This window comes from Prionailurus viverrinus, chromosome C1 (assembly GCF_022837055.1).
Source record: "Prionailurus viverrinus isolate Anna chromosome C1, UM_Priviv_1.0, whole genome shotgun sequence".
NCBI lineage: Eukaryota > Metazoa > Chordata > Mammalia > Carnivora > Felidae > Prionailurus > Prionailurus viverrinus.
In genome coordinates, this window is record NC_062568.1 from 182,432,666 (window position 1) to 182,721,023 (window position 288,358).

Below are 288,358 nucleotides of genomic sequence, written 5' to 3' on the forward strand. Positions count from 1 at the left end.
AACCCTCCCTCTTGCTTCAAGACTCCCTCCATCCAGTGCAAGGTCAGCCGTCCACCGCTTGAGTTCCTCCAGTGACAGCAGCCCACGCCTTGTTGGACAGCTCCTGTCGTCAGAAAGCTCTCCCCGCCAGCCAGGTGTGATGTCTCTGACCCAGCCAATCGACCCCAAACACCGCCTGTCATCCCGCCATTTGAATTCCATTCCTGTACATTTTAAAGATGAAAACATCTTTATGAGTCCCTTGTTGAAATTCAAATATGGCCATGAACACCTGAAGCCCCACGTCAGTGAAGACCTTTGAGGTGGAGTGTTGGCAGGAAGCCCTGTGATGGAGTGACTTGGGAGAGTCAGGGAGCAATGAACCAGGGGGCCGGGAGGCCAGGAGGCCCAAAGATGCTTTATTCGGGGCGGTGGGGGGGGGGGGCTCTTTGGATCCTCCAGGGCCTGCATCTCCTTGGAGAAGGAAACAGAAGCATCCAGAAGGGCAGATTCCTTCCTTTCCCATATCTGCATGCCTGGTTGCTGGAAACAGTCTTACAACAGGCAGGGTGTCTCCACCCTGGGGAGATCCGAAGCATCCAGAGACTTCTGGTCAAGATGGTACTGTAAGTTTGTGTTCTGAATCCCACCTCCACACACTAAACTCATAGCAAGGATTTAAAACACACGCGGGCGCGTGCGCGCACACACACGCGCACACACCAGATAAATTCGAGACAGGAAAAGCCCTGCTCAAATCCAGGATAGACATTTTCATGGACCAGAAATGGAATAGTCATGCAAAGGGCTCGATAAAACGGAAGCTAGGGATGTGTGTACAGAAGCAGGGAGGACAGCCAGGAATTTGACTCCCTCGGGGTGTAGGGGGCTCAAGGAGCCCCATTGAGGCCTGAGTCCACTCAGGTTCAGCGACCGGATGTGTGAAACCCCCACCAGCATCACAGGATGAGAGCCTTGAGGCATCAGCATAAAATCTGGTTCTGGATGAGGTCCCAGGAAGCCGGGGTGTCTTTGCAGTAGCTTTTATGTTTTCTCTTTATCCTCGATATGCTGTCGTTTCACTACAGTGCATCTGGGCGTGAATTTACTTTTATTTGCTCTGTTCAGCATCGAGTATGCACTTTGAATTTGAGCTCTCATGTCTGTCTTTAATTCTGGAAAATTCTCAGCCCTTATTTCTTTAATCTTGCTTCTTCTACACTCCCTATGTGCTCTCCTGGAACCCCTATGTGGCATCCTGTCAACCTATACTCCACGTTTCTTAACTGCTTGGGGCATAAAATGCTAGTTGTTTCCCAGTATCTATTTTCCCCTTTTCCTTAGAAACAGAATCTCTGACTTTTAATTAGGCACGTGGCTGCTGGGAATAAAGACTATACTTCTCTGTCTTCCCTTTACCTACATACAGATAAATAACTGAGTTCTGCACAGTGGACACAAGCATGAGTCATATGGAACTTCCTTGGAATGTCTTTAAAGCAGAGGAATGTGCTATTTGACTTGTCTTTCTTCCTGCTATCTGGAAAATGCACGGGATGGCTGGAGTGGTGGAGCCATCTCAGACCATAAAGTAGAATTGAGATGCCTGGGCGGCTCAACCAGTTAAGCATCCGATTTCAGATCCAGTCATGCTCTCACGGTTCATGAATTCGAGCCCTGCGTTGGGCTCCGAGCTATCAGCTCAAAGCCTGGAGCCTGCTTCAGATTCTATGTCTCCCTCTCTCTCTCTCCCCCTCCCCAGCTCGCACTCTGTCTCACTCAAAAATAAACATTTAAAATATGCTGAATTCTAAAAAAAAAAAAAGAAAGAAAGAAAGAGGAAGGAAGGAAGGAAGAAAGAGAAAGAAAGAAAGAAAGAAAGAAAGAAAGAAAGAAAGAAAGAAAGAAAGAATTGAGATAGAAGGAGCTTGGGTCTCAATGACTTTATAAGGTTGTTCTAAACTTCCTAATGATGAACCACTATGAGAGAGAAATGGACTTGTATCTTGTGTAAGCCATGGTTATTTTCCTGTCTTAGTTTGGGTTTCCCAAAAACAGATCCTGAGACAAGGATCTGGATGCAAGTACAGTAAAACCTTGGATGGTGAGTAACTTGTTCTATGAGTGTTCCTCAAGAAGAGCAAACATTTCTCATAAACTTTAACTTGATAAATGAGTGATGCCTTACAATACGAGTAGTATGTGATGCTAAACGTCACATGATCACAACTGAGTCGATGGTTTTTTTTCTCTCTCACTGCACGATTGCAGGTGATCGTCAATGCAATGTGGCATTTCCACAAAATCCTCAAAAGGAGGCAAAAGCAAGTGTCATTGGATAGGTTCCTTGTTAAAGTTGCATGAAAAGAAAAAGATTCCGTTGAGCCAATAGATAGCCGTGATTCCGTGAGTGATGGTGAAAGTCGTCCGACACAGTAACCCTCCTCTCTCGTGTCTCCTTCACACCAGCCACGAAGGTTTTCAAGGTAAGTGCAGGTTAATTTGTTTATTTTTCGCTCTGCTTTTGTATTTTCTCTATTATTTTGTATTATATTACAGTGCTGTAATCATTTTTATATGAGTATTTTTGGGTGTGGAACGAATCATCTGAGTTTCTGTTATTTCTTGTGGGGAAATTTGCTTTGATATATAAGTGCTTTGGATTACAAGTATGCTTCTGGAATGAATTGTGCTCACAAAGCAAGGTTTTACTGTGGTTTATTTGGGAAATGATGCCAGGGAGCACAGTGAAGAAGTAGGGAAACGAGACAGGGAAGAGACAAAAGATTTGATCAGGAGCAGTTCCTGTTGGGGGTGATTGAGGCTCTATCCCACTGTGGGAAACGGAATGTGTAATTGTCCCACCAAGGCGCAAGGAAGGTGGAGCATTTAGCCATGAACTATTGCTTGAGGGTCTTTCCTGGGGCTAACTCCCCCAGTACTCTGCCTGCACCTTGTACAAACTGAGCATGCTCCGGCAGCCAGAGCATGCCCTCGCGTCGACATGCAGGAAGCTGTTGTCCTGTACAGAGCTGTCTTCAGGTGAGTGCTGGGATCAGCCAAGGGAATGTGAGCAGCCATCAACCCTATCTGCAACCTCTCTATGCCTTACAGCTTCTCGACTTCTCCACTGCTCTTTATCTCTTGTCGCATCCTGAGTGAGATCCCTAATTCTCTCTTCCAAATAATTAATTCTATCTTCTACCGTGTCCAATCCAGATATATTCTGTCTCCTCAGTTTATTTCGATGACTTTATTTCTCATCTCCAGAGTTTATAAATGGTTTTCATTTCTGCCTGCATTAAATTTATAATTTTTTTTTCTCTTTTTATGGGTGGATGTTATTTGGAGAGCTTCAACATTGATTTTGAAGTCATTTTTAGATAATGATATTATTTTGCTTTTGTCTGTAGGGGAGTCATTCTGCCAGTTACTGATTTTGTTGGCATTACCAGCTTCAGCTTTCCTCATGTATTTTGGGATTTGTCTGTAGGCTTTTCTTAAGTGGGATTAATTTTTCTGTACTTAACCACCTTGCCTCATGGTTTCTCCCTAGACCTCAGGGGCCTTATCCAGCACCAGGTTTCACACTGATGACTCAAGATTCTCGTCCCGTGATGTTGGTGGGGTTTCACACGCCCAGTCACTGAACCTGAGTGGGGCGTAGCCCTGGCCTCATGTGGGGCTCCTTCCAGGTAGATGAAAGACAGTTATTCATTTATTAATTCAGTAACTATATATTGAGTGCATTCTTTGAGCCCTGTCTTTTCTAGGGGGTGGGAATACAATAAGCACCTAGACAGATAAGTATAAAAAAGTCTATCATTTATTATCAGTTAGTGACGAGTGCCGATAGAGAAACATAAAGCAGAGTGAGGGAGTAAAAGTGATGGAGGGAGGGGGTTCATATATATTAGGTTAAGTTGCTCGGGGAAGGCCTCTCAGTAACATTTGAGCAGAGAACTGGTCCAGCAAGTTATTCACAGACATGGGGGAAGAGCATCCCAAACCGAGAGAAGCACAAGTGCAAAGGCCCTGAGGTAGAAGTGTGCTTGCTACATTCAAGAAACAGCGAGAAGTTCAGGGATCCGGCAGAGTGGGCAGGGGGAGAGGGATAAGCAGTTCTTCTTGAGAAGTGGTCTGGGGCCAGTTCCTACATATGGGGCCTTGGCACAGCAGTGTCTGGAGCCAACTCAGACTGGCTCTGGAGCACTTATTGTTTAGCGATGTCATGTTGGAAGCTTGGAATTGGCCTTGGAGGGAGAATGCACACTACCATTAGCAAATGCTACAAATCAGGGCTCCCCACCCCTGAGAACCTATCGTTAAGTATTTACCAGCACACTGCTGCTTGTAGGCTCGGTGATAAATTTGTTCTAATTGGCATAAGAAGCCATTGGAGGGTTTTGAACGGGGGAATAATGTGATGTGGCTTTGTTTTAATAAAAATCACTTGGAGAACAGGCTATAAGGGTGTAAGAACAGAAGCAAGGAAATAGATTAGGAAGCTACTGCAGAAGACCAGGTGAAAAAGGATGGGGAATTTGTGCAGAAAGGTCACAGGGGAGGAAGCAGTTTTAATTCTGTTTTCTATTTTCTGGTGTTACCTCCCCCAACATCCTGTTTAGCCTGTCGATAAAGTGGGATGCCACTGGCTGGTAGCAACATATTTTCCTAGAAAGAGGACGGGCTTTGCAATCAGTGGGGCTGGATTCACATCTGGGATCCACTTCTTAACAGTATCCCTTGGGGAAATTATTTAATTTCTCTGAGTCACAGTGCCTTATGCGTAAAACCGAGAGAATACGTGGCAGAGTGGCTGTTAATGAGTGAGAAGTTCCTGTTTACCCTTCTTTCCTGGGGCACAGCACCCTGCCCCTCAGCACAGCACGCATTGTCCCTCTCTCTGTTGGCCAATGTCCTAGCAGCCACCAGAAGGAAACCGGGTCACCGGGTTCTCTGCTACCTGCTGGGTTCTCCCAGTTCCCAAGTGGGCCGCCAGTGCCACCTAGTGTCGAGTCTGGTTCCTGCAGGCCAGCCTTTTCCGTAGCATCTCTTCATTGTGCCTTAGCTCAACGTTAAAGACTCCTTTGCCAGACAGAGTCAACAGCCGGTTAATTGTCCTAAAATACATTGTCTGGCCTGGCAAACAAGCCTACTCTCTGCTGTCCCCCAACCCTCCTTGCATGTCTTGCTTCCATATCCAGATTGTGAAGGGCAGGACCTGTGTCTTCAGAATCCATTCCTGTTTCTTGAGCAATTACTTTGTGCTAAGCATTCTACTTTAATCCTTAAGGTGCTTATATCTTTGTTCCTTATCTGGAGAAATTGAGGCTGAGATGTAAATTGACTTGCTCAAGGTCCCTGGGTAAGCAGCCGAGGTAAGACTTGATTCCCGGGCGTCTCTCTGTTAGGTCAAGGTTTTTTTCCACCAAAGTATCCAGCACAAGTTGGGCAACCAGAAGATGCTCAGGGGTCATTTTAATTATTCACTCCTTTATTTTTTTTTATGTTTATTTTTGAGAGCGAGAAAGAGAGAGTGAGCAAAAGCGGGGGAGTTAGACACTTGACTGACTGAGGCACCCAGGCACCCCCATTGTCTCTTTTAAAGTAGTAAAGCAAAGAGAACATCGAACAGGAATCAGGAGACCCACAGGTTCAAAGTCTGTCACAAAAAGCTTTCTAAGTAGCCGTGGGCAGATCAATGCCCCTCTGTGGTCTTCGGCATCCCCATGATCATTGTACATAAGCGATGAATCACAGGAATCTACCCCCAAAACCAAGAGCACACTGTATACACTGTATGTTAGCCAAATGACAATATATTATATTTAAAAAATAAAATAAAATAAAGAAATGGATTGGACTGGATGGTCCAGTAGCCTCCCTCAAGTCCTGATATTCAACACTGGCAGGTTGAGAGGGCTGGTTAACATTCTGGACACTGAGGCCACTGCCTGTATGAGACCCAGCTCCACCGCTCAATGGTTGCGGGGTCTTGGGCAAGTCCGTATTCCTGTCTCCAACCCCTTGTGTGCAGAGTGACGATAACGAGCCTGCTCACCCCCTGCCTCACAGGCTGTTATCTATTAGACCCTCTCAAACACTGCTTGGTACAGAGTAGGCAGGAAATTCCTATTCTTTAAAAAAAAAAAAAAAAATTGATCCTACCTGCTACTGAATTCTTTCTATTAAACCGTGGAACCAGATCACATGAAAGTCTTGCGCGTTGCAAACAGGGTTTTCCATTATTCAGTTCCTGCTAGCCCCAGCCCACATTCACACATGCGGCCCCAGATAAGGCAACACTAGAGGTCACACATCTGACAGTTTCCTCCTAAGATCACTTGGATTACAACTTAAACAAAACCTAGGTGCTTAGGACAAAATGAGGCCCTTGGACCATCGATGTGCCCTAAATCCCATCGTTCAAGATAGCTTGAAATCTGGAGATCTGAGTCCTAAACAAGGCCGCTCTGGGCTTCAGCTTCCCCAGGAGGAAACTGGGGGGTGGTCTAGTTGAACATTTATGAAGTCCCCTTTTATGGGCCAGGTACTGTGATAGGTTTTCCCACAGGTAAACCAGAAAATAGTGTACATTGACTGAGGGGCAAAGAACCCTTGTCCTCTCAGCCAGGTCATCGTGTGACAGGAGCCAGGCTGGCAGTGGAATGGCATGTCCTCTCTATCCCATTCTTTGGGATCGCCTCCTGAACAGGCAGGTGAGGAGGCTGGAGAGTTTGCTCTGTGACAGGAAAAATTCCCTTCCCTTCTCCGAACCCAGAGGCCTCTGGAGCAGCACTGCCCAATAGAACTTTCTGGGATGATGGAAGTATTCAATATCTGTGCTGTCCAATACAGTGACCACTAGCCACAGGTGCCTTTGAAGGGCTTGAAATGTGGCTAGTGCAATGGAGGAACTGAATTTTAAATTTTATTTAATTTTAATGAATTTAAATTGAAATAGTGCCTTGTGGCTAGTGGTTACCATATTGGACAGAGTGGCTTTACGACTACACAGCCTTTGGGCCTCTTCCTGGAGAGACGAGGAGGTAATTGAGACACAGGGAGACTAAGCAATTTGCTTTAAAGGCATCCGGCAACTCCATGGCAGGACTGAAATCAGAACCTAAGTTTTTTCTTATTCTAGGACCATTTTTTTCTGCATCACCACTGCGTACTTGGGGACTCCTGCCATGCTTTTCAATGGCTCCATGACTTCCTACGGGTTAAGTAGCCACCCCTGACTGCAATGCTCTTCTGCCCCACGTCGGCTCTCTGCCTGGGAAACTCCTACCCATTCTTCAAGATCCAGTGCAAATGTCATGACCTTCTCTCCATCCCTAGCAGTCCCTTGCTCCCTCCCCATCTTCCTGCAGCATTCTGTCTACCTAGTTTCCAGAGCACTCATAGCGTGATTAGCTATTTATTTGTCTCCTCACTTGACTAGAATTCCCTAGAGGCACAGACAGTGTTTTATTCTTCTCCTTGTCTCCAGAATCCAGCACAGGAGACTGGTCAACAAACATGTGTGGAATCAACATACTGAATGGACTACAACCGGCAGCCTTCAAATGAAAACAGACCTTTCCCAGGAGATAAGGATGTAGGACTAGGAATCAGGATGCTTGGGTTCTTTTTTTCTTTTTAATTTTTTTTTGTTGTGAATTTATTTTTGAGAGAGAGAGAAAGACAGAGTACGAGTTGGGGGAGGGGCAGAGAGAGAGGGAGACACAGAATCCGAAGCAGGCTCCAGGCTCTGAGCTGTCAGCACAGAGCCCGACGTGGGGCTCGAACTCGCGGACCGTGAGATCATGACCTGAGCTAAAGTCGGACGCTTAGCCGACGGAGCCTCCCAGGAGTCCCAGGATGCCTGTGTTCTGTTTGTGATGGGCTCAGTTGCTATGTGACCATGTGTAAACACTGCCCCCTCTCTGGGCCTGAGGGGGGTGGATCTGGTCATTTCTAAGGCAGGACACAGCCCCTTCTCAGGGTCTGAGGGTGAGCAGACCTGGAGGGGGTTTGCAGGAAGCAGTGTTAGGGGGTGGCTGCAAACTAGCAGGAGCAGCTGGAAATGAGGGCTGAGGTCACTGAGACTGAGGGGCTGCCAGGAGATGCTACCACGTCAGCAGCCACTGCTGGGCCACTGGGCTGGCAGAGTACGTGGGAGCCCCAGACACGGAGGAGGGAGGCCTGCGACGGGAGCAGAGGTTGGAAACATACAAACCAGAAAGAGGAGAAAGACGGAACAAAACAAAATACTGACTGTAGAAAATCAATTTCTGGTCAGCCTCCCATTCATTCATTCATTCATTCATTTCACACATTCACTCACTGTTTATTCACAGATTTCCTGAGTTCAGGGGCTCTTAGATCATTAGAGAGGTTGAGGCCCAAAGTCAGGAGATGACTGATTCCAGGTCACATGGGGAGTTACTGGCAGGTCTAGAACAAACAGCCCAAGCGCCTGCCTTCTCAGTTATGCCAAACCGCTGTGCAACTGACAGCCAGTTGTGCGCCTCACTGGCCAGCCCAGCACCCCCTCTGCGCTGTCACCTCCTCGGCGGGGGACCTGGAGAGCCCAGCAGTCCTGCCAGGAACAGCGATCTCTTTCAGGTAGCAAAAGAGCACTAGGGTGATCCTCAGCCGTGTCAGAACCTGGCTCCTTGTGGAGCGGGTTGATTGGATGAGCCTTGGACTCGGAGAAGATGGTTCTGAATTCAAGTCCCTGGAGACTATCTTTTTTTTTTTTTTCTGGATGAATTTAGAAAGTCATTCATCTTTCAGCGTCTGTTTCCTCATCCATAAAATGGAGATAGATAATTATCCCTCACAGGATGATGTGGTGAGGTTTAGATGAGATGATATGTGTGATCACGCATAAAAGGCATCAGTAACTGTCTTGTGAATAAATAAGATGGGACGTAAAATAGCAGCCCTGTCAGTGGCCGGCTGGCCTGGCACTCACAGCTAGGCCATGGCATTCTCTGAGCGAACATGAACGTCAACACTAGACAAGGTCGCAGTAACCGTGACACGGCAAGACAAAGATATACCACTCCACAATCACGCCTGAATACAGACAAAATCGTAAAAATGACCAACATCCTCCTCTCTCGGGAACACGAGTGATGAGGCGGCTTCTTTACCAATTATAGACTTAGTTCTCCATTCTTCCCTGTCTTAGATAAAAAGATACCTAATCACTGGATTGCCTCTGCCTTCCGACAGCACTTGGGGAGAGCCAGACTCCTGCTTGCAACCAGCCCCTGTCAGCACCCTCTGACCCACCCCAAGCTGCCACAAGGGGCTCCATGTCCTTCAAACAGCAAGTAATACAAGTCCAACTTTGCTTGACTACAGGTGTGCTCCTAGTGGTCTTTTGCTATGGGGCATTAACAAAGATTTAAATAATGGGAGTTCAGCCCCCATGATAGAACAGCGGAGGAACACTCACACACACACACACACACACACACACACACACACACACACACACCATGTATGTATCTGTATATGCATATGCATATACATTAAATATATATTAGCTTTTTGTCTCAAGGATCTTTCCCTCAAATCATACAGTATGGGTGACTTACTATTCTGTTTATAAGTGAAATTGGCCATTTGGTCTCACAAGGCTCTGGTAAAATTTGGAAAATAACCATCATAGGCAAGGAATGGAGACATGAGAGTCAATATTTATGGAAATTTTACCATGTGCCAGACTTCATCTCATTTAGTCCTTACAGCCATTCTGTGTGTGTGCGTGTTGGGGGGGGGGGGGGAAGGTACAATATTGTTCCCTGCAGTTTACAGATCGGGAAACTGAGGCTTGCAGAAGCTCGGTAAATGTCTGGCCAGGATTTGAAGCCCATGCTCCTTACACCCAGCCAGTGAACTCCTCTACCCTCCCAAGGAAAAAGGGATGAGCAGAGCTGGGCCCACTCTGTCCCCCTGTCTCTGCATGCCCTGGCAACCAGGCCCCCTAAATCTGACTTTTCTCAACCCAGAGACCCCACAGTCAGGCCTAATAATTAGTCTAAGTAAAGCATAATCCATTAGAGACCAGAAGCCTTAGTGCATTCTCATTTTATTAGTGGGGAAACTGAGGCCCAGGGAAGTAAGTCCCCTCCCCTACCTGGGCTTCCTCTGGCGGTTGCCATAGGGACAATGCCACATGTCCCCTCCCAACTCAGTTTTCAGTGATATCCCTTTGGTAGCTTGATATCATCGATAGTATGAGTATTTACACCATGGATATTGGAAAATGCTATAAATCAGGGTTTTTGTTTGTTTGTTTGTTTTTATTCCTTCTGAAGAGAGCCAGTTAAGACATTTACTAGCACACCACCGGCTTCCTCCTTTCTATAAGGAAAAGGAATCGTAAACATGAGTGGGGATCTGTTTGGGAACAGCTCCCATCAGACTGCAGGCGAACTGAACCTCAGCCTGGCATGGCTGTGATCTTATCGCTAACATCCATATGCTTTGTGATTTATTTGTGTCAGAATGATCTGAGGGTCTTGATGAAAATGCTTCCTGAGCACCACTGAATCAGGCGCTCCGGAGGTAGGGCTCCAGAATCTGCATTTCAACAGGTCTCCTCAGGTGACTTACTGGCTCCTGAGTTTGAGTACCACAGCTCCACATCCCCACTGCCATATCACATGATGCCTCAGACACAGAGGGCAGAGTTTGGCCCACAAAAATATGCAGTTCAGCCTCTGTACTTGAATGCTCACCATGTGCTAGCTGAGGGCGCGTGAAGACAGTCCCAGGTCTTCTTCCGGCTTCCCTGTCTCTGAGGCGATGTAGACAGCGCATTGACACTGGAATCGGGCAGAATTCCAGCCATGTCACCTCCCAGAGACTTCCACGTAAGTTTGCTGGGAAGTTCCAATAGAATCTATTAATGCATAGAAAATGTACAGCTAATTGTTAATCATCCCAACAATTTGAAGCAGAAGAACTGAGTTACAGTCCTGAATATGGTCTCCACTAGATGTGTGATCTAAGGCTAGTCCCTTCACCTCTCTGATGTACAGCATCTTTCCTAGAGGTTTGTAAGACTCAAAGGAAAATAGACTCATTTAAATAATGCTAGATACACATTTATTTCCTTAGCTCCCTCACCTTTGCAGGTGCGCTTGGGACTGTCTCCCTCACCAGCCTGTGAGCACCTCGGAGCGAGCCTTGGGCTCACCCATCTGTCTGTGTCCCACACATAATAAGTATTTCCCACAGGTCTGTGACTGAATATGAAGGTATGACCTACAGATTGATATAGACAGATAAAGCCTCTCGCACACAGATGCACATCGATACTGGTATGCAATTATTCATAAAGAGGTGACATGGAATTATAAACAGAGCACAGGGCTTGAGGTCAGGAGTTTTGAGTCCTAGGGTGGGAAACTGTATCTACCACTGCATAATAAATTATCACAAATTTAGGGGCTTAAAACAATACATATTTACGATCTCACAGATCCTGTAGAGCAGGAATCCAACTGTAGCTTAGTTGAGCCCTCTACCTAGGGGCTCACAAATCTGCAGTCAAGGAGTTATCCAGGGCTGCCATTTCTTTTTTTTTTTTTTTAATTTTTTTTTAACGTTTATTTATTTTTGAGACAGAGAGAGACAGAGCATGAACGGGGGAGGGTCAGAGAGAGGGAGACACAGAATCTGAAACAGGCTCCAGGCTCTGAGCTGTCAACACAGAGCCCGATGCGGGGCTGGAACTCACGGACCGCAAGATTGTGACCTGAGCCGAAGTCGGCTGCTCAACCGACGGAGCCACCCAGGCGCCCCCAGGGCTGCCATTTCATCTGAGGCTCAACTGGGGAAGGATCTGTTTCCTCACTCACTCATTCATTAACAGAATTCAGTTCCCTGCAGCTGTAACACCGAGAGCTTCACCTTCTTGCTATCAGTCAAAGGCTGCCCTCAGCAACTGGACTTGCCTGCAGTTCCTTGCCATGTGGGCCTCCCAACATAGGCATCCCACAAGACGGCGGCTTGTTTCTTCAAAGCCAGCAGGGGACTTAGAAGAGACAGACTCCAGTGAGATGGGTGCTACAGTTTTTAAGTCATGTAACCGTGTAGCCACTCGTGATAATGTATATTCCATCCTTTCCATCACCTTTGCTATATTCTATCAGTTAGAAGCAAGTCCCAGACCCTGCCCACACTCAGGCGGGGGGAATTACACAAAGCCGTGAATGCCAGCAGGTCCCTCCGCCACAGGAATTCAGATGAACCTTATGAAGGATCTTCCTTGTAAAGCTGGCAGACAGTAGAAGTCTGAGAAACCTTCTAACCATTTCACTTTCCAAAGGAGAGAATGGAAGCCCAGAGAGACTGAGTCACCAATAAGTACACAGCAGAATCAGACTGGAATCTAGACCCCCTGACTGCCAATGTTCACTATACTGCTTCTCTCCCTGCTTATTGTCAGGACTTTGGGGCCAACGGACAAAAATTTATGATGCTTTGAAGATGTAGCTCAGTGGACATTGGAATGTCATGGAACACCTACAGAATAAATCCAAATTCTTAGCATGACATTCAAGATCTTTGGACTACCTGGCCCCACAAAGCTTTCTCATCTCACCTTTTACTACCCCCCAGTATGTTCCATCACAGAACTATTTGCAGCTTTTCTACCCAGAATGCCTTTCTCTTTCTATGCCTAGAAAACAAACAAACAAACAAACAAACAATAAGTAAACCTAGAGTTCCAGCTCAAATGCCACCTTCTCTGTGAAACCCTCCTCAATTCTTGTAGGCAGAATTAACCACTCCCTCCAATCCACTCTCTTAGGATTTTGTTCAGGCTCCTGTGCACCCCCTTGCATAGGTATGAGAGTTGTTTTGAGTTCTATTTTCTCCTGTGAAACTAGGATCGTAGAGAAGGGTGATTAGAAAGATGTGAAACAAATGTGGTTAAACGAATCTATCCTGCCAGCTGGCCTTGTCAAGAGACCACCACAGCCTGTCCTGCTGAAACACCACCAAGGCTAATGAGAGTATTTATTTCAAAGTAGATGTCTCCAGAAGCTCACTGCAAGTCAAGAAAAGGCTAGCTAGATCCCCACCCAATTACATTTTCCTCGGTAGTTCTCTTAGCCCTGTGCTCTGATGGGTAAAGGTTTACTGATTGATTGAACAGAATTGGGCAGAATTCAACAGTCGTACTTGATGTATACCAAAGGCTAGCCTATTGTAAGAGTTCAGGTTACAGAGACAAATAAGACAAGAAGAGGGTATGGAAAATCTAAAGCACATGGGCTTTAGAATCAAAAAAGTTTGATTCATCTCAGTTCTATGACCTGGAGCAAGTAATTTAACTTCTCTGACCTTAGTTTCCACAGCTAAACAGGGGATAACAATGTATACTTCCTAAACAGTGCTGTGTGGATTACATGAAAGGATATATATGCCTGGCACATGGCCGGTGCAGTGCCCTTGACCCATCCACAGGGAATCACTAGCTACACGGCAATGCTTCTCACGGCAATGCTTCTCATCGGCTATGATGAATGCTGATAGGAAGTGCTGGGAGAGCAGAGTGAATTGAGCGACTCATTCTACTGTGCAGAAAAGGAGGGACGGGCACCTGGGTGGCTCACTGGCTTAAGCTTCCAGCTCTTGATTCCGGCTCAGGTCATGGTCTCACAGTTGGTGAGATTGAGCCTGTGTGGGGCTCTGTGCTGTCAGCACACAGCTCGCATGGGATTCTCCCTCTCCCTCTCTCTCTCTCTGCCCCTCCCAACTCATGCATGCTTTCTCTCTCTCTCTCTCAGAATAAGTAAACTTAAAAAAAAAAAAAAAAAAAAAAAAAGGAGGAAGAGGCTTCAAACAGGATGAGCAGGAATGGCCAGGAGGACATTCCTGGCAAAAGGCACAGCAAGCACAGAAGCAGGCTGTCCTAATACCCAGTCTTGGTTTTGTCTGCTTCCAGATTAGGCAGCCTCTAGACCCTGAAGTTAACAGAGAGGTAAGACAGCATCTTCCTTCTGTGACAGATGACTGACATTTTTATTTCTTTGCCATACCGGGGAAAGTGCCTTCTCTCTCAACCAGAAATATGAGATAATCCAATTTGCAGCTAACTTAATGCTGAGAATTGAAATGCACTGAATTCTAAAGTTCTGATTCTAAGAAGAATGTCAAATGAGGCTCACTCCCAGTGCCTGCGATACAATTTTAAAATAATATTTTACGGACTGTGATGCCATTAAATTGAGACATATTAGAACCTGTGTGTGATCGAGTTGCTGTGGGAATGCTTAGAACCTTCTAACATTTTACATCCATAATTGCATGACCTTAATCTCTTACACTCCCAGAATTGTAGAATGTTAGCTATGGAAGACCCCACTGAAGTTCGACCTCCACATCTTCCTGATGGAGAAACCCAAGACATGGGGAATGAAACTGCCTCAGACCATACAGCAAAATCCTTAATTTCTGACACTGGAATGTAGGCCTCTCATCATTAAGCCCAGAGCTCTTTCTCCTGCACGATGGTTATCTACTCCAGAGGGGCTGTTAAAAGTTTAGGGTGGGTCTTTTCAAGTTGTGTATTTCAGTATGTTTTGAAAAGGTTTCATTTCCTTTGGGTCCAATTGGCTGTTTTTAGCAAGGTCGATACTAAAAAGGTTTTATCATACCTCAGGCTCTTGACCATATCCTTAGTACTTAGGTCCTGAAGGTGATAGAATCTTAAAGTAGAAAGGGATTTTAGAGGTTTATCTTGTTGTCTCCCCTTCCACCAGAGAAATAGCCTTCTTGAGCACTTCCTGTAGTATGTTCAGTTCTCCCAAGGAAATTTATCCGTTGTGTGGCCAGGACTCCATGTTTCAGCGAGAACTCTGTTTCTCTGTCTACTCTGCCCAGAAGAGAAAAAGAAGGAAGGAGAGGGTGCTTACTTACTGAGCACTGTTTGGGTACCAGGCACATGTACGGGGGCTTAAATATATCACCTCATTTAGTTCTTAAAATGTCTCTGTAAAGTAGATGTGATCATCCCAATATATGAATGGGAAAAAAAAAAAAAAAAACACCTCATTGAGTTTAAATAATGTGCTCAAGTTCATCCACAGTAAGTGGAAGAGCCAAGCCCATATGTAACTCTTTGGAATGTCCCGTCTCCCCTGCCTTCTGTCTCTCTTCCATAAAGCCTTTCAGCACGCTACACTACAACATCCTTTCATAAAAAAACAAAAACAAAAACAAAAAAAACCCCTGCTTAAATGCCTTTGATGGCTCTTCAATACCCACTTGAGGTAAATCGTTGGAGCTCTTTAGCTTAACATCCAAGGCCCTTGACGATCTGGCTCCAGCTGGACTTTGCAGGCTCGCTTCCCTCCACTCTGCCAGCACATCCGAGGTTTTCCTTGAGGATGCCTTTCTGCCTGCACATGTCTCGCTCGCTGCCTGCCTGCCCTTCCCTTCTTCCTCTGCCTAAAGCTCCACTCAGCTGTCCCCTCCCTGGTGAGGCCTTCCAGGCTCTCTGCAGCATTATTCTTCTCTGCTTTCCCCCAGCACGGCATACACACCCCTTTCACACCGTTCTGGTCCTGCAGGGGCAGGGATTGTATTTTACTTTGCTTTGCATTCTCTGCTCTTGACATGTGATGGTAAATACTACAGATATTCATGGAACCGAACTGAGGCTTAATCCTTTCCTGGATGTGAGTCCTTCAGTTACTTGATGACCTCTCTAAGGCCTGCCCATGCCATTTTTTTCCTAGTTATTTCTTCTCCAGGCCAAATATTTCCAGCTCCTCCAGCTGTTTCTTGTAAAGTCTGATTTCCAGATTCTTATCATAGTGGTCATTTGCTTCTGGGTGACAATGTCAACATCCCTGTTTTAAAATGTGATGCCTATGGTGCACCTGTGTAGTTCAGTCGATTAAGCATCTGACTTCAGCTCAGGTCATGATCTCACAGTATGTGGTTCGAGCCCTGCATGGGGCTCTGTGCTGACAGCTCAGAGCCTGGAGCCAGCTTCGGGTTCTGTCTCTCTGTCTCTCAAGAATGAATGAACATTTAAAAAAAATTTTTTTTTAAATGTGATGCCTAGGACAAAACTTAGAAGCCTGGATGAAGTCTGGTTACAGCAGAACAAGGTAAGAGGATTCCACCCTCTGATTTAGATGTAACATTTCTTTAACCATTACTGTGTGCCAGGAACCTCTCCCTAGTTTATTTTCTTGCACTCCTGCAATGATGTGACAAGGCGAGTGCTATTTTTCCTGTCTTATAGATGAGGATACTAGCCGTCTGGTAAGGTACTTTGAAAGCACATTAACTTAAAGTCACAAGCCCAGAGCACAAAGTGAGCTTGTGGCCAACTGATACCTTTAGCTCATTTTTATGTCTACTGTGGGCAAGTTTTTTGTTTTTGTTTTTTCTAGTTGTAACCAGCTAGTAACAGGCTTAAGAGCAACTGAGGACAGAAAGAACCAGTACCTCTAGAAGGCTGTGGAATCACAGCACAGAGAAAAGACAGGTTGGATTAATGACCAACTTCCTAACAATAACAGCCTTTATCTAGGAGCTCAGACAGAGCCTGGAATTTCTCAGCCACGTAACTTCCTGGAACCATTTTTATTTGGTATTTAACGGAAGGAAAAAGAGAAGAAGTGACTTACTAAACAGTGAGATTTGGGTTCAGCACTCCTCTGCAAAGCCCTGAGACCACCAGAATCTGAGCGGCCAGTCTGGTTGGGGCCCTGTGAGTTACAGAGGAGGCAGTAAGGAGGCTGGTCTACGGCCTGGGCCTGTGAGGACCCCACTGCACACATCATTCCATAAATGTCTACTGAGAATTCCTGTGTTCCAGGTATGGTGAGGGGCTGGGCATGAAATGAAGAATGCAGAGTCAATTCCAACCTTCTGGAGCTTATCATCAGGGAAGACAGGCACAGAAGCAGATGTGCACACGAGGTGGTAAGTATAATGAAGAAAGGATGTGCCCAGGCCACAAGGGGAGCACAAGGAGGGACATTTAACCTGTCCTGGGCGAGGGTGGAAGACAAGGGATCAGGGAAACTGTGGCTTAACTGCTGAGCAGGAGTTAACCTGGTGAGGCAGGAGGAGGAGTCAGAAGAAGTTCCAGGCGTGAGCAGAGGCAGATGCATAAAGTTCCCATAAAGTGGAAAAAATTACAAGTAGTTTCGTGTTTAATTACACTTCAAGAGGCTGGGGAGTATCCGGGATTATTAGGTGTATGTTGTGTGTTAGACACTGCAATAAAACACTCACATACCAAACACATTATTTCAGATCATTAACTCACTGTGTGACCTTGAGTGAGTGAATGCCCTTCTCTGGGCCTCACTAATAAAATGAAGACTAGATGAATTCCAAGGTGCCATCTCATCTCGGGTCTGGCATGACCTGAGGGGCAGGCATTCTAATCTATGGTCTGTCTGCCATGTTCACAGAAACGCTAGTCGGGTTAATGGAGCACAATGGCCCGGCTTTCCCAAGCTACAGGCAGCGTATTCAGCAGGAAGTAAATTCTGTTCGTCTTGAAAATGTTTACCAAGCATCTAATGTGTGCTGGATTCAGAAAAGACAAAGATTAAACTTGCTGTCTGGCAGGGTGGGCTACGATAAATGCCACTGGCAAGGGTCAGATGGTGAGCTGTAGGGAGCTCAGGCTTGGGAGAGATCAGAGCCAGCTTGGCTTCCTGGAGGAGAAGGCATTTGTGATGGGCCCAGGTTGCACAGATTGTCAGGGAAGAGGCTGAGCAGAGGCATTCCAGGCAAGGGAAGCAGCAAGAGCCTGACAAGCCAATCAACAACAGTACTTCCGCATCCCCCACCAACTGCCCCACTCCCCCCTGCACGTCCTCTGCTCACCCCACCCTACCCACTCTCAGGATTCTTAACTGACAGTTGAGACTCTCCAGAACAAAGCCTCCTTCTCTCTGTCCAGCTCACTGACCCATGTTGCTCCTACGTAAACCTCTGCTCCAGCCACACAAAGCCACCTGCCATTTCTTAAATGCTCCCTCAGTTTTCTGTCCCTATCTCACTCTGCATTTCCAGACAAAGCCCCCTTCCCCAATACTCTCTCCTCTGCCTCTCACTTTCCTACCCATCATTCAAGGTCCACCTAGAATACCACCTCCTCTATAAATCTGCAAGTCTATAAATCTACAAAGCCTCCCTGAATCTCTTCCAAACACTGCAACATTTTGACTGCATTTCCCTCCTGGCACTGAGCCCTTCCTGCCTTGTACTGTAATACCTTTCCTTGTGAACCGTAAGCTCTGTGAGGGGAATGCCATGCCATGTGGGTGTCTCTCCCAAGGGTCTTGGACAGGGGCACTCAGTGACAGACCGGATGGGCAGCGCCCCGGCACACGCACAGGCCGTGAGCAAAGTGGTCAGAGGGAGAGGTTAAACAAACCTGCGCTTTGACCGGCATTTAAGGGGACCCGGAGTTCTGTCACCATTGGCTATCCAGCCGGCATCATTGCCCTAGACTTAGGTGAGGCATGGAGCTCGCCAACAGCCCCCGCAGCTCGCTCTATTATCCGGTCCTCGTAATTGCTTCCAGGACGTTCAGGGCTCCTGGTGAGTCTGATCAGAAAATTTCCAACCATTCTTCTGATGCCAAACTTAGTATGCAGATGAAATCTGTGTAAAGTGCCCATTTAATGATCTTAGGCGGCCTCGAAGCCGAAAAGGAGTCACAAAGGGCCAACAACCAAAAGAAGGTTTGAAAGGGAAAACATCCACATCAAGAAGGAGACGAAGAGTCTGACGCGTCTCAGTGCCCCCCACCCCAGCCCACCCCCACTTTCTTTAAGCACCAGAAGCCATCTCTTCCCTTTCCTTCACCAACTCTCCCTTGGGGCTGCTGTCCTCCCAACAGTGAAAATAAAATGTCAGACTGTGAAAGTAGACAACTGTTCCCTTGATTGTCAGTCCTGAAACAAGCATTCTTTCCTGCGGTCCCTTATGGAGGGCTCTGCCAGGTTCATTCCTTAATGTAATATATAAAACAGCAGGCTTGGGGTTTGCTAGCATTCCTTCTTAAAAAAAAATTTTTTTTTTTTTTTGCCGATTTTCTTCCCTCCGTTACCGCTGCACCTTTGGCCTTCTGCCCCTGTGAGACCCTTTCCAAGGGTGTCCTCACAGCCCAAACCCACTGTCCATCTGCCCCTTGGTTTGAAAACTCCTTACATCTCCTTTTTAGAAATTCCAACTTGAAACAATGAAACCTGTGATGCGCTGTGCCCTGGGGCACTGAGTGGAATAAACGGGAAGTGTTCCCCTAAGGTGCCACAACGTGATATACTTCATACAGAGATATTCAGCAAGTGCCAGCACAGAGGAGGCAGCAATGAACTCTTCCTGGAAAGTGTCAGAGAAGTTTTGACCTGGAGATAAATAGAAGCAGGAATCCAAGAGATGATAGATGCCCTTTTTTTTTTATTTTCTTGGCAAACATGCAGGGAGAGCTCCCTCCGAAGAAGTCTTGTCTGGGACATTGGAGCTACAGGTGTGAATAAGGTTCCTAATCCCAAGAAACTTTCAGCCTAGAAAAGGAATTTCGAAATGTACCCTAATAACGGCAAGACCACCACGTATCATGCCATGGAGTTACGGAACAAACCATCAGCGGAGTTCACAGAGACTGTTTAAGAGAACGTTTCTCCCTGGATGGAGCACGCAGAATTCTAAGAGGGCCCCCAAGACTCCCAGCCCCTGGTCCATGCATCCTGCATAATCAGAGACAGTGCATCTGATAAATTTTACTCCTGAGGTTAGGTTTATGTAATGTGGCACGGTTGCCCTCGGGTAGGGAGGCTACCTGGGCTGGCCTGACCTAATGACAAGTTTTGTAAAAGCTCAGGGTTTTCTCTGACTGTTGAAGAATCAGAGAGATTGAAAGAGTGAGCAGGATTCAATGTGAAAGAGATTCTCTGTTGATGAGATGGAAGGGGGGCCATGTGGCAAGGACCTGAAAATAGTCCCCAGTTGACAGCCAGCAAGGCAATGGGGACCTCAGTCCTACAACCATAGAGAAAGGAATTCTGTCAAGGAGCTGAAGGAGCTTGCGGAACACACTTCCTTAGTCAAGCCTCCACATAACAAGGTAACTGGCCAACGCTTTGACTTTAGCCATCCGGTACTCTGAGCAGAGAACCCGGCCACACCACTCCACTCCAGGCTTCAGACCCACAGAACTGTGAGCTAATCAATGGTGGTGTTTTAAACTAAGTTTTAACTTAGTTTAGTTAGTGGTAACTTAGTTTTAACTTAGTGGTAATTTGCTATGAAGCAATAGGCACTTTCAGCACTGTCCTCTTGTTGGCTGTTTACATCCCAGCTTCCCAAACTGTGGGCTCCTTGGATTCAGGCCGTTATCTAATTATCCTTGTAAACTTAGGCTACTGATAAGATGGGTACTCCCTAAAATTCCACCAAATGAATGTTTAAAGGAGACTCCGGGATGCAGATCAGGATCCGAATACACTCTGTGCATTCCCTCCTCCCAGAGATGGGGAGACTGATCCCAAGCCCAATGCTCAGACAAGCGGGACCCGAAAGTTACCATGTTTTAAGTAATACCCACACCCTTCTCCGCAGGGCTCTTGGGATTTATATTTCACCAAAGATCTTAGGTATAGGTGAAAGCCAAATATATTTCAAGTCCTTGAACCTCATCTATTCATTTCCTGTGAAACCTTGTTTTTAATATGAGATTAAAAAATAACACAATGAACACTTGTATACCCTCCACCTAGCTAGCAAATAGTCAAAACTCCCTGCTTACTCTCCCTGATGGCTTTCCCAACCCCAGGCCCCTAGAGATCACCACTCCCTGGAATTTGTTACTGTTTCCACGGTTGTCTTTATATTCTCCTACATGTGTATGTGTGTCCCTCAACAAAATTGATCACGTTTTGCTTATTTTTAAACTTTATATAAATGGCAACATACTGCTTATCCTTTTTTTGTTATGCTATTCCTAAGCTGTTTTCATGTTATTACATGTAGCTCTAGATCAGGGGGTTGGCAAATATTTCTATGAATGGCCAGAGAGTCAGTATTTTAGGCTTTGCAGGCCATAAGCCCACTGTAGCACAAAAGTAGCCCATAGATAACCTGACTGGGTTCCAATAGACTTTTATTTTCATATAAGTTGCATGTGTCATGAAAATATTAGTCTTCTTTTGATTTTTTTTTTAACCATTTGAAAAGGTAAAAATCATTCTTACTTTCTGGGTCATACACAAAGAGAATATCAGGCCAGATTTGGCCTAAGGACCAAAGATTGTTTGTCAATCTTGCTTTAGATCATTCATTCTTTTTTTTTTTTTTTTTTAAGTTTACTCATTTATTTTTTGAGAGAGAGTGAAAGAGAGTGCTTGTGAATGCACATAATGGAGGGGCAGACAGAGAATCCCAAGCAGGCTCCACACTGTCAGCACAGAGCCTGATGTGGGCCTCAATCTCACAAACTGCGAGATCATGACCTGAGCCGAAATCAACAGTCAGATGTTCAATCGACTGAACCACCCAGGTGCCCCTAGATCATTCATTCTTATTGCTATAGAATATTCTGTTGATTTTACACCCATTAAAAAAATTACCAAATATTTACCAGGCTCAAGAAATACAGTAGGCACTGTTTTAGATCAGACATTGGTCCTGCTCCTAAGAAATTTACCGTGTAAGTAGGCAAGATAAGACTTGTTAACTGATAATGAGGTAGAAAGTGAGAAAGACCCTAACAGAGGTTTGAATGGCCTGCCACGAGGGCCAACAGGAATGGAAGCAGGAGAGCTCATTTCATATACGACCAGTGGCTGAGAAAATGGGCTCTAGAGACAGGCGACCTGGGTTCCCATCCTGACTCCACAATTTCCTAGCTGTGTGACCTTGGACAAGTTTCCTTACCTTTCTGTGCCTCAGTTTTCTCACTTGGGAGACGCAAATTATAGTCATGTTTACTGCGTAGGTTAGGAAAGTTAAATTGTCACAAGAATTAAGACAGTACATGTAAAGCATGTGGAAAAGTGCCTGATTCACAGTAAGTATTACATAAATGTTATTTTTTTTATTATTCAAGCTGGAAGATCATGGGAGGTTTTGTGGAGGCTGTATTAAATCAGAGTCTTAAAAGATGGGTAGAATAAGGACACAGAGAAATGGAGAGGGAGGCGTTTTAGAAGACAGGGCAGTACATGGAAAAGCCCAGAATAGCAAAGGACAAGTGTTGAAAACTACCAGTGAACCATATAAAGGAGAATGGAGACAAATGGATTTAGAAAGGAAAGTTGTGGCCAGATGATGGAGAGTCTTGAGTTCAAGGTTAAGGCGTTGGACTTGTCCTGTAAGTACTGAGGACTTACTAAGTTTTAGGATCTGGGGACTGACATGATGCTTCCCGTTCCTGGCAGCCGCAGGAGACAGGTTTGAGAGAAGAGTCAGAATTACATTACAATTCAGGTTGCCTGGGTGGCTCAGTCTGGTGGGCATCCGACTTTGGCTCAGGTCATGATCTCATGGTTCATGAGTTCGAGCCCTGCGTTGGTCTCTGTGCTGACAGCTCAGAGCCTGGAGCCTGTTTCAGATTCTGTGTGTCCCTCTCTCTCTCTGCCTCTCCCCCACTCATGCTCTGTTTCTCTCAAAAATAAACAAACATTAAAAAAAAAAAATTAAAAAAATAAGAATTACATTACCACTCCAACAGTCCAGAGAATGAGGCCTTGACTAGGGAAGGTAAGGGTACTTTGGAAATGGATTGGATATGGAGGACAGGGAGGCATTTTAAAAAGTATTACCATGATGGGGCACCTGGGTGGCTCAGTCGGTTGAGCGCCTGTCTCTTTATTTTGGCTCAGGTCGTGATCCCAGGGTCTTGGGATCAAGCCCCAGGTCGGGCTCTGTGCTGAGAGTGTGGAGCCTGTGTGGGATTCTCTCTCTCTCTCTCTCTCTCTCTTGGGATTCTCTCTCTCACCCTCTGCCCCTCCCCTTCTCACATGTATGCTCTCCCTCTCAAAAAAATTTTTTTTGAACTAAAAAAGAAAAAGCACTACCATGGCTTTAAGACTGGGTAACTGGGAGGATGGCCATGCCATTGCCTGAAACAGGGAACACAGATAGAAAAGGTTTAGGATGGAGAGTCATGATTTTGGTTTGTAACCCATGAAGTTTAAGGACTCCATATGGAATTGACTAAAGGAACTGGGGCTGAGAACAAAAAGTGTTGGGGGAGAGGGCTGATGATCTAGACTAAAAGCTTTGGGTTAATCCTTCCAACAACTTGACGTGATTGGTACGTGATTATCCCCCCTTCTATTCTAGAGAGGAAGAGACTGAAACCAGAGAAGTTAAGGCTAACCCCACAGTTCATAATCAACCACCCCACTCTACTGCCACTGCAGCTGGCTTCTCAGCGCTTCACCCTGGGACAGTCCCCCAGGGCCTTACTCAGAGACTATATGATGCAATTCCAGGAAGCCTGGACTATCTACCTTCCTGACTTTAGCAAATTAGAAGCAGGTATGAAGGGGATGGACATAATGACAGCAAGATAAGTGGCAGCTAAAAACCAGAAACTTTAAGAAACCATCTTGAGAACCCGGAAAGCATAGCATTCTGGGGCCATTTGTTAAGGTCCTTCACTCTTCAGTATAGTCCTTCACTCTTCAATAGTCCAAGAGGATTTCTAAATAATAAAGCCTGATACTGCTACCAATTCATGTTCATAATGAATCAAGAAAATAGTTTTTTTTCTGTATACTTAGGATGGCTAAGAGGTTTCTAATACACCTTTAAAAGATTTTCATCTGGTATGGATACTTTTTCTTTTTGCTTTTTCTTTTCTTTTCCTTTTCTTTTTCTTTTTCTTTTCTTTTTTTTTTTTTTTTTTTGAGAGGGAGAGAGAGAGAACACGACTGGGGAAGAGGGGCAGAGGGAAAGAGAGAGAGAGAGAGAGAGAGAGAGAGAATTCTGAGCAGGATTTACACTCAGCGTGGAGCCTGATGCCAGGCTCGTGACCCAGGATCATGACCCCAGCCAAAATCAAGAGTCTGACACTCAACTGACTGAGCCACCCAGGTGCCCCACTTTCCTTTTCTAATGTTAAAGGAACAGACTCTCAGCACTCTGGGGGAACTTCTCTTCAAAAGCAGCTTTGCCGACAGCAGAGGTTTTGAGGTTTTGATTGGATTGTTTCTCCTCTCACTGTCTAAAGAACTCCACAAGTATGTGAAGGATACCCTTTAGAGGACCCTCTGCCAGGATTCCCAGGCCTACTCAGTCTGTCATAGGAACTCCTTCCCTTCCTCTCATCTTCCTCCCTGACTTGCTTCTCAGAAAATAGGCAATAAGAGGTAACAACAGCGTGCTGGGGTCAGAAGGAGCAGTAGCATCCACAGCAAACATGAGCAAAATCCTCGGGACACAGGGCCCAGTGGAAATAAAGGAATAAAACACTTGCCGTCAGGTGGTGAGGCGATACCAAATTAGGAATAAAAAGACCAGAGTCATCTGTGTCCCAGCGCTGCTGCTTAGCTGCCCTGCACTCTCCTGTTATTATCCCTCTGCCTGGAATGCCAGTGCCTTGTGAACATACCCCTCAAGGCCTGGCTTGGGTCTTGAGAGCTCCTTCTGAACCGCAAATCTGATTAAGTTACTCCCCTCTTTAACACTTTAATAACTTCTCAGTGCCTGTAGCAGGGGTATTTGCGAACCTTTTGGTCTCAAGACCCCTTTCCACTCTGAAAAAATTATTGAGGACCTCTAAGGGGCTTTTTAATGTGCAGTTTGTTTGCTTCTGTCAATATTTACCATCTTAGAAATTAAAACTGAGAAATTTCTAAATCTGTATTAATTCATTTAAAAATTACAATAATTAACCCATTACGTTAACATAAACACATTTTTTAAAAGTGTTTATTTCTTTTTGAGAGAGAGAGAGACAGAGCGTGAGCAGGGGAGGGGCAGAGAGAGAGAGAGACACAGAATCCAAAGCAGGCTCCAGGTTCTGAGCTGTCAGCACAGAGCCCCATGTGGGGCTTAAACTCACAAACCATTAGATCATGACCTGAGCGGAAGTCAGAGGGTTAACTGACTGAGCCACCCAGGCACCCCATCATAAACACATTTTTAATGAAAATTATCTATTATTTCCCACAAAAAAAAATATGAATGAGAAGAGTAGCATCTTACATTCGTGCAAATCTCTTTAACGCCTGGCTTAAAAGAAGACATCTGGATCCTAAAGTCTGTTTCTGCATTTAAGTTGTTGCAATATCATATGTCCTATATTTTATGGAATACTTCGCTGTACATTTGTGAGAGAATGGGTGGAAAAAGCAAACTACATTTAGCATTATTCTGGAAGTAATTGGGAGCTCACGGACCCGGGAAAGGATCTGAGGGACACCCAGGGGTGCCAGGACCAGACGATGAAAACCACTGGCCTACAAGGTAAATTCTAAGGTCGACATAAAGGACATCCAATGTCATTCTAGATCGACAAGACCTCGTCCCAGGTTCTGGCTTCCTCTACCTGTCTAGCTTCAGCTGCATCATCACCATTCCCGCGTGTCTCCCACACTCCTGTCACACCACTCACACCAGCCAGTCATACGGTGTCATGTCTTTATGCCTTTGCATACAACCTTCTCTCCGCCCGAAATTAGCTTTCCCCTTGCAGGCTCTTTCAAAAGCCAACTTGGATGTGTCGCGCCTCCTGTGACCCACCAGGAACAGAGCTGACCGCTCCCTGCAGGCAGAACACAGGCTTCGATCAATGTCCACGACTGAGTCATTCACTGGCTGGGTGACCTTGGACAAGTGGTTTCACCTCACTCTAGGTATTATCCGGGCTGGATGCGGCTGTTAACCCAGAGGGGTGTAGCAGAGGGCTAGTGGGCACTGAAAGAATGACCTGGCTCAATGCGGGCTTGTTGAATGGGTGAGCCATGAGGGGACCGTGGGAGCTTATACTTAACTGAGCATCTACTTACCAGGTCCCTGCACTGTCCCGTGGGCTTTACAAGCATGAACCTCACGCCAGCCCCTTGGATGAGAGATGAGAACCCTGGGGGAGAGGAGCGAGGTCACTCGCTCAAGGTCATCCATCACACAGCTGGTCAGCAGCAGGGCCGGGACTCGAGCCCCGGGCGCCTCCTCTGCGCCAGAGGCGGCGCCCTGCGTCAGCAGGGCTTCGGGGACGAGACCTGGCGGCTCTTGGGCCCACCGTGCCGCCCACGGGCGCCTGCGCCGCCTCGGAGCGGGTGACCGGCGGCGGAAGGACTCGAACCCGAGCACGCAGCCTTCGCCGGGCCTCAGTTTACCCGTCCGGGAGATGCGGCGCGGAGAGACGGGCCCGGCGCGGGCCGGGCCCCCGGGCGGAGGGCGGGAGGCGGCCGGGACTAGCGGGGCCGGGCCGCTCGGTGGCGCCCTCCCCGCGCAGCGCCGCCCCGCCCCCCGCGCGCGGGCCCAACGGCCGCGGCGCGCGCCACCCCGCGACGGGAGGGGAGGGGCGGAAGCGGGGGGCGGGGCCGGGGAGCCGCCGCCGCCGCCGCCGCCGCCGTCGTCGCCGCAGCCGCCGCTGCGGTCGAGCCCCCCGCCGCCAGCCCGCCGGCCCGCCCGCCCGCCGCCCTCCGGAGCCGCCCCCGCCCGCCCCCTTCGCGCGTCGGCTCGGGCTCCCTGCGCAGCGGAAACATGGCGGCGGGAAGGGAGTGAGCCGCCCCGCGCCGCCGCTGCGCCCGCAGGTAAGCGCCTCGGCCGCCGCCTCCGCTCCCCGGGCCAGTCCGCGCGCCCTCGGGGGCCTGGGCCGGCGGGGGCCGGCGGGGGCTGCCCCCGGCGAGCAGGCGGCGGCGGGACCTGCCCGGCCGCCGCCCCCGCCCCTCGGGGCCCGCCGGCCGGCCGGCCGGCTGCTGGCTGTCGGGCCGGGGGCCTGTCTGCGGTCCGAGCGCGGCCGCGGCCCTTCGCGGCCGTGTCAGCCCGGCCCCCCGCGGCCCCGGCGGCCCGCTGCGCCTGGGCGGCCGGCCGGGCGGGGCCCGGTGACCGGCCGCGGGCCTGACGCCGTAGGACGGGGACACGTCTGGAGGATCCGAGCGGCGGCCGCTCTTGTCCGGGCCGGCGGGGTCGCGGGGGGCGGGGGGAGGGCCGGGGGTGCTGTCAGTGCGCGGCGGCGGGTCAGAGGCTCCGCTCGGCCGCGAGAGCGGGGGGATGCCAGGGGGTCGGGGCCGGCTCGGACCCTGGGCGGCGGGCGTGCGCGGGCCCGAGCTGTCAGCCGCGGCGCTCGGGCTGGCTCCGGCGGGGCGGCCGGAGCTGCGCCGGGACCGCTCACGTGGGCCGCCGGAAGCGGGCGGGGAAAGCCGGCTTCGAACCTCGGAGCCGCGGGGCACCGGCCGGGCGGGCTGGGACGCCGGCCCCGGGACGGGCGCGAGGGGTTTCCGGGGGACGGGTGGACCCCGGAACACCTCCAGGCTGGAAGGGAATTTGAAAGTCTTCTAGGGCTCCTTTCTCCCGTCGGATGCCGAAGTCCCTTTGAAAATCCCTAAATCCACCCTGATGGTTTGGCCATCTCCTCCAGTGATGGCAAACCCCGTTTCTCCCCATTCCGTTCCTGGACGGCTTTGCTTTTTAGATTTTTTTTTTTTTTTTTTTTTGGTTGAAAGAAATCGCTGCCTCCCATTCTTCCTCGTTCTTCTCCCTTATGGGCAGCTGTTGAGTGATCAGAAGATAGTCCTTCCTCGGAGGCTCGTCTTCTCGTCGCTTGTTTTAGTTCCTTCAGTTGTTTCTCGTACACTGAGGTTCTCTGATCCCTTCTCTGAAAGAGCTGGCCCATATCCTTTTTAAAGGAGAGAGCTTCTTAGTATGAGGACACAAAACCTGTTAAGTTTCTCCAAGAAGATGCCTTGGCTTCAAGGATTGACCTGCTTAAATAAAAAGTATTACCTTCCTCATTTCTGTGCTGCGTTTTGAACTTAAAAAACAAAACAAAACAAAACAAAAAAACAGTCCAGTACTGTGTTCAAACGACCTAAAAGAGATCCTATTTTGTGAAAACGTTTAGATTTCCTCTCATTAAAAAAAAAAGTCTATAAACACTTTATCAGCTGAGTTGATATATATCAAAGTGTGGCAATGCACTATGCAAAGAGGAAAGCTTATTATTTCTACTCTGAAAAAGGACTGAGACCTAATTTGGGGCTAGACTGCAATTTAATATTTAGTTGGAGAGGGAAATGCTTATTACATTGAACTCTTTGCTCTGTGTCTAACTGCCAGAAGGCCCAAAATTACTATGAAAAAGAACATTTTTTGTTGTTCACTTACCAGCATTATTTTTTTGCCAGCTTTTTCATCACTTAGCCTTGGTATGTGGGGGTTAAGTTTTTCAAAAGTGCCTGTTACCAATGTCCTAAATAACCCAAAGCAACCCTGCAGGTTAGAAGCTTTTCAAGTCCAGCAGAGATACTATGGCCTTGTGGATAAAATGCCAAGCTCTTGTATCTGGGACCCTGTTCCAATTCTAACCAAAGTTTCACTGTTTTTAGAACATAGACAAGCACGTACCAGCAGTCAGAATTGGTTATCTTTGTTCTTATGTCTTTATTTTTTAAATTGGTCAGTGGTTTTGAAGTTTGTAGCACACTTGTCAAGTTTTGACTTCTGGTTTGTTTGTGCACATGCTATTTCCCTTTTATGTAAGTTGGGTAAAAATTTGTATAGGGCCATTCTTTGTAGAACAGTACAGGCTCAGGAACGGCTCTGGTCCCTTCCCTTCAAAGAACTTGAAGTTAATGGTAGGGAATACTGAAAACTCTGTGAGAAGGAACTGGTGTGACTATCCCGCAGGCAAATTTAAACTCAAGTTCCAAACTTTAAGCCTGTGTATCTACTATGTATCAGGCACTTTGGTATGCACTGTTACAAAGACGAATAAGATACATTTTGAGTTCCTGTGGGGCTGGTAAATTAGATGCCCAAATAGGTCAGAATAAAAGGTGAGAGGGTTGGATGATGCTGTGGCTGCCCCAAGGTGGGTGTGTGACTTGGGGAATGGTGGTGCCATTAACCGAGACAGGAAACAATGGATGATAAGTTTGGTTTCGGACTTGAAGATTTTTCAGTAGCTTGAGTTAAATCAATGAACAAACGTGGTAGAAGTAAACTAGAAAAAAGGGAGGTTGTGGTCCGAAAGTGGAATATTGGTGTTAACTTGTCTGATGTGGAGCTCCTCTAGGTGACAGCTAGGTCTCTCTGTGGGTATCTGAGGTACACTAGAGCTGAAGGTCAGCGAAGCGGAGTGTGACAGGAGCTGCGAGGCTGTTGTATTGGATGGGTCATCTGTGTCGAGAATGAAGTGATTTAGGATGCTGGGGTGTGGGCAGGAGAGGATGTGACCCAGGTGCAGTGAATAGAGGGGATTAATCGGGAGGGTGGCAGATGACAGATGAGGAGGAGGGGTAGAAAGTGATGTAGCCAGATGGTGGACACCTCAAAGGAGGAGGAGGTTTTAAACAGAGAGTGGAAAAGTAGTGGTTTTTTACTTTTCCTTCTTGGGAGCAGGGTTCTGAACTCTCCAGCTTTATTCAGGACTCATATTCTTTTTGTTCTGAAGAGTTTGTTCTTAGTCTTGGAAAGCAGGAGGGCAAGTACCCTATATCAAATCTTTTCTGCTGATGCTTAATGACAAAGAGCAATAGAGGAGGGTTCCCTGCTGGTGATTAGTAGGCGGAGAGGAGACAGATAAAGCAGCGAGGCTGCACCCATGGTTTCTGGGAAGAGCCTACATTCTGAGTTAGAAAGACCAGGGTTCAAATCTAGGCTCCGTCACTTGCTAACCTTAGGACTGTAAGCAAATTGTCTGGCCTCTGTGACTTTCAGTGTCCTTACCTGTAAACAAATACATTCCTACGTCATAGGGTGTCACAAAGATTGCATGGAATTATGTGTATAAAATCACTAGAAAAGCAATTGGTGCTTCCTAGATGCAAAGGAATCGTTAGTTCTCTTTCAGCTACCTTTAAGGGACTTAAGCCCTGCATGCTGACCTTTTTTCAGGTTTACCTAAATTATGAGGCAATACGTACTCTAAGAGAAAGCCAAGGGATACAGGAGTTCAGAGGAGAGAACCATCATTTCTCAAAATTTGGAAACAAGGTTAGGCTTCACATTCAAAATAAATTTCATTTGGGCCTTGGTGAACAGATTTCAGTAGATTAAATAATTTAGGTGGAGATACAAAGAGGGGAAAGTGTAAGGTATGTTTGTTAAAAATTGATAGTTGCTGGGCTGAAGCCTTTTTTTTTTTTTTTTTTTTTGGTGCAAGACTATAGTTCTCTTCCTGCCTCAGCCATGGAAGCCCATACAGAAACAGGGGCCAGAAACTCAAAGTTGTCTGGAATACTGAGCCCCCCACATGGAGTGCAGCTGTTCTGGATGGACTTCATAGGAATGACAAATAAACTTTTGTTAAACCACCAAAAAAAAAAAAAAAATTAGTTGCCACGGTTTGAGTATTGTGTAAGTCAGAAGTGAGCCATATGGCTGGAGAGATGGCCTGGGGCCATAGTATTAAAGACCTGGAACTATGGGGCGGGGGGGGGGGGGGGGGGGGGGGGCACCTGGGTGTCTCAGTCAGTTAAGCATCGGACTCTTGGTTTTGGCTCAGGTCATGATCTCACTGTTGGTGGATTCGAGCTGTGTCCAGCTCTGCTGACAGAGCAGAGTCTGCTTGGGATTCTCTCTCTCCCTCTCTCTCTGCCCCTCCCCTGCTCACTCTCTGTCTCTCTCTCAAAATAGATAAATAAACTTAAAAATTTTGAGGGGCGCCTGGGTGGCGCAGTCGGTTAAGCGTCCGACTTCAGCCAGGTCACGATCTCGCGGTCTGTGAGTTCGAGCCCCGTGTCGGGCTCTGGGCTGATGGCTCGGAGCCTGGAGCCTGTTTCCGATTCTGTGTCTCCCTCTCTCTCTGCCCCTCCCCCGTTCATGCTCTGTCTCTCTCTGTCCCAAAAATAAATAAACGTTGAAAAAAATTTTTTTTAATAAACTTAAAAATTTTTAATGGAAAAAAAAAAAAAAGACCTGGAACTATGGAGTTTGGACTTGATTCTAGGTAGACTAGGGAGCCATAGCTTGTACATGCTCTCTCCCCACCTCAGTTTCCTGTCTATAAAATTTGTAGTTTCAGAAACTTTGGATTTTTGTTTGAAGTAAACCAAGTAAGAAATTCCACATTTGGAAACAAGTTCCTACATAGGCCAGTTTTAGTTATAGATTTATAGTTGTAGTTTGATCTCTGCAATAGCCTTGTTTGGCAGATAGGCTTAGTGGAGTTAAGAAACATAGGTGATCTTATAGAAAGTGACTAGGGATGCTCCGATTTTAAGTTTTGTCTTTTCTATACTAAATGTCACCAGTTATTAATTATACAATCCTGGGCTCGTCACTTTACCTCTCTGGTCCTCAGTTCCCTCATTTTTGTTAGGTGTAGGTTTAACTAAGATAGTAAGTGTAAAGCACTTTGCATAATGTCAGTTGTATAACTGTCCCTCCGATGTTGTCCCTCCCCTTACACCGTTGCCAAGGCCTTAGTGCTAACTCCCTAGCCAGCAGGAACTGCTAGAGCTAATTATTTTGATAACCTTATGGCCACATAAAGCAGCTACTCTTATCATCTGTTATCTTTGTCCTGCCTTCTCCAGTCACTGTCTTCCAAACTGCTTTTCCTGTGCTGACTCAGCTTCCTCCTCCTGTCTCCCAACCCTGCTTGTTTGTTCCCTCATACCTTTCCATAGGCTCTCTGAAACCCCTGTTTCCTACCCTGCTAACCATTTTACTAGATTTGTGTGTGTGTCATGGAAAGCACCTATAGTTGTCTGCTCTGTAGTTCTTTTGAATGGGTGCAGCGCATTCTCCCACGCCCTGTGCACAACGAGGAAGATAAGGATGTTTGTAGTTTTCTGTGCACCACTGTTTTGTCCATCTTCTTGAAATCGCTGTGCTCTGTGGTACAAGGGCTACTCTTGTCTTCTTGTGTATAGATCTTCTCCATCATTTAGGACCTGACATGTACGGTCTTCCTTTCCACCTCAATTTCCGTCCTCACCCTGAGTAACTGCAGTTTTCACACAGATGATTGTTTCCCCGAACAATTGCGCCTTCAACTCAAGCGATCATCCTTTTAGCTTATCAACTCCCATAGTCACACCATGGACCTTGTTATCACCCCGAGATGGCCTGCCTCTGCAATTATAAACGAAGACTTGCAGCTTTATTCAAAATGTCTCCGACTTGACCTTCGACAGCTCTGTTGTTTGATCTCTTTGAAGCCTGCCTTCACGTCCTTCCCAATCCAGGAAGGATGATTAATTTTCTTAGTCTGCCATTTATTCGGTTTGCTTTCTTGCCGTCCTCCTCCATTCCCTTGCTCTGCTGTTCTTCTGCCCTTGTCTGGGCAAAATCTCGAACCTCGTTGGATCAGACCTCTCTTTTGGCAGTCGTAGCCCAGAGCCCTGCTGGAGATCACACGCTTCTCTGCAGATTGCTGCCGTTGTGCCCTGAGTACCTAGTCATTTCTTTGCCTTAGTCTTCATGAGGTCTTATGTCACATGTTTCTCAAAATCCTATCTGTATTTTCTTGCTTTCTCCTCTTTCTCAAGACTAAATCTCTGACTCTTGTCAACCTCTTTCTCTCTTCTGACTCCTTTTCTTTTATTTAAATCTGCTTAGAAATCTCCCATCTTGAAGTAAATCTTGTAAATAAAATCTTAAATGCATGTCTCCCTCCAGGCACCACCTAGTCTCCTACCTATCTCCTTTACTCGAACTTGTTAAGTTGTATACATTTAATATGTAAACTTTCTCACTCTTACCTCTTCGTTGCATTCTGGTTGTAGTCTCCATCACTGAATAAGCTTCAGTTTCCTTATCTGAAGATGAGGCTAATGGTAGCTATTAAGTACTATAATACCTTAAGATTTTTGTGATTTTAGGTGAGGTAATCTATATGAAAGAGCCCTGCACAGTGACTAGCACATTGTAGCAATGCTATATATGTTACATTCATGTGTTCCTTTTGTTATTATTGCTACTTATTTAATCTTCAAAAGACTCATGAGGGGATAAGCCTCCTTATTTTGCAATAAAGGAAACAGACTTAAAGTTTTAGAAATTTGCCCAGATCTTACAGAGTCTCTGAACTGCTCTGAGCGGGGTCACCAGCCTTGTCCTTATTGGTAACAACAGGGGGAGGCAGGCAATTTTAAGGCCTCAGCAGCAGCATTTCACATTTATGATTATCCCCTCTTCTCAAAACTTTCTTTTCCCCCTTTGGCTGTGGTGCCTGTCAGTGTGTTAGTTCCTCCTTGGCCACTTTACCCCAAGTGTTTTTTGGATGAGAACCTCCCTTCTCTTGCCTGTCTTTGGTCCTAAGCCTTCTTCTGTACATTCCCTTAGCAATCTCAGCCACTCACTTGGCTTACGGTAATGACTGTCAGCTCATGACTCAAATTTCTATCTGTAGTCAAGATAATCTCCACTGAGTGTTAGAGCTGTGTACTTATCTCCCTGTAGTCAGCTTCACAAACAGTTATGTATCATATCTGCTTTAAAGTCAATATGGCCCATCACCATAGGTCCTAGCGTGCCGTGTGAAAACCTTCTGAAATTGAAACGGACCTAATAAAAAGTTGTCTTGAGTTTTGTTTTGTTTTGTTTTGTTTTGTTTTGTTTTGTTTGAGAGAGAGAGAGAGAGAGAGAGAGAGAGAGAGAGAGCATGCATGCACAAGAGTGATCCTGGGAGGGCAGAGGAAGAGGGAGAGAGAGAATCTTAGGCAGGGCTCAATCTCACCACTGTGAGATCATGACCTGAGCCGAAATCAGGAGTCGGATGCTTAACTGACTGAGCCACCCAGGCTCCCCAAGAGATATTTCTTAAAATAAAGTCAGCGTGTCCCAAATTGAACCTAACATCCTTGCCACTTTTCCTGCCCCTCCTTCTTCATTTAAGAAAACTTGTTTTCCTCACGAGTGATTCTGGTTTAGAGAAATTTCTGTTTATTCAGTAGTTATTGTTGATCACTTGGAGATATTTAAGACATAGTTGTTTCTCTCAGGGAGCTCACTGTTTATGAGGGGAAGGTAAGACACGTACTTAACTAATTCGTATACATAACTCTAAAAACTCCAGAAATTCAGAGGTGGAAGGAGAGGTCACTGACTTCTGGGGTGGTCTTGTAAAAATCTCCAGGTTCATTGCTTAAGGAAAGCTCGACATAGGTGATTTGGGAGTAGAGGCTGAGGGTGCCCGGGGGGTTCAGTGAAGAGAGTAGAGGCTGAGATGGAAAGGATGAGAATCTGGGAACAGAATTGCTTTTGGAAAGCTAAAAGTGAAAATTTTGTCCTTTCTCTTAAACCCTTGGAATATTACACACTTCATTAAAACCAAAATTCTTGTAGGATGGTTTTCATTGTTCTTTGACAAAAAGTGTCATAGGCTCAGGTAGCAGTTTGTTGGAGCATTGTATTGAACATATACTCTGTTAGACACTTGGAAGATACAGATTAATAGGAAATATTCAGTGCTGTGTAGGCATTTGTAGCCTGCTAGTGAAGACACTAGTGATAATTATATTACAGTGTCGTAAGTGCTATAGCAGTGGTAGGTGCAGTATGGTAGGATTGCTATATATTGCTAAGGGCTGAATTATGTCTCTTGCCTGCCCTCAAAATTGGTATGTTGAAGTCCTAACCTCCAGTATTTCAGAATATTTCAGTATCTCCCATTTGGAGATAGGGCCTTTAAAGAGGTAATTAAGCTAGAATGAGGTCGTATGGATGGGCCCTCATCCAATATGACTTGTGTCATAGTATAAGAAGAGGTTAGGACACCTACGAAGGAAAGACCATGTGAAGAGAGGGAGAAAACAGCCATCTATATAAGCCTAGGCGAGAGGCCTCGGAAGAAATCAACCCTGTTGACACCTTGATCTTGAACTTCTAGCCTGTGTAACTGAGAGGAAACACATTTCTGTTGTTTCAGCCACCCAGTCTGTGGTTGGTCTTTGTTATGGCAGCCCAGCAAACAAATACAATAACCATTCCAGAGGACTTTGTATCTAGTTCTGCCTCAGAGTTTCAGGGATGATGTAAATGACACTGGGGCGATGGGAAGGTGAGAAGGAATATATAATTATAGTTGGGTATTATTGAAGGATGCCACATACATTTTCTTATTTAATTTGAAACATCCTACCCATGAGGTAGGATGCCAGGTCATTATACACTCCATGACTGATAAGGAACTGAGGTGCAGGTGGAATAAATGATGTACCCGATATCAAACGGCTAATAAATGTCAGAACAACAACTCGGAACCAGGTCTTCTTACTCCACATTTTGTGCTTTGTCCAGAATGATTCATTCCCTCCTGTGACCTCCTTTTTAAGACCCTGTGCTGTCTGAACTTCCTGCTGTTTCTGTTGCAAGTAATCATGTATTAATTTCTGTATACTTTGAAACATATAAAGGCTTCTGTCTTATTTTTTTCCTCTGATTTGTTGTAAATGTTACAGTTGTTAGCTTTTAAAATGAAAGCATATGCATATTGTATATTCATTTTAATTGCTATGTCTATTGCTCATTGGCATATTATAGCATATTTCCAAGTGTTTTGTTATTTATTATAATTGCTTTACACTCATGCTTATGTAGACTTTCCTCAGGGGCATTCAGACATGATGGAAATAAAGGCTATTTTTGTTATTATGTCTTGTAAAGTATAATAGAAAACATGAGAGCCAGTATACTTGTTCTTGGAGATATTTAACAAGAGAGCAGACAACCATTTGTCTTAGATGATTTAGAATATTAGACTCCCAACCTTGATTTTTTTGGTGTTCTGTCTTATCTCCACAGTTACTTCGAGAGACTGCCAGAAACTCTTCAAACCAGATTAAATTTTTTAAAAAATAAATGAATTTTTTGGGCACCTGGGTGACTCAGTCACTTAAGCGTTTGACTTGGGCTCAGGTCATGATCTCACAGTTCGGGAGTTCAAGCCCTACGCTGGGCTCTGTGCTGACAGCTCAGAGCCTGGAGCCTGCTTCAGATTCTGTGTCTCCCTCTCTCTCTGCCTCTCCCCTGCTCAAGCTCGCTCTCTCTCTCTCTCTCTCTCTCTCTCAAAAATAAATAAATATTAAAAAATAAAAATAAATGAATTTTAAAGGTGAATTTGGTAGTATAAAAGTTTATAAAGACTAATAGGCATAGAGGGTCATAATTCCAAATGAAGGGAATGCAGGAGTTTAAAAATGTCTAATTTCTTTATGTGTATTTGTTCAGTTTTTCATTCATTCATTCAACAAATATTTAATTATGTCTACTAACTGCCAGACAGTGTGCTATGTGCAGTGACAAAAAAGAATGCCATAATTTTTAAAATGCAAAGACAGGCCACAGAGTTAAAGAATATATATGTGGTACATGTATCAGCCAAATATCACAATCTGTAATAATAAAGGATTCCTACAAATAGATTAGAAAAAGACAAATTCATAGAAAAATGACAAGGCATAAATGAGGCAACCTAAATATTTATTACCCATTGACCAATAATTAAAGGCAAATTAAAGCTCTAATGAGATGTCTTTTCATACCTATTAGATTGGCAAAAATTAAGAAGTCTGGTAATACCAAATATTGTCAGGATGTGGAGTTAAGGGAACTCTTGGACACTCTTGATGGGAATAGAAATTGTACAATCATGGTAAAGAATAATTTGTCAGTGTCTAGTAAAACTAAAGTACATATAACCTGTAGTCCAACAGTTCTGCTCCTAGGTCAGTACCCTTTAGAAACTCTCCAATGCATGCATGAAGAGATACACAAAAGTATTCATGCAAGGGGCACCTGGGTGGCTCAGTCAGCTAGGCCTCCGACTTTGGCCCAGGTCATGATCTCACGTTTTGTGGGTTTGAGCCCCATGTACGGCTTTGTGCTGACAGCATGGAGCCGCTTTGAATTCTGTCTCCTTCTCTCTGTGTCCCTCCCCCACTCATGTGCACATGTGCACACCTGTGCTCACTCTTTGAAAAGTAAACATTTAGAAAAATCTTTTAAAAAATTAATGCGTTATTATAGCAAAAATTTCAGACTACTCCAAATGTCTATCAATAAAAGAATGAAAATATTACAGTACATTTATCTAATGGAATTCTATACAATAATGAACGTGGACTAGAACTATCTAGTAACTTGAGTGAATCTGAAAAAGAAAAGGTTGAGTGAATAAAGCAAGTGACAGAACACGTTTACATAAAATTTAACATGTATGTATTATTTAGGGAAGTATACTTAAGCAATAATTGTTTAAGCAATTGCATGGTTATAATAAACATCAAATTAAGGATAGTGGGTTTCTCTGAATGTCAGGGCAGGGAGAAAAGACCGGAAGGATGCTGGGAAGAGCACACGGGGGAGCTTACATCGTACAGTAGTCCTCCCTTAACTCCTGTTTTGGTTACCCATGGTCAACCACAGTCAGAAAGCTGACTGAGGACCCTCCTTCTGATGGATGTATGGTCAGATCAGTAGTAGCCTAAAGCTCTATCACAATGCCTCCATCATGCTCCTCACTTCATCTCGTCACACAGGGATTTTAGCATCTCACACTGCAAAGAAGGGTGAATGCAGTACAATAAGATATTTTGAGAGAGGAAGGGACCACATTCACATAACTTTTCTATAGTTTACTTATTTATTTTGAGAGAGAGAGGGAGAAAGACAGTGTGAGTGGGGGAGGGGCAGAGAGAGAAAGAGAAAGAATCCAGCACTTAGAGTGCAGAGCCTGATGCAGGGCTCCAACTCACGAACCATGAGATCATGCCCTGAGCTGAAATCAAGAGTCAGATGCTTAACTGACTGAGCCACCTGGGTGCCCCTCACATAACTGTCATTACAGTATAATTTTTCTGTTTTATTAGTTACTATTGTTAATCTCTTGTGCCTAATTTTTAAATTAAACTTTATCATAGGTATGTATGTACAGGAAAAGACAGTATATATAGGGTTTGGTACTATCCACAGTTTTAGGCATCCACTGGGGGTGTTAGAACACTTCCCTACAGCTAAGGGAGACTACTGTATTAGTAGATCTCTTTTTCAACTAGGTTGTGGTTATATGGTTATGTGGTTATGTGGTATATTCTTATTATACCTTTGTATCTATCTGAAATACTATATGGGTATTTTTAAAGAATAATAGATGTAGCCCTCATTATGAGTGTAATGCAGGGAGGGAGGGAGTAGCAGAAATATAAAGAGATGTTATTATGATGAATCATGTAAAATTGCTGTTTTTATAGGTCTTAAATGGTCTAATACGAGCAATTTCAAGTGGCTCCACCTCATTCAGTCTAATGTAAATTGTGCTCTCACTTGGATACAGTCAGAGGACTGTGGGAACACAAGGGTAAGGACAGCTGAGTGCTGAGGCAGGAGGAGCAGGATGATCTGTGGAAAGTCTTCAGATATTGAGAATGGCATTGAAACTGCATCTTAGAAGCTGAGAAGGAATTCACTAGGTAGAGAGGAGAAAAAAGAGGGCCTTCCAGATAGAAGTCAAGCCCCTTGGAGTGAATTAAATCCCTCAGGAGGAATATGTGGAGGTCAAAGAAATGCAAGGAGGGGGAGACTAAGAAGAGGGACAACATGTGCAACTACGTGGATGGAACTGGAGGGTATTATGCTAAGGGAAATTAGTCAGAGAAAGATAAATATCGTATGACTTCACTCATATGAGGACTTCAAGAGACAAAACAGGTGAACACAAAGGAAGGGAAGCAAAAAGAAAAACAGGAAGGGGGACAAAACAGAAGAGACTCTTAAACATGGAGAACAAAGAGGGTGACTGGAGGGGTTGTGGGAGGGGGAATGGGCTAAATGGGTAAGGGGCACTAAGGAATCTACTCCTGAAATCATTGTTGCACTGTATGCTAACTAATTTGGGTGTAAATTTTAAGAAAATAAAATTAAAAAAAAAAAGAAGAGGGACAACATAATAGCAAATATCTGTATAGTGTTTACTATGCATTTTAATATGCATATAAACTCATGTGATCCTCCCAGATGGGGAAACAGGCACATAAAATTAGTAACCTGATCGAGGTCATGGGGCTAACGACTGGTGCAACTAGGATTTGAACTCTGGCAGTCCAAGTCCAGAGTCTGTGCTCTTGGCCAGTACGCTATACTGACTCACTACACTATAAGCACTTCCCCCCCCCCCCACAGATATATATATTATATATATATAATATATATTTTATATATATATACAGCGTATATATAATATAGTACATGTACATATGCGTATATATGCATATATATAATATATATATGTGTGTATATATATATATACAGCATATATATATGAAATATATATATACAGCATTGTCCTCTAAGGTAGAGTAAGGGATAGCAAGATAACAGAGATGTGACTAACTCAGAAGAGTAGTGATTCTACTAGTTCTGTGTGTCAGTAATTATAATTCCATTTAATAATGAAAAAGATGGAGTCAGGGAGACTATTGAAAATCGATCCTAAGTATTTGATGTATCAACACAATTGAAAATTTTAATCCTCTGCTGTCTGTATCATAGTTTCTCTAACATGCTGACTGGGATTAATATGGACAGTTTTGTTTATTCTTCTTTATTTTCTGGTTTTAATAAAGGTAGAACGAAGGATATTGTTGATTTAGTGGATTTCCAGAAATGGATGATATTCTAAAGATCAGTACTTCAGTCTTCAATATTTCATAGACAGGAAAGTAAAAGAGACCATATGGTTTGTGGAAAGAATTATGGCTTGGTGGTCGAGATTCCCAGTCAAGTCCCAGTCTGCACCCCACTCTGTGATTTAGGCAAGGGGGTGCAGTCGGTGATCTCTAAGATTTCTTCCAGTGCATAGGTTCCAGGACTATTAGGTTAAATATTCAATGAAGAAATTGAGGCTTAAGGAAGGGATGTGGTTTATCCAGCTCATAAAACTGGAATTTCATTCTCTTGACTTTTGGTCCAAAAAACCTAGTGGAAGAATCACCATTTGAGTGGCTTCTTTATGTCAGGCACATATTAACTACCTAAAAAAACAAAGGCATGTGAAATTGTTTCAGAATTTATTTATCCAATATAAAAGTAACAGCATAGCATCTCCTATGTTTATTTATACATATCTTGCTTTTTTCCAGAATGTATTTAAAGCATACTTACTTTGTGTAACATACCATACTAAGAAAGGGAATAACTTGAGTATTTTTCAGATACATTGCAACATGCAGATATATATTATTTGCACCTACCTGCATACAGGTATCATTAACTACACTTTATACATAAACAAACGGAGACTTAAAGATACCTGGCCAAAATCGTATAATGTATAAGTGATAGAACTCAATTTCAAACTAAGACCAGCCTGACTTCAACCATAGTGCCCTTTGCGTTTCGCCTGTACATTCCCCCAAGCAGTGTTACAGACACTGTACAGGAGGCAAGACAAAAGCATTGACTCTCTTTTTTCTCTAAGTTTATTTATTGATTTTGAGAGAGAGAAGGGGAGGGGCAGAGAGAGAGAGGGAGAGAGAATCACAAGCAGACTCCATCTGCATTGCCAGCGCAGAGCCGGACATGGGGCTTGAACTCACAAACTGTGAGATTATGACCTGAGCTGAAATCAACAGTCAGACACTTAATTGCCTGAGCCACCCATTCACCCCTCCTTTTCGTTTTCTTCTTTTTAACTGAAACCACGACTAAGGGAGGTCTGCTGTGCAGTGTAAGCCCTCTGTGTGCTCTTCCTGGCAGTATTTCCAGTCTTCTCCCCACGTTGCTGGTCAGAGATACCCACTATCCATGTAAACTCTTTTCACCTCAGTGCCTTCCACCTGTCGACAAAAATACACCAAATTCTACTCTCGACAGAGAGGACTCAGACAAATGTGAAAGGTTCTTCCCACATGATATTGCCTGTTAATTGAAAGCACCATACCATTATTTGGTAGGATTTTTGTAGCTGAGTTCCCATATTTGCTTCTGAACAAAAGTGATTCTGTTCGTATAGGAATGGTATTTTATTTGAGCTGTTTGTGCGACACTAAAATAGTACTAATGCCTGTTGCCATTATATATGAGTTGCGTAGTTATTTTTTCTACAAACGCTTTGAAAGGTTGATATGACTCTTGGAGTGATATTAATTTAGAAATCCGGGATTTAAGTGCTCGCTTCAGCAGCACATACACTAGAAGTCTTGGATTTCGTTTCTCAAGAATAAACTTTGCGAGAAGTCTCTTAATCACAGAGTTTATAGGTCTTCTACTAAGTATATTTTCATCATCAGTTGTAGTTGTGCCTGCATTTAAAGGAAACCATTTAGGGGTGCCTGGGTGGCTCAGTCGGTCAAGCATCTGACTCGGTTTCGGCTCAGGTCATGAGCTCACAGTTTGTGAGTTTGAGCCCCGCATTGGGCTCATGCTGACAGTGCAGAGCCTGCTTGGAATTCTCTCTCTCCCTTTCTTTGCCCCTCCCCTGCTTGCTTTCTCTGTCTCTGTCTCAAAATAAATAAATACACTTAAAAAAAAAGTAGAAATAAAGGAAACCATTTATAGAAATTGATCTTCAAGGAAGTATTCTGTAAATAGTTATTATTGACCCTAGATATCCTCTTTCTATAGAAAGCTTAGAAAATATTACTAAACAAATACCAGTAGAGCCAGAAATTCTCTTGCTTCTTTCTTGCTCCAGAATTTACTCTCCAAATGATCCAACTATGATCCCTCAGATTTCCACAGCTCCAACTTAATTACTTAATGCAATTTAGTGAATAAACAAGGATTGGTTGTTTGGCCTGAATTCTATTAGCTGCCTTAACAGTGAATAGATTTTGTTTTTTTTTTTTTAAATTTTTTTTTCAACATTTTTAATTTATTTTTGGGACAGAGAGAGACAGAGCATGAACGGGGGAGGGGCAGAGAGAGAGGGAGACACAGAATCGGAAACAGGCTCCAGGCTCTGAGCCATCAGCCCAGAGCCCGACGCGGGGCTCGAACTCCCGGACCGCGAGATCGTGACCTGGCTGAAGTCGGACGCTCAACCGACTGCGCCACCCAGGCGCCCCTAGATTTTGTTTTTTATGCTAACCTGGACACTTAAGTGTCAAAGTTGTCTTTTTAAGAACTGCTGTTTGAATTTGGTAAAATGTTTTTGTTAACTTCCTTATTTTCAACACTAACAATTTTCTTTTGATATGTTAAAATCCTTAATGATGGTATTTAAATAAACCATTAGGCTGAAAAGAGAAATGTCAGTTCAGACAATTTACTAATTTGCTGGTGTTTCTGATTATTAGTTATCAATGAAAACCTGTATTTAGGTGCCTAATATAGTAAATGTTTACATAGTAAGTGCTCAAATACATGTTGATTAAATCCAAATTTGAATTAATGGACTATTTTCATTGCACATATTTTTTTTTCTTTTTTGTGCTCCTTTGTGTTATATTAAGAGGGAAATGTATTTTACACTGACCATATTTTGGAAATAGATTTGTTGTTTGATGGGTAGGGGTTTAAATCCCACGTCTTTTACCCCTAAGCTACCAAAAAGATACTTTATTCTATTTATCAGACAGGTTTAGCAATCCCTGGTGTATTTGTAGGTCTTGCCTTTTTTAGGAATTGAAGGTCACAAGACCTGGTAGGCAAGGCAGCTTCTCACACTTTTCATGCCCCTTTGTATGCATACTATGGTAGATTCTGGTACGGTGGTGGGCTCGTAAATGTCATTATAATGTTCTTTCTCTGTATTACTGGGAAATAACAATTACCATTTCATCAGTATGGAAGGAGACAGCCAGACTTTTGTTTCCCCAATTTGCTAGTTCATCTGGAACACACATTAAGAATACAGATACCTTGGGGCGCCTTGGTGGCTCTGTCGGTTGGGCATCTGACTTCGGCTCAGATCATGATCTTTAAGTTTGTGAGTTCGAGCCCTGCGTTGGGCTCTGTGCTGAAAGCTTAGAGCCTGGAGCCTGCTTCGGATTCTGTGTCTCCCTCTCTCTCTGCCCCTCCCCTGCTCATGCTCTCTCTCTCTCTCTCTCTCTCTCAAAAATAAACATTTAAAAAAATAATAAAAAAAGAATACAGATACCTTGACTTAGAGATTCTGTTTCAGTAGATTTGGGGTAGTGCCTCTGGTGATCCTTTTGGGAAAAAAAAAATGAGTGCTCTAATTTTTTAAAATGTTGGTACTACATTTATACTTCTTGGTTATAAAGAACAGAAACTCAATATAAATGGATTGAAGCAAAAAAGGAATTTATTGGCTTATTTAATTTGAAATAAAACCTGGTGAAGGGAGTTATTAATAAACTTCTTCTTGCTTCTAGATTGTTTCCCAACTTTATCAGGCAAGGAATGCATAACAGAGGTGCTTGAAAGGACCATAGGGGAATCAAGACTCTGGTATGTCTCAGTCTCATCCATAGTTGTAGGTCCTGCCTTTCTGCCTTTACTTGTACCATGTTTAGCCCTGTGTAATTTTCCAACTCAGCAAGGCTCCTGTGCTGGCCCTGGGCAGAGTGAAACTTTTTTAGAAAAGCCCTGTTTTATACCCAGTGTTTTCAGATTGACCAGCTTAACTCAGGATTCATGTTCTCCATTATGCACTGGTATGGCCTTACAGGCTATTCAGGATTTTGAGTATCTCCCCTGTTTCATATTAAGCAATTTTTTTTAATGTTTGTTTATTTTTGAGAGAGAGAGAGAGACAGAACATGAGTTGGGGAGGGGCAGAGAGAAAGGAAGACAGAATCTGAAGCAGGCTCCAGGCTCTGAGCTGTCAACACAGAGCCCGACGCAAGGCTCAAACCCACAAACCGTGAGATCATGACCTGAGCCGAAGTCAAATGTTTAACTGAGTCACCCGGGTGCCCCAGCAATTTCTTTTTTGTAGGAACTGATTAAAGGCTACCTATGTGGCCAATACACATCACATCCTGCGTTTTCCCTACTACATCTCTTTGCAATGTACCTCAGTAGTAGTGAGTCCTGATACAAAACAGACCACAGTGTGATCACCTTTCTCATACCACATAGGGATGGCCAACCTCTTGGCATGAAATAGAGGTCTGTACTGTTCTGTTCCTAACCATAATCCAGTCAGTTCTACATTTTAGGGACCCCTCTACCACATACTGGTTTCCGTATCGTAAGGGTACATGGGATTGCAAGCAATAGAAACCAACTCTGGTTAACTGTGTCTACAGCGGTGATTCCCAAACCTTGCTGACTACCTGGAAAGGTTTTTCAGTTAAAAATCCCCATGTACACCACCCCACCTCAAAAAAAAAAAAAAAAAAAAAAAAAAAAAAAAAAAAAGATTGAATTAGGATTTCCAAGGAAATGGAACATAGGAATTCGTATTTTTAAAAAGCTCTCTAGATGATTGTGATGCTTGCCCATTGTTGCCTATTTCAGTGAATATCCTCCAAACTCATCTGTTTGCCTTGGCCTAAACACTGGCACTCATTTCTGAAATGACTTTTTCTCCATTTACAGTTCATTGCTAATACCCATTAGGTCTGTATCCTAAATATCTTATGAGTCTTTCCAGCTGTATCTTTTGTTCTAGTGTAGGGCACCATAATTCTTTTGGACCATCATATTAACCCTGTAAGTAGTTTTCATGCTTCTACTTTTACATGTCCCCCCACCTCCATCAACATAGTCACCACAGATCATGCCATCTCTTCCCCTAAGATCTTTCGGTGGCTTCCCATTGAGCTGAAAATACAAACAATATTTTCCCTGCAATCTACATGATACAGAGGCTACTTTCTTAGCCAGACTCACCTGGTGCTACCATCCCCTAGCTAAATTCCAGTCACACTGGCACCTTTTTTGTTCCTTAAATATATGAAGCTCTTTCCTATCTCTGAGACTTTTTGCACATGCTGTTTTCTCTGTCTGGGAAGTCTTCCCCTGATGCTTGGTTAGTTCTTTCTCAGCATGAAACCACATCCCCAGAGATAGCTATCTCCCTGACTTCCCTTCCACAGTCACTGTTTATTTCTGTTTTAGCACTTAATCACAAAAGGTAATTATTTGTTTGTTTATAAGTTCCACGGGTGTGGGATCTTGCCAGTCCTATATTTAACATCTATCACAGTGCATGGCATATAATGGCATTCATTAAATATTTGTTGAATGAATGAGTGACTCTTCATTGCCACCATCTTGGTCCAAGCTTCTGCCCTCTTTCCCCTGAATTACTACAATTGTAACCTAACTACTGTGCCTAAACTGTTCTGGCTCCCGTTAATCCTTTAAACATTAAACAATCCCGTTAAACATTTTCCATGTTGTTTCCAGGGTTAATGTTTTAAAGACTTGAAATCATAAAAATAAAAACTTGAAGTCTGATAATGATACCGTATTTAAATTATTTTTTTTAATGTTTATTCATTTGAGAGAGAGTGTGCGAGCAAGCAGGGGAGGGTCAGAAAGAGACAGTGTCAGAGGATCCAAAGCAGGCTCTGCTCTGACAGCACAGAGCCCAATGTGGGGCTCAAACCCACGAACCGTGAGATCATGACCTGAGTCGAAGTCAGCCACTCAACTGACTGAGCCACCCAGGTGCCCCAACAATATTTAAATTCTTCACATGCTTCCCGTTGATCTTAATGTAGCTTATAGAACTTTTAAAAAATAACTTTTTAAAATTATGGTAAAATATATGTAACAATTTATCATTTTTACCATTTTTAATTGTACAGTTCATTGGCATTATGTATATTCACGTTGTGCAACCTTCAGCACCATCCATATCCAGAACTTTTTTGATCTTGCAAAACTGAAACCCTGTACTCACTAAACAGTAACTGCCCATTTCTCTCTCCCTCCATCCCTTCCAACCACCATCCTACTTTCTGTCCCTATGACAGAGTACGTATTTTGCCTGTTCCAGGTACCTCATATGAGCGGAATCATACAGTATTTGTCCTTTATGACTGACTTATTTCATTTAGCATGATGTCTTCAAGATTCCTCTGTGTTGTCGTTTATAGAACTTGTAATGATTTAGCCCATCTACCTTTGTGACCTCTTTTCACCTTGCTTTGCTTTCTGTATGTTAGTTCTACTTTCTTTGTTTCTATTCTGTGGACTGTCGATGCCCCATCTCACCTCGCATGTTTTTCTCATGCCTATTCCCTCTGCCTGGAATGCTCTTTCCCCTTCTTTTCCAGTTAATTTCCATGTGTTCTTCAGATTTCAACTAAGACATCACTTCTTTAGGGTATACTACTTTCATTTCCCAGAATCTGCTTAGTCTCCATGGTACCATGTGACTTTCTTTTGTAGTACTTGTTTTAGTTCCAAATGACACCTCTATCTGTATTTTTTTTGGTGGACTAGTATTTGTCATGATGGCAGGGGTCACACCTTATGTTCAGTATTGCATTCCCAGTACCTAATATGGAGTAGGTGTTTCAGCAAATAACACTTCATGTGTAATAAATAATACTAAAATCTGTTGACTTAATGAATTTAGGTCTGGAAATTGATGGCTTAAGGTCTTTCTCTGAAAATCTCCTACCATGTCTGAGACTTCTTGACTACTTTAGCTTGTAGAGATCTTCCTTTTCTGTGAATTTAAATGTCCTTATTTATTTGCCAGATGTTTAACATTCACGCAGGTAATTCTTAGGTCATCTGAAATGTTCTATTTTGTAATATTATTTATGCTTTATACTTGCCAATTGGTCTTCCTCCTCTAAACAGTCACTAGAATTATTGTTCTAACTTTCTAAATTACAAATCTTATCATTTTGGAACCTCTAGGGCAGTGCTTCTTATTAAAGTACATGTGTTGAAGGAGCTGTATTTTTTTTTTATATTTTTATTTATTTTTGAGAGACACACACAGCATGAGCAGGGGAGGGGCAGAGAGAGAGGGAGACACAGAATCCGAAGCAGGCTCCAGGCTCCGAGCTGTCAGCACAGAGCCCGGACATGGGCGGGTCTCAAACCCATGAACCACGAGATCACAACCTGAGCCAAAGTCAGACGCTTAACTGACTGAAGCCACCCAGGTGCCCCTCAACTCCTTTAAGCAAAATTGGTCTCCACTTTTCACGTACCTATAATAGCTACATATTACATTCTGTTGTAATGTGTTTGCTTATCTGTCTCCACATCTAAATTAACATGGTTTACGTCCTGTTCACCCTTATATCTCTAGCCCAGGGACTGACACATAGAGTATTCAATAAGTATTGATTGGATAAATTGGGAAAGTCATCAATATTTGGCACATATGTCAGACAGAGAAGCTTTTAATTTGGTCTTGGACAAGCTGGATGATTTTTGCCTCACTAGCGAACCAATTCCTGGATGTCGAATATGATGTATAGAATAAGGGTTGATATGTGTCTTAGAAAATACAAATAATGAGCCTCCTGGCCAGATACCTTATGTGGACGCGCTTTGAAGCTCTGAGGCAGAGGGTGGGAGGTATACAGAGAAGGAGGTTAAAATTGAATTAGCCTTGAAACTGGTTTAATTGAAAAGTTTGGAATCTGACTTTTTAAATAGCACTTTTTTTTGTTTTCTCTTCATTGAATTTGTTCTTTCAGTTTTATGAGTGACCTTTAAGTGATCTCTTATTGGTAAGAAAGACTATTTGGCCTATGGAAAAAGTACAAGATTTGAAGCCACATAATCTAGATATTCTAATCCTGGATCTAGCACTTACTAGCTGTATAACCATCACCAGTTATTTAAACTCTCCGAGTCTCATTGTCTTCATTTGTAATGCATGGATACTAGTGTTTGCCATTTGTACCTCCCAAGCTCATGAGAACCAAATGAAGTAGAAAATGTAGTAGGAAAGTGCAGGTGAACCCCAGAAAAATTTTTATCAGCTATTTGTCGTCAGCTTCTTGACTTCAGAGGAGTTAAAAATCTTTGTACCTCAGCTTAGTCCCCTCTGAAATGGGAAGAATGATAATACTGGTATCATTAGGTTTATTGTGCAAATTAAAATAATTCATAAAAAAGTACCTAATATACAGTTGTGTGGCATTAAGTACGTTCATTTGTTGGGCAACTATCACCACCATCCATCTGCGGAACTTTTTTGACTTCCCCAACTGAAACTCTGTACCCAGAAAAAATAACTCCCCACACCTCTTCCTTCCCTGTCCCCAGCAACTACCATTCTACTTTCTGCCTCTATGAATTTAAACTCTGGGAACCTCATATAAGAGGAATCAAGCAATATATGTCCTTTTGTAGCTGCATGGCCTGTTGAATTTTGAAATAACGGTATTGATGATGATAATTCTAATGATTACCATTTATTTAGTACTGTGAGGAAGGGCAGGCACATTGTTTATTTAATCTGCAGTGTTGGCCAACAAATGACCTTATCCATCCTCGTGTGACAGTTGAAGAAGGTGAGGGTAAGGAGATTAATTTACCTAAGGCCACAGGTCTGTGAAGCATCAGATGCAGAATTTACTCCATGTTTGTCTTGACAAGGCTGCAGGTATGCCTACTACACCAAAAGTTGATGAAGTAGGCCTGACTCCAGCCCATGTTGAGATGGCATCAGAAAGGGAATGACTATGTTTTATGGCCTCCTTTTCTTCTTACATACCAGTTTACTTTGTTCAGATTTCCAAAAAAATAGCGCAAAGAAAGTTCCAGTAAGAAGACATGAACTTTTATTTTGGACTCCTTTAAATTATGAGCTCTTATCAAAAATGACCATCTTTTCTTCTTGTATTCCTAGCCTCTAATACGAGCTTGGCATTTAGAAGTCACATGAACATTTGTTAACAAATTGTATGCCCTCAACCTGCCCCTTTTTTCATATCCAAGTAAGCTGGGCTTTGAGATGGAGACAGCCATATAGTTCCTGCTTTCACAGAGCTTAGAGTCTAGTTTGAAAGGACACATATAAAAAATTACCACCGCCAAAATAGATTCTTACTTGAATCAGTTATGGCACATGTTGACTTTAAATTGGCTCATTTAAAGTCACGTTGTATTTTAATTACTTATAAGGCTCAATTAGTTCATATAAAAACATTTGGGGGGGGAAATTAACTATTGTTATTTCATGAGTTGAGGAGTTGGAAGCAGTCCCTCCAAACACATGTACACACCCCCTTGCCACATCCCCCAACTGCTGCCTGTCCACGACCCGGTGGTGCCTGCCACTCTGTGAGGTCAGTGAGGAGTGACTGAGTCGGGCAAGGAGTCCTCCAGCTGAGAACTGTGTCGTTGCCTTGCATAAGCAAATGAGCCTCAATCCCAGATACCTAGCAAATGCCCCAACGCTTCCCTCGTGGACATGCCTTTCTTTACACATTAGCTCAAAATCAGTATTTCTCAAGTGAAATAATGAAAAGCCTGATTTTGCATATGTGAAAAAGCTTAAGAGTGTTGATTGATATATAATGTATGAAGGAATAATATATGAAAGTCAAATAGCTAAAAGATCAAATGACTTTTTTCTTATATAGCATATTTTCTGTTTTCTGTCACTGGTCCCTGTCGGGTATACCAGGCCACCATAGGATTCAGTTATGGTGTTCTGTTTTAACCCAACTGTTCTGACACCACGTGGTATAATCCAATTCAGTTCTGACGCTAACCACCCGGAGTTAGTGTTAGATTGCGTAGACTTAAGGGAACACGGTTCCCGACAAGACTGCCCCCACTTCAGATCCAACCTCAGGTGAGGGTCCTCAGGCCACCAACACTTCTAACCAACAGGCTGCAAATCTGATGGTTCCTGTGACCTCCCTCTCAGGTTCAGTAGTTCACTAGAGCAACTCAGAACTCAGGAAAGGGCCATACTTATGATTATAGGCCTATTATAAAAGATACAAATCAGGTATAGCCAAACGAAGAGACCTGTAGGGTGAGGTCTGGAAGAATCCCAAACAGAGCTTCCATGCCCTCTCTCCAGGGAATCAGGGCATCCTCCTGGCACATTGATGTGTTTACCAGTTAGCAAGTTCTGCTGAGCATCAGTGTTCACAGTGTTGATTGGGGCTTTTTTATATAGACCCCGAAGGTGGGCTGGCCCACAGCCCCAGTCCTCTAATCCGGTGATTGATCTTTCTGGCACCCAGCCCCCATCCTGAGTCATCTCATTAGCACACACTCATGTGTGATCCAAGGGGCTTATGAATAACAAAGATATCCCTGTCACTTGGAAAATTCCAGGGGTTTTAGAAGTTCTATGCCAATATTCTGGTTTCTCTTCAGATCGCATAAATCTTTCGCCTTTTACTAGAAGTTCTATGCCAAGAACTTAGGACAAAGATCAAATTATTATACAGCATATGGTACCTGAGAGAAAGTTTAGTATAATGGTTAAGAGTAGTGTATAGAAAGTTATTTTATTTCTTTTCCTCATGAGGTACAAGACACTTAACACAGTACCTTGTATATAGTAAGTCTTGAATATAAGTTAGTACTAAGTATCTTCAGTTTCTTAGGACTGCTGTAACAAAATACCACAAAAGGGTGATTTATAACAATGGAAGTTTATTGTCTCACAGTCTGGAGGGTAGAACTCTAAAATCAAGGTGTCAGCCGGGCCATGCTCCCTCTGAGACTGAATACAGTCTCTTCCTAGCTTGCGGTGGCTGTCGATCCTTGACATTCCTTGACTTGCAGCTCCATCACCCCAATCTCTGCCTGTCATCATGTGGTGTTCTCCCTGCGTGTGTCTGTCTCCACATGTTGTTTTCCTCTTCTTAGAGGGACACCAGTCCTATTGGATGAGGGCTTACCCTGTGACCTCATTTAGCTTAACTATATCTACAATTTCCAAATATTGTCATATTCAGAGGTACCAAGAGTACATAATTTTGGTGAATCCAACCCATCACATGAACGGTGAATTTAACACATAACAGTCTACCCTCTGGCCCCTCAAAGTTCATGACCTTCCATTGTGCAGGATGCATTTGCTCCATCCCAATATCCTTCCAAAGTTTTAACCCATTTCAGCAATAACTCTTAAGTCCAGAATCTCATATAAATACAGTCAACTCAAAGTCCCAAATCACATTTTCTAAATCAGGTACATGCGAGACCATGGTATGGTCCATCCTGATACGAAATTCTCCATCTGTGTACCTGTGAAACATAGAAAACAAGTTACCTGCTTCCAAGATACAAGGTAGGACAACTGTAGGAAAGATACTTCCATTACAAAGGGGAGCAAATAGAGGGAATAAAAGGGTCACTAGTCTAATTCACAATCAGGGCAGATTCCATTAGATTTCGAGGCCTGACAATAATCCTCCGTGACCAGGTGCTCTGTCCTCTGGCCTAATAGGGCAGCCCCACCCTTTCACACCTCGAGGGTTCCATTGGCCCAGGCCTCTGCATCTGTGGCTTTGCCCTTGGTGTCATTCATTTTGTTCAGTCTTTGTTCCCTTCCATCCAGACTGGTATATTCTGCTGGTATAAATTCTCAAAAACCTTGTCAGGCTTTCATGCAGTTCATGAGGATTCACACCATCTGATAAGAGAGTCCAAATCTTTCCTGGATAACCATATCTCTGTTCCTAGCTATGGAATAGCTAGATGGTTGATTGTATCTATGAGTCACAGGCAAAGGATTGTCCAGCCACACCACACCCTTGGCCCTATTTCCAGAGCATGTAGTCTGGTTAGGCAGAGAATTTTCCAAATCATCAAGTGCTGGTTCCTTCTTGCTTAACAGTTCATTCCTCAATTTATCTTTGCTCATATTTTACTATAAGCACCAAGGAGAAACTAGGCCACACTTCAACACTTCGCAAATTTTCTCAGCTAAATATCCAGGTTTATCACTTACAAGAGTTTACCCAATGACTAAACGCAATTCAGACAAGTTTTCTGCCACTTTGTAACAAGAATTGCTTTTCCTCCAATGTCCAATCACATGTTCATCATTTCTAGCACCTCACCAGAAGTATCTTTAATGTTCATATTTCTACTAAACATCTCCAAGGCAAACTAGGTTGTTGTTTTTTTTTTTTTTCTATTAAGCCTCTATCCATTACCCAATTCCAAAGCCACTTTCTCATTTCTAACTATTTGTTAGAGCAGGACCCCCCTCCTGTCAGGACCCAAATCTGTTAGTTTTCTGAGGCTACCAGAAGCTGAAAGAGTCAAGGAGGTATCTTTACCTGCAGGCTTCAGAGAGAGCATTGACTCTGCCAACACCCAACACCCTGATTTCAGACATCTAGCCTCTAGAACTGTGAGAGAATAAATTTCTTTTGCTTATTACATCCAGTTGGTGTACTTTGTTATGGTAGCCCGAAGATGTCCAGTCGGGGTTCCGTGGAAAGACTAGACTCACCAGTGAAAGATGGTGTGTGTGTAGTATCTGCCCGTATCTGCGGGGTTTCTTGCTACTTCCGTTGATCTTTTCTTTTTTCAATTGTTTTTAACGTTTATTTATTTTTGAGAGAGGGAGAGAGACAGAGACAGCGTGAGTTGGGGAGCGGCAGAGAGAGAGGGAGAGAGAGAGAGAGTCCCAAGCAGGCTCTGCACCGTCGGGCAGAGCCCCACACGGGGCCTGAACTCACGCACAGTTGAGATCATGACCTGAGCTGAAAGAAGAGGCAGACGCTTAACTGACTGAGCCACCCAGGCTCTTTATCTTTTTGAAAGCATATTTATGTCTAGTTGCACTTAAAGTTTACTCTTCTATGTTAACAGCTTATGATTTGCCTTTGTTTTATCTCAGGAGAGCAACTTGAAACCATTGGTAGGAATGCTGTGGTACCAAAAAGCCTTCAAACTTTTGGAGGGGTGGTGGCTTTAGTTTTCAGAACCTTCCTTCTGCCAGAATGCCTAATACTGGTTTTGGTTTCTTTCTCATGCACGCTGCCTCCGTCAGGATGAAGCACTAGCAACCCCAGTGGTACTTCAATTAGCCCTTAGAGAGGTAATTGACCCATAAATGATGAATTACATGAGTCCTTTACCATCACTTCTAATGGATATCTATGTTTTTCAGTTTTGAGTTATTTTTCAAAAACACATTCTTTTCTCATCCTAATGAGGACCTACACTTTTTTGGATTCCCCTTAGTGCCAACCACAGTGTTTGTAGGTCTCTTAGAAGTTACTCTGTAAATATTGTTTTGCATTGAAGAAGGCTTATCCATGGCCCTGCTAGTGAGAGACTAGCTCTAGTGATAAATAAGAGATGTTAGCTGCCAGGACTGTCATTTCAATTTGTCTTGCTTGTGTTGAGCTCATTAATAAATTGCCACAGTGATAATATGAAAGTAATGAACCTTCTGGAGGCCCAGCTGGGGCACAGAGTACTAGCAGGGACCTTCAGGGCAGTTGCCATTGTTATGCACAATTCTGTTACAGAGTTTAAGGCTTATTTTTTCCCCTTTATTTATATTTTGCAAAATCCAAATCCTGTGTTAACATTTGTGTCCTTCCTAAGTGAGTTTATTTGAATTCAGCTCAACAAACATGTATGTATCTGATGCCTGCTACTGTCAGGCACTGTATTAGAACCTAGGGATGTAAAGGTGACTAAGACATCCCTTAGGGATTCTCCATCAAATAGGCAGGAAAGGTATGTACAATAATTGTACAAATAACTGTAATACAGCATTTAAACGCTGCAAATACAAGCCAGATATAAACATAGAAGAGAAAGGAAAATGATCATCTAGGGAAAAGAGCTAAGAGGACTGAGGAAGAAGAGAGTCATTGATTGCTGAGTTAAATTTTGAAGGATGGGTTGTTAAGTTGACAAGTTGTGTGTATAATGGGAAAAGGGACTTGCAGATGAGTTGAGGGACCGCAGGTCATTTAGAATAACTTAAGGGAAGAAGGTAAAGGGAAGGAGAAGATGGTTAGATGAAGCTAGAGAAGTAGTCAGAGGCCAAATCTTAAAGAATTTAGGATTTGAAAGGCTATGTATGCAATGCCAAGGACTTTGGTGCTTTTCATTCTACAGGCTACATGGCTCCATTGAAGGATTTCAAGCAGAGAAGCAACATGATGAAATTCTTATAAAAAACTTTTTTTTAAGGTTTATTCATTTCTCAGAGACAGAGAGACAGAGTGTGAGTGGGGGAGGGGCAGAGAGAGAGAGAGGGAGACACAGAATCTGAAACAGGCTTCAGGCTCTGAGCTGTCAGCACAGATCCTGATGTGGGGCTTGAACTCATGGACTGCGAGATCATGACCTGAGCCGAAGTCGGACGCTTAACCGACTGAGCCACCTAGGTGCCCCGATGGAATTCTTATTTTAAAGGGATTACGCCAGTTGCCACGCACATGACAGAGTGGAGGTAGAGAGAGACCAGTTAGAAAGCTATTGACTGGTTTTGTGCAAGCAAGCAACAACATAGTATACTGCAAAGAGCATGACCTAGGTTGTTTCAAATCCCTGTTCAGTCACCTGCTAACTCTCTAACTCTGAAATTTCCTCATCCGTGAAGTGGGAGTAATAATAATCTCTCACTGTGTATTATGGAAAGTCATATGAAATAACACGTATACATAGAATTGCCCCAAAGAGCTGAGTATAAATGTTAGCTGTTATATATCAACTTCTGGTTTTGTTGAGTTTTAGGTAACTTATAACCAAGTTTAGAATTTTCAAGAAGCACTTTCGTTTTGTTTCTATCATGGTCCTAATAAAGAAATCAAGAGGTTTACAAACCTTTTTTACTTACATTAGGATCCTTCTTTCAGCATTTCTCAGCACCTAAAAAATAACATAACTAAAGCTTTTTCCTTTGGACATCCTGCCAGACTCCGAGTTGGAGAATCAGGTTTAATGTCTTTTTTGAGTCATTGGTGCAGTAGGAAAAGACTGGAACCCTAGTTCAAAAAAGGAGCTTTTTAGCTAAAACATAGGATCAGAGTTTGCCTCTGTTTCTTCAAGTGTTTAATAAGAATAATGTGAACAGGTGTCCTAGTCACCTTGCATATCTTTTGTGAAGATCACATTGTTTCCTTAAGTAAACATTCACTAAACTACCAAAGTATTATTATAAAAAATGTAGAAATGAATCAGATATGGATCCTAATTTCAAGGGAATTACAGCATTAAAAGAACTGTAAAAGATGTACACAAATAATGTAATACAAATAAGATAGTGTGTTGGTCAGTTAGCATTGAAAGTTATAAAGAACTTTGGGGGTGCCTGGGTGGCTCATTTGATTAAGTGTTTGACTCTTGATTTTGGCTCAAGTCATGATCTCAGGGTTGTGAGATCAAGCCCCACATTGGGCTTCTCACTGGGTGTGGAGCCTGCTTAAGATTCTGTCTCCCTTTCCCTCTACCCTTCCCTGCGCTCCTGTGCACACACTCTCTCTCTCTTTAAAAAAAAAAAAAAAAATTATAAAGGACTTTGAAACTGGAAGTCCATTATATTTTGTATAATGTCTTGTAAAAACATTGTTTTAAAAAGTATATTTCACATGTTCTCATTATTTTTAAAGTGCTTCACTTTCTTGGATATCTGTGGAAAATAAATAATAAAGATGGATTAAGATTTTAGGTAGATTTTTTTTTTTAACCAACTGAGCCACCCAGGCGCCCCTTGGTAGATTTTTTTTTTAATGTTTACTTTTGAGAGAGAGAGAGAGAGACAGCGTGAGTGGGGGAGGGACAGAGAAAGAAGATGCAGAATCTGAAGCAGGTTCCAGGCTCTGAGCTGTCAGCACAGAGCCCAATGTGGGGCTCGAACCCACCAACCACGAGATCATGACCTGAGCTGAATACAGACATTTGACTGACTGAGCCACCCAGGCGCCCCAAGATTTTAGGTAGATTTTTAAGTGTATATGAATATTTTGATCCCAGGCTTAATATTCACTGATATGCAAGTTGACTTTGTTAAAGTACTCTTTGAGCCTCGTGTGTGTGTGTACGTGTGTGTGTACGTGCGCGTGCGCACGCACGTGGTATAGTGTAGGGTATGTAATGAAGATAATGCCACATATCCCTCAGGTTTGTTGTGATGAATGGTCATTATATGTAGAAGTACTAAAAAACAATGTTCATTCTTTCTATAACACCACCTACCTTTTCACTATTGCCTCATGTTAAGCTTTGAGACAGCAGCTTCTTTGAGATATTTTCAAGTTTATTTTTACTTACAAAAAATGTTAAGCATACAACAAAGTTGAAAAGGCTTTGCGGTAAAAACCCTTATGTCTGCCATCTAAATTTTACCATTACTTGTAAGTGTGACTTTCCTATTTATCTGTCCCTCTACCCACCCAGCTATATTGAAATTTTTCGGATAATTCTTTAGGAGTTTACTGAATCAGGTTTTTAAAAACGAATTTGGAAACCAGGAGTGCAAATACATTTCAAATATTTGTAATTAAATTACAGTTTTCTTACTTACAGTTCTTTGTACCCATGAAAAATTTTTTACTGAGTTATTCATTATTTGAATCTGTTTTTGCTCCTTCTGTTTGCACTATTTGTGCTCCTACATTATTGTTCCCAACCTTAAATCATCCCATTGCATTTTCCTGAGAATGCCTTCAGTTAGTCTTTTTTCAGTGTCACATTTAGAGTAGGCATTTATAGTCATCCTTATTGTCTCTTTCTCTTTTGAAAGTATCTTTAAAATTAAATCAGAAACGATAGTGTACATTCTGTGCTTGTTAGCGAACACTGCAGCCAGAAGCTTTGTTTGCCCGGAGCAGGGGTGCCCGCGGCGATCCTCAGAGCCCAGGTGTGTCAGCACTTCCATCAACACCCATGTTTTGTTTCTGAGTGCCGGTTTTTCCCCAGGACAGTGAGTGGCCTACTTAGTATGCCCTGCCGGTAAATTTAGTATGCCCTCCCCGTTACCTTTGTTTGGCTACAGCGTCTCAGCGTTGATTGATTTTCTCCGTTACATAGCCACGCTTAGATTATATGTTACAGAAATTCTGCAACGATTCTGCAGCCCTTCCCTATTTTCCAGGGCTGTGCCAAGTGTCAGGTGGATTTCCTTAATGAGCTGTGCGGACTGTATTCAGAAAAGTCTTTGAGAAGCTAAGTTATAGTCATAATTATGTGTCTCAACCCCCTTCACCCTCTCATTACCTGTTGGTAATGATCCTGTCAGATTTGAGACTGACTTATATATACTAAAGGACCCAGCTTGTTTTGTTTCATTTTGAGAGATTGGCCTTAAACTGTTTCCCTCATAAATCACCTATAAGTTCTACTTACAAACCATCCAAATGTTTTTTTAAATTCAGAAAGCAGTCACTGTGTTCCGGTTATGTAATTTTAAAATTTTATGTTTTTTTTTCTTGATGATTAGCACTCATTCATTTCATTCAAAAATACTTAACTGAGTGCCTCCTCTATACCAGGCGCTATTCCAAGTGCTGGGATGTAGTGCTGAATGGATAACACAGATAAAGCCCCAGTGGAGCAGACAAATAAATAGACAAATATTAAATGGTGCTGACTGCTGCGGAGAACTAAGAGTGGTATGATAGAGGGAGTCTGGGTGACTACTTTATTTGTTTTTTTTCAACGTTTATTTATTTTTGGGATAGAGAGAGACAGAGCATGAACGGGGGAGGGGCAGAGAGAGAGGGAGACACAGAATCAGAAACAGGCTCCAGGCTCTGAGCCATCAGCCCAGAGCCCGACGCGGGGCTCGAACTCACGGACTGCGAGATCGTGACCTGGCTGAAGTCGGACGCTTAACCGACTGCGCCACCCAGGCGCCCCTACTTTGTTTTTTAAATGTTTATTTATTTTTGAGAGCCAGAGAGAGAGAGTGTGAACAGGGAGAGGCAGAGAGAGGGAGAATTGAAGCAGGCTCCAAGCTTTCAACACAGACCCCGACTCAGGGCTAGAACCCATGAACAGCAAGATCCTGACCTGAGCCGAAGTTGGATGATTAACCGACTGAGCCACCCAGATGCCCGTACTACCTCTCTCTCTCTCTCTCTCTCTCTCTGTCTGTCAGAGAGAGAGAGAGAGAGAGAGAGAGAGAGAGAATGTGTGTGTGTACAGAGGATCTGAAGCGGGCTCCATGCTAACAGTAGAGATCCCGATGCAGGGCTTGAACTCATGAACTGCGAGATCATGGCCTGAGCCAAAGTCGTCGGACACTTAACTGACTGAGCCACCCAGACGTCCCTGGGTGACTATTTTAGATAAAGTGGTCAGGGAAGAGATGACATTTAAGCGGAGACTTAAGTGGTAAGAAGCCAGCCATGTGAATTACGGGGTAGAGCATTCCAGGTAGTGCAGAGGCCCTCAGATAGTGAGGAGTTTGGCCTGAATCTGGAGCAGAGGAGGATGGTGTGGCTGGAACAGTGGTAAGGATGAGCACTATAAGAGAGGAGGGCTAGAAGGGGAGGGGTCAGGTCATGTAGGATGATGATGTGGGTCAGGGTAAAGGACTTGGATTTAAGTGCTAGGAGGAGCATTTGGGAGGTTTTAAGCAGAGGCGTGACATGATCTAACCTACATTTGCAAATAACCAGGATAGGGCCATATGATGGAGAAAATCAGCCAGTGCTGAGAGCCTCTAACCCGAGACAGAAGATTGCACTTATGCCTGGGGCATACTAAATAGTCTAGTTTTCCTGGAAAACCCCGAGCCTTAGAGACAAGAAATCAGCTGAGTTACCTTGCTTTGAATCCCAGCTCCACCATTTACTAACTGTGTAATTTTGGGCAAATTGTGAGACATCTGTCTGGATTTTCTCATCAATAAAATGAAGATAATAATACCCACCTTATTGGGTTGTGAGAATTGAACAACTTATTGCAAGTAAAGTGCTTAGAACATATTAAGTACTTAATATTTAAGTTAATGTACGCCTTCTAAACATGGGTGGTCTAATACGATAGCCACATGGTTAGTGGGACTGAAGTACTGAATTGTAAATTTTATTTAACTTCAATTATATGTAAATTTAAAAACTGATTCTCAATACAATTATTGGGAAATTTTAAAGTATGTTTTGAATATCTTGGGTATGTGAATCTTCTATTTCAACTTTAAATTTTATGAAATTTAAATTCAAATCAAATAATTCTGATGAAAATTTAGCATCTGAATTGAGATAACCTATAATTGTAAATACACACTAGATTTTGAAGACTTAATAGAAGAATATAAAGCATTTTAATTGATTTTTATAATGATTACTGGCTGAAAAAAAATTATAATTACTGGCTGAAATGATAATATTTCAGTATACTGGGTTAAATAAAATACATTATTAAAATTATTTCCATCTCTTTTTTTTTCTGTTTTTACTTTTTAAAATGTGACTACTAGAAGCTTAAAATGACATAAATATCTTGAATTATATTTCTTTTGGGTGGCCCTGCTTAAGACCCTGGGTCAGGGGCAGGGCAGTGGAAGAAGCCCTTAGACTGAGGGAGGTGTTTTTCCCAATTACACAAATATCCTTGGAGATTCCAAACACCTTCAGTGTGAAGCCTCTCTTCCCATCAAATAAGTGCTGCCTTCTACCCTCTTGCCCAAAATCAGTGCCTTTACTGAGCCTGCCGTCACTGATAAGAGGGTTTTGTACTCTTCAGGTATGTCAGGGTGGGAAAAAAAAGTTACAAGTCACCGCTCTGTGTTAGAGTATTGCCCGGGTTTTACACCCATCAGTGATCTTGATGAAATAAATCTCTGGGGCTCTCTGAACTAGTACCACCATATAAGACTGTTCTCTGAAATAAAATCTGCCACTAGTCCTGGCCCAGTGATCCCCAGGGACTCAAAATAAAGAAAAATTAGATTTTAATTAAGGAATGAATTGCTGGGTCAAAAGCTGAGGAAGTTGAGAAAGGCATCTTGTGTCCTAAAAGCTAAATTTCTAAGATTAAAAAAAAAAAAACCACTCAAAAAGCTAAGCTATCACTAACTTTTATCTCTGAAGTGAAACTGGACATGCATATTTTTCTTCTCATGCCTCTTGGTTCCTGCTGGCTCTCTGGTTCTATGGAAAGGTTTTCTGACTTGTTAGAGTGAAGAAAGTTCCTAGTAAAAAGAGAATGACTGTTAGTTAGCAAATGGCACCACTCTTCTGCCTTTGCTGTGTGGAATGTTTGTATATATATTCTTTATCATCCCCAAATGTTTTTTTAATGTTTACTTACTTATTTTGAGAGAGAGAGAGTGAGACAGTATGTGCACATGTGAGCACAGGCAGGGGAGGAGCAGAGAGAGGGGGAGAGAGAGTCCCAAGCAGGCTCCTTGCTGTCTCCTTGCTGTCAGCACAGAGCACAACACAGGGCTCCATCCCACGAACCATGAGATCTTGACTTGAGCTGAAATCAAGAGTCTAACGCTTAACAGACTGAGTCACCCAGGTGCCCCATCCCCAAATATTTTTTTTTTTAACTTACCATACGCCTTAGCTTAATACTACATCTCAAAGATTATTGCATGCCCTTTCAGTAAAGTTTGCTTTCTAGGGGAAGAGAGCCCTTTCCTGAGATTGCTGTACTGTTTGACTCATATAAGACACATTCCATTGGAAGCCCCTTTGTAGTCTCTGGCCTTACTGATGCAGGGAAGAAAGAGGTAGTCTCAAAGATTCCCAGCCAGAAATGGGTGTTGGGACAGTTGCCTGAGGAGCTCACAGGAAGACAACTGATATCACTTGATAAATTTCCCATATTTCAGTAACATTAGGATTTTCTATGAAGCCATAAAATCAGACGCTTGTAGAGGTGGTTGATGGGGAAACAAGCATGTAGCTTGTTTATGGTAAATATGGGACCTGCCTGGGAATGCAGTGTAGAGTTGTAACCCCCTGGTTTTCTGGTGAAGAATTTGAAGCCCAGTGGAAGTGACTCCTTGGTGACATGGAATGAACCAGGCCAAGTTTGAGTCTAAGTTGCAGCTTTCTTCTTACAGAGAAGCCATAATTGCCTCAGGCTTGTAATTCTGTAACATTCATACAAGACTCTGGACAATGCCAGGGAGTCATAACTCATTTCTTTTAGGCTAAGAACCTGAGACTTTGGGGGTGGTTATAGAATGGTTTATAGATACCACTCTGTCAGTGAGCCGAAATTATGTGAACTAAGCAGGTGAAGATTTAATTGACTCTCAGGGCTCTATGTCTGAGGAAGGTAGTTTTCTATACAGGACTCTAAAGTATTAGACTCTAATTTTATTAACTTAATTCTAAGTTGATCTTGAGATCTCTGGTACCTGGTAACAGACATTTTTCAAAGATCAGCTTGGGTCGTGTGAACAGTTAAAAAGTGGTAAATGGGTTAATAGTCTCTTACCGGTCCCCAAAGCCATACGAATCTGACCTCAGATTTTAATTTTCCCACCATGAAAAGCTTTTATTAAGTGTTTCCTGTCTGCAGATGGTGACGTGCATTCAAATCTTCACTCCAGGAAACCTTGGGGAAATAAGTCATTCTTAGAAGCTTAATGTTCTGCATAGCTACAGGTTTGTTCAATTACACATTAAATCTTTATTTTTAAAAATCATTTTAGTTGGAAATTATCCTAAAATGAATTGTACCCTTTCTTTTTAATTTAGTTTATTGAGCTGAATTTAAACTTTTCTTAATGACTCAGATCTGCGTGTGTGTGTGTGTGTGTGTGTGTGTGTGTGTGTGTGTGTGAAGAATACAGAGTTCCATGGGCTTTTTAGTATATTCATAACATTGTTTTTCCCACAAGGCCATTTTTAGTGCATAATTTTTACAAAGTGCAAGGTTTTAGGAATGCATATTGTATAAAAATGCCTAGAGTTAAGTCTGTGGATCACAGTCATAAAACCTTTAAAAGCCACTGCACTTAGGTAGCTCCGTCCTGTGCTACCAGTACTTCCTTACGCTTGCGTAGTACTTGACTGTTTGCCAAGCCTCAATACGTATATACGGCCTATGATAAGTAAACCAGGGAAGGGACTGACTTTTTGTTAGTTTTAAATACAACAAGCAAGCATAATGGAACCAAAAAGAGCATGGACTTTCATATTAGACAGTCTTTAATTTTAGCCTTTCCATTTAGTAGCTGTGTGACCTTGGATGTCTTACTTAATCTCGGTTAACTTCAGAACCTCAGTTTTGTTTGTTTGTTTGGTTTTTGTTTTCGTGTTGTTTTTTTGTTTTGTTTTGTTTTTGAGCTAAATGGGAAATAACAGAATTGTTGGGTTATTTAAATCAAGTAATGAAGGTAAAAGTGCTTGGGGCAGCATGGATGAACTTCTCAAAACAAAGTGTTGAGTGGAAGGAAGTGGACATGAAAGGGGGCATGGGATATAGTAGTATTCGTATGAAGTTCAAAGCAGGCCAAACTAATCTACAATGACAGAAGTCAAGACAATTTCCTCTTGGGTGGAGTGGTGACTTGGGAGAGGACACGAAGGACTGCCTCTTTGGGTGCCAGTAACAAGGTCTTTCTTGATTGGGAGACACACTGTAGAAGCTCACTGAGCTTCATACTTAGGATTTATGTACTTTTCAGTATCCATATTATACTTCAATAAAAAGTCATTTTTGAAGTGCTTAGCACAGAGCCCAGCACATAGTTGATTCCCTTCTCTTATTATAGTTCCCTAAGTTAACAATGTGAATGTCTATTTAACAAAACAAAATGTCGTTTTGTTAAATAGTGGAAAAAAGGTTACTCTTTTCCTTGTAACCTTTCAGTTTCTTTGTTCTGCCTTGGTTCTCTGTCTCCTGATTCCAGTCTTATCCCTAGACGTGATTAATAAATAAATACGATGGTAATCCCAATGGGTGCAGCTGAAGGAGTTTAGGTCAGTCAGATAAGATGAAATTGAACATCTGACTGTGGTGATTTAGGAGGAAATCAGGAATATGAATTTTTTTTAATGTTTATTTATTTATTTTGAGGGAAAGAGAGACAGAGCAAGCAGGGGAGCGACAGAGAGAAAGGAAGAGAGAGAATCCCAAGCAGGCTCCCCCAAAGCGGGGCTCGATCTCATGAACTGTGAGATCATGACCTGAGCGGTAATTAAGAGTTGGATGCTTAACTAACTGAGCCACCCAGGCACCTCAGGAATATGAATTTTGATATGATGTTATTCTCTGATCATTACTTGATGTTTTGCTTTTTAAGTGGAGATTAAACAGGCTTTTTTTCTGATTTGTATAATATAATTTTGCCTGACATCAGATCAACTTCATTATTGGGTTTTTTTCATAGCGGAACATTGTACAATTATTCTTTTACTTCTGGCACTTCTAATACAAGCCAATTATAGTATAGCAGGCTTTGAAATAGTCATTATCGCACCCTGTACACCTTGCATATTTTGCTTGGGTACTTATCACTGAAAGAGAAGCATACTTACTGTTTTTACCTTACTGTTTTGTACTACAAGTGTAGAAATAGGACTTATATATTTGGAAATTTATGCAAGATCCTGTTACAGAAAACTTAGAATTGTTGAAAATTCAATTTAAAAAACGCCAAGTTATTTTTTCTAATATAGGCAATGTGTGGGATATAAAATATCTCTGCCCTTAGGGAGGGTAGTAGATTCCTGTAGGAGAGTTTTGTGAGATGGACAGAAAATGAATTTGTCTACATTTGCTTTTGGTCTTTTGGATGTCATTGGTTTTGGAGAAAAGGCTTCTGACGGAGATACTAGCAAGACCCTCTAATCCAGAGAGCTGTGGCGATGTTTGTACGGATGCCGATGGAGCTAGAGGCAGGAACCTGATGGACAAAAAGTGAGGGAGGTGGAGAAGGATCCCCTAGTTATCAGATACTTACTTATATCCGTTCATTAAAATAGATAATGCCATTCAACCCTCAGAAACCCCTTGGCATAGACACTATAATTTCCACATTAGAGGTGCAGAAATTGTGGCTCAGAGACATGTAGCAACTTGTCCCAAGTTTGCAAAGCTGGTGACAAAGTTGTTATTCAAACCCAAAGCTCATCTGTACCACGTGCTGTATATAGATAGTAAGGTTATCCAAAGAGAGGATGTGTTTATCAGAAGATAGCTTGGAAACCTGCAAAATGGGAGGTCATAAAGAAAGTTGATGGCTGGTTGCATCTAAGATTACCCAGGAAAAGGAATGCTATGACTTAATTTCTTAATTTCTTTTAAGTCTCTGTGAAGCTTTTTGTGTTCCTCTTGTGAGATGGTTGAATGGGACTGTCAAACCTTGATGCAGATCCACCTGTTACCTGTTTCTTTTTTCTTCTTTCTTCCTCCCCCCCCCATCTTTGTGGTAAAATATATGTAACATAAAATTTACCATTGTAACCATTTTAAGGCATTAAGTATATTTACAATGTTGTGTAGCCTTCACTACTGTCTCCAGAACTTCTTGATCATCCCAGGCAGAAACTCTGTACCCATTAAATTGTAACTCACCATTCCCTCCTCTGCCCTGCCCCTGTTCTTCTGTTCTATGTTGCATCTCTGTGAATTTGCCTAGTTAACAAGTATAAGTGGAATCATACAATATTTGTGCTTTTGCAGTTTGGCTTATTTCACTTAGAATAATGTTTTCAGGATGTGTCTATGTTGTAGCAAGTGTCAGATTTTATTCCTTTTTATGGCTGAGTAATACTCCATTGTGTATTTATTTGTATATTGTGTATTTAAATGTATACATTTATTTATCCATTTATTTACTGATGGATACTTGGATTGTTCCTATCCTTTGGCTATCGTGAATGATATTTCTCTAAACATTAGTGTGCAAGTATTTGTTTTAGTCCCTGCTTTCGGTTCTTTTGGACAGTACCCAGGAGTGGGGTTGCTGGATCATATGGTAATTTTATGTTTATCCTTTTGAGATTTTTCACAGCATCTACATCACTTTTCATTCCTAGGAGCAGTTCACAAGGGTTCTAATTTCCCCATATCTTGGCAACACTTGTTATTTTTCTTTTCTTTTTTTCCTTTATGATAACCACCTGAATGGGTGTGAAGTGGTATCTCATTGTGTTGTTGATTCGCATTATTATTGATTAATGATGCCGAGTATCTTTTCAAGTGCTTATTGGCAGTCTGTAGAGCTAAATGGAGAAATGTCTATTCAAGTCCCTTGCCTGTTTTTGTTTTTTTTTTTTAATTTTTTTTTCTTCTTTTCAACGTTTTTATTTATTTTTGGGACAGAGAGAAACAGAGCATGAACGGGGGAGGGGCAGAGAGAGAGGGAGACACAGAATCGGAAACAGGCTCCAGGCTCCGAGCCATCAGCCCAGAGCCTGACGCGGGGCTCGAACTCACGGACCGCGAGATCGTGACCTGACTGAAGTTGGACGCTTAACCGACTGCGCCACCCAGGCGCCCCTCTTGCCTGTTTTTTAATTGGGTTGTTTGAGGGCTTTTTGTTGTGGAATTATAGGAGTTCTTTATATACTCTAGATGTTAATCCCTTATTGGATATATAATTTGCCAGTATTTTCTCCCATTCTGTAGGTTGTCTCTCACTCTCACAACAGTATCTTCTGATGCGCAAATGTTTTTCATTTTGATGAAATCTAATTTGTCTGTTTTTCTTTCATTGCCTGTGGTTTATGTATTATATCCAAGAATCATTGTCAAACCCAGTGTCATGATGATTTTCCCTTCTGTTCTAAGAGTTTTTTAATCTTAGCTCTTGTATTTAGGTCTTTGATGCATTTTGAGTTTATTTTTTTTATACACTATAAGGTATCCAGTTTTCCCAGCATCATTTGTTGAAAAGAATATCCTTTCCCCATTAAATGGTTTTGGCACTTTTCTCAAAAAATCATTTGACCATATATATCAGAGTTTGTTTCTCGGCCCTTTATTCTATTCCATTGATCTGTATGTCTGTCCTTACGCCAATACCACACTGATTACTCTAGCTTTGTAGTAAGTTTTGAAATAAAGAAATGTGAATCTTCCAACTTTATTCTTCATTTTCAAAACCGTTTCAGCTATTTGTGGTCCTTTGAAATTCCATGTGATTTTGAGAGGGATTGCATTTAGTCTGTAAATCACTTTCGGTAGTATTGTCATCTTAACAATGTTAGTCTTTCAATTCATGAAAGAATTCCATTTATTTATTTATTTTTTAATTTCTGTCAGCAGTGTTTTATAGTTTCCAGCCTACAATATTTTACTCCTCGTGACCGTTATATTTCTCACAGTAAATTAATAAGTTAGCATTCTAATTTACCTACTCATCGTTTAATGACCTATAGAACTGCCCTCAAGAATCTATTCTGTTTTTAACAGAATCTGTGTTCTGAACCCACAAAACTTAGGGAAGGGTCTTGATAATTGAAAACCTATCCAAATTGCTGTCCTTGGAAGCCCTGTCTGGTTGTCCAGCCTGTTGGTTTCCTCTGATAAAAATCTAATTTCACTGCATGTCTTCTACAGTAGTTTACATTTCTAATTTTTTCTATCTTTTGCTTCTAGATTTCTCCATCTCACTAAGGAGGAACAGTTTCCTATTTGATATAGCTGATGGTACCATGCAAAAATCAGATCTTCGGAAAGGTCAGAACCTGTATTTATACATAACGGAAATAGTTTCACTCTGTTAGGCTGTATATGAATGTATGTGTCACAAAAAGCAATTAGAGGGAATAAAAGAATCCCACCGTTTCTTGCCAACTTATCCTACGATTTTAATAAGTCTTGTGTGTCATTTATACAACTCTTTATAGTTTGCAAAGTACTCTTCACAGAATTGTCTTAACACAGTCTTTACAGTAATCTTGTGAAGTAGGTACTGTCGCTATTCCTGTTTTATGGAAACAGTGAGGCATTTAAACAAAGGGACCTATTCAAAATCTTGTTACTATGTGCTGGAAGAGTCAGTCTTAGATCTTTTGCCTTTAAATCTCATTCTTCTCACTACATTACAAGTTCATGATCAGTGTCAGAATTTAGAAGCCATGTAAGTGTGGAAAGTGTATGAACATTGGAAATTATGTAAAAGTCTGTGAAAAAAGTTAGAACCCTTTTATGGAGGTAAAATACCATTAATAAGTCAGATCTTGATATTGAATGTCTAACATAATCTTTGAGATGATACCATTGCCTTAGAATGGCAGATGAGGCTCTTTGTTTGCTGTTTGCCTGCTTTTCTGTTCTTATCCCACTTCATCCCTGTAGCCTACCCTACCCTTTTCCGTCTGTAACAAGCTGCTGGCTCTTGTCCAAACACACTGTCCATTTCCATGCCTTAGTACCTTTGTACTATATTCCCTTTGCCTAAAATGCCTATTCATCTTCCTTCGGCCAATCCTAGCTCAACTTCATCTCTGTGAAGCTTTCCTCAATTCCCCAAGCAAAGTTAATCATTCCTTTCTGTTTTCCCAGAGCATTTTGTATATCAAATCTCTATTAGAGCGAAAGTCATGTTGTGTTATGATTATGTAATTGAATCGCTATCTATCCTACTAATCTGTGAGTTCTTTGTGAGCATAGGCTAGGACTTCTTTGTCTTTGTGTCCTTAACACCCCACATCACTCCTAGGCTTAGATACATTTTCTTTAAAGAATAGCTCTTCTTAAAGGATCTGTGCATTAGTCTAAGTGGGAGACTGACCACATACAAATACTTACAAGCTTATAAATAAGTATAGTACATGCTTGAAGTAGAACAGAGAGATGATCACAGGCAGAATTATTTAGGGAAGGATTCCTCTATATCAGAGATTGACAAACTGTGGCTCATAGGTCCAGTCCTGTCTGCTGCCTATTTTTGTAAATAAAGGTTTTTTGGAACATAAGCCTTTCCATTGTTCATTGTTAATGTGTTATCTATGGCTGCTTTCATGCTACAGTGGCAGAGTTGAGAAGCTGCAACAGAAACTATATGTCCCATAAAACTGAAATTATTTACTCTCTGGCCCTTTACAGAAGAAATTTTCCAAACCCTGCTCTTAGAGATGGGTTTTGAATAGAGGTTTGAAAAGAAAAGGAACATAAATTGGTGAAGCATGAGTGTGTATCATAATTTAATGAAAACAGGCTGTAGTTGGGGCACCTGGGTGGCTCAGTCATTTAAGCAACCGACTCTTGATTTCAGCTCAGGGCATGATCTCACAGTTTCTGAGGTTGAGCCCCACCCCACCACATCAGGGCTGTGTGCTGAGAGCATGGAGCCTGCTTGGAATTCTTTCTCTCCCTCTCTTTTTGCTTCTCCCCTGCTCGTGCATGCATGCGTGTATGCATGCTCTCTCCTAATCTCTCTCAAAATAAAGAAATAAACATTAAAAAAAAAACAAAACCAACAGGCTATAGTAGTAGGTATGCTAAGTGAGAAATTCCTCTTTAATCCAGTTCATCAGGGAGAGCTATGTTGAAGAGATGAAATGTCAAGAATGCTTTGGATTGATTAAGAGGGAACCTAGAAAACCAGTAGAAAGAAATTGCCAAGTAAATGTTCTGTGTCTGTAGTAAGAGGGTTTCATAATTAGTGGCAGGGCAGGAGTTTGCTGATGACACAGAAGGAGGAGGCAGCAATGCAAATTTACATTGATAAGTGTCTTCGATGACCAAGTACTGGTCTAAATGCCTTTATGTGTGTCCTGTTTAATTCTTCCAGCACCTATATCAGCTTATTGCTGTAATTGTCTTTATTTTGCAGATGAGGAAACAAAAGTACAGGGGGTTTAGTTACTTGGCCAATGTTATACAGCTAGTAAGTGATAGAACCAAATCTGAATCCAGACAAGATTGCTGCAGAATCTTCAAAACAGAAGAGAGACATCTAGGGATATTTGGTAAAAAATACCCTTGAGCTTGCAGTAAGGTAATTAATCTGAATAATTAGGAGGTATGCTAACCCTTCATGGTAAAGAGAAAATAAACCATAGAGGAGTGATGTCAGAAGGCAGAGTGTCCAATCAGAACAATATACTGTGGATTAGGTCGAATGGGAGAGAACAGGAGCAGATAGATACATTATACAGTGAGACATGTCATATAGCTAGTCATTGAATTTCATCTTGATGAGACCATAAAGCAGTTAACTTTCCCTGCATGCTTGAAAGCTGCCCCCAAGTGCCTAAAGGGCAGGCATACTCAATTGAAGTAGAGATTAGCAGTGATTTTCAAGGAGGTAGGTGACATTTCAACAATCCCCCCCCCCCCCCCCACACACACACCCAGTACATTTTTAGAGTCCATGGAGGTGTCACATCAAACACATGTCATTCTCTCTCTTTCTGTCTTGTTCCCCTAAGGGACTTGTTCCTGTCTAACTCCCTACCACTGCTGTGATAAACATTTACCCCCCATGGACCACTTCTTTTTAATGTATGTATGTATTAAAGTTATATATATACACTGTGAAAAATTTGGCAACAGAAGTATACCGAATGAAAAGGGAAAGTTTTCCTCCCATTACTCTCTTGCTCTTTTGAGAGACCTCTTTTAAAAGTTCAGCTGTAGATAAAACTCCCATTACTAATGAAAGTATGCTGGGATTCCCTCGTGGTTATTGAGATAGAAAAAATACCGAGAATCACTTTCCTAAGGCCAAGATCCACAGCCAAGAATGGAAGGAACTTCCTGGGAAGATATGGCATCTTCATCAATGGAGGCATAAGCAGAGTTTTGGTAGGGATGTTAAGAAGAAGATTCAGGCACTGGATAGGGTTGGTGGAATTGGAGGCAGGACAGGAGGAGGCATTGAACTAAATGGGTTTTACTATTCCTTCCAAACCTGTAATTCTATAGTATACCATCTGACTGATTACCAAGCACAAAGGAAAAGACTCCATTGTGACTGGCCTGGATGACATGGATGGAATACAAAGTAATATACGAGAAAATCCAATGTATAAAGTCCCGAATTTATAGAACAAGTTACTTTGCAGTAAAACACTGAGCTTATTTTAATAAAGATTTCTTTTAACTAGCCATCTTGGTGTGCTTAAAGTAGACTTCATTTTTTACAGAAAATTCCATTTACACTAAATTTTCAAGACTGTATTTACTATGTAAAGGAAAAGCGGCACACGGTGTTCATTATTTCAAAGAAAAGAGATATTTCAGGTTATCTGCCTGGTTTTAAGTTGTGGTGGATGTGGAGGAACTAATTGGGCTGTTCCCTTGCTGCTGTTACTGCCCGTAGACTTACAATGGCATAAAACTTAAAAGCGACCTTACAGATCCTGAGTCAAGTTCAGCCTCTTTATTTGTCAATTGAGGAAAGTAAAAACCAGAGATGATGTGTTACTGACTCAGTCTCATGATAGCCTAGCTGAACTTGACTCTCAAAGATTAGAGATAAGTTATGTAAACTGCCTGCCATGGTGCCAGTATGTGGTAGATGAAGAAGCAGAAAGGAAGGAAGATGATGGTGATATTTCTTGGGCCCCATGTCACACTTCTGTAAGGCTTCCGAGAGAAAGTTGGTATTGTGGAGATACAGCCATAGCTATAGATACAGGTACAGATATACAGACACATATACCATCTATGCTACGAACTTAAAGTTGTACAGTGTTGAGATGATGAAATCAGGAGGTCCATAACCCCTTAAATTGTAGGACCTTAGATTTCGAAAGGCCTTTTAAGGTTACCTAGTCTAATCTCCTTCTTTCTTTTCATGATGTAATATCTCCACTAAGAGGTTATCTTACCTTTGCTTCCATTCCCTCAATGATGGCAGATTCATACCTTACCTTCCCCAGAATTCACCCGGTGGTTGGATACCTCTGACTGCCAGAAAGTTCTTTCTGGTAATGAGCTGAAGCCTGTCTCCCTGTAGCTTCCACCCACCAGTCCTAGTTCTGTCCCTTGGGGTAATGTTGAACAGGTAGAGCAAATTTCATCTCTCCTCTACATGAGGACATGGCAGGTATTTGCAAACAGCTCTCCTGTTTCCTTTGAGTCTTCTCTTCTCCTAGTTAAACCTCGACAGTTTCTTAAACTTTTAGTATCCTTGTTGCTTTCCTTTGAATAAAGTTGTGTGCCTGTGTCGCATTCAGAGTATAGGATCTAGATGTGAACATAAAACTCTACCTCCAAAGTGTTCTGACTGGCAGAGTAGATCATCCAGGATTGTTACCACCTTCTTTCCGGATATGATGGGAATGACCATGGTGGTGGTGGTGCGTTACTTATTTCATGACCTCAGATCCATTTATGTCTGCCAGGAAGTATGATGTAGCACCACTGGTACCACTAAACTTCTTCCCTGATCGAGAAACATGAGCCAGAAGCTTTGTAGAAAGAATTAACCTCTCTTATGCTCTGGATCACACCTCTGGAAAGGGTACACATTGTACACAGTTGTAGTCTACTGGGAGTGCCTGCAAGACAGGGGGAGTTACGGCTTCTCTGCATTTTCATTAGCCATTCATTGCCAACTGCTTTGCTTGTTAAAGGAAATACTGATGTTCTCTGGGGTTCTTCTCTCTGTGTGCACGTGCAGAAACATATAATTGCTACGGAGGGAGTGGGGGCAGGGATGATTGCCAAGGAGAGATCTGTTACATCTTCTTTGTTCACATCTGCTGCATGCACAAGACAGGATTTATTGCTGTCTTTGAAAAAGGGATTGCCTAGTTTGCTTCCCCTTCCCCCTCCTCTGGCAGATCATCCCAGAGGGATATTACCATCTCTTCACACTTATCTCGGAACAGAGTAAAAGTAAATGAAGGAGAGCTGGAGGCAGAGAATCAGCTAAAAGGCCCTAGGAATAGTTGCTAATAAGAGAGAGTGGCTAATCAATGGTACCTCCCAGCCTAGTCCCTTGTCTGTCTCCTGCCTCCTGTGGGTTGTCCTCCATGACCACAGTGGGGCAGGTGTTCCGCTCCCAGCTTTTCCTTTTTGATCTCTATGCAATCAGCATAGGATTGCAGTTTATTAAAATCACAACTGCCATCTAACATTGAAAGAGTTCTGTCTTGTCTTAATGGGTTTTCAGAAGTACATCTGATGCTTCTTTTTTCTATTTTCCAGTTTCTATTTCTGAGAGAAGCATCCCTCCTTTACTGCTCTCCTCTTCCCTTCCTCCCCACTCTCTCTGTCTCTGTCTCTCTGTCTCTCTCTCTCTCATTGATATGTACATGTACTTGCATTACTTCTTTTGTGTTTTCCAAGCTCTATGAATATTTAAAACATGGTACCTATGGACATCCTCCATTTAATCTAGTTTTGCCTCATTGAATCCCAGACTATGTTTAATATTAATTCAGTGTTCAGATCAAGCTAATAAGCATCAGTGCTTCAATTTTTACTGTAGTAAAGTGGGTAGAATATCTAAGTTGGGTTATTTTATGTTAGAAGCATTGTAAGGTTTCTTTCTTATGAATATTTTTCTCTTTTTATTTGTTTTTTTTTTTTTGCAGAGGGTCAGTGTAGTTAAGAGCATAGTTTGAGTTCAGATCCTGGCTTTTCTACTGATTATAACCTTTTAGAAAGTTACTCAACCTCTCTGGGTATTATTTCCTCATTAGTGAAAAAGGGGTGTCATACTGGGGAGGAGGAGGATTTAAGAAGATGGTTTTATTGAAGTGATTAGCACAACATCTGGAATATAGTAAACACTTAAAAATAGCTATATAATGTTAATCATTATTATTGCTATTGTTAGTATATAAGTGATAATTTATAACTAAATTTTTTTTCTTAATATAACATATGAAGAATTTCTTCTACTTTTTCTTGCTTCAGGGGATGGCCTATTATGATTACTTTGTGAAAGGAAGTTTCCACAGCCTTGTAGATTTTTCTACCACATATTATTTTTCTCTCAAGAATTTCTAGAAACACCAGAATCTTTACAGCCTCTGGATATTGCATTATCCAGTATAGTCACTGCTGGCCACATGTGTCTATTTAAATTTAATAAAAACTACAAACAAAAATGCAACTCTTCAGTCACGCTGGCCACATTTCAAGTGCTGAAGAGCCACATGTGGCTAACGGCTACCCGTTAGATGGCACAGAACATACCTGGCATCACAGAAAGTCCTATAGGACAGCACTGCTTCATGTCACTGGTCGATGCTCTTGTGCTCTTTCTCGGAAATCAGAGAGGATATGTTTTCTAGGATATTGTACAAACTACTCTCTTAATGTTTCAGGACTCCAGACATGCATTTCTGAGGATTCAGTTTATTCTTCTTATCCCAGCCTCTTAGTGTCATTAGTCTTTTGGAATAAATATAAGCACTTTCACTTCCCCCAAGAAGATTGCATTACAATAATGTTTAAAGGTTGCATTCGATAGTAAGAGGAACCAAAGGGAGAAGAGGCAAAGTAGAAGCGATTCTAGCGAATATTCACTAGAGTCGTTACTCAAAAATGGAGTATTCGAATCCTTAGAGGGCTAACTAGTAATGGGAGGCTCTAATGTCCTGTGTCCTTTGTAATAAGCACATTGTATTAATCAGGATCTCAGTTTTCCCTCTGAGAAAGGTAGCAAACAGCACATTTTTCCTTAATAATCCTTGTTATCTGTATTACGTGCTTTTGAAACCATTTTTTCACTAGTTCTTCACAACAACCTTGTAAAGCAAGTAGCATTGGGATTGTCATCCCTATTTTACTGATAAGAAAACTGAGGCTCAGTACAGTTAAGTTATTGCCTAAAGTCTTTAAGGGAAAATAGTCTCTAAGGGAAAATAGAGTTGACATTCAAAATAGGATAGGGACCCATTCAAAATAGGATAGGGTGGCTCAGTCAGTTGAGCATCTGACTCTTGATGTTGGCTCAGGTCTTGATCTCGGGGTTGTGAGTTCAGGACCCACATTGGGCTCCATGCTGGGCATGGAGCCTACTTTAAAAACAACAACAACAACAAGACAAACAAACAAAAAAACCAGGATAAAATTTTGACTTCCAATTTGATATTTTCGGTTTCATTTTGTTTTGCTTTGTTTTACTACCAATCAGACTGTAGTAAAAGAGAGAGTGAAGATTCTTTAGAGCAACTTGGAAACTGAGTAGGGTTGCAGGAGGTAGGTACCCTAAAAGAATCGTTACAGCTTCATTTGTCCTATGACCATGTATATTAGTCTGCTCAGATTTTATAACAAAATACCCCTGGCTGGGTGAGTTAAACAGTAGAAATTTATTTTCTCACAGTCTGAGTCTGGAAGTCCAAGATCAAGATGCTAGCAGGGTTTGTTTCTGGTCAGGCCTCTCCTCAGCTTACAGACAGGCACTTTTTTGGCCATGTCCTCACCTAGACTTTTTCTGTGTATGTGTTTGTGGAGACAGAGAGGGTGAGGTTGAGGGAGAGGGAGAGAGATATATCTGGTGTCTTGTCCTTGTCTTATAAGGACACCAATCCTTTCAAATTAGGGCCCTACCCTTATGATCTCATGTAACCTTAGTTACCTCCTTGAGAGTCCTGTCTCCAAATACAGCCACACTGGGGATTAGGACTTTAACATATGAATTTAGAGGGAACACATTCAGTCCATAGTACCATGTTAATGGAGTTTTAGTATCTTTTAGTTTTTGGCTTAACCTGGTTAGTTGGAAATTACATTTATATGCAGTATTTGCTTGGGACCAAATATAGCAAATATCTGTATTCTTTATTTCTGTGAATATTGAGGCTTAGTTAAATTAAACCTGTGGTACTTACTATAAGGTACTATCCAATGCTGAGTTATTTTAATAAGCAAAAAAAGGTATATCTAAATGTCCTACTTTTTAAGTAATGTAGTCAATTTGGTAATACTTAAGTCTCATGGTTTAAGGGGTAATAAGTGTCCTCCTTCCTCCCACCCCCATTCTACAGATGGAGAAATTAACATACAGAGAAACTGACTTGTCAGAGGTCAGAGTAAGGTATTGGTGGATCCAGGGATAAATCCCAAACTTCTTAACTCCTTGACCAGTTTTAAGTCCATTGACTATGCAGCCTAGTGGTAAGTATCTTGTTACCCTATTCTGGAGGCATGAGGGATTAAGATCTTTAGCAAAGGCTGACTTTAAGGAACTCCTCATTACTAACTATGTCATTCATTATCCATTTCTTTTAGCCATAATGTCTTTTTTGCCATTTTGTCACCAATTTTTTAGTTTGTGGAAGGAATTGGAAGTTTTGCTTTTTAAATACTTGAAGATATTTCTGTAACAGTTCAGCCACACTATAGATTATTATTAAGAAAAGAAAGAAAAACTTATTATTTAATGAATTTTTTCTCTATGTTAGGCACCATGCTAGACACTTTGTTTAGCATTTAAATATTATTTAAATGTTGGGGCACTTGGGTGGCTCAGTTGGTTGAGTGTCTGACTCCTGATTTAGGCTCAGGTCATGATCCCTTGAGCCCCATGTCAGGCTCCACTCTGAGCATGGAGCCTGCTTAAGATTCTCTTTCTCTCTTTCTCTCACCCTCTTCCCCTCTTTCTCGCTCACGCACTCTCTCTCTCAAATAAAAAAATAAGTATTATTTACATGTCTTATTGAAACTTAGAGCCATTTCTAGAGGGTATGTGTTCTTGCCATTTTTAATAGTGATTTTTAAGTCTATTTATTTTTGAGAGAGAGAGAGAGAGAGAACGAGTGCGAGAGAGAGGAAGAGAGAGGGTCCCAAGCAGGCTCCGCACTGTCAGTGCAGCGCCCAATGTGGGGCTCAAAGTCACAAACTGTGAGATCAGGACCTGAGCCAAAACCAAGAGTTAGATGCTCAATCAGCTGAGCCATCCAGGTGCCACAGTAGTGATATTTTTAATAGTATTAGTTGACTTGAATAGAAGAACATTTCATAAATTTCAGAGTTTAGATTCTAAATGAAGTTTTAGCTTTGTAGAAACTGAGAATCTTATCAGGAATCTTTAAAGGTAAAATCTCTATGTTAAGCATAGTTTTCTAGTGTATTATGTCTTATCCTTTTTTCATCCTTTGTTTGGGATTTCCTGAGGTGGGATGATTTGTCTGAGATGAAGTTAAGCTTGCTCTTCCACTTGACACTAAAATCATGTCCAATTTAGTTTCTCTAAAGCCTTTTCTTCCGTCTCTACATCTGAAATTGTTTGGATTCTCTTAATTACTAGGGAGGTTGAACAACTAAGCCATGTGAGAAGCAAGAGTGTAATGAGCCTCCAGAGCCAACGTCCCATAGACAATTAGTGTATCCTCTCCTCTGCCCCTCACCTCTACTTCTCTTCCCACTGGGTTCTTCTTTCTTATTCTGCTTTCTCCATTATAGTAAAATAGATAGGCATTGACATTGACCACTTTTTACTTTTCTTGTCATACCCCCTAACATACCTTCTGCTCCAGCCACATTGAAATACAAGTTGCCCAACATGGCACTGTCCAATAGAAATACAATGCAAATCACACACAGAATTGTAAATTTTCTAGTAACCACACTGAAAAAGGTAAGGAAGAAATAGGGGGATTTAATTTTAATAATACATTTTATTTAACCGAATATATTTCCAACACTATTTTGACATGTAACCAATATAAAAATACATAAGGAGCTATTCTGCATTCCTTTTTTCATACTCAGTCTTCAGAATCTGGTATATGTTTTACAGTTATAGCACATCTCAACTCAGACACTAAGTTTTGTCAGAAGTGATTGATTTGTATTTAGAGTTCAACAATTTTCAACTGAAAAAGTAGATTCTCATATCCAGCTTTGTTCCAAATGTACTTTAAAAGTTTTCCCCATAACTGTACTGAATGTCAGTTATGAATTTATATTAATAAAAAAGTTAAAACAAAATTAAATATTCACTTTCTTAGTCACACTTGCCAGAATTCAGGTGCTACATATGGCTAGTGGCTACCATACTAGAGCAGGTCTAACATAGTGGTTTATGGCATCATTTCTCTCTTTATATTATTCCCCCTCTGTGATATACTTTTCTTATTACTCTATCCCCAAGACTCAATTCCTTTTCTATTAAAGTCTTAATTTCTCCCCAGACAAAACTGTCTCCTCCCTTCTCTGAGCCCCCATTTACTTTTAATGCAGCATCTATAATACTTTATCACATTTACTTCTGTATCTTTCTCCCTCTTTTAGACTAAAGGGAGAGTACCTTGTTATTTTTTGAATCCCCCATTACCTAGCACAAAGCTGGAACCTGTGTGTAGTCAAAGAATTTTTGTTTAAAGACTAGATTAATATCATTTCAATCTGGAAATAAAAAAGGCTTTAGAGGGTTATTTTGAAAATAGCAAGTTGGAAATGGAATTTAAATGTCAAATTGAGCAAGATTTAATAGGGAGCAATCCACTGTGTTTTAAGCCTGTGACATTGTATTCACTCACTTGTTTCATGGACTTAGACACATGAGATATAAAGAAGAATGAGACATAATTTATACTGGTAAATAGTTCATAGTCAGGATATATAGGTGCACATGCACACACACACACACACACACACACACACACACACAAGTTATGTGTGCACACGAGTTATGGACACGTTTCTGTCTCAGCCCCCATAATAGTGTTTGTTGCTTATTGAAATAGAACCCCAGGGTTGAATAAGATCTTAGAAGTTTATGTAATTAATCCCTTTTCCAACCCATAAATTCCTTCTCAGCTTGGAAAAGTTTCAGCATCTTTGGTGATAGGTGGTCATCCAGGCTTTCTGCTTATTTAGGAAATGAATAACCCATCCTCTGCAGGATAGTTCTCATTGCCAAGAAGATGTCTCATTCTGACATCTGCTCCCCTGCAATGAATGCTATTTCAAATGCCTCCTGTCAAAAGATCACATTTTGTGAAACCTTTGGAATAGAATGTAAACTTCATGAGAAGCAGGAGTTTTTCTCTGTTTTGTCCAATGAGGTATCTTCAGTGCCCAGAGTAGTACCTGACAAACAGCAGATTATAAATGTTTACTGAATAAATACATCTATATAAATAGGATTCAGGACATTAATTCAGTTTGGTTTTTCATTTGTGAACTATTATTACTGCATATTTGTCATTGCTGTTGCCTAACCAGCCCTTCTACTCCATGGCACTGTTAAACTTTCTGAGTCCCAGATTCTTACTCTTCACCTATAGATACATATTGGTAATACCCAAGATGACATATAATAAAACTGCCTGGCCCTGGGCTTGGTATATGGTAGTGATAGGTGTTAGTTGAATCTGAAATGAAATCAGTATGGCAACTTCTGAGCCTTCTGACATCCCAAAATGCAAGTTCATGTTTTTAATTAATTGAATTTTAAAAATTGTGATAAAAGATATATAACTTAAAATTTACCACTTTAACCATTTTTAAGTATACAGTTTAGTGGCATTGAATACATTCACATTGCTGTGCAACCATTTCCACCATCCATCTCCGGAACTTTTCTCATCTTGCAACACTGAAACGGAAAGTGTACTCGGTAAATGATAGCAAGTACATTTTTAATATTAGCCTAGGTATTCAAATAATACATCTGTAGTGGAAGAAAACTCCAAAATCAATATATAAGTGACTTTTATCTACACTATTAGAAGATCTGTTTTTAATTATTTCTTATTTAACATGAATAATTGATAGATAATCTAACTATAGTGGATTCTGTATATGTGTCAAAATTGTTTTGATGAAAGCTTGCCTTTAAATATTCGTGGAGCCGCCTGGGTGGCTCAGTCGGTTGAGCAAACTTTTTCTTTTTTCTTTTCTTTTCTTTTCTTTTCTTTTCTTTTCTCTTCTCTTCTCTTCTCTTCTCTTTTCTTTTTTTTTCTTTTTTTTAGTGTTTGCTGTGTGTTAAGCCCCAGGAATAATGACTGGGTTAGCAGTGTTTACCTCTAACACCTGGAACAGGCATAGAAGTAGGAGGTGGAAATAGTGCTGTGCTTAGGGATGCTGCCAGAAACATATTAGAAAGTAACATTACTCCTGGACCATGATGAATAAATAGGAATCTCCCAAATAGAGAAGGGACGGAAAGTCCAGGCACATGTGACATGTTTATTATGGAGACAGTTTAGGTTTTGACCTTTGAAGACTTAAAAGATAGTGAGATGTTTTGTCTAATCTTAGAATTAAGATACATAAATATAAGTATTTTAGAAACTGAATGCTAAAGTGTGGATTGGAAAGGAGTGAGGTCACACACAGGAATGAAGTAGCTGTTTCTGTTGGTCAAGGTGAGAGAGAATGAAATCTTAAACACAGAATAGGAGCAGAGGAGACAGTCATTTTGAAGGTAGAATGGACAGATTTTGATAACTGGTTAGATTTGGAGGATAAGAGAGAGCAGACAGTTAAAGAGGACTCCAGGTTTCTGATTTATTACTAACTGGGAGAAGGACTATGGGAGAAGAAATATACAGCCTGAGGAGAGAGAATAAAATAAAACCGTCTATTTAAATATAGTAGCTACATATCATAATGTGTTTTGAAACATGGCCATTAATCTGGTAACCAGTTTCTGTTTTTATGTGTGGAATTCTATCAGGCTGCATTCTGTTCATTTAAGAATTGATACAGGGATGTGGGGCGCCTGGGTGGCTCAGTCGGTTGAGCATTTATCTGTGTTCGGCTCAAGTCATGATCTCGTGGTTCAAGAGTTCAAGCCCTGGGTTGGGCTCTGTGCTGACAGCTGGGAGCCTGGAGCCTGCTTCAGATTCTGTGTCTCCCTCTCTCTCCGCCCTTCCCCCACTCATGCTCTGTCTTCGTCTCTCTCAAAAGTAAATAGATAAATACTTAAAAAAAAAAAGAATTGATACAGGGATGGTGACCTTGTCCACTGGGTAATTTATGGTGATGCTTAAAATAAAATTTAAGCAATTTGTAATGAATGTGGTCGCTGTCTCCTTTTCTTTTTTGGGCACTGCTTTCCCAGTTCTGCTTGTTTGTGCCAGCAGTTTCAAATATTTCTTCTCAGAAGTTCCTTTTCCATTGTTGTGGAACCTTATTTCGATGCCTTTCTGCCCAGCTAAATTTGTTAATTATTTTGTTCATTTTACTTCATCATTGGGTCTGGCTTTTGTTTTTTTCTCTGTATTAGAGTATTTTCCCCCTAACTTGTATTGGTTGATTTTGAATTGTTTTATTAGTTTTATTAGTGATCTTACAGCCTGGTTTCAATTTATTGTAGCTTCCTGAGTCCATTTTGTGTATGCTGGTAGCTCATCTTTACTTAAGTGATATGATATTGAAAACTTGTACATAAATGGAATATGTACTGTATATTTAATTTTTGAGAATATATTATTTCTAACTATAAAAAATAATTTAAAAATAATTGTGAAAAATTTCAAACACAAATTCAGTTATGATACCCTAAATCTTTTGTCTCTTGTCAGCAGTTTTTTAGCCTAATCAGGTTTATAATCTTTATTTATGATTTAGAGAACAAACATGGCAGGTACTAGAAAGACAGGGGACATCCAACCATGAGAGAAGGCAAACACTTGGGGTGGGACACTCGCCAGTGTGACTGGAGTGTAATGGAAAAGAGAAAAGTCATGGGGCGCCTGGGTGGCTCAGTCAGTTAAGGGTCCAACTCTTGATTTTGGCTCAGGTCATGATCTCATGGTTCATAGGATGGAGCCTCAGGTAGGGCTCTGCGCTGAGCATGGAGCCTGCCTGGGATTCTCTGCTTCCCTCTCTCTTTGCCCCTCCCCTGCTAATGTGCTCTCTTGCTCTCTCTCTCCTGCCCTCCCTCCCTCAAAATAAATAAGTTTACTTTAAAAAAGTTGGAGGGGGGTATCATATGGGACAAGATCAGAGACATGGCAGCAGCTGAACCCTGCATATCTGTGCAAGGCATCCTTAATTCAGTGGGAAGCCATTTATCCTTAAGCAGATGAATGACATGATCTTTTTTGTGTTTTCAAATGCTCACTCTGACCTCTGTATGGTGAGTAAGTTGGAGTAGGGCAAGAGGGGAAGCAGGGCTTCCAGTCAACAGGCTATCCTAATGGCCCAGGTAAGAAGGACAGTGACTGGAAGTAGAGCGTGAGCAGTGGGATGAGTGGTGGATGAGTTGGGGACATGGTCCAGCAGAACTTACTGAGTGGATGTGAGTGTAAAGGAAATAGAAGCATCAAGGATAACTTCAGGGATTTTTGGCTTGAACAGCTCGGTGTTGGAGATGCCATTTACTGGTTTGGGAAAGACAAGAAGAGGACAGATTGTCTTCCCCAAACCAGTAAATGGCATCTCCATCACATATGATTTCATTCATATGTGGAATTTAAGAAACAAAACAAATGAGCAAAGGGGGGACAAAAAGAGAGAGAGGCAAACCAAGAAACAGACTCTTAACTACAGGCAACAGACTGATGGTTACCAGAGGGGAGGTGGGGGGATGAACTAAATAGCCATTGGGATTAAGGAGTGCAGTTGTGCGATGAGCACTGGGTGATGGATGGAACTGTTGAATCACTATATTGTACACCTGAAACTAATATTACACTGTATGTCAACTAACTGGAATTTAAATCAAAACTTAAAAAAAAAAAAAAAGAGGAACAGGTTGACAAGAGGTGGCATTCTGTTTTAGCCATGTTAAGTTTCAAATGTCTGATTTGATAACTGTGTAGAGATTATATGTAAGTGTGGAATTCCAAGAGGAGGCCAATGCTAGAAATATGAATTTGGGGGTGATCTCAGTGGAAGGGTAGACAGAAGAACCCTGTTTGAATGAGGAGATAATTGTGAAGAAGTGAGGAGGCAATGGCTATAGATAACTCTTAAAATACATTTTCCTGAGAAATAGAAGGCAAGAGGGATATACATGGGATTAAGAGAGGGTTGGAGAGGGGGTATTTGTTTTGTGTGTTGATGTTTGATAGGAGATTATGGGGCAGTAAGGATGCGGATGCAAATGGCCTATTAGAAAGGAAATACTTGCAAAGTCCTTGAGAGGATGAGAGGAAATGGGATGGGGAGCAAAACTGGAGAGTTGCCTTTTGATAAAAACAGACACTTCATCCACAGCAATAGAAGAGCAGTCAGAAAGAATGATGAATGAGTAGATTCATTCATTCACCAAACACTAACTGAGCACCTGCTACTATACTGTGGATGGGAGATGTACCACTAAACATGATGGACTCTGTACCTTCCTGAGTGGCATATTGAAGGTTCCTGTCCCTTATTTCTGTTTTCTCAATGAACCGTAAATTAACATCATACCTAAGAGTGAGGGAGAGGGAGAGAATATTTGGAGTATGAGGAGAAAAATAAATGAAAAAAAATTTTGGAAGGTGGAAAAGCAAACACAGTAGGGAAATGCGGTATGATTTCTAGACCATGTTAAATAGCGTTTGAAAATTATGGTCATGAGTTTAAAGTGAGACCAGTAAGCTTGCATTTGGTTTTCGTCAGCACTTGTGAGCTGTTGGGGTAGGCATGGTATAGGTGGATAAGTGGCTTTAACCAGAGTTAAGACTGAGGCTTTATTAGGTAAATTTGGCAAAAAAGAGGTAGGAGGGAGTTAAGAGTGTTTGTCAGCGAGTGATTTAAATGAGAGACCCTGGAATCTGAGCTGGGTAAGAAGAGAAGTAAAAACATGATGGGTAATTGATGGTGAGAAAGTGGTAGAGTCAGTAGATTTAATCTAAATTTTCAAACAAGGAAAATGTATTTCCATTATGTAAGTAACTTATCTTTATGAAAAAAATTGAAAATACATGAGATTAGAAAGTCGGGGTAGGGGGAATAGGACACTACCTAAAGATAACCAGATGTTTATATTTGCTGTGTTTGCGTCTTATTTTTTTTTTCTTTTTTCTAGTGATAACTTTTTAGGGTTGTATCAGTTTGCTAGGGCTGCAAGGATTACATACAGACCTGGTGATTTAAACAGAAATTTATTTTCTCGGGGCACCTGGGTGGCTCAGTTGGTTAAGTGTCCAACTCCGATCTCAGCTCAGGTCATGATCTCATGGTTCATGAGCTCCAGCCCTGCATCGGGCTCTGTGCAGATGGTGCGGAGCCTGCTTGGGATTCTGTCTCTCCCTTGCTCTCTGCCCCTCCCCCACTTGCTCTCTTTCTCTCTCTCTCTCTCTCTCTCTCTCTCTCTCTCTGAAAATAAATAAATAAACTTTAGAAAAAAGAAACTTATTTTCTCATGATTCTGGAGGCTGGAAGTCAGAGATCAAGATCTGAGGCCTCTCTCCTTGGCTTTTAGATGCCCATCTCTGTCTTCACATACTCTTTCCTCTGTCCCCGTATGTGTCCAAATTTCCTCTTATAATAAGGACACCAGTCTCGTTGGATTAGGGCTCACCCTAATGACCTCATTTTAATGTAGTTACTTCTTTATAGACCCTATCTCCAAATACAGTCACATTAGAATGGGCAGGGGGGGACACACAATTCAGCCCAGAGCAAGGGCGTTCTTTGTTTTCAGTTTTTTACATAATTTCGATTATTCCATGAATATAATTTTTGCTCTGATATTTTACCAGACAACATCATAAACTTAAACAGTTTCCTATTTTGTTGTGTAGCCTTTGTAAAAATTTAAAGCTGCAAAATCCGTTGTCAACTGATAAATGTATTGTAGTATCTTAATCAGTCTTCTGTTCTGAGCATTTACGTATCCTCCCTCCCTTTTTGTTGTTATAAACAATACTAAAGCTTTTTAAATAAAACCGTTTTTCTGTATCTTGGGTTGTTTCCTTAGAATACAATCTCAGAAGTGGATTACTTTATCAAAAACTATTGATGCCTGCTGTTAAATTAGAGAAGTATTGAATCTTGCATTTTCTTTTCATATGACTGTTTTCTCTCCTCCTGCAGTGATAGACTGGAATGATGTTAGGAAACACAAGTATGGTCACCTTTCCGAGTCTGCATCCCAATATCAAGGTAAGAAAAAAACCCCTCTGTTTAGCATGGAAAAATTTAATTTGACATCTCTTCTCATAAAACCTTTGTTCTGAGAGGTCTGAGGTATAAAGAACTCACTGATGGATGCACAAGCAAATATTTTAGTTTGTAGAGGTATCTGTTAGAAGCGGTATGTTTTGTTTTGAACTGGAAGTCAGGAGACTTTCACTCTGAGTACAGATAATCTTGAAGTAGCCTCACAGCTTCAAGCCCGGTTGGCCTGTCCGCATCTCCAGTGTTTAAGAGTTTAGGCTTAGGAGTGAGGCAGAATTAGGTGGTATATCCCACAACTACTAGTAACACACTCAGTACCTTTTAAAAGGAGAGGGTTGGGTTACACAAACTCTCAAGCCTTCATTTTACCCCAGAACTTCACCTTTCTTTCATTTTGGTATGTTTGTCCTGATGACTTACGCTGTAACATTTTTTTCTTTAATAGAAGCTACTGACATCCTGGAACTAGGTAAGATTTCTTTCTTGTATTTCTGTTAAATATAGGTAATAACCAAACCAGAGATTAGAGTGTGACTAGGAACAGAATGCCGTGTTGTCTGTCCCATGGCCCCGTGTGTCCTGTGCTCATCTGCCTCAGCAGCCCGTATAGCCAGTCCTGTCAGCTGTCTGGCCCAGCCATCCTTATCAGGAGGTGCAGACCAAGCCAACAGGGTGGGGGGGGGGGGGGGGGGCGGGGGGGGGGGGTAATTACACCGAGTACAAGGAGGAACAGGGGCTGATCCAAACTGGAAGCTACTCTTAATTCAGTGAATCCAGAACAAAAACAAACCCCCACTCTCCATCAGTCAGAATTTGCTGGGATTTCCCCAAAAGAAATTATTCATGAGATGTAGCAAACTGAAATTAAACCTAAAGATTTTGTAAAATCTTTAACTAAATGCAATCTGAAATATTAATGATTCAAATAACAAGAGTCAGACTGCTAACTGCATTCGGTTTTCATCCCTACAGAGTGTATGTACCTCAGGACTAGGATTTGAGAAGTAATGCTGATGTTAATATTTCTTAATCAGCCTTCAGGGTTTCTACATAAACGTCAGTCTTAACTTCTTCTTTAAAATCTTTCTATATGTTACACAAATATTGATATCCTAATGGCTTTATCAGTTTTTGTTCAAATGTTTTTATATATTATGTTCTGTGACTTCATGTGTTCACCTCTGTTATTATCACTGTCTTTTTGCTCCCTCTTGCCTTTTCTTCCCAAAACATTACTTTTACTGCCCACTGACAAAGAAGGTAACGTAGAAGAGTAGAATGCTAGACTAGGAGTCAGAGCTCCTGGGTTCTTTGAAAGCCAGCCGGGCTTAAAAACTTTGTGATGCTGATCCTCAGTTTTCTGGCTTGGAAAATGGGGATAATAATCCCATTCTGCCTACTTCACAAGGTTGTTAAGAAGATTACAAGAGCTAATGGATGTGAAAACATCTTAAAACCTCTCAAGTACTTTTCAACTTTTGAGGATTGTTATTTTCATTCTGTTGCGGGACCATCCTTAGACATTATTCTAAGTCAAATCTTGGAACATTCTTTGAAGTGGAGTGTTCTCTGAATGTGAGCTGAAGAAGTGAAGGAATTGAAATGATGGAGGTAAAGGGCCTAGCACTTAATAAACAATAAATGATAGTCACTTTTTAATGACTTAAAACTTACCTCAAGCTTTCTAAGGCACTAGCGTATGATAGAAAAATCATGGACGTATGAATCAGACAGGCCTTGGTTCAAATTTCTGTTGCCCACTCACAAATTTAGTGATTTGGGGAAAATTACTTAATCTTTTGAGTCTATTTCCTCATCTTTAAAATGGGAACAAAACCTACTTTTCAGGTTATGAAGAATTTGGGAGATATTGAACATGGTGTAGGCAGACAGAAGATACTCTGTGAGAGCTGTTGCTGGTTTTGGTTTTGTTGCTAATATGAATGATAACAATTACATATAGTTCAGTAACAAGTTAAGGTATGTTGTGAACAGTCCATTTTGTTGATAGGGAATTGGAAAAAGTGGATACTCAGTTTAACACAAAGTATGTACAAGAAGTGATGTTAAATTTTGGAAGTATATTCTTTCTGTGTGAGGAGTAAAGGCTGTGATAACATAGCACCAGCATAGCCAGGCACAGCCTCTGATGAGTTAATCCTGCATATTTCATTTTGCCCATCAAGCATAGAGAGCAGCCCCAAATATCAAATTGAAATGAAATTCAGGGGGTGCCTGGGTGGCTCAGTTGGTTAAGTGTCCAACTTCCAACTTCAGCTCAGGTCATGATCTCACGGTGCCTGGGTTCGAGCCCCGTGTTGGGATCTGTGCTGACAGCTCAAAGCCTGGAGTCTGCTTCGGATTCTGTCTCCCTGTCTGTCTGCCCCTCCCCTGCTTGTTCTCTGTGTCTCTCTCTAAATGAATAAACAAAAAAAAAAAAATTTTTTTTTTTTTTTAAAGAAATGAGATTCAGTAGATTTTTAGAATCTGAGTTTGGAAGAGGCTTTAAAATAATCTAACTTGGCCCAGCATTTCAAAATTCGACGTTTTGAATGTCTTATAAAATGCCTTGTCTTGAACTTTTCAACGTTGCCGGGGACTTACAGCCACCTCAGAAACTCACTCCATAGTCAGACAGTTTTATTTATTGGGCCAAAATCTGTTTCTTTGTCAATTCTATCAGTCATACTTTGAACTTTTAGGGCAATATGGAATAATTTAGCCAGTTTTTCACTGACCAGCTTCCAGTTATTAGAAAGCAGCTATAGGGACTGCCTACTCACTGCCACTCTTACCGTCCTAGTTGAAGCACTATGATCTCATATAGATTATTAGAATAGCTTCCTAACTAGTCTTCCTGCCTCCAGCCCTGCACTCCTCCAGTCCATCCTTCACACTACACACAGAATGACTCCTGCCCCAGAGCCTTTAGTGCTTCTTTTTCTCATTAATGTGCTTGAGGAGGCTCTCTGATACCTGCACACTGCTTTTATCTAAAACCTCCTTTCTAAACTACCTTTTGTTTGTGTTTAACTCTACCCGGTAGCCATACCAAAATATTCCATTTTTAGAAGTGGTTTTTCTTACTTCTGGGCCTTTATGCATGTTTTTCTTTCAGTCTGAAACAAAAGATTCTAAAAACAAAGAATTTTCTCTCTTCTTGACTGACTTCCTGCTTATCCTTTTACACCTTAACTTAGAAGCGTAGAGGTTACTTCCCCTGGGAATCCTTCCGCAAGCCCTCCTATAGCAGCCTCCTTGGCCAAGCATAGCACTTACCACACTTTATGTAGTTGGCTGTCTAGCCTGTGGCCTTACTAAATAAAGCTCCATGAGGGCAAGAACTGTGTTTGATCACGGTGGTTTCTCCGGCACCTGGCACAATGCTTTGATACACACGATAAATACTTGTTGGATTGGTGGATGGATGGCACATTGGCTCTAAGACTTGGCTTTCTTCTTCAAGCTGAGTGTCAGTGTTCCTTCAGCCACTCCTCAGGTGACATGGTTTTGTGTCCCCTTGCCACTTAGGCCACCATTTAGACTTTGGTTTGTTCTATCTCAACGTCTAACTCCCAGAACTAAATGTGAACACCACCGGTGTGATTGTATTGGTCCAGAAAAGAGAAGCACTGGTGCTCACTCCCTTCTTCTTTTCACCCCTCACTTTTCATTCACTACACTTCTGTGGAGCCTGAGTTCAGTTTCAGGCACTGTGGTAAACGGTGAAGATTAAAAATAATAGTAAGAAAGATACCCGCTGTCTGTAAATAGCTTGCATAAATAATGATGATGATATGATGTGAAGATATGAAAATAAAGGTATGAACAGGATGTTGTAGGAGCTGGGAAATGGTGGGATTTGTTCTGAGAAATTGGAAGAGTCAGAAATCCTTTTTTTTTTTTTTTGACTTGGTGTTTTATCTTTAGATGATTCATTAAAAAATATCAAGCTACTGATCTGAAAGGCCCATGGACAATATTTTGAGAATGAGCCACTGTGTATCTCATAAACTTAAGCTTTGTACATTTTCTGATAACAGGGTTTTATTAGCACTGCATATGCCACAACTTATTACTCATTTGAAAGTGCCAAGAAAACATGGTTGAGGGTATGCCTTATTAAAAATTAAAATTGGTTAAATTGGTTTTGAAATTACATGAAACAAAATGCTCCTCGTCTTGGAATAGACTGACTGATGAGGGGAACAGAAGGCAGAGTCCAGAGATAGGTCTAAATGTATATAAGAAATTAACATGTGATCACAGTGACATTTCCAATCAGCAGGGAGAAGGTGATTTATTCAAAAATGGTGGTGAGCACATTTATTGAATAAAAGGTGAGAAGGAAAGCTTCATTTTTGCCTTATTTGTCTCACAGAATAAATTCGAAATAGATCATTTAAATGTAAAAAAATAATTAAACCTGAGAAATACTAGAAGAACACATGGGTTAATATCTCTTGTAATACTGAAGAAAGCATGACATGAAAGCCAGGAAGTCATAAAAGACAAGATAGAGGAATTTAAGGGCAAATCCTAGCAGACTGAGACAAATGTCTACAACATATATGACAGGCAAAGGACTAACATCCTTAATCTACATAGAACTCTTAGAATCTGAGAAAACAAAAGAATACCTCAGTGAAAAATGACAAAAATAAAATACAAATGGACTAATAAGCCTAAAAATATCTTCAACTTTATTAGTCATCAAAGAATTGCATATAAAATATAATAGTCTTTTGCTTTTTCACTTGTAAGATTTAACAAAAGTATAGAGGTTGTTAAAGCGGTTTTAGCAAGGACGTAAGAAACATATTCTCATGCACTGTTGGTGGGAATTATATTATATCAAAATATAAAGTATGCCTGTTCTTTGTCCATTCATCCCACTCTTAGGAATTTGCCCTAAAGTGATCATCTTAAAAGTGTTAAAAGATACGTGCACAAAGATACTCATCAAAAATTAGAAAACACTTACGTAACCACCAAGAGTATTTAACAAATACTGTTGTTAATGTATATAAATTATGGCACATATAAACAGCGGAACAGTTTTCAGACAGTAATCTTGGAGTCGAATCTAAAGACTGTGATTGTCTGTATCTCTCTTAGGAATTTGGGTTCCACACTTCAGGTGGAATGAAATAGAGTTCTTGTAGAGAAGTGCTGTCAGAATAGTAGCCACCACGAATGGAGGTGCCTCATGGTCAAATTAGCAGCATTGACATTTAATGATATATATAATCTCTCTCATATATTATGTCCAGGACCAATGGGTGGAAGTTAGAAGGAGTCACACTTTGGCCGACTATGTAGTTCAAAGTCTATCTGTTTGTACTATTGAATAATAACTGAATAAGAAGTTTCTCATCGTTGCAAGTGTTCCAGCAGGGGCTGGAGGGAGCTTCAGGTCTCAACTTTTATATCACCCCATCAAGATGCCTTTCTTGACCATCCTGCCTGAAACAGCACACACATACCCTCGGCACTCTTTCCCTCTTACTTTGCTTTATTTTTTCTTTATTTGAAAAAGGCCAGGAATTGTATATTATCTGGTGTCTCTTGTTGCCCTCTGCACCATCCGACATATATTTATGTTTGTTTATTGTTTTTCTTTCCCCTTAGAAAGTAAGCTCCATATCAGCAGAGACTTTGCTATTTCATTCTTTGCTCTAGATCACCAGTGCCTAGAACTAGGGTTGGTATATGGCAGTGTGCAGTAAGTATTTGTTGAATGAATGAGTATTAGAGAAAGGGATTCATGCAATCAACTTCGTGGATCTCTTCTGCTCTACATTACTAGGGACTTTTAATTTTTTAAAGCTACTTCTATGTAGTGTGTAACTCTCTTCAGGGCAGGGATTTTATTTTCTAATAATAAGTGTAACTATAAAGTGGTATGCATTAGAGTTTATAAAATACTTTCGTAAGCATTATTCAGTAATATAAATGAGATGACTGTAAAGTCTCAGCTCAAGTGTTTCCTCCATAGAGTATCTGTCCATAACTTTGCCATCTAAGATAGTTCCCAGCCTCTATCACATTATTTTGTTTCCTTCAAATGCTTACCACTCATTACCTTATTTATTTGGTTATGTGTTAATTGTGCCTCATGATGCACCAGAATGTAAATTCCATGAGGGCAGGGACCTCCTGCCTTATCCCAGCACTGAGAATACTGCCTGTCACATAGAGGAATACTCAAACATCAGTTGAATGAAGAATTGAAATCATTCTGTAAAGTATAAAACATTATATTTATAAAACATTACATTATAATGTTAATCTTCACAGTAATCCTTGATCCCAGTAACAAATTAGATTTTCCTGTTCTGCATCCTCAAGGCAACCTGTACTACCTCATTAACTTACATTTATCATAATTGTACCAGTTTATTTGTGTTATTATTTATTTAATGTCTCTACTTAATATTTCTAAACTGCAAGCTCCATGTATTTAGGAATCATGTATATCATGTTCCTCTTACATTTAACGCAGTGCTTTTGTACTTGGAAGGAGTTTAATAAATATTTAATGAATGAGTGGGTGTACAGTCTTGCATGGTAGACATTATCTCTGTCTTTCAGATGAATAAACTGATACTTAGAAGGATTAAGTAACTTATCTAAGATACTTAGAGAAATAAGACTTTATCCAGCATCTTCTGACTCTCAATATTACATTCTTTTAACTCCACCAATAATTTCTAGACACAGATGTGAATCAGAATTACTTAGGGAGCCTTTGAAAATACAGATTTTCAGACCACACTCAAAGCCTGCTGAATGAGAACCTCTGAGGATGGGGCCCAGAACGCTATTTAAAGAAATGAGAAAAATTCTTTAGGAGATTCTGATGATAAGTAACATTTGGGAATCAGTGCTATATGTCAGGGCAAACTACTGTTTGGGGGCAAATCCAGCCCACTGCCTATTTCTGTAAATAAAGTTTTAGTGGAACACAGCCATGTTCATTTATGTGCGTATTGTCTCTGGCGGGTTTCAGGCTACAGTGCAGAGTTGAGTATTTGTGACAGAGACTGGATGACCCACAAACCATAACATTTTACTGTCTGGTCCTTTACAGAGAGTTTGCCAACCCCTCCCTGATGTATACCTTGCTGCCTGTCGCGTTTTTGTATGTGTGGTTATTTCAGTTGCTTGGAGATACAGTAGATACGACGTTTGGCTCCGTTATGGGCATTACAGTAGGTGCTCAGACATTCTTCCTGAGTCCATAAAAATTAACGCAATTTACCTGAAATTATGAGACTAAGTCTCAGATAGCCTAAGCAGTCAAATTTAAGAAAAATATTAATCTAGGTATGGTTCAATCCAGTCAACCCTCACAGTGGGTGGACTGCTTTTAGAAAAGAGATTCCAGGGCGCCTGGGTGGCACAGTCAGTTCAGTGTCTAACTTCAGCTTAGGTCATAATCTCGTGCTTCATGAGTTCAAGCCCCACATCAGGCTCTGTGCTGATAGCTCAAAACCTGGAGCCTGCTTCGAATTCTGTGTCTCCCTCTCTGTCTGCCCCTCCCCCACTCACATTCTGTCTCTCTCAAAAAGAAATTAAAAAAAAATTTTAATAAGTAAATAAATAATAAAAAAAATAAAAAAGAGATTCCAGGGGTGCCTGGGTGGCTCAGTTGGTTAAGCGTCTGACTCTTTGTTTCAGAGGTCTCATGGTTTGTGAGTTTGAGCCCCACCTCTGGCTCTGTGCTGACAGTGTGGAGCCTGCTTGAGATTCTCTCTCTCTCTCTCTCTCTCTCTCTCTCTCTCTGCCCCTTACCCTTCACTCTCTCTGTCTCTCAAAAATAAATAAACTGAAATGTTTTTTTAAAAGACATTCCTGGGGCGCCTGGGTGGTTCAGCTGGTTAAGCATCCGACTTCGGCTCAGGTCATGATCTTCATAGTCTGTGAGTTTGAGCCCTGCATCAGGCTTTGTGCTGACAGCTCAGAGCTTGGAGCCCATTTCGGATTCTGTGTGTCTCTCTCTCTGCCCCTCCCCTGATCAAGTTCTGTCTCTCTCTCCTTCAAAAACAAACAAAAAAAAAGAGAGAGAGGAGATTCCTTTTCATTCAGTTGGCAATAGGGTGTTCTCTAAATGGAGAAAGATGTGAGGTTGCTTGCCTATGTAATAGGGATTGATTACCATAATTGATGTGTAATAGAGAACTGTAATTAATGCCCCAGTTATTTTGGTACCCCTGATGCTGCCATAATTTTTAAAACCAAAGTCTCTTGGATGCTTGTGGTCAAAACGCAAGCTACTACAAGCAATTACCCAGACTGAGCAAACCTCTAGACCTGTGCTGTCTGATACAGTAGCTGTTAACCACATGTAGGAATTTTTATTTATTTATTTATTTATTTATTTATTTATTTATTTATTAAGAGGTTTTCTCTCTAAATTTTTTTTAACGTTTTTTATTTATTTTTGAGACAGAGAGAGACAGAGCATGAATGGGGGAGGGACAGAGAGAGAGGGAGACACAGAATCGGAAGCAGGCTCCAGGCTCTGAGCCATCAGCCCAGAGCCCGACGTGGGACTCGAACTCACGGACCGCGAGATCATGACCTGAGCTGAAGTCGGACGCTTAACCGACTGAGCCACCCAGGCGCCCCTAGGAATTTATATTTAAATAAAATTAATTAAATTAAACTAATTAAAATTTAAATTCTTCTCTCATGCATTTCAAGTGTTCCGTGGTTACATGTGGCTAGCGACTTTTTTTTTTCAACGTTTATTTATTTTTGAGACCGAGAGAGACAGAGCATGAACGGGGGAGGGTCAGAGAGAGAGAGAGAGAGAGAGAGGGAGACACAGAATCCGAAACAGGCCCCAGGCTCTGAGCTGTCAGCACAGAGCCCGACGTGGGGCTCGAACTCACGAACCGTGAGATCATGACCTGAGCCGAAGTCGGAGGCTTAACTGACTGAGCCACCCAGGCGCCCCCGGCTAGCGGCTTTCTTATTGGACACCACAGACACAAAACATTTCTGTCATTACAGAAAGTTTTGTTGGACAGTGCTGTTATAGATGCTGGAGTGCAAAAGTTGCAGTTCACTCAAATCCAAGACTTGCTATTTGACTTAATTCTTTATTTGTAAGAATGGAATGGTAATTTTTAATGCTTTTTTTTTCTAACAGCAAATAGTGGTGAAATGTATTCATTCCTTGCTTTAGGGACATCTCCACTAAGAGCTGAGCTAAGATTCTGATAAGCTCTTAAATCTTGATTCCAGGTAATATCCATCTCATCTACCCTGTGGACTCTGTATTCAAGATAATTAATCATTGGCCAGTTCGTGGAGTGGTTTAGAACAGACTGTGATTTCTGGCCAAATCTATTTGGCTTGCTTAAGGATGGTGGGAAAGGGACAAGTTTTAAAACAGAAACTATAAAGTCAATAGAGTATAAAGCCTTGGCATCATCTTTGAAGTGATTTAGATTTTATCATTCAGTAAATCATTTTTATTCCCAGCATCTAGTGCTTTTTGCATGGTCCAAAAGGGCCCTGTGCTGCTCCACTGCAGAGGAAACTTCAAGAAATGCTGGTTTGCTACAGTGTTTTAGCTTGTGAGAGTCTCTGGGACCTTCCCTGCACCATCATGGGGTCACCTCTAGGTGGGTATTAGGGGGAGATTGGTAATTGATTTAACCTTTAATAAAGAACTTAGTCATCTTTTGTGGTTTAATAACATATATATGTAATAGTTTGTTCCTTACAATGTTTTCTCTGACCCTAGCAGCGTCACCTTGAAGACTGTTTCTCTAGCACAGTGTTGCTCTAAAGGCTACTTCAAGAGGCTACAAGATCCTGTAGGCCCCCTAACTCATTCATAGTTACTATCAAAAGAAATGCTACCAAGGACCTACTTTTCTGTAAATTACCAGATCTTTGTCATTTTGCACCTCAGGCAGTGCAGCTGGAATGGGAGTGGGTTCGGGGTGGGTGAGAGAGAGTGAGAATTCAAGTATAATCTCACTCATTCTGGTTTTTCCTACCATCAAATCATCTTACCGTATGTCTGTCCTTCATTCTTTCTGAGCCGAGATGGTGCGATCCGACCATATTGAGTGTTAAAAGCTATTATTTGATGGCATTAAGGTACCTCTTCAGGAGTCAGGTTGTTCAGAAGGAATCTCCTCAGCCATTTTCTATGTCTTCTATTCTGTTTTCCAAGAGCTTCCTGGACACTTCTGTGAGATACTGGTACATGTTGCTCTGGCATTTTGGATCACTTTAGGGACTAACATGTAAAACGTAGTAAGGTCATCTTTAGACCATAATTTTAATACGTTGATCTAAAATGATTCACTCAGGTCACATAGATTTCTACCCGTAATACTCTCTTGAGCCCAAACAGGGAAAAATAAGTTTTTTCTTATGCTCAGAACAAGTCAAAAAATGGCCTAATGTTTAGTGTAGATTGCATCCTGAAAGCACTTTTTAGGAAGTTGACTGTGATAGAGATTTCTATTTCCTTTTCAGGTCATTTTACCTGGGACAAATACCTAAAAGAAACATGTTCAGTCCCAGCGCCTGTCCATTGCTTCAAGCAGGTAATTGATTCTCAACATCTTTAGTAGGTGGGAGGCAAGTAGGTTTGTTCTGATCCTTAGATAAGCAAAACATGAGGTAGGAGCCCTTGGACTTCTCACCTGAAGGCCCCAGAGTAAACTTCTATGGGAAGAATACAGCTCAAGGCTCAAAACTCATGAATTTTGGTAGGACACCTTCCTTCCACCATCATCCCAAGTGACACCTTTTCCTTTCTTCGCCTCCTTGAGGATATGTCTTGTTACTGAGAATAGTAGCTGGTTGTTTTTTGTTTTTTGTTTTTTAAAATAGTTCTTAATTCAGACAGAGAGGAAACAGTTATATCCCTTAGATAGTTCTTGAGACTACAGTCTCAGTATTCATTTCTCTATACACAGTATTCATTTCTCTATACACAGCACCCCTGCCACATTTTCATAAGAATGCTGGCACTGAGTTCCATTGGAGAGTATGTTAGGACCTTATTAGAGGTCATTCAGAGCTTCCCACATAGGATTAAGTGTTGCACGCAATGCACAGATAATGTTGACTGTATCAGCACATGATAGGCTGGTAAGCAAAGAAGTGTACTGCTGCTCAACAGAGCTAAACATCAGGAAATTATGTATACTTCCCTCCCTTTATTCTTCAGTGTTTATTTCCTCAAATTGTCAACATTTCACTTTGAATTTTGTCTGTGCTCTAAATAAAAATACAAATCCAGGACTTTTGCTCATTTGAAATAATAGGGACTAAATCCATACTCTCACCTGAAATAATAATAAAAGGACAGAGTATATTATATTAAACAGTGGTTTTCAAGTTACTGAAGATCAGGCAGCCAAGCACAGTGATCTCCGAGAGATGAAAAACAATGAGTTGAGCCTCTTCTGATTTCCCAGCTTACTCCCTTAAGAGAGTTTTGAGACCATGGCCCAGAGAAGGGGAGCCTAGGGTGGAACCCAGCAGAATCCCTAATTTGAATGGTTGGAGCTAAGAGGGGAAACCAAGGTGGCTAGAATTTGTAGGACAGAATGCCTACGAGGAGAGAGCTGCACAGAAAGAAAACCACTGCAGATCTGCAGTGAGCCCTCTTCAAGTATTCAGCAAAGTGCTGTTGTTGTTCCATGTATGCATATGAGGAAACGACCTAAAGCCAAGAGAAAAACCATCAGATCTATAGAAGGAACAGAATCTAACACTCCCACAGGGCTGGAAATAATGCCTGATTCCACCAGTTAGACTGGAAAATCTCATAATTCATGTGGCATAAGGTGGAAAACTTGGGAAGATCTTACTCAGTAGCAGGGAATAATTAGCCTTAGAATGAGCACTTCTCTGGACCTGCCTAACACATCATAAAAGCAAGACTCAAAATGATCAAACTGTTTGCAGGTAATTTAAGTGCATCTAAGAACAAAGCACAAAAGAAGATGTGATATATGTTACATATAATATATCTATATCTATATCTATCTATCTATCTATCTATCTATCTATATATATATATATAGGACTATTGGCGTTCAAAAAGAATAAAATCTTGCCATTTGCAACAACATGGATGGAACTAGGATGTGTTATGCTAAGCAAAATAAGTCAGTCACAGAAAATAAATATTATAGGATTTCATTCATATGTGGCATTTAAGAAACAGAATAGGTGAACACAGGGGAAGGGAAGGAAAAATAAGATAAAAACAGGAAGGCAAATCATAAGAGACTCTTAAATACAGAGAACAAACTGAGGGTTGCTGGAGGGGGGATGGGCTAAATGCATGGTGGGCACTAAGGAGGGCACTTGTTGGGATGAACACTGGGTGTTACATGTAAGTGATGAATCACTAAATTTGGTTCCTGAAACCATTGTTACACTGTATATTAACTAGCTTGGATATAAATTTAAAAAAAGAAAAAGAAATTAAAAAAAGGACACAGCTGTCACTAAAAAATCATAAAAATGTATATTAAAAGAAGAACAAAGCATAATAAGGGAATGCAAAAACATCCAGCAGCCAACAGCTAAAAGTCAAAATGTCTGACATCCAGTGAAAGATTACCAAGAATGAGAAGAGGCAGGAAAACATAATCATCATGAACAGAATAATCAACCAATTGAAATAGACTCAAAACCTATATAGGTCTTAGAATAGCAAACAAAAACATTAAAACAATTATTTTAATTGTATTCCATGTGTTTGAAAGTTAAACAGAGACATAGAAGATATAAAAAAAAAAAAGACTCATATTGAACTACTATGTGCGAAATGAAAAATACACTGGATGAGATTAATGACAGAAGAAAAGACCGGCAAACTTGAAGACATAGCAGTAGAAACTATCATGAAACACAATGAGAGAAAAGAATGCTCAAAAGATGAAAAAGATTACCAGTGAGCCAAAGGATAACTTCAGTTTCCATGGGATAACTTCGCAGACCATGTAATTAGAGTGCCCAAAGGAGAATAGAGATGAGGGACAGAAAAAGTACTTGAAGATACAATGGCTAAAAATTTTCCAAAATTGAGGAAAACTGTAAATCCACAGATTAAAGAAACTCTGTGAATCCCCTTCTCCCCCCCCAAATCAACGACAAGAAGAAAACTACATTAACACATGATCATAAATGCTCAAAGCTAGTGATAAAGAACATCTTAAAAGCAGCCAGAGAAGAAAGACACCTTATATACAGGGAAACTAAGATAAGAATGACATTACATGTTTTTGTCAGAAACAATGCAAACAAGAAAGTTGAGTAACATGTTTAAAGTACCAAAAGCAAAACCTGTCAATCTAGCATTCTATACCCACTAAAAAGATCTTCCAAGAACAAAAGGCAAAATATATTTTCAGACATACAAAAACCAAAAGAATTCATCACCAGAAGACTCAATACAAGAAATGTTAAAGGAAGTGTGTCAGGCAAAAGGAAAATATTACCAGGTAGAATTACAGATCTATAAAAAGGAATGAAAATCCCTGGTAATTGTAATTAGAAGGGTGGGGCGCCTGGGTGGCTCAGTCAGTTGAACGTCCGACTTCGGCTCAGGTCATGATCTTGTGGTTTGTGAGTTCGAGCGCCGTGTCAGGCTCTGTGCTGACAGCTCAGACCCTGGAGCCTGCTTTGGATTCTGTGTCTCCTTCTCTCCCTTCCCATCCTCCGCTTGTGCTCTCTCTCTGTCTCCCATAAATAAATAAATAAATAAATAAATAAATAAATGTGAAAAAAAATAATAAAAAAATTGTAATTACAAGGGTAAATACATAAGATGTAAATACATAAGGGTAAAAACATGTTTTTTCTTATTTAAATCTCTACAAAGGGTAATTATGTAAACAGTAATAATCATATTGCATTATTGAGGTGATAACAGATGTATAAATAAAATGTATAACAAAAGCATAAATGCCCAGTAGAGGAGAAATCTTAAATATACTACTGTAAGATTCTTTTACATGAAGTAGTATACTTGAAGATAGACTGATGAGGTAAACATGTTTACTATAAAGACCAAAACAACTACTAAAATAATAGAAAATAAATAGCAGATGGTAGACTTAAATCCAACCATATCAGTAATCAAATTAATTATAAATGGTCTAAATGCCTCAGTTAAAAGGTTGAGATTGTCACATTGAAAAAAAAAAAAAAAAAACCAGACCCAATTGTATACTGCTTGCAAGAAATTATACTTTAAATATAAAGACATAAACAGGTTAAAAGTAAAAGGATGGAAAATGATATACTCCGCTGACATTAGCCATAATAAAACTAAAATGACTATGTTAATATCAAAATATATCTCAGAGTAAAGAATACTACCAGGGATTAAAAAAAAAAAAAAAAAGACAATTTCATCATGAAAGGGATCAGACATTTTTATGTGAAGCAAATAGAAATGTAAGGAGAAATGAATAAATCTAAATTTATTTGTAGCTGGGAGTTCTAATACTCCCCTCTGTGATTAAAGAACAAGTAGTAAGAAATCAGCAAGTGAATAGTAGACATTGGCAACACTGTCAGTGTTTGTCAGTTGGACCTAATTGACAGATATAGAGCATCCCCAGCAACAGTAGAGTGTACATTCTTTTCAAGTGCACACAGACAGTTTACCAAGTTAGGCCATATTCTGGACCATAAAATAAGTTTTGATAAATTTAAAAGCTGTGAGTAATATAAAGTATGCTAAGTTAAATTAAAAATTAATAGCAGAAAATCTCTAAATATTTGGAAACTAACACATTTCTAAATACCCCCTTGGGTATGGAGAAATTAAAAGGGACATTAACAAATATTTTCAACTAGGGGAGCCTGGGTGACCCAGTTGATTAAGTGTCCCACTCTTGATTTTGGCTCAGGTCATGATCTCATGGGTTGTGAGATTGAGCCCAGCATTTGGGCTCTGCACTGACAGCATGGAACCTGCTTGGATTTCTCTTTTCTCTGCCCCTCCTCCATTTGTGCTCTCTTTCCCAAAATAAATAAATAAACTTTAAACAATATTTTCAACTAAATGGAAGTGAAAATAGAACATTTCAGAGTTGTGGATTGCTGCTAAAGCAGTCCTTACAAGGAGCTTATAGTACTAAACACCAATACTAGAAAAGAAGAAAAGTTTCATTTAGTGACTTCAGCTTCCATTTTAAATAACTAGGGGGACAAAAAGAGCAAATTATCCCCAAAGTAAGCAGAGAAAAGGAAATAATAAAAATCAGAGCATAAACCAATGATATATAAAAAAAAAAACCACGAAAATCATTGAAGTCAAAAGCTGAGTCTTTGCAAAGATCAATAGAAATGATGAACTTCTAGCCAGATTAATCAAGAAGAAAAGACGACACAGATTACTAATAGCAGAACTGGAAGGAGTAACATCACTGTTGATTCTACAAATATTAAAAAGATAATAAAAGAATATTACGAACAAATTTATGCCTTTAAGTTTGATAACTTAGTTGCAATGGATAATTTTCATGAATAACACATGTTACCAAAGTTCACTTAAAGAAAATCTGAACAGCACTATTTCTGTTACAGAAGCTGAATTCGTAGTTAAGAAATTTCACACAAAGAAAACTTCAGGCCCAGATGACTTCACTGGTGAATTTTTCCAAACATTTAAGGAGAAAGTAACACAAATTCTACACAGACTCTTCCAGACAGTGTAAGAAAAGGGAATACATTCCAGATCATTCTTTGAAGCAAATATTACTCTGATATCAAAATCAGGTAAAGATACTGAAAGAAAAAACTACAAAGCAACATCCCACATAAAGATATGTGTAAAAAATCTAAAGGAAATTCTAGGAAATTGATTTTAACAACATATAATAGTAATTCATCATGACTAGGTGGAGCTTAATTCCAAGAATTTTAGGTTGATTAAACATTCAAAAATCAATGAATGTTTCACCATGTGAACATACTAATGAAGACAAAGTATGATCATCTCAATAGATGCACAAAAAGCATTGACCAAATCCAATGTCCGTTGCAAATCAAGACTCTCACAACAAGAAATAGAAGGGAATTTCCTAAATCCTAAAAGGCATCTATGAAAAACTTATAGTTATCATACTTAATGGTAAAAGTTTAAACGTTTTCCCCTTAACATCAAGAATAAGACAAGGATGTCTGCTTTTACCACTTCATTCAACATTGTACTACCAATGTGACCAGGCCAAAACAAAAAAACAAAACAAAGGGTGGAAAGGAGGAAGGGAGGGAGCGAGGGAGGAAGGAAAGGGATTCAGATTGAAAGAGTAAAGCAACCACTAAAGAAAATATGTGGGTAGCAAATAAGTACATGAATTGATGGTTAACATTTTTATTAGGGAAATACAAAGCAAAATCATAATGAACTATCTCTATACATTTATTTATACATTTATTTAAATGTCTCTGATAGAAAGGACTGACCATACCTAATAGTGGCAAGGATGTGGAGTAAATGGAACTTTCATAAACTACTGGTGAAAACATACTTTAAAATATAGTCTGGCAGAGCACCTGGGTGGCTTAGTTAGGTAAGCGTCCGACTTTGGCTTAGGTCATGATCTCACAGCTCGTCAGTTCGAGCTCCAAGTCGCTTTGGTGCTGACAGCTCAGAGCCTAGAGCCTAGATTCTGTGCCTCCCTCTCTCTCTGCCCCTGCTTGTGCTCGACTCTCTGTCCCTCTCTCTCTCAAAAACAAATAAACATTTTTAAAAAGTTTTTTAAGATACAGTTTCGCAAAAACAAACTTCAACAACAGACTACTGAGCCAAAAAAAAAAAAAATCACTAAATTAGGAATTGAATAATACATCTTTAACCTGAAAAAAAAAATGTTTATACCTCAGTAACATGGTTAAAAGTAACTTAATAGAAGACATAATGGAAGAGAAACTCTCATTTACAATAGCAGAAAAAAAATTAGGAATAAACTGACAAACATGAAAAACTTACATAAAGAAATCATAAAGCAGATTTTGTCAAAGTTAAGGACATCTGCCCTTCAAAAGACACTGGTAAAAGAAGGAAATATAAGCCATAGTCTTGGAAAATATTGGCAAATCACATAGCTGACAGCAGTGCTCTCCTAATTAATCTAACAATTTGATGTAATTCCTATCAAAATCCCAGGTACCTATGTTGCAGAAATTGACAAGTTGATTCTAAAATCCATAAAGAAACACAAGGGAACCAAAATAGCCAAAACAACGTTGGAAAAGAAGAACAAAGGTAGAGAACTCACATTTCCTGATTTCAAAACTTACTATGAAGCTACAATACTCAAGACATTGTGGTACTGGCATAAAGATAGACATACGTCAGTGGATTAGACTTCAGAGTCTGGAAATAAACTCATACATTTATGCTTAATTGATTTTGGACAAAGTTAAGTGGGATTTTTAATAACTAGTGCGGGGAGAATTGGATATGCACATACAAAGGATGTAGTTGCACCCTACCTCCATACCATATACAAAAATTAAGTTCAAGTAGCTGACAGTCCTAAATGTAAGAGCTAAAACTATAGAACTCTTAGAAGAAAACATAGGAGTAAATCTTCATGCCCTTGGATTAGGCAATGGTTTTTTAGATATGGCACCAAAAGCACAAGCCACAAAAGAAAAACTAGATAAATTAGACTTCATAAAAATTAAAAACTTTTGTGCTTCCAAGAACACTATCAAGAAAGTGAAAAGATGATCCACAGAGTGGGAGAAAATGTTCACAAATCATGTATCTGATAAGGAACTTGTATCTAGAATATATGAAGAACCAAAATTTTTTAATTTTTTCTTTTACATTTATTCATTTTTGAGAGAGAGAGAGAAGAAGCGGGAGAGGGGCCGAGAGAGAGGGAGACACAGAATCCGAAGCAGGATCCAGGCTCTGAGCTGTCAGCACAGAGCCAGACACGGGTCTCAAAACCACAAACCACGAAATCATGACCTGAGTCGAAGTCAGACCCTTAACTGACTGAGCCACCCAGGTGCCCCTGAAGAACCTAATTTTTAAATTAATAAGACAACCTAAGTTTTAAATGGGCAAAGACAACCTAATTTTTAAATGGGCAAAAAATTTCAATAGATATTTCTCCAAATATACACAACTGGCCAATAAGCACATAACAGATGCTTAATATCATTAATCTTGAGGGAAATGCAAATGAAAAGTGCTGTGAGATACCACTTCATATCTACTAGGATAGCTGAAATTAAAAAGACAGACCATGGGGCGCCTGGGGGCTCAGTTGGTTGAGCGTCTGACTTCGGCTCAGGTCATGATCTTGCTGTTCGTGAGTTCGAGCCCCTACTCAGGCTCTGGGCAGATGACTCGAAGCCTGAAGCCTGCCTTAGATTCTGTGTTGCCCTCTCTCTCTGCCCCTCCCTCTCTGTCTCACTCTGTCTCTCTCTCAGAAATAAATAAACATTAATAAATAAGTCAAATAAATGATAAAAAGGCAGACAGTAACAAGGATGGTGAGGATATGAAGAAATTGGAACCTTCATACATTGCTGGTAAGATTGTAAAATGTTGTAATCACGTTAGAAAACAGTTTAGAAGCTACTCAAAATGTTAAACATAGAATTAGCACATGAACCAGGATTCCCACTCCTAGGTAAGGAAAACACATGACCACACAAAACTTATACACAAATGGCATCATTATACATAATAGCCAAAAAGAGAAAACTCAGTGTCCATCAATTGATGAATGGTTAAGCAAAATGTAGTATATTCACACAATGGAATATTACTCATCAGTGAAAATGAATGAAATACAACACACATTAACCTTGAAAACATTATGCTAAGTGAAGGAAGGAACCACTCACATACTGTATAATTCCATTTATATTAAACCTTTAATCCATAGAAACAGAAGATTAATCGTTTCTAGGCTGGGCTGAGGGCTGAATGGGGAGAGACTGCTAATGGGTATGGGAATTCTTTTGGGGATGATGAAAATGTTCTAAATTTAAATCGAGTGATGTTTGCACAACTCTATGAATATACTAAAAAAACTACCAAGGTATATACTATAAAAAGGTAAATTTTCTGGTATGTGAGTTAAACAAATAAATACCTACCATATGATCCATCCATTTCACCTTTAGATATTTACCCTAGAGAAAAGAAAGTGTATTCCCATACAAAGATTTATACGTGGGCGTTCATTAACAATTTATTTGTAATCATCAAAAACTGGAAAAAACAAAACAAAACAAAACAAAAAACAAAAAACGGGATGCCTGGATGGCTCAGTCAGTTGAGCATCTGACTCTTGGTTTCAGCTCAGATCATGATCTCATGGTTTGTGGGATTGAGCCCTCCTTTAGGCTCTGCACTTGGAATTCTCTCTCTCCCACTTTCTCTCTCTGCCCTCCCCTGTGCTCACTCTCTCTCTTTCTCTCTCAAACATTTTAAAAAAACTGGAAACACCCCAAATGTTTATCAACATGATTTACTACTCAGCAATAAAGAGAAATGAATTATTAATGCATTCAGCAATAGGATGACTATCAGAATAGTTATGCTGAGAGATACTATCTACTAATCTTATAGCCAGCATCATACTTAATGGTGAGAAACTAGAAGCTTTCCGACTAAGATCAGGAAAAAGGCAAGATGTCTCCTCTCACCTCTTTTTTTCAGTATCATAGTGGAAGTTTTAGATACTGCAATAAGACAAGAAAAGGAAATAAAAGATATACAGCTTAGGAAGGAAAAAATAAAACTCTTTGTTTGCAGATGACATAATTGTCTTTGTAGAAAATCTGAATTGACAAAAAAAAACAAACCTGGAATTAATAAGCAATTACAGCAAAGTTTCAGGATACAAGGTTAATAAAGTCAGTGGCTTTCCTTTATACTGTAATGAACAAGTGGATTCTGAAATTAAAAATACAGTACCATTGAGGACCTCCAAAAATGAAGCACTTAAGTATAAATCTAACAGAATATATACAAGCTTTGTATGAGGAAAACTACAAAATCTGGTGAAACCAATGAACAACAAAAACAAAAAACGGAAAAATAGTCCATGTTCAAGAATAGGAAGATTCAATATTGTGAAGATGTCAGTTCTTCCCATCATGATCTATAGATTCAGTGCAAGCCTAATGAAAATTACAGCAAGTTATTTTGTGGAAAAATTGATTTTAGAGTTTACATGGAGAGGCGAAGATCTAGAATAGCCAACACAGTATTGAAGGAGAACAGGGTTGGGGGACTGACATCACCCGACTTCAAGGCTCACTATAAAGAAACAGGAGTCAAGACAGTGTGCTGTTTGCAAAAGAAGAACCAGATGGATCAATGGAACAGAACAGAGAGCCAAGGAATAGCCCCACATAAGTATAGGCAACTGATCTTTGACAAAGGAGCAAAGGCAATACCATGGACCTAAGATAGTTTTTTTCAGCAAATAGTGCTTAACTGGACAGCCACATGCAAAAAAAAAAAAAAAAAAAAACCTAGACTGAAACCTTATATCCTTCACAAAAGTTAGTGCAAAACAGACCACAGACTAAATATATAACCCAAAACTGTAAAACTAGAAGATAACCTAGGGGAAAAACAAGATGACCTTGGGTGTGGCAATGACTTTTTGGATACGACACTAAAGACATGATCCATAAAAGAAATCATTGATAAGCTGGACTTTGTTAAAATTAAAACCTGCCTCCGTGAATGACACTGTCAAGAGAATAAGAGGACCAGCCACAGACTGGGAGAAAATATTTGGAAAAGGCATATCTAAAGGAATGTTATCCAAAATCTGCAAAGAACACTTAAAGTGTCAAGAAATGAAACAACTTGATTTAAAAAATGGGCCAAAGATCTTAGACTTCTCACGAAAGAGGACATGCAGATGACAAAAAAAGCATGTGAAAAGATACTCCACATCATATGTCATCAGAGAAATACAAATTAACAGTAGTGGGATGCCACTACACACCTATTAGAATGGCCAAAATCCAGAAAACACTGATACCAACAAATGTGAGCAAGGATGTGGGCAACAGGAATTCGTTTATTGTGGTAACGCGAAATTGCGTAACCATTTTTGTAAGATAGTGTGGTGATTTCTTACGAAACAAAACATACTCTTACTATGAGATCGAGCAACCATATTCTTTGGTATTTACTCAAATGACTTAAAAACTTACACCAGCGGGGCGCCTGGGTGGCGCAGTCGGTTAAGCGTCCGACTTCAGCCAGGTCACGATCTCGCGGTCCGGGAGTTCGAGCCCCGCGTCAGGCTCTGGGCTGATGGCTCAGAGCCTGGAGCCTGTTTCCGATTCTGTGTCTCCCTCTCTCTCTGCCCCTCCCCCGTTCATGCTCTGTCTCTCTCTGTCCCAAAAATAAATAAAACGTTGGGAAAAAAAAAAAAAAACTTACACCAGCAAAAAACCTGCACGTAGATGCTTGTTGCACTTTTATTCATAACTGCCAAAACTTGGAAGCAACCAAGATGCCCTTCAGTAGGTGAATGAAAAAAATGTGGTATAGCCAAACAACAGAATATAAGCCCTAAAAAGAAATGAGCTATCAAGCCATGAGCAGACATGGAGGAAACTTAAATGCCTATTACTGACGGAAAGAAGCCAGCCTGAAAAGGCTGCAAAACTATAGAGACCCTAAGAAGATCAGTGGCTGCCAGTGGGTGGGTGAGTGAGGGATGAATTGACAGAACACCGAGGATTTTTAAGACAGTTAAACTATTTTGTATGATCCTATAATGATAAACACACGCCATTATACATTTGACCAAACCCACAGAAGGTACAACACCAGGAGAGAACCCTAATGTGACGTGTGGACTTTGGATAATTATGATGTGTCAATATAAGTTCATCATTTGTAACAAATGTACCACTGTGGTGAGGGGTGTCAATAACAGGGGAGACTATGCATGTGTTGGGGCTGAGTATATATGGGAAATCTCTTTACCTTCCTGTCGGTTTTCTTCTGAACCTAAAACTGCTTTGAAAAAATAAAGTGTTTAAAAAAAATGGAGTAAATATTTAAAAAAATTAATTTTTATTTTTATATAATTTATTGTCAAATTGGTTTCCATACAACACCCAGTGCTCACCCCAACAGGTGCCCTCCTCGATGCCCATCACCCAATTTCCCCTCTCCCCCAACCCCCATCAACCCTCAGTTTGTTCTCAGTATTTAAGAGTCTCTTATGGTTTGCCTCCTTCCCTCTCTGTAACTTTTTTTTCCCCCTTCCCCTCCCCCTTGGTCTTCTGTTAAGTTTCTCAGGATCCACATAGGAGTGAAAACATAAGATATCTGTCTTTCTCTGCCTGACTTATTTTACTTAGTATAACACCCTCCAGTTCCATCCACGTTGCTACAAATGGCCAGATTTCATTCTAAAAAAAATTTTTTTTTAAAAATGAGTTATTGATACATTCAACAATAGGGATGAATATCAGAATAATTATGCTGGGTGAAAGAAGCTAGACAAACACAAACAGAGTTTATTCTGATTCCACTCAAGAGGAAGAAATGCAAACCAGTCAATCTACAGTGAGAGAAAGTAATGTTTGCCTGGGGACAGGGGTCTGGGAAGGGCCAGACAGAAGAATTATAAAGGGACATGAAAAAACTTGGGAGTGTGTCCATGTTCATTATCTTGATTATGATGATGGTTTCAAGGTGTATGTGATATATATGGTGTCATGGGTGTATACGTATGTCAAGATTTAACAAAGTGTATAGTTTATGGTATGTCAATTATAACTTAAAATTGTTTTTAAAACTGTGAATTGATTTCTAAGTTAATGTCAAAATAAGAAAAATAGTCTTTGGGCCTGTGTGATGATTACACAAACCTGCATACTGAAACGCTCCATGAAGAGACATTAAGGATGTGCAAGTTTAATAGGATGATTTCTGAGGAGAAAATGTTATGAACACCTGGAGAGTTAGGATGTTAGAGAAGACAGGATGAAGAAGCATTTAAGTCAGGATGATTTGAGACACTGCTGTGCTTTTCATACTGGTGTGAGTCAATATTTGATGCTTTTGTGGAAAGTAAATTTTTTCCCCTTCATCTTACCTTCCAGTGTTTCTTTTACATGAAATCCTTCCTAAGTATCAGGGAATAGTTCAAGGTGCTTGTCCTGGGCCCCACTGTAACCAATTTCAGTACAAAGCATTAAATTTTCAGGCTCCATCTCTTAACATCTTTACTGAAAATGCCTTATACTCTTAGTCTGCCTAATCCCCATGGCTTGTTTTTCTCAGTCCTACACACCTCCAAGCAACGAGTTCAAGATCAGCATGAAATTGGAAGCACAGGACCCCAGGAATACCACATCCACGTGTATTGCGACAGTAGTTGGACTGACAGGTGCCCGGCTCCGCCTTCGCCTTGATGGCAGTGACAACAAGAATGACTTCTGGCGGCTGGTTGACTCATCTGAAATCCAGCCTATTGGGAACTGTGAGAAGAATGGGGGTATGCTGCAGCCCCCTCTGGGTAAGTAACTAGACCCAAGCCTTCCTTAGCCAATTAGTTATCTTCCCAGAATGCTACATCCTATTACAGGAAAGCCTAGGGTCCCCTGCCTATTCTTCTCTTTCATATGGCCAAAAGAAAAGGCCTACCAAAATGAAATGTGCTATAAAATATGGACATGTCCATCTCTACATTAACTTACGATATCCAAGCTTATTTCTTAAGCTCTCCTTTTTCTAACTCGAAACCACACCTTTCATCAGTTCCCAGTTACCCTGAGAGAGTGGAAGGAGGTTTTACTATTTAGCCTGCCTCAAAAAACCATAAAGGATTTTACCAAATCCTACAAGGATAACTAGAGGTGAGAGAAAAATCTTTCAGTAACAAGATGACTGATACAGAGGTTCCTTATCTCCTTTTCCTTAAATTCTCACTTGGTCCTTGTAATTTTCTCACTTTGAATCAGTTGTTAAGTAAAATGTGTTATTTTACCTAAACTAATAACCCCACCAGAATTTTCTTCTCAAGATCAGATTTATCTTTTTGTTTTTTCCCCTCAGTATAAGTGACTCAGCCCATCTCATCAATTACTATCAGTCACTATTGCAATGAGTCTCAACAGAGAATAGAGAGAGATGGGTTATGAGCTGTGGGCTATGTTCCCCTCAGGGGGTTGTGCTAAATTAATTGAGCATTAGAGGACAGATGACATTTGCAGGAAATCCCCAGGTGGTTACTGAATTATCCCCCATTTAAAAAATTTATTTGTAATAAAATTCCAAACACATACAGAAGTCACAAGAATAGCACAGTGAATGTCCATGTACTCTTTATCCTTGATAATTATCAACACATAATCGATCATGTTTTATTTGTATCTGCACATATTTCCTGCCCCCTCCTGCCCTGTTGCCCGTATCTATGTCTCGTAGATAATATTTTTAAAACAATCATAATAACATTATCATGTGTTTATAAACTAACGATAATTCCTTAATACCAACTAATATTTACTCAGTGTTTAAATTTTCCCTGTTTGTCTGTCCGTCTCCTCTCTCTTTCTCTTTATTAGTTCCTTTGAATCAGGATTCAAATAAGATGCACATATTGCACTTGGTTGACATGTCCTTTAAGTCTCTTTTAATCTATGGGTTCTCTTTCTCTCTTATTTTTTTCTTGCAATTTATTTGTTGAAAAATCTAAGTAATTTGTCTTTAATTATCTCCCACAATTAGATTTTGCTGATTGTATCTCTATGGTAACATTTGACACATTTCCATGTTCTCTCTTTTCTAGAAATTGTCAGCTAGATCTTGAGGCTTGATCAGGTTCAGGTTCAATTTTTTCATAAGAACATTTCATAGGTAGTGGTGTTTACTTCTATTGGGAAGGATATATATATATGGTCTCATTTCTCTCATTTTATAATGTAGCAGCTGTTACTGCTTGTGGTCTAGATCAAGGGTTGACAGATTTTCTTAAAGAGTTAGACAGTAAAACTTTCAGGTTTATGGGCCATACATTCTCTGTTACAACTAGTCAGCTTTGTCATTGTAATGCAAAAATAGCCACAGACAATACATAAATACATGGGCAAGGCTGTGTTCCAATAAAATCTTATATTTACAAAAACAGATGACTGGCCTGCTGGCTATAATTTGCTGACTCCTGATATAGAGCAATCAATTCATTATGGTTGCAAAATGGGAAATTTTAATCTTACAGTTCTGTCCACATAAATTAAATGGAATATATCTATTAAACTTCCATCACATTTTTGGTTATTGTGAGGTTATAGTTCATGGAAGAAAGCTTAAATGCTTGATTCTTTACCAATTTTCAAAATAATGAATTAGTTTACTACCATCCTCCAAAAATATTTGACATGTTTCATTCCATTACACTAATTGTCCTTACTGATTCTTGATTTGTCCCGTCGGCTGCATAGGAGCCTCATCAAATGGTTTCCTGACACTTTTTTTTTCCTTTTCTTTCTTTCTTTCTTTCTTTCTTTCTTTCTTTCTTTCTTTCTTTCTTCCTTTCCTTTCCTTTCCTTTCCTTTCTCTTTTCTTTTCTTTTCTTTTCTTTTCTTTTCTTTTCTTTTCTTTTCTTTTCTTTTCTTTTTTAGAGAGAGAGACAGAGAGTGCACCAGTGGCAGCACAGTGCAGTGGGGGAGGGTAGAGGGAGAGAGAGTGAGAATCTCAAGCAGGCTCCACACCCAGTGCAGAGCCCGACACGGTGCTCGATCTCATGATCCTGAGATCATGAGTCGGGTGCTTGATGGACTGAGCCACCCAGGCATCCAGTCTTCTGACACTTCATTGTTTGATAGCTGTGTTGGATTTTTGAAATTTCAAAATCTTCCAGACTCATCTTTTTTTTTTTTTTTTTTTAAATTCAAGTTAGTTCACATACAATGTAGTATTGGTTCCCGGAGTAGGACCCAGTGATTCATCACTTACATATAATAATGTCCAGTGCTCATCTCAACAAGTGCCAGGCTCATCTTTTAAATTATCTGCCTCAAATATGGAATCAGCTGTTTCTTTTAGATGCCCAGTTCTTCCGGTTCTTCTTAGTGGAAAATGGTATTTAGAGACTATTATCCGAATCCTAGAGTACTCAGTGCTACTGGGTTGGTCATTCTTTCTACATCTTTTTGATATAGAGAGATAGGAACTGCCTTATTGTTATTATTACTGTTACTGTTATTATTATTAAGAGAAAATCATTAGTTCATATTGATACCTCGTACTAAAGTTCGGGACAAATAGTGCTTTTATTTACTTTATCTTTGCTGTCTTTAATCTGTATCTCCTTTATACCACAACAAAACCCTAGTTCTCCATGTCACTAGCAAAATAACTCAGTTGTTTTATCCTATTATAGTACACAGGACAACAGTCTCAGAATCACAGTAGCAACACTGACCACCATTATCATTACTGGCGGTGTTTGAGTTACTTGCATTTCTTGTTTTCCTACCCTCCAATGAAGGATAGTCAATGTATTATAAGTTTGCTTGGATTAGTTTCTCTCTGGGTGGCAGTGCCACCAACTTGGTATAAACCTGGGTTCATTTGTTGTATTGTTTTTTATTTTTAGAGATTGCTTCTTGGAAATTTTTCTTTATAAATGTATATGTGATACACATCATTCTTAAAGTCAAATCTGTAAAGGGAAGTATATTGAGAGAAATCGCCTTCACTTTCTTCCCTTCTTCTGCCATAGGTAGCCCCTGTCTATATTCCCATTTTTTAAAAATACAAATATCCTGTGTGTGTGTCTGTGTGTGTACAAAATACATAAGGTATTTCCCACCTTCTTATATAAATGACAGCATACTATACATATTGGTCTTAACCTTACTTTTTGCCACTTAATGAAATACCCTAAAGATGACTTCTTAGTAGCATGGAGATATTCTTCATTCCTTTTTATAGCTAAATAGTATTGTATTATTCTCAACCTGCTTGATGAATTGCTATTTGGAAACATCTTGATAGGCTATTAAAAAGTAGAGTTGACCCTTGAACAACACAGGCTTGAACTACACAGCTCCACTTATACACAAATTTATTTCTGTAAATACAGTACAGTACTATAAATGTATTTTCTCTTTCTTAATATTTTCTTAGTAACATTTTCTTCTTTCTACCTTCCTTTATTATAAGAATACACTATATAATACATATAGCACACAAAATATGTGTTAATCAACTCTTCACATTATCATTAAGGCTTCTGCTCAACAGTAGGCTATTAGTAAAGTTTGGGGGAAGTCAAAGATTCTACGCAATTTTTGACTGCATGAGGGGGGGCATGTCAGTGCCCCTAACCCTCACATCAGTCTTTCAGTAACTTTTCTAGAAATGTACAAATCCAAAAGGAAACCAAACCACCCCTAATTCATGTTTAAACATAACTGAGAGTCAAGAACACCACAGATTTTAATTACATTTTCAGATATAAAGATCTGAAACCATTAGAGCTAATACCTGACTCATACCAGAATGAATAGTTTTATGTGGTTAGAAATTGCATTTAAAAGGGAGAGGGCAGTGGAGACCTAACACAGTCAAAATCACCTCCAGGAAAATATAGGCCCATTTAGAGTGGGAAATACTGAGAACAGAGCTAAGACCTACTTCCCTACTGGGGAATCCAAAGGAAGCCAGTGGTTCAAAAGTCTGGATTGAGGGACTAGAGATAGCACTCTTGAGAAGACAGCTACCTTTGGGGGAGGGTAGACATATTGAAGGAAAAGCAGGGGATTGTAATTCAGAATTATACAGAAACAGAAGAGAATCATAAAGCCAAAAGACACATCAGACACTTCCCATCCCAACAGCCTCATCTACTAAAGAAACTGCATTTCATTAGGTCAACAGAAAATTCATAACCCGAGATCCCTGCCAAAATAGAACCTCCTGTTTTTGCTGGTCCAGGAAAATATCAGACATTTCAAATGATTAGGAAATAGCAATCAACACCTATAAAAAGCTTCTACCTGACAAAAAGCAAAGATGAGGCTAAAACCATTTTAACTGTTAAAAATTCTGCCAAAATCAGTGACTAACCAGAAGAAAACTATTGCACAACAACCCAACTTGAATTAAACAAGTATTGACAGATATGAAAAAAATACCATGAATCATAAATTTTAAAAGTCAGACTAGAAATGCACAATAGACAGGAAGATGTAAAAATGGAATTGTCCAAACTCAAGAAAAAAATTGAAGAAAGACAAAATAATCTCAATTGACTCAATTCCAGGGTGCCCAATGGGCACAGGTTTAACTGAAAATGTAATAAGGGACATTGAGAAGAGAAATAAAAACAGCCAAGAGAATAAAAATAAATATTAGAAAAGGTTAAAAAGTATCAGAAAGGAACCGTTGGATATAGAACATAGTCAACAAAGATTCAATGTGTATGTGTAAATGTATGTATGCATGTATTATTGGAGTCTCTGAAGAAGATAAACAAAGCAATGAACCAGAATTAATACTTAAATTTTTCAAAAATTAAAACCCAAACTTCTATTTTGAAAGGGCCTACCTTATTCCTGGAAAAATTGATTCAGATTGGTTATTCTAAGATCTATTCTAGTAAAACTATTACATTCTAAGAATAAAGAAAAATTTCCTCTAAGCCTCCAGAAAAAAGGCCAAATTATTTACAAGGGAAAGAAAGTCAAGTTTGCATCATCCTTTGCTATAGCAAAGTACAAAGCAAGGCAAAGTAGAGTGGTGTTTTTAAGAAATTCAAGGAAAGAAAATAAGATTATGGGGTTTTATATCTATACAAGCTTTTTTTGGGTATTGAGATTATACTGAAATGTGTTCAGCATGCAGGAGCTTAGGAAATGCTGTAACCCAAGCCCTACCGGAGGAATGAGTTACATACAGAAAGAGCTTCATCCAAACAAGGAATGATTAATCTAAGACAAAAACAAAGGTGGAGACGGGATAGAACAGTATGGTATCAGTCTGGGTCCAATGAAAAGAGAGAACCCACACAGTAATTTGAACACAGAAAGTTTAATATAATTATTAACTGTAACACAGGCTTGGGGTATTGGTGTGTTTGGCTAGTCAGAAGGAAAGAGAACTCTAATGAATATAAGAGCAGATGCAAGGGCAGACCACTACATTGGAGCTGAGATAGAGGGCCCAAGGAGGAGCCTCCCCTCTCCCATCCTCAGGGCTGAGATGTAGACCTTGTTGGAGGGGACGCAACTGTGGCTCACTGTACGAGAGAAGTCACTGTGGTGCCACAGAGTGGACCTTGCTAGAAATTTGCCTTCAGGGGTGCCTCTGGGGAAAGCTGTTCATGGAGAGATGTCTCTCTGGAGTGCTATAAAGCCATTTAAGTGGAGCAAGGTGGTGGTGGTCGTGGTGCTGGCTACTGATATTACTGGCTGTTGTGAACTGCAGAATATGGTCAAGAGAGAAGGTGGGATTGCTGCAGGATCCCACCAAGCATTCACACCAGAAGCAGGAAGCAAACTTCCTCCCTCCTGTAATATCCTTAGATGGGATCAAAGGATATCACCTAAAACTGATAAACCAAATAGAAGCCTAAATGAGGAAAAGGTAGATTAAGGATACTATAAAATATGTTAGTATAAAGGTAACTACTAAAATAAAATTCCAAAACTTCCTTAATAACAAAGGAGCAAAAAGATCAAGAAACAGACCACACAGAGAAGGAGATGAACTAAATATGGAAAGCACAGTAAATAAAACCTAATGTGACAGGGTTGAAACCAAATGTGTGATTTATATTAATAAATATAAATAGTCTTAACTGACCTATTCAAAGAAAAAAAATTCAGGGGCGCCTGGGTGGCTCAGTCGGTTGGGCGTCCGACTTCAGCTCAGGTCACCATCTCGCGGTCCATGAGTTCGAGCCCCGCGTCGGGCTCTGGGCTGATGGCTCAGAGCCTGGAGCCTGCTTCCAATTCTGTGTCTCCCTCTCTCTTTGCCCCTCCTCCATTCATGCTCTGTCTCTCTCTGTCTCAAAAATAAATAAATGTTAAAAAAAATTAAAAAAAAAAAAAAAAGAAAAAATTCAGATTGGTACTCAGAGTCAAACCCAGCTTTATACTGTGTACAGGAAACATACCTAAAGTCAAATAAATGAGAAAGACTAAAAATAAAAGGATGGTTAAGGGTATGAAAAGGAAAGTCAAACAATACAATAACAGATACTACAATTCTGACATTAGACAAGGCAGAATTCAGACCAAGAGGGGTGCCTGGGTGGCTCAGTCAGTTGAGTGTCCAGCTTTGGCCGAGGTCATGATTTCACAGTTCATAAGTTTGAGCCCCGCATCGGACTCACTGATGTCAGCGTTGGGGATCCTCTGTCCACCCGCCCCCCCCCGCCCCTCCCCCACTCATGCTTGCACTCTCTCTTTGTCTCTCTCTCCCTTTCTCTCTTTCTCACACAAAAATAATTTAAAAACAAAAAAAAGAATTCAGACCAGGATGCATTCAACAAAAGAAGCCACTTTGTAATGCTTAATGGTGACACAATTCACAATGAAAATGTAATAATTAAAGATATTTTGGAACCAAATTACAAAGAATGTGTCTTCGTAAAATGGAAATGATTGTAGGTGCAAAGAGATAGAGACAAACACACTGATAGATTTAACACACCTCTCAAGGCAAGGCAGGCCAAGAGGACAAAAGTTAAAGGTATTGAAGTCTTTAATGAATAAGGTAGATCATGTATGTGTACACATATCACACTCTGTTTCCTGGTGAATATCCTTCTACATTGAAATCTAAAACTCTAAACAACTCTTGTGTGAAAAGGGAAATACAAACCAAAATTGCAAAACTCCTAAAAAAATAATTAATAAACACATATCAGAATTTTGAGATCAGTTAAAGCAATGGTTGAAAGAAAACTGATAGATTTAAATACTTGACATCAATAAAAATGGAAGGATAAAAATTAAGGATTTAAATTCCCAATTCAAAAAGCTAGAAGCAGAGTCACGACACAAAGAAAACAAAAAGGAAAAAGAAAAAAGAAAGGTAAAAGCAAAAGTTAACGAGGTGGAAAATAGAAAAGCAATAAATCAAAATGCCGGTCCTTTGGGAGGATGATACACAAGATACACAAACTAAGTAGTTAGCCTACTAAAGAAAAGGAATAAGCACAGATACACAAAAGTAGAGATGACAAAGGGGGGAAATAACTCTGTGTAAATAAATTAGAAAAGTGAGGTGAAGTAGGAAAATAACTATTTGTAAAATCTGAACCCAATAGCATTACAATATTTAAACAGGTATGTAGAAAACATATGAAAAATTTCAAAGAACTACACCTGCAGCAGAGCACTTAAGTGCAGATTATTCTACAGGGGAGTCCTACAAAACTTTAAAGACCAGATCATCTACTACTTAAATTGCTAGAGGTCAGTGATACCCAACAGAACTTCTGTGACGATGGAAATGTTTTATATCTGTGCTGTCTAGCCACATATGGCTACTGCAACTAAGGATTTTTAATTTTGTGTAATTGTAATTTAAGGTTAAAAATCCTTATGTGGCTGGTGACTGTCTACTGGACAGTTCAGCTCCATACATATCATAGAAAAATAGGAAAACATACAGATTTCTTTTTATGAAGTAGGTAGAATTTTGATACCTAAGCCTGATTTAAACACACACACACACACACACACACACACACACACACACACACACACATACAGTTTCATATATAAATTTTGTTACAAAAATCCTAAGTAAAATATGAGAAGTGAGAATTCAACACATTTAAAACAATAATTTATCAAAGCAAATTAGTGGGTTTTTTTTTTCTGGAATAAAAAGATTTAACTTTAGAAAAATCATTAATGAAATTCACCATATTAAGGTAGTTATAACAGGGATGCTTGTGTGGCTCAGTCAGTTAAGCATTTGACTCTTGATTACAGTTCAGGTCATGATCTCACAGTTCATGAGATTGAGCCCCAGTTGGGCTCTGGGCTGACAGCAAGGAGCCTACTTGGGATTCATATTCTCTCTCTCTCTCTCTCTCTCTCTCTCTCTCTCTCTCTCTCCCTCCCTCCCCCTCTCTCCTCCTCTTCCTCCTGGCTCATGCTCTCATGTACTCTTTCTCTCTCAAAATAAACTGAAAAAAAACAAAAACAAAAAAAGATAGCTATAAGGAAGAAAGTCGTCTGACCTTTGACGAAAATTAGCACACTACTAAAGACTCAACATTTCCTGATTTCAAAACTTATTACAAAGCAACAATAAGACATGTAGTACTGGCATAAAGATATACTTATAGGGGCGCCTGGGTGGCTCAGTCAGTTAAGTGTCTGACTTCAGTGCAGGTCATGATCTCACGGTCCATGAGTTCGAGCCCCGCATCGGGCTCTGTGCTGACAGCTCAGAGCCTGGAGCCTGCTTCGGATTCTGTGTCTCCCTCTCTCTCTGCCCCTCCCCTGCTCACACTCTGTCTCTCTCTGTCTTTCGATAATAAATAAACATTAAAAAAAATTTTTTTTTAAGTTAAAAGTAGAATTACCATATGATTCAGCATTTCCACTTCTGGGTATATAGACAAAACAATTAAAAGTAGGGATTCAAGCAGATATTAGTATACCTATGTTTAGCAGCATTATTCACAATAGCCAAAAGGTTGAAGCAACCGAAATGTCTATCCGTGGAAGAATGGGTCAACAAAATGTGGTATATGCATACAACAGAATATTACTGAACCTTTAAAAGGAAGGAGATTCTAACCCGTGCGACAATGTAGATGAATCTTGAAGACATTATGCTAAGTGAAATAAGCCAGTTGCAAGAGGACAAACACTGTATGATCCCACTTATAGGAGATACATAATACAGGCAAATTTATAGAGACAGAAAACAGAATGGTGGTTGTCAGGAACTGGTGGGGAGGGAGGAATGGCAAATTACTGTTTAATGGGTACAGAGTTCACTTGGGGAAGATGAAAAAGTTCTGGAGATGGATGGTGGTGATGGTTGCACAACAATGTGAATGTACTTAATACCACTTACTTTTGAGAAAGAGAAGGGGAAATATGTATACACACACACGTTTTATAATATACATGAAATTACATATTTTATATACTTATTTTTATGAGAAGAAACACAGGAATGTTAAACCAGAAAATAAGGAAAAGGTGACCTATTGAGAGTATCTAGGAATAGTGTGGAAAGTATAGCAATGAGAGTGAGACTTCTCTGAGAATACTCTTTTATATTCTCTTGACTTTTGCATTATGTAGATGTTTTACTTTAAAAATAAAACTAAACCAGAGAAAAGAACAAATCATATTCTGAAATTGATTACAAACAGAAACAAACTGAACTATGTATCAAATGGATATCATAACATTGGGACACACTTCAAAGAAAAAATGGAACTTCAAATAAATCCTGATGTTTTATTAACAATGTTAGTAGTTTTACCTTAATCTGAAGCTATTTCGCGTGTATTGAGGATAGGGCAAGTGAGTCAAGAAGATACAAATATAGGATGGGGGAAGATGAAGAAGAACCCTGTAGTATAGAATTTGAATTGGAGGTATCTATTATGAACTCTTAACTTTAAAAAGTGTATATAATTATATATATATATATATATATATATACACACACACACACACACATATACATATATATATGTGTATATATTTGTATTATAATGATATAAGTTCTGTTCATTGAAAAGGCCTAAAAGTAATGACACCTCAGTAGCAATGTGGTTTCTAAATCCCATTCTCCACTAAAAGGAATCATGGCTCCTTGGAGAAATGACTGATTCCAGGGCTGAGCAGAAGAGAAAATGTAAGGTGAATTTGGAACAGTCTTTTATGCCAGAAAGAAAAGAAGTCTTAAAGAACAAACATATCAGAAGGACACAGGAGCCAGCTTGAAGGGGCTCTGATCAGCCAAAACTGGAACAATAAGAGTAACAAACAGAATAATGAAAACAAGAGAACAATGGTATTGGCATCCATAGGTCCCTAGTGATACACATAAAAAACTTTAGAGTTGCAGGGAAAGGTCTAATTGCAGAATGTCAGCTAATAAGTATAGAGAGAATGATAGAAAATTACCATTTTGCAACCACCATTTTAATTGATTCAGGCAAGGATAATCAGTGAGTGCTAAAACCACAGGGTAAAAAAGCTTACTGGAGAATAGGGTATTCACATAGTCTCAGTGTTTCCTATTAATTACAAAGGGAAATTATAATGGAGAAGTCTGTCAGTCACTCCTTAACAAGTGATCAAATTCAGTATCATCGATAATTAGATAAACCACATATGTGCTTCTTAAAGTAATGAAGTGAGAAGTACTCAACATCACTTGTATTTTTGTCAGAACTGTTTAGCATGAATGTAATCATAAGGAAACAATCAGAAAAAAAAATCCAAATTGTGGGATATTCTATTAAACAGCTAGCCCACAGTCTTCAAAAATATCAGTTTCATGAAAAACCAGCAAAAGACAACAGGGTTGGCCTAGATTAAAGGAGGCTAAAGAAACAGGACAACCAAATACAATATGTAATTCTCGTTCCGCTCCTGTACTTAAAAAATTCAACTGCTATAAAGGACATTTGGGGGACAGTTGAGGATATTTTAAATTAAATTTCTCAGGAATGACAGTATTACAGTTTTAAAGGAGAACGTCCTTGTTCTGAGGACAAATGTACTGATGTATATTTAGGGGTGAAGTGTCATTATGTTTCTGACTTTCTCATAGTTCAGAGGAAAAAGTGTGTGTAGATAGATGGAAAGCAAATATGGTGAAATGTTATTAGTTGTTGAATCTGGGTGAAAGATACAGTTGTTCATGTACTGTTTTTGCTACTTTTCTCTAGGTTTAAGATTTTTCAAAATAAAGTTTAAATAAATTATGTACATAATTATACATATATATGTGTGTGTGTTCATGTTCCCCAGGCCTCCTCTGGACCTCTCCCCAGAGTTGCTGAATCAGAATCTCTAGGTAATGGGGCTTGGGATTCTGCATGGTAAAATGACTCTCCCGAGACTCTAATGAAATTGGTCTATATTTGGGAAATATTGCTCTAGAAGAGCCTTCTTCTCCTGTGAAATCTTGTATGGTTTTTGTGTGTATGTGTGTGTGTTCTGTTCACGTAGGAACATTCGTACCCCCCTGCCAGAGTCTTCCGGGGGGAAAGGTGGAAAGGTAGAATGATTTTCAGGTGACATTATTATCTCAATGCTGCCAACCTTTTCCTCACACCCTGTTGTTTCACTAACCTATTCTACTACTCAAGACTGTGATTATTTCTTCTAAAAAAAAAAAAAAATACTGTCTGGATCACTGGTTTTCAAACTTGGCTGCCAGTTAGAATCACCCAGAGAGCTCTTAAAATTTTCAGTGCGTAGGCCTTACCTCAGATCAGTTAAATCTGAATTTCTGGGGTTGGGACCGATGTATTCTTTAATGCTCCCCAGGGGATCCCAGTGTCCATGTTGGATTGTCCCTGGTCTAAAACAGAACCTGGCTTCTGGTGAAACTCCTAGTCAAGCGTGTCAGGATCCCAGCACAAAGTGCCTGGTCAGCAAACTTGGTCACATGCTCTGGGGTGGGTATATGTGGTACCTTGACTTGAAAGGAACCCTTTGTATATTCCTGTCACTGATCTGTCTTTTCATTTGCTAAGTAGCCTCCAGGGCCTGTCAGTAGAAAGGGGGATTTAAAAAGATAAACGTCTCATTTATCACAGAAATATAAGCTCTTTATAGAAACCTGTGGGGGTGGGGCGCCTGGGTGGCTCAATCAGTTGAGAGTCGGACTTCGGTTCAGGTCATGATCTCACGGTTCGTGGGTTCGAGTCCCACATTGGGTTCTGTGCTGCCAGCTCAGAGCCTGGAGCCTGTTTCAGATGATGTGTCTCCCTCTCTCTCTGCCCCTCCCTCGCGCTCTGTCTCAAAAGGAAATAAACATTAAAAAAAATTTTTTTTAATAAATAAAAATAAAAAAAGAAACTTGTGGGGGTGGAAATAACCCAAAATCTTAGAGAGAGATTACTTTAACTGTTGGTGTCTTAAATGCTTATTTTGCAGAGATAATTTTAAAAGTATTCATTAGGAGCACCTGGGTGGCTCAGTTGGTTATGCATCCAACCTTGGCTCAGGTCATGAGCTCATGGTTCATGAGTTCAAGCCCCACATCAGGCTCTGTGCTGACAGCTAAGAGCCTGGAGCCTGCTTCAGATTCTGTGTCTCCCTCTCTCTCTGCCCCTCCCTTGCTCATGCTCTGTCTCTGTCTCTCAAAAATAAATAAACGTTAAAAAAAATTTTTTTTAAGTATTCATTAAACTCCTTCTTCTCTACAGCAAGGACCCTGCCAGACCCATGCATACATATATCATCTCAAGATTAGTCACAACTGCCCATTAAATTAATCTGAATTAACTTGAGTTTGAGTGTGTATATGGGGTTGTAACAGTGACATGGGGATGGAGTCCTATGAGAACTATAAGGAACCCAATCTCCCCAAATGGTCAGGTTGGGTATTCACTTCTTCCTCGGGGAAGACAGTATGTTCAGCACCTCTCTGCCAGTTTCACTTGTGTGTTCTTTCATGCATGGGGTAAAACTGAGATAGTGTACTCAACCTCAGTTTGGAAGCCTGGCTTTAGTTCAGTGTCCTCATCTGACAAATACAGAAACAGGGAAAGGGAAGTGAGTTGTCCAGGATTGTACAGTGACTTAGTGGCATATTTCTGTACATGTATTTGTGGATGTACATGTATGTAAAGCTCGTCTGGGAGAAGAGAATGAGTTTGGAATCATCTTGACGGCCACAGAGTCTAATAACTTCACAAAGCTTTGAATTATATGGGACAATGAATGGTGGGGTGGGGAGTGGGGACCCACAGCCATGTGGTTCCTGGTGTGAGTGCTATTCTGTTACTGGCCACCAGAGGGCATGAGCTCTGATTCAATTCTAGACCTGCTGATCTACATCTCGTTCCAGAGCTTCCTCAGGTCAAGGTTAAACAAATGGATCCTAACTTCTTCAGTAATCCCACAGTCTTGGGAATATCTGGAAGCTCTTTATAACTGGTTCCATATAAATATTTTTAAAGAAATCCTAGGTAAGCACAGAAAACTCGCAGCATGCCTGGGTTTAGAATTAAAGAGACCTGACTTTAATATTAGCTCAGCCACTTACAAGTTTAGTTATGTGGCCATTGGTAAGTTAATCTACCTTGACTTTTAACGTTGAATTTCAGTCGCCTGCCAGATCCTTCATAAACTCTGCTATACCTGGTTTTTGAGTATTAAGTGGAATAACATAATAAAGTATCCAGCAAGTCTTGGTACCTGTTTAATAAGTGGAGATTTTTCCTTTGTTCAATAAAACTCTCACGGAAATTAAATTCTAGTTGGAAAAGACATACACATTACAAGGAAAAAAGAGAGAAAATTCAGGCAATGATAAGAGCTAAGGATAAATAAGGGATCAGGGGGTGCCTGGGTGGTTCAGTCAGTTAAGTGTCCGACTCTTGATCTCAGCTCAGGTCTTGATCTCAGGTTCATGAGTTCAAGCCCCACCTTGGGCTCCATGTTGGGCATGAAGCCTACTTAAAAATATATATAAATAAGAAGGGAGCAGGATTTAGGAGGCTGTTTTAGGTAGGATGGTCTAGGAACACCTCTCTGAGGAGATGATATTTCAGCAAAGAACTAACAAATATTTGAGAAAAGGGGGGAGTCTTTGAGACAGAGGGACACAGTTTGGTGTGTTTCAGGAACAGAAAGACCAGTGAATGAGGGGCAGATGAGTTATGAGAAGTAAGTTCATTCCAGACCGCATGAGCTTTGTTAACATGCCTAAAGACTAGATTTATTTGTGTTGTGTATGGGATGTAAGCACAACAGTGATGTGGTCTGATTTATATTTAAAAAAAACATGCAAACCTATCATTCTGGCTGTTATGTGGAGAACAGACAGTAGGGAGGCAAAAGTAGAGACAGTCTGCTAGAAGGCTGCTGAGCATTCGAGGCAGAGTGTGACTGTGCCTTAGATCAGGGCGGTCACTGGTGGGTGAGAAATCTCAAATGGCGAGAAATGGTTTGATTCAGGGTATATTATTAGATGCGTGTGCCATCAAGCCTTGCTGACGAATTGTATTTGAGGGGTGCTAGGAAGGGAGGAATCACAGGTGGCTTCTAGGCATTTTGATCTGAGCACCTGGGTTTTAATAAGTGGTGTCATTAAGTGAGCTGAGATACTGGAGAAAAGAGCAAGTTGAGGGCAGGCAGCAAAATCCAGAGTTCTGCTTGAGACTTACTCATCTTGAGGCCTCTTAGCATCCAAATGGACTTACAGAAAAAGGCAGATGGAAATACAAGCATGAAACTCAAGGCAGAGGTTTGAGCTGGAGATATAAATTGGCAGTCCTATTTGCCAGGGGGAGACTGGGGACCAAGAGGAAGAGAACCAGTGGCCAAGCACTGAGGTGCTGCCACTTTCAGAGGTCAAGATTTCTGACACACCTGTTCTTTTCTTCACAAGCAGGCCATTGTTTAATTGGAGGAGATCCTCAAGTAACTGTTTTTAATCTTCTTCCCTTCCCTCTTTCTCCAATATATGACCCGAAACTCTTTTTACCAATAAAAACAGTAAGGTAGGGCTGAGTGATGAAATATCTGAAGACATTAACATGCAGATTAATAATGAAGGTTCTGGAGACAGAGGAATTGGTCTTAAATCCTGCCTCTGCTATTTACTAACAGAGTGGCCTTAGATATTTTATTTAATTTCTCTAACCTCAGTCCTTCCATCTACAATGGCCAGCATGTATGTTATATCTATTATATATATTATTATATACCAAGCTGTGTTTTAAGTCTTTCACATGTATTAACCTATTTTAATCCTTAGAACAACCCATCGAGGTAGTTACTATTTTTATCTCACTTTATTTTTGAAGAAACTAAAGCCAGAGAGAGGTTTTTGTAATTTGCCATACGTTACACATCAGGGAGGTGGCAGACTAGATTTAAATCAAGGCAGCTGGTGTCTGGACCAGTGCTACGTTTCTCGTATCTAATTCACAGAGTTGTAGTAGTGATTAAATGAGATAACCCACTTAAAGTGCTTGGCACATAGAGCCTGGAACATCATATGTGCATAATAAATGTTTTCTTTGGAAACAGCATAGTGTAGTGAAAGAGAACCAGATGAGAGGGCTTAGGACTCCAGCCTCATTCTATAAGAGCAACTTATGTGACCACAAATACGTTTCTTAGCCCCTCTGGACTTAAGTTTTGTAACCTGCAACATAAAATTTTTGTACTGTATGGTCTCTGAGGGCCCTTTCAATGTTAAAACGCTCTCTATGACTTCCCAATACAAATGATAGATACATTTGAATTTGGAAGGGGGGTTCCACCTCACTTAGGGGCCTGGGGAATAAAGTACCTTAATAATTCCTTGGGCTGGTAACATTTCTGTGTTGCCCGTCTACTCTTGAAGGAGCTTGCTAGGAGGTAGTGAAACGGAATAGTTCTTGACTACTATAGGTCTGGAGTAGGACCACCATTTATTGGAATCTTCATCACTTACTACCTTGGACAAGATGCTTGAGTTTCCATTTCATCTTCTGCAAACTAAGAAGAATAATACTGTGCACCTCATGGTAGTATTTCAAATATCGGGAAAGAAATTGCATGTAGAGAATTCAATACATCATAAGCAGTCAGTGCACATTAGCTATTATAATAGTATTCTAAGTGTTCCCAGAGCTGAGGGAACTTTTTTTTATTTTTTATTTTTTAGTTCTTTAAGTTCCATGTGACATGGAAGCTCCTGAGTAACCCTTTTCTAAGAAATGGAATTGGTGATTACATGGCGAGGCACTTGCTGGGAGCTGAGGGCATGAATCTGAGTGTTCTGACTGAGCAGTCATTCCTTCTACTCCTCTCTTTTACCAGGGATAGCAAGCATTTCTCTCGAATAGTTGTGTCTTGCCACGTCTTGCCCATAAGTGTAGTGAACCATTCATGGCCCATCTGCTCTAGGTTTGACTTGCGTCAGTCCTTGACTAACCTAAGGAGAGTTGTTTTCCTCACACACAGACCGGGCCTGAGTTTCTGGAGAAATTTATTTATTTTTTTCTTTTACCCTGATCAAAGGAAAAGTAGTAGTCAAGAATCCTTTGGCCGTGATTGCAAAAACTCAACTCAAAATAGGTTAGAGGAGAGGAAAGGAGGAAGCAGGAATGACTGAGACCGTATAACCAAGAAGGTAAGGCCTGCTGCTGAGTGGGTTTGAACACAGAGTTGTAAACCCTCTCATGATTCCCCACATCTTGCTCTACGTTGGCTTTATTCTCAGTTCTCCCTGTAGCAGTGCCAAGCCTACAAACAGCCTTATAGCCATGACCTCAGGGAAAGACTCCTTCAGTGTGTCTGTCATGTCGGAAAACAGTTGACCCAACTGGGGACACACACACACACACACACACACACACACACACACACACACTCTTGGTGTAGGGGAGTCTGATGCTCTTAAATGGCATTATTTCGCATTCCATGGCCAGGTTGGTAGTCATGTGATAGACATCCCCACCAAATCACATAGAATTTTTCCAAAAGGAAAAAAACTAGGCAAGCAAAAAAGTAAACAATAGCAATTTTAGATTAAGTGATAGGAGCATCCGCATCACTGTCACCATTGTTGATGTGAAGGAGCTATCAAGACATCTTCTGACCTTGGGGAACTTGGCTTAGCCTAGCCAGCTTTGAGACAGTTTAAATCGTACAGGGTGATGACTCTCTGATTTCCATTTTCTTCTCTCTCTCTCCATGCCCTCCCCCTTAACTATAGCTATTAATTAATACTCTCCAAAGCTGATTCTTCCCTTTTTCATTTTACCTGCACGCTGATAGTTTAGCATAGTAGTTAGCAGTGTGGACTTAAGGATCAGACTGCCTGGGTTTCAATCCTGTCTTTCTCATTTGCTCATTTTGAAATCGTAAGTTTACTTTATACCTCTTTTCTCATCTATAAAAGGAAGACAGTAGCTACCTTCCTGAGTTGTCTTGAGTAGATAGACTGTGGAAGGTGACTGGCTTAATATCTAGTCAAATGGTCAGTAATAACAGATGTCATTGTTGTTGTTATTTCCAGCTCTACAGCTTTGAGGCAGCCTATCTGTTCTTTTGTCAAGAATAGGAAAGCTGAGGGCAATTGGGAGACTATCAAAAAGCACAAGATTTGGGCATCTCAGGATAGAGAGTTGAAGCCAAATCTGAAGGAGGCCTTTGGAACTCTAGCTGGAAGACCTAACTCCGATAACAATCTTATTTTTACAATTTACTAGTTAAATGGTACATTCTTATTGGCTTTTACTTGCTGAACGACAATGGACAATCTCTCTAGGCTTCTTTTTATTCTTTTGGAAAATGAATATTTTTGGATAGGATTATCCTTTCCATGATCATCATTGTCTGATCCTTAATTGTTTAAGTAAAAATGAATATTGGAAAGCGTTCTGTAGTCGTGTGTGTGTGTGTGTGTGTGTGCGCACGCACACACGCGCACGTGCATGTGTGTGAGAGAGAAATGGTGAGTTAGTTTATATTATGATAAACCGAAAAGATTTACTTGTTTATTGGGTGTAGCATGCTACGTACCTGGTTTCTTCCTAAGAGATTATCATATCCCCTTTCACACCCCACTGTCTAGATCATTTCTAAGTATTTGTTGATCCTATCTCACATCTCTTTTGGACTTGTCAAGGAAAGATTTTTAGACATTATAATACATATTTTATAGTACTTGTCGTAGAGTCCGAAAACTTGGTTGGGGATTTTGTTCCACTACTTACTTTGCAACATTACCTTGGGCAAGTTACGTTCCCTCTCACGTGCCTCATTTCCATGTCTGTCTAATGAGGCATTTCTTCTATTTAACCTGTAAGTCCTTTCCTAACAGTCTGTGACTCTGTAACTATCACAGCATAGGTTGTGGCAGGAGTAGCTGGATTCCAAAGGGAAAACTTGGTATCACCAGTCCCTTTGAAACCTATTTTTTATCTGTTGCCCATTATGTTTGCTGCAGGATTTCGGCTGAATGCCTCCTCTTGGCCCATGTTCCTTTTGAAGACACTAAATGGAGCAGAGATGGCTCCCATCAGGATTTTCCACAAGGTATGGTGTCCTTCGGATATCACCACTGCAGACTGCTAAGGTCAAATGCTTACATTCTTTCATTTACTAAGCCCCTGATGTCTACTTTATATTTATGGCCTGAGGATGCCTTCTCAGAAACTCGTTCAGTGGAAGGATTTTTTAGTACCTTATGAAGCAGCAATGATCCCTGGAGGAAATTACACCATAAGTTAGGATTTCTGGTTTTTGGGTCCCAGCGCCACCATTAATAAGCTATGTCCTTTTGTCCTCATCTGTAAGTGGGAGTCTGTCTACCTCACAGGATCGTTAGGAAGTTAAAATGTGTTTATCAGTAAAACATAAAATATGATATAAATCTAATGGAGCTATTCTTATCCCAGATCTTGGAATTCCCTAAGTTCCATATGCTAAACAGAGAGAAAGGAAGGAGACTGTTTTTTGAGTGTCTACAGGATGTTTGGAGTTGATATACACCATCTCATTTAATATTCACAGTTAACTTTCTGAAGCAAGAATTATGATTTCCACTTAACAGCTAAGAAAATGAAAACTTTCGAATAAAGAACTTGCCCAAGATCACATGGCTAGTAAGTGGTGGAACAGGGATGTAGAACCCGTATCCATCCTTTCTTGTCTCCCAAAGGATGAGGCAATCAGTCTGCTCTCAGCTTAACTCTTTTAATGAGGTCAAGGGGCCTGAACTAGAGTTGCCTATGCTGCTAGTTAAGTCTAAACCCTAAGAGCACCTTGGTTCCCAGAATATAGTGTACTGGGCAACCTAGAAACCCTTTCGCTATAGAATATATCAAATTGGTGGTGGGGCGGGGGGAGGGAGACCCACAAATATTCTTTTAAATGCTTTGCTGAGCTACCAGAAAGTTAGAAAACTCTCCAGAGGCCAGAATGAAGAAGGAGAACCAGTGTTAAGTGTGACGTACTGTACCTGCAGGTCCCTTAAGGGGCTTTGCCAGTCTCACTTTCTAAGGATCTTGTCTTTTAGCAGCCGTGGTAGGATAGATGAGCACTTGGGCCTGTGCAGGGCAGTGAAACAGGCCTGAGACTGTGGCCCTGAGACTGCCACGCAGACAAGTAGGTCAGGTCCCTCAGGTGGTCCCTCCTAGTGAAAAGACTGTTAATACTGCTGAGGAAGGTGTCTGCCTCAGCTCTGCAGTGGGATGCAAATGGGAGTCACCGCCCCTGATAAATCAGCCTAACCCGTGCAAGTCCAGATACACCGCATGTGTTGTCTAGGAACTTCAGGGCTGTATGGAGCTCTTTCTGAGTGCCTGCAGAAGCAAACCCAAAGTCTCTCTAGAGGGTTTGGTTGCTTTCAACACAATGCCATAGGAGTCCCAAAGGTGAAGCACCACTGAAGAGGAGTATTCTGTTCAGAATTCCAGAGCCCTCAAATACTCTCAGAATAAACCCAACATGATGAGACATCAGCGGACCCAACAAAACAGTAAGGCTATAACCAGAGGGCTTCCAGATAATAGAAATAGCAGATAGAGATTATAAATTAAGTATTTGAAAATGATTAAGGAACAAAAAGAAGGAATTTAAAAGTTGAGAGATGTACAAAACCCTATTTTTGAAAATATTTTAAAAAATTGAAATGAAACTTAATGGTTAAAAGTACAAATTAATAGGTAAGTATATAAGAAACTAGGACTTAGATAAAGAAGAACTAACTGAAAGATGTATGTAAGGAATTTCCCCAGAATGCAGCACAGAGAGATAAAGAGGTAGAAAACATTAAGGAAAAGAGACCAGGAGAATAATACTAGAAGGTCCAACGTATGCTGAACACAAACTTCGGAAAGACTAATTAGAAAGAATAGAGAATAGGAATATTCAAGAAGGTATTAACAGAATTTTCCAGAGTGTGCAATAAAGGCAAATACATACCTTAAAACATCACAGTATTAATTGAAGTCCAGAGAAAAGATCCGAGCAAGTAATCACACAGGGTACCTTCCAGAGGGTTACAGGTAGCGTGACAGCACATTTCCAGACAGCAGCCGTACAAGCCAAAAGATCATAGAACAGTATCTTCCAAGTACTGAGAATAAAATTATTCCACCTAGAATTTTATATCTAGCTGTACTATTATTTCAGAACAAATACAAAACCAAGACATTTCCAAACAAACTAGTACAAGTAGATACTTTCAGCCACTGAAAGAACAACTGAAAAATCTATTTCAGGAGGAGGATCATTGAACCCAGAAAATAAGAATGGACGTAATAGTGATGAGGAAAGATTGCTTAACATGTGGGTAAAACTAAGCAAGCAGTTCCTGTAACTGTATAAACTAAGTATAATAACAATGTGGAACTAAATTATCAAATACCTATTAACTCAGGAGTAGGTAAATTTCAGGAGTAGATATTGTTTGGGACTGTACATATAATGAGTTTTAGACTGAATTATGTCAACTATACAGCTACAGTCTCAAGGCAATCTGCTAAAAGATTCTAAATAGAATGGTTAACGTCTGAATCAATGGAGGGGGTAAAAAGGGAAGAAAATTCAATTTACTGTAAAGGAGAAAAAGGAACCCAGAAAAATCAAGTTACATAGAAATGTAGGCAAGATAATAATTGTAATAAATTTAAATATCTCAGTTATCGCAAAAAAGGTTAAACTCATCAGTTCAGTCAGATACCCATTAGATTGTTTTTAAATCTAGCTCTATGCTGTTTATAAGAGACCCTGCTAAAATATACACCAAATGTTGAAAGGAAAAGAAAAGACACACCAGGCAAATCTTTGTCAAGAAAGCCTATGCTAACTATACTGACACTAGGCAAAGGAGACTTTGTCGCTGAAAGACTTCATTAAAGAGGCCACAATCTAATGATTAAAAAAAGTACATGCTCCTGAAAAACAGTGCCTCAGATATGAAAGCAAAATTTGACAGAATTTAGACAAATTGGAAAATCCACAGTTGTTGACGAATATTTCAGTATATGTCACTCATAATTGATCAATAAAGCAGACAAGGAAATTGGTGTATCAGTCAGCATAAGCTACTCAGTATTAAATCAGCTGATAAGTTTTTTGTTTTTTGTTTTTTTAGGTTTATTTGTTTTGAGAGAGAGAGTGCATGTGTGTGCCACTTGTGAGCCAGGGAGGGGCAGAAAGAGAAGGAGAGAGAGTCCAAGCAGGCCCTATGCTGTCAGTGCAGAACCCGATGCGGGACTTGATCTCACAGTGAGATCATGACCTGAGCTGAAATCAAGAGTCAGACACTTAACTGACTGAGCCACCCAGGGGCACCAAGCTGATCAGTTTTTAAGAGTCAGTTGCAGGGGCGCCTGGGTGACTCAGTCGGTTAAGCATCTGAGTTAGGCTCAGGTGGTGATCCCACAGTTTATGGGTTTGAGCCCTTGCATCAGGCTCTATGCTGACAGCCTGTAGCCTGCTTCGGATTCTGTGTCTCCCTTGCTCTCTGCCCCTCCCTTGTTCACACTGTCTCTGTGTCTCTCTCTGTCTCAGAAATAAATAAACATTAAATTTTTTTAAGAAAAATAAATAAATCAGTTGCATTTCTATTTAACAGCAGCAAGTGGCTTGAAAATAAATTTTTTTTTAATTTTTTTTCTTTTAATGTTTATTTATTTTTGAGAGAGAGAGCATGAGCAGAGGAGGAGCAGAGAGAAAAGGAGACACAGAATCCGAAACAGGCTCCAGGCTCTGAGCTGTCAGCACAGAGCCAGACACGGGGCTCGAACTCACAAACCATGAGATCATGACCTGAGCCGAAGCCAGACGCTCAACCGACTGAGCCACCAGGGCGCCCCTAAAAATTTTTAAAGATAGCACTTATGATAACAATAAAATAATATGCCTAGAAAATGTTAATAAAAGCATGAGATACTTATAAAGAAAAATTAAAAATCTATATTAAAGAAAAAATCTACATTAAAGAATACTTAAATGGAAAAGACTATTATGTTCATGGATGAGAAGGCTAAATATCATTTATACAAAGGTTATTTCTTTCTAAATTAATCTATAAATTCATTGGGATTCCACTCAAAATCCAAAGAGAGGTTTTCTCTGGACTTGAAAAGCTGATTCCATGGTATCAGCTTTCATACCAAAGATCATATGAAATTCATAATGAAAGATCAGGGAGAAAGAATAGCCAAAACCATAATAAAAATGACAAAGCAGGGGACTTTTTCTACCAGATACCCATTTAATAAGACCATGTTAGTAAGACCCTGTTATTGGTGCAGGATCAGAGTGTAAGACCAGAGAAAGAATAGAGTGTATAACACTTGTTGAGAACTTTATCTTTGCAACTACACTGCAGATCCACACCGTTGGACAGAGTGAGCAATGTTACGAGCACTTAGGAGGGCAATTTGACGATACTTAATAAAGCATAGGATGTATATATCTGTCCTATAATCCAGCAATTCTACTCCTACTTACATACCCTAAAGTAACCCTTCCACACGTGTGCAAAAGAACAAGTGCAAGAATGGTCACTGAAACTCTTGAAACAGTGAACAATTAGAAATGATCTTAAATGTCCATCTGAATAGAATGAATATGTTGTGATATATACATAATATGGAATATGAACTATTAGCACTTGAAATATATTGGAGCTAAATTTATCAACGTAGGTAAATTTCAAAAGTGTAACATTAACCACGCACAAAAAAGTTGCAGAATGATATGTATGGTATAATACCATTTATATAAAATTTTGAAGTATGCAAATGGATGCATATATATATATACACACACATATATGTATATACACACACACACATACATACATAGTAAAGTATGAAAACATGCATGAGGAATGGGCACAAAAGGGATTCACCTTTAAAAGTGTTACCTTTTATTTCTTAAAAAAAAATCAGAATCAAAATGGTAAAATGTCAAGACATAAAAAGTAATACTTTGGTATACTCTGAAATTCATTTAAAAGAAAGACTACACTTTCATTATAAATCTTCGGTAGCAGCCGGTGACTTTTTCGTCATTCCAAACTTGGTAGCAGTCTCTTGGGGCACACAGACTCTGTGTTTGCATCTAGGTCTGTATGTTTCTGTTTCTCATCTAGGAACCACCCTCGCCTTCCCACAACTTCTTCAAAATGGGAATGAAGCTAGAAGCTGTGGACAGGAAGAACCCTCATTTCATTTGCCCAGCCACTATTGGGGAGGTGCGGGGCTCAGAGGTGCTTGTCACTTTTGATGGGTGGCGAGGGGCCTTTGACTACTGGTGCCGCTTCGACTCCCGGGACATCTTCCCTGTGGGCTGGTGTTCCCTGACTGGAGACAACCTACAGCCACCTGGCACTAAAGGTAAAGGCTCATCCATGAGCTCTTGAAATCAGGACCCAGGTTGGTAAGGGAGGTTACCTGGGTCTCCCACGGTCAGCGTTATCTTCAGTAAACCTCACTAGTAGGCAGCTTAGGTAAACACCAGTGTCTACCCGAGAGCAATCAGAAACGATAAGAATTTAATGTCCAAGGAAGCTAGATGTGGAGTTTGGGATAAAGTAAAAGTTCCTTACTCTAAATATCGTAGTTTATTCTCAGGCAACTAGCTTTTCCTCCCTGTCACTTTTGTTCCTAACCTCTTTCAGAGTTTGAGTAGCATTGATTGTCTCAAGGTGCACCTCTCTCTCGGGTCCCAGGGGCTTTGCATATGAGCTGGAGTAGCAGTGTGCCATCAGGATACTTGAGAAGCACCGTAGCACAATGGGAAAAGCATGAACTTTGAAGCAAAGTAGACTTAGGTTTGAGTTCCAGCTCTGCCTTTTTTTTTTTTTTTTTTTTTTTTTTTTTGCCAGCCGTGTGGCTTTGGGCAGTTAGTTTGCCTCTCTAAACCTCAAATTCTCTGTCTGTAAAAGAACACCTGCTTCATAAAGTTATTGTGAGGAATAAATGAGATGATATGGGTAAAATGCTTACATAATATCTGGCAAATAGCAAGTGCTAAACAAATGTTTTTATTATATTACTGCTGCTCTTATCATAGTTACTACATCCTGTATTATATTTATTATAATTACTAGATAATATATAATATGCCACATTATTGGTATTATAATGCTATTATTATAAAAATAACCACTACTAATGGAAGAGTATATATAAAATGCTAGAATAGTGCCACAGAGTAATTGAACAGTAAATTATGTTTCTAATGATGATGGTGTTGGACATCATCCAGAATAGAATTTGAGATAGCTGCTCTAAATAAAAGAAATACTAAGAATCTCATCCCTGAAGTCTAAAAGTGCTAGTTAATCTGAAGGCGTAGAAAGTCACCCTTCCTATTGTCTGTCAGTCCCTTTTCTAAACCTCTGTCAGTTTCATTCATTCAGTTAGCCTGGTATTTATTGAGCACTTAACTGTGAGCCAAGCTGAAGATACAGCAGTTACAAGGATGAAAAACACTTCTGCCCTCCTGGAACTTCTATTCTAGTGGGATGAGATAGGTGATAAACATCGAAATCACGAAATAAACAAGATGATTTCAGATCCAGTTTCTCCTCAGGAATAAAGTATAATGAAATAGTGGCAGCAAAGGTGGACTGAGAAGGGGTTTTTTGTTTAACAGCTTTATCAAAGTGTAAGACAAGTGAAACAGACGGCACATATTTAAAATATACCATTTGAAAAGTGTTGACATATGTGTGCATCCATGAAACCATGACCCACAATCAAGATAATGAACATATCCATCATGCTCAAAAGTTTCCTCATTCCTCTTGGCAGAGGGAGGAGATTATTTTTTTTAATGTTTACTTATTTTTGAGAGAGAGAGAGAGCAAGCATGCACAAGTGGGGGAGGGGCAGAGAGAGAGAGAGAGACACACACACACACACACACACACACAGACTACGAAGCAGGCTCCAGGCTGTGAGCTGTCAGCACAGAGCCCATTGCGGGGCTTAAACCCACATACTGCAAGATCATGACCTGAGCCAAAGTCAGATGCTCAACCCACTGAACCACCCAGGCACCCTGGGAGGAGATTGTTTAGATACAATTTCTTTTCAGGAAAATTTGTCTGAAAAGGTCATATTTGAATTGAATGATCAGAAAGAATTCCAAGCAAGGACAGGGCATACATATCATGGTGCTGAGACGTGCGTGAGCGTATGTGTTTCAGGGGCAGAGAGAAGACTGCTCCTACTCTAGAGCGCTGTGTGAGAAGGAAAGTGGCAAAACCCTGTAGGACCTGGAAAGCCAGAGTGAGAATTTGGATTTTATTCTAAACATGTGGGGAATTGTTAGAGGGTACTATGTAGGGGAGTGACGAGATCCGATTTACTTTTAAAAAGTCACTTGCACTTGTATCCAGAATTCAACTCAACAATAAAAAAGGCAACCCAATTAAAAAATGGGCAAAGGGTTTGAATGGACATTTCTGCAGAGAAGATAATATAAAAGGCCCATAAGCACTTGAAAAGATACTCCATGTCATTAGCCATTAGGGAAATGCTAATCAAAGCCACAAGGAGATACCAGTTCACATCCATGGGTAAGATATAATCAAAAGGCAATAACAAGTGTTGGTGAGAATGTGGAGGAATTGGATACATGGCTAGTGAGATTGTAAAATGGTGCAGCCACTTTGGAAATAGTTTGGAAGTTACTCAAAGTATTAAGCACGGAGCTACTTGTGACCTAGCAATTCCACTCATGGGTATACGCCCAAAAGAACAGAAAACATGTCCATAGAAAAATGTATCATGTATGTTCATGACAACATTATTCATTGTAGCCAAAAAGTGGAAATAGGGGCGCCTGGGTGGCGCAGTCGGTTAAGCGTCCGACTTCAGCCAGGTCACGATCTCGCGGTCTGTGAGTTTGAGCCCCGCGTCGGGCTCTGGGCTGATGGCTCAGAGCCTGGAGCCTGTTTCCGATTCTCTGTCTCCCTCTCTCTCTGCCCCTCCCCTGTTCATGCTCTGTCTCTCTCTGTCCCAAAAATAAATAAACATTGAAAAAAAAATTTAAAAAAAAAAAAAAGTGGAAATAGCCCAAGTGTTCATCATGTGATGAACAGATAAATAAAAGGTGGTATATTCATATGAAATCTTGTTTGGCAATAAAAAGGAATGAGTCCTGAAATAGACTACACCACAGATGTACCTTAAAAGACATTAGACTGAGAGGAAAAAGCCAATCACAAAAGCCCACACGTGGCATGATTGCTTTTGTATGGGCTGTCCAGAAGAGGCAAAAACACAGAGACAAAAGTAAATCAGTGGTTGTCAGTAGCACGGGGGAGAGGGAAATGGGAGGTCACTTTGATCAATATGGTAAATATTCCCTGCAATTAGATCGGGAAGGTGTTTGCACATCTGTGTATCTACTAAAAACACCGAATTGTACACATTAAAGGGATGAAGCTTATGGCATATGAACTATATATCAATAAAGCTGTTATTTAAAAACTCCCTCGGACTGCTTATGGAGAATGGATTGTGCTGTGCTGACTGTGGACGAGGAAGAGGGGAGAGTTGCTGGGATTAGGTTGGTGGCACTGGGGTGGGGAAAACTTGAGATGGGGCAGGGCAGCGGTCAGACACACTTCTTGCCTCAGGGAAGTGCTATTCCTCCATATGCTTCAAGAAACAAGCGCCTGAGATTGCTATGAGAAACAACCCGTTGCTGTCCCTCGGCAAGCCCTGTGAGGCAGTATCTTCTGTGGAAGCAGGGAGAAGAGAAGTGCCTTGGAGGTAGTAGCAGAGTCATTTTTGCTTACTTGAGACAAGTAGGATAAACCTCGGTGCTCCTGGCTATGTTCAGTGAGTAGGTTGGTCTTCTCACTTTCTTGCCTAGGCAATTTCATCATGCTTACTGTAAATCTCTTAGCGTTTCTCCACAGCCACAAGACCAGGGAGTCTTTGTGCCCAGGAGTTGCTGGGCAGGTATTCCTTTGTGACTGGGCACCATGCTGATAATAAATACGACTATGTGGTTGATGCTTCCAGAGGCGTTTGCTGACTGTTTTCATCCTCCTCTTTGCGTATCTGGGGACAGCTGCGATTTTTAACAGCAGATGACCAGATCAGCAGATGACTCAGAGGTGGAGAGAGACCTTCTTCTGGTTGGCATTTCCAGACCAGATCCTTTGGCCATCATTCCAGCAGCCAGGGTTCCTCCAGCAGTTCCTTTGCCCCCCTCCCCTCCCCCTCCGTAGGTTCTCCAGTGTGGCTGTTCAGTAACAGCAGAACTTCAGCCACCTCAGTGTCCTGGCTAGGGCGCAAGTGATCCAATGTGGAAAAAATGTGGTTACTCAATTCTTTTCTCAAAACAAGATGTTCTCTCTGTGTAAGCCTGTTCTCTTTCTAATCATGCTGTCTCCTCCTCCCTTCCTACCTTCTGGCCATTCGTGTGCAAATGGTAAAAATTCAAAGTAATATGAGATTGTTTCTTGCTCTCAGCAAATAGGAAAAAACACCGATTTTATTCAGTGTTTTTTACATGGCGTTATTTCACTTTATATTCCTGGTAACTCTCAACTAGGCATAATTATTTTCAGATACATTTTATTTATGAGAAAAATAAATTTCAGAGGATTAAGTGACTTAGTTCTGTTGATATTTGAGTCTAGAGGGAGAAGTCATGGAGATCTTCCAGTAGGACCAGCTGTCAAGGCCATTTAGAGCCATATTGCCTTCACACATGTCCCCCCTGTACTCTCCCCATTCTCCTTCAGGCTTTCTTCAAAGCTTCGTTTGAGACCCTGGATTTTGGCTTCCAGATCCTGATACGAAATAGGAAAGAAGCAGTGTTGGGGAATATCAGAGCTTTGAACGAGGGTCTAGTCCCAGCTGGGCCACAAACTTATGTCTGTGAGCAAGTGATTCCTAATGAGAGGTTGAGCTAGGTGACCCTCAATGGCCCTCCCACCCTTGTGATACTGTCCATTCCTGCTCTTGGGGATGGGTAACAAGGGACCCCTGTGACTGTCTCCTGCTTGATTCTGGGTCTGGCTCACCTACTACTTTGCTCTGCCCTCCAGCCACCAGGGCTCTGCCTCTCTCAGGGACTCCTGCACGCTGGCCGTTTTCTCCTCTGCTAAGAGGTAGTAATCCTTTTTAGCTCTTAAACTCCTGGCGCCCAGCCAACTCTCATAAGAGCAAATACAAAGCTTACAGCTAATCCAGGGTACTTGGTTATAAAAGGCAAGCGTTGTTTTTGTTTTTTAAGCTCATCACTTTTTTTATGTGTGACTTAACATAAAACTGAAACAGGCAAGTTTTACTTTTTAAACTTTAAAAAACAGAGAGTTCAGTCCATTTGGCTCGACTGTAACACTTAACTAGGCTTCTCACCATCCTGACATCCACACTGATTTCAATCTGGGTGAGCCCATTTTAGATTACATTTTAGCTTCCTATGCAACTTTTACAGTAGGAAGAGAATGTGAGCTGTGAGCTACCGCGCATTTACGTTTTTATTATAAATTAATGTGTTGCTGTCTGGATTATACTCCCAAGTTCTTGTGACTTCATAGAGTGTAACTGGGTCTGGCTGCTCTCAATATGCTGATACAAATATGGGGTCCAGGAGAGGTGCTGCCCTTGAGCACACCTGTTGGAGTAAAAGGTCAGCCGGGTCTCCTACCTTTTCATTCCACCCCTTCTACCTGTGGCATCATACAAAGAGAATGCTTCATAATCTGACTCGGTGCTATGGTTGAGGGGAATAGTAGTTTCACTCTAGTCTAGAGAGTAAGAATTTGATGCTTCAAAACACAACTTTCAGAATATCTCTTCACATTGTTTCTGTGAAACATTTAAAAGGTATTTTCCATACTTTATGGATGGCCTCTTCCTCTTATAAAACTATCTAGGAAACTATAGCCACTTTGGGATTCTGGGTCAGAAAGAGGATTGGTTAAATTGTAATCCTAAACTGTGCAGGGAAAAACCAGGGTAGAGGCGAGAATAACACAAGCCAGGCTAAACTGTGGGTCACAGCATGTACACAGCATGTAGGTCAACTAACGGGTTGATTTTCTTCAGCCATCCATCCATTCTTTCAAGTTCTAAGCCCTAAGCCACAGCTGAGTGCTAGTCATTGGCTTAATTGAGGGAGCATCTGCCTTTAGAGTTTACAGTTTGGGGAGTGTATAGACAAATAGAAAATTACAGCTTCAAAGTGATAAAGTACAGAAGGGCCCCTACCTAGTTTGAAAACTGGAAGGTGGAGGTCAGAGGAGGCTTCCAAAGAAAGTGACATCAGACTGAAACCGGAAGAAAAATTCTAGGTAGCCATGGAAACAGAGTAGAGGCCCAAGATTAAAAAAAAAAAGAAAAAAAATGTGTTGAGGAACTGAAAGATGCTTAGACAACTAGACTGTAGCATGGAGAGAGAGGAATGGAAAGCGGAAAGGCTGGAGAAGAAGCCCTTTTAGACTGTTTTAAAGATTGGGGTCTTTGCCCTAAAAGCAGTGAGAGACATTGAATGGGCTTTGTAGAGTCGCTGGTCAGATTTGTGTTTTAGAAGACCATTCTGGTAACAGTGAAAGGATAGGTGGCTTCCAGAAGGTGGAGGCAGATATGCCTATTAACAAGCTGTTAAAATATGCCAGTGAAAGAATTGAGGCAGTGACATTGTGGTGAAAAGGATAAAAAGATTGGCGGGGGGGTGGGGGGGACATATTCTTTGAATAAAGAACCCAAAATACGAGTTCTTACAGTCGAACACCTGTCGCAACTACTTTACTTATTTAACAAATAATTACCCCTACAACATGGAAATTTTGCTAGTTTTTCTGTATAAGCATTAATGAGAAAGCTAAAATTCTCCTTTTCATTTTGTCTAGGAAGTTAGGGTTTCTTACTGCCTAGACTCCTTGTTAAATGGAACTAAGTTATTCATCTTTATCTCCCCAGCACTTGGCACATGGTAGTTATTCAGTAATAATTTGCTGAGTGAAGTAGATCACGCTGAATATTCTGATTCCATTTCTGTTCATCAACATCCAAAGCCACTACTCCCTTAATTACCAAAGTGAGAGTGCTACTCCCATTTTCACAGCAGAGTGAAATCCATTTAAACTAATGTTCCGTCTTATAAATTTTGGAAACCTTATGGCCAAAAGTCAGGATGGCAAAGGCCACTCGTCTCCAGAAACATTTGTACAGCTGTACACCTGCCCTTCCATCCAACTTCTTTTGCTACTCAGCCACAGCAAGCAGGAGAGCGTCCTCTCCATAGGAAACTTCTAGCAACCAACATGCCGTGCCTATCTCTGAGAAGGCGTGTTCACTATGTCACGAGCAGTGTGGGCACATTGATCAGCGAGCGAAACAAATTTTTTTGGTGCCCTTAATGAGGACAGCTACTTGGTTGTTTGGCTGTTTTCCTTTTTACCTTCTCAGATATCCTAGTTCCAGGCCTCGCCTTTATTTAATATACCGTTTCCTCCCTCCTCCACACATGTGCATGCACACACACACAATCTCTGTCATCATCGCAGATGTGGCCTTGTACTCTACTCACATCTAGAAACGCCAGCCTTTATTCATCCGTGTGGCCGACAGTTGTAGAGCCATCCCCTTTTGGTGGCGCTAGGCTCGGTGGAGGTTAGAGACAGGTGCCTGCTTCCCAGGTTGAGTGAGTAATTGAAAGAAAATGAGCATGTGCTCATGTGCTATGCACCAAGTAGCACAGGGAGATGCCTGCTATGGGTTCTATCTGAATTAGATGCCTGGACATCTCAAGAAAACTGTGCCAGAAGTGTTTAAATGCTCTATTTTGGTCCAAAAAAATACATGTATTTATGAGATGAGGCTTTCTCTTGATTGTATGTTGATGGTACACAAATAGAAATAGGAAAATGGGGCAGTGACATGAGACACTAGATTATGAAGCGGGGATCTAGGTTCTCCCACTGATTGTAATTATGTCTGCCTAAAGGACAGAAAAGCCTTGTCCCATACCTCTCTTCCAGCTCCCATAAGCTGCCCCTTTGGCTCTGCCCAGTTCCCTTGCCTTCACCAGCCACAGATGCCTGAGAATGGTAGCAGTTTCTTGGCACATGTAATGAAACAACTGGCATCTGTCAAACTCCTGGAAATAGTGAGATGTGACTTAAACAGTTCATAGATTTGACCACACCTACTGTTTTCTTTAGAATTCTTAGACCCATGTAGTTTTCTTTGGCAGCCTTTTATTGAACACCTACTATGTGCCAGCATCAGTACATATCAACTTGCAAAATCCCCTAGTTAAAAAAAAATTTTTTTTAACGTTTATTTACTTTTGAGAGAGAGAGAGAGACAGAGCGTGAGCGGGGAAGGGTCAGAGAGAGAGAGAGGGAGACGCAGAATCCAAAGCAGGCTCCGGGCTCCGAGCTGTCAGCCCAGAGCCTGACGCGGGGCTCGAACTCACAAGCTGTGAGATCATGACCCGAGCCGAAGTCGGACGCTCAACCAACTGAGCCACCCAGGCGCCCCAGCAAAATCCCCTAGTGTATGTGGTTTTTAGGAAAGCCGGACTGGAAATCAATAATATAAACTCTATGTAGCTACATTTTCTCCCTTAATTATATGGATGATTTTTTCAGGAAATATTGCAGGTGTAATCTCAATAGTGACTTACTAAGTAGACCATAAATATCCATGTATGTGAAAGAAGACGAGGAAAACTTGGCAAACTCTTTGACAGAGCAAAGAAAAAGCAAGAGTATGAGGGTGATACAGCAAGAAGGCAGGAGTTTCAAGCTTTTGGGATTCATTGTCTTACGCTATGGAAAGCTGGACTGCACTCATGTGACTGTGTGGCTGACCAGCATGCGCTTCATCACAGGGTGCTTTCACCGAGGGCCCTCGGTTTCACCAGACACATTCACAGATCATCTTCTGCGAACACATAGCCCTACACCTGCAGAAATTGCTCCCAAATCCTCTTGCCTATTACCCTCAACAGCTAAGGCCAGTCACTCCTTTGTCAGTAGTAGAAGGTTCTTAGAGTTGGCTTGTGGTCCTGTCATGCACGATCTTATTTTCCTCTGTTTCCCCCACTCTCTGTAGATTTATCAGTTTAAAAACTCACAGGAAAAATGAAACGTCTTTATAGTTGTAGAGGTCTTCTCCCCGTGCTGTAGGAATTAGAGTCCAGCAGGAAAGAAGGAGCTAGATCTGGAGAACCGAAAGTGTTAACCGAGCTGGATCAGAACAAGAGGCAACCCATGCTGCATTAAGTGAACTTGATTTAGAGGAGTGGAGTTTCAGCCTTGGCATCAGCCCAGCTGGCAGCACATAGCTGAACCCAGCCAAGTTGAGCAAAGCTAATAAAGAACACATCCTCTAAATTACAATGCCAAGCCAACGATACACTGCTGTGAGTGAAAACAAGATCCCAGTCCAGGAAACTGATAAACCAAATGGGTTTCCCCCTGCTCCTTTTTTCCCCCCATTGTTCATGTTCTATGTCATGTAGACACACACAAGTTGGGCTTACTTAACATTTTGTACATCAGTTTTCAATTCCATATACTGTGTTGTTGCCAGAGAGAGGAGAGATCTGATAATGAATTTTTTTTTGGCAAATAAGACTCTTAAGGATTATTGGAGAAACCTAGAAGTCAAAAATACTCTGACACCCTTCATTATTATAAGTAGGCATGTTTAGTTCATTATCTTCCTTCCTTTACTTGGGGATACACTCTTGTTTATCAGTTTCAAGATAAAATAGTGGGAAGAGCATGAACTTTAGAGACCAAACGATCTAGGTTCAAATCAACCTCTGTGTGTTCAGTTTCTCCATCTTTAACATATCCAAGTATAATGGTTGTCTCAGGAAAAGGCACTTGTGGGATTGTTTGAGTTGCAAGCTAAAGTAGCCACTTTTTCATGGAACATCATGTATAATTAAAAGAAAAACCTACTTGGATATTTGGCAGACTCTTTCTCCAAAATTAAGTGAGCTGGTCACTTTAAAGAAGACAACCTATAAGCATTTGCTGTAAATGATCAATTTAAACTTTCAAGTGAAAATTAGAATCTTGGGAAACTTGTATCCATCGTGAGCTTATCTTCCCAACATGTGAAGGCTTCGGAGTCACTCGTTGCCATGTTCTTGTCTATCTAGAAGTTGTTTTGGTTAAGGTTTATTTATTTGCCTTAACATTAAATATAAGATGTCAGGAAGGTAAATAAAGTCATAGAAGTCTAGAATCTCAGGGTTAGAGGGAACTTCAGAAGTTATCAAATTCAACCCTCCACCTAATTCAGGCCTCTCCCTGAGAGTGTCCCCATAACTACATATCCAGCCCTGACTCAAATTCTTCCAGAGACAGGGAGATTATAACCTCCCAGAGGTGAACATTTTTCATTTGTGATAGCGCTAATGACTAAAAGTGTTCTTGCTAAATTTGAGCTGAAATCTGCTCTCCCCCAGTATCTATCTCTTGGCTCTAATTTTGTTTCTTGTTTCACCCAAAGCCTTCTTCAGACACCTCTTGATACTCTTGTTCCTCCAGGCCTTTTTCCTTCAGTTATATCTGAAATTGGATAGTTTCTAAGCCCCTCATCAGCTTGGATCTCTTCTTGACCCATTTCAGCTTACTGTGTTGTGCCCAGAGCAAACTTCGCACATCAGGGATGGTCTGACTAGTGCAGAGAGGATTGGCACTCTCGCTTCCCTTAAGAGAGCATTATACTGCCTAGCATGTTGAAAATGAGGGATTGCATTTCCTCTGTTTTTATATACTTAAAATGGTTATAGTAGTTTCTTACCATTACCCCTTATCTAGGTTCAGCACAAGTTGAACCAAACTTCAGGACATAATGGCCATGTTAGAAAGGATTTTCTGGCACCTTTTTTTTTTTTTTTTAATTTCTCTGCTACTGAAGGGTAGGGATGATAAATCACAAGATTTGGAAAGTGCTTTTACAGTTCTTTTTTATCATACTGTCCAGGTTGTGACACACCCAAGTATTTTCCTCGGGAAAAGTTTTCATTAGATAAGAGGATTCCTTCTCTTTCCCAAAGATAGCTTTTCTTCATTCAAACCAATAGGGATCATATAGTATCAGCTGTATAGAAACATGGAACCCTGCCTTAGAGCTGAGTTCTCCCACATACCCATGGTCAGTAGTCAGAGTATACTTTAAAGGCAGTCTCATTTGTAACTTGCCATGGAAAAGAATGTAGATCATAAAAATGCTTAACCTTTTGTGTATCTGCTATTTTGGTATTACATTAAACTAACCACCTTTTATAATGTTGTTTAGAAAGATGTTCAATGAGCACCATTTTAATAAGAAAGGAAGTTAACCTTTTCAATGCCACATAGAAGGTTCCAAACCACCTGCGGGGTTTGTAGGATAGTAGTTCCCCCCCCCACCCCACCATCCACTTATCAGAAATACAGTCCAAGATCCCTGTGGATGCCTGGAAACCACAGATGATACTGAATCCTATGAGTATATGTATTATGCTTTTTCCTATACATATGTATCTATGGTAAAGTTAGACATAGTAAGAAATTAACAATCAGTACTAATTTAATAGAACAGTTTTAACACTATACTGTAATTAAAGTTCTGTGAATATGGTGTCTCTAAGTATCTTCTTGTACTATACTCACCCTTCTTGTGATGGTGTGAGATGATAAAATACCTACTTAATGAGGTGAAATGAAGTGAATAAAGGGGACGTTGTGACGGTGTTAGGTACTGTAGACTTTGGTACATCAGAAGAAGGATCATTTGCCTCCAGCCTGCATGGATAGTTGAAACCATGGAAAGCAGAACCATGGAGAAAGGGGAACTACCGTATTTGACCTTGGTTTACATAGGAAGAAACTGAAGCTCAGAAAGTTTACCAACAGGAATAAGAAGTAAAATTTGTTAAGTCCCTAAATTATATCAGACACAGTGCTTATCATATCCACATCCTCAAGCAGTATCTCAACCAAACCTAATAATAACCCATAGCTCAAAGGGGTTAAATGATTTGCAAGGACCTGAACCTAGCTCCATGGGTTTCTAACGTCAAAATCCATGTTTTTTCTACTATACCACGCTTCATTTCTCTTGTGCCTCAAATGAGGTTTAGAGATAGCCATTAGGTAAATGAGTCTGAGATAATTGTGAATAAGATTGAGTTAATGGATGTGAAAGTAATTTGAGAATTGTGAAGTGTGATTCTCACGTGAGAGGTTTCCATCAGTGATTTTGGAAATGCATGGTGACACCTACCGGAAACTCCAGGGCCCTTTTTCATGAGGTGGGGATGAGTTTGTGATACGTGTTGGAGGTAGAAGGAGAAGGATCGAGAGTGGGAGATAGACCCTTCAAAGCACCAATAGCTAGTTACTGTGCATCTGGACAAAAGAAGTCCGTTTTCCAGGCTAGTCACAACCAGCTGTTCAGTCATAGAAAATGAAATACAGTAGCTGTCACAGGGGAAGTCATTCATAATTGAGTAGAGCCACCTGTATATATTATATAATTGTGCAGTCAACTAGGCCAATTGAGGATATTCCTAGGAAATTTAACGTTCATGGAAGTAAAAGGGAAGAAGAAAGCCGTCTGGGGCACTGGGTAGGATCCCCCAAGGGTATTTTGAATACATGCAAGTTTGCCTGTCTTTTCTTCCCACTCTTGGAATAGCTCTCAGTAGCCTGTCTCTCTGCTTTATACCACCTGGAAGCCTATTTGGATAAGGGCTTATAGTGCCTATCTAGTTACTTGTACTTTTTTTTTTTTTAATGTTTACTTATTTTTGAGAGAGAGAAAGAGCATGAGCAGGGGAGGGGCAGAGAGAGAGAGAGGGAGACATGGGCTCTGAGCTGTCAGCACAGAGCCCAACACAGGGCTCAAACACATGAACTGAGAGATCATGACCTGAGCTGAAGTCAGACGCTTAACCAGCTGAGCCACCCAGGCGCCCCGTTTGTACTTTTTAAAAAATATTTATTTATTTTGAGAGAGCATACACAGGGTGGGGGTGGGGGGAGGCCAAGAGCGGGGAGAGAGGGAATTCCAAGCAAGTTGCACGCTGTCAGTGAAGAGGCCAACTCAGGGCTTAGTCTCACAAACCGTGAGATCATGACCTGAGCTGAAATCAAGAATCAGACATTTAACCTGCTGAGCTACCCAGGTGTCCCTGGTTACTTGTACTTTTTAGTGACAGTGTATCACCACACTTTTTCTTCTTTTGGCTTTCATTTGTTTATGTGTGTCTTTGTTTTCAGAATTATGTTACTATATCTCAAATAAAATAATATTCTCATCTTGATTAACTTGACAGGAGCTAGCCCCAACCCCATTGAAATTTTTAAATAGTATTATATTTATATATAATAAAAATTATAAATTTTTATAAAAATTATAAATTTATATAAAAATAAAAATTATAAATTTTTATAAAATAAAAATTAATTTTATTTTCCACATTAACATGGAGAAGCAGTTGGATTTCCTTTATCTTATTACTTATCCCAGTAATGTCTGTTGACCTATACCTGGCCTTTTAGTGTAATATATGAGGCTAAAAATGGAAAATTCAGCAGTCTATTCAGAAATATTTAATGAGTTCCTACTGTGTATTCGCAAGTATGCTAGGTATAACAGGGAATATAGTTTCATTAGGGGAGATGAGATATGAATAAATAGAATGTAAAGTAGAAACAGTTGTTGCTGATTTGACTTTCTTCTGCATTTAGTTTAGATTTGAATATTTTTTAGAACCATAGAATTCTCATAGAACTTCCAAAATAGAAGGATCTTTTTAGAGATTTACTAGCTGTGTGACTTAGAACAACTTATGTTAACCTCCCTTAGCCTTAGTTTCTTCATCTGTAAAGTGGAGGCAATAATATTTCTTACTCACAAAGTTGTTGTAAGGAGTTAAATGAGTTCATATATTAGAGCAACAGCCAGCACGTTCTAAGCTCTCCAAAAAATGTGAGTTATTAGTCATTCTAGTCTGATGCTGTTATTTTAATAAACAAGGAAATTGATGCATAGTAAGAGTAAGTCACTTCTTCGAGTTTTATTTGGGTTTGCTATTAGATGATATGTGTTTTTCATAGGGTGATAAAGAAGGAGAGTCTTTCATGGGTCATATTAAAACAGTTTAAGTTTATGTGTATTACATAAATACTTGTAAGTTATGTGTTACATAAGTGCTTATAAAATAGTTGTTGTTAAACTTAGAGTGAAATATTTAAGAGTTGCCCAGAAACAGATGAAGTTTCAAAATAATGCCGTTCAGACTGAATCGGTGAAAAGAGGGAAGTTGGGGAGGGCTTCTTGAGATTTGTGTTATTTGCCAAAGGACACTTAGAGTTGATAGCCACCTGAAGAAGTGCTTGGAAGGGGCATTCGAGGGGAGCTCACATGTACAAGGCACAAGCCAGGGAGAGATAATCCTGAAAACTGACACACAGGGCATATGTCAGAAAACTAAAATCAGATGAGGTAAGGTAATAAGCAGGGCCTGTTCAGAGGGACCTAACCCAGCAAGTAAGAAGAGACCATTCAAGTGTTTTAACCAAAGCAGTGACATGATCATGTTTGTGTTGTAAACAGATCCCTATGACCTGTCAGGTAAGGGATAGAGGTAATGGTGGGAGTGGGTAACTTAGAGGCTGGGAAACCAGCTAGTTGGCCATTTCAGTGATTAAGGCAAGAGATGATGAGAATCATATTTAAGGTAGTGGCAGGCAGGATTGGAGCAAAAGAAGTGAGTTTGAAATATTCAAGGGACAATTTCTCTGGGAAAAGCCGTGCTCTTTTAAAGCCACATTCGTTTAATCTTTCAATGCTAGAGAATCGTAGAACTGGAAGCAGTCTAAGATAAGATGCTGGGGAAATCATGGACTTGATGTCAAACTAAATAAATGGAATAAATGCTAAGTTAGAGATAGACATGTTGTCAGCCGAATATGGCAGATCTAAGCATAAGCAGATACAGAAACTAGAAAACTAAATCTGAAATCAGTCAACAGTTGCAAATCAGGAAGACCAGTTGTTCAGATGAATTTGTGACAAAAGATACAATTTCTTCCAACCTTAAAGGCACAGCACTCTGAGCCAGCTCCTGACAGGTCTCCTTGGTGTCTAAACATACCTTTTGTTTCAAAGACACTAAAATAACTACTGTACATCCATTGTTTTAGGTAAAGTATACTTGCCCTTTTGTATCCTTAGACATACTGCAGATTGCCAGAGTTGGAGCAGAACTGAAGGTTCCCATAGTGATTAAAAACTAGCATGTGAAGAAATGGCATTTCTTTGGACTAGGTTAAAAGGCCAGAAATTACTGCTAATGTGTGCATCGCCAAAAGCAGCTGGTCCCAGATACGGCCTAAATTACTCTCTATGAAGTAGAAAGCTTTAGAATGGTTTCATACTAATTATCAGCGTGAGAGGAATGAGCACATACAGCAGGGGAGAGGGAGACAGGACAATGGCCTGTCTTGTGCTCTTTAGTCTTTAGTGGGCCCACTTTAGTCTTCGGACAGGACTCCCATTGGCTGTTATCTTCTGCTATAACAGCGATGCCAGGTCCCAAAACCATCAGGATCGCAAGTACTGTTCTGCCAGAGGGGCCCATTGGCTGCTGTCCTCTTTTCTTTTGTTTCCAACCCTCTCCAACCTGCTCTGCCCCTCAACCTCCCATGTAGCAGCACAGTAACAGTTCACCAGAGTCAGAAGGGAAAGAGGCTAATGTTTATTGAATACCATGCAGCCAGTACTGTAGTGGTCCCATCCTGTGTTATTTCATGTTACCTTGACAATAGCCCCTTAGGTAAGTACTACTATATATTTTACGAGGGAAGAAACCACAGCGTATTTCAGAATCACACATCACATTCAAATATCCATGGGTCCAGCTCCGGCTTTGCCGTTAACTTCCTGGGAGATTTTTTAAGCAAACATTTTTTTCCCTACAATGTTTAGTTTCTCCATCTTAAAAAAAAAAAAAAAAAAAAAAAAGGAGTTGTAATACTCTAACATTCTGTTTTGGGTAAATCATCCAGTTAGTAATTGGAATAAGGCATAAAAGGTTAGTGTCTGTTTGTCCATACAGTTGTCTTTATTATTGGACCTGATCTGTTCATCTGAGCCTCCCATCTTCCTCCTCTCCTTTGCCATCGTTAACAACTTGTATATTTTATTCTGATTTTTATTCTTTACAAATAATTTTTTGAAATATAATTTAATCACACTGAATATTATATTTTTATAGTTTTTTGCTTAATGTTTTATCATCTGCCTGGTTCTGTGTTATTATACAGTCTTTATAGCCATCATTTTTAATGATTACATAATTTGAATAGATACGTAACTCTGCTTAATTATTCCCCTACTTTGATGGTCCAAATTTTCTTTAATAATAATGCTATGATAAACCTTTTTAAGACATTTTTTTCAATACTGAGGAACATATCCTTAAGTTAGCCTCCCAGAAATGCAAGATTAAGTGAAAGATAGAGAATATGTTTAAGAATGGGGCACCTGGGTGTCTCAGTTGGTTAAGCGTCTGATTTCAGCTCAGGTCATAATCTTACAGTCCATGAGTTCGAGCCCCACGCTGGGCTCTGTGCTGACAACTTGGAGCCTGGAGCCAGCTTCAGATTCTGTGTCTCCCTCCCTCTCTGCTCCTCTCCTGCTCATTCTCTGTCTCTGTCTCTTAAAAATAAATAAAGGTTAAAAAAATTTTTTTAATTTGGAATATGTTTAAGGATCTTGGCTGCACTGAGCCAATTGTGTTCATTTTAAAAATAAGCCTTTGCATGTTAAACCAAGAACCTTCTGCTTAAAACCAACCAGAAAACAGCATCAGAGTGGCAATTTTTTTTTCTGCTTCCCACATGTTTTGGGGTAGGAAACAGAGCCAGTGAGTTGAGGTCATGATTGTTATATACCAATTACAGTGTTTATACAATAGAAATTGTTGCAAACCAGAAAGAAGTAGCTAAAAATTTTTGTCAATTTTCTGTCATTCCACATATATACATACTGGCGATACCCAGAGTTGACTCTGGAACTGCAAATAATCGCTAGAGAAGAGAACTTGTCCAAGACAAGTGCCAGAAGCTTTGGGGATTACATGGAATGTAGATTAACCTCTGCGCTTGGAGTTAGGGAAGTAAGACATGAACCACTAAGAAAGCAGTCTAAGCAAACCAGAATCTTAGAATCAAATGCTAGATTATGAGTTACATTCATTCACTCAACTGAGATTTATTGAGCATCTACCGTGTGTAAAGGACAGTTCTAGGAGGTGGCAATAACAGCATTGCCCTTAGGAATCTCTATGCTAGTTGGGAGAGGTGGAAAATAGTGAGTGATAGTTTCTCTGTAGAAAGATTGAGTAGAACAAAAGGAAGGAGGGGGATGGAATGTGCCAGGGGGTGGGAGGAGGCAGAGGGTGAGTGGAGGTATTATTTTATATAGGATGATCGGGGAAAATCTCACTGAAAGGTACCATATGGATAGCTGAGCAAAAAAGAAAAAATTCTTTCCTGGCAAAGGGAGCTTCAAGTTTAAGTGCAGAAGAGCAAGAGAGTGTTTAGTGCGGTTCTCAAACTGTGATCCTTGGATCCTTGGCATCCCCAAGATGCTTTCACAGGATCTGAGCTCAAAAGTATTTTTAGAATAACACTGACTCTATTTACCTTTTTCACGAAGCTGATATTTGCATTGATGGTGCAAAAGCGATGGTGAGCAAAACTGCTGGCTCCTTGGCACAAGTTAAGGCCGTGGCACCAAACTGTAGTGATAGTAATATCTTTCACTGCCACCTTTTGGGATGAGGTGGGGAGAAACCAGGCTCACTTGCCAGTGCTCTTGATGAAACAGTAAAATTTATTAATTTTGTCAAATTCCAAGCTGTGAGTACCTCTCTTTTTAATATTCTGTGTGAGGAAATGGGAAGTATGAATAAAGCAGTTCTGTTGCACACCAAAGTACTTGGTCGCCTCTAGAAAAAGCCCTTGTAAAATTGAGCCGTCAGCTGAACTATCTCCTTTTTTTATGGATCACCATTTTCACTTGGAAGAATGACCCAACAGGTAAACTGTGGTTGTTCAGCTTTGGCATTGGCAGACATTTTCTCAAAAATGAACTGAGTGAGCCTGTCACTTCAAGGAAAACAACTAATAGCATTTGTTGACAGTGATAAAATTCAAGCTTTCAAATGTAAATTCAAATTTTGGAAAACTTGTGTCTGCCATCAAGATCTTGACAGCTTCCCAGTACTTAATACCGATTTTTCTGATAGGATTATGATGATGTCGAGTATTGTGAATTTTTGATATTGCATAATAAATGTGCCAACATTGGAAAATCTGCATAACTCAGTGAAACAATATTTTCCAAATGACCGGTACGTGATGTTACAAAATCATGCATGTGTACTTTGGAAGGAAGATCCGTTCAAAGTAGAAGATTGACCAGTGGATTTTAACATTAACAGAGTTCATTGGTAAGGTTTCAGATTCCATGTTTCAACTGACATTTAAGAAACTACCACTTGTTGAGTTTTGGTATAATATTAAAGAGAATATCCACAATTACTTGAAAATTCCTTTTAAATATACCTCCCTTTTCTAACTACATACCTCCGTGAATATATATTTTCTTCACGTACTTCATATAGTTCAATCAAAGTGATATATAGCAAGTAAAGAGCCTGGGTGGCTCAGTCAGGTAAACGTCCGACTTCAGCTCAGGTCATGATCTCGTGGTTCACAAGTTTGAGCTTCGTGCCGGGCTCTGTGCTGACAGCTCAGGGCCTGGAGCCTGCTTCGGATTCTGGGTCTCCTCTCTCTCTGCCCCTCCCCCACACTCGCACTCTGTCTTACTCTCTCTCTCAAAACTAAATAAACATTTAAAAATAATAATAATCATGATAATAAAATGCTAAAATGATATACAGCAACAAATTAAATGCAGAAGCAGAGAATCCAGCTGTCTTCTATATTCAGACATGAAAGAGATCTGCAAAAATGTAAAACAATGCTATTCTTACTAAATTTTTTTCTTTTGGAAGATACAGTAATTTTTCTAAAAATATATTGTATAAACATGTTTTATTAAGTTTAAAATGAATATGTTTAGGGGCACTTGGGTGGCTCAGTCAATTAAGTGTCTGACTTTGGCTCAGGTCACGATCTCGCGGTTCTTCTCTCTCTGCCCCTCCCCTGCTCACGCTCTGTTTCTCAAAAATAAATAAATACTTAAAAAATTAATATGTTTAAAATTTCTCAGTTTTAATTTCTAATATCATAGATATAACTCACATAACAAAAGCTCCTTGTGGTCTTCCAAAAGTGTAAGAATGTAAAGCAGTCCTGAGACCAGGTAGTTTGAAAATCCCTAGGTTAGTGTATACAGCAGGAAGGACAGTATTATTCAAGTAGAGTAATGGAGGGAGGGTGGTAGGAAATTAGGTCAGAGAAGTAATGAGGAATCAGATCTTATGGGGTTCAGTAGGTCTGCATAAGGACTTGGCTTTAACTCTGGGTAAGACAGGAAGGTGTTGGAGGTTTTGAGCACAGGAATGCTGATACCTGAGATATGTTTTAAAAGACTCACTCTGGTAGCTATGTTGAAATTAGACAAGAGAGGCAGGGACAAACCATTTAGGAGGCTATTGCATTAACCCAGGTTAGAGGTAATGGTGACCTAACCCAGGAAGTAGGAGAGGGAATAGTGAGCAAAGGCCTGAATTTGGACGTATTTGAAATTATGGCTGATGGAATTTACTGCTCATGGGACGTGGAATATGTATGAGAAGAAGAGAGGAGTCAAGGATGACTGCATCCTTGAACCATTTGAGAGGATAGAATGAGGCAGAAAAGACCAAGAGGAACAAGTTTGAAGGCAAGAGATGGGAGAATCAGGAGCTTAGGTGTAGACATCTATTTAGAATGACTAATAGACTTTCAGATGATTGTGTTGTTTAGGTCTTCTTTATCTTATGTTTTGTCCTCTTGTCTTATTCCGAGAATAGTGTTAAAGTATTATTATCATTACTCTGTTTCTCCCTGCATTTCCTATAGTTTCTACTCTGTATAAGTAATCACTGTTTTGGCAGCGGTATAGAGATATTTATAACTCAGTATGACAAGTTTATTATGGTTATCTATAATAGTACCCTTATTCCGAAGAGATGCATGTTGAAGAAATGGCAGACCATAAAAAATGGAGGACAGAGATACTTGCCAAAGTGATGTAACACTTTAGTTTCAGAAACACAACTATGTTTGCTATGTCCTGGGCCACTGTTCTTTTTACCATGCCACAGTTCATTGGAATGTGAATACTGGGGATTTATTTTATTCCTTCCTTACCTGATTTCTTTTCATCTTTTGGTTTGGGATCTTCCAGAATACTGCCTTTACAAAATAGTTTTCCTAAGACCCGTCCCCCACCCCCCCACCCCCCCCCCCCCCGCAGTCTCTTGGTCTTTTCCTCCGATATATTTGGTTTTATTTAATTGATTGGTTATGTAATGAATACCAAAGAGACCCATCATTTGTTTTCATGGAAACAGCTATAAACTTTCATTCCTTGTGTCTTATTCCTCAGGAAAGTGTTAGTGAGTAGTTCTGCCGTTTCTAGACCAGTTTTAGGCTGACTTGACACGCTGACTTTACACTTTGTACTATTGCTGAGAGGCTGGGCAAGCTCCACTTTAATGTATACACCCTCTCTTCTTCCCCCCACCACCAATTTGATACGTTTTAATGAATTATTAATATGCGCTCAGCGTGATTCAGGGTGCTAGGACACATGCCATATCACTTTGGCCATAGAGTCCCTTTGGGGTATCAACATAGACAAGAGAGTGATATGGCTGAAAACAAAATACAGGCCAAAATCAGATCTTAGGGACTCTAGGCCGGTTACCAAAGCTGAATGTTGAAGAGTAGATCAGAGAGCAAGCCAAGAGCATAAATCAGGCATCAGCAAGGTCTAGATTCCAAGGGCTAATGACAAATTTCAAAGAACATATGGAGGAAGTCCAGATGGTGTTTCCCAGACATTGCTCTGCTGTTATGGGTCCAGTGGGCCTGCTGTTGCAGGTTTGAAATGGGTGGGAGGTTTCCTAGCACTAAAAAAGTATGCTCTGGTTAAGTTATATAACTAGTTGGAGAGATAAGACTTACAACAATGAAAGTAATTAGAGAATGAACAGCTCCCCTCCTATTCCCCCAAGATGTGAAGTTATGCTAATGTAGTATTTAGCCAAAATACAATTAGATTGATGAGTCCATCATGCAAATTAAAGTTTGGAACAATTAAGAGTTTGATTGATAGGAAACAGAGCTGGGAAGTTAAAAAAAAAAAATCAGTAGAGTGGATTTGGAGCCAATATACCAAAGGGAAAGATGCGTGTTTGTGTGTGTATGTGTGCACACATGTGAGTTCAAAAAGAGTATCGGATAAGGAGTCAAGAGACCTGGATTATCTATCCACTTTTGCCATTACTTCCCTCCTCCTGGCGGTAGTGCCTAGTACTAGCAATGAAAACAAAAACAAAACACCAACTTTATTTTATCAGAAGTCTAGGACCTCGTGTATATGTTTGTTCATTTGCTCTGAGGGTTGAGAACTGAAGAAAATAAACATTGGTTGTGGAGCTCAGATGTCTTGGGCACTTTACTATAGCTTCACATATAATTTTCAGACAGTGCTATGAGTGAGATTATCCCCATTTCCCAAAGGAGATAGTAAGCTCAGAAATGTTACATGACTTGTACAAAATTAAACCGCTTGGAGATGGCAGATTCAAGGTAGGAACCAGATCATTCTGATTCCAAAGCCCATAAACTTCCCAATAAGTCTGATTTTCGAATCATGCCAGTCTTACTAGTAGGCTCTATCAGTGTATTATTTGCCAGTATTTTTGCACCGTAGAAGGGTACTGCTAAAAAGTAAAAGAATGGGCTGAGTAGGAGCATCTGCTCTGTGATGGGTACTATATAAGGTAATTTACATGATCCGTGAGTCTTACAGTGCTGTTAGGTAGATATTATAATCCCAATTTTTAAAAAAATGCCCAGAGCTTGTGACTTGTCCAGTGTCCCAAACCTACTATGTAGTGGATTTAAATCCAAGTTTTTATGACTCCAAAACACATGCATTAGCTGGCCACCCAGGTTTAACTGGAATGAGTCACTATGAAGAAAGCCCTAAAGAGATGTTGAGTATACTCCCACATCCGTGTTCCAAAGAGGTCTTTGGAATCTGAATGAATTACATTTAAGGGGCCAAAAGAACATTTCAAAGAGAAGGGTTCAGTATCACCATCGATTGCCCAGTGACAAGCTGGTACAGAGCAGTGTAGGGAGGCCACAGCACAGTTTATGGTGCTTGCTTGTTACCGCAGTAGATGAAGAGTCCCTGCCCTTGTCAAAGACCAGCCCTCCATTTGTTCTCTTTGTTACATCCTGTCTTGCCTCTCCTTCATCTACTTCACGGGTTTTCTCCTTCAACCCCACCTTTCTGAAACATCCTTATCAGCATACAGACGTGTTCTGATGACCCCCATCTTTCAAAACTCTCCCTTGACTGTGTCTGCCCTGCATCTCTGAAGTTTCACAGCAGATTAATTTCCTATGGCTGCTGTAGCAAATGACCACAAACTTGGTGGCTTACAACAACACAAATTTATTACATCACAGTTCTGTAGGTCAGAAGTCTGGTGAGATCATTGGTTCTCTGCTCCAGTCACACACGGCCAGAGTCTAGCCAGCCTGAATTCTTATTAACCGAAGGCTCTGAGGAAGAATCTGCTTTCAGGATCATTTGGGTTGTTGGAAGGATTCAGTTCCATGCAGTTGTAGGCTTGGAACTCCATTTCCTTGCTAGCTGATGTCTGGCAGGGAGGGCAGAAGCTTAGCTTCTAGAAACTTCTTACGTCCCCTGGCTGGTGGCCCCTTTCATCTTCAAAGTGAAAACAGAAGGTTGAGTCCTTCACACACTTTGTTTGCATCACTCTCATCTCCCCCTTCTGCCTCTTCTCCCCTACTTCCAGCCAAAGAACATCCTTCGCTTGTAAGGATTCATGTGATTAGACTGGGCCCACTTGAATAATTTATGATAATCTCCCTATTTTAAGAGTTCAACCTTGGGGCACCTAGGGGGCTCAGTCAGTTAAGCATCCGACTTCAGCTCAGGTCATGATCTTGCGGTCCCATGAGTTTGAGCCCCACATCAGGCCCTGTGCTGACAGTTCAGAACCTGGAGCCTGCTTTGGAATCTGTGTCTCCCTCTGTCCCTCTCTCTCACTGCCCTCCCTTGCTTGTGCTGTTTCTCTCTCTCCCTCAAAAATAAATAAACATTTAAAAAAAAAAGAGTTCAACATTAATTACACCTGCAAAATTTCTTTTGCCATGTAACATATTTATAGGTTCCAAGATTAAGGTATAAACCTATCTGAAGACCATTCTGCCTACTACACACAATAAAACATCTAAAAAAACAAAACTCCTGGGGTGCCTGGGTGGTTCAGTTGGTTGAGTGTCCGACTTCGGCTCAGGTCATGATCTTGCAGTCCGTGAGTTCGAGCCCCGCGTTGGACTCTGTGCTGACAGCTCAGAGCCTGGAGCCTGCTTCAGATTCTGTGTCCCCCCTCTCTCTCTGCCCCTCCCCTGCTCATGCTCTATCTCTCTCTGTCTCAAAAATAAATAAACATTAAAAAAATAAAATAAAATAAAATAAAATAAATAAAAAAACAAAACTCCTCTATAAGCACTCTTTCTACCTTCCATTCACTCTTCAGCCCTCTCCAACTGGTCTTCAGCCCCCACTGTTCTAGTGAGCTGTTCTTACCAAGTACACATCGACCTCCGAGATAATAAAGCCTTCTCTGACTTCATTTTGCTGTGTCTCTAACTTCCAGTACAATTGATCACTCCCTCCTTCTTGAACCACTACCTTCTCTTGGCTCCTGGGATGTTACACTCTCTGGATTTTCAGTTCTTATCCCACTCTCTATGACTTCTCAGTCTCTTTTGGCTGGCCTTCACTTTTTAGCCTCTATTTTTTGGAGTGCTCCAAGGCTCAGTTCTAGGCCCTCTCCTGTACTGTGCTATATAGTCTTCTCTCCTCCCAAGTGATTTCAATCAGTCCCTTGTCTTTGTATATGGTCTATATGCTAATTACTACCAAAATTATATCTCTACCCTTGACCTTTCTGTAGAACTCCAGACTCATTTATTTGACTATCTGCTTGTTATCTCTAATATCTAAAAGTCATTTAGCACATGATATGGCCAGAACAGATCCTCAAGTCCCATCCTGTCTCCTCCCAAACCTTCTACTCCTTTAGTCTTCCCTGTTCGGAAAATGATCGAAACCCTAAAATTCATCTTCAGTTATTCTTTACCTCCCCCTGCTTATAAAACCCGTCTTGTGTTTATCCACTTATTTGTACCCCCACAGCTGTCACATTAACCTCTGCCACTGTTACCTGCATGGACTTCTACAGACCATCATCCTAACTGATGTCTCTGTTTCCATTCTCTGCAGACCGTCCAGGGAGCTCTTTTTCAAAAGGAAATTAGATCATGTTCTTACCATGACCCAGAAGGCCCTGCATGATCTGACCCCACCTATTTTTCTGACTCCCTCTTGTGCCATTTTATTTCTTCGATTCACCCTGCTGCAGTCTCTCTGGCCTTCTTTTTGTTTCTTAAACAAGTCAAGCTCATTATTTTCTTAGGCTTTTACACCTGCTGTCTCTTCTGCTGGGACACTCTGCCCTAGATCCTCACATGGCTGATTCCTTCCTGTCACACCAGTCTCAGGTCAAATGTCACCTGCTCAAAGAGCCTTTCTTGACTATCTTTCTGTCTTCTCTGTCACATTGCTCTGTTTTTTCTTCATAGCACTTATCACCATCAGAGATTAATTTATATACTTTATACCCCTGGTTCATACTGTGGAGCCTCCCTACCATGCAATATATTCCTCATACAGAATGTTTTCTGGATGAATGAATGAACAAATGAGTGAATGGTATGAGGGAAAGAGCAAGGGTTTTGGAGTCAGACATTCTGGATTTGAATTCCAGCCTTGCCTCCTTACTTACGTGGCCTTGGCCAAGTTACTCAGGTTTCAGTAGCTTCATCCGTTAAATAGAAATAATATTTGCCTCGTAGGCAAGACTTCAAAACCCATTGTTTTAACTGCCAGTATATGCTGCATCTTACGCACCGAACCAAATGTTATTGATGATGATGATTATCCATAGCTGTACTGTGTGTTTTACAGTAAGCGCCCAATAAATTTCAGTTCCTTTTAAGCAAATTTAACTCCGTCATTACGGGCATCCAGTTGTAAACTGCTTCTTTTCTCCATTCTTAGTCTTAACAGTTTGTCTGCCTTTTAGCAACATTATTAGTCATTATAGCAAGGGAGTAAGGATTAGATACACACCTATGTGCACATATCAGAAGAAATTTTTCAAGGAGGGGAGACCAGTTCTACACAACTTTATGTGCTACTGCCCTGCCTTAGATGTACTTTTGTCTTTACAATGAACCTCACCATTACTTTTTCCAGATGGAGGGCCATAGTACCCACTGCATCTCTTGGCAGAGTCTTTGTGCATTAGAGCTCCTCAAATGTCCTATGGACTCTTCTCAAGCTGGCTTCAGTCTCTGTCTCTAACCTTCTCTGTTTCTCCTTTGTATGGACTTAAGCCATACAGAACTACCCATGGGTCCTCATATAACCATCCCTTTTTTACAGCTCTATGCCTTTCTACATCCTGTCTCCTATGTTTGAAGTACCCTTACTCACCCTCCACCCTTGCCCTTTTCCTAATGCAAGATCTATTCATTCTTCAAAGATGTGTTAAATTGTCTCCTTGAAATCTTGCCTGACAAGTCTCACTTGCCTGTCTCCCTAGCCCCCTGTCCCTTCCCTTGCAGAGTTAGGCACTCCCCACTCCAGGTTCTTATATCCCCTGTGTATGTATACATTTTGGTACCACACTCATGAATCTCTTTTAAAACTTTATTTTGACGTAATTTCAGCTTTACAGAAAAATTACAATAGTAATACAAAGAATTTCCAGGGGCACCTGTTGAGCATCTGACTTTTTTTTTTTCCAATTGATAAGCAGCTTTAATTCCTTGAGTTTTTTTAATATGAAATTTATTGTCAAATTGGTTTCCATACAACACCCTGTGCTTATCCCAACAGGTGCCCTCCTCAATGCCCATCACCCACTTTCCCCTCCCTCCCACCCCCCATCAACCCTCAGTTTATTCTCAGTTTTTAAAAGTCTCTTATAGTTTGCCTCCCTCCCCCATGGTCTTTTTTTTTTTCCCCTTCCCCTCCCCCATGTTCTTCTGTTAAGTTTCTCAGGATCCACGTAAGAGTGAAAACGTATGGTATCTGTCGTTCTCCATATGACTTATTTCACTTAGCATAAATAACACTCTCCAGTTCCATCCATGTTGCTACAAAAGGCCATATTTCATTCTTTCTCATTGCCAAGTAGTATTCCATTGTGTATGTAAACCACAATTTCTTTATCCATTCATCAGTTGATGGACATTTAGGCTCTTTCCATAATTTGGCTATTGTTGAAAGTGCTGCGGGGCGCCTGGGTGGCGCAGTCGGTTAAGCGTCCGACTTCAGCCAGGTCACGATCTCGCGGTCCGTGGGTTCGAGCCCCGCGTCAGGCTCTGGGCTGATGGCTCAGAGCCTGGAGCTGTTTCCGATTCTGTGTCTCCCTCTCTCTCTGCCCCTCCCCCGTTCATGCTCTGTCTCTCTCTGTCCCAAAAATAAATAAACGTTGAAAGAAAGTGCTGCTATAAACATTGGGGTACAAGTGCCCCTATGCATCAGCACTCCTGTATCCCTTGGGTAAATTCCTAGCAGTGCTATTGCTGGGTCATAGGGTATATCTATTTTTAATTTTTTGAGGAACCTCCACACTGTTTTCCAGAGTGGCTGCACCAGTTTGCATTCCCACCAACAGTGCAAGAGGGTTCCCGTTTCTCCACATCCTCTCCAGCATCTATAGTCTCCTGATTTGTTCATTTTAGCCACTCTCACTGGCGTGAGGTGATATCTCAGTGTGGTTTTGATTTGTATTTCCCTGATGAGGAATGACATTGAGCATCTTTTCATGTGCCTGTTGGCCATCTGGATGTCTTCTTTAGAGAAGTGTCTATTCATGTTTTCTGCCCATCTCTTCACTGGATTATTTGTTTTCTGGGTGTGGAGTTTGGCAAGTTCTTTACAGATTGAGCATCTGACTTGATTTTGGCTCAAGTCATGATCTTGCAGTACAGGAGATGGAGCCCCACAATGGGCTCCACACTGTCAGTGCACCAAGCACCATCAGTGCTTGGGATTCTCTCCATGTCTCTCTGCCCCTGTTCCCTCTCTCTCAAGATAAATAGATAAACTTAAAAAATTTTTTAAAGAAAGAATTCTCCAAATACTAACACTTATCACATTTGCACTATTAGGCTCTCTAAATAAGTAATACATATTTCTGAACCATTTGACCATGACTTGTGTAATAATGTCCCTTTACTATTAAAGACTTCAGTGTATGTTTTCCAAAAGCAAGGGCATGCTCTTCTATAAGCATAGTACTATTATTAAAATCAGAACATTAGGGGTGCATGGATGACTCAGTGAGGCACGTGACTCTTGATCTTGGGGTTGTGAGTTCAAGCCTCATGGGGTGTGGAGATTACTTAAAAATAAAATCTTAGAAAAAAATCAGAAAACTAACACTGATACGGTGTTTAGAGCTAATCTGTAGGCCTTTTAACATTATTAAAACCAGAAAATTAATATCAATACAATACCAGTAGCTAATTTATAAACTTTATTCCTATTTTGCCAATCGTCCCAATAATGCCCTTTTGGGAAAAGAAAATTTGGGTTCATGAGTTGCACTTAATTGTCATGTCTTTTTAGTCTCCATTAATCTGGAACAGTCTTTCCATCATTCTTCCTTGTCTCTCATGACCTCAATATTTCTTTATAAATGTTTGTTCAGTTATCTTATAGACAGAGGCTCAATTTGGGTTTGTCTGATATTACCTCACGGTTAGGCTATATATTTTTGGTTATACATTTCAAGTTACACATTTTTTAATGTTTAATTTATTTTTGAGAAAGAGAGAGACAGAGAGAGTGAGGGAGAGAGAGTGTGTGAGCCGGGGAGGGGCAGAGAGACAGGGAGACGCAGAATCCAAAGCAGAGCTGTCAGCACAGAGCTTGAGGTGACATTCTTCTCAAAGTATCACATTTGGAGATACAGGGTATGTGTTTGTCCCATTCCCGCAGTAACTTTGGTTACTTGGTTAAGGCGGTGTCTACCAAGTTTTTCAGTTCATTCCTTTGTAATTAATTAATAATCTTGTGGAGAAATTCCTCCAGTGGAGAAATACTTTGAGACTATAAATTTCCTGTTTCTCACCAAATTTTCACCCAATCGTTTTAGCATCTGTTGATGAGTCTTGCCTGAATCAGTTATTACCCAAATGGCTATTTTCTAATTCCCTCACTTCTTCCACATTTATTAGTTGGGGTTCTACTATAAGCAACAGCTTTCCCTTCTCGTCTGTGTTTTATGTATGCATTAGTTACATCAGGATGGACCCACACTTAGTTGATTCAATAATAATTTATTATCATTATTTGTTTTGATGCTCAAAATGTTCCAGATTTGGCCAGTGGAAACCCCTTGAAGTTGGCTCCTGTGTCCTCTTGGCATGACCCCATCATTTTCTGGGCATCCCTGTTACTTACTGATCAGTGTGTTCCAGGTTTGTCTTGTGCCTTCTCTACACCAGTCCATACCCACTGAATCATGATTAATTGTGTAAAGATTACTAACCTTCTCAACATTGTGCTTTTCTAGGACAACAATCCTGTTGGGGTTTTTTTCACTTGAGATAATTTACTAAATTTTCAACTGATGTGGTCAACTAATTAACATATGAATTGCCCCATCCCGGGTTCCTGAAGGAAGAGAGATTGCTTTCTTCCTCCTAGGCTATATGGCAGAATGTGTGCCAGTGAAGACTCCAAAGACTAGAATCTTGCCTGGCTCTGCCCCTTCACTTCTCCAAGGCTTGCTCTCCTTAGTTGCAAAGGAGAATAATATGCAGCTTTCACAAGATTGTTAGGAAGCCACATGAATGTCCAAGAATTTTGTCAGTTAAGGGTATGATGCTGTCAAACTCAGTAGCATCAAAATGTGTTGGAGAATATTCTGATCTTTCATTTCTCTCTGAAGTAGGGCAGTCATTAAATTATTTAATTATTTACATTTGGAAAAATAAGAAAAGATTGTGCTTAAATGACACACTCAAGGTCATACCATAAGGGACAGAACTAGAATTAGATCCCCAGTCCCCTGATAGCACTCTAATTTTTTTTTTCCAACTAGGATAATTAAGTTAGAATGTGGCAGAATAGGGCTTCCTGATGGGAAGAACTTCCAAATCCTGGAATCCCTAAGGACAGCTTAAGAAATCCATTATCAAGAAGCTTTTAAATTAGTATGAAGTTTAATCTCAGTGCTAGCTTCTCACACATGACCTGCATGCCCTGATTTTTCTGAACTGTTAAATATAATTGGTTAGTTTCTTCTGCCCAGATCTTTCAGGCTGGAGAGGGCAACCTCTTTAGCAGTTGGCATCATGGACTTTTATATCTAGCCTTAAGGGAAAAGAGAAGAAGGAGAAAAACAACTATTTTCTGACTGTTAGAAGGCCAGGTAAAGCCCTGTTCAGTTCATCTTTTATATCTGTTTTCTTTTTTTTATTCTACAAACATGTGCTAGGCCCCAGCTAGGAACTTGGCACCTTGTCATGTGATGGCAGGAACTCCAAAGTAAATAAATGACTTACCTCCCTGCCCAGCTCAGGTTCCATAGTCTGTTACTAGAGATATAGGGGGCAATCTTAGGGTTTACAGTAATCAGTTTAAACATTTGGCATGTTAAGTTACTGAGGTTTGGGTGTGGAACAGGTAGAGAATTAGACTGGGGTTTTTTCTAGGTAAGTGTGTTGGAAAAAGAAAGGCAAGGAAGTGATTATAATTAGAGATCAGTGGTTCTCAAATCCTTTGGTATCGGGAAACTTTTGTATCCCTTAAGACCCCAAGGTCTTTCTGGGGGTTATCCATATCACTGTGTTAGAAATTAAAACGTAGAACTTTTTAAAACATAAGAATATACTTGTATATTATGCAAATGCATACTCCATTAGCTGTCAGAATGAAGATATCACACATATAGCCTCTGGAAAACTCCATGTGACAGAGTGAGAGTGAAAAGAGGAGATAATGGTTTAGTATCATGAAAATAATTTTCATCTTACAGACCCCCAAAAGGATTTCAAGGAAGGAGTTCTCAGACCATACTCTGAAAACTACGTTTTTTTAAAAGTACATTTTACTGATAATGGGCATTGGATCATGTCAGGTTTTCAGTTACTACAGATAACACTGCTATAACCATTCATTTACATGTATGTTAAGTGTACACGCTCAAGAATGTCTCTGGAGTTTATACCTGAGATCGGAATTGCTGAATCATAGAGTATGTGTATCTTCAGACCTTTTAGATAATGCCTGAAATCCCTCCCAGGGAGTCTTCTGAAAAATGCTGCTGTGAACATTCTAGTACATGTCTTTTGGTGGTTGTGCCACTCGTTCCTCTTGGGTATATCCCAAGGTGTGGGATTGCTGGGGGAGAGCATAAAGCTAAGTGGTTTTCCAGAGTGATTTCCATTGCCATCAGCGATGCACGAGTGTGCTGGTTGCTTGGTACTCCTCACCGATTCAGACCTTCCATTTTAGCAGTTTTGGGGGAGATGTAGTGTCTCACAGCTTTAATTTGCATTTTACTTGGTAACCAATAATGTTCAGCAACTTTTCATGTCCTTATCGGCTATTTGTATATTCAGTTTTGTGACATGGCTCTTCCAGTGTCATCTTTTTACAAGTGGAATGTCATTCTTTTTATTCCATACTTTTAGGAGATTTTGAATGTTTTCTGGATATTACTTTTCTGACCTACGTGTTTTGTGTATCCTTTCCCACTCCCTAGGTTTCACTTTTGCTTTCTTCATGTTGTCTTTTGAGGAACAGGAATTTTTTATTTTAATGAAGTCATATGGGTCAGTTTTTTTGTAATTAATGCTTTGCGTGCCATGTGTAATCTTGCTTCCACCAAAGTTTTGAAGATAGTGCCCTCTGTATTCTTGGAAAAGTTTGATGTTTCAGATTTCATGTTAATTTTCGTATCCAATATGAAGTGTAGGGTTCAAGTCTCCTTCTTTTCCATGTGGATATCTATTTGACTCAGCACAATTTTATTGAAGAAGTCGTGTTGCCCTCTACCACCACCACCACCATACAGTTTCAGGGGCAACTTTGTCATAAATAAGATGACTGGATATGTAGGTCTAATTCTGGACTCTGTTTTGTTCCATTGATCTATTTGACTATCTGTCTTTAACACCAGTATCACATGTCTTCATTACTCTATTATAATGAGTCTATGTATCTAATGATGTAAGTATTCCCTCCAGCTTTGCTGTTACTTATCAAGATTGACTTGGCTATTCTAGATCCTTTGCATTTCCTAATAAAATTTAGAATTAACTTGGTAATTTGGACACACACACATTACAGAAAAACTGCTGGGATTTTGATTGGAATTGCATTGACTCTTTAAATCAATTTGATGAGCATTGAGAGGGCAATTTGAGTCTTCTAAACCCTGAAAGTGACAGATCTCTTCATGACCATGTGCTATCTAGATCTTCTTTAATTTCTCTTAGAATGTGTTACAGTTTTTAGTGTGATTGTATTGCATATCTTTCACTGAGTATTTGATTTAGGGTTTTTAAATTTCATTTTCTAATTATTAGTATATATAGAAATAGATTTTTGTATATTGGATTATATCTAATGACCTTTCCAATTTTTTTTAAGTTTATTTCTTTATTTTGATAGAGGGAAAGAGAGAGAGAGACAGAGTGCACAAGTGGGGAAGGGGCAGAGAAAAAGTGATAGAGAGAGAAACCTAAGCAGGCTCTGCACTGTCAGCACAGAGCCCATTGTGGGGTTCGATCTCACAAACCGTGAGATCATGACCTGATCCAAAGTCAAGAGCCAGATGTGTAACCAACTAAGATGCCCAGGTGCCCTCATTTTTTGATTTTAAGTAGATTTTGTAGGTGGGAGGGGAATGGTTTATGTAAAAAATCATGTCATGTGCAAATAATGCTCTTTTTTACAACCTATATTTGTAGCTTTTATTTCTTTTTCTTGTTACATTGGCCTGCAATACAATGTTGAATAGAAGTGATGATGGTGAATATTTTTATCTTGTTCCATGATTCAGTAATAAAGTATTCAATATTTCACCGTTAAGTGTGCTGTTGCCTCTGCTGTTTATAGATGCCCTTGCCTTAAGGAAATTCCAAATTTGCTGATAATTTTTATCATGAATAGAGTATTAAAGTTTGTCAAATGCTTTTTTTCTGCATCTATTGAGATGATGTATGGGTTCTCTTCTTTATTTTGTATATGTGGTAAATTCAGCTGATTTTTTTTCTGTTGTTAAACAATCTGTATATCTGGGATACAAACTACTTAGTCACAATATATTATCCTTTTTATATATTGCTGCGTTCAGTTTGCTAATGTTTGTTAAAGATTGTGCATCTATGCTCATGAGGGATATTAGTCTATAGTTTTGTTTTCTTGTAGTATCTTTGTCATGCTTTGGTATGAGGATTACGTTGGCCTCATAAAATGAGTTGGGGAGTGTCCCTCTTCCATTTATCTGAAGAGACTTTGTACACTCTGTTGTTATTTTTATTTCTTCTTTAAATGTTTGCTAGAATTCGCCAGTGAAGGCATCTGGGCCTGGAATTTTCTTTGCAGAAAGGTTTTTCATTGCAATTTCAATCTCTTTATTATGTACACAGCCCTTCATGTTCTATTTGGTCTTGTGTCCATTGTAATAAGTCATCTTTTCAAGGAAGTTTCCCATGTAGTTGCATTTTCAATTTCCCATGTAGTTGCATTTGAATTTTCAAATGTAGTTGCATTAAGTTATTCATTATGTCCTATTATTATCTTTTTAATGTCTGGGTTATCTATAATGAAATCCACTCTTTTATTCTTGATATTTGTAGATTGTGTTTCCTTCTTACATTCCTTAATCAGGCTTGTCAAGGGGTTATCTTTTCAAAGAACCAACCTTTGATGATTTTCTCTGTAATATGTCTGCTTTCTTTTTTCCATTGACTTATCCACTCACATTATTTCCTTATTTCTACTTTTTTTGAGTTCAGTTTGCTGTTCTTTTCCTAGCTTTTTGAAGTAGAAGCTTAGATCACTATTTAACCTTTCTTCTCTTCTAATATAAACATTGAAAGCTATACATTTCCCTCTGAACACCGCTTTAGCTAAATCTCACGCATTTGGATCTGTCATATTTTCATGAATTTTAAGTTCCAAGAATTTTCTTATTTCTATTTTTATGGTGTTTGAGTTATTTCTTAGCATTTGGGATTTTTCCAGTTAATTTCCTGTTATTGATTCCTATTTAAATTCCACTGTGGTTGGACGAAGGGGAGTGGGAGATACAGGCTTCCAGTTATGGAATGGATAAGGTGTGAAAATAAAAGCTACATCATAGGGAATGTACTTAATGATATTATAATAGCATTGTGTGGTGACAGATGTCAGCTACACTTGTTGTGAGTATAGCATAACATATAATGGGATGTTGAATCACTGTGTTGTACATCTGAAACTAATGTAACATTGTATGTTAACTATACACAAATAAAAAAATTTTTAAAAAGGAAAAAAGACTGAAGGTATCAAAGCAGAAAAATATAAGAATCTTCCTTTTCACTTCTAAAACATAGTTTATTAAGCAGTGGTTAGAATAAACAGATGAATGCAGATGTATAAGTTGAATTAGCTGGTACAGAAGAATCTGCAATTCCTTAAGTTCCTGTCTGCAGTTCTGTGTTTTTAGAGCTGTAAATATTTCTGTGTTACTGGTAGTGGAACTGAACACACTAACTTGTTTATCTTCCTGCTGCATTAGAATTTATTAATATAGAGGGATTTGTAAAAGTTTTCCTAAAACACCAAAGCAACAGTGTTTTCTAAAAATAAATGTTATTGGGACGCCTGGGTGGCTCAGTTGGTTAAGCGCCTGACTTCGGCTCAGGTCATGATCTCACGGTTCATGAGTTCGAGCCCCACGTCGGGCTCTGTGCTGACAGCTCAGAGCCTGGAGCCTGCTTCGGATTCTGTGTCTCCCTCTCTCTCTGCCCCTCCCCAGCTTGCACTCTCTGTCTCTCTCTTTCTCAGAAATAAAATATTTAAAAAAATTTTTTAAATAAAAATAAATGTTATTGAAGACTGTGGCTGAGACTAAAACAGTAATTAATTAATTATTTAATGCTGCTGTGGTTAGAGAACTTGTTCTGTATGATTTTAATTCTTTGAACTTTATTCAGGATTGCTTGTTCACCCAGCATATTCCATAAGTATTTGAAAAGAAAGTGAATTCTATACACATTGGGTGTAGTGTTCTATATATGTCAATTAAGTTGGTTGGTTAATTGGTTATTTTATGTTGTTAGTTAATTGAGTTACTCACATCTTCCCTACCCTTACCGTTTTGTTTTGTTTTGTTTTGTTTTGTTCAGCTTCTTAACCTATCAGTTACTGAGAGAGATATGTTGAAATCTCCAATTCATAATTTGTATTTGTCTATTTGTCCTTTTTGTTTTCTAAACTTTCGCTTTATATATTTTGTGTTATTAGGTATATATAAATTTAAGGTTATTATAGCTTCCTTTTGAATTGACTATTTTATCTTGATGAAATGTTCCTTTTTAGTCTAGTCATACTTCTTGCCTTGGAGACTGACTTGTCTGACATTAATATAGCCACAAGAGCTTTCTTTTGTTTAATGTTTACAGGGTATATGTTTTTACATCTGTTTGTATCTTTTTATCTATGTTATATTTCACGTGTCCTTATATTTCAAGGCCCTCATGTAAACAGATCTAATTGGGGTACTAGGATGGGGGAAGTTTGGTGCAGTATGTTAATTTTTTCCTATTAATTGTTTTACTTAATCCACTTGTATTTAATATAATCATTCATTTGGATTTAAGTCACTATTTTGCATTTCTCTTTCTGTTTTCTCTTTGAGTTCTTCCTCATTTCTTTATTCTTCCTTTCTTGACTTCTTTTGGATTAATCAGATATATTTTATTCTTCGATTTCTCTCTCCATAGCTTTTAGTATACATTCTTGTATAATTATTTAACCACAGCAGAATTTATTTATTTTAGTTAGCTATACTATGCAAATATGTATCATGGACTTATCAAAGTCTTCCTTAAATAAGCGTTTTTGTAACCAGTCCCCAAATAATGCAAAATTCTTAACAAAGTTTAACTCCTTTTGTCCCCTACTTCCATCCTGTGTGCTATTGGTTTCATATAATTTACTAATACATATGTTGTGAACTCTACAAACCATTTTATAACTTCTTGTTCTAAATAGTCAGTTCTTGTTCTAAATTCTTTTATATCTAGCCACATAGTTACCCTTTCTCAGGCTCTTCATTTCTTTCTGCAGTTTCATCATTCTATCTGGGATTACTTTTCTGCAGCCTGAAGAACTTCCGTTTTATTTCCCGTAGTTTAGATCTGCTAGTAACAAGTTCTCTCAGCTTTGATTTATCTGAAAATAATTATTTCACCTTCACTTTTGAAGGAAATTTTCACTGGGTATAGAACTGTAGGTTGGCAGTTTGTATATCTTAGCCCCTTCATATATCATTCTGTTGCTTCTGGCTTCTATAGTTTCTGTTAAAAAGTCAGCCATCAATCTTACTGATGCTCCGATAAGATGCCTCTTTTCTCTCTGACTGCTTTAAAATATTTATCTCTGTGTTTCATTTTATTTGTATTTTATATTTTATTTTCAGCAGTTTAACAGTTATGTGTCTTGGTATAGTTTGAGGTATTTTTTTAGATTTTTGCTGCTTGTCAATTGCTGAGCTCTTTCTTCTTTCATTGGTTTCTAAATATTACTTTTGCCTCATTCTCTCTGTCTTCTTGCTCTGGGATTATAGTTACTCATATTTTGGATCCATTGACTATACCCACATGTCTCTAATGCTCTAATCTGTTTTTTCCATACTTTTGCTTCATTTTGGATGTTTTCTATTGATTTTTCTTCAAGTTCATTCATCCTTTTTTCTGCTGGATCTTGTCTTCCCTTAAATCCATCCAACGAGTTCTTAATGTCTCATGTTTTTAATTCCAGTATGTTCATTTAATTTTTCATATAGATTCCAGTTTTCTGTGGGTGTTACCTTTTCTTACATTTTGTTCATCTTTTCCTCTACTTTCTTTACATATTAATTATGATTACTTTAAAGTCTCTGTTCCTCTATCTGGATCATATATAAATCTCCTATTGTCTGTATTTTCTCTTGATTACCACTTTTTTCTGCCTCTTATTATATCTAATATTTTTTGTGTGATATACTGGATATTTTATATAAAAGAACTGTTAAGGCTCCCACTAGTATCTTCCATCAGATATAATTCTTCCTTACTTCTGTTAATCTAATTAGGATAAGGACCTGATTCTCTCAATCTAATCATGGATTGAGCTACTCCAGGTCTGGATTGTACCTGTAGCTTATCCCTGTTTCTTGGACATGGGCCCTCCTGGGCTCTTGATTGAGAACCTAATAGGTCTCTATCTCCTTAGCCCTGAAAAATTGCAAGAGATTGTCCTACCTTTGAGAGGTTAGGGGTTTGGCTCTTTAATCTCTTACTCCTTACAATTTCAAAATATGGCATTTATCTTGAGGAGGTATGTTTGAGGTACACCTCCTCCTAGTGGGACCTCATTTATCCCCTAAACCACAAAATTATGAGAGATTTCATTCTGCCTTGTTATAAGCTCTCGGCCTAGCTTCACATCTCCATTGCGCAGACTCAGAACTCAGCAAATGTCCCATGGGGATAATTGGACACACGTATGGAGCTCAAATACCAATCAGTCATAGCAGCCTATTGGATTTCTCTTTCCTCCAGTAGAGGTCCTCTGCATAGGCCAAGCCTGAGCCTCAGTTCATGCCCCAAACTGACAAATGCCCTCAGGAAACAAAACAGTGTCAGCTACCTCGGAAGCCCTTCCCCCACTCAGGTCTGGAGTTCCAGTTCATCTAGTCCCTGTGATTTCTACAACACTGCAGTGTCTCTTCAAGAATGTATCTGACTTTTCATCATAATTTATTATATCCTACCTAGAAGCATAAACAGCGTTATCCTCTACTTGCCCACTGGAATTAGCTTATGAACTAGCCTCCCTAGTTCTACTCCTGCTGCCTCCCACCTCTCAGAGAAGCCAGAAGGTTCCTTTCAAGTACATCCTGCCACTCCCCTGCTCATAATCCTCCAGCAGCTTCCCTTCATACTTAGAAAGTTCAAATTCATTTTCATCCTCTGCAAAGGCCTGCACGATCTTATTGCTACTCCCTTTCTAACCTGAACCTCCGACACTCTTCACTCATTCAATTCTAGCTATACTGACCTCCTTACTGTTTCTCAGACACACTAACATGTCCCCATCTCTGGATCTTTGCACTTGTTATGTGCCCCCTACCTGGAAGGCCCTTTCCTCACATCTTCATAATGCTTTGCCTTTATTTCATTGGGGAGCTCTCTGTGTAAATATCACCACCTCAGAGTGGGCTTTCCTCACCCTCCTTTAGTTTTAATCACAGCACTTACCTGCCCTTATGTTATGTATTTATTTGTCTGTTTTCTGTCTCCCCAACGAGGAGGTAAGCTCCATGAGAGTGAAAACGGTGTTTTGCTAACCTATAGTAAGTGCTCAGTAACTATTTGTGGAGTGAATTAGATGTCCCTTAAGGAGAAAATGGATAGTCAGATATAAAATGGAAAGTGTACTGACATAGATATGTATAGAATGCTTGGGGTGTGGGGGGGAAGTGGCACTGACTTAACTTGGGGAATAGTCACACAAGGCCTCAATGAGGAGGTGGCCCTGGAGCTGAGTGTTGAAAACTGAGTATTGATGTTTGCTTGAATGAAATGGTGTGCAGAAAACAATTGGGCTACGGGGGCAGAACATTTGACTTCGGGAAACAATTGGGCTAGAGCATGGGGGTGGGGGTGGGGAATGTGTGTCAGGGAATGACATCAGGCATAACTGGAGAGCAAGTCAGGGGTAAAGTCGCAAAAGTGCTTGGATATCAGAGCAAAGAATTTGGACTTCACCTTGAAGGTAATATGGAGAAACAATTTTTAAAGTAAGGGTGTAAGGAGAGGTGCTGTCAGATGTGTGTATGTATGTCCATGTGTTTCACTACTCCTCATTGCAATGATCACACTAACACTTTAAGTGAATTGATGTAGAAAATTCCTAACTTGGTTGTCCGGGCCCAGTTTAAAACATAAGTCCTTATCCCCTGTTCACTGTGTAACCTGAAGGTATCATTTCCTCTTTTGAGCCTTGGATCTTCATTCTTAGCAGGAAGAGATTGTAGGCTTCTAAAAGTCATTCCATCTCTGAGCCTATGGGTTCTGTTTATATGCTTTAACTAGATGCCTTGGGGAGAAAAATTTAATATTTTCTCTGCATCTGCCAGAAATAATTAAAACTTCCAATTCTAACCAATCTAAATTCAGTTCTCCTGTGAGATTTTCTAACATTTAGGTCAGATGCCAGGAAACTAGCTTCTTGGGATAAAACTACCCAAGCAGAAGTAGCAAGTCTTTTTTTTTCCCCCCTCTGTTTGGGATGGGAATGCAGGTGGGTGGAGGGGGTGATAGAATGAGTCTTTTTCTTGCAGTTGTGATTCCAAAGAATCCCTATCCTGCATCTGATGTGAACACTGAGAAGCCCAGCATCCACAGCAGCACCAAAACTATCTTGGACCATCAACCAGGGCAGAGGGGGCGTAAACCAGGAAAGAAGCGGGGCCGGACACCCAAGCCCCTAATTCCCCACCCCATCTCTACCCCATCCAAGTCAGCTGAACCTTTGAAATTCCCAAAGAAGAGGGGTCCCAAACCTGGCAGTAAGGTAGGTAAAAATATGGGTTTCCCAGAAAGGGATAAAGGGTTATAAAGGGGTAACTCACCCATATCCATCCATCTTGGAAAGGGGCATGTCTGGCCCTATTTTCCACCTTGTGTATACTTTTAAACAGGAATCTCCTACATTGTCATCCCTGCTTAGCTAACTTACCTGGGAATTGGTAATGTAGAGATAGGATGGTGTGGATAAGAAACACATTTTGACTCTGAGAGTTACATTTGAGGAAATTCTGGTCTAATGTCTTCCCTCAATGAAAGGCCCTGCTCCTAATTGTTAACCTACCCAGAATGAATGCCCAAGCACATGAACAAAAACAGAAAATTGACTCTGTACATGTATTTCTTTTTCTAATCCTGCCCCTTCTTTTAAGAAGAAGGAAAGAACATTACTGAATAGCTAGCAAGTATAAGGTTCTGTTATCAGACACCATAACATACATATCACGTGATATCACAAGAACCTAGGAGATGAATGATGTTAATGTCATTTCATAGTGAAGTAAATTGAGACTTAAGAGATGTGAAAGGACTTCCCTAAGGTCACATAGCTAATAAATGGCAAAGGTTCCAGAGATGGGGCCCCACATGTTCTAGTTCCAGGGTCACTGCTGCCTTACCATGGGCACCATGGGTACTCTCCCACATTTCCTGAAGGAGCTAATGCTTACATCTAGTACAGGACAAGACCGCTGAGTCAAGCGTCACTGAGCACCATTACTGCAAGAACCACCTTTTTTTAGTCATGACCAATTCTTCATGCGTGTCTTCCTTAAGGAAACCATTGATAAGAAAGTTCCTCAGCTGCTTCTATAGGGCTTCCTTTGGCATCATCTCCACTCACTTTTTGTCAGGGGATTTTCTGCATCTCCCTCCTGAACTAGACCACCTGAGTTTCAATGTAGAAATGATACCTAGTTCTCCCTGGGCACTCCATTCTAATCTCATGAGTTCTTCCCTAAGTTTGGTTGGTTGACTGATTGTTTTGGCTTTGTGTATTAGCTCCAGTTGACTTCAGTTCTTCTAGAATACAAGCTCCTCAAGGTCAGGAACCTAGTCTTGTTCTTTTCTCTTTTTTCCTGTAGTGCCTTATATCTTAGTCTCTTGGGAAATGTTCAATATATGCAGGATGGATGATTTTACTTATGATGTTCTAATTGAGATGATCTTATTTATTGGCTTTGAATTCTTGATATCACATCCTCATCTTCTATGTAATATATGTGCTCTTGATCTATCTATCACTAACCCCTAGCCCAAGTCCTCGTTCATTTTTGTCTCCACTACTCTCTTCTTATTCTCCTGCTATGGAGAGACACTGAAGGCTCTAAAGATTCCAAGGCCAAGAAGCCATGCTTTTGATGATGTGAAGACATTTTAAGGGCATCAGATTAACCTTGAAAGTTTGCAAAGACAGAATTAAAAAGTAGAAACTCAAGCAGATAGACTTTGTCTCAACATAAAAGGAACGGTTAAATCTATCCCAAAACAGAAGTAGTGATATGCCAAGAAGAAAAAGAAGAAAAAGAAGAAGAAGAAGAAGAAGAAGAAGAAGAAGAAGAAGAAAAGAAAAAGAAAGAGGAAGTAGTGATCTCCCATCACTAGAGGCATTTTGTCAGGGACTAGATGACTATATGGGAGGGATATTTTCAGGAGAGGGAAGTAGGAGAGAGATGGTTGGATTAAGTGGCCTTTGAGATCCTTCAAAAGCTAAACACTGCGATTCTATGATCGCTGCTGCTCTGCTTCCTTGGGAAGTCCTAAACATAGTAATAACCAAATTCCCCGTTCTTTCCAACCCTCTTGAAAACAATAATTCTCATCTTATCCTGTATTTTATGGGCTGGCATTTGACTCGCTAATTCCCCCTCCTGTCCTTATGCCTACTTCTGTAAATGTATATGCCTTCCACTTAACCCATGACCCTTCTGTTCCCTTCTAAAGTGAAGTGGTCTCATGACTAGAGCAGAGGCTTTGAAGCCAGACAAACAGGTTTATATCTCATTTCCATTTCTTACCACTTGTGTGACTGTGAGAAACATCTTTGAGTAAGGCTCTGAGCTCCAGTTTTCTCACCAATAAAATGGAGATGAGGTAATATATGAATAGATATGATACATGTATCTCAAATAATAATGATGTCTTCCATCTCTCTGCTTTCTGCTACAATATTTGGGCTTCTAACCTACCAGGCTTGTTACTTCAGGGATCCCGTGAAATCCCACCACCAACTCAGTGAAGTTGAACTGATGTTTCCTTTCTTCCCTGGCTCCTTGTTTATTTAAACTTTTATTTTAAGCAGTGTCCAAAAAAAAAAAAAAGAAAGAAAAAAGAAATGTCCATGTCCCATGTATGCTTTGAATGTTTCATGTTTGTATGATAACTTCCACAGACAAGGCCATCTTATATATGCCTGCTGTCACTGGTGCTGTCACTTTAGATAATATACTCCTAGAAGGCAGACAGGTTTATATAGCTCCCAGCAGTGGAAACATGGGACATTTAGTAAAAAGGGATTTCTGAACCTCAGTGATGATTACAATTTCCTTGCATTTAGAAAGGCTTTTAGAAAACTATTTCTTGGAAAGAACCTTCTGAGATCTTTCTCTCCTACAGACTGCCCTGAACAGCATAGAGGAGATATTCGATTTTTCTTAAATCATTTGTAATCCTTCCCCCATTATTGGTATTCCGTACTGTGTGCTTCATTCAAAATATTTATTGAGACTTATTATATGGCAATTGCCATACTAGGAACAGTACTCAGAATCAGACCCTCAAGGAGCTCCAGGCTAATAGGGGACCCCAGTATGTAAGTACGTATGACAATACATTGTGACAGATTCAATACAAAGTACAGAGATAGCACGAAAGAGACAGTATCTAGAGGAAATCTAGAAAAAATTTCCTGGATAAACAGATATCTATAAGGTTAAAAAAAAAAAAAAAAAAAAAAAGGCCATTCCAGGCAGAAGGGACAGATATTACTGTAAAAGCAGAGCCCAGGTAAAATTGCAGAGCTTTTAGAGAAGTAATTTAGTTAGAGATTCAAATCTTAGGGTAGAAAGTTTAAGATAAGAAATGGCAGATGATAAGCTGAAGAGGTAGACAGAGGAACGAATTGGTAGTTAGGGGAAGGAACGTTTCCATTTTTAAAGAGAGAAGCAAAGTACAAAATAATGTCAAAGTAGACTTAAGCCTTTTGTACTTTTGTGTGCCCAGCTGATGAAGAACCTGGAATTTCAAATGATAACATTGAATCTAGTATAAATGACAGTGAATTAAGCGCTGGCTCTGTAGAAGCCCAGAGTCTTGTACATAGATTCAGAAAATATTTACTAAGCATCTACTGTATGTTAAGTTTGGGGCAAGATTCTGTGTGGAAAACAAAGTGAAAACACAGCCCTATCCACAAACACATATTTTGTTTCATGGGTTAATTGAGTACTAGGAATAGAGGAATCAGAAGACAAGTTACCTGCCATGGGTAGCAAACTTTTCCCCATCCGTTTTGACAGAGGAAACCTCGGACTTTGCTGAACCCACCACCCACCTCACCAACAACCAGCACCCCTGAACCGGACACCAGCACTGTACCCCAAGATGCTGCCACCATCCCCAGCTCAGCCATGCAGGCCCCCACAGGTAAGAGCAGATCATGGTATTAGCTACAACAAGGCCCAGGCCCCAGTATCTGTACTTTCTCTTGTCTTGCACCAGCAATTAGACCCCTGTCCATTTGTAAACCTAAATCAGATCTTTAAAAAAAAATTTTTTTTATCTTTGGCACTTGAAATAGTTTCAGAGAAACCTTCATCCTTTCCAAGCAATTGAAGAAACTTGGATAGATGTTCTTTGTACTCAGGGCTGGGGAGCTGGGGCATGGGGTGGGGTGGAGGCAGGGCCAGCACCAGGAGCCCCCGGCCCACTTTGTATTAATACTCATCCTTTCCATTTGGGAGTCCTCCCTGTTTACTGACCCCTTGCAGAATCCTTCCAGCATTACAGTAATTCTGCCACCACTCAAATACGTGTGCAACTGCTCTGATTTTTTTTTTTTTCTAGTGAAAATAGTCTTTCTTGGATATTTAGAAAATAGGATTGTGGGAGATATTTCTCATTAAGAACTTGGGTACACTATAACACATGAGGAAGAGTCAGTAACTGCCCAGGGTCCCACAGGGCTATTTGCTCAGCACGACTGTAACCCGATAAGCTGCCTAAGAAAACCTTAGCAATTTAAAATCGTTTATATACCTTATAGCTAAATTTTTTTTCCATAAGTTATATTTTATAGTAGAACTTAATTACTCTTTTCTGACTGTTAAAGAAATGGCACAAAATTAAGCTAATCAACTTGGGTATTTGTATTTATTTTCTTCTCTCCTGGGGAGTAAATTCAGCCTTTCCACAGCCACTTGGTTTCACAGAGCTCTTAGTCAAACGCACACGGCTCTTCCTCGGAGAAACCAGAGCTGTGAGCCTCTTCACTGCCTGGGACTCTCAGCCGCCACTCAAGGAAGGGCTCACACTTGAGTTAGCACAGGCTGGAAAAAGAGCTCCTGGAAGGGCAAAAACAGGGTGCTCCGGTGGTTTTTATCTGTGGAGCCTGCTGTTGAGGTATTAGTTTGATTTTTTTTTTTTTCCTTAAAGGAATCCTTTTTCCTACAGTGTAACCGCCACTCATTGTCACCAGTACCGTCTTCCTAGTTCGACTTCCCTTCCCCTCCCCAGCCTTCAGACTCTCCCGCAGTAATTTCTGCTGCAGCAAAGTTTGAGGAAAGCTGCATCATTGGTGGGACATCATCTTATTGGGAACCATCATCTCTGTCCTCAGTTCAGGTAAAATAAGAATAGTGGCTGCAGGCTTCATTTCCAGGATCATATCAACAAACCCATCCAACTCAAGATCTTGTAGTGGCTTCTTTTTTCCTTGAATTGGCAAGCTCTCCTCAACCCAGTTCTGATGGAACCTTAAACCTCCTTCCTTGTGACACTTCTGGCAGCTTGGTTTGGTCTGGCTCGTCCCCACTCTGTGCAAGACTGGTCTTTTGGGGTGGGCTTGATTTCAAAGGCTTGGACTCTTCGGTGAGTGGAAGCAGAATAGGAATGGCCTTTTGCTCCCCTGAGGTGACAGGTCTCTTGCAGAGTGAGCAGTGGTTCCACTCCAGGGTTTCTCTTAGGATCTTAGCTGCTCGGTGCTAAGTCATCCCATAGTTCCCCCTCTGCACTAGTGAGTGAGTGGGGCCTTGGCAGCATCCAAGGGTTCTGTAGGACAGATCTGTGCTTTGACAGTTTGGTTTGCAGACTCCCTTGGCTTGCTCCACTGAGGCAACTTTTTACAACTTGATGGGAAGTTTTCACTGTCTTCTGAGGTATTTTTTACATCTGAGGTTCCATTTGTGGGACATTCAGTAGGCTGAGAAAATCACTCACTTTCTGAAGAAAGGTCAATACTTGTAGTCGAACTTGAGGCAGTGCGTTTGAAGATGTTGGTTCTTTCCTCCTCCCACAATCACCTCTGGTCCAAGTAGAGAGACCACCATTGCCAGGCTGTGACAAGTAACTGCCACAGTGGAATCACGGGTAGCATGCCGGCCTGGTAATACCTGTGACGAGGTGACTTTCTTCAGCTGCTCCTGAGTGAAGTGCTCCACATAAGCCTCCAGGTGAGACAGCAGCACTTGCCACGTGTGCTCATCGTGACCCTCAAACAGCTGGAGCAGCACGGGGATCACCTGTGACTGGAACGGGGCCAGCAAGAGCCAGCAAGGGAGTTCTGGGGTTTCCCCCTGTGCAGTCTTTTACGGAGCCAAGCAGATGAGGAAGAAAACTTTTAAAGGCTGCTGGCTCTACACACACCAACTGGTTAAGCAGAAGAGGCACCAACCATGATGCTATTAATTCCTCTCACGAGCAGCTGAAACTTGAAGAATTCTGATTTTTTTTCCTCTTTACTCTTCAACATTAAACTTTTCAAGAAATTCACAACTTCTAGACCATCGTTCCTGAGGAGGTCATGGGCAAGGTGCAGAGTGCTGGCTGACATCTTGGAATGGGATAAAGCAAGGTCTGTTGAAAGCTGAGGAGAACATCCACCAAAACGGAGACCCAGAGCTACAGTTATTTTCCAGAGAGTGCCTTCTCCCTCTTCTCAGGACCCCTGTAGCTGCAGACTGACCAAAGCAAACACCAGCCCATACAAACCCAAACAAAGCCCAGGCTGATTTTTTAGCATCATTGATGGTGGCAAACTTGGTGCTGTGAGAGTGAACATGACTTTTGGAGACCGACCAATGAACATTTGATTCAGAGCAAAGTGTGGTGACTATTTTTTTATCTGTCTCCATTTCATAAACCAGCCATCTATGAAGGTAACTGAAAGAGCTACACCAGTAGAATAGATATACAGTTCTCATTTCTTTTTTTTTTTTTTTTTAATTTATTTATTTCGAGAGAGAGAGAGAGCCTGAGCAGGGGAGAGGCAGAAGGAGAGAATCCCAAGCGGGCTTTGCATATCAGTGCGGAGCCTGAGGCCTGGCTCGATCCCACGAACCACGAGATCATGACCTGAGCCGAAACCAAAAGTCGGACCTTAACTGACTGAGCCACCCAGGTGCTCCTCTTTTTTTTTTTTTTTAAGTTTATTTATTTTGAGAGAGAGAGAGAGAGAGGGAGGGAGGGGCAGGAGAAAGGCAGAGAGAGAATCCTAAGCAGGCTCCACACTGAGACCATAGACCGATGTAGGGCTCAATCCCACAAACCATGAGATCATGACCTGAGCCAAAACCAAGAGTTGGATGCTTAACTGACTGAGCCACCCGGGTACCCCATGAATAACATTCATTTCTTATGTGTAAAGTAAAGATACGTGTGTGAAACCTTACTCTGCTTACTCTGCAGATTCTCTATCTTCTTTAGAGATATTTAAGCAATTGGAATAGTCCCCAGGGAAGTTAGCATAGTCTTTTTCTTAGAGTTAACTATGCCTCCACCCAAATCCTGGAATGTTAGAGCTTGAAGGGAAGGCCAGCTATAGTTTCTTCTCCAGCTAACCATTGGAAGACAACATAGCCTACCTGTGGTATTTATGTCCAGTTCTAGTCAGGGTGTTATCACATATTTCTCCAAATACATCATCTGCATCTAGCCCCAGCCAATGACTGGGTTTGCTTAGTCTAAAAGAGTGTCATTAGATTAATGAAACAGTGGCCTTTGCCCCTAAGCTCCATGGATGAGGAAGAAAAACACAGATGAACACTTTTCTATGAATCAATAGAAATATTGATTATGTTTCCCAACCCCTAGATGCCTGTATATTTGCTTGGTTTGCCCCATATCATTCTGGATACCTCTAAGGTGCCTAGTTGTCTTTTCAACATTACCTGGAAGACCCACATTAGTGGATCGCTTTGGCAATATTAAGAGCCTTTTCTGGTTCCATACAAATTTGAGGATTGTTTGTTTTAGCTCTGTAAAGAATGCTGGTGTTATTTTGATAGGGACTGCATTGAATATTTAGATTGCTTTGGGTAGTATTGACATTTTAATGATATTTGTTTGTCCAATCCATGAGTATGGAATGTTTTTCCAGTTTTTTGTGTCTTCTTCAATTTCTTTCATAAGCTTTCTATAGTTTTCATTGTATAGATTTTTCACTTCTTTGGTTAGGTTTATTCCTAGGTATCTCGTGGTTTTTGGTGCAATTGTAAATGGGATCGATTCCTTGATTTCTCTTTCTGCTGCTTTGTTATTGGTGTATAGAAATGCAACTGATTTCTGTACATTGATTTTATGTCCTGCGACTTTGCTGAATTCATGGATCAGTTCTAGCAGTTTTTTTGGTGGAGTCTTTTGGGTTTTGCACATAGTGTCATGTTGTCTGCAAAGAGTGAAAGTTTGGCTTCCTCCTTGCCAATTTGGATACGTTTTATTTCTTTGTGTGACAACCCACTTTAGAAGCTGAAGATTTAACTCTTCTTAATCTCCTTGTCACTTACCCACCCACACACACTTCCCTATCTTAATACCATGATATTACAATTTTGATTAGATTGAAAGCCAGTATTTTGTCATTGTAATTTGTGGAATGCTATTCTCAATTGAACCAAGTAGTGTACTATGATTATTCTTCCTTTGTTGCACATTTTGTTTTCAGAGTAAATCTTGTTGATTTCTTTGTTTATTTTGCTAGATAGTTATTAATTCAACCTTAAGCTCTCTTACTACTATGTATATCTCTCTTTATGTTCAAGCACATTATATATTCTATCCATTTCAAACCCTTAAAAAGAAGTCTCTTCTGGAGACTTCTGAGTTTCTCAACATCCTCTTCTCCTACCATTTGTGTTATTCCCGGTTTGCTCCTTCCCATGCCTTTATTTTCCCATGTAAATGTTTCATAGATATGCATGTTTAATTTTGCATGAAACCTATTTGTTCTCTTTGAAGCTTCTCTTCATCAGTAGTATTCTGCAATCTCACCTGAGATGTGAGTATTTTTACTTGCCATGCTGGACACTTCATGTGCCCATCCATTCTTTAGTTTTTTGAAATTTTCTTAAATTCTTTTTTCAGTGACTTTCTCCCACTTCTTTGTCTCCCTTCACTCCTTCTGGCACACATGTTATTCAAATGTTGAACCTCTTGAACTCGTAGTGTAATATTATTAACCCTCTTTATTCTTATCCCTATTCTCCTTGACGTTTTGCTCAACTTTTGTCAAAGCTTACCTCAACTGTATCTTCCAGACTTTGTATTTAGTTTCTTGTGTCTAGCATCTTACTTTTTTTTTTTTTTTTTTTTTTTTTTTTTTTTTTTTTTTAAATTTTTTTTTTTTTTTCAACGTTTATTTATTTTTTGGGGGACAGAGAGAGACAGAGCATGAATGGGGGAGGGGCAGAGAGAGAGGGAGACACAGAATCGGAAACGGGCTCCAGGCTCTGAGCCATCAGCCCAGAGCCTGACGCGGGGCTCGAACTCACGGACCGCGAGATCGTGACCTGGCTGAAGTCGGACGCTTAACCGACTGCGCCACCCAGGCGCCCCGCATCTTACTTTTAAAGTATCCTTATTCATTATTCTAGTGGCATTTTCCAAAGGGTGTTTGGTGGAAAACCAGTCCTGCAAAATTATCTGCCTAAAAATATCCTACATACATTTAGGAAATTGGTCACATACACTTAGTGTATGTGACTTCCCCATTCTTGGATATTCGCATCTGCTATGAACTCTTTTTTGTTTTCTGAATTTTTTACTAGACTGGTTTTTTTTTTTTTTTAGGTTCACTACAAAATTGAGCAGAAGGTCCAGAAATTTTCCATATACCCCTGCCTCCACACATGCACAGCCTTCTCTATTATCAGCATTCCCCCACCAGAGTAGTAAGTACATCTGTTTCAAGTGATCAACCTCTAATGAAACATTATCACCCAGAGCCCGTAGTTTACATTAGGGTTCTCTTGTGGGGTTGTACATTTTGTGGGTCTTCACAAATGTATAATGGCATGTATCCACCATCATAGGGTAATACAAAATATTTTAACCGCCCTAAAAAAACGTCCATGCTTTGCCTATTCATCCCACCTTCCCCCCTAACTTCTGGCAACCACTCATCTTTTTGCTGTCTCTGTAATTTTACCTTTTCCAGAATGTCGTGTATTTGAAATTATGCAGTATGTAGCCTTTTCACACTGACCTTTTCACTTAGTAATGTGCATTTAAATTTTCTTCATGTCTTTTCATGGCTCATTTCTTTTTAGGGCTGAATGATACACGATTGTCTGGCTGCATCACAGTTTATCTATTCACCTACTGAAGGACATCTTGTTTGCTTCCAAGTTTGGGCAATTATGAATTAAGCGGCTGTAAACATCCATGTGCAGATTTTTGTGTGGACATAAATTTTAAATTCCTTTGGGTAAATACCAAGGAATGAGATTGCTGGTCATATGGTAAGAGCGTGTTTAGTTTTGTAAAGTATGGCCAAACTGGCTTCCAAAGTGGCTGTACCATTTTGCACTCCCACAAGCAGTGAATGAGAGTTGCTTTTGCGCCACATCCTCGCCAGCATTTGGTGGTGTTAGTGTTCTGGATTTTGGCCATTCTAATAGGTGTGCAGTGGTATTTCATTGTTGTTTTATTTTGCATATCCCTAATGATATACACACACACAAGGGAAAGCGTCTTGTCATATGTTTATTTGCTATTTGTGTATCTTCTTTGTTGAGATAGCTAACAGTTTTTAATTGGGTTCATTTTCTTATTGCTGGCTTTTTAAAAATTCTTTGTATATTTTGGAAAACAGTTCTTTATCAGGTGTACCTTTTGCAGATTTTTCTCTCCCTCTGTGGCTTTTCTTCTCATTATCTTGATTGTGTCTTTCACAGAGCAGAAGATTTCAATTTTAATGAATCCAGCTTATCAACTATTTCTTTCATGGATGACACCTTTGGTGTTATATCTAAAAAGCCGTTGCCACACCCCAAGGTCATTCTCATTTTTTCTCCTGTTTTATTTTCTAGGAGTCTTATAGTTTTGAATTTTACATTTAGGTCTGTGACCTATTTTGAGTTAATTTTTGTGAAGGGTATAAAGTCTGTATCTAGATTCCTTTTTTTTTTTTTTGCATGCAGCTGTCCAGTTGTATCAGTGCCACTTGTTGAAATGACCGTGTTTTTCTCTGTTGTATTGCCTTTGTTCCTTTATCAAAGATCAGTTCACTGTATTTATGTGGGACTGTTCTTCAGCTTTCTGTCTGTTCCTTGATCTATTTGTCTATTCTTTCACCAATACTATACTGTCTTGATTACTGTAGCTTTCCAATGAGTCTTGAAGTTAGGTAGTTTCAGTCCTTGTTCTTCTCCTTCAATATTGTATTGACTATTTAGAGGTTTTTTGCCTCTGCATATAAACTTTAGATTCATTTTCTCAGTAGCCACAAAACAACTTGCTGGGATTTTGATTGGGATTGCATTGAATTGTAGATCAAGTTGGAAAAAACTGACATCTTGACAATATTGGGTCTTCCTGTCTGTGAACATGAGATATCTCTTCATTTGTTTAGTTTCCTCTTTCTTATTTTATTTTTTTATTATGATAAGTGTACTCTTTAATTCCCATCACCTATTTCACCCATCCCCCTACCCAACTCCCCTCTGGTAACTATTAGTTTGTTCTCTTTAGTTAAGAGGGTTTTTTTATTATTATTATTCATCAGACTTTGTAGTTGTCCTTATGTAAGTTCTACATATTGTGTTAGGTTTATTCCCAGTATTTTATTTTTGGAGGTACTAGTGTGAATGTATTGTGTTTTTAATTTCAGATTTCACTTGTTTCTTGCAATTTGCCTTTTGTATATTTACCTTGTATCCTGCAACTTTGCTATAATTGTTTATTAGTTCCAGGATTTTTTTTTTTTGTCAATTCTTTTGCATTCTGTACATAGACATTTGTGTCATCTGTGAAAAAGAGAATTTTATTTCTTTTTTCCCAATCCGTGTACCTTTTATTTCCTTTTCTTATTACATTAGTCAGGACTTCTGGTACAATAATGAACAGTTGTAGTGAGAGGGAACATGCTTACCCTGTTCCTGATCTTAATGGGAAAGCTCCTGGTTTCTCACCATTAAGTGATGTCAGCTGAAGTTTTTTTTGTAAATATTCTTTATCAAGCTCAGGAAGTTCCCCTCTAGTCCTTATTTGCTGAGAGTTTTTATCATGAATCAGTCTTGGATTTTGTCAGATGTTTTTTCTGCATCTATTAATATGATCATGTAATAGCTTTTTTTTTTTTTTAGCCTGCTTATGTGATGTATTACATTAATTGATTTTGTAATGTTTTGAACCAGCCTTGCACACCTGAAATAAATCTCATTTGGTTGTAGTGTATATATATATTTTTTAATGTATTGTTGGATCGGATTTGCTACTAATTTGTTGAGGATTTTTACATCTACAGACATTGGTCTGTAATTTTCTTTTCTTGTAATGTTTTTCTCTGGTTTTGGTATTAGGGTAATGCCAGTCTCCTAGAATGAATTATGAAGTATTCTCACCACTGCTGTTTTCTAAAAGAGCTTATAGGTAATTGGTAAAATGTATTTTTTAAATACTTAGTAGAATTCACCAGTGAATCCATCTGAGTCTGGTGCTTTCTATTTTGGAAGAATATTAATTATTGATTCAATTTCTTTAATAGTTATTGGCATATTCAGATGATCTTTTTCTTCTTGTGTGAGTTTTGGCAGACTGTGGATTTCATGGATTGGTCCATTTTATCTAGATTATCAAATTTGTGGGCCTAGAATTATTCATAGTATTGCTGTGTTATCCTTTTAATGACTATGGATCCGTAGTGGTGTCCCCTCTTTTATTTCTGATAGTAGTAATTTGTGTCATTTTTTTTAATTTGGCCTGTCTAAAGGCTTTTGATACTATTGATCTCTTCAAAGAACCAGCTTTTGGTTTCATTGATTTTCTTGTTCGATTGACTTCTTGTTTTCAGTGTCATTGATTTCTGCTGTTCTTTATTATTACTTTTCTTATGCTCACTTTAGATTTAACATGCTCTTTTTTTCTAGTTTCCTAAAGTAGAAGCTTAGATTTTTTTTTTTTTTCAACGTTTATTTATTTTTTGGGACAGAGAGAGACAGAGCATGAACGGGGGAGGGGCAGAGAGAGAGGGAGACACAGAATCGGAAACAGGCTCCAGGCTCTGAGCCATCAGCCCAGAGCCTGACGCGGGGCTCGAACTCACGGACCGCGAGATCGTGACCTGGCTGAAGTCGGACGCTTAACCGACTGCGCCACCCAGGCGCCCCACTTAGATTTTTTTTTTTTAATGCTTATTTATTTTTGAGGGAGAAAGAGACAGAGTGCGAGCAGAGGAAGGGCAGAGAGAGAGGGAGACACAGAATCCAAAGCAGGCTCCAGGCTCTGAGCTGTCAGCACAGAGCCCAAAGGGGGGCTCAGACCCACAAGCTGCAAGATCATGACCTGAGCTGAAGTCGGCCACTCGACTGAGCCACCCAGGTGCCCCAAAGCTTAGATTATTGATTTCAGATCTTTCTTCTTTTCTAATATGTACATTCAATGCTATATATTTCCCTCTATCCACAGCTTTTGCTGCACCCCAGAAATTTTGATAAGTTGCATTTTTATTTTCATTTAGTTCAAAATATTTTTAAATTTATCTGGAGATTTATTCTTTGACCCATGTGTTATTTATATATATATTGTTTAACCTCCAAGTATTGGGGGGATTTTCCACCTATATTTCTATATTACAGATTTTTTGTTTATTCCATTGTGGTTTAAGAGCAAACATTGTATGATTTCCATTCTTTTAAATTTATTAAGGTTTATTTTATAGCCCAGTGTGTGGTCTGTCTTCATGAATGTTTCATGTGAGCTTGAGAAGAATGTGTGTTCTGCTGTTGCTGAGTGAAATAACCTACAGATATCAATTATATCCAATTGATTGATGGTGCTATTGTGTTCAACAATGTACTTACTATTTTCTGCCTGCTGGTTCTGTCCATTTCTGAGAGAGAGATGATGAAATCTCCAATTAAAATAGTGGATTCATCTGTTTATCTTTGGAGTTCTATTAATTTTTACCTCGGACTTTTTTTTTTTTTATTTACTTATTTTTAATAGAGCGAGACAGAGCACACGTGGGGGAGGGGCAGAGAGAGAAGGAGACACAGAATCCAGAGCAGGCTCCAGGCTCCGAGCTGTCAGCACAGAGCCTGACATGGGGCTCGAACTCACAAACCGCGAGATCATGACCTGAACCGAAGTCGGATGCTTAACTGACTAAGCCACCCAGGTGTCTGTCCCTTTACCTCTGACATTTTGATGGTCTGTTGTTAGGTGCATATACCATAAGAATTGATATATCTTCTTAGATAAATGATAATTATATCATTATGTAATGCCCATCTTCATCTGCAATAACTTTCCTTGCTCTGTAGTCTGCTCTGTCTGAAATTAATATAGTTATCTTTCTTTCTTTTAATTAGTGTTAGTATGGTATATCTTTATCTCTTTGCTTTTCATCTATATGCCTCTTTATAGTTAAAGTGAGTGTCTTGTAGACAACATAGAGTTGGGTCTTGTTTTTTGATCCACTTTCAGAATCCCTTTTAACTGATGTATTTAGACCATTGATATTTAAAGTGATTATTGACATAGTTTGATAAGTACCATATTTGTTGAGTTTCCTATTTGTTGCCTTTGTTCTTTGTGCCTATATTTGTCTTCCACTTTTTCTCTGCCTTTGGTGGTTTTAAATGAGCATTTTACATGATTCCATTTTTTTCTCCTTTTTTAGAATATGTTATACTTTTTTAGGGTTTGTTTTTTTTAAGTTTATTTATTTGAGACAAAGTGTGAGTTGGCGGGGCAAGGGGCTGGGGGGAGGTGGGCAGGGAGAAAGGGAGATATAAAATCCCAAGCAGGCTCCCCACTGTCAGCACAGAGCCCAAGGCAGGGTCAAACTCATGAAACCGTGAGATCGTGACCTGAGCTGAAACCAAGAGTTGTATGCTTAACCAACTGAACCAACCAGGTGCCCCTCTTTTTTAGTGATTTCCCTAGAATTTACAACATGCATTTATAATTAATCCAAGTCTACTTTCAAATAGCACTATACCACTTCACAGATATAATAACAAGAAATCCTAATTCCTCTTTTCCATCCCTTGTATGATTGCTGTCATTCATTTCACTTACACATAAGTGTTAGTAAGTATATACATAACACGTACAAATATATTGTTGTTATTTCTATTTTGAACAAACTGTTATCTGTTAGATCAGTTAAGAATAAGAAAAATAAGTTTCTATTTTGCCTTCATGTATGTCTCCTACAGTGCTCTTTATGTAGAGTTGAGTTTCTGATTGATATTATTTTCCTTCTCTTCAAGGAACTTCTTGAACCTTTTTTGTAAGATAATCTACTAGTAATAAAGCAACAAACTCTCTCTCTTTTTTTTTTTTTTTTTTGTCTGAGAAAGTCTTTATTTCTCCATCACTTTTGAAGGATAGTTTTTCAAGGTACAGAATTCTAGGTTCGTGGATGTTTTCCCTCAACACTTTATTTACTCCAGTGTTTTCTTGCTCACGTGGTTTCTAAGGATGTAAGTTTTGCTGTTGCTCCTCTATAGGTGAGGGGGGTTTTCAAGATTTTTTTCTTCATTTTTTGATTTTCTGCATTTTTATATAATATGCTTAGTTGTAGCATTGTTTTTGGTATTTCTCATGCTTGATGTTCTCTGATCTTCCTAGATCTATGGTTTGGTGTGTGATATTAATTTGCAGAAATTCTTCTGTCCTTATCCCTTCAAAAATTTCTTTTGTTCCTTTCTTTATTCTCCTTCTGATATTCCTGTTATGTGTATACTGCACCTTTTATAGTTATCCCACAGTTCCTGGATAGTCCCTTGGGAGTTTTTGTTTTGTTTAGTTTTTTCAGGTTTTTGGTTTTTTTTTTTTTCTCCTTGCTTTTCAGTTTGGGAAATTTCTATTGAGATATCATCAAGCCCAGTGATTCTTTTCTTGGCTATGCCCACTGATAAGTCTACTAATGAGTCCATCAAAGGCAGTCATTTCTGTTGCAGTAAACATTGCAACAGATCTCTAGCATTTCTTTTTGATTCTTTCTTAGAATTTCCATCTCTTCATTTACATTGCATATCTGTTTTGCATGCTGTCTACTTTATTCATTAGAGCCCTTAGAAAAAATCATAGTTTTAAATTCCCAATCTAATAATTCCAACATCCCTGCCTTGTCTGAGTCTGGTTTTTACGCTTTCTAGTCTAAGGCTAGTTTCTTATGTGTATGCTTTAGTCTTATGCTCTGTCTCTTAAAACTGCAGTTTTTGCCTTTTAGTATACCTTGTAATTTTTCTCTTGATAACCAGACATGATGTACTAGGTAAAAGGAGTTGTTGTAAATAGGCCTTTACTAATGTGATGGTAAGGTTCTAGGAAAGGAAGAAGTGTTCTATAGTCCTATGATTAGGTCTCAGTCTTTGCGGGGGGGTGGGGGGCGCCGGGAAGGGCTGTGCCCCTAAAGTATGAACTTCACCAGTATTTCTTATCCTCCTTGCCCTTAGGTGGGACAGGATGGCTGGAGGAGGCTAGAATTGGGCACTTCCCTTTCTCCCAGGTAGGTTAGGCTCTATCAAATCCCAGCAGGTTAAGCTCTGGTAAAATAGTTTTACCTGAGGGCAGGCCTTGTTAAGGCCAGTCTACTCTTCTGTAGACTCTTGCGTGTTTTTAAAATGGTTCCTTTTCTGCACTCACTGATGGAAGCATGAGGGGATTTTTCTGTAAGACTGTGAGAATGTGGTTGAGCTCCTAAAGGTAAAACTCACAAAAGTGTGGGACACCTCCCCCTCAATGACTGGGTTTCTCTAGAGTTTTTAACTCTCAGACTTGTCCACACTAAACTTCCAGCAATTCATCAGTTACGTTTAGATTTTCCTGCCTTGGCATTGGTTACTGTGGAAAGTGTCTGCTCATGGGTTTCTGCTTGGTAAAATGTGGTTTTCTGTATTCTCCCATTTGTCTCCAAACTTGGGTGGCATCAGTTTGCCCTGCGACCTCACTTCTTTGAAGGATCTAAAAAGGATTGTTAATTTTTCATTTTGTTCAGCTTTTCACTTGTTGTTAGGATAGAATAGCCACTTCCAAGCTTTTAACATACTGAACCCGTCTCCAATTTTTTTACAGCCTCTGATTTCATGGATGCAGTAGAAAACCAAAACATGACAATTATAAATTTTAATATTTTAATATTTAATATAAAATTTATATATTTTAAAAACAGGGCAAAAGCATAAACTATGAAAGAAAGGCATATAACCTTTTATGTACCAGAAAAAGGTGATATCTTCTTAAAATTAAGACAACTCATCTCTCTTCTACATGGCATCATTTGGAGTAGCTCATTTGGGACTGGAGGATCCAGTTCCAAGATGGTTCATTCACATGGCTAGCAAAATTGGTGCCGGCTATTGGTTCTTCTCTACACGGACCTCTCCAGAGGGTAGTTTGGGCTTCCTCATACCATGGTAGGTGAGTTCCAAGAGCAATTGTCCCAAGAGACAAGAAGTAGAGACTTCCATTTTCTTAAGACTCAAGCCCCCTAATTAGCATAGCATTATTTCCACCATATTTTACTGATTAAGCAGTCATAGAGCTCAGATTCAAGAGAAGGAGAATAGACCCCACTCTTCTATAGGAAGAGGGTCAAAGAATTATGGACCACATTTTAAAGTCACCTCAGTCTACTCTCTGGACATAATTCATTTACATTTTTCCTGCCTGGGAAATTTATTCTTCCCCTTGCAAGAGTCTCCATTAAAAGTCTCTTACCTTTACAAATCAGGCTCTGGATCTGGGATCTCATCATCTAAATCAGATGCAGGTGCAGATGAGACCTCCCAGGTGCAGATTGTCAGGCACAGCTCCTTGAGTGTCGTTCCTCTCAATCTGAAGACCTGTGAACTAAAGAAAAATGCTGTCTGCTCCCCACGTAGCCCACCTACAGTGGTGGGACAGGCATTGGGTAACTTACAGATACACCCATCCAACCGGGAGTAGTCCCTGGCCTGTAGAAATTCTGAAATCCAGCCGGGCGCATGTTGCCAGCTCCTTAATTAGACCCAATATTACTTTCTTGGGACTGTTTTCCATGGCTCTCAGCTTTGTCCTCTGAATCATCCTTCCTTTTCCACAGAAAACTGAGATTGCTTTCTTGGTCTTCATCCCGTCTGTGAAAGGTTTGGGTCTAAAGGCTTCTTCTGTTCAGTCTGTACCATTTCTGTCCCTTTTAGTCTGAGCTGCCAATGCTTCCACCACAATGAGTCTCTTAGAAACTTGAGGAGTTTACTGGGAATATTATTGGGATTTTCTTCATTAGACAAAGACACAACCAAAATCTCTTGAAGATAAGCTCTTCTCTACTTTGGGCTTCCTCTGTGGCTGCTGTGAGACAATGCTCTTAAGAGTCTTAGGAACTCCTACCGTTTAAGGGAAAAAATCTACAAGACTGACCCCCAAGATTCTTAGAGGGCCCTTTGGTCAGAAAGAGTCTACGAAGCATAGTCTTAATCATTCTGGCACCTTAATAAAATATTCTATTGCCCCATCTGGATTTGACCCTTTCATAACTTAGAATTATTTGCCTTCTGGAAGGACTAGAAATAAGAAGCAATTTTATTTGTGGGCTTTTAAAATTTTATATATATTTTTAAGCTCATCTTTCTCATTCTGCATTTTTATCATAGGCAATGAGAAGCCACCTTGCACTTTCATTACTTTGTCTAGAAGTCTCTTTAGCTATTTCACGAAGCTCACCAGGTACATTTATTTCCTAGTCCCCTGTTACTGCAGATGACAGTGTCATCAAACTCTAAATCACTACCTACCCACGTGGCCCCTGTCCTCCATCTTCCAATAAGATTTTTCTCTCTTGCCTTAGGCTTTCACTGACAGCCTTCTCAAGATCTTATAGGCTTCCATTCTCGAAGCACTGCCAGCTCAGACTAATGAGGACAGAGATGGTACAAAATGAAAAGAACTGCTTGACCCCCCGCCCCCCCCACCGCCTTTTACAGGCTTCTGTTCAAGCCCCTTTCTGCTTTCGCTCACACCCTTTTTGTGGCCCTTCATGCTTCTTTCTGCTTTCCAGTCTCAAAGCCAATGCCATGTGTGTTAGGTTTTTGTTACTGCGGTACCCTATTTCTGGCACCACTGTCTCTTCCAATAATCTTTTGCTACATAGCAAACCACCACAAAACTTCATGGCTTAAAACAACGATGTGGGCAGGGCTAGGTGGCAGCAGCTTGTACCCGTTCCATGTGGTGTCCGCTGAGGTGACTTGACTAGGGTTGGAGGACCCACTTCTGCACGTGGCTGACAAGTTGGCTGTTGGTTTCTCTCCACACAGACCTTGCCACAGGGTAGCGTTGGCTCCTCACGTGTGGTAGTTGGGTTCTAAGAGTGAATGTCCCGAGAAAGAGGAAATGGAAACTGTCAGCTTCTTAAGTAAGCAAGCCCTGGGCCCAGAAACTGGCACAGGGTCATTTCTACATAGTCTGTTGGTCAAGTATCGCACAGATTGATGGAAGGGAGGTCAGAGGTGTGGGAGTCATGTTTTTAAACTGCCACAGTCTTCTCAAGGTTTTGTAGTTTGCCTTTTATCTTTCATCCTTTAATCCATGTTAGAATTTCTTTTTGTAATCATCACAGGACTGGTTATATATGTTTTTCCTTTTGTGTAAACACACAAATCAAATAAAATTTACGTGCGGTGAAACATACATATCTTAAAGTACAATTAAATGAGTTTTAATCTTTGTAAGCACCACGTAACCAGAACTCCAGGCAACATGAAAGTCATTTCTACCACCCCAGGAAGTTACGTCATGCCTCCTTGTAAGTCGGCCTTCTCTCCCACCTTCATCCTGATTTCTCTCACTGTAGATTCGATTTTCCTGTTTTGAACTTAATACAGAAATAGAATTATACTATATGTACATTTTATATTTGGTTTCTTTCACTAAAAGTAATGTTTTTGAGAAGCACCCTATCAATAGTTCATTCTTTTTTACTGCCGAATGCTCTCCCAATAAATGAATATATCACAATTTGTATATACATTCTCTCATTGTGGACGTTTGGGTTGGTTCTAGTTTTAGGCTGTTATGACTAAGCTGCTATGAACATTCTTCTGAGTGTCTTTTCATAGATATATGTCTTCATTTATTTTAACTACTCTTCTTATCTCTTTGAGTTTTTGAATTTTTACTTTCGTGTTCAATGAAAGAGTCATATCATGACATGGAAGTCCTAACTATTTAACAGACTTCACCCAATCCTTCTTTCATTAGATCTGCCTTCACACCCACCTCCAGGGGCCCCTGCCCATTCTTGGGCCTTTTGTGAATTTTAAGATGAAACAGTTTGGTTCTCATCATTGCCCATTCTTGGTTAAGGATTTGGCTTTTTTGGGTCTGCTCAGTCAGTTGCTGCTTTGCTTATCTGCTTTCCAACTTCCAAAATTTTAAGCTGTCTTCTTTATTGTCTGACTCATGTTAGAGGGTTTTAGCAGAGAACAGAGTTGAATGTGTATTTCAATGCATCTGGTTTATTCTTTACCTTTTTCCCTTCTTTCTTTCCTACCTGTCACCTTCCACATCCTGCCACTCTTACTATTTCCATTTCCGTCTCTCCATCTCCCTTTCCCTTCGAATTAGGTGAGGAATCCTCAGAGAGCATGCGACTCAGCCCCCTTGTTTTACATCTGCTAAACTTGAAGCCCCACGGACGAGCATGGCAGTCCATCCATGGCCACCACAGCTACTGCTCTTCTCTATTTTGCCTTTAATGGCAAAAAAGACCTTTTGCTCACCTGTTCTTTCTTCCATTAGCGATCCATGACAGTGTGAGAAAGCAAAGTACCCTCTTCAAGTGGGTCCTAGAAGGCATACCAGAAGAATGCCATAGCTGACCAGGCTGCCATGGGTTCTCTCTGGAGATCAAGGAAGCACCTCAGTTTCGGACTGCTTCTTACTCATGTGCCTTCCCTGTTCCCTGCCCAGCACAGTGCCAGGTAGAGAGTTGCAGCAGGAGAGTGCCCAGCTGCCATGACCTGATAAACTACTGAAACAGACAACTCTCTAGATGGGACCCTCGGGTCCTTTCCATTGTTTTCTTTGGTCCCATATTTCTCTGTTTTACTCCTTTCTTTGGATCTGAGTGTTAATGCAAAAGATAGCAAAGGGACTCTACCACCCAAAACAGAAATCAAGGCAGGTCACAGTGGTGTGACCATTCTAAGTGCAAGCCCAAACACACACTAGCACACTCTGGCTAATATTGCCATGGCCCCTACCATCCCTTACACATATAAGACCTACAGGAATGTGTGAGGCAACCAAGTACTGAACATGAAAGTACATACACCTGGGGAGTTGTTTAGATTCTCTTTTCAGTGCACAGAAGACCAAGTGTAAGTTCTGTGCCTTGGCTTTTGGTCTGGGCTGTTCTTCCAGCAGGCTCTGTTCCCAGAGCCTTTGGTCATGCAATCTGGGCTGGTTGCAGCTGGAGACAGCCACCCTCTGCCCCCTCCCAATGTTTCACCGGCCTAGCAGCTGAGAATCCTGCTAGGGGCAAGAGCCCAGAGGGTGAGACACAGAAGAGAGCACCGTTCTGTCACTTCTCTACCCTGGACGCTCTTTAAGCTGTTTTGACTCTTTGTCTCCCGCAGTTTGTATTTACTTGAACAAGAATGGCAGCACAGGCCCCCACTTAGATAAGAAGAAGGTCCAGCTGCTTCCTGACCATTTTGGGCCAGCCCGCGCCTCCGTGGTGTTGCAGCAGGCTGTCCAGGCTTGCATCGACTGTGCTTATCATCAGAAAACCGTCTTCAGCTTCCTCAAACAGGGCCATGGTGGTGAAGTGATCTCAGGTAAGCACACTTGGGCTGGTGTGACCTCCTCACCAGAGGGGCAGGCCTTCTCAACTGGCTCATTTCTGGCAAAGCATCCTGGTTCCTACGGCAGTCACGCCTGTAGGCTCTGGAGAAATGTGAAGGGATTCTGTTCCTTTTCAACAACCAGAACCCCTCTGAGCCTTATGCACCCCTCTGCCAAGTAGAATACCATGCAGACTCTGCTTAACCAAGCTTCTAAGCAGACTCCTGTCCTGTCTACCTGCTTAGCCTCTGCATACAGAAAACGTATGTGTGTTGCTTTAAAGGCATTCCAGAAGAAAGAATCCAGAGGGACTGCATTGTGGCAACAGGAGTTTCTCCAGATCGCCATAGCCTCCCACCTGGCCTCAGGGGACCAGAGAACTCTTAGGTTCTTCCAGCTCCTTATCTGCCCAGTCCTAAGCCAGCCCTGTTACCAGGAAGTTGAATCCCAGAGCAGAGTGGGGGGAAACCATTCCCTCTCTCTTTCCTGCTATGAGAGTTTGATTCAACTATGCTGTTTTTTGTTTTCACTGAGAATGTTCACTTTTTCTGCTGTGCCCTAGTTCTGTTTCCGTGTTCCCAAGTCCAAAACCCCATTCTATACCCACCAAGTCTATGAAGACTTGACCTGGAGCCTTTCAGTCTTAACTGCATGATCCTGCATAGTCTCCCGCCCCTTTCCTCTAACAAGTTGCAGTATCCAGTCTCAGGGAACCCAGCTGACTTGGTAGACCCTCACGGATACCTATATTCTTTTAGAAGACCCCATAAATAACTGTATTTTGTTAGCAAACATTTTTTGAGCCTTTATCTGACGTCAGAGGTTATTGCCAGGCACTGGCCGGGGAGGAAGAGAAAAGATGACAGGAGAGAAGTATTCTCATGTGCGAGAAATGTGTAAAGGGTGACGTGGGAGCCCTGGAGAGGGAGTAATTGGCTGTGTGGAGGGTGAGGGCACGCACAGAAGACATTGTTCTAGAAGTCGGAGGACTGCTGGGGACTCCAGCTTTCCTTTCCTTGGGAGGCTGAGGCTTCCGGGCAGTAGTCTGCGGGGATGAGGCCTTCTTTGCGCCTCTGTGGGGTTGCTGTCACCCACACCTTTCCTAGGGTTCTTCTGTCCCAAATTTGATTCCCGGGACCGGCCTATCTCCCCATTTCCTTGCTGCCCTCAGAGACAAATGCAAAGGCCTGCTTTTTAAGGATTATACAGATATTTTTTGAATAGAGATAGATAGGGAGGAAAATAAAACCAAGCATGGAATATTTCCAAATGCTGCTGAAACTCTAGTGCCCTAACACAGATCACATTGTGCACCCAAACCATTGCCGGCAATAGCTGTAGTCTCCTCATCTGCCCGGTTTCTCTGTTCTTAGGCAGTTCTTATGGAAATAGAACCCAAAATGAGCAGATCTCCCGGAGGAGGCCCAGCCAACTGATGGAGCAGATAGAGTTGTGTTCACAGTTGTTTTCACAAGTTGAGTAAAATCGCCTCAGAGCCCCAGGTGCAACAGGCCTGGCCTGGCCACTCCCATTACTGCAAGCCCTGTGGAGGTGGAGGCAAAAATCAAACCCTTGAGGGAGGGAGGAGAGGGGAGGAAACCTGGGCACCGACTGCTTTGTGTAACCAGGTGAGCCTGAGGCAAGCAGTGGGCTGGGCTCCTCCGCCCAGCCTGCCCTGCACTGCCGGGCTGACGCGCTCACCCCGTTTCCTTCATTCCACAGCCGTGTTTGACCGCGAACAGCACACCCTCAACCTCCCGGCAGTCAACAGCATCACCTACGTCCTCCGCTTCCTGGAGAAGCTCTGCCACAACCTTCGCAGTGACAATCTGTTTGGCAGCCAACCCTTTACACAGACTCACTTGCCTCTCACCACCACCGAGTACAGCCACAGCCACAGCCACGACAGGTACCTACCAGGTAGGAGCTGGGATGGGGCCTGGGCTGAGAAAGGGGCACAGGGCTCGCAGCAGTGCCAGTGGGGGCCCGGGGCTGGCCCTCACACCCTCCAGCCCGGCACCTACTCTCTGGACTCCTGGCTTTCTGTGCCTTACCTTTGCCGCAGGTGCAGCCAGGGACTCCTTGGTCTCCTCCCATCTCTGCTCTCTCCAGGATTTTGTTTTCCTATCTCTAGGATTAACCTTCTGTCCTCTGGATTTTTATCCCTAGAAAACGGTGGTTCAGAGTTCCCCTCCTGAGCCCCCACGGCGTGTGGCACGTGGAGCCACCATGAGGTCACAGCACGCCTCCCAGTGTGAAGCTGGCGGCAGAGGCCTAAGGTAGCTCTCCCTTGCCAACAGGAAGGTTTAGTCTCAGGCTACAGAGTGAGAAGTGTGCTCCCCCATGATTGGCCGTCCACTCTTTCCTTTGGCACGTGGCCCGAACTCCTCCAGCACTGCCAGTCTAGCAAGTCAATTCAAGTTCCTGCCATTTCCAACGAGGCTGGAAAATAACTTTCTTAGTTAGCATAGCAGACCCGCAGCGGGAAAGCGGATGCCACGTGGCCGGATCAATGACTAAGCACTTCCAAGAGAGGTTAAAGAGTGAGTGGAACTCAGCATCTGGAGCCCCGGGACACAGAACGACAGGGAGCGGAGGAAAGCTCGATCCCAGTAGCGAGGTAGGTCGTGGTCAAGAGAGGAAGCAGAGGCCCTTTAGAAGAGTCTCATGGACTCCTCCTGGCGGAGGAGCAGAGAGGTGGTGCTGTGAGTGCTGGGGCTGTGCTGTCCTTTGGCGAGGGAGCCCAAGTCTGAAAGGTGCCCATTTCTGACCTACACAAGTCTTGTCACCACACTGCCTCCCCTGGCATCTCTTTATCGTTGTCTTAACAGAGTCCACTTCCGGAGAACGTGCTCGGCAACATGACTACTCACCCAGCCCCCCCCCCACCCACCTCTGTCTGTACCTCTGCACCCCAGTGAGCACTGCCTGTGTGACTTGTGTGCAGGGCAAAAAGACCACCTGAATTTCAAATACTCCTTGTGAGGGCCAGACCATCTGGTCCCTGCAGGCATGTCTGTGCCCCCCTCACTGATCTGTTGCTTGGGAGGGATCTTCTCTAAACCTTTTCTCCTGCTTTCTTTTATCATCAGAATCTGAGAACAAAAAGAAGTGTCCTTAGTATGTTGCACTGGGGGTCCGGGCTGGGTATGGCAGACATGGGGCAGACAAAGGCAGGTTGTCAAATACCCCAGCTGTTGGCCTTCAGGAACTCTGAGCAGCACTTAAGTGATGAAAGCAAAGCCTATCTGAGATTCTGGAAGAATGCGTACACGAGAGGGGGTAGTGAACATTGAGGGTAGCTGCTCGTCTAAAAAGAGATTTCTCCACGAACCAGGAGCCCAGAATTCTTAAAGGGAATAATCATCACTGAGGACTAAGAGAAAACTTACTGGTAGCAGCATGCAGGGACTGGCAGGGATGTACGTCATGGGCCCGCAGTCATGGAGGGGGTTTGGAATTGAGGCCTGATGTGCCCTGGGAATTCTGTTCCAGTTTGCATCTCTCTGATTCAGCTACCAGACGAGAGGAAGCAAGCTTTAGCCGCTCTTCCTTCTTGCCTCACCAACTAAGAAAGAGACAAAGACCAGGGTTATCACATACCGTCCCCACTCCTTCCCTCATTTTCAGACAGATTCAGCCAGCTCTCTGCACCTTCTGGTGCTCACTGTCTAGCTTTTGTTTCCCATCCTGGGTGCTCAGCAACTTGGCTGCTCTTTCCCCAGTTTGTTTGCTTCTCTGAAGTGTTCTAACTGTGCCCAGACAAGCCAGAGCTTTGCCTAGATTTCTCACTCCTCTGTGCTCCTTTGCTTATCTTGCCTGCCTGCCTGCCTGCCTGCCTGCCTGCCTGCCTGCTAGCCTGCCTTGCTGACCCTTTGCTCCACCTCTGATCATCTATCATTTCCTGCACTTCCCTGATTACTTACCCAAACCTCTGCCAAATAGTTGGATATGCACAGGGCTTGGTCTGCCCTTTGGATCTGGGGTTTATCACTCCCACCCTCCTGCGTGGCTATGCGCTTCTATTTCAATATCCAAAGCTACCACTCCTCTTATCTAGGTACTTCCTGAGGTGCCTTCTCCCTTCCCTACAGCCTGCCTCCACACTTCCCTGGCCCTTAGGGTCGTGGCCTAACTGACCGCACAATTCCAGTATAGCAGATCCCATTAGGGTTCCTTACCTGAGTTGAGACTTAACTTTTTTTGAAAAACTCCAAACCTACAGAAGAGTGTGCAAATAGGATAGTGAGCAACCATGTACTCTTCATCTAGATTTCCCACTTAACTTTGTAATATTTACTATACCTGTTTCTCTTAGGCATACGTACATATATTTGTGTCTGCGGATTTTTGTTTACTGAACCATCTGAGAGTTAACTGCAGCTGAGAGACGTGATCCTTAATAAACTTTCCTATGTATCTCCTAAGAGTAGGAGTATTATCACACTCAAGAAATTTAACATGAGTAAAATCTACTAGCTAATATAGATAGATACATAGATAGATAGATAGATCGATAGATAGATAGATAGATAGATAGATAGATAGATAGATAGATGTTCTGTCTCTTTAGTTTTCTTTTATCTACAGCAGTTTTCCACACTTTTGTCTCTGCCTTTCCTGACATGACATTGACATTTTGGAGACTCCAGACCAGTTGTCGGACGCTCTGTGCCAGATGCTATACTAGCCTCTGGGGAGCCAGAGATGGAACAGACCGCATCCCTGCTCTGGGAGCATGCCAGCTGAGAGAGGACAGACATGCACGCGGTGTGAGCCTGGAATGGGCCCTGTGGCCAGCCAGGAGTGATGAAAGACGAGGACAGGAAGGGTTCCTGGCGGAGGGTGGAGGGGGACAGTGTCAGATTAGGGTCACTTCTTCAAAACTCCACACGTGGCCATGTCAGGTGAGAGGCCTGTGAAGGTCATGTGAGACCTTCCGGCCCTCAGCACTGACAGCATTAACAGGAGACAATTAATGTAGCTGGTTCCAGGGACTATTATCTTAGCCGTAATTGAAACCACCCAGCATTAACCTCTAGGTCTGCCGTTTGGGGATTGCCCAGATTCCTCTCTGCTCAAGGAGGTTCATTTGTCCCAAGGTGGTAAGTTCCTTGTGCCTGTTTTTCTAGCTGCCGTCCAGGGTCATCTGAGCTTATAAAGTGGTCCTCCTGCCAGAATCCTAAAATGTATAGGATTCAATAAAGCCAAATAAGAAGTGTGAAATCTGTTAGGATGCATCCCTCTGTGGGGATGAAACCCTTCGTCCCCATGTGGGGTTTCCTCATAGAACTGTCAGAGTTCCAAGATGATGCAGATGCTCATAATTAATTGAACCTGTGTCGAGTCTATTATTCAGTCGGCTAACCCAGAAGTTACTGGTTGCACAACACCAAGGTCTGGTTTAGGCATATGGGCAGGGGGCATTTCCATAGTAAACTAGGGGCCCAGGTCCTCACACTCACAGAGTTTACAACCTGGTAAAGAGGAACAAATAAGCAAACAGTTCATTCATGATGATGCGTACTTTCAGAGGACACGTTCAGATTTCAGAAGTTCAAACCAGGTGTCAGGAGAGGCTTTCCGGAAGAAATTATATCTAAGCTTGGACCTGAAGGAGCAGGATAATCAGGTGGAGATGCCGCAGACCCAAGGAGATGGAGGAGGGGAGTAATGAAGAATGTTCCTATTGACTGACTAGCATGTGAGACTGTGAGGGACAAAGGGGAGCGTGACCCGTGTCAGAGGAACCAGATGTGTGGTACAGCTGACATACACAGTGGAAGAGAGGCATGTGAGAGACGAGGCTGGAGCGGAGGCAGCAGCCTGGTCAGGAAAGCTCTAACTGACCATATTGCCAGCTTTTTATCATTGAGCAGTGAGGACCCAGGGAAGGGACACAGTCACAGCGCTTCAGAGAGGTCACTCAGGATCCTGTGTGGGAGAATGGATTGGTACAGGGCGAGACAGTAGGCAGGGAGGCTGCCTGGAGGTTTGTGTGGGACTCCATGAGTCCTCTTAGATTTGGGGATAATCCTTTCCTTCGATACCCAAATCTAAATAACATCGAATGGGGCGCCTGGGTGGCGCAGTCGGTTAAGCGTCCGACTTCAGCCAGGTCACGATCTCGCCGTCTGCGAGTTCGAGCCCCGCGTCAGGCTCTGGACTGATGGCTCAGAGCCTGGAGCCTGTTTCCGATTCTGTGTCTCCCTCTCTCTCTGCCCTTCCCCCGTTCATGCTCTGTCTCTCTCTGTCCCAAAAATAAATAAACTTTGAAAAAAAAAAATTTAAATAACATCGAATGAACCCCCACCCCACATCATTCAGACTAGAGTTCCTGCTCTGACTCAGACTCCTGCAGACTCCTGCTCCTTCTTTCCCAGACCACTCTTATAGCTGACCGTCCCTCCCTTAGGTGCTTTGCCCCAAACATTTGGTCCGATTCTTCATCCTTCATTTCCCTAAGGAAAATGAATACAAAAATGAATACAATTGTAATAAACTTGTACTGGAGTTTAGGGGGGTGGGGGAGAATTGCCACAAAGAACAGGAAGCATTTTAACATTTCTGTTTTATCTTCATGTTTATCTGCTGTTACAGGATGTATCCTATTGGCCTCATTCACCTTCGGCCTCAGCCTGCTGCCATTTCTGGGGCCCACTCTAGGTTTGGGGGATTTTCTTCTCTGTTCTCTATTCCTTCCATCCCATACCTCCTCCTTTTCCAGCTATCAGCAGGCAACTCCAGCTTAATATATTATGCAGAATAATTTTGTTTCCTCTTATCTCCAATTTCCCAGACTTTGTCTTTCAAAACCAAAACTATATAAATGTAACAATGTAATTATATAAATGAAAGAACCACATAGCCCACCCAGATCTTTACTTTCAACTCAAAGAACAAAGACAAAAGCTGTTGGTAGAGAGATTTGTTCCATCTATCCCGTGTTCTCTTTTTTCTGCCTTCATGTGGATTAATCCAGTTTTTTTATGATTTCTATTTCCTTATTGGCTTATTAGCTATAACTAATTTAATTCTTTGTTTTAGTTTAGTGATTGCTTTAGTTTATATTATACATTTTTTACATATCACAGTCTACCTTGGAGCCATAGTCTTATCCCTTTACATATCGCATAAGAACCTTACAGCTGGTACACTCTCCCCGTCTTCTGGCCTTTGTGCTATTGTTACCATACGTTTTACTTTTACATATATTGTAAATCCCACTATACATTATTATTTTACTTTAAATAGGTAATCCTCTTTTAAATTTTTTCAATATAAAAAATATATTCTTTTAACATAAAAGAAAAAATTATTTTATATTTACCCTTTCATAGTTACCCTTTCTGGTATTCTGGTACTTTCTATTTTTTTAGTGTAGAGCCAGAGTTTCGTATCTTCTCCCTGCTGAAGGACTTTCCTTAACATTTCGCAGAGTTACAGTCTACTGGACACAAATGCTTTCAGTTTTGTATATTTGAAAAAGTCTTTTGTTTTTTGGGGGGGGGGGTTTGTCTTTGTTTCTGAAAGATACTTTTAAAATTGACTCTTTTTTTGTTCAGCACTTTTTAAAAGATGTCACTCCATTGTTTTCTGGTTTGCGTTGTCTCTGATGAGAAGTCTGCTGTCATTCTTCTTTTTGGTCTCATGCTGTTCCCACCCCCCTCCACACCCCCCCAGGGTGCTTTTAAGGTTTTCTGTTTATTATTGGTTTTTAGCCATTTGACTATGCTGTGCTTTGGTGAGGTTTTCTTCATGCCTCTTGTGCTGAGAGTCCCCTGAGCTTCTTGGACATGTGGGTTTACAGCTTTTTATCAAATGTGAAAAACTTTCTACCATTCTTTCTTCATATATATTTTCTTCACCTCTTCTTTGGAGACTCCAATTAGACATATATGAGTCTCCTTGAAGTTTTCCCACTGTTTAGTGATGCTTTTTAAATATTTTCAGCCGTTTTTCTGTGCGTTATTTTGGATAAATTCTGTAGGTGTGTTTAAGTTAGCTAATCTTTTCTTCTACAGTGTCTAATCCACTCTTAATCATCTCATGTATTTTTATCTCAGACATTGTGTTTTCATTTCTAGAAGTTTGACTTGGGTCTTTTTATGTCTTTGGTATTTTTGCTTAACCTGCATAGTCTTTGCTCTGTCTTCTTGAGCATTTGAAATCTAGTTGTAATCACCTCTCCAGAGCTCTGACCCATGAACTGTAGCTGCCTTGGCCTATCTGGACTCGGCCCCATCTCCTCAGCTCAGGGAGCTCACCGGCTCTGTCTTATCTTCCCCTGCCTCCACGGTGGCCTGGAAACACTCTAGACAGTGAGCTGAGAGCAAGCCTAGGGCTCACCTTTTTTGTTACCCCTTTTCAGGAATCACCGTCCTGCACTACCTGATGCCCAGTGTCTGAAAATGGTTATTTCGTGTATTTTGTCTTTTTGTTTTCAGTTCCAAGAAATCAGATATGCCTAGACCCTGCTACTCTGCCTTAGTAGAAATCCAAAATGTCTCCTAAAGCCATGTGCGTCTTATCAGTCTACTGCCTTTGCCATTATCCTCTCTCTCTTGGCCTGAGAGGTCCTTTCTGGCCTATCTGGTCTCCTCTCTCGTTCCTCTCTGCTCCATTTTCTACCTAATAGCCCAAAGGGTATTCTTCAGGCATAAAGGAGCTCATGGCATGCCCTAACCTAAAACTCTGTAGTGGCATTCTAATACACTGACAGTAAAATCCAGGTGTCCTACTCTGGTTTGCAGTATTCTGCATCATCTGGTTCTTGCCTACCGTGCCAGATTCATCTCTTCCTTCCATATATTTCAGCTACACTGTTTTTCCGCCATTTCCCCAAATATTCCAAGCTGTTTTTCTACTCAAGATCTTTCTATAAGTTACCAGGCAGCAGCCCTTAGCCATTGTACCAGGAGACCTACAGCAGATGATTAGGTTGTACCTAAGCCACGTCAGCTCCTTGGCCCTTTCCACAGAATTCTCTGCAGGTGAGGGGCATCCTGGGGCATGTTCCTATCCTTTGCAGTTTTGCAGTGTTTCTTGGAGATCAAATGTTTAGATAATGCTTGGGATTCGTTGGGGCTGCCAGCGAACCCTAAAACCAAGCACATTGTTTAGCATACCTCTACTTGGATGCTTCAGACCACAGCTGTTAAACATCATCTTATCAAGGAGACCTCTCAAGGTCTCCTCATCTAAAAAAGCCCCCCTTGTTATTTTCTGTCTTAATACCCTGTTTGCTTAGTAATATTTACAATAGTTTCTAATTTTTTATAAGCTTGTATTTTGTCATCCTTCCCACTAGATTAATTATTCCTTGAGGGAAGGGACAATAATCTGTCTTTTTCATCGTTCACAGTATCTGTCTCCCTGTCACATGGCAAATATCTGATAATGTTTGCTGAATTAAAGTGTAGTAGAGGGTGTAGGACACGTAGTTCAGAGGACTTTTTTTTCATGAGGCAGACTTAAGCATACGCAGGAACTGTGGTAGTCTCTGGGTCTTGTGTTGGCATAAGAATTTTCCTAGAAAATTCCAGAAATTCTTAGAAAATTCTAGTTTCTTTCATTTGTTTCACCCCAGGAAGGGGAAAGCACGGTTGTTAGCACAGATTCCTTGAATCCCAGAAATGGAAAGTGGTCTAGAGATGATCTAGTGTCTAGCCCAGCAGATCGGGTGGTCATCTGACTTCTGCTTAAGTGCTCCCAATGACAGGTTGCTCACCATCACCTTTGGCAACCGATTTTATTGCTGGGCACTTCTGATTGCTACAGTGCCTTCACTTTTGAGCCCAAATCTGTCTTCTTATAACTCCTGTCCCCTGTTTTACTGGCTGCCTTTCAGAAGATCCAATCTACCTCCAGTTCTCTTCCCTTCCCTTGACTGTCCTCAGGTTATTTGTCACTCCTGACTTTTCTCCAGATCATGCATTCGTGGGCTCTTTCTCCTTTGCATGATTTCTAGACCTCCCCCCACCATTCTTGCCATCCTCCCCTGGGAACTCTTGTTTTTAGGGTAGCCTTACAAGGTGAGACTCCAAAAAAATCTGCTTCTGACTGGAAATCAGTGCATGAGGAATCTGTCTATTTACCTCTGTCTATTATTATCTGTCTATTTACCTCTGCATACCCCGTCCCTAGCACAGGAGCTAGTACTCAAAGGATGCTCAACAGATGTTTGCTGAATGAGGGAATGAGCTCCTTCCCATGCTGACTGTTCTTATGTCTCTAACACATCCACAGCAAATTTCATTTAAATTGACCATATGAGATTGTCTTTTTAAAAAATTTTTCTTAATGTTTTATTTATTTTGAGAGAGAGAGACAGAGTACAAGCAGGGGAGGGGCAGGGAGAGAGGGAGACACAGAGTCTGAAGCAGGCTCCAGGCGCTGAGCTGTCAGCACAGAGCCCGACGTGGGACTTAAACTCGTGAACTGCAAGATCATGACCTGAGCCAAAGTCAGACACTTAACCGATTGAGCCACCCAGGTGCTCCTTAGTGTCTTTTTATAGATGGGCAAACTGAATCCCAAGAAAAAGGCAGAGATCAGTGACCAGTGGTAATGCCAGAAATAGAACTCGAGTCTTGCAGCCCTAACTTCTGACCCTGGGCCAATGGTTGCAAAGTTCCTTTTAGCAGTAGAACTCCTTTTTTCAAAGGCAGGATTATATGAAAACTCTGGGGTATAAAAGTTAAAACCAGAGCTGTTTTGCTAGAACCTGGGGTGAGACCCAGAGGCCTACTCACTTGGCCTCCCTCTGGAGGCCCTCGGGGATCTGTAGAGCACAGTTTGAGAGCACTGCAGTCTGCTTTGCTGCACTGTCTTGCTGAGGCAGCCAGGCCCTCGTCTGGTCAGCCTTAAGTAGACGAGGCCCTCCCAGGGCCCTCCCAGGGCCCTCCCAGGCATGATTCTTCATCTGTCCACTGCCTCTCATTAGGAGAGCTTTAATGACCTGGCCTGGTGCCGTTGCCCCTGTCCCGGTGTTCAGGCCCCTCAACTCAGACTCTAGGCCTCCACTGCCATTCGTAGCATCGCTGAGAGGAAGAGATGCTGACTTGCATCAGCAGCTGGTGAGCCCCCCATACTGTCCTGCTGATGCTTCACACGCTAGTTCGGGTGAGGCAAGTTGTGCTGTCCGCGGTTTTCGCCAGGTAATGAGGGCTCGAAAGGTGCATGCAGAAACTAGATTTCATCCTTTTCCCGAGTTACTGCAGAGAACGTAGGCTTGCCGTAACTCTGAGTGAAGGATAAATAAAATAACTCCCCACCTTGGTAAAGTCCATCTCATTCCATTTTCTCATTTGATGTTCTCAGCATGAGAGAGAGGGATTCCCACCCCCCACCCCCCCCCCCCCCCGCCTTTTACAGATGAAGCTGGCGCTGAGAGGACAGACAGCTTGCACGAGGTCAAATACCTGGAGAAGGGCAGGAGCCCAGGTGTAGAACCCGGGCCTCCTGTTTGCTGGCTTGGAGTCCTGTGCTGTCTCAAAAGTGGGACGCTGCTGTGGTCCCCTCTCCTGGAAGATAGGAATCTGAAGGCTCGTCTGCCTAAAGGGGTGGGCTGCGTTCCAGGTCCCCAGAGACTTCTCTCTCCGGGACCATTGCCGGGGTAGGGCTTTGTCAGTCACACTCCCGAGATTAAGGGCAAATAGCTGGATTTGACTTTAAGCCCCCGGTTACCCTGCAAGTTCAGGTAGTAGAAAGTAGTCCTAAAATCCTAACCCGTCTTGCCACAGAAGTCTTACCGTGTGCCAGACCGTGTGTTTGACTGTAGTCAAACCGTGTGTTTGACTGTAGTGTTGATCACAGGCCTGAGTGAATCCCAAGCGTTACCTGAACAGCCGACCTCTAAGAAAAGCTACAAAGGATGGGGGCGGGGGGTGGCCCAGGACCCAGCACTCCTCCTTTAGGCAGAGATGATGTGAGCAGGGCTGAGGAACTGACTGAGTGTGGGCGGAGCCCAGTCACGAGAGGGAGTCTGCTTCAGGTTCTGGAGTGCACTCATTAGGGGCTGCTGCCCAGCTGAGGGGCTGGGCCTCAGAGGAAGGGGGCTTCCCATGTCCTAAATGAGGAGAGTGCGGTTCTGAGAGAAGCACCTTGTCTACCCAGTGCCAGAGCCAAGTTCTAATCCAGATTCTGGTCTCCACGGCCCTATTCTCACCGCCGCATAAGCCCAGCTTCCTTGGGGTAGTTCTGTTCCACAAGGCAAGTACGAAAGGAGGGAGGGAACCAAGGAGCAGACCCTTCATAGGCAGGCTGTTAGTTGGGCACTGAGGAGCGTTTCTGAGATGTCTTGCTGGCTGAGGGGGTCACCTTTTAAAGTGTCCTCATCTAAGTAATCATACCTCTTCTCCAGCACCCCTGTCCCCTGCACTAGCATCTCGTGTGTAGGGAGGCAGCCTCTTCCTAAAATAGTTCTATTTGTTTTAAGGTTCTCCTTATCCAGAAAAAGCTTAAGACATCCAGACCACAAGAAACTTCAAAGACTATCTAATCTAAAAGGAAGAGTCCCTAAGGAGATACAAGTCCAGAGAATGGCACTGGGCTTGACTAAGGTCACCTAGTGAGAGCCAGAGCCATGCCTAGTACACAGGCCTCCTAAGATAGCCTAGAACTTTCTGTCTTGCTGCCTCTTGCTCCATCCAAACAGGTACCTGGGAGGCCAGCGCGCCGGCAGTCCTTCTAGACTAGTTCCTGCTCTAACTCTGGTTTTACTGTTTTCCAGGTGAAAGCTTTGTCCTGGGGAATAGTCTGACCCGGTCCTTGGAACCACACTCAGACTCCATGGACTCCGCCTTGACTCCCACCAACCTTGTCAGCAGCTCCCAAAACCTTCGAACCCACGGGTACCGGCCTCTGCTTCCATCTTGTGGCCTCCCACTGAGTCCTGCCTCGGCTGTGCGCAGGCTGTGCTCCAGGGGTAAGCTGACTGCAGTTCTGACCTTTGCTCTTCCCTTCCTTCCTCACTGAGCGCTGGCTGCCCCCTGCCTGGCAGTTGGACGGGGTCCAGACTTACCATTTGTGTCTAGCTAGGCACCAGGGAGGCGTCTGGAGCTCTGGGATTGGCTTGACAACAGTGGAAACTAAGAGCCAAAGGGACAGGGAAAGGTACCCCCATTCATTTATTAGCCATTCATTCGAAGACCATCTGTGTTCAGCATGGGGATGCAAAAGTCAATCGCTTCTGGTCCTCAGAGTGTTCACAGTCTTACAGGAGAGACAAACACTTCAACACAATTGTAAGACATATCTTGAGTACAGAGATGTGCTTTGGATAGTATGAAAACTGCAGGAAAGAAGAACTCCTAACCCAAGCTCGGTATCCAGGGGAAGCTTCCTTGAATTTTTTTTTTTTTAACGTTTATTTATTTATTTATTTATTTATTTTAATTGTTTTTTTTTCAACGTTTTATTTTTATTTTTGGGACAGAGAGAGACAGAGCATGAATGGGGGAGGGGCAGAGAGAGAGGGAGACACAGAATCGGAAACAGGCTCCAGTCTCTGAGCCATCAGCCCAGAGCCCGACGCGGGGCTCGAACTCCCGGACCGCGAGATCGTGACCCGGCTGAAGTCGGACGCTTCACCGACTGCGCCACCCAGGCGCCCCTAACGTTTATTTATTTTTGAGAGAGAGAGAGAGAGACAGCATGAGCAGGGAAGGGGCAGGGAGAGAGAGGGAGACACAGAATCCGAAGCAGGCTCCGTGCTCCGAGCTGTCAGCACAGAGCCCGACGTGGGGCTCACACTCACAAACCGTGAGATCATGACCTGAGCCGAAGTCGGACACTTCACCGACTGAGCCACCCAGGCGCTCCTAGGGGAAGCTTCCTTGAGAAGGTGACACCACCCTGTCCGAGACTTCAAAGCTGTGAACGGTGAGATCAGGAGTAGTAGGGGAGGGAGAGCTTTCCAGGAAGAGAGCATAGCGGGACAAGGACAGAGGGATCAGAACTGGTACAGATGGTGCACATGGAACTGCATGCACTTTGGTATCGCTGAACATAAAGTGTGATACTGGGACTTGAAACAGAAAAGCCTGGAAAGGTCAGGGGGCTGCTTCACAGAGGACCCAAAGCTGTGGAGCATGATGGAGTCTGGAGTGGATCCTGCAGGCAGTGTGAAGCTGCCGAAGGCTTTTAATTAGAGGCGAGACCTAAAGAGTTTTGTGTTTTGAACAGATCACATACTACTGTGTCGAGGACACATTTGAGGAAGGACAGACTAGAGAGGCCACTTAGGAGGTTGGGGAGTGGGCCAAACCAGAACAGATAGAGGCCTGGATTAGAAAAGTGGTAGATAGTTTATAGAAGAGCAAATGGGTTAAAAAACTATTCACGAGGGAGATACAGTCAGATTTGAGGATAGTGAGAAAGAAGGGAGGAGGAATGTCTCCTTGGTTTCTAGATGGGGTGGCAGGGTGCCATTCAGTGAGAGAGGGGACCAGCCGTAGAAAGACAGGGAGGGAGCCCACAGGTCATCTAGGTGACATCCACCAGGCAGTGGCTCTGCAGGTCTGATTCTCAGGGAAGACAACTGAACTGAAGATAAATGTTTGGGAGTCATCGGCATACAGATGGTAGTTGAAGCTGTAGGATGAATGCCAGCCACTTCCCAGGAGTGTATGGGTAGAATGAAAAGAACAATTGACCAAAGGTGGAGTCCTGGGGACCAACAAAGTTCAGGAGGTGGGAGCAGGAAGAAGATCCCAGGAGACGACAAAGAAGTAGTCAAATGCGAGGCAAAACAAAATCTGATGTTGCAGTGGCCAGGATTACAGAGAGCATTTCAACGAGAGCGCACCACAACAAAGATTTGGCAACTATCTGTCGGAGGTGGTGATTAGTGGGTAATTGACGACCTTAGCAAGAGCAGCCTCAGAGGCTGTGGAGGGCGATGAGGGCAGATAGCATGGTGAGGTACTAAAGAGGGCTTAAGAAAAAGAAAAATGGTGACCTACAAAAGAAGGTCTTCAAGAGTGGGAGCGCCCCGATGTGTTTATCAGCAGACAAGTTGTGCCTTCCAAGAAGAAGAAATGAAGAATATAGGAAAGAGAAGAGAGTAAGGCTGTGGGTGTGGTGCGGTGGGAAGGGTTAGGGACCCAGGGCATAGAGAAATGGGTTGGCCTTAAGCCTTGTTCCTTGAGACCGGAGGAAAGATTGATGGTGGCCATGAGTGAATGGGGAGAGGGCGAGTAGAGAAGGGCTTAGGGGAGCTCCCAGACTGGACTGGTCAAGAGCAGACAGGGGGAGATGGAGCAAGGAGAAGGGACTGGCTTTCGGGAAACACTGAAGGCCCAGCTGTGCTTGGAGACTAGTCTGCCATTTTGCCAGAGATGTGGTTTTCTTCTGTGGCCTTAGAAACCTAGATGTGGGAATGAGAAAAGACTGTCTGCGGATGAAAGTTTCACGTTGAGGTAGAAGGGCAAGAGGGCCAGGGAGTGGGGGAGCTGGAGGGACAGCCGTTTAGACCATCAGCACCGGACCGGGCCAGGTAGGGAAGAAGAAGCAAGGCTGGGACAAGGCTGAAGGATGGGGAATTGTGAGTCTGCTGGGCTAAATGTCTCTGTGACGTAATGGGTTTAGTGGACTGAAGTGCAGGACAGTTACAGACATGGGAGGTTGGGGTCAGAGAAAGGGATGTTTACGTTTCTGAAGTGGATTTGTTCCAAGTGATGGCAGGAAGCAGGCAGTGGCCTTGGCGGGAGGTATTTGAAGCAGAGTGGAGGTGAAGGTCACTGGAGGCCAGGTGGGTGACTGAGTGCCTCTGAGGATGAGGACAGGAACCGGCTGGAGCAGGAGGCTGTGACCGACATACCGAGCAATCTCCATCTCACAAGGGGTAGAAGCCCAGAGGTCTGGAGGCGACAGTGAACAGGACGAGCAGGTGGCTGGGCACACATCTGGCCTCTGATGAACATGAGCTTTCATAGGAGAAAGGCCTAAAAGTGGCCATGGAGAGACGGGAAAGTGCCACCTCCACACTCCCAGCCCCCGGCGTGTGGAACAATAAGAAGATTCCATTGACAGGGCCTGCCGTGGAGAGAAGCGGCCTCAGGAGAGAGAGTTTTAGGGAGACCGAGTGGGGGGAAGAAGCCAGGCCGTCACCCAGCAAGGCGGTGCGGGGCATGGGCAGCGCTAAAGTCCAGGCAGAGCCGCCAGCTGATTTCCCGCCTTGAGTCTTGGGGGAGTCGTCTCACCTCTCAGGTCTCCACACCCCTCTTTTGTGCACTGGACATGGTGATATGGACCTGGTCTTTTCACAGGAGTGTGACAAGGATCAGATGGAAGCGGGGATAAGGGATCACTTGGGAAGCTTAATCACCCCCCAGGTGTGAAGGGATTCCGTCACCGTCCTCCCTCCCGAGGCCCTGGAGTGCTGCTTGATGGCTGCCCCATGCGCCACCGGCCTGAGATGTCACTCTTGTCTCCGGGCACCTCCTCTCTTCCTTTGGAATGCGTGTGAGCCTGTTGGCCAGGTCACGGTCTAAATCTCTTGTGACCCTGTAGAACCTCATACGGCTATGAAGGATTCCATTTGGCACTAGAACTGTTTGTCCCGAAGAATTCACATGTTGAGTCTGTCCCCTCTTATTTCACTAATCGAGGATGAGTAGGCACCGGTTTACTAGTCTGGCCACCTGCCTTAGATGCGCCTCACCTGCCTTAGTCATTCTCAGACTGAGACCCTCTGCCTTCCTTGAGGGGTAACCACCAGCTCTCATCGGGCAGTGGGAGAGAATCCCGCTGTCGTCTGTGTGCAGAAATGGGGATAGGAGAAGACAGATCCAGGGCACTGACTTGTCTTCTTCCTAGCTGTGTGGTCTTGGGAAAGTCACTTCACTTCTCCGGGCCTCAGCTCCCTCATCTCTAAACGGAAGATGCTGCTGCTTCCCTCAAGGGCTGTTTTAAGGGTCAGATGAGCTGACAGTGGCGGGTGGTGGGGGTTCTTCCTACTGTTCACTCTTCCCGACATCCACCACTACTACCTGCTGCACGCCACAGTCGTCTCTTGCTTGGACTGGTCTCCCTTCTGCCCTCCCCCGAAGCCCAAGTCTATTCACACGGGCTCTGAGAGCGATCCTTTCCACTGTAAGTTGGTTCCAGTCACTCCTCTGCTCAAAACCGACCTACTTCGCTCAGAAAAGCCAATGGTTTTTTTGGTGGCATCGAGGTCCTGTTATGTGCACCACCATGCCCCCCAGCCCATCACACACACTACCTCTCAGAGGTTATCTCCTACCACTCTCTCCTCATTCGCTCAGCTCTGGCCCACAGGCCTCCCGGCTTCACCGTAAACATGCCAGTCACCCTTCTGCCTCACCGTCTGTGCTCAGGTGTCATCCTTTCAGAGCTGTCTCTCCCGACCACCATATAAATTAGCAACTTCCTGCCACTTGTCCTCCTGGGGTGTGTTGGAACAGGAGGAGGCTGCCAGACAAACTCAGAAATACGTAGTAGCATCAGATGTGTGAATATGTGCGTGCGTTTATGTTTATATGTGTATAATGTCATTGTGTGTGTGTGTGGTTCTTAGCTCCCCTAGGTCAAGGAATTGGCCGAGATGGTCCAGGGACACGTCCATGAGTATATCTTCTCTCTGCTGTCCGTAATCTCTGCAGCCGGTCTCTCTGTCAGTGTCACAGTGCACTGTCAGGGCAGGGAGAGGTGGCTGGCTCAGAGCCCTCTCCGACTTCCTTTCTACCACCGCCTCTAAAAAGCCATCGGAATTTCTGTGGCGATCGTCACCCTGCTTGCCCTGACACACTTCTCCCCTCATCTGGTCAGTGCCCAGCTACGAGCTGGAGATGTAACTCCCCGGAGGCTCTTCCCCAGGGAGCAGGGGCTGGGCCAAGCCAAATGTGCTTTGACTTTTAGACCTGGGACCCACCCAGAGTGAAGGGAAATGGAGGAGATTTTTAGCCTTTGCAAGAGACCGTTGCCGAGTACAGCCTTCTGCTCTCCTAGGTGGGTTTCAGCTCGCCTCTCAGCTGTGTGACAGGCATCTCCTGAGTGGTGAGGATACAGACGTGAACAAGGCAAGGTCCCTGCCTCAAGACAGACAGTCTGGTTGGGGAGCCAGAAAAATACACAAGTAACTATTATGTAGGGTCATTCGTTCATTTAACAAACCTGTCTGAGTGTCCACTATGGCTGCCCAGGCCCTCTTTTATGTCCTGGAGACTGTGAAAGGAAACCACCGCCCCCCTGTGTGTCTGTCTCCCTTACGCCCAGTACTCCATTCAACATGACTTCCCCCCTGACACCACACGTGCAGCTCTCCCCACACCAAACAATTGTGCCATACCACCTGGGTGTCCTACAATTTAACTCAACTCTGACACTGTGTGAAGAGAGTATCAGATCCCATCGGCTAAGGGTTCGGTCCCACAAGCCCCCTGCCCCACGCCACCAGAGGCCAGTCGAAGGTCCGGGATGTCACCCGTGCTTCTGACTGGCCGACTAAATCAAGGGTTCCCACAGTCACCTCCTTGGGTTCACTCACGAAAACTTACTAGGTTACCAGCTTTCTGTAACCAGAGAAAACTCAGGAACAGCCGGATGGCAGAGCTGCCCAGGGCGAGGCATGTGGGAGGGGGCACCAGCTTCCACGCCCTCTCCAGACACACAGATCCCACACCTCCATGTGTCCACCAACCAGGGGTTCTTGCCCTCCGAACCCCATCGTTTGGGGTTTTTACAGAACCTTGATTACACAGGCACAATCAGTTAAGTCATTGGCCACTCTCCTCCCCAGGGAGGTTGGCAGGCAACCCCCATCCTTTAGGGACTTTCCAGAAGTGACCTCAGGAACATGCTCAGGTGTGGCTAGAAAAGGCTTGTTGTGAATAACAAAAGGCACCTTTCTTTCTCTCACCATTTAGGAAATTCCAAGAATTTTAGGAGTTCTTGCCAGGGAACAGGACAAAGACCAAATATGTGTGTTTTTCTTATTAAAAGTCACAATATCACAAAGAAATAGGGCAGAAAATAGGAGAAGACAGTAAACATAAATACATGAAAATATTTTAGGTAGTGATACGTGCTGGGGGAAAAGGAGATAATTGGATTGATAGTGGCTGTGTGGGGAATGGAATATTTTTGCTAGAAGGTTGGTGAAGGTCTGTGAGGAATTGATGTTTGAGATAAGACCCAAATATTGAGAAGGAATCAGGTATGCAAAGTCCTGGGAAAAGCACATTCCAGACCGAGGAAATTACAGGTCAAAGGATAAAGGCATAGCCTATTCGAGAAGCAGAAAGCAAGCTAGTGTGTCTGGAGCATGACAAGGAAGGGGTGGGGTTAGGGGGTTGAGATGCAGTCAGAGGCAGAAAGGGCCAGATGCTGCAGTACTTTCTAGACCATGCATGGTAAGGAGTTCAGATTTCAGAGAGTCCAGACCCCACAGGGGAAATGGGAGGAACTGTATTTGAGCCAAGGTTGAGATAAAAGCTCTAAGCAGTGCACTAAATTAACTGAGATTCCTAGCAGCCAAGGCAAGACTATTTTCTGCCTCTGCACTATTAGGCTGTAGCAAGGTTAGCTATTCTCCAGGCCTTGGAAGAGGCACAGAGTATTTTCCACCACTTTTTTTCTCCCTAGACCCCAAATTAGATTTGGCTCTAATCTTGCCCATCTGCCAAAGTGTATCTAGAAATGGTCCCCAGAGCCAAGGTAAAAGCAGCCTTACCCACCAGACCCCCAGTGAGCCCAAGTAATCCCCTCACTCATTGTTCCCGCTGACTTTGGTCCAGGCTGAACCACAGCCTTAATGTAAAATTTCTTCTGGCCCTTTCCAAAATCAGATCTACTCTTAAAGAACAAAGATTTGGCTTAAGAAGAGTCTCAGATCCTCATCCCTTTGTGGAAAAACCCTTCCCTCCCTCAGCCACCTCCAGTTGCTCTGCTCTGGCACTAACGTGAGCCTCACCCACAGGGCCATCGGGACGTGCCAAGGAGAGTGGGGATGCGTTACAAACCAGTCCCCACCCGTTATGGCAGGTGCCCTCCTGTCCTGCAGGGTCGGACCGATACCTGGAAAGCCGGGATGCCTCGCGACTGAGTGGCCGGGACCCCTCCTCGTGGACAGTAGAGGACGTGATGCAGTTTGTCCGGGAAGCTGATCCCCAGCTTGGACCCCACGCTGACCTCTTTCGCAAACATGTAGGTGCCCCCGCCTGACCTCTCCTGTGTCCACTGGGAGTCTTGCTTCGGCAATTTGTAGACTCTTAAAGGCCCCCGAGACTAAGCACGGGACACACCATATGGAGACGATATCTCAGGTCTCCAGCCGCCCTTGTCGGGCACTGAGCTCAGCCCCCTCCTGCAGTGTAGGTCTGACTCAGCCACATTCCTGCTGGGTGCGTGGCCTGTGGGCTCAGGCCTGGGGAAAGGACTCTCCTCTTTTCCTAGACGTGTGTGCTCTCCCATCTGCCTGCCTTGGCCTGAGAATCGGGGGGGGGCCTCAGCCCAGGTTAGAGTCCCCTGCCACCTGGCCCCTACTCTCCAACCTCATCAGCCCCCATCATGTCCTTGTTCCTCTGGGAACCGCCACCATCTCTTCAAGTGAACATTTGGCTGTGTAGCCAAGCACCGCTCCTGACTCGCCTGCGGTGACCATACTCCTGATTTGGGCACAAACCCGTTTCCCAGCAGCCCCTGCTGCTGGGTGCTGTTCTACCCATTGGGTGCTCAGAACAGATGTGCTCCCTTTCATCAATCATTCCAGTCTTTCATGCCATTGGGTCTGGGGGTGCTCTTAGGTCCGGCCTGAAGGTCTCACAGTGGCTCAGCAAGTGCCTGCTCTGGGTCTATTTCACACAGAGGGGCCCCTGCTGCTCAGGAAGGAAGATGACTCACGGAGTGACAGTTGAGGGCCAGTATAAAACCAGTCTGGGAGAGGGGACGAACACAGGATGGGGGAGGCTTGCTGGGAGACATGGAACCTACCCGGGCCGGGCCGTCAGCAGCTGTGAAGGTGGGGAAACACCTCAGGCAGCAGGGAAGGGAAGCCAGCATGAGCTCCTGTGAAGAGCGCACCTGCTGGGCTCGGTAGCAGATGTGGGGCCGGCAGCAGAAGCTGTGGGAACAGGTAGGCTTTAGCGGCACAGCGTGCTCACTGGGCCCCGCGTGCCTGGGTGGCTTTCATCAGAACCTGGGTGGTCAGACCCACCAGGCCTCTGATGGTGCCTCCCCCCACCCCCACCAGGAGATCGACGGCAAGGCCCTGCTTCTGCTGCGCAGCGACATGATGATGAAGTACATGGGGCTGAAGCTGGGGCCCGCGCTCAAGCTCTCCTTCCACATTGACCGGCTGAAGCAGGGCAAGTTCTGAACCGGGAGACACCGCCCAGACAACTGTGGGGTCCTCCGGAAGGGGTCGACATTCTTCTCCCCGGAGGGAGGGCCAACAGTCTGCTCCGGGCGCCTCAGTGGGGCTCAGGGCCGCCTCAGGACTCCAGGAGGCTGTGTGGAGCCACCACTGCTCCCCCTCCTGCCATGATACGTCCTTCCATGAAGGACTGAGGAGGGGGGAGTGTGGGGCCCAGGGCTGGCGCTGCTCTTGCCCTCAGCCCTGCCTCGGCTCTGAGGCCCCTCTGTATTTATTTCTCAAGCCCGCTGGCCTTTCAGCGGGCGTTTAGACTGAACACCTTCCGGGTGATGGAGGAAGGGGCTGACCTCTGAGGCCCCAGAAAACAGGGCCCTGAATTGACACTCGTGCCCAGTTCCCCTGCCACCTGCCGGGCCTGGTGTGGCACCCCATTGCCCCACAGCTCCCGCCACCTCCTCACAAGAGCTCCAGACTCCAAACTCATGGTGCAAACCTCTACCTTTTTTAAAAAAAGATCTTTTCTTATTGTTAATTTATTGTTTCTGGCACTCGGGCAAGCCCTCCGGTTCATACTCCTCCCGCTCCAGACACCGGCTTTCAGGAGGTGAGAGACTGCCCCGCCCCGGTCCCAGAGAGGCATGGGCTCTTCTCAGACCACATCACCCTGGAGCGCTTGCTCTGTGGGGTGGACAGATCCCTCAGGCCTTGACCGTGTACCCCTCAGCTAGGGGAGAAGAGAGTGTCTGCCACCTTCCCCTCCGCCTCCAGGGGCCCTCTGCAGCCCCAGGCCTCGTCTGTGTGAATGGGAGTCCCCCGCCCACACCCTCCCCCACACAGCTCCCTGCCCTGGCCAGAACTGCTGCCGAAGAAGGTCAGGCCCCCGGATTTTAGGCCACAAAGCCTAAAGGCAGATGGGAGGGAAGGGTCTCCCGGCTGGAGTCTGGTTGTCCCCTCTCCATTATCCAGATGCTTCCTTTGTGAGCAGGTCAGCTGCGCCCGCTGCCATCTGGACTTCTTTTATGTCAATTTGTTTATAAATAAAAACCAATATAGATGCCTGTGTGGTTTTAATCAGTCGGCGGCGCACTGCACCTCCAATGGCGGAGCACTCGCCGTTCTTGGTCCTGGCTCCCTCATCCTTAAGTGAGGCATGTAGACAAGGTGATCCCCAAGAGTTCTCCCGACCCCAGCAGTCCCTGAAGAGCAGGCCGCCTGCCAGATGCCCACTGGGAAGGCGGCGTGGAGTCCGTTCTCTGCCCTCAGAGGGCTCCGCTCTGGTGTGGCTAGACAGCAGGGAACGCGGCGGCTACGCGGAGCCCAGGGGGAAGAGCCGTGTTTGGGTCAGCAGCTCCAAGAGCCTCCATGGCCGGGTTCGTCGTCCTCCTCCTCATCGTGGGGCGAGGAGATGTGCGGGCCAGCCAGCTGGCATGGTACCCGTTGTGCCGACGTGGGACCCCGTTTCTATGGGGGTCACAGGAGGGGGCAGCAGCGCCATGCAGGAAAACCTCACGATAGCTGACACTCTTACGTCACCAAGGGCCCCGGGAACTACTCCACAGGAATTAGAATCGTCTCGTTAAATCTTCACGGCAAACCCATTTTACAGATCAGGAAACGCACGCTTAGCTCACGGCGAGGAAGCGCCAAAGCAATCGTTTGAAGCCAAGTAATCTGACGCCGAGGCCAAGGCTGAGGTTCTAGCCAGTCTCTTTATTGTGATGCTTTGGGCGGGTCACTTCACTTCTTCGGGCCCATGTGGTGTGAGGGTTTCAGATGAGACCAGAGGGCCCTCCCAGCACTCACCATGGCTGGTTCAGACCTGGTGACTGACTTGTAACCTGTCTTCCACTTGGCTCCCGTGGGTTCTAACCGTGGTCCCTGGGATGCCGTCACGGCCAGGGCTGCCGAACCAGAACAGGACCGAACGGCTCCTGGGCACCAGGGTGGCAAGCTGTGCTGTTCATTCACTGCCAAAGAGGGCCTCACTGAACCCCCACAACGAACTTAGCGGTGTGCCCCTTCCCCACGAGACACGGGGACTGAAGGTAATGCCAGCACACGTAGACAAGCCAGGCACACTGCGGGGTTGCACCTTACGGAGCGAATCGGCGTCCACCCCACTTGCCTCCCAGTCTCCAAGAGCGTACGCTTGTGCTGACACACTTGGGCCGAGTGATTTATGTCCTGCATCTCACTTCAACCTCCCTACAACCCTCTAGAACGACCGTGTTCTTCCCATCTGCAAGTACGAAACTGAAGCTTGGAGAGAGCTACTCGGCCCAAACTCCACAGCTAATTAGGGGTGCCTGTCACACCCTCCTGGGGCCACCGTCTCGGATCCTGCTGACCATTCAGAGTCAAGACCCAGCTTGAAGGCTGTCAGGCACCATCACCCGCCCGCAGGACAGCATGAAGCAGTCCTCCTCGGTGGGGTAGTCCTGGCAGGGCCTGCCATCATCCAGGTGACAGCCCAGGTGGCAAGAGGATGGGGCACATCGGGGAGCCGTGGGGTTCACCTTGGCTTAGCATCACGCCCCGAGGGAGCAAGAACTCCCCAGTTCGTCGGCACAGCTACTCCACAGGCATCGCTTCCGGGTCCCTACAAGGGACGTGCCCCATTGAGTCACGGCACTGAGGAGGCCCAAAGCGGCTGGTCCAGATAATTTACAGTTGCGGTCCGTTCCTGCCATGAGCAACGTTGCCTTGAGACATCTGACATTCCCCTTTCATCCGGCTTCCCGAGGAACAGAACTAGAAAGGTACCCATGTGTCAGATTCTGTAGGAGGTGAGAAGATGGTTACCCCTTCGCTCTACTGCCCTAACTTCTGGGGTCAGGACTGCAAAAAAGACTTTTGAAGTTGTTTCCCAAAGCCAAGCCTTTTTTTTTTTTTTTAATATTATTTATTTTTGAGAGAGAGAGCAGGGGAGGGACTGAGAGAGACGAAGGATCCAAAGCAGGCTCTGCACTGACAGCAGAGAGCCCAGATGCGAGGCTCAAACCCACCAACCGTGAGATCATGACCGGAGCCAAAGTCGGCTGCTTTAACCGACTGAGCCACCCTGGTGCCCCCCAAAGCCAGGCCTTCTGATAGTGACCCAGAGTCCTGCGGAGAAGCTGAAGTGGCCTCTGGCATCCCCAAACACCTGCCGGGCAGGCGAGACCACTCCATGAACCCCCAGTAGTCCAGCTGCCCACAAAATGGGAACACATCTGGGACTGGGGGGGGGGGTGTGTCACAGGCCCCCCGGCGCCAGCTTCACGTGCCACACTCACCACCACAAGGAGAGGGCGTTGACTCCGGTGCTGAGGAACAGCAGGAGGTTCATGTGCTTCAGGAGAGGACGGAAGAGTCCAGGCTCTACTGAGGGCTGAATGGTTTCAGGAACTGTCTGCCCCCTCCCCACCTGTGGCCCCTCCCTGCTGCTGGCCACACGGTCCCTGTCACCTCCGCGTTGTCAGGCCGTTAGCCCTGAGCAGGAGCCTCCGCAGCATCCCTCGGTGACATCTTTGTGAAACAACCTGAGATCTCTGGGCTGTGGCTCTGGTCGTCCGAGTGGACACTGTTTCTACCCTCACACCGATACCACGATCCCTCCTCAGGAAGAGCCGTAAGGTGACTCCCCCCCTCCTCCCTGCAACTAACGCTAAAACCTTGGAGAACATTCTTGCCTCGGAGAGCCCAGACACCCCTCCCCTCATCGTCCCTCAGCTTTTGGCAGCCTCCTTGCCCTAAGTCACCTCATTTTATCAGGAAGCTCCACAGCTGGAAACCTCTAGACCAGGGACCACGACAGCCACGTGTCACACACTGTGCATCTGTGCCGGGCCTGTGACACCAAAGCCACTGCAGGTGCTTCCAGCGACCCACAGCTGACAAGTCCCAGTGTAAAGACACAGGACCCAAGATGCCTGTGGGTAGCTGGGGCTGGACCCTGCCAGAGGTGGGCGGGAATCAGCAGGCAGATGCCCACACGCAAGGGGAAGGTTCCAGATGGGCTGGAGCGCCGCCGTGGGGCCCAGATGGCAAAGGCTGGGTCCATACCACTTCTCCCCCGAGCTCCAGAGTTTGCTCTCCGGACATCCTGTCCTCTCCCACAGGATGGCTGAGCTCAGTTCTGGCCTCTGCCCCTGCCCCTCTGCTCCTTGGCTGGCCTCCCTGGGCAGTCAGCGCAGACACCCGTTGTTGATGTGGTTTCGGGGATCGTGGCCGTGTGGGGCCACCAAGTGGACACTCTCCAGATAACACAGGAAGAACCTTATCCATAGCTTCCCTCTCCCCCTCATCTTTGGGTCCACCTCACATTCTTAATCTTAGATTCAAGAGTTTTTTCCCTCTAGTGCAAAGTAGCGTTTGTCAATAAGGCCACAGACATCCAGTGAGGGGACTACAAGGGGCTGCTTATCCCTAACACCGGACCTGTGTCTGCCACCGGCCGGGCCACCTGCGAAGTGCCATCAGTACTGTTAGAAAGCCCGATGCTGTAAGTAACCCAGTGATATTGCAGCACATTTCAGTATTTAAGACATTACTTTGTAAATGTATTCAGTGCTTACAATGACAGTTTTTACCCCCCCCCCAAAAGGAAGTGGAACGGATGTTCATTTCACGTAAGGTGGTTCAAGATCCCAGGGAAATTAGTAATGCAGGTGTTTATTTTTTTTTATTTTTTTTTAACGTTTTATTTATTTTTGAGACAGGGAGAGACAGAGCATGAATGGGGGAGGGTCAGAGAGAGAGGGAGACACAGAATCTGAAACAGGCTCCAAGTTCCGAGCAGTAAGCACAGAGCCCGACGCGGGGCTCGAACTCACGGACAGTGAGATCGTGACCTGAGCCGAAGTCGGACGCTCAACCGACTGAGCCACCCAGGCGCCCCAGTCATGCAGGTGTTTAAAGAGACCCCCAGTAAGAGTGCGGAGAGCTTGGGCACAGATCAGCGTGGAAAACCTCACTCAAAAGACTGCCTGATAGCAAGGCCCCTGGAGAAGTGAGTCACGTCCTCTGGTTCACATGTTCACATGTTCCGTCCGTCCGCCTCCGTCCGTTCCGTCCGTTCGCCTCTCCTGGCCAGCCACGACCCCACCTAGCCTTCTTCTTCGGCAGCTACAGCCCCTGCTGCGTGGTTGCGGTGAGAGCAGCTCGTGTTGGCAGAGTCTAGACAGGCCTGAAAGAGAGGATGGGGAGCATGGGGAGCTCACAGCCGTCATGCCGGGGTGGGCACGGGGAAGGCACCTGCCAGGCTCTTCCAGAGCCTCACGCTGCGCCTGACGGCCTCGGTCTCCTCTCTGGGCTTCCCCAGCCAAGCCTCTGCCTCAGTGTCCCTGAGGGAAACAAAACTCCATTAGCATCTCCAGAACGGCTGCTCAGAGAAGGGAAGCACCCCGCTGCCCCCAGCCTCCCCAGTCCGGAGCATCTGCCTCCACACTCACCACCCCCCAACTCAGGACTTCCAGAAGCCACGTGGGAACGAGCTACCTACATCTGCATAATGAAAGCATTTACCAAACCCCCCCACCCACTGCAGAACAGATTTCTGCTTTTAATAAAGGCTGTGTATCACCCATGTCTTGGCCCCCGTCAAACAGGTGACAACCCTGTCCTTGAAAAGAAGTGGCAAATCTTGACCTATTTTTCAGGGCTCCGGCCGGACAGCAACCTCCATCTCTGGCGTGGAGCAGGGGGCCTGGGGTCCGGGGCAGCCCTAGGCCCAGCGGCGTGTGCTCAGATCCGTCTTGGGGAGTAGCTGGGTCATCAGTGCTCAGCGGAGCCTGGGATTGGTCACGAAGGGGAAGATGGGGACTCGTGGCACCAGAGGACCTGCGTGGTCACGGTTTGGGGCAGGGACAGGAGAGACATTACAGAAGGAGGAAGTACGTTCTCAGCCCCTGGACTCTGGGAGCTGCCCAGACGGAGCCACACAGCCCAGCCATAGTGTGTGTTCACTACCTTGGGAGTCGGGAAGGGGGGGGGAGGAGTTTTCCTGATTGGCTTCCCAACCCGGGGGCCTGAGGCCGGCCAGGAAGTCATTGTTGACTCCTGTGAGATCACAGAGGTGGCTGTGCAGGCCCCACCCACTTCCTGCAGCCCCTGTTCTCCCTGCCCGCCGCGGAGCCCCCAAGATCCCCCCCCCCCCCAAACCAGGGAGCTGCTGGCCAGGGGTCAGGAGTCTGTGGGAGCTGAGGGCGGGCACCCCCCACGCTCCACCAGGAACCCTCAGGACATGAGGGTCATAGGCCTCCCTTTTCCTCCTGTTCCTGTTTGCCCTGAATGCCCCCACCCCAGCCGTGCTAGTCGCCAGGCCCTGACTGTCTCAAGGATCCAATCTGAAAAGATGCAGGCGGGTGGTAGCTGCCGCCCAGAACGGAGGCCGGGTGTGTGGGGGTGAGTGGAGGGCTCCTGTGTGTTCCGTCTGTGCACAGCTCGGGCATGAGGCCCCTGGCCCTGCGGGAGCGGGCGTCCTTAAGGGCGCCAGCTCTGCCCCTCCTCACTTCTGCTCTCTGGACCCAAATCAGAGGATTCGGTCTTAGACCAGGAGTTCTTAAGAAGGGCCGTGAGTCTCCTCAAACTGGAAGGCCGTTTTTCTGGGGAGGGGCCAAAGCTTTCATCAGTGTCCCCTGCTCTAAAAACCCTCTGGCCCAGCCCTGTTTCAGAGCCTCTGCTGGGCTCACACCAGGCTCAGACGGGGCAAGAAGCTTCGGTGTGGCTGCTGCTGGTCCTCCAAGCCCCGGGTTAAAGCTTCCTCTCCAGAGTCCCCTTGAAAAGGTTTCCCTGGGGCCTGGAGGCAGCAGGGACCCCTAGGGGGCAGGAAACCCTGGGAGGCCTCCAGCCTGTGGACTGGAGAGGAAAGACAGGACGTCTGGGGCCCACAAAGGGTTGTGGTGGGGCCCTCAAAGACCTGAGTTCTGGTCCCCTCGGCCCCTCTTTGGGCATATCCCCTCGGTCTTCCCTCCTGTAGAATGGAGGGGCAGGCCCGCATGCTCTGCTGTCTGCCTCAGCCCTGGCTGACTCCCTTCTTTCCTGTCCTAGGCCTTGGGCTTGGGTGGGTGGCAGGCTCCTTCCGGCTGGCCCTCTGCCCTCCCTCCCTCCCTCTGGCTCTGCCCAGCCCCTGCCAATCTGTGAACCTCCCAGGAGCCTCTGCACCCCCTGAGTCCCCTGGGAGGCCCTGGGAAGAACAGCCAGCGGTAAGGAATCCCGGAAGCCCTTCTGAGGGAGACCTCTCCAGGGACCCCCCACCAGGAAGAGATCACCGCAAACGCAGGTGCAACAGCCCCTCATGGAGCTCCCGGGCACACCGCCCCTGCAAGAGGTCCCCGGGGAAGAGTCCCTGCCTGAGGACTCAGGCGTGCAGGTGACGCCCAGCACGCACATTCTCTACGTGGGCCACCTGAACCCCCAGTTCTCAGTGCCTGTGCTCACCTGCCTGCTGCGAGACGCCCTGGAACGGCTGGGGCTGCCGGTGGCACGGGAGCACATCGAGGTGGTGAGGCGACCACGGAAGGCCTACGCACTGGTGCAGGTGACCACCCACAGGGACAGCCTGGCCTCCCTCCCCTGGCGCCTGCAGACGGCCGTGGAGGAGCACCAGATCCTCAAGGAGCTGGTGGCCCGCGGGAAGGAGCTGGTGTTGGGTGACAGCCGAGGGCCCTCGCGCGCCAGAGAGGTAAAGGGGGTGCTTCTGGAGCCACCAAGCCTGCAAGCCCCAGAGCCTCACCCGGGGGCGGGGAGAAGCCTGGGCAGGGGTGGAGGTGCGTCTTTGAGGAGCCAGGGGCAGATCTGCAAACCTGCGGGCTGCTACTCACATGAGCATAGCCTGAGGCTGGCACTGCCTGCTGACTCTGGGGAGGCTCGCTGACCTTCACAGTTTGCCTCCAGCCTGGAAGCGTTTGGAGAAGGGCCAAAGTGTGGGGACTGCTCCCTGGGCCCTTCTGTATTCCATCCTCTGGGTCTGGGCCAGCCCGGGGCCTTCAGGGTTTTCTCTTTGGCCCACCTCATCCACTCGGCTGGCCAACATCAGTGCCCGCTCCAGGCCAGGCTGCACAGCAGAAAGCAAAGGCTCGGCCCTGCCTTAAAGAGCCCTCATCTTTGAGCAGAGCCAGACAGAGCCAGTTACAGCGCTTCGGCAGCCTGGAGCCGTGGGAGGACACAGAGCTGTGGGGACAGATTCACAGAAGGGCTGAAGTCTAAGCTGGGACTCGGGGAGCGCAAGGTCGTTCTAGGCAGGGGGACATGGTGAGGGGGGATGTTGCATTTGCAGAAGGGCAAGCCTTTTGGTGCCGCTGGAGCTCAGGTTGAAGGCTGCTGGGGAGCTGAGGAAGAAAGCTGGGCCAGAGGGCAGGGGCCAGGAAGGGCTTCGAGACCGAAGCAGGGGGAGGGAGGGAAGGTGGGCCTTTATGGGGGATGGGAGGGCGCAGTCAACTCACTGCAGCTGTGGCAGGACACTCTGTGAGACAGGTGATCTTGGTTTTCCTTTTCTTTCGGGATGAAAACTCCGTGGTGTTCAAATGGTTGCAGAACTGAACAGCTCTGTGACTGACATTTCAAGACCTGTGAGCCTGACTTCATGTTTGTGTGGCAGTTTCTCATGTTTCTGAGAAACTGTTTCCTTTGGGAACTGCAGGGCTGGTAGGGATGCGCCCCTCACCACCATGCCCCAGCCCGCACGGCACTCCCAGCCCCGGAAGCCCCTGCTGGAGACTGGGAGGCAGCAAGGAGCCGGGGACAGCAGCAGAGAACCCAGTAAGGGAGGAGTGAGAATCTTCTTGCGTCCAGGGTCAGCAAGGAGGGTGGATGGGAGGTACGGAGGCCGTGATGAGGCCCAGAAGAGGCCGGTGGCCATGAGTCTGCTCATGCACAGAGCCCGAGAACAAAACAGAAACCACGGAAAGGGTCTCAGGAGGGCCAGAGGAGGGTTGAGATTCAGGACTGATCAGTGGTCCAGAAAGCGATAGGCAGGCATTTCAGGGAGACAAGAAGGGGGTTATCTGTTGGAATGATCTTGGCCCCGAGCCTCAGAGGCCAGTCTACAACCTAAGTGGGAAGAGATTGGCCTCCGGGGTTCTGGCCCCCCGACCTGAGAAGGAGAACTCCTTGTCCTCACCATGCATACCATAGCCCAGCAGGAAGGAGCAGTGGCGGCTCAAACCCTTGACTTAGCAGGTTTCCAGCACTGGCTGCAGGACGGTGGGCAGTTAGGCCCTTCCGCCTGGGACGGGGCATTAGGATGCCCCAGCGGGCTGGGCCCCAGGCGGAAGGAGGTGTGTCCCGTCCCTCTTGTCCTGTCCCCCGAGGCTCCTTACTCTCATCCCTCACCCCAGCGGGAGGACAACAGCAGCCAGAGCCCGAGCCCCAGCCCTGCCAACAGCCCCCCGGCACGGGCCCCGCAGAGGTCCCAGGACCGGCCCAGCGGCGCACGCTCCGACAGCGCCATCGTGCACCAGGAGGTCCCGGGCCAGGAGCGCCTCTTCCAGGGCGCCTTCCTGGGCAGCGAGACGCGCAGCGTGGAGTTCAAGCGCGGCGGCGGCGAGTACCTGAGCCTGGCCTTCAAGCACCACCTGCGGCGCTACGCGTGCGCCTTCCTCAACGGCGAGGGCGGCAGCCTGTTCGTGGGCGTCGAGGACAGCGGCCTGGTGCGGGGCGTCCCCTGCAGCCACCGCGATGAGGACCGCGTGCGCCTGCTGGTGGACTCCATCCTGCAGGGTTTCCAGCCCCAGGTCTTCCCCGACGCCTACACACTCTCTTTCATCCCCGTGGTCAGCACCATCGCCTCCCCCACCCCCCTCAAGGTGAGCCCTGGGTCTGTCTGGCCCCCGCGTGATGGCCCCATTCGGCTCTGCTGAGCAGGGCTGGGGGGTGGAGGGTGGGGGCAGAGGGGGGCCGGGCAGAGTGACCGGAGAGGCCAGAAGTGCCCCCTTGCCCCCACGCCCACCAGGCTGCCCCAGGAGCCCGCAAGAGCCAGCCAGGTGGGATTAGCGACCAGAGTCGCTGTCGCCCTTACCAAGGTGATCCGCCTGAGGGTGCGCGCCCCCAGGGCCCAGGCCGAGCCGCAGCTCTATGAGACTGACCAGGGGGAGGTGTTCTTGCGGCGGGACGGGAGCATCCAGGGCCCGCTGTCTGTCCACGCCATCCAGGAGTGGTGCAAGCAGGTAAGCGGCTGGGGCGGGGGCAGGCCAGCAGTCCTGGCCATGCCATCGGGTTTCCCTCAGTGCTCCATCACCCGCAAGCACACGGGGGGTGGGGGGAGCACTGAAATAATCCTGCTACACCCCATGTTCCACCACCGTGGGCTGGGGGAGCCGGGGGGGGGTGGGATGGAATCTTGAGAAGCTTTAAGACCACCCTGAAGACGGGCCATACTATACTGTATTTAGGGGAAGGCCCTTACAATGGGGGGCAGTTAGTGCTCGACAGAGTCCTAAGAAAAAGCCTTTTCAAGAGGGAAACATCAGATGGCAGAAAAGCAGAGGAGAGCAAGGGGCTGGCGGAGAGAGGGAGGGACATGCCCGGATGGCTCCCACCCAACCCTTGAGGAGGCCGGCCCCGGGGGCTGGGATGCTGGCAGGCCCCTCAGGTCAAGCGGCTTCCCTCAGCCCCCAGGGTTGATTTGTCAGGGGTGGTGGCATGGCCAGGAACCCGGCTCCCACCAAGCAGGGAGGGCCATGTGGTCCCCAGTGGCCTTGAGTAGGCCCCCCCTGGGCCCTCCGGGGCTTGCCTTCCTCCGTCAGTTCAACCCTGGGTGGAGGGGGCACACCCGAGGCGGCACCACCTCAGGCCTCTGCTTGTGGGGTGACCCCACCCTCCCCCCACACACACCGCAGAAGTGGGTGGCGGAGTTGCGCACGCTGCAGGAGAGGGTGAAGGTGCTGACGGCGGAGAAGGAGCAGCTCCGGCAGCAGCTGAAGCACCAAGGACCCGGCTCCCGCACCTGCTGCGTCCTGTGAGGGCCCCAGTCGGCGAGCAGGGCCGGGCACCGGCAGGCCAGCTCTCCCTGGCAGATGCAGGATTTCCTGTCTGAGCCGGAGTCCTCCCTTTAAAACCCGTCTGGGCTGTTCAGAGGTGGACGGGAGCGCGACCATCCTCGCTCCTTGGACAACCGCACACGCACGGGCTTCAATCCCGAGCGGACCCCCGTCTGTGTAGCTGAGAAACTGCTCTTAGCACGATCCCCAAGGAACCTTCCTTCCGGAAAGAACTGGTAAAAACTTGGCCAGGGTGATCGGAGGGCTGAGCTGTGAGGGACGGTCCTACTGCCTCAGAAGCTCCCTTTGCCCAGCCCGGGGTCTGCGACTCCAGTGGCGAGACGGGGCCAGAAAGGAATGCGTCATAAGGGGAAAGCCCTTCTGCAGATGGCCAGGCACGCTCGGTAACCGTGCCTGTAGGGCAAACAGGCCACCCTGCAGCCACCACCCCGGGCTTGCTGGAACTTGTGACTGTCAAAGCTCTTTAATAAATTACATGCACCCTGGGGCAAGAATGGTTCTTTTCCGGCCGGCCAGCTGGATGCAGCTGAGCCCTGAGCCCCGCGCCCAGCCCACCTCTGTCCCGGAGGCAGAGCCAGCCCCGGGCTCCTGCCACACGGAGCTATGGGGCCTGGATGGTTGCAATCCATTCCAGCTTTGCCTTAAAGACCGGGTCCCCTGGGGCAAATTGCTACCTCTGTTCAGTTTCTTCATCTATAAGACAGTGAAATGGACTGGGGGCAGGAGCACTTATCATCAGAGCCACGCCCTGTCTCCCCAGCACCTGTACAGGAAGAGTTTGACTTCCATCCCAAGCACCCTCCAGCCACTGGCGAGGATTCCTGCTCTGGCCATTTCCCCTGTCATCTCCACCAGCCGAGCCAGAGACTAGAAAGCCAATGTCTGATCATACCCTGCTCGGGCTCAAAGAACTCAAAAGAACTCCCCATTTCATCAGAAGCCAAGTCCAAACAGTGGTCTATACAATTGGCAAGTTGGCCCATCTGACCTCAACCCCTCCTGCCCCTTGCTCCTGTGTTCCAGCTACACCCACCAGCTTGTTTCATGAACACACTTGCTTCAGGGCCTTTGCACTGGCTGCTTCCCCCCTCCCCCCCAATGCTCCTCCCCCGGAGAGCTGCAGGACTATTTCCTCTCTGCTCCACTTTCAAGTGACAGGGAAGGATATTCGCTACCCAGCCCACTTCAAATTATACCTCCTTCCCCAGCACCCCCCTTCCCACTTTCCTGCTTCCAACCTTTTTCACCAGTGCACTTGTCAGTCACTTTCCGTAGCTTTTATTTATAGCTGTCCCCTCCCCTGCAGTAGAATCCATGCTCCGGGGGACAGCGGTCTGGATCTGTTTTGTTCATGGCTGTTAAGTTCAAAATCTCAGACATGGTGAGCATGTAGTGGCTGCCAAATAAATATCTGCTGGTGAAACAAGGAGCCACCTAGACTTAGGTCTGAGCCACTAGAAAACCATGGAATCTTGTCAGACGGCATTTCACAGAAGGGCCTGCAAAACACGCTTTCCTTGGGGCGCCTGGGTGGCTCAGTCGGTTAAGCATCTGACTTCGGCTCAGGTCATGACCTCCCGGTTCATGGGTTCAAGCCCCGCGTCGGGCTCTGTGCTGATGACTCCTCAACCGCTCTCACGCATCAGTCACCCAAACCCGGGGCCTGAATCACATTTCCAGAGGCCACTGGGAACCAGCACAGAGGTTGTGCTGATCAAGAAGTCAGGAGAGGGGCCATTTCTGAGCACCTTCCACGTGCCGGGCGCGTGCTGGATGCTGGTCCAGGCAGCACGACCCTCAGACGTGCTCTCCCTGGGAACGAGCCAGTTTCTGCCAAGGCAGGCGCAGTCATGTTGCTGAGCTGCTGCAGACTAAGAACTGGCGTGGACCACCTGGGTTGAAGCGAAGGACGCCCGAGGAACTTCTCCCCCAGAAGCTCTGGACACCGGTCAGTCACCACTGGGTGCGGAAAGCCATCCTCCGGTCCCGGCGTCAGCCCAGCATGGTCCCCACTGCCACAGCCAGGGTGGCAGGGCGGGTCAGGCTTTGTAAGCCCCGGAAGGCCAGTCCTGGTCCCTTCTCTAGGAAGGTCACCCGAGCGGGCAGCACTCAACGACTCGTCCACCGAGGCGCTCTCCGATGCAGGGGCGGGAGATCGCCCCGCCGCGGGGCCTTTGCAAACCGCCCCACACCCGGCCGAGTCCTAGCGGTTGTGGGGAGCGCTGCTGTCACCAGTGGGCACGTCGGAGTCCTCCGTTGGGGGAAGGCTATTGCGAAAATGATTTAGACGGTCTGCTGAGACCACCAGGTGGAGACCGCGGTTAGGATTCACCCCATCGGCCGCATTCAAAGTCCCGAGACTGGGATGAAGGCCTCTGCGAGTGAACACATTTTACTTTGGTCCATGAGAACCGGAGACAGACGAAGGCAGCGAGGTTGCTCGTGCCTGGTCGGGGGCAGGAACACCAGCTTCTGGGCTTTGGCCGTGATGGGTGCGTGGAAGCGTGCAAGAAAAAGGAGGCCCACTTCTCCGGATCTCCCCGACGGAGGGGCTGGGCTAAATGGTGACATTTTCCTCCCCAACCCAGTTTCTCGAGGGTCGGGGAGGAAAGGCTGTGGACCACTGATGGGCAATCCAGGCTGAGCCTCTGCCTCAGGCTGTAGAGAGGAGCCAGCTCATGAGTGGGTGAGCTCAGCAGCCAGAGGGGGGGCGGGCGGGCACCAGTGTCCCCAACAAGGACGGATGCAGTATTGCTCACTGCACTCTGGAGGACACAGCCCGCAGGACGCTGCCGTGGTAGCGGCCAGGGTAGCAGGAAGACCACCCTGAGGATAAAGCAGTCCTGCTGGCTAACGGTCGTGGGTCCGCTGCTCCCTGGCCACACACATGAGGGAGGGACCGACATAAACAACACGCCCATCCCCCTTTTCCCAAGATCAAGCAGCACTCGTGCTGAGTGAATCTCTACATGCTGAGAACCTAAATGTGAAGCCTTTTGGGGAAATTCTAGTTTCCCATTGAAAAAGAGGGTGGCTTAGTCAGTTAGGCGTCCGACTTCGGCTCAGGTCATGATCTCACGGTCCGTGAGCTCGATTCCTGTGTCGGGCTCTGTGCTGACAGCTCAGAGCCTGGAGCCTGCTTCGGATTCTGTGTCTCCCTCTCTCTCTGCCCCTCCCATGCTCTTGCTTTGTCTCTCTCTCAAAAATAAATAAATGTTTTAAAAAATGTTGTTTTTTAAAAAAGAAAGGCTCCTCTGGGCACCTGGATGGCTCAGTCAGTTAAGCATCTGACCTCAGCTCAGGTCATGATCTCTCGGTTCATGGGTTCAAGTCCCGCGTTGGGCTCTGTGCTGACAGCGTGGAGCCTACTTCGGATTTTGTGTCTCCCTCCCTTTCTCTCTGCCCCTCCCCCACTCACGCTGTTTCTATCAAAAATGAATGTTAAAAAGAAAAAAAAAAGCTTCTCAAGGCGCCTGGGTGGCTCAGTCGGTTAAATGTCTGACTCCGGCTCAGGTCATGAATGACCTTGCAGTTTGTGGATTCGAGCCCCACATCGAGCTCCGTGCTGACGGCTCAGAGCCTGGAGCCTGCTTCACATTCTGTGTCTTCCTCTCTCTCTGCCCCTTCTCTGTCACGCTCCCTCTCTCTCTCAAAAATAAACATACATTAAAAAAAAAAATGGCTACTCTCAGTTTTTAAACGAAGTGTCATCAGATCGTCCACCAAAGGACGCCCCACTGGAGGAGAGCCAGGTACTGAGAGTTCAGGTGACACAGACATGTCTGGCTGCCACACTCAGACGTTCCCCACCGGCCGCGGCGTAAAGCACATCACAAAGCGTGGCTCATTCTGCATTATTTATTTAAGTTAGAGTATACACGGGGGCCAGCCAGAATAGGACGGGCACACGGCGGTGCCTACTGTTACGTCACGTTACGAAAATAGCTTTCCATATTGCATTTCAACCGCAATAACACCGTTCTGGAAGGAAGAAATCCCCTCAAGCAAAGCTGTCTGTAGATGAGAGGGTTTTAAAGGCAGTTTCCCCAAAAGATTCTTTGTTCTTTTTTCTTTCTTTCTTTCTTTTTTTTTTTTTTTTAAGCAACCCCTTGATGCAAGGAGTATCTCCCAGCCCCAGGAAGAGAAGTGTGGCCAGAGCACAGGGATGCAGAAACCACGCTTCCGAGAGACCGCTCACCTGCTGTTCCATGTGACCCCAAACTAACCGTTCCCTTTGGACGACAGTACCAGTCACAGCGGGCGGCGGGCGGCCCCGCAGAGCAGGGGTTCCCAGCACCGGCCGCAGTGAGCACTCGCCAGAATCGTCCCTCCGCACGCACTAGGTCCGCGTGGCACACACATCCCACGGTCTAGGCATTCAAGGGGAGGCGACGGGCTACACGCCTGGATCCACCACGACAGGAGGTAGTTTGGAGAAACGAGGTGACCGGTGGGCGCTCCACCGGCACGCGCATCATCCGCTCCTGCCCAGAGGACCCGCTCCTCGGCCAAGAGCTTTGGGGACCACACGGGGCGTCCACACCGGGCTTCCACACGGGGTTTCCACACCAGGCGTCCACACGGGGCGGCACTGTGTAGGAGCCGATACACAGGATGGGACATGCGAGTCACAGAGTCTTCCAAATACCTTTCCCCCATAATAAAATAATCTTAATAAAAACATAATTTAAAGGAAGTGTCAAAAGCTGAGTGTAAAATCAAAGCTGTAAACTCTCAAGTCCGAAGGCTGTCTGGAAGAATCATCCCTGTTAAACAAAAGAAAGAGAGAGAGAGAGAGAGAGAGAGAGAGCAGTTACACGATGTATGTTCCAGTAGACAAGTGAGGATTTCGTCGGCTGCTGTGGCAAACTACGCCAGGGGCTCAGTGAGGACCAGCGGCAAGAACCTAACGCGAGGAGTCAGAAGCTGCATTGGTGATTCCTGCACCCCCACACATTTTCCAGACCTCAGGGGCTTCTTCCTCCACCCCGACACCGGGGCTCCGGTCGGTGCGCCCGGTGTCCTCGCAGGCCGCTGGAGGGGGAGCCTCCACTCGACGCAGCAGGGAGCGTCTCCACAGACCTGACCCGCCACCCACTGACCGTGAACGCTTGCTGTCTATAGCGCAGTTTCTCAGACCAGCAGACACCCCCCTCCCCCGGCAGAGCGATGCACCCTCCCCCCAATCCCCCCCGCCCCCGCCCGGCAGAGCGATGCACGCGTGCGTGTGTGCTAACGGAAACCAGCGCCCCCTCACACTCTCACGGGCCAGTGGCTCAGGGTCCAGGGCGGGAGGGGCACAGCCGTGCGTGTGAACGTGAGGGGCGCAGGCTTCAGGAGGCCGCCCGCCTGTGGTGGGGCCCCCAAACATGGGACCGCGAGACAGCCCTGGTTCCTTCAGACCCCACGGGTTCCTGCCACCCCAACCCCCTTCCAACACCCCCACCACCAAGATGTGGATTTTTGCCGACACGGTTCACTCAGTTATCACGATATTTTATATAATTCACGGCAGTGCCCAAGGCTACTGGACTTTATAGACATACAAACCCTGTCACCATAAAGACTAACGTTCAAAGCTGGCCCGGTAACTGTTCAGATTCTGAGGGAGTTCGAGAATCAGCAGCAGTCAACATAAAAGCATTGTAGGTATCAATCTTAAAGCACTTCCTGACGAAAGCCTGAGTTTCTGCAAAAGTGACCAACGCCACTTTGTCATACCCATCACCTCCATCACGATCTCTAAGTTTACAGCTACATGAAATAACAGGGTCTGAGAACCCAGTTCCCCCAGATTTGGTCAGACTGGCACCTGACTGAAGCAATCGGTAACAAGACAGCTGCCCAATGACTCGTGTCCCCTCCGCCCTGCACTGGGGTCCCCGAGGCAGGGGGACGGGTGCGCTGTAACTCAGACGGGCCTCTCACCTGGCTGATGCCCACACGGACCCTACCACCTGCATTCTGGGCAGATGAAGTTCTCCACACTGAACCTTCGCGATATCCTTGCAATTCTAGTATTATCGCCATTAAAACAAACAAAAATACTACAGCTTAAAAACACCACTTACGTCATCATCAGTCATGATTTATTGACGGAAACTTCAACTCGGTGATTTCAGAGTCCGGGGAGCTGCTTCCACTCCTGTCGCTGTAGGTGTCCCTGTGGAATTCAGATGGTTTATTCGTCGTCTCCCACCAAACACACGCTTTCCTTCTCTGTTTTTCTAGCCACCATCACCACAGGGACACCTGCCTACACACAGCAGGAATCAGACGCTTTCCTGCCTTATGTATTTAGCATGGAGCTGTAGAGGGATTTTCTTCTTCTAGTTACAAAAGACATACGTTCGACTTACACTGTGGTCCTGATACTCTACCCACCAGCTCAGGGTGAGGATAAAGTCGCAGCGGGGCAGGAAATCCACCAGGGCTGTGGCCGCCAGCCCGTCAAAGACAGTTCCCCACGGACCCAGGGTCCTACTGCTACATGGGATCCCGGAGGCCAGGTGCTACGGTGAGGGGCCCCGGCCACCACAGGGCGGGGGTCCGGGCGGCACAGAAGCAGCCGGGAACACCAGGGAGACCACAGTAACGGGCAGGGGACACCCTGATGGACTACAGAGGAGTGACCGCACCTGGGCGAGAGCCTGCAGCCTTTCTGGAGGTAATGCGGGAGCCTCCCCACGGAGGCCAGCAGAAGGCCAAAGTACGGAGGCGAAGGCTTGATGGGCCTGGACAGGAACTCAGGGTGGTATTGGACTCCAACGAAAAAGGGATGCTCTGAAACAGACACGCAGAAGCGGCGCTTTCGTCATGTGCATAGAACACAACAGATGAGCAAACCTTGTCAAATGTTTCACCTTTCTACAGACCTTAAAATGATCGAAAACCAGCATCTGAATCAGAACCTAGAGAAAGGCAGCCAGAGAACGGGGGGAACGGATGCTGTCGCCCTGCTCGCTGCCTCCCCTCGGGGGTTCCCGCCCCAGCTCCCCCTGCTCCCTGGCTTCCGTGGGACCGAGTCCGCAGGTCGTCAAGATCGGAAGTGGAGCTCAAGGGCCAAGTCCAAGCTCTCATTCTGGAGAATGAGGACCGAGGCCAGGAGCGCAGTACTGGCTGAGGAAGGACAGGCTCCCCAGGGCTCCGGGTGCCTCGTTCTCCAAGAGCACCCCACCAGGGCCAGGGCCCTCCCTACCACCGTCAGGCCAGTGCTCACCGCCACCCCCCTCCTCCCCCCGCCCGCGCACAGCCACCCCGCGCTCACCCTCCAGCTCCACGATCTCCATCCGCTCTCCCCCAACATCCTGGCCAACAAACTTCAAGCCCTGCTCCTCCAAACACTTTTTCAGGACTGGATTCACCTATGGAAACATGAAGAGTAAGCTGACTGACCTCTCAGCTTACTTCTCTAGAGTAACCGGAAGGAGGAAGGTTTAAAAGCCACAAAGCTCCACCCCTTACCTCAAATCTGTGGCGGTGCCTCTCTTCCAAGTAATCCGGGTCTCCATAGAGTTTCCCTGGCAAAAGCAAGCATGCTCCCGTAAAGAGTCCTGATTCCACAGAACAATCTATTCACTACTGCCTCTTGCTCCCCAGTTTACTTTTGAATCACCTACACAGCCAGGCCTTTTGAAGGTCATTTCTAGGATTCTCCAGGCAACCACAGCCTCCTGCCTATAGCAGCACCATTTGCGTGAATTCTTGGGCTTGGACTGTTTTGACCACACCAAGAAAAACTAGAACAGCTGTTTCCTTTCCATCACCACCCTCCAACCTCGATTACTGAGGCACAAGAGCACTTTCCTGCTGGAAACTGCCTTGGAAAACACACCAGGACATATCAAACAGTGGAAGCCTAGAAAGACACTTCCAGAGCTACAGGGATGGTCCTCGGGGCAGCGCCATGCGGTTAAGTCACAGGCACAAAGAGCCTTGGCACCAGGGCTGTGGGGTGAGGCCCCCAAGTCCACAGAACACAGAGCTGGAAGGACCCCAAGGCCACCTACTCAAGTGACTCAAACTGACAGACACATGGGGCCCCGGCTAGTAAAGACAGAATTTTCCCAGTGGGCAAGAAAACGAGATTGAATGGAGTAATTCTCCTAAACGTTCCCCCCCCCGCCCCAATTTTCTCTAGATCTTTAGCGCATATTAGTACTTTTCGACTAAAACCTTGTTAGGTTGGACCATACGAAACTGCCTTTCTGGGGGACAGAAATCGCCAACATTGGCAGTTTAATTCGGTCCAACCGAACAGACGAGGTACAGGACAGACTGTGTGGGGAGATTTCACCTGCCTCCTTCTGGTCAGCCGCCCACACCCAAGGCCCCCAGGGCCCTGAGCGCACTGCCTGCAAGCTTTCTAAGAGCCACACTGCTTCTCTGGTTATTACAGCACATCCTAGAAGAATGTGACTAGGAAGGGGGGAAAAAAAGACCTCAAAAGCAAGAACAAAACCAAAAAAGTCAGCCTGGCTCTTCGGAGCCCCAGCAGCAGCCCAAGACGTGCGTCCTGGGCACGCAGAGCTGAAGGCGGGGCCGGTGAGAGGCCGCTCTTACTCATGACCGAGTTCTTGGTCTGGAACAGGGTTCTCCTCTTGCCCAGCCTCATGGTTCCGCCCATCTGCCCAGGATTGTGTTCTGGCATGTCTATGACCTGGAGGTGTTCAAAAAACAAACACACGCTACCAAACTCTGCCTCCGTTAGCAGACTGCCTACACTGAGTGACAAGAGCCTGGCAGGAGGCTCTGATTCCCCAGCCCTTCCTTACAAGAGATGTTTGTCACTGGGGAAATGCCTCCCATAATCGTTCTGTGAACCTGTGTTGGGTAGCGGCTTAATCCTTTAGCCTGTCCTCCTGAGCTGTAGGACCGAACACAGCTGCTCCTGCCCGTGGCCCTTCCTGCCCCCAGCACTTCGGACCATGAGGGCTGCTGGGCCACAACACGCTCTGGAGACTAACGTAGCGGCACGGATGTAAGACAGGATATGCTGATGTTACAGCACGTGTCCCCTCCACCGGACTCATGAGCCACTCAGAGGACAGGGATGCTTCTCCAGGGTTTGCCGGGTCTAGGCGGGAGCCTGGCGGACGTGTGTGGGGCGGAGAGGCCGAGGCCCCCCCTGCCATGGGAGCCCAGCCCACCGCTCAGTCCCGGGGTCCTCTGAGCACTTTCTAAGGCCTCCAAGCCTCTATCTGGGCCCTGCTTTCCCACCACCCCAAGGCTGCACACTTCAAACCCTTCATTCTTCTCCTCCTGAGCTCTTAGTATTAGCAAAGTTCAACTGCAGGTCAACAAGCATATCCCGATGCTGTTTAAATGCCCTTAGATCAAGAGCTTGGTCCACTTTGTTTATCACAGTGTCTCTGGTACCAAGAGCCTGCCTGTCACCCCCGGGATAGGAGATTCAAAGATGGGTAAAGGCGCTATTCCTCCCCAGGAGCCATATGCCTCTGACAGGAGACATCACACAAGGTACAGGGGCCTCCAAAAGCTTTGGTTACGGTTAAACACATCAGAACCATATTCCATGGTTCCTGAATAACATGCCCGTCTCCCAGGGTTGTCGGGGATGGAATGAATGAATACACGGTAAGTGGTGAGAACAGTGCCTGGCGCAGAGTAAGTGCCCATGTGGGTGTTTCGTGTCAGTACAAAACGATCGTTAGAGTGCTAAGAGGAGTTAAGGGCTAAGGGGAGTGGGGATGAAGAGTGATTTTAATCAGGAACCACCCTGGTTGGCTGGGGTGATACCCGTCTTAAAAACTTTCTGTTGTGAACTGGGAAGAGAAGTGAGAAACTGCACAATGAAAAATAAAAGAGTTCCTCCTATCCAGTCTGAGGGTTCTCTGGGTGGAGCCAGGGGGTCTCTTTCCGGTGCCCACCCCCTCCACACCCTTCTAAGCCCTGGTAACGTTCAAACCCTGGACTCACCACAGGATGATTGGTCTTAGGGTCAAACTCTGTAGAATTGGCATCTGAAAAATCAAAACACTTACGTTACGAAGAGTTACAAACACACCTGATTATTGAAAAGTGTCATTCCTAAGCCCTAACTCACAATTTCCCTCCTCGATGTAAAGCGATCCTTCGGTGATTAGAACAAAACTAAGGATAACGTTAAGATGTGAAGGACTCAGTGCACAAACACAGGTGAGTTTTTCCATTACACCTGTTAACTCTCTGGGAAGTCAAGCTGCACAAAATGGGGAAATCAAAACCAATGGCACAACCTCATAACCTTTATTTAGCTAACGCATCCTTATGACAGTTCTTACGCTGTTCTGTCCATTTTTTCCTCTCAGGCTGCATCTCTCCAGGCTGGAATACATTCCTGTCCTCCTGTGCATCCTACATTGCACTGCCCCACTGCCTCCCTCAGCAGCTACATCAGGAACTGATTTCAACACCCAAATAAGCCTTCCTCTCCTTTACTGTATTTGTGGTCTAACCATAAGCAAAACCGCAAAGACTAGAAGAATCAAGCTCCTGGTACAGCACGGCTCCTTTTGTGTGACAGACGAGGTACTGTTCCTAACCACGGCCAGGTCCCAAGCAAAGCTAAGCCTGTCACCAAGTCACTCACCCACCTGGGGACCCGAGTGGGCGACAGACTGTAACTGGGCAAGGGTCCAGGGTGCCCAGAGGGCCAGCTCTGGGGTGGTGGGTGCTAAGACGGTGCCCGCCAGAGGCTCAGGAGTCAGAACTACAGGGCATGCTGCCTATAAAACAGCCACCGTGCCCTCAGGGTAACTCTCAGAAAACATGTGCAACGAACCCAATCCTAACAGTCAGCTGGCCACAGGAGAGCCGCTCATCCTTTGTGGAGCCAGGCCGCTTTTACACGCCTCAGGACGCTTGCTTTGTTTTTCTTACAACTTGTAAGGTCTTTCTGAAAACCTCATGTCTGTCAGCTGGGCTACAGAGACTAGCCTCTCCATTGCCCCAGTCCTCGGGCTGTGTGGTTCCGTCCCCCACCGACTGCACTTGGCCTTGGGACATTAGCAAGCTAGTTAAGTGCCTACACACTGGGCCGGTCATTTTGGAAGCTGGTAGGTCGCCAGGCTGTGAGAAGCTTCGGCTGAATTAGTGAATGAGGAGCCTTGCCACGTGGAGCGAACCAACTGGATGTCCCTGCTGGGCAGAGCTGGATGGGGGGCAGGATCTCAGATACAGGGCGCAGAAAACCAGCCAGCTGAGTCCACTCAACCCACAGCATACGGAGACACGATAAAACGTTGGAAGTCACTGAGTTTTCGGGTGGCCTGGACAGTTAGCCAGGCACAGGGCCAATATTACGGAGTATTTCCTATTTGCCAGACACTATGCTGGGACTATTCACATGCACTATTCCATTTAATTCTTACAACCATGAGAAATAGGTACCATTATCACCCCATTTTATAGAAGGAACAGAAGCCAAAAGGGCTAAGTAATTTATCTACAATCACCCACAATAAGTGACTCAGAATTTGAGCTCAGGTCTGACCAGCTCCAGGGCCCAAGTTCATGATAACCGCACAGCCTCACACAGGCCAGAGCTGTCGGCTTCTTGCTCGGCAGAAGCCCAGGGATGGTGGCCACGGGGGTGGGCATGCAGGAATCTGCAGGGGCAGAGAGCCCAGGCTGCTTGCTCAGCTGTGACCCCTCCTTCCTGTGGTCGGGCTGGCAGAGCCACGCGTGCGCCCTCAGTGCACACAGGGTTCCCCTTTGCTGTTCCCCGCCAGGTACGGAGAGACCAGGCCTGCCCTCCTCTACCATCACGCAGGAGGCAGCAGGCTTCACGCGCTTCAGGAAAACACTTTGGCAAGAATGTAACAAGTTTAACGAACACTCACCTTGCCATCCCAGCACATTTCTGGAAAATTCAACCACTGCCAGCTGCATTCCTAGGCACACACCTTGCAGGTGGAGGGGAAAAACAAATGAAGCTCCATTAAAAAGGCAGCTCCTACGTTTCCCACCAGCCTGTCCTGGACTTTGTGTCCTGTCTGCTCGCAAAAGGACAATCACAAACTCTCATGTTTTCCTGCTGTAAACATGCACCCCCTGCTGTGTCATCTGTATCAGCTTTCGAACACTGGATATAAGTGCATATGAAGATGCCAAGTTTTAGAAGCTATTTGGTTCTAGAAATAAGCAACACTCTACTCATATTTAAAACTTCAAGTTTTCTTATCCTCTCATTAGGTTCCCATTTACAAGGGATCAAGTTGAAAATTACTACAATTTGCAGCACCAGGAAGCATCCAAAACCACTTGGCCCAAATTCCAAGCGAGGATATAAAACCTAGCTTCACATGTCCTGCCCAACAGCCGGGCTCAGCGAACAGCCAAAATTTCCTGATTGCCATTTCATTCTCTCCAAGGTCCACGACACGGACACGTGGACGAACGTACAAGCTCTTAAAACTTTTCACGCTTAAGGGAGTCTGAATTTCTCCCAAACAGAACCAAACTGGCTTCTACTTGAGCTGACATCTAGAACGAGGGCGCCTAAGCTTGCTTCCAGTGACCTCCCTGTTTTATTTACAGGCTCCCATGCGGCCCCTTCTCCTGACCTCTCCTACTCCTTACCCAAAAAAGGCTTCTTCTGTTTCCGAGCCCAGGCGATGGCTTGGATCTTTCCTTCTGTCCCCCGAACGCCAAATCCCCCGGGAACCAGCACTCCACTGTACAAGAGAGCACACCACAAGGCAATGGACCCTGCCCACCAGCCCAACTCGCAGTAAGCACCCAAGGAGCCATTCCCAAGACACGGATGCCACGAAGTCACTCCGCGCATTTTGCCACTGGCGCTATATCGTGATTGCAAGACTGCCAGTGAGCTGTATATAAACACCAAATACTATGAACTTGGAAGATGCACATGAAGGGGCGCCCGGGTGGCTCAGTCAGTTAAGCGTCCCACTTGGGCTCAGGTCACGATCTCATGGTTCATGAGTTCAAGCCCTGCGTCGGGGTCTGTGCTGACCGCTCAGAGCCTGGAGCCCATTTTGGATTCTGTGTCTCCCTCTCTCTTTGTCCCTCCCCGACGTGCACTCTCTCTCTCTCAAAAGCAAATAAACATTAAAAAAAAAAAAAAGATGCACAGGAAATGTTTCTGAGTAATGCTACAAAACGCTTACAGGTAAAAGGTGGCACACACGGATCCTTTCCTAATATTTAATATAAGTTATATTGCTATAAATGCAACTTTTTACTTCTTGGCTTAAAGTGCTCCCCTGAACGGGAAAGGAGCCTTCCTCGTCCTCTCAGACGGCCTGTTGAGCTTGGGGTCTCATTCATAGCTATAGGGGCCCATAACATCCAATTGTTCCAGTGATCTAGAATTTTGTGATTTTCTACTATAAATAATGGCTGCCAAAAACAAACCATGAGACTCCACTGAAGGGTCCTCATCAAATGTTCCAGATGAAAATCTTTAAAAAATTTTTTTTAATCTTTATTTATTTTCAAGAGAGAGAGACAGAGAGAGAGAGAGAGAGAGTGCGTGAGCAGGGGAGGGGCAGAGAGAGGGAGACCCAGAATCCGAAGCAGGCTCCAGGCTCCGAGCCGTCAGCACAGAGCCTGATGCGGGGCTTGAACTCACGAACCACCAGATCATGACCCGAGCTGAAGTCGGACGCTCAACCGACGGAGCCACCCAGGCGCCCCCCTCCCCGCCCTGGTGAAAACCTTTAAGCCTCATGAGTAGATGCATACGACAAATTTCAGATTCAACTGTGCTGATAAGCTGTGTTTCTGTAAGGCTTAAATCATCCAGACTGCGGCCCTTTCGGTAATCAAAAGCCATTCAAAAAGTAGATTACCTACTACTGGTGCACAAGAGCCCGGCACTCTACTTCCCGAGCCCACCCCCGAGCCCCCGGAAGCCGGGCACAGGGCACTACTCACTGGGCGCTACAGAGCTTCTGCCAGGCTTCGTGGTAGCGTACAGGCTCCTCCTGCAGGGTGCTGGGCTCCAAGTCCGTGGAATCTATGTACTGGGGACATAGGAGACAAGAAGTAGGCCGTGACACCAGAGCTGCTTTCTTCCCCGCATTCCCAAATTGTATTATCAGTGTCCTATCTCCCTTAAAAATCGGGTTTTAAAATTAGAACCTTCATATATTTAAACTCGGTGATAATCTCCAGACTTGAAAATCTTTCTTATATTGTAAAATACAAACGTTTCCTTCAAAACTCATTTGCCTCCCCAAGGCCCTATACTCAGCACACTGGAGCGGCTCTGCCGTGTCCTCTCCATCCGGGATACACCTCCCCAAGCCCACCTTCAACCCAGGCTGGTTTTTTTTTGTGTGTGTTTTTTTTTTAATGTTTTTATTTATTTTTGAGAGAGAGAGAGAGAGTGAGCGGGGGAGGAGCGGAGAGAGGGAGACACAGAATCCGAAGCAGGCTCCAGGCTCTGAGCGGTCAACACAGAGCCCGACACGGGGCTCAAACTCATGAACTGTGAGATCATGACCTGACCCGAAGTCGGATGCTCAACTGACTGAGCCACCCAGGCGCCCCCAGGCTGCTTTTCATTTTGTTCACCTTTACTGAAGTATAACTGACACACAATAAGATCCAGGCATTTTAAGGTGCACACTCTGATGAGTTTTGTCAAACACACACACGAAGGTGTGACCACCGCCACAATCAATGGCGAAGAAAACTAGTGCCATCCCCGGAAGTTCCCTCTGCTCCCCTGCAAGCAGTCTCCTCTCCACTTCCTGCCCCAGAGGCCCCTGGCTCTGCTTTCTGTCACCACAGATGCCTATTCTAGAACCTCACAGAAATGAAAACATACAACATACAGCCTCCCGTGTCTGGCTTTTTTGGCTCAGTATGTTTTTGAGATTCATCCCTGGGCAGTTTCCCACTGTAGAAATATACCTCAGTGTGTATATTGCCTCACTCTGGATAGTAAGGGTTGCTTCCAGACTTAGGCTATTAAAATAATAGTCCTTTTGTATAAAATTGTGTGTGTGTGTGTGTGTGTGTGTGTGTGTACTTTTGTTTTCACTTCTCTTGAGTAAATACCTGGGAGTGGAACTGCAGGGTCATAAAGTGTACGTCTACCTTTATATGAAACTACCAGACTGTTCTAAAGCGGTTGTGACATTTCACATTCCCACCAGCAAGGCATGAGAGTTCCACATCCTCACCAACACCCGTAGCCCCTCTGGCGGGTGTGTGTTAGCATCTCAGAGATTTCATTGGCATTTATTTTCATCTGCACTGAAGGTGTTGACCTTGACCGTCTCTTCACATGTATCAGATGCATCTCTTGTGGGCGTGTCCATTCAAATCTTTTGCCCACTTATTATGTCATTCACCTTTTTCCCTGCCTAATACCCTGCAGTGACTTCCCTAAACCTCAGGGTAAGACCCAGCTGTGGCCCAGATGGCGGGATTCATGACCTCACAGGCCTGTCTCCAGATATCTTCTGAGTCACACTTGTCCATCCACGGACCTCCCAACTATTCCCCATCTCCAAGCCCTTGAGTATTCTCTACCTTCTGTCTGGACGCCCTTCCCTTCTGCCTTACCCATCTTCCCAAAGTCTCCCAGAGTCCCTCCTTGAGGAAGTCTGCCCTCCTCACACGTCTACCCAGACAGATTCACCCCTTCTTCTGTGTCACATCTCAGAGACCTCACTGACTCATTCACCTCTCGGCCCCGCATCTAACGACAGGCACAGACTATGCCTGAGTGGATACAGCAGATGAATGAGCCAAAGCAGCAGCAACAGGAAGTCAGGGAAGTGGAATAAGATTCCATAATTCTTAAAATCTATACAGTAAGACATTCCACAGCAACCTGTTCGCAAGCACAAAGCAAACTAAATTATGACGCTGAGAAACACCTGGTGAAGTAGAAGGCCAGCCCCAGTGCCAGTGGGGAGGACAGCCGGAATTGGAGTCCCGAACCTTAATACTCTATTGCCCCAAGAAGATGAGCAGGGGCCGTGCCCCATCGGCTCAGCTCCCGCCCATCAAGTCATAGGGCAAAACACAAGACGTGCTATTCCCTGGAGGCTGCCCACATTCCAGGCACTGACCAGGCAACTGGACATACATTTCAGAGAAACCTCCCAGCTCCAACAGGTGGGTGTTAGCATTTCCACTGCAAAGGTAAGTGAAGAGCAATTATGCAGGGTGCCTCTGGCTCACTGGGGCTCCCCCATGCCCATGGGTCAATTTTACTTGGTCACCTGATAATTCAAATTCAACTACTCACTTTCTCAACTACTACTCTGACCATCTCTCCCCTTCAACATCTCCTGAAAATGTTCTACTGTTCTCTCCAAGCCAGGAGCCAACCACGAATCCTTTCTCTTCCTAAAAAGAAATTCTGAGCTCCAAAAATATAAAGTAGATATCATGCAGCATCTATGAGAACGCAGAAGGCCTCCCCGTTCATGCCTCAGCTGAATATGCGCCACCCATCCTTACCTTGATTTCCAACTTGTGGTTGATGGCCAGGGCAGAATGCTCCAGAGCTTTAATGACAGAGGCATACGAGTCTGAGAACTTGGTGTATTTGCCCACGAGGGCAATAGAGCAGGTCTCCAGCAAGCGATCGTATCTATGAAAGGCCAAGAAACACCAAATTATTTAGAATGTATATGCCATCATGAGATCAAAACTGCTTTCGAAAAAGGAGAAAAACATCTCTGGGAAGAATATAATGAGAGCAGGTATTATCTGAGTTTCATTTCCAGGACAGTAGAGGGGGAGCTACTTTCAAATCCATGTGGCAGGCTTTGTAAAGAAAGTAGGATTTCAGGGGCGCCTGGGTGGCTCAGATAGTTAAGTGTCCAACTCCTGGTTACAGCCCAGGTCATGATCCTGTGGTTTGTGAGATTGAGCCCCGCACTGAGCTCCGTGCTGACAGTGAGGAGTCTGCTTGGGATTCTCTCTATAGATACATAGATAGATTAGGTAGGTAGGTAGGTAGGTAGGAAGGAAGGAAGGAAGGAAGGAAGGAAGGAAAGAAGAAAGAGCAAGCAAAAGAAAGAAAGAAAGGATAGACACTTAAAAAAAACAAAACCAGGAAACATTAAAATCCCAAGGAGCAAGAAAAACTAACAGACATGAACAGACAATTCATAAGAGTTAATGTGATGAAGGAAAGAGTCAAAAATATTCACACAGCAGTCTATACTCATTAAAAATTTTCATCATGGGGCGCCAGGGTGGCTCAGTCGGTTGAGCGTCCGACTTCGGCCAGGTCATGATCTCATGGTCCGTGAGTTCGAGCCCCGTGTCGGGCTCTGTGATGACAGCTCAGAGCCTGGAGCCTGCTCCAGATTCTGTGTCTCCCCCCCACCCCCCCACTTCTCTATACCCCTCCTCCGCTCATGCTCTGTTCTCTCTCTGTCTCAAAAATAAATACACATTTAAAAGAATTTTTTTCATCATAAAGTAATTAGTAACAGATCAAAAAAGCTTATGGGGTGCCTGGGTGGCTCAGATGGTTAAGTGTTTGACTCTTGCTTTCAGTGCAGGTCATGATCTCCTGGTTCGTGGGATCAAGCCCCATGCCAGGCTCCGTGCTCAGCACAGAGAGAGCCTGGGATTCTCTCTCCCTCTCTCTCAAAAGAAACATTTTTTTTAACGAGTTGGTAATACTGTACGAAAAAATATCATAGAACTGTGCGCCATCTTTGTAGCGACATACAGATATACACGTAGACGGATGAAGACTGAAAGGGAAAGTGTCAAAAGGAAAGTAAGCATCACAGAGCAACGTGACAAGCGCTTATCAACACCGTCGGGCTGATTCGGCAGCTGTGACAGGGCACACACCCGGGGCTCTGAGGCGCCGCGTGAAGACCTCTGATGTGGCGTCAAAGCATCGCTGGGCTTAAAAAGGAACAGGGACAGGGGCGCCTGGGTGGCGCAGTCGGTTAAGCGTCCGACTTCAGCCAGGTCACGATCTCGTGGTCCGTGAGTTCGAGCCCCGCGTCGGGCTCTAGGCTGATGGCTCAGAGCCTGAGCCTGTTTCCGATTCTGTGTCTCCCTCTCTCTCTGCCCCTCCCCCGTTCATGCTCTGTCTCTCTCTGTCCCAAAAATAAATAAACGTTGAAAAAAAAATTTTTTTGAAAAAAAAAAAAAAGGAACAGGGACAGTTCTCAGAGGGACACAATCTGGCAGCAGTAGCCACACACCAGGCTAGGCACCCCTGCTCCTCCTTTCCTGGTGCACGGTGAGCAGCCCAGTCCCACACGCAGCTCAGGTGCCGGGAGGCGCCCCAGGAGTGCTGCGGGCTTGGCCCGCCATCCGTGTGGGCCTCAGGCGTGACGGCTCGCCCAGGTGTGGTCAGTCGGCACTGATTCTCTAGTCGAGGGGACCTAAGGCGACAGGTGTGTGACCTGAACTCAGCTCTACCAGGACCTCCTCATCCCTGAACCTGTCTCGACACCTCTCACCACGAAGACCTTCTCTAATATGAGCTGACAGCACAAGCCAATTCCCTGAGACCTCACGAAAAGGAGAACAAAAGCTGCAACTCCCAGCTCCTTATCACGACACAAACCTGTCCGCCATCTCTTTCCACTTCATCAGCATTTTTCGCGGCTGCCTCTCGATCGGAAGGTCAAGTCTCCGGAGAAAATAATCTACGACCCCCTGCTCCTCTAATAACAAGGGGACTCGGTAGATGGATGAGACATCGTGGACACAGATCACCTGCGGAGAAAGGAGCAAAGGTTATTAATAAAAACAAGCAAAAGCTAACTGGGCTGGCACCCTCCTACTGGCTATGTCACCGTCAGAAAATAACTTCCAAATCTGAAAATGGTAAAAAGGGCTATTTTCTAGGAAAAGTAGAAATTACCCAAACCAACTCAAGAACAGAATAAAAAATTAGCGGCTAATCTCTTAAGAACATGGACGCAAAAATCCTTTTAAAAAAAAAAAAAAAATCACAGGGCACCTGGGTGGCTCAGCTGGTTAAGCGTCTGACTTCGGCTCAGGTCATGATCTCGTGGTTTGTGAATTCGAGCCCCACGTCAGGCTCTGTGTTAACAGCTCAGAGCCTGGAGCCTGCTTCAAATTGTGTCTCCCTCTCTCTCTGTTCTTCCCCCGCTCATGCTCTGTCTCTGTCTTTCAATGATAAACATTAAAAATTTTTTTTTAAAAATTACAAACCAAACATAAATGTAGTTTTAAAAAAACTCATGTTCAAGTAGGATCTGTCCCAAGAACAATGGCTGTCAAACTTGGCGGTACACTGAAATCACTTGGGAGACCTTTTAAAAATCCACAAGCCCATACTGCACCACACATCACTTAAACTAGAATCTCTGGGGCTGGGAAGCAGGCATAGCACTTTTCCGGGCTGAGTTTGAGAACAGCTGCATTACGGTATTTAACAGTGGGATTTACTACACGAACAGATTAAAGAAGGAAAACAAAATTTGCCTTAGTGGATGCAGAGCTAATAAAAATTCAAAACCAATCCATGATTAAAATTCTTGGTGTATGAGTAAAAGGGAAAATGTGAAAAATGTTTAAAAAAAACCACAGCAAACATCATTTTGTTCAATATTTAATATTAATGCTTAATATTTAAAGTCTGAAAGAACGCAAAAGTGGTCACTATGACTACATCTATTCGATAATGTACTAGAAATATTAGCCATTACAATTAAGTAAGAAAAAAAGCAGGGGCACCTGGGTGGCTCAGTCGGCTAAGTATCCGACTTGGGCTCAGGTCATGATCTCATGGTTCATGACTTCAGGCCCCATGTTGGGCTCTGTGTTGATAGCTCAGAGCCTGGAGCCTGCTTTGAATTCTGTGTCTCCCTCTCTCTCTGTTCCTCTCCCGATCCCGCTCCCACTCTGTCTCTCTCTCAAAAATAAATAAACATTAAAAAAAAAAAAATTTTTTTTAAAGGGGCACTTGGGTGGCTCAGTAGGTTAAGCGTTCAACTTCGGTCAGGTCATGATCTCATGGTCCATGAGTTCGAGCCCTGCGACAGGCTCTGTGCTGACAGCTCAGAGCCTGGAGCTTGCTTCAAATTCTGTGTCCTCTCTCTCTGCCCCTCCCCCACTCACACTCTTATCTCTCTCTCTCCCAAAAATAAACAAACATTTAAAAAAAATTCTTTAAGAGAAAAAAATATATATATATATATGTGCTGGAAAATAAGAAAGTGCCAAGAATTTCATACGCTATTATTGCTTATCCATAAAAACCATGAGCATTTACCGGTAAACAATCAAAACTAACAGAATTTCGGTAAGGCTGCTAGGCTTGAGATCCATGGACAGAAGTCTGCAAGATTGCTATACATGGGTCATATCTAATCAGGAAATTTAAGTTTAAAAATATGCCATTCATGTAGTTACAAAAATTATGAATACCTATAATTAAATCTAGAAAAGAACTTCACAAAGATAGTTGAATCTTTAAAAAGCACCTTTATGAAGAAATTATAGATTATTATTGAAGGACAGTCCTTCCACCAAATGGACCTAGAACTGGCTATCCCCAGGCAAAAAGATGAATTTAAACTTTTACTGGAAAGTTGCTATACATAAAAGTTAACTCACAGTGGATCCTAGGCCTAAACAAAAGACCTAAAATTATAAAAGTTTTGGAATGAAACAGAAGGAAATCTTTGTGGCATTTGTTAAATGGAGCTCTTGGATAGGATACCAAAAGCACAATCTATAAAGAAAAAAACGGATAAACTGGAGTTCATCATCATGTAAAAGCTTTTGTGTTCCAAAAAACACCATTAAAAAAATAAGAGCCTTGGAGGAAAATGTGCAAACCATGTATCTGATAAAAGACTTTTATTCGGAATACGCAGAGAACTCCTAGAAGATAAGCAACTCAATTAAAAAACAGGCAAAAGGTTTGAAATTCAAATTTAAATCTAGAAACACCTGTCACATTTTTAACAGTGAATAATTTTAATAACCTAGTCTACCACGGAATTGAATTACCCTCACTTGCTAGGATAGAAATATCTCAAATAATTGAAGTGCGTGATAATAAGGTTGCTCGTAACAATGAAATTATTCTGGTGCGCCACATATAGTCCCCAATTTACAATGGTTCAACTTACTGTATTTTGCTTTAGCATGGTGTGAAAAAAACACACAGCTGGCAGAAAGGGTACTCTGCATTTTGATCTTTTCCCAGGCTAGCAACAGGCCGTATCCTCTCTCATGGTACCGTCTCTCTCGTGGTGCCCAGCAGTGGCAGCGAGCCACGGTCCCCAGTCAGCCCCACGATCACCAGTGTGAAAAACCGATATGCTTACAGCCATCCTGTGCCCATACAACCACTCTTGTTTTCTACTCTCAGTACAGTGTTCAGTAAACTACATAAGACATTCAACACTTTATTGTAAAATCGTCTTTGTGTGAGAGGATTCTGTCCACCCACAGGCTAATGTAAGTTTTCTGAGCACACTTAAGGTAGGTTAGGTGTACTAATTGCATTTTCGACTTACGATGTTTTCAACTCACAACAGGTTTACCAGGATTTAGCTCTTTGTTAAGTCGGGGAAGATCTGGTCGTTAGTATGAAGCCGAATCCCTGAGACAGAGCTCCCAGATCAGGAAGCACACGAGGAAACTGATCTCAGGCCCCAGGCCGTGCTCACACCCTGACGCCTGAGCGCCCCCTGAGATGGGGAGGTCAGAGGCTGTCCTGCTCTGCTCACTTCAATGCCAGGCCAGACTTTCTTACCCTCACTTCCACACTCCTCGCTGTCCTGTAAATGGATGGATGAAATACAACTCTGCCGCTGATTCTCTCCTCTCCAGGCCAGCAAGGCTCCCCTCCTTCAGCCAAACCTCCTGATCCCCAGTAACCCACCAGCAAAGCAAACCACCCACAATCTAGTCACAGATTCCTTGACCTCAACGTCCCTTCTCCCCTCCTTCAGCCAAACCTGACCAGAGCCACGGTCTCAACTTACCACCACCAGGACGTCCCCACCATACCCCAAATTTGAATTTCCTGTTCGGTGGGCACCCTCCATTAGCACAGGTCATGAAAAAGTCTAATATAGCTTTAGGGGCACCTGGGTGGCTCAGTCGGTTAAGTGTCTGACTCTTGGTTTTGGCTCAGGTCGTGATCTCAGTTTCATGAGCTCGAGCCCCACAACGGGCTCTACGCTGAAGGCGCAGAGCCTGCTTGGGATTTTCCCTCTCTCTCTGTCTCTCCCCTACTCACACTGTCTCTCTCAAAATAAACAAACAAACAAACAAACAAACTTAAAAAAATAAAATAAGATAAAATAAAATAGGTTTGGAGCCTTTACCACCTCAGACACCAGGCACTAGGAGTATAAAGTTGAATGAGGTGGTCCTTGCCTTCAAGAAACTCCAAGTCTATGAGTGGAGGCAAACACAGATGGACACGTGGACACACACACACACACACACACACACACACACACACTCTCTCTCACAGGGGGGCAGCAGGACAGGTTCACAACCAGCACCTATAATACACACAGGTCACCCAAGAAAGACCAACCATGAGGTTTGGAGGTGACGTGGTTTGACAGGTAAAGGCTGCCAGACAATACTGTGTCCTGGCTGGACCCTGACGGATGAAAATGAACAGGACAAAGCCAGGCCGACGGGGAGGGCGACCCATTCAGCATGGCTGGAGCAGAGTACAAGGAGTTGGGGAGAAGTGGCAGGAGGGGGCAAGGATGTTCAGAAAGCCAAAGAGGTAAGGTACTGGAGAATCACAGAGCCAACAGGCATCAGTTCTAGAGAACGGTCCAATGTCTCAAATTGGGAAAGGACACCAAGCCTCAGGAAAGCGGTGAAGAGACTTCGGGGTAACTAGAAATCCAACACGATTTGCGTGAATATGAAATTCCTACTTACTTGTTCAGGTTCGACGTGGCAGAACATGGATATTTTCTCCTTCACCGATGTGTCCAGAGGATTTGAGCACCTGCACACAACCTAGCAGGAAAGAAAGTAAGCCGTTTGGACAGAAGGAAGGGATCACAAAGTTGGGTTTTTCTCCTGACTGAAATTAAAACAGACACCAGCTTCTTAAGCTGGATGAAAATGTTAACTCCGGCACAATGCACACCAACTATGAAAATATGACCTGTTTTCAAAGCTGAAATTCCTAAATCCCGCTCCGGAGAAACGTTAAGGGGGGGGGGGGCGGAAATGGTACAGATGAACACACAGATAATGAACTCCAGGAACCAACTGGGGTTTTCCTCAGTTAATGTCTTGGGCGGGGGGGGGGGGAAGGGACAACAAATGACAGACAGAGAGGAGACACAAAGCATGACCTCATGCATGCCCGTGAGGAAATCTTTGTAAAAGACAACCCCACTTCAAAGCACTAACCCTGTTTCTCCACCACCAACGAAAAGCATGCCAAGAAAACAGAGGTCTTATCTGCTGTGAAGCAGAAATTTTCTGGTTTGTTTTTTTTTAAACTGAAGTATAGTTGATACACAATGTTGCAGTGGCTCCAGAAAAACAACCTAATGATTCAACTCTATACCCTACGCTCTGCTCACAAGTACAGCTACCTGTGTCACCACCACAGGACGCCATTACACCACCACTGACCATATTCCCTACGCTGTGCCTTTCATCCCCATGACTTATTCATTCCGTAACTGGCAGCCTGTGTCTCCCATCCTGCCCATCCCCCCACCGCCCCTCCCTCTGGCAACCACCAGTTTGTTCTCTAGATGTACGGGTCTCTTTTTGTTTGTTTTGTTTTTTAATTCCATATAAGTGAAGTCATATGGTACGTGGAAGATTTCTTTTTTTGCATTAAAAAAATTTTTTTTTAATTTACTTAAATCCGAATTAGTTAACACATAGTGTCGTACTGGTTTCAGGAGAAGAGCCCAGTGATTCATCACTTACTTGTAACACCCTGTGGTTTGCCCAACAAGGGCCCTCCTTAATGCCTATCACCCATTTAGGCCCTCCCGCACCCACCTCCCCTCCAGCAGCCCTCAGTTTGTTCTCTGTATTCAAGAGTCTCTTATGGTCTGCCTCCCTCTCAGTTTTTATCTTATTTTTCCCATGAGAGAGAGATTTTAATTAAGCATACAAGATCAAGCTTAAAACCAGGGAATCATAAAATCTTACCAGATCTGGAGAAAGCCCGAGCCCTCTAAGTTCCCGAACACTATTCTGGGTGGGTTTAGTTTTCTGCTCCCCTGTTGAACTTGGCTATTTTACAAAAGGGAAAAAAAAAAAAGTTAATTTCTCTATGATAAAAAATTTTTTTAGGTATGACTTTTCTCTGAACTTCCTTTATTGATCATTTATCTAATTTAGTTTTTATTTTTGTCAAAGGTACTCGTGCATAGATTTTAGAGTCAAATGGTTCTACAAGGTCTGTTCTGAACAACAGGACAGTGAACCCCTCCCCTTCCTCGAACCCCAGGGGCAGCCAATCTTCCACTCTTAAATGATCCTTCTGGTATGTTTCCCGCTACGTCCAGACATGTAGTTTGAGGCATTTTCTATTGATTTCCCTCCTAGAGGAGGAACCTTCTCCCTCTATTACACACGCACCTGTCCCGTGCCTGCAGCCCATCTCATGATACCTCTCCAGTGTTAACATGTGTTTGAGTATTTAAATACTGCCCACTTGGGAGTGCCTGGGTGGCTCAGTCAGTTAAGCATCTGACTCTCGATTTCAGCTCAGGTCATGATCTCCCAGTGCGTGAGATTGAGCCCCACACTGGGCTCTGCACTGGCAGCGTGGAGCCTGCTTGGAATTTTCTCTCTCCCTCTCTCTGCTTCTCCCCTGCTCAAGTGCACGCATGTACGCACTCTCTCTCTCAAAATATACAAACATTAAAAAAAAAAATTCCCTTTGCTCTAGGTGTCGTGGGGTTTCACCATATAGTAGAGACAAGTGGGACATTTTTTTTTTTTTGAGTTTATTTAGTTTGAGAGTAAGTGTGAGTGGGGGAGGGGCAGAGAGAATCCCAAGCAGGCTCCGCACTGTCAGCGCAAAGCCTGACACGGGGCTCGAATCCACAAACCACAAGCTCATGACCTGAGCAGAAGTCGGATGCGTATAACTGACTGAGCCCCCCAGGGGCCCCCAAATGGGACATTTTCAATCCACCACCTTCAACCGCAACTTCCCTGGCTAATTTTCCAAATGTTTTCCATCTGAGCTTTTCCAAAAGTCTGATTACAGTAATTTTAAATTCACAAAGACGGTCTTTATTCCCTGCATCTCACGCACCTAAAATAGACAAGGAATGAAAAGCACCCTCTTCTCTCTCCTTCCCACCTCCACAAAGTAAAATTCGAATGCCTTACCTGAGGGACTAGACTGACGTGAATATTACAAAAGTTCTCTCTTTTGACCTTGAACTGGAACTGACGGAAGGCCTCAATAAAGGGCATGCTTTCTATATCTCCCACCGTTCCACCGAGCTACAAGAACAAAGTTCTGTTAGAGATCAAGCACTAACCCTTCCTTTCATGGGTCAGTTTTCGGACAACTGCACCCCATTATCTCAGCTCAGCGATCAGTAACAGCATAATGTGGACTCTCTGAGTGCAGTTCATGTCACTTAGCAGTAAATGACATTTCTTTATGCTGAACAGCTACTTTTCTGGACAGGCTCTCCATTCCCCAAAGTTATGGATCTGGCAGATCTGGCCAAGAAAAAGGCCAGGTGAAAGATATACTAGAAACTTTATTCATACCAGTCACGAAGCCAAGAAACCTAAATCTTATCTACTTAGCCATAAATAACTGTTGTGTGACAAAGTATCAGTAATAGGCTGATGGAATTTCTGAGTCCTCTATTTTACATCCAACAGCTAAGACCAGCAGAGCAGGAGTAAAGAAACTGAAGCAACGGGGCTCATTCAGAGATGAGAGGATTCCCACCAGAGGAGAGATGAAGGTCAGCTGACTTTCTCAAGAGAGAGAGGAAAATGTGTCCTGCGGCTCTTACTGGTACAGTCATGATAAGTGAACGAAGAGGCTCGCTCTGAACCTCTGATCGCCTGCACCTACTCGCGTTCAACAGCCTGGCCCCATCCCAGGACTGTCACTGTGCCCTTACCTGTCCCACTGTGGTTAGGGTCAAGGGCCTCACAGAGCACTGTCTTACCAGGTGCTGATGGCTGACTAAGGAGGTGAATGTGTGTGTACACTTGGTTAGAAAAGACTCCTACAAACCTCAATAACACACACTTGAGGCTCTAGGCCGTCTTCATCCACGGGTATTAACGCCTGTCTCATGACCCACTCCTGGATTGCATCTGTGATGTGAGGGACAACTGGAAAAGAGGAAAGAGGCACGTAACATACACTTTCCTATCAACACTGGTGGAGGGAGATACACTTACTATGACAACAAACGGCCGCAATCTTTGCCTGGAGCGGTGAAGGGGTCATAAACATATTTTTGAGACCACTCTTACATGGCATTAAGAAATCTTTGAGCTCCAGGGTGCCTGGGTGGCTCAGTCGGTTGGGCATCCGACTTCAGCTCAGGTCATGATCTCGCGGTTTGTCAGTTCGAGCCCCACGTCAGGCTCTGTGCTGACAGCTCAGAGGCTGGAGCCTGCTTCGGATTCTGTGTCTCCCTCTCTCTCTGCCCCTCCCCCATTCATGCTCTGTCTCTCTCTGTCTCAGAAATAAATAAACATTAAAAAAAAAAAATTAAAGAAATCTTTGAGCTCCCAATGTCCGTGGCCTCCTTTCCAGGTTTCCAAGTCGTGGCTAGAAGCACAAGAGGGTAAGGCCAAGAGTATATCCTGAACCCGCATCAGTGCCCTGGCCCCTCTGCAGAGGGCCCCGGGGCTGCACCACCATTCAACAGACCCTGTGGCCGCCGCACCACTACTGCTGAAGGCTGGCACTTCACACCTGGGTGCCTTCCAGGCCCCTGTTCCATTATGTTCCAGTTTATCAGAGGATACACAATCTACAGATAAGAGAGGGTACAGGACGGCGGGGTGGTCAGGAGCACAGCATCTGGGGCCAGAATGTCAGATTCGAACCTCAGTTCCACCTCTCATTAGGTATGGATCCTTGGGACACCGCTTAACTATTCTTAAGCTCGAGTTCCCTATCCGCTAAGTGGAGATAACAGCTTCCACTTCATAAAGTTGTGCAAATTTCATGAGCCACCACTGGTAAAATGCTAAGCAGAGCACCTAGCATGCCAGTGCTCAGCAAAGTCAGCCAGCGCTGAACACTTTTTAAAACCCTAGCTGTCGGGCCAGAAGGCAGGTTCCTAAGGGGCAGGGATTACTGTTTAACCTGCTCTGTATTTAAGCAGCGGTGCCTCAGGCACAAGGATATTCATTATCTACTGCACACACAGCAGCCAAAGGGATCTTTTAAATATGCAGTTTCCCCCCATCCCGTGTTTTAAACCCTTCAATGGCTTCCCACCGCTCTGAGTAAAATCCAAACTCCAGGCCAAGGCCCAAAAGGCCCTACATAACCTGGCTGCAGCCCACCTCACCGCCCCCACTCCCCACACCCATCCCCCTGGTCCCCTGGCCTGACTGTAGCCTCAGGCCTCAGGCCCCTCCTCCGCTTGTCCCCTGGCTGGCCTCTCTCCTCTAGAATGCCCCCTCGTGGAGTCTCCCTAACCACCTGTCCAAACTGGCCGTCCCCACGCATTCTCTCTCCTATTTCCTTCACAGCTCTTATCAGACATCTTGTTTCATCTGTTTGTTTTTGTGTCTCCCACGCGGAAGCCCCCATGGGGGCGGTAGCCTCGCTGCTCTCCTTCATCCATAGCCCCAGCGCCAGACAGGGTATGTCCGCAGTGAGCATTCAAGAAACATGTGACAAATGAATGCACACAAGAATGAATTCGCTGGAGGCCTAGAACAACAAACTGTATGATCGAGATCATCTTAATTCCTAACTGATCCCCTTTCTACGTGTCAGGAACTCAGAGAAACGGTGTCACGCAGCTCTTTCCGCCCTCCAAGCAATCAGGAGAGCCAGGTAGTTAGTAACTCCATTTGGCAGAAAAGAGAGCCAGATCTCAAAGAGGTTAAGTAATCTGCCTGTGTTCACAAAGCTGGTAAGTGGCAGGGCTAAGACCTAAACATGGGCTAAGCAGGGGCTAAGTGGCTTTCAATTTAGCAAAGTCTAAAGCCAAGGGCAGATTCACTCTCATAACTCAGAGAAAAGCCACTTTTCAGCAAACCTCTCCCCCCCCCCCCCCAAATTTGGACTTAAGCCATCACACTAGACCAGTGGTTTTCCAACCCCACCTTTTCAGAGTGGCAATTTTCTCAAATGAACGCTGTGCAAAACCCCAGGGCAGCAGGCGGACATAAGTGAGGCCGGCTGGTAAAAGGGCAGGAGACCCAGAGAGCCGCTTCTCAGACTCCCACAGGCCCACGCGCACCGACGACCAGCCTGCAGACCAACGTACACCACGCACGTTCTTGTCCTACCACTGTTTACAAGTGGGTCCCACATGCACAACATATATACACGGCCTGGCTGACTGCCCTGATCTAGCTGCCTTCGTCACTTCACACCCATCACTGCGTAAAAACAACAGCTCTCTGGGCTCAAATCATGCCGGACTGATAGCTTCAGTGGCACTCATACAGCAGCAGGGGCTCCTTCAAATTACTTTTTGGGGAAACAGCCATACAACTCTAAATTTTCAACGGAAGGCATGGTTCAGTAACAACACCTGGACGCTTTCAGGCTGAAATTGCATGAAAAGTAAATTCTTGTTCACAAAAGAAAAGCAAACTGCTTAAGGTTTTCACACCTTGTGGGCAAATCCAGTTTTACCTTGGACGGTTTTCCCCAAGTAATCTCCTTTGCGTTCCTTGTTAATGACGTACTGGTAGATCTTTCCAGTGGTCAGATTATTGTCCTTGGTGAGGCGGATGTCTAGGAACCGCTCGTAGTTCCCTAGATCAAGGTCTACTTCTCCACCATCATCCAGCACAAAAACCTCGCCTGCGGTGAATAGTGAAAACGGTCAGGGTAAGTGAGAAACACCCATGTCATGGCAAATGTGAGGCTCAAAATATAAACACTCAAATAGAACAAAGTCTGCATTACCTGGACATGAAGCAGAGAAATTTATTTCTAGAAAACTAAATATGACACAAAAGAAAGAAAAATATCACCAACCATTCTCCAGAAGGCAATAGCTTACTTCCAGCCTATCAACAAGCTCGGTCGGAATCAGGAAGTTATAAAATAGCATTGAACGGAAGGAAATCATAGCCTCAAGGGCGGTGGAGACAGGGAACTTTACAGGAGTGTGGTATCTGCTGCCTAAAGAGAAAGAACTTTCAACAATGCCTACTTGTGCAGCAAAAGGTTTCAAACGTGATGAAAGTATGATTTCCTTCAAAGCTCACACTGGATACTAAGGTCCTGCTGATTACAAAAACCAGCTTCTGGGCTACACTTTAGTCCCAAACAAAGTTGTGAAACTCCAAGTTTCTCCCATTCCTTTGTTTGACATTCATTCCTTGAGGCGTCATTCTAGAAGTCTTGCCCAGAATGGTTCATTCCTACCATCACAATAGGAGACCAGCATAAAAACTGGAAAGGGAAAAATGTCTTATTTTTTCCCCCTCAGAGAGGGGTTTCTATTATAGAAACCTCTAGACTCTAATCACTATGTTGCCTATTTAGATTTCTGCTTCCTCTCTGTCAAGGTGAGAAAAACAGATTCTGCTAACACTAAGGACCTTTTCGGAAGGCAGGAAATGCAAGTCACGTAATACAAAATACACACAATTTCCAAGGGCTGATGTATATTCTTCCACATACTCCATAATTATTATTTTAACAAAAGAAAGAAATGCATCGTGCTTACCATGTTCATAAGGAGAGAATGTTCCCGCATCAATGTTAATGTATGGGTCAATTTTAATTGAAGTTACATGTAAACCGCATGATTTCAGTATCGTGCCTACGCTGCTGGCGATGATTCCTTTTCCAATTCCTGATATAACACCACCAGTAACTAGAATGTACTTCATTTTACTTTTTGACCTGGGAATGGAAGAAGGAAAAGTTACAGATAAAACATATTTCCACAAAGCAAACGTATCTGGGTTCAAAGGCTAGCTGTACCGCTTCCTAGCTATGAACCCCCCCACCCCGGGAGCCTCAGTTTCCCTGTCCATCGCACGACTTTAGAAGGTTGTTATGTGATGTGAGCTCCTAACAAACATTTCTTAGGATCACTGAATGGCTTTAGTCAAACAGGAGTTGAAAAACAATGCCTAGTCACATAATGTAGCTTTTGTTTAAAGCTCTGACAACCAACAACCTTGAGAGACGACCTAATAAAAAAATAAATTTAAAAATCTGACAGAACGCTATGCCCCAAACATTGGCTGACATAGCCAGCAGACCCCGGGGTACAAAAGCAGGTGTCTCATTATTTTCCCTGCATGGGAGAAACAACGTCTCAATCTTGGATGAGCCCTGGATTGCCTGATTGCCCCACAAAAGAGAATGTCTTTGACTAACCTACAATGTATCCCCAAGAAAACAGAGCTTCGCTAGGTTATGGAAGACGGAATAAAAGAACTTCAACATTTAAAAGGAGTTGCAATGAAGCCTAAAAATCCTTTAGTTAAAGGTAGTTTGCTCCTGTAGTTTATTAATAACTTACTCCTTCCCAGTTGTACGGCTGTTTAACTCAAAACTCTCTCCGAGCTGTAAAATGAAGAGAAACCATATATACTGGAGGAAAGGAACATCAGATAACAAACCAGCCTGAAACACATAATGGGCAGAGGACTCAAAGAGAGGACAGATCCCATTAAATCCAAAAAGCTGTACAGCTGTGGCCGGGAATGGAAGCAGCAGATGTGGTGACAGATAAAAAGGGTGGGTGGATGGAAGAAACAGCAGAGGCAAGAGGCGAGGTGACAGCAACAGGCTGGCCAGGGAGAATTCATCACTGGCCCTAGCTTCAGAGGCTCAGAAACATCATTTGGTCGATAAACCCAAATGTGATCAAAACACAATCACCAAGTAGAAGAGAATGCTTGCTTTGGCACGGTCAGGACATTTTCCTCCTCTGGGAACGCTTCATGTGAAGCCAGTTTATAATAAAAATAAGCTAAGAAAGGAACAAGGAAACCGGGGAGTTCTGCCTGAAGCATTCCCCCGGCCCCACTCCCCAAGGCAGGAATGAATACACTTGGCAAAGTAAGAACGCTCAGAATGACTTCCCCCTTGGACAGCAAGGAAGACAACCAGACCGTGACGTGCTCTTTCCATTGTTATACCATTTCCAAAAGCATGCTCCTTGGTTTCTGCAAAATGTATGTGGGGTTCCCATAAGGCATTTTATGGACATAAAAGTCAGAAATGTTGTTAAACAGTCAATTGGTTTAATGCCAGATCTCCAGTAGCCTTTAATAAGTTAATATGCTCTGTGATCTCCCCAAACGGGCATACAGTGTAGTTTCCCCAAAACTTGTTTGACCCCAAGTCCCTAATATTTGGGGGGGGGGGGGGAGAGACACTACTCTGTCACCTCACAGTGAAACAGATCCTTACTGACACACGGATTATCAGACTTGGCTACATTTTAGATGTGTTCTATCCAGGGATATCCCTGACACTACAGAACTAAATTCTCAGACTAAATTTTAGATGTTCCTAGAAATTTCTCAGAGTGGGTTATGGAGCAGGTTACTTTTACAGAAGACTCCTTCTTCATCCGTTTGTATTCGACTCGCCCCAATTTTACCTGAAGAGGGTTAACACCTCTCTTGAGGGAAGATTCTTGCGGCCTCCCACAGTGCCTGGCAATAAAGACCCCAATGGGCTCCCAGACCAGGTAGGAGAGGCTGACAGGACCCACTCACTCACACTGATGAGCGACCCCCTATGTAGGTGCTACCGTGCTGGACACTTTGGGGACCACAAAAGGTTTTGGGTTTTTTTTTAACTTCTATTTGCATTTATTTTATGCAGAATTTACTCCCAGGCCATAGGTTTTTGTTTCTCCAGTTTCTTCTGGGATCTCTTTTTCTTCTGCAACCTCCTCTCCCGGTTTGGGGACTAGCTGCTCTTTCCCAGTAAGGACCATCTCCGCGTGGCAGGAGAGCTCACGTGGGGGTGGAACCGACCACGAGCCCTGTAAGTTCTGCGCCGCAGCTTGGGGGCTTTTGTTCACCTGGATGTGCCCAATAACCAGAGAATCTACATCTAAACCCTTAAGTTCAACCTTCTTCTCTGCATGTTTAAGCACGTGCAGTAAACATTCAGCGCTCTTTTTGGGCCACCAACCCCGTGTCCAGCCCCACGGTTTGGCCTGGGCACACCCACACCTACCAACTCCACCACTGCAGTGACACGGAATGGCACACGCTGTGTCTACAAAGTGACATCTTTCAGATACTTGGTGGCTTTTTGGATATGCATGCCCTCGATGGCCTGGGAAGTTTCACGTGTGTTCTTAAAGTGAACACAAAGATTTGAAACCTCTAGACTTGCATGATTTCGTAGGGTTTTCTGGGTCAAGTGAATAGCAAACCATTTTCAGAGATCACCTCAGGCTGCTTATGGGAAGAGCGGGGACCAGAAAACTTCACCAGATCTGGGCTCATATCACAAGTTGCTGGCAGTCCGGTTAGAGACAAAACATTTACAAATAAATGAGTAATCCACTGATGGTGGGAAACAGGGACAACATACGAAAGGCACACATGGAGAACAGAAAGCAGAAAGCTTTCAGTGGCAAGACCAGGGTACAGATCATGTCCTAGCAGAGGAACGTGAGAGAAATTAAGGCAGGGAGAGGATCCAAGTTGATCCTGCTTAGTTGACCTGAGACCTGCAACAGGTCTTCAAGGACTGACAGCAAGAAATAAAGCATGGAGAAGGCAACAGAGTGAACAGGAAGGTGAAGGCCATCTACAGAAAACAGATGCAGGGCCAAGAAGGGGGGGTGGGGGGGGGGGTGGAGGGTGCCTGTGGGAAGACAGTGGGAAATAAGCTGGAAATGTAGGCAAGGGTCCAAATCATGTGGAAACCTTAATGTCCAATCTGCACTTTATTCTGAAGAGGATGGACACATGGGAAAGTTTTCAAGCACAGAAGTAACATATATTAAGAGGTATCAGGGGTGCCTGGCTGGTTCAGCCGGTAGAGCATGCAACTCTTGATCTCGGGGGTGGGAGTTCGAGCCCCACGATGGGTGTAGAGATTACCTAAAAATAATCTTAAAAAAAAAATTGCATCAGAGGAATTCAATAAAAATGGCAAGGGGGGGGGGAGCTTTTTTGTCGATAAAAATGTTTTGAGATCCACCTCCAGCCCTACCACTTGTGTACGTAGACCTGTCAAGTCAATCAAGGTGCCTGAAGCCCGGGTCCTTACATCGGAAAAATGGGTGATCCCCGCATCGCCTGTCACCAGGACTGCTGCGGATTGGAAATTACGAGTGTGGACCTACGTGTGCCACGCAAACGTAGTGAACTTCTTTAAAACGCGGCATGCTCTCTACGAGCGGCCAGGGGGAGAGCGCCACGGCTGTGGGGCCGAAGGGGCCGCACCCCGAGCCCCGACGAGCTGCAAGGCCCCTTCCGCCCACTGGAGCCGGGGCGCGCCGGAGGGGCCGCGGCCAGGCCGCCGAACCCATCCCCCACGCGGCAGCGCGTCTCGGACCTTGAACCGCCTCCCAGCCAGGCTGCAGCCGTGCCCCAGGGTCGGAGGGGCCAGGGCCCGGGCAGTCCCTAAGGAGGGGCGGCCGCCGGGGCTTCTCCCGGAGGGCTGAGCAGAGGGGCTCCGGCGCCTCTACGGCCCTCCCGGTCCCACGCGTCATCCCCGGCCCCCTGCTCAGCCGAGCCAGGTCGCGCTGCAGCGCGTACTGCCGGCCCCCGCGACCCCGGCCCCGCGGCCTTTCCCGCCGCCCCACGCCCCTTGCGGCCCGGCTTCCCAGCGGCGCCCGGCCACGCGGCCCCGCGCGCGGGAGCCGGCTCCTAGCCGGCCTGGCCGCCCGCCCGCCCCACTCCCGTTAGGCACGCAGCCCATTGGTCAGGCCGGCGAGCCACCTCACCCTTGATTGGTGGGAGCGGTGTCTATCAGCCGGCGGTGTGGCTGTCCCGCGCCGGGTTCAGCTAGCGCCGCCGATTCCTGCACGGCAGAACAGTTCCCCCAGGATCCCTGGAGTCAGCCTACCTGAAGCCGGCTTCCAGGCCTGCCGTCGGCTAAGGATCTAGGTGTGCGACGCGCGCGCTGGGCCCCGGGCAGCCAGTGAACCAGCCCGGCCGCATGCGCCCGGCAGTCTTTCATGGAGGCGGGCTCCAGGCGGTGCGCACGCAGAGGCGGGGGGCGGGGCGGGGGCGAGGGCCCTCCCAGGGGCGGGGTCTGGGTGAGCGGGGCGCAGGGCCCCGAGTGCGCAGGCGCGGGGGAGACGCGCTTTCTCGTCGGCTGGGGCTGGTCTGCGGGGTTGTACCCGGGCTGCTGACGTCCGGAAGACGCAGGCGTTGGAGACCCGGCAGGTTGTGGCTTTTCTGCCTTGCATCTTTTGTTCGCAGTCGGCGATCCAGGCTTCCTCTCTTGCGGAGGAGGCCGTTTTTGGACTCAAACCTGGCAAATCCGTTCTCTGGCCCCAGCAGCCTTCGAGAGGAGGCCAGATCCATCACGCCGTGTCTCCGAACCTTCTGGCGCCGTGAGCACCACGTTCACGCCAGCTGGTGGTGCGACCCCAGCCCATCTTTCCCGCCACGCCCTCTGGACCGAGGGACAGCGGCAGTGTCACCCCCTGCTGGCCTCTAAATGAGAAAGCCTAGAAGGGCGCCTCAGCTCCCGCTCCTTCCTCATCTGCCTTCCTTGCCCCCGCATCTGCCCTGAGCGCAGCTGCTTTAGATGGAGAAGGGTCCAGAAAAGTACATAGTTTCCTCTGGCTAATAGTCATTGAGCACCCACTGTGTGCCACACGCTGGGCTGGGCTCCAAAGGACCCTGTCCTGGGTATAACGACGTAGTGGGGCAAATTGATCAGCCAATTACACTTCATCGTGATTTTCATAATTTTTTGCTGCTGGAGTGCCCCGTGTGGGGACTGACCGAGTCTGGTGGGCATTGGGGATGCAGTCAAGAAGTCTTCTCCGAAAAAAGCAGTTTAAAGCTGAGAACTGAAATTTACTGGCAAAGAATGGGAAGGGCGAGGTGGGGAGTAAGAATGAGTGAGGCAGAAAGAAAAGCTTGTGTGAAGGCCCTGAGGCCCAGAAGAATGTAGAACAGCTGAATCATCAGGCCAGTGTAGCTGCATTGGAGAGAGCCAAAGGAAGAGAGAATAAGAGATCAGGCTGGAGAGGTGGGCATGGCCATACCATGCAGAGCATTATAGAGTAAGTTAAGGATTTTGTTTCTCCTACAGGCAGTAGAAAAACCATAGAAAATTTTTTGAGGAGGGGATTTTGTTTTTCTTTTGAATAGTGGATACATGCACATGGTTAATTTTTTTTTACTATGAACACTACACAAGGGTACTTGAAAAACTTCTCACCTCTGTACCCTGATGTTCCTGTTTTCTTCCCTAGAAGCAATTTGTCACAAGCTCTTGTAATCATTTAGGAAAACGACTCAAACAAATGGTTTCCAAGGAACCGGTTGGGAGGCTTCCGTAGTGGCCCAAAGAGAGCTTCTGGCTTCTTCCAAATCTGGAACCCCACTGCTTCTACCCTGCCAAGCCACCCAAACTGCACTCAGCTCCAAATCTAAAACATGCTCGGGATGTGTTTGAGGATGTGCTATGTCCACACATTCTTTCAAGAAGCATTTGGTGTTTATCTTAGCGCTGGGACATGATAGACACTGAGAACATACTTGCTGAAGTAATGGAGATGCTGTAGGAGACACAAGAATGAGCCATTCCCTCGGCGGGTGTTCTGGGTGATCACTGTCCCCTGTCTCCTCCTCCTTTGAACCTCTGCCTTCCCCTCCCCCATACTCTCTCAGCAGTGGTCTTGCTTCCTATTTCACTGAGAAAATAGAAGCCATCGGACCTTCTTGAGCTCCCAGCGCCGTATCCATCAACCTAGTTCTATCTCTGCGCACAGGCTCTGCCTTCTCCCCGGTGCTGTGGACACACTACCCTCATTGTTTCAGGCGCCATATCTTCTTGTCAAGTCAAGAACGTCACTCTGTTAATTCTCCCGTCGTGCATCAGCGGTTTTCCCCTCTATCATATCATTTCCCCTAACAGGATGCAGTGTCTGCCGTCTCAAAACCTCTGTCTTCACTGTACGTGATTCTCTGGCTACCCCTCATTCCTCCGTGTCCCTTTTCAGCACAGCTCCTAGAAAGTGCTGTTTGCACTTGTTGTCTGCAATTTCTTCCCTCTCTCTTGAACTCATTCTGATCAGGCAATTGCTCACATAATTCACACTAAACTGTGCTTGTCGAAAATTAACCTCTGTGCTCCCAAACCTCTGAATCCCAGCCTAGACTCCCAAGTCCTAGATAGAGATGCCAGTGTGGCTGTACGTGCATGGTGTGTGTGTGTGTGTGTGTGTGTGTGTGTGTGTGTGTGTGTGTTGCACTTTCGGGCTGTTCCTCTCCCCAGCCGTGAGCTCACAGACTCCCTGTGGGCTTGTGAGTGCAGCCATACTGCCCCCAGCTCCTGCTCCTAGACCAGATGATTCCTAACAGCACTTGTCAGAGCTGATCAGTCCCTCCTTAAGACATGTTCTTTACCTGGCTTCTAGAAAACCATTTCTCTGTTTTTCTCCTATTTCACAGTCCACTCCTTCTGGGTGCCCTTTCCTAGAACCTTTCCTGTTCCTGACCTGTAAACACTGGTATGCCCCAGGGCTCATAAGATCCCTCCTCCATCTATAATCACTCTTTACATGATCTCATCCTGACTTTAAGTACCATCTATATTCTGACGACTCCCAAATTGACATTTCCAACCTGGACCTGTCTCCTGAACTCCAGATTTAGGGCCCTTCTAAGCGTGAAGGTCTTGGCACAAACAAACAGGCACCTTGTCTTCAGGTGGGATTGCTGTGCACTGCTCTTCGTGTTCCAGAGCTCCCCCTGGGATCAGGCTGCAGCCTCAACCAGGGGCCGCACACTTTCCGAAAAGGGCCTGAGAGTAAGTATATTGGGCTTTTGGGCCGTATGGTCCCGGTCACAACTACTCAATTCTGTCTTTGTAGCACAGAAAGTGTAGTGCCTGAACAAAATAAGTGTCACAGAAATAGAAATGCAGGTTTGATGGCAAGGCCAAAGTTTGCCAGCCCCTGAGCTAAACACACCTGTCGTCTTTTCTAGCACCTTCCCTGCCCTGTGCTGCTCCCCCCATTCCCTTACAGGTTTCACTTGGGAGCATTGCTCAATTATCCACTTACACAAGAACCCCCTCTCGGTCTTTGTTCCTAGGGAATGCGACCTAAGACAGTGCCCCTCCTACACGTCCCTCCCAGGGTGCGCTCAATACTTTCCCTGAGACATTTATCACAGGGTGCTGAAATTGCCTGTCTACCTGGGCGTCTCCTCCCCACCCGATTGTAATTAATCTCATGGCGATGACTTCACGTTTCTGTGTCTCAGTTCCCCTTATCAGGTACAGTCTTGTTCACCTAAGTTTAATTCCCTCTACTACCCTGGAAGGCAAATGCCATCCTGACTACTATATTCCATATGTTGAAGCCGGGAGTGAAAAGTGTAAATGCCCTACTGAGAGCACGTATGAAGGTTCACTTTGAATCCTTTCTGTTTTGCACCCCCTCTTTCCGCCCATCACCAAATCCTGCCAATTGTTTCCTCACCGAGGCTCCTTCGAGTGACTTTCTTCTCATTCACATCAATACGCTGTCATCCTGGCCGGGTGTTCTAACAGATTATGTGGGCAAGTTATGGCAGCGAGGAGCCCACAACCATTGACTTTCATGTGTAAGTTTTGCCCGGATGGAGGCTACTTAAAAAAACTAAAATTCTTTTTAGTTCTTAAGAGATATGTAAATGGTATGAAATTCAAAAGGCACAAAGGAATACACAGCAAAAGCTTCCCTCACATATCCCCCAGCCACCTAGTTTTCCTCCCAGAGGCAACCAGTATTAGGTTTCTCGTTTATCTTTCAAGAGATACTCTGTGAACAGTCTATGTCCTCGCTTATTGGCTGTATGATATTTTAGTGTGTTCTATTGGATTTTCCTTACTTGAGCCAGCTTTCTTTAATGACGTTATTTAGTGAATTCACTGGTTATACCGTCACTTGGACATGAAAAGATTGAAAGGGGTATGCGTAGGGGCGCCCGGGTGGCTCAGTCAGTTACGCGTCCAACTTTGGCTCAGGTCATGATCTCACGGTTTGTGAGTTTGAGCCCCGCGTCGGTCTCTATGCTGTCAGCTCAGAGCCTGGAGGCTGCTTTGGATTCTCTCTCTCTCTCTCTCTCTGCCCCTCCCCTGCACTCTCTCTGTCTCTCTCTCAAAAATAATAAACATTAAAAATTTTAATAAATAAATAAAGGTGTGTGTGTGTGTGTGTGTGTGTATGTGTGTACCTGTGTGTGTAAAATATGAGAGAAAAATGAGGCAAAGGGAAAATTAGGGTAGGAACTTTTTCTCCTCAATGACACTCCATTGCCTTCAGGATAAAGCCAAAACCACACTTTGATTTATGAGTGTATGCACAATCTGGCCTCAGTTTACTCCTCCTGTAGCCTTATGACCCATCCCATGCTCTAGCCACATTGGACTCTTTCAGTCCCCTAAACACGCCCTTCTTTCTCTTTCCCACGTCGGGATCTGTGCATAGACCTCTGTTGGAAAACCCCCTTCCCTTTGTCTCACTACTGTCACGTTTCAGCTTGGCCTTCGCTTTCCCAAAATAGATTTCCTGGACATATTTTGGGGGATCATACTAACTCTCCACTCTCCTACTGCTGCCTGGACTTCCCTAAGCACAGCACTTACAAGCTGTAGTTTGATGGTGCATTCCCTTGTCTAGATCTCCCCCTCATCTAGAAGCTCTGTGAGGTGTGGGGCCTGCTTATCTGATTTACTATTGTATGCCCAGTGCTCATAGTGCACAATTGGAAAATATTTTTTCCTACAAATAAATGAATCCAGAAATTAAATTAGATCCCAAATCCTATGCGTTTTTTAGAAGTGAGCCACAGATTTGTCTTTTAACTTCCCCAGAGCCAACGTGAGAAGGATCAATATGATTCGTAGAAAACCATACAAGTGTTAAAGAGAAATATCACTTCCTCAAACAGCCCTTCACTGAGCCCCTAGGGCCCCTTAGCGGCACCCCTAAGTCCCTCCCCACACGCACACTATTTTTCTTTGGTAGCATTTATCGAAATTACAACAATCGATGGGGTAATTATTTATTTGATGTGTGTGTTCTCTACCAGACTGCCTTTCACTTAGGAGTGTATCCCAGCACCTCTCACATTGCCTGCGAGTAGCAGGTACTCAGTCAATGATTACTGAATGAATTAAAGGGAACTTTCTTCCTATAACTGAGATCAGAAATCAATTTCGTCTGCGAGTCTTCGTGGAGGGGATGCAGGATATGTGATGCATGGATGAACGGTCTCAGTGATACCCAGACAACAGCCCTACAGGAGACAAGGGTCACAAGGCTTTCCCTAGAATGATTCTCAATAAAGGCTGATGGCAGTGCCCCAAAGCGCAATTCAGGCACAGCGATTCTGCTAAGAGCCAACAGGATGCCAAGAGTATGCCGTGTGGGGGAGAAGCCCTCGGAAGACCCGGCTTATTCAGAAGTAAATTATAAAGCATCTTCTGGAGCTCCTCTGTAAAGAAAGTTCTCTAACCCGAGTGCCGGGTAGATTGTGAGGAGAGTGGATTAAATATACACCTGAGAGAGACGTGGGATGAAGCTATTCAAGTTACATTCAAAGGCTTTCAACAATTATTTGAGCTTGGGGTACAATTCATATGTATCTCAGAATTAATTGATGTCCTTCACAGCGAACATGACGGGATGTCAGAATAATCTGACAGAGACATCTGTCTCATGCTGGGCATATAATAATATGTATTAGTATTATATATAATTGTATGGTGTAATCAGACTCTACTACCCCAATAACACATTTAGGGAAAAGAGGTAGTAAAAGACAAAACAGAAAGAAAACAAACGCTTTATGAAAACATGTTATTATGCAAGCATACTAGCGAGTTCTCAGTTGACAAATACACCACAGCTAACATCACCACCTATCCCAGATTTGGGGGGCAGTTCCGACTTCTTGGAATCTTATTCTCTTTAATAAAATAATGTATTACATGTATAACTAAATGCCATTTCGTTACTACACCCGTATAAGACTTTAATGCAAATGAACGGGCAGATGAGAAAATGAATACTTTTGAAATCATATACTTTGACTTTGGGGTTCAGAGAACATGGCACACAGGACTCATTTCTAGTCTCCTCACCTTAAGACCTCTTCCAGCTTCCCGTGCTAGTTGAGTACTACCCCTCTGATCTACAGAACTCTCTCTCACTCATCTGTTCCAGCATTTACCGCATTATATGGCGATTATCTGGATTTGCTTGTCTCCAGACTGAAAGAACCGCCTTTTTTCAGCTCCAATAGCCACAAGAAGGAAAGGCAAAGCCGCCCTCAAACTTCATAAACCCCCAAAACCACCTCAAACATCTAATCTACCTTCAGACTCTGTGTTCATTGTGCCACCAAAGCTTTCAACCAAATTGTGGCCCCTACATTCTTCCAGTATGAAAACTCAGAGGCAGAACGTTCTGCCCGCAGTGCCTGGAACAGTGCTTGGCACATAGCAAGCCCTCTGTAGGTCATTGATGAACCGAAGTAAGGCTATGAAATTAACCTTGCGACGTTCACCTTTCTCATGGTGTGGCTTTTTTCACCTCTTCGTCCAAGACAAACGAATGTTCTTGCAGGAAAACCGATTATATTTCAGTTGGTGGGAACACACCAATTCCCACGAAAGCAATCCTTACTTCAGCCCAGCTTGGTAATCCAAGGCACTCACATGTTTCCAGGCAATGTTTCCTCGGGGTGAATTGTGGACTGAGGATCGCTAAGGGGTCAGAACGTCAATAGGCTAGGCATCTAGCCTTCTCCCGGCTGCCATTGAGTTGAGTGACCTAGATGATTGGCACCAAGAACATGGACAGTCAGAGACTGAGAGATTTAGGAAGATTTGCATCTAGGAGGTACTCAGTGGAGCTGTGTATAAAACTCCATAGTTATAATTTCAAATTCTTGGGCCAGGCTCCAGACATCTGTATTTCAGATCTCCCTAACAGATCTATTTCAGTCTCCAAGAACGACTCAGACTCTTGCCATTAGTGTCACGATCACCTGAAAGGCGCCTTTCAGACCTGGGGGAAAATAGGGACAACTCATATAGGAGCTCCAACAACTCCCACGTTTGCATAATTAGCACTTCGATTCCTGTTCACATCATGGGAGTTTTAAAAATGATTCAACCTTTTAAAATACCTGCATTCAACACATATTTAACTAATCTGATTCAAGGAGGTATGAGGAAAACACCCATCTGGTTGTGGGTTCATGTAACTGGAAAGATGGACGAGGGCGATGTGGTAGTGGTGATATTCTTCTGGAGGAGGAAGTTTAGGGCTGGATTTTTGCTTGTTTTAACAAAATTATATTTTGGGGCACCTGGCCGTCTCAGTCAGAAGAGCACACGACTCTTGATCTCGGGATCGTGAGTTCGAGCCCCACATTGGGTGTAGAGATTACTTAAATAAATAAATAAAAACTTTTAAAAAATCTGTAAAAATTTACATTTTGTAAACATTTTTGGAAGTATCACATACTTACCAAAAAGCATAAAAATCCTAAGTGTAGGGGCATCTGCGTGGCTCAGTCCGTTGAGCATGTCTCTTGATCTCTGCTCAGGTCGTGATCTCACGGTTTGTGAGATCTAGCCCCGTGTCAGGCTCCACACTGACAGTGCGGAGCCTGCTTGGGATTCTCTCTCTGACCCTCTCTCTCTCCCTGCTCCTTCCTTGTGCACGCTCTCTCCCTCTCTCTCAAAATAAATAAATGTAAAAAAAAGTTTTTTTTAAATCATAAGTGTACAACTTGATGAATTTTCACATATTGATCACACCCATGAAACTAGCATCCAGACTCAGAAACAGAACATTAGCAGCACCCCAGAAGGCCCCCTTGTTCCCCTCTAGTTACCAGTTATGCTCTCTGTGCATAACCATTACCCTGACTTTTGACATAGTAGATTAGATTGCTCAGGGCTCTTTTTTGTTTATTTATTTATTTTAATGCTTGTTTACCTATTTTTGAGGGGGAGGGAGGGCAGAGAGAGACGGGGGGAGAGAGAATCCCAAGCAGGCTCTGTGCTGTCAGTGCAGAGCCCAACGTGGGGCTCAAACTCACAAACCGTGAGATCCTGACCTGATCAGAAATCAAGGGTCGGACGCTTAACTGACTGAACCACCCAGGCGCCCCTCTCAGGGCTCTTTTTAAAGCTAACCTGGGAATAACATGGCCATCTATTAAAACTCTTGTTTTGTCCGAGAATCCTAAGGTTCACAACATTTTATTTGGCTCCTTTAAATTGTAGCTGTCTCCTCTCTCCCTCCTTCCATGCCAGACCCAAGTCATCTTCCTGTTTTCTTTTGTTTTTTTAATGCAAACAAAGCAAAAGGGTCAGCAAAACGGGTACCTTTTTCATTCATTCATCGTGAAACATTTGTGGGCACCACCCCCCCCCCCCCCCGGCCAGGCACTGTCCCAGGTGCCAGGGTCACAAAGACAATTACGACACTGAGATCAGTATATTATTGGGGGAAAGTGGTGGGGCACCTCGGAAGCCCCAGGAAGGGCACTTAACCCAGCCCGATGGCCAAAAAAAGCTTCCCAGAGCAGTGTCTCTAAGGATGAGCAGGCTGGCAGGAGAGGGGGGAGGAGGGTCTCCTGTGTGGAGTCACAGGACTGGGTGGGAAGTGGGCTCTGTGCCAAGACCTCACCGGCGAGAAGGCTCCTGGGTTACAACACTAGATGAAGCAAACACACCAAACTTTCCCTCCCCACCGCCACGTCAATAAAAAAAACCACAATAAACAAATTCAAAAAAAAAAAAAAAACATTTTAATCCATATAAAGGTGGGCGAACAGGTCAGATGACAGGAGTAAAAATTTTGGTGGCAAGACATTGGATGATTGAACGAAAACGGAGCAGACTCAAAGAACAGAGTCAAGCCAAGCCAGCCAAGCTGAGAGCCGACTTGATTTGCGGGGCACGAGGGATTTATCATGGGAACTGGACTGTGCACAACTGTAGGAGGAGTGGAGGAAGTGAAGGCCTGAGCGGCAGAGGAATGGGGGATCAGGGGAGGGTCATTAACAAACTCCTGTGGGAAACGGTCGAGGTGGACACCAGGGAGTGGCTGGGACATGAAAAAGCCAGGCTTGCCCAGCCACTGGAAGGGGAGCTCAGGCGGAGGTCCTCCGAGGGAGGCGTGGGTGGCACCCACCTCAGGGGCCCAGGCCTGTGGTGGTCCGCCCAGAGCCACCGTGGTCAGCAGGGCCAGCCCTGGAGCAGAGGAGCTGGATGTGGAGCAGAGGACGAGCTGGAAACCCCCCCCCCCCAGCACTTCTGCGACCGTCTGTCACCAGAATCCCCTTTAAAGAATGGCGGCCAGCCGTTGCTTCACTTAACAGCTCCCGGTCTTCAAAGCAGCTCCTCTCTGTCGGCCTCTCTCTACAGGGAAAGAGATGCCGGGAAATGCAGCTTCAGTTCAACCGACTTGAAAGTAAAACTTGGAACTACCGAGCGCAGGGGAGCGACTCGTCAGAGAAAGGCCAGACTCTGACGCCAGGGAGCTCGGTTCCAGGCCCAGACTGCTCCGGCCTGCACAACTGAGCGAGAGAAGGAAATCCTGCCTCGCTCAGCTCTGGGTCTCTGTCCCTTCAGCTGAATGCATGTCCCAGAGGAGACACCCTCTACTTTTCCACTCGTAATTTTCTCGTCAAATGTCCCCTCCTTCCAAGTTGCGGATTGGCTAACCTGCCCCTCATGCCCTGCCGGACCCTGGGCTTCAGGTTCTGGTTGGCAGCCTCCACACCTGCAGCCACTCCTGGTGCAGAGCTAAGCCTTGTCGCTGCTCACTGTCAACCTCCCTAGCCTTTCCTCCAGGCTGAGGAGGAGCTGCCCCCACTGTTGGAGGCCTGGCCTGCCTTTCCTGCCCCCCTCCCACATCTGGTCTCAGTCTTTGCTTTGCCCTGCAGCCTCTGCAGAGCTCAGTCACTCACCTTCACAGCCAGCTGGCCAGTCGCGAGAATGGTGTCAAACGTTCAACCCGCTCCTCTGGGCCCAGCGTGGGCTCTCCTGCCTTAATCACAGACTCCCTTGCCCCAGGGCTAATCCTCCCGGCAGAGACCCCAAAATGTGATCCATTATTTATCTCTCATTGTGTAACAGCCTTAGGGTGAGTGCTCCTGGCTGACAGGCCAGCCATCCTGGACCCAGGTTCCTTCTGTCTTGTTGCTCTGCCTTCCCACAGACTGTTGTCCTCATCTTCCTGGTCAAGGCTGGGTGCCTGCCGTGTCTATATTCACAGGAGTGGGGAAAGAAAGGAAGTGGAGGAACACAATTTTCTTTTAGGCAATAATGTGGACGTGGCACACACCCTTTCTGCCACATTCTACTGGTCGGAACCACTCCGGAGGGCCACGTGTTGGCTGGGAAATGTAGTCTCTAGCAGGGTGACCCCGGCTCTAATGACTAAGGAAGAAGCAGAGAATAGATCTGGGGGATAACCAGACGTTCAGCACAGCCTGGCTACCACCAAAGCCCTAGAGGATGACCACGGCCTTCTCTTTGCCACTGCCCACTTCTGGTAACATTTCATCCGCATCCCAGGCCAAATCTAGGGTCCACCCAGGGATTTTTCTCTAAAATGTAACAAAGGATGGGGTGCCTGGGTGGCTCAGTTGGTTAGGCGTCCGACTTCGACTCAGGTCGTGATCTCACACTTTGTGAGTTCAAGCCCTGCGTCGGGCTCAATGCTGACGATGCAGAACCTGCTTAAGATTGTCTCTTTCTCTCTCTCTCGGGGCGCCTGGGTGGTTCAGTCGGTTGAGCGTCCGACTTCAGCTCAGGTCATGATCTCCCCGTCTGTGAGTTCGAGCCCCGCGTCGGGCTCCATGCTGACAGCTCAGAGCCTGGAGCCCGCTTCGGATCCCGTGTCTCATTCTCTCTCTGCCCCGCCCATGTTCACACTCTGTCTCTCTCTCTCTGTCCAAAAAGTAAATAAACATTAAAAAAAATTTTTTTTAATGTAAAAAAGGCAAATGCACATGTTGTCATCACCCTGTCCATGTACTGAGCCCCACGTTACCCTGACTTCTGACTGTATCGTCCATTCCTGAAAATCTTCACCTAGGGCTTTCTGTGGCGGCCAGAGCCTCTGTGCATGGAGGACAGACTGGATGTGCTGGCCACAGCCCATTCCAGTCCTGTCCGTCTCAGCCAACGCTCAAGGAGGCCCACCTGCTTGAGGCTCCGTGCTAAGTACCAGGAGTACAGACAAATCCTCACCCCTCAGCACATCCTCTCTGCCAAACGCAATACCGAGGGCTTTACCTGCCTTCCTCATTTAATTCTCCCCGCAGCCTTTTGACGTTTGTTCTCTTCTTTCCATTTTACAGATGAGAAAACTGAGGCTTCGAAAGATAAGTCCCTGCCTGAGTCCTAGCTTGAAATCAGCAGACATGGGGAACCCCTGTCTGTCTGGCTCCAAGATGCTTCATCTAATGAGAGATGCTCCCTGCCCTGAAAGCCTGTGGTCAGTAGAGGGACGGGAAAGGTAAGGAGATCACTAACACCCCCCACTGAATGAAACAATGATGGCTGGCATGATGGTCATCAAGTGATGACCCAAGGAGAGCACATATCATCTCCGGCTGCTTGTGTTTGGACTGTTACCTAACAGGACAATACAATTCTGTAATTTTAAGCCTCCATAATTTGAATCTTTTCAAGATAATCAAACTCTCTTACTCAGTGCTTCCCAAACGTTTTCCACGTTGTGGGACATGTAGGAAATGACAGTATTTATATGGCATATTAAGTATACTCAAGATTTGGGGCTGTCTATATAGAATTTGGTGAAAATACGAATTACATTTTATTTACAGCACATAATTATCAAAGAAAAGAAAATACAGGGGCGCCTGGGTGGCGCAGTCGGTTAAGCGTCCGACTTCAGCCAGGTCACGATCTCGTGGTCCGTGAGTTCGAGCCCCGCGTCAGGCTCTGGGCTGATGGCTCAGAGCCTGGAGCCTGTTTCCGATTCTGTGTCTCCCTCTCTCTCTGCCCCTCCGCCGTTCATGCTCTGTCTCTCTCTGTCCCAAAAATAAATAAACGTTGAAAAAAAAATTAAAAAAAAAAAAAAAGAAAAAGAAAATACAAAGTATTTAGGAAAATAGTAAATATTGAATTAGAATAAAGCTTCCAAATAACATCTTTACAAATTTCTGATAGGACATCAGCTTGGTCTCATGAACATTTTATACCAGATTCTCTGTTTGAAGTGGCCACAAAATTCCTGATTATGTTTTTCCAATTATGCGCCCTACAAACTCATGGTCATCGCCATTGACAAGAAACATTTCACGAGTAGATACTGTAAATGACAGCAATATCTATCACGTTTTTCCTTCCAATTGTCAGAAACTCCTTTCTTGTTCTTAATAGAATTAGGATCCTTTGAATTTTACTTTAACGAGGCAATTGTTCTCAAACGCTAACAGTCCTGCTTTTTCTTTCATTGGCAAAATGTAATGCTGAAATTTCCTGTAATAATATAAAGGGCTTTAGAATACAATAGTACTTTTCCCAAGTCAAGTACTTTTAAATTATGATGAAATTTTCTTCCAACATACACAGACATTGCTCGATCAGTCTTCATAATTTCTCTTTAGGATTTAAATCATAATTCCGACTTAGTTCACTGATAATTTCACTTCTCCACAAGTAAATTTTTGTCTCTGAATCCCTAAGTGTTGTTAACATGTATTATTACGGGGGGGGGGGGGGGTAGGGGGAGGATCCCAAGACTTGCCCTAGGCTCTGATTTGCTAGGAGAATCGTAGAACTCTGAAAAGCTGGTATATTCATGGTATTACAGGAAAAGGCTAAAGATTTTAATCTGTAATCAGTGAGAGGAAAAGGCGCTTGGGTGAAGAAGTCCAGAAGAAACAAGGCACAAGCTTCTAGTTGTCCTCCTATGATGGCGTCACCCAGAGAGGCCCTAATTCTCCCAGCAGCGATATGTGAACACAGGGAAGCCCAGCTCGCCTTGGTGTCCGGGGTTTTTAATTCAGGTTAAGTCACTTAGAGACACAGCACCCACATGACTGGCCTTAGTCGCTCAGTCCATCTCCAGGTCCCCTAACATTAAACTGACACAGCATAGTCCATGACTCAAGGGCTCAGAGGTCATCTTCCAGAAGCCGGTCAAGGCCTAGTCCTGAATATCTTTGAAATGTCCAGAGTTTGGGCAACCTAGGCCTGCTGAGTTAACCCATTACTGCATAAATAGACTTTCACATACTTCTCACAACTTTTTAAAAGTTTGTTTGCCTTGCTTGTTTGTTTGTTTGTTTATTGAGAGAAAGAGAGCATGCCCATGAGCAGGGGAGGGACAGAGAAAGACAGGGAGAGAGAGAATCCCAAGCGGGCTCCATGCTGTCAGCGCAGAGCCCAACATGGGATCAATGTCACAAACCATGAGATCGTGACCTGAGCTGAAATCAAGAATCGGATGCTTAACTGAGTCACCCAGATGCCCCAGTTCTCACGATTTTTGATCAAGTTCATTCGGAGGCTCAAAATACAAATTCAGTAAGTCAGATTTTGAAGGCAATTACAATCCTTCAGAAAAAAATTGCAAAGTGAGACTGGTTCACAAGTTTTACATTTTATTATTATTGTTTTTTTTAAGTGCACAAACCCTCCACAGAACTCTTCTTTGGGGAGCCACCGCATTTCTATATAAAATAGCAGAGTCGTTTTATTGCGCTATTTCCTCACATGAGGCTGAGAATGCACAGGGCTGACCGGCGTGGGTTTTAATTTATCATGTTGATCACATCGTTTCTTGTGCAGTTCAGATCTTTACAGATGAGAGCTTTCTGTGAATGAAGGAATGTGCTTCTCAAGTCTCAGGATTTGGGGGATGAACTTGTGAAGTCAGCTTCCGCATCTTGTTACTGAGTCACTCCAGGAGACCACCATCCAAGGGGCTTACTTTCCTCTGACTCCTTCCTCCTCCCTGCATTCTAGAATTCTTGCTGCTGCGTCTAGCTGACCACTGTTACTGATGACCGAGGGTTCGGCACTCTGCTATGCAAGGTATCTTGAGCTTCTGGGTTAGCTCTGGTTCTACATCTCCTGAGATGTTTTCAGTGTGTTCGCAAGATTGTCTGGAAGAGGCAACTTTTCTATTTGCTTCTTTTTTTTTTTCTTTTTTTTGTTTTTTGGACAGTAAAAAAGGTTTTTTTTTTTTTTTTGGATGTTAATAAGTACAATTTGAAGGAACCAATGTAACACTGGAATAGCCTTCAATTGACAAGAGAAGAAAATCCAAATAACCCTCTACATACATCTTGATAAAAGGGCAGGGAAATGTATGATAATTCATGAGGAAAGATGTGGCATGCACACTGAGCAAACACGTGTGTAACATCTAATTTCCATATTTACTTTGGGGAAAAGACCTAACATCAGAATGAGGCAAAATGTAGTCCCCGATGTCAGGAGGTTATCTTTGGACAAGGAGAAGGGCCTACGGGCAAGCTCCAAGAGCTGGTATAACCTGGATGGGGTCTTAGGCTTGTCTCAGGTAAGAAATGCAGGGCCTTGTTTGTTCACAGGCTGGGACCATATTAGTTGACCTCGAGTCCAAGCTTTTGCAGAGATAGCTCGTGAGTTTGTTAGTGGGGTCTGATAAGGCTGTTGGGAACTCCACAGGCAGGTGTCAGGCCAACATTTCCAGGGGCCTCCCTTGGCTCCGTAAAGTCAACCTTATTTCCTCAAAGCTGCCTGGTCATATCTGAGTCAATGCGTGTTTCTCAAATACATCATTCCTGTCAAAGCGTTGGTGATATAAACAATGTTTCCTATGGTATCCTCGGTGAGCGTTGGCTCCTCCCCAAAAGCCAGGGGCTTCACCGATGGAACCCAAACCTCTATTTGCTTCTTCAGCTGCAAACTCAGTATTGATGACTTTCACGTGGACAGGTGAAATGAGTGATTCTGCACATGGGCGAGATGTGTTGACTTTGGCTATTAAGTGCAGGACCTCGCAACTGGTTTCTTGAGCTCTGCCTGAAAGTGTTGTGACGGTCCTTACAAGAGGACTTTGTTTCTTGCTTTGGAATGACAGACATTTGCCAAAATCACTTATTTCCCTGCAATAGTTGAACGGTTTGCCGTTAGGTGTATGTAGGAATGACCTGGCCGCCTTGCATCACATGATGGCTTTTCCAGGACATAAGACTTCTGGGCCAAGGGATAAAACTGGAAGGCCCCAGGGGTGCCTGGGTGGCTTAGTCGGTTAAGTGTGACTCTTGTGACTCTTGGACCAAGTGACGCTTGGTTTCGGTTCAGGTCATGATCTCACAGCTCATGAGTTTGAGCCCCGCGTCAGGCTCTGCGCTGACAGTTCAAAGGGGAGATTATCTTGGTATATTTATTGACTGTTGAATGACAAACATACTGTGTTTAGTGTTTCTGATGGCATCCCAGTTTTAATTAAAAACTTGTCCATTATGATGGAATAAAAATGACACCTATTTACATCTATTTATTTAAAAAAAATTTTTTTAATGTTTATTTATTTTTGAGACTGAGAGAGACAGAGCACAAGTGGGGGAGGGGCAGAGAGAGAGGGAGACACAGAATCGGAAGCAGGCTCTAGGCTCTGAGCCATCAGCCCAGAGCCCGACGCGGGGCTCGAACTCACGGACCGTGAGATCGTGACCTGAGCTGAAGTCGGACACTTAACCGACTGAGCCACCCAGGCGCCCCTACATCTATTTAAATCAAAGGTGGTTAAGGTTACTCTAGGCCTTTATGCCTATGTCTTCTGCATCTCGAAGAATGTTTTAGACACATTGCATTACATTTCTTTTTTAATTTTTTTTAACGTTTATTTATTTTTGAGACAGACAGAGCATGAACGAGGGAGGGTCAGAGAGAGGGAGACACAGAATCTGAAACAGGCTCCAGGCTCTGAGCTGTCCACACAGAGCCCGACGCGGGGCTCGAACTCACGGACCGCGAGATTGTGACCTGAGCCGAAGTCGGCCGCTTAACCGACGGAGCCACCCAGGCACCCCGCATTACATTTTTTTAATATGAAATTTATTGTCAAATTGGTTTCCATACAACACCTAGTGGTCATCCCAACAGGTGCCCTCCTCAATGCCCATCACCCACTTTCCCCTCCCTCCCACCCCCCCCATCACCCTCAGTTTATTCTCAGTTTTTAAGAGTCTCTTACTGCACTACATTTTTTTTTTTTAAGAATTCAGTAGGCAAAATAGGAGGCACTAAAATGCTGCTTTTCACTTAACTTGGTAATTCAAATTCCGAAAATTCACAACATCCAGATATTACTCAGAGTCAGGTATGATGAAAATATTTTGAAAATCAATTTTCTGGCGCCATCAAGTCTTAGTCTCTTAACTCATGGATTTTTTTATTACTTTCATTTCTAGACATAAAATTTGTGTCATTTATTTTGCATTATTTGTGTTGAGCTAAAATACGTAGAGCGAGGTATGTGAAGTATACAGTCCTGCAGCGGCCGCAGGTGTATTTTTCCGTTTCTGTGTGCCACATCCAGACAGAGACAATTTCCGTCCTCCCAGAAAGTAGCCTCGTCCCTTCCCCGGTAGCCACTCATCTGATTTCTATCAGCATAGATTACATGTGCCCGTCTGAGGACTTTAGATAAATGGAAGCATACAGTACATGCTTTTATCTGTCTCTTTCACTTGGCATCGCATTTGAGAAATTCATCCTTGCTGTATGGGTATATCAGAATTTATCCATTCGTCTGCTGATGAACATTTGGGTTGTTTCCAGTTTGTGGCTCTCATGAAAAGAGCTGCTCCAAACATACTTGGGCGTGTCTTTTTGTGGACACATGTTCTCCCTGCCAGTGGGTAACTCAATATCGAGGGCTAGAAGCGCAGGGTCCGAGCAGGTATGTTTAACTTTAGAAGCATTTTCTTGTTTTTATTTTATTTTTTTAGAAGATAGCTTTAAATGTTTATTTATTTTGAGAGAGAGACAGAGAGAGAGAGAGAGAGAATCTTAAGGAGGCTCCACCCTGTCACCATGGAGCCCAACTCGGGGCTCGATTCCACAAACCATGAGATCATGAGCTGAGCCGAAATCAAGAGTCAGATGTTTAACCGACTGAGCCACTCAGGCGCCCCGCAGAAGCATTTTCTCAATTTTAAAAGCTAACAACAGTTCATTCTGAAATTCCATCAAGAATCAAACTGTGTTAAACATGAGCGTTAAAAATCAATAGTCAGTCACTCAGCCAAGAAAGGACCAGTGAGAAAATTAACATGATACGTGATATTTTGATATGGAAACACAATTAAATAATAATAATATCCGGGCACCTGGGTGGCTCAAATTGGTTAAGCGTCTGACTTCAGCTCAGGTCATGATCTCACAGTCTGTGGGTTCGAGTCCCGCGTCGGGGTCTGTGCTGACAGCTCAGAGCCTGGTGCCTGCTTCGGATTCTGTGTCTGTCTCGCTCTCTGCCCCTCCCCCCGCTCATGCTCTGTCTGTCTCTCTCTCCAAAACGAATAAATATTAAAAAAAAATTTTTTAAAGAATTGACGAATAATGATATCCGTACTTCTACATTAGCAAAATGTGAAAAATAAGAAAATTAAAGAAATGTCACTATTGTATAGGTGCTCGCAAAATAAAGAAAATTACAGGTGCTAAGCAAACCATGACGATGGTGATAATCAGCCGAGCTGAGATGAGTTGCTGTGTACCTCCGGGGGTGTGGCACAGCATGGCCCCGACAGAAACTTCCTGGCGGCAGGTACTTGGCATAAAATCTTGGCCACAAAAATAATTATTACCAATTACAGAGGGAGCTATCTGATAGTGCTCGGATGTATTTTCAGCTGCAGTAACTTTCTGAGTGGCTGAACAGATCAACATGCCCACGCTCCTTCATGGCACACCAGTTACAAAGCTCTGTCCTAATAGCAAAAGGGATCCCAAGGCTAAACCTGTTCTGTGGTCAAATAGTTTTGGAGGATGCGGTGCTGAAGTTCAGCTGCAGCTTTAAGACTACGGGAATTCTCAGAACCTTTCAAATGCCACTGCCCACGGGGAATTCTTTTGGGTCCCCAAATGAAAAGAGGCAAAGCACAGAAACATGCAGTTCACGTAAACGTAAATATCCACGAAACGTGTAAAAACACTCAGCCCCGCTCATCACTAAATAAATGCACAATACAACACGGTAGAATTAGCCCCACAGAAGATCAGCAAGCCTGAGAAAGCTTTACGACATCCGCCACGCTTGGGTGGGAACAGGCGCTCTCACAGAAGGTAGGAGGCTGTGATACCTCCCGTTTTGTTCTTCTTTTTCAAGATTGCTTTGGCTATTCGGGGTGTTTTGTGGTTCCATACAAATTTGAGGATTATTTGTTCTAGTGCTGTGAAAACTGCTATTGGTATTTTGTAAGGGAGCTGCATGTTAATAGAAAGCCAATGACTTCATCCAATAGGGATTTATTATCCTCACCCCCCAAAAAGTTTGGAGATGGGCATTTCAGGCTGTGCAGCTGTGCCGAAACATCACACTACAGGCCCCTCTGCCTTTCTGTTCCACTATCCTTAGCGTGAAGCTTTTACTATCACATTTGCCTCATTGTGACCTCATGGTTACAAGATGGCTGCTTTACCTCCACTATCAGGTTCCCATTCCAGGTAAGAAGAAGGGAGCAGCCAGGTGGAAGAGGTGGTGCCTCCATCAGGAAATCAGTGCATTCTCAGAAGCCTCCAGCTGACTTCTACTTAGATCTCAGTGTCCAGAATTGGCTACCCTTACATGCAAGGAAGGCGGGGAAATGTAGATTTTTAGCTTGGCGCTTTGCCTCTTTGAAGCAAAATCAGATGTTGGTTTACCTAATCTGGCCTTAGCCAACTCCTGGATCTCATTTCACAATTCTTCCCCTTGACTCCTCCCCTTGACTTCAGCCTCATTGATTATAACAGATAATGTCAGTGCTGGATAATGTTAGATTGCTTCAGATACCCCCTTTTCCCGCATTGTGTGTGTTCTCCAGCTTTGTGTATGCTTTTGTTTTCAACACCCAGTTTCTATGGCTCTTTCGCAGGGCAGGGCTGCCTGGAGGCTCCTGGCGTCCACTTTGCCCACATGAAGTGTCTGAGCGTTCACAGCTCCCTGAGGTGACCCCAAACCAAGGGTATGAAAGTCTCAGCAACCTGGCCTGAGGTTGGAACAAACTCTAAGGCATAACTCATGCACCAGAGCTCCCTATGGGATCAGGCTGAGCCCCCCCTCGGCCGCATTCTGCCTGAAGTCACATCTTTGCTTGGACTCCTCTTCCCTACCTTGCCTCCCCCATGCCCTTGCCACCCACTGCTAAGGGAGCACTTAATAAGTCACATGAATCTGCATCTCAAGTCTGTTTCTGGATTTCCTGACTGGAGACGCTGCTCCTCCCACACGACCTTTGCACGCCATCAGGAATGCCTTCTCCCAGACGTGTGCAGGTTCAGAGATTCACTTTGCTCAGGTCTTTGCTCAAATACCCTCTCATCAGTGAGACTTTCCTTAACCTCACTGCCTAAAATAGACCCCCTCCATCAGTTTCTGTCTCTTACCCTATTTTTCTTTGTAACACTTATCTCTAACAAACAGTATATATCTTGTTTCTTGTCTTTCTCCTCCACTAAAATGTTAAGCTCTGAGGCTAGGAACTTTGTCTTTATTTCCCTCTGTATCCCCTGCCATAGGGTTAATGCCTGAAGGAAGGAAGGCTTCAAATATATTTGCTGATTGCATTAATGAACGAATTATATCTAAGGATCTATGCAACCTTAGGAATTAGAAAGTGATTTTCACCTTTGAAAGGGGAGGTTTGAGAGAGCATTGGAGCTGTGTGTGTGTGCGTGTGTGAGAGAGAGAGAGAGAGAGAGAGGAAAAGAACCTTTTAGATTCCATAAGCATTTATTGAGACACCAAAGCTAAGTCAGGACCCGAAGAAGCTCACGGTCTTAAGGAGAAGCCAGACCCAACACAGGTACTTAAGTGCACTATGGGGGTCTCTACAGTGGCCTATGTGCAGGGCTATACAATCACTTCTGTCTGGGAGAGTCCAGGAGGGCTTCATGGAAGAGGCCACATTTGACATTAAAGAAAGAGTAAGTTTCTCAGGAGGAGAAAGTAGGTTGCGCTCGCATTAGGAGGACTAGCATTTGGAAAGGCAGAAAGTCCATGGCCTGTCTGTGTGGATAAAACAGAGGGTTCCTGAGGAAAGCAATAGGGTACTGAGGAACAAGAGGCAGGAGAGGGGGACCAGGCAGCAGAGGACCTTGAAAGTTTAGCTTCATCCAGAAAACTATGCATAGATGTGGGTGGGAGGGTTTAACTCGGAGGAAGACAAAAGAGAGTACGGTCAGAGCTGGGTTTCAGCAGGTTACCTCTGGTGGTGGCATGAACAAGGTCGAGAGGGGAAAACCCGTCCCTTCTGTCACCCGACCACTCACGGCTCCAGGCGCAGAGCTGAGCTGTGGGCACCAGAGGGCGCCATGACCCAGGACACCGGCCTTCTTCCTTTGCTGCCCCGTTTGTGGGCACCTCACCTGCAGCCCTCAGGCTGGTGAGAGCTTCCAGCCGGGTCACCGCTGCTGTATGGCTGTCAGCACACAAAACCTTGGGAAATCTGTGTATCATCTTGTTGTTTGGCTTTCTCCTCTATGCAATAACCGACACCGAGGTGCTGGCTGCTTGGACTGGAGGTGCTGTGGAATAAACCGGTAAGATCCTTGGTGTCTTAGAGTGCTTGATCTAAACCAGAGGTTCCCAACGTCTGATCCCCGGGAGCAGCAGCATCAGCAACTGCTGAGAACGTGTGAGAAATGCAGCTTCTTGGGGCCCACTCCGGACCCACACAACCAGACCTTCGGGGTGGGGGCCCCACAATCTGTTTTAAGAAGCCCTTAATGTGATTCTGGTACATGGTCAAGGTTGCGAATCACCGGTCTAAGAAAGCACTGCACACTGTAATGGGTGACCTCAAAGGAGTGAGGCCAGTGTGCTGCGGAAGGACCCCAACTCAGGAAGGAAAGGCCAAGAGAGGCTTTCTGGAGGAGGTGTCATAGGGAGTCATAGACAGAGTCAGCCAGGCAGAGTGGGGGAGAGAAAGGTATTCCAAGCAGAGAGAACAAGTAATTGTACCAAGGCTCATAAGACGGAAGGCTGAGCCTCTTATTCAACTCCAGCAGGAAGGGGACTTACACAAAGAGGCTCAATCTTTGTCCCCCCCATGTACGTTCCTGATTTCTCTCCAGGGGGTCTCATGTTTTGAAAGATGCTCTCTTCCAAAAAGCTGCTCTAAATAATTAATAATTCACTCATTTCCTACTATTTATTAATCAATATATATAGCTCCTATCCGAGTTTCTGATTAGCATGAGATGTCCAGACTTCCTACCCTGAATTAATAATGATAGTAACTACCATTTGCCGAGGGCTCACTCCGGGCCAGGCTCAGTGCCAAGTGCCTTACCTGTGCTAACTCACCCCATGGCCACCATAAGCCTCTGAGTGGGGTCCTGTTATCACCCCCATTTCACCGAAGAGGAAACTAATGCTCAGAAGAGGCTGACTTGGCCAAAGGCCCAACAAGAGATGCTCTAACCCGGGTCAGTCCTCCTGTAGGGCGGGCTGGATCCAAATGCTTTCCTGTTCCTTGGGAGGAATGGCGTTCCAGGCCCAAAGAAAGACCCCTGGCCTGTCAGCACATACAGCCTTTCCTGAGCAAATGCACAATTCCTGCTATGCACTGAGAGATGCTAAAATAGCTCATGGTACCCATTTCCATCCTGAGAGTTCCCTGGGGTTCTGGGACTCCAGGCCAGAATCACTGAGCTAGTCCAACATTCCTGCTCCCTCCCAACACCCCCTGTATAGGTAAGAATACGGAAGCCCAAGGAGGGGCAGCGGAGTGGAGGCAGCCTTCCAGGACCCCCTCAAAGCACTGGCTGAGAGCACGAAACTAGAGAAGAGCTCGCTGGCTCCTGGGCCATTGTCCTGGCCCCTCGTCTCCGCTGCCGATCTCGGCCCCCATCTCTGCCGCCCTCCCTAGCCTCCTTCCTCCTCCAGCAGCCTCTTCGTCCCTGAGCTGTGCCAGGCCCGAGGCACGGGGGATGCCAACGCAAACAGGTACTTCGTATCTGCCTCTCAACTGCGCGTGGGCTATGGCATGTGCTTTTCCTAAGCCGTCTTCATCACAAAGAGGGGTTTGGGGCAGTTGTCGTGAGCCATCTCCTCGTCCGCTGGCTTTCTGGACAGAATACAGGATAGTCTAACCCACTTCCCACTCCACCCCCACCTGCCACTCTGCCCTCTGCTCCTACCATGGGCAAGCTCCATGCCCCACTAGCACTGCCCGAGATGTTTAGGGGGCGCTGGCTGCCTCCTCCCTTTCTCCCTTTGGTAATCTGACCTGCTGTATCTGCCCTCTGTCCCTGGTGCCTTCCTGCCATTGATGGCTGGCTGTTAACATCTTTCCTTTTTCTTTTTGTTGTTTTGTTGTTGCGGAAACAGTTTTTATTTACAAATTCATTTGTGTGCACTTTTACTTTTAAAACCTGGGACTTCCACAAGCGCTCTCCAAATTCTTTCCGGAAGAGAATCCGCAGCGGCAGAAAAGGACATTTTGTTTCTACAGGAAGAAAAACGGATTACCATACACAGTACTTGCATGGTATGCAAATTACGGAGTGCATCAAGTACTTTGTAATCAAAAGGTGAAGCAAATGCCCCAGAACCCTGCATTTTTATCGACCCTGCCGTGTTCCTGCAAGAAGAGAACCTCAAAGAAGTCACCGGTTTTGCTCCCAGGGGAGTAGAAGTCCCAACATTTCTATACCTGAATCTCCGAGAAAAGCACCAGGTAAAACGGTCACACTTTTTGAAGTAAAATAGTCACTAACTGAAGTGTGCACCTCCCCACACCCTTTAACCACCTGCTCAAGGTCAAATCAGAAGTGACAGTAATCTCGCTCCTGCTCCTTTCAGTGGTGACAACCCCTCCACTAAGATTCCCAGCTTCGCCGTTCGCTTTGATTCTCTCTTGAAGAAACTCCTTAAAATTGGCCGCATCCCCGATTCCGTCTTCTCCAGGGTGGGTGCAGTCCAGGGTAAACTTTGCTTCTTTTCTTTGCCCTCTGAGCCACAAGCTTTTTCACGGGTGCCATGGAGGCAGCAGAGGCAGAAAGGGAGGTGGACGCACTCTCTGCTAACATCTTTTCTCACTTGCATAGGCCCATTGATAGCCAGGCATCACCACCTGCCCGGTGGGCAAGTCCTCCCTAATGTATGTGTTCATACATTAGGTCAAGTTACCTTTTCTGTGCTGGCTCCTAGGAATACAGACAACAGTGGGACGTAGTATCTGCCCTGGGGCAGCTCCCAGGCCGGGGTGGGAAGGGGAGCCTGCTGCTATTACCAGCTCTGGGAAAGGCTGACCCAACAAAGGAACTGAATTGCTAAGGGTTCTTTTGCCTTAATGCTAAGGATGTGTACTTGGGCTGCATTTACGGTGCCCCAGCGAGTCCTGGGCGAACACAAGTGGCTTCTCTGGCTCTCTCAGGATAAAGGGCAGTCCTTGCAAATTCTAGCTCCAGAAGAAAGCCAGGGTTCTTGGTGGGAAGTCTCTAAAGCCAGGAGAAGGAAACAGGATCCAGCAGAAAGCCCTACTTGTTAGCAGATTGGGAGTGTGTCCTCAGAGGCAGACGTTTAGTAACCAACTCACAAACAATGATATATTAGGCCAAAATGTCAGTTTAACTATTTTTAATAAGATTGTTTTTTAACATTGCTGTAAAAGTATTGTGTGCTCGCTGAAAAAATTTTAAGTGACATAGAAAAGGTGCATTTCAACTTTTGTTGTCTAAATCATTAACATTTTGGTGCGTATATTTTCAGACCTATGCAATCACATATAATTATGTATAATTATATACATACATATGTGTGTCTGTTTTATACAAATATGTATGGAGAGAGTGAGAGATCATTTTAAAAACATAAATGAAGGGGCACCTGGGCGGCTCAGTCGTTTGAGCGTCCAACTTTGGCTCAGGTCACGATCTTGTGGTTCGTGAGTTCGAGTCCCCCGTCAGGCTCGCTGCTGTCAGCCTGTCAGCGCAGGGCCCGCTTTAGATCCTCTGTCACCCTCTCTCTGCTCCCCCACTCGTGCTCTCTCAAAAATAAATAAACGTTAAGAAGTTTTGTAGTAAAAAATAAAAATGTAAATTTAAAAAGTTACAGCATTTGAATACAAATGTTATAATATTATCTGTATGATAATGTTACACATATAGGTAATAATATGCTATTCAACTTAAGATTTTTTAAAAGATTTTATTTTTTAAATTTATTTATTTTGAGAGAGAGAGAGAAAGAAAAAGTGCACGCTGAGCCACCTGACTGAGCTACCCAGGAACCTCAAGATTTTATTTGTAAGTAATCTCTGTGCTCAACGTGGGGCTCGAACCCACAACCCTGAGGTCAACAGGCACACACTCCACCAACTGAGCCAGCCAGGAGCCCCTCAGCTTGTTGGGTTTTTTTTCCAAAATAGAAAACTAAGGGGCGCCTGGGTGGCTCAGTCATGATCTCACGGTTCGTGAGTTTGAGCCCTGCGTCGGGCTCTGTGCTGACAGCTCAGAGCCTGGAGCCTGTTTCCGATTCTGTGTCTCCCTCTCTCTCTGCCCCTCCCCCACTTGTGCTCTGTCTCGCTCTGTCTCTCAAAAATAAAAAATGTAAAAAAAAAATTTTTTTTTAAATAGAAAACTATGTTGTGGGCCTCTTTCCACATTGGCACAAGTAGATAGGTCTCTCTCATTCTTTATCAGCTATACAATATGGACATACCATAAATTCCTCAATCCTCTGCTGATACATATGCATTTCCAGTCTTTGGTTATTACAAACAATGCTGCAAAGAGCATCCTGTTCTTTGCTCCCTCTTGCCAGTGTTTCTTTAAAAGAAATTCTCAAAGACAGAGTTTACTAGATCAAAGTCATAATATAAATATAAAGTCTTGATAGAAATTGATGAATTTCTGGGGCACCTGGGTGGCTCAGTCGGTTAAGCATCCAACTCTTGATTTCTGCTCAGGTCATGATCTCACAGTTCGTGAGGTCAAGCCCCCGCATCGGACTCTGGGCTGAAAGTGCGGAGGCTGCGGGATTCTCTCTCTCCCTCTTTCTGCCCCTGCCCTGCCTTTCTGTCTCTCGGAATAAGTAAATAAACAAGAACTTAAAAAAAAAAAAAAAGAAATTGATAAATTTTTCTCCAAAATAATGTGTCCGTTTGCACTTCAGGAGAGGACCTACAGACACTGTGCCTCAACACTGGGTACCCTTTCATTTTTGCCAATCTGATACATGAAAAATATCATCACGTTGTTTTCATTTGGATCAGTTTTTTGTGTGTGTGGATTCAAGCATCACTTCGTGTGGGGTTTTTTTGGCCACTTGAATGTCATTTTCTGTACACTGTATTTTCTCATGTTATGTGCCTATTTTTCTTACTCATCTTTTTCTTTCTCACTTTTCTTCCTTTGTACTTAAAATTTTTTTTAATTTTTTTTAAATTTTTTTTAACGTTTATTTATTTTTTTGAGACAGAGAGAGACAGAGCATGAACAGGGGAGGGGCAGAGAGAGAGGGAGACACAGAATCTGAAACAGGCTCCAGGCTCTGAGCTGTCAGCACAGAGCCCGACGCGGGGCTCAAACCCACGGACCATGAGATCATGACCTGAGCCGAAGTCGGACGCTTAACCGACCAAGCCACCCAGGCGCCCCCCAAATTTTTTTTAATGTCTATTTTATTTTTGAGAGAGACAGAGCGTGAGCAGGACAGGAGCAGAGAGAGGGAAACACAGAATCCCAAGCAGGCTCCAGGCTCTGAGCTGTCAGCACAGAGCCCACCGCGGGGCTTGAACCCACGAACTGTGAGATCATGACCTAAGCCAAAGTCTGATGCCTAGCCAACTGAGCCACCCAGGTGCCCCATCCTTTGTACTTTTGAAAAATTTTTGTTTATAAGAGTTCTTTGAGTATCACCTTCTTAGTCCTCATCAGTCATATGGAAAGGAAATCAATTATTTTCTTCAGTTTAGTGTGTCATTTGCTTTGTGTATGCTTCTTCCCCCTATAGAAGTTAAAAAATATTTATGCAGTCAGATCTGTCCATCTTCTTCTTGATAACTTCTGGGATTTGTGTCACGTTGTAGAAAGAATTTCTCCGCTCTGTGATTCCAAAAACAAGTATTCTCTGATAGTTTATTCTATTATTGTTTTGGTTTTCATTTAGACATTTTGGATGAACCTGGAATTTATTTTAGTCTATGCTATGAGTTAGGGGCACAGCTGGATTTTTTTTTCCCAGATGGCCCATCAATTGCCCTTAAATGTATAATATCCTGTCACATATGTGAAATGCCACCTTTATCGTGTACCAAATTTCCTATATGTCTAGGTCTGTCTGTGGATTCTATTCCCTTCCATTGATCTCTCCATCAGTTTCTGAGTCAGTTACACACTTTAATTCTTGCAACTTTTAATACGCTCATACTCTCTTCTGAACGCTTTCTCTTCGTAAGACTTCACCAAATCGGCTGGCGAGCTGCACACCTTTTCTCTGGCTGTGTTAGTGTCTTTGGAATGAGGTCAAACTGTCTCTTCCAGGTGGTTCTGCATTTCTTTATGTTCATTCATTCATGAGCATAGGCCATGAAGCAGAGTGGGGCTGTGGTGGGATCAAGAGAGACAGAGGGAGAACACAGACAAGGGCCTTGTCTCAAGGACTGATTTTAGTGATTAACCCTCAAGGCCATTGTGATTTCCATGATTCCTGATTCCCAAATTCCACGGGCGCTTTGCTGCCAGCCCAAGGATCCTCCTGGAAGCCATGACCAGACCTGGTTGCTTTTGGATGCACTGAGCCATGGCTCAGCCAGTGGTAACAGGGCCATAAAAAGTTGGATTTTAAATAAACCTGGCTTCCTCTCCAACATTGTTAGAGAGACCCTTATCCAGTTCACTCTGTTCCCATCAGATAAGAAAGAACCAAAGCAGATGGGGTCATTGGGAACTATGGTGTGCCATGAGCTTTTGGAAATGGATTTTCTTGGGGGGGGGGGGGGCGGGTAGGGGAACAGAAGAAAGAAACTGAGAAGACTGACTTAGTTAGAAATCACCTATCTTTGAATTCTGGTGGTGGAGAAGGCAGCATGCGGTCAATCTAGTCGTGTGACCTTGAACATGTCAGTTAGCATCTCTGGGCTCCATCTCACAGACACTCGGGGCCAATGAACAAGTGCCAGGTTCCTGTGGTTTTATCTGACCCTCCGACCATCTTTGTTGGGTAGCATCGTTACACTCAGTTTATACACAGAAAGCCAAGCCTCAAAAAGGAAATTGACATGCCTGCAGCCAGTCACCCAGAAGGAGCAGAGTTAGGATGCAATGGGGATTGGATTCTGAATCCCTCACCGTTTAGGAGACTATCCAACCCCCCTCCCACCCCAGGTCAGGTGCCCTGCTGTGCTACTGGACGTTTCCAAGAAGAGCCGGGAAGAAGGACTTGCCCCATCAGAAATCAGGCCTTCCTCTGAAGCTATATGCTATGAAGGCAGTATGGTACTGCATGGGGAAAGACGGGCCCGTAAGAAGGAATAGAGAGACCCAGAGCCACACCCACACATATATGGGACTTCGGGATAAAGCAGACATGGCACATCATGGTGAATAAAGAAAGAGGGTACAGTAAATGGAGCCTGGAAAAAATTACTTCACAGCATATAAAGAGATAGCTTTATGTGGATTAAGGGCCTACACTTCAAAAAGAAGACTTTAAAACTCTCAGTAGAAATAGAGGCAAATATCTTTTAGAGTTTGGGGTAGAGAAAGATTTCTGAAATAAGGCCCCAGAAACATTTACCAAAAAATAGAAGATTGGAAAACTTGACTGTCTTAAAGGTAAGAACTTAGGGGCGCCTGGGTGGCTCAGGAGGTTGAGCGTGTGACTTCGGCTCAGGTCATGATCTCATGGTTCGTAAGTTTGGGCCCTGCGTAGGGCTCTGTGCTGACAGCTCAGAGGCTGGAGCCTGCTTCGGATTCTGTCTCCCTCTCTCTCTGCCCCTCCCTCACTCGTGCTCTGTCTCTCTCTGCCTCAACAATAAAGAAAAGTAATAAAACAAATAAATTTAAAAAAAAAGTTAAGAACTTAGAAAGGAAAGTCATCTTAAGGGAAGTGAAAAGCAAGTTATGAGATAGGACAAAACAACCTAAGCCACAAGGGAATAGTATGAAGAATACATAAAGAACTACAAATCAAGAGCACCAGCACCCAGGTACCTCAGGTGGTTAAGTGACCAACCTGTGCTTTCGGCTTAGATCATGATCTTGTGGTTTGTGGGTTCCAGCCTTGCATCGGGCTCCGCACTGACAGTGTAGAACCCGCTTGAGATTCTCTCTCTCTCTCCCTCTCTCGCTGCCCCTCCCTACTCGCTCTCTCTCGCTCTTTCAAAATAAATTTTAAAACTTAGAAAAAAAAAAGAACTACAAATCAGTAAGAAAAACAACACAATAACAACAACCAAGAAAAGAGGACAAAGACTATAAGCAAGATGTTTCAGAGAGGAAGAAACACAGATAGCCACTGTGAAGAGATGTCAAACATTGTTAGGGATCAGGAAAATGCAAACCAAAGCCTCAGCAAAACACCATTTTACATCCCTTCGATTTGTAGTCGTTAAAAGTCTGATAATCCCGGGTGTGGGAAGGGGTGTGGATCCCTAGGACCTTCTGAACATTGTTGGCAGGCATGTAAACCGGTGAAACCACTGTGGAAAAGTCTGGCATCATCTTCTGAAGCTGAGCATTTACAGAGCTTACGACCCAGCAACTTTACCCGTATATCTACGTAGTAAAGCCTGGAAACCGTCTGGGATCAATGGCATTACTTATTCAAAATTGTTCATCCCTTCTTCACCCTTGCCAGGTCTCCCTGTTGGCAAAGATTCTTTCCCAGTAGAGCTACAGCCGACCCTCAGCCTCCCAGAATGAGAACTTCTTGGTGCTATGAGCCATTGAAATATTTCAGTTTTTTGTTCCTGTGGGAAATGCTGGGAAATGTCCATTTCAAATGCCCATCAATGGAAGAGTGGTGAATAAACTGTGAAATGCCCACACATGATATACAAGACACAGCAGTCAAAATAAATGAGCTCCAGGGACATTCTTAAATATAAATTAATCTTACCAATTTGACACTCAGCAAGAAAAGTAAATCTCAAAGGATTATATGCAATATAATAGCCTTTCGTAAAGTTAAAAACGACTAATATGAAAAGGATTCTAGGGGCGCCTGGGTGGCTCAGTTGGTTAAGCCTCTGACTCCTGGTTTTGGAGTCACGGTCAGGTCATGGTCCCACAGTTCGTGAGATCAAGCTCCATGTTGGGCACTGCTCCCTCTCTATCTACCCCTCCCCTGCTCTCTCTCTCTCTCTCAAAATAAATGAATAAATATTAAAAAATGATTCGTTAGAGGTGCCTGCGTGTCTCAGTCGGTTGAGTGTCCGCCTTCGGCTTAGGTTGTGATCTCGCAGTCAGTGAGTTCGAGCCCCCTGTCAGGCTCTGTGCTGACAGATCAGAGCCTGGAGTCTGCTTCAGACTCTGGGTCTCCCTCTCTCTCTGCCCCTCCCCCGCTCACGCTCTGTTCTCAAAAATGAATAAACGTTAGAAAAAAATTTTTAATGATTTTTTTAAAGGAACATATATAGTTGCAATAAATTATGATACGAAAAAGGAAAACAAGGTATGACAAGCACAGGATCCAGAGCGATTGGTACCTCACTAGGGGGAGTAGGGCCAGGTTATCCATTGTGCATAGTGGACTCAGTGCCTTAAGTCCATAATATTTGTAGCACCCGTTGAAATGTTTAAATTTCCTTTAAATCAGAAGCAAAGGTCAAAGTACAATGTATAATATAAATATATTCTTTATATCAATGCAGTTATATAATAAACGTGTGTGTGTGTGTGTGTGTGTGTGTGTGTAGGAA

The 288,358-nt window shown here is 43.6% G+C and overlaps 3 protein-coding genes, 1 long non-coding RNA gene and 1 pseudogene across 22 annotated transcripts; 3 read left to right on the forward strand and 2 right to left on the reverse strand.

Annotated features, from left to right (window-relative positions):
• Positions 1-13,851: 13,851 nt before the first annotated feature.
• On the forward strand, positions 13,852-18,650 carry LOC125174015 (uncharacterized). Its single transcript, XR_007155223.1, has 4 exons — positions 13,852-13,981; positions 16,073-16,118; positions 16,835-16,941; positions 17,439-18,650. It is a non-coding gene; the product is annotated as an uncharacterized LOC125174015 (long non-coding RNA).
• Positions 18,651-26,597: 7,947 nt separating this feature from the next.
• SCMH1 (Scm polycomb group protein homolog 1) lies at positions 26,598-214,049 on the forward strand. 17 transcript variants are annotated; one of them, XM_047869812.1, is made up of 16 exons: positions 26,598-26,747; positions 43,440-43,515; positions 66,460-66,540; positions 83,701-83,769; positions 84,230-84,253; positions 94,291-94,361; positions 107,093-107,327; positions 125,936-126,024; positions 131,099-131,342; positions 169,921-170,153; positions 173,683-173,809; positions 191,449-191,649; positions 193,379-193,576; positions 204,390-204,584; positions 211,599-211,825; positions 212,871-214,049. In XM_047869812.1, the coding sequence occupies exons 3-16, from the start codon at positions 66,516-66,518 to the stop codon at positions 212,994-212,996; spliced, it is 2,064 nt and encodes a 687-aa protein (XP_047725768.1). In that variant the 5' UTR covers positions 26,598-26,747; positions 43,440-43,515; positions 66,460-66,515; the 3' UTR covers positions 212,997-214,049. The 17 variants fall into 17 exon arrangements, with proteins under 17 accessions (XP_047725768.1, XP_047725765.1, XP_047725770.1 ...); XM_047869809.1 differs by lacking the exon at positions 43,440-43,515 and adding an exon at positions 61,429-61,514 and having other exon boundaries at positions 26,601-26,747; XM_047869814.1 differs by lacking the exon at positions 43,440-43,515 and adding an exon at positions 74,763-74,892 and having other exon boundaries at positions 26,601-26,747.
• LOC125172912 (protein-associating with the carboxyl-terminal domain of ezrin-like) lies at positions 174,871-187,817 on the reverse strand (annotated as a pseudogene).
• Positions 214,050-220,212: 6,163 nt separating the features above from the next.
• On the forward strand, positions 220,213-223,933 carry SLFNL1 (schlafen like 1; the record flags this gene model as incomplete). Its single annotated transcript, XM_047868889.1, has 4 exons — positions 220,213-220,656; positions 222,311-222,778; positions 222,995-223,138; positions 223,811-223,933. Coding segments are annotated over 4 exons (1,179 nt in total), but the record flags the coding sequence as incomplete, so codon positions are not given.
• A 3,883-nt stretch (positions 223,934-227,816) lies between these two features.
• CTPS1 (CTP synthase 1) lies at positions 227,817-258,259 on the reverse strand. Of its 3 annotated transcripts, none has more exons than XM_047872168.1 (19): positions 258,126-258,259; positions 253,795-253,973; positions 252,750-252,920; positions 250,149-250,249; positions 249,275-249,391; positions 248,081-248,164; positions 246,836-246,916; positions 242,508-242,659; positions 240,422-240,554; positions 237,875-237,963; positions 236,555-236,649; positions 235,816-235,878; positions 233,912-233,955; positions 232,535-232,631; positions 231,437-231,492; positions 231,240-231,336; positions 230,611-230,755; positions 230,044-230,135; positions 227,817-228,738 (listed from the first exon to the last, which is right to left on the reverse strand). In XM_047872168.1, the coding sequence occupies exons 2-18, from the start codon at positions 253,958-253,960 to the stop codon at positions 230,051-230,053; spliced, it is 1,776 nt and encodes a 591-aa protein (XP_047728124.1). In that variant the 5' UTR covers positions 253,961-253,973; positions 258,126-258,259; the 3' UTR covers positions 227,817-228,738; positions 230,044-230,050. The 3 variants fall into 3 exon arrangements, with proteins under 3 accessions (XP_047728124.1, XP_047728125.1, XP_047728126.1); XM_047872169.1 differs by having other exon boundaries at positions 258,004-258,251; XM_047872170.1 differs by lacking the exon at positions 258,126-258,259 and having other exon boundaries at positions 253,795-257,860.
• Positions 258,260-288,358: the final 30,099 nt, after the last annotated feature.

Bases quoted from the DNA above. Each gene is read 5' to 3' on its own strand.
- SCMH1 (XM_047869809.1), top strand. The intron at 94,362-107,092 runs GTAATTGATTCT...TGTTTTTCTCAG, and splicing joins CTGTCCATTGCTTCAAGCAG to TCCTACACACCTCCAAGCAA. The intron at 170,154-173,682 runs GTAGGTAAAAAT...CCGTTTTGACAG, and splicing joins GTCCCAAACCTGGCAGTAAG to AGGAAACCTCGGACTTTGCT.
- CTPS1 (XM_047872168.1), bottom strand. From the start codon at position 253,960: ATGAAGTACATTCTAGTTACTGGTGGTGTTATATCAGGAATTGGAAAA. The intron at 232,632-233,911 runs GTGAGTCCAGGG...GAACACCTCCAG, and splicing joins CTAAGACCAATCATCCTGTG to GTCATAGACATGCCAGAACA. The intron at 230,756-231,239 runs GTGAGCGCGGGG...TGTCTGTTTCAG, and splicing joins GGAGATCGTGGAGCTGGAGG to AGCATCCCTTTTTCGTTGGA.